The sequence below is a fragment of the Pezoporus wallicus genome, unplaced genomic scaffold, assembly GCF_028554395.1.
Source record: "Pezoporus wallicus isolate ANWC-B61680 ecotype Strahan unplaced genomic scaffold, APGP_CSIRO_Pwel_v1 scaffold_7107, whole genome shotgun sequence".
Taxonomy (NCBI): Eukaryota; Metazoa; Chordata; class Aves; order Psittaciformes; family Psittacidae; genus Pezoporus; species Pezoporus wallicus.
In genome coordinates this window covers 2,112,654-2,383,482 of record NW_026642114.1, presented here as the reverse complement: position 1 = coordinate 2,383,482, position 270,829 = coordinate 2,112,654, and the positions used below count along the sequence as shown (strand labels likewise).

The 270,829-nt window shown below is 44.8% G+C and overlaps 9 protein-coding genes and 1 long non-coding RNA gene across 25 annotated transcripts; 6 read left to right on the top strand and 4 right to left on the bottom strand.

Moving 5' to 3' along the window:
- Positions 1–32,165: 32,165 nt before the first annotated feature.
- FAM20B (FAM20B glycosaminoglycan xylosylkinase) lies at positions 32,166–52,567 on the top strand. Of its 2 annotated transcripts, XM_057427284.1 has the most exons (8): positions 32,166–32,699; positions 33,541–34,063; positions 36,775–36,861; positions 39,264–39,373; positions 41,543–41,714; positions 44,279–44,470; positions 46,610–46,669; positions 48,835–52,567. In XM_057427284.1, the coding sequence occupies exons 2-8, from the start codon at positions 33,687–33,689 to the stop codon at positions 49,064–49,066; spliced, it is 1,230 nt and encodes a 409-aa protein (XP_057283267.1). In that variant the 5' UTR covers positions 32,166–32,699; positions 33,541–33,686; the 3' UTR covers positions 49,067–52,567. The 2 variants fall into 2 exon arrangements, with proteins under 2 accessions (XP_057283267.1, XP_057283266.1); XM_057427283.1 differs by lacking the exon at positions 32,166–32,699 and having other exon boundaries at positions 33,407–34,063.
- Positions 52,568–56,456: 3,889 nt separating this feature from the next.
- Positions 56,457–79,477, top strand: TOR3A (torsin family 3 member A). 4 transcript variants are annotated; one of them, XR_008974660.1, is made up of 8 exons: positions 56,457–56,790; positions 57,163–57,276; positions 58,020–58,285; positions 58,921–59,096; positions 61,229–61,353; positions 61,858–62,115; positions 72,085–72,227; positions 79,383–79,477. XR_008974660.1 is itself a non-coding variant. In XM_057427287.1 (7 exons), the coding sequence occupies exons 1-6, from the start codon at positions 56,502–56,504 to the stop codon at positions 62,106–62,108; spliced, it is 1,221 nt and encodes a 406-aa protein (XP_057283270.1). In that variant the 5' UTR covers positions 56,457–56,501; the 3' UTR covers positions 62,109–62,115; positions 67,069–67,554. The 4 variants fall into 4 exon arrangements, 3 of the variants coding, with proteins under 3 accessions (XP_057283270.1, XP_057283271.1, XP_057283269.1); XM_057427287.1 differs by lacking the exons at positions 72,085–72,227; positions 79,383–79,477 and adding an exon at positions 67,069–67,554; XM_057427288.1 differs by lacking the exons at positions 72,085–72,227; positions 79,383–79,477 and adding an exon at positions 63,706–64,350.
- On the bottom strand, positions 67,953–120,097 carry ABL2 (ABL proto-oncogene 2, non-receptor tyrosine kinase). Of its 2 annotated transcripts, none has more exons than XM_057427264.1 (11): positions 119,869–120,097; positions 80,465–80,635; positions 79,403–79,698; positions 78,520–78,792; positions 77,656–77,740; positions 75,855–76,032; positions 75,039–75,223; positions 74,611–74,763; positions 72,984–73,073; positions 71,560–71,733; positions 67,953–70,913 (listed from the first exon to the last, which is right to left on the bottom strand). In XM_057427264.1, exons 1-11 carry the CDS (start codon positions 120,044–120,046, stop codon positions 69,217–69,219), a joined length of 3,480 nt encoding a protein of 1,159 aa, XP_057283247.1. In that variant the 5' UTR covers positions 120,047–120,097; the 3' UTR covers positions 67,953–69,216. The 2 variants fall into 2 exon arrangements, with proteins under 2 accessions (XP_057283247.1, XP_057283248.1); XM_057427265.1 differs by lacking the exon at positions 119,869–120,097 and adding an exon at positions 84,252–85,010.
- A 3,263-nt stretch (positions 120,098–123,360) lies between these two features.
- On the bottom strand, positions 123,361–132,802 carry LOC130608888 (uncharacterized). Its single transcript, XR_008974662.1, has 2 exons — positions 132,468–132,802; positions 123,361–123,559 (listed from the first exon to the last, which is right to left on the bottom strand). It is a non-coding gene; the product is annotated as an uncharacterized LOC130608888 (long non-coding RNA).
- A 5,121-nt stretch (positions 132,803–137,923) lies between these two features.
- On the top strand, positions 137,924–163,432 carry SOAT1 (sterol O-acyltransferase 1). 2 transcript variants are annotated; one of them, XM_057427278.1, is made up of 15 exons: positions 137,924–138,156; positions 146,243–146,301; positions 151,865–152,010; positions 152,121–152,180; positions 152,612–152,719; positions 154,432–154,714; positions 155,283–155,361; positions 156,055–156,136; positions 156,847–156,892; positions 158,000–158,129; positions 158,518–158,615; positions 159,108–159,206; positions 159,622–159,757; positions 160,560–160,705; positions 161,533–163,432. In XM_057427278.1, exons 1-15 carry the CDS (start codon positions 138,033–138,035, stop codon positions 161,587–161,589), a joined length of 1,653 nt encoding a protein of 550 aa, XP_057283261.1. In that variant the 5' UTR covers positions 137,924–138,032; the 3' UTR covers positions 161,590–163,432. The 2 variants fall into 2 exon arrangements, with proteins under 2 accessions (XP_057283261.1, XP_057283260.1); XM_057427277.1 differs by having other exon boundaries at positions 137,926–138,156; positions 151,862–152,010.
- A 3,650-nt stretch (positions 163,433–167,082) lies between these two features.
- AXDND1 (axonemal dynein light chain domain containing 1) lies at positions 167,083–188,232 on the top strand. The gene is given in 26 exon segments (XM_057427293.1): positions 167,083–167,264; positions 167,618–167,718; positions 168,360–168,486; positions 168,817–168,902; positions 169,932–169,988; positions 170,126–170,234; positions 170,956–171,047; positions 171,049–171,075; positions 171,578–171,718; positions 172,130–172,240; positions 172,896–173,016; positions 173,594–173,695; positions 174,273–174,436; positions 175,247–175,313; positions 175,765–175,999; positions 179,747–179,960; positions 180,577–180,670; positions 181,350–181,463; positions 181,465–181,562; positions 182,158–182,254; positions 183,220–183,330; positions 184,184–184,327; positions 184,477–184,608; positions 185,728–185,819; positions 187,233–187,382; positions 188,113–188,232. Coding segments are annotated over 26 exon segments (3,066 nt in total). The 5' UTR covers positions 167,083–167,087; the 3' UTR covers positions 188,216–188,232.
- Positions 188,233–191,045: 2,813 nt separating this feature from the next.
- Positions 191,046–198,077, bottom strand: NPHS2 (NPHS2 stomatin family member, podocin). Its single transcript, XM_057427290.1, has 8 exons — positions 197,716–198,077; positions 196,007–196,110; positions 195,196–195,268; positions 194,815–194,897; positions 193,868–194,071; positions 193,103–193,158; positions 192,217–192,295; positions 191,046–191,520 (listed from the first exon to the last, which is right to left on the bottom strand). Exons 1-8 carry the CDS (start codon positions 197,990–197,992, stop codon positions 191,245–191,247), a joined length of 1,152 nt encoding a protein of 383 aa, XP_057283273.1. The 5' UTR covers positions 197,993–198,077; the 3' UTR covers positions 191,046–191,244.
- Positions 198,007–221,209, top strand: TDRD5 (tudor domain containing 5). The gene is made up of 13 exons (XM_057427200.1): positions 198,007–198,018; positions 200,197–200,396; positions 200,765–201,003; positions 201,922–202,353; positions 203,250–203,377; positions 208,025–208,245; positions 209,136–209,342; positions 210,710–210,776; positions 211,919–212,119; positions 213,469–213,630; positions 215,692–215,841; positions 219,875–220,088; positions 220,918–221,209. Exons 1-13 carry the CDS (start codon positions 198,007–198,009, stop codon positions 221,115–221,117), a joined length of 2,433 nt encoding a protein of 810 aa, XP_057283183.1. The 3' UTR covers positions 221,118–221,209.
- Positions 221,210–243,317: 22,108 nt separating this feature from the next.
- On the top strand, positions 243,318–246,776 carry FAM163A (family with sequence similarity 163 member A). 2 transcript variants are annotated; one of them, XM_057427291.1, is made up of 3 exons: positions 243,318–243,774; positions 244,308–244,422; positions 245,109–246,776. In XM_057427291.1, exons 2-3 carry the CDS (start codon positions 244,330–244,332, stop codon positions 245,508–245,510), a joined length of 495 nt encoding a protein of 164 aa, XP_057283274.1. In that variant the 5' UTR covers positions 243,318–243,774; positions 244,308–244,329; the 3' UTR covers positions 245,511–246,776. The 2 variants fall into 2 exon arrangements, with proteins under 2 accessions (XP_057283274.1, XP_057283275.1); XM_057427292.1 differs by having other exon boundaries at positions 244,257–244,422.
- A 1,738-nt stretch (positions 246,777–248,514) lies between these two features.
- Positions 248,515–269,632, bottom strand: LOC130608877 (ADAMTS-like protein 2). 9 transcript variants are annotated; one of them, XM_057427267.1, is made up of 18 exons: positions 269,464–269,632; positions 262,658–262,800; positions 260,437–260,512; positions 259,860–259,962; positions 258,761–258,906; positions 258,413–258,536; positions 257,128–257,208; positions 256,518–256,693; positions 255,823–256,240; positions 254,808–255,225; positions 253,875–253,981; positions 253,561–253,690; positions 253,012–253,225; positions 252,212–252,367; positions 251,657–251,827; positions 249,759–249,935; positions 248,976–249,120; positions 248,515–248,856 (listed from the first exon to the last, which is right to left on the bottom strand). In XM_057427267.1, exons 1-18 carry the CDS (start codon positions 269,533–269,535, stop codon positions 248,738–248,740), a joined length of 2,976 nt encoding a protein of 991 aa, XP_057283250.1. In that variant the 5' UTR covers positions 269,536–269,632; the 3' UTR covers positions 248,515–248,737. The 9 variants fall into 9 exon arrangements, 8 of the variants coding, with proteins under 8 accessions (XP_057283250.1, XP_057283251.1, XP_057283256.1 ...); XM_057427268.1 differs by having other exon boundaries at positions 253,561–253,687; XR_008974659.1 differs by having other exon boundaries at positions 248,727–248,856; positions 248,976–249,115.
- Positions 269,633–270,829: the final 1,197 nt, after the last annotated feature.

Here is a 270,829-nt window from a genome sequence, read left to right as displayed (position 1 = left end):
CTTTTGCACTGAACCTCTTTGACACTCACTAGAAAATCACCAGATGGAAAATAAGGATAGTTCTCCATATACTTGTTCTGTTTTAACTTAACCTAGAGTCTTGCTTCTAGTCTCTGAATACCACAGCGACAGAGAAATGAGAATTCATTCCCGAAGTCTCTTGCCTGCAGTACTATATACAGCCTAAGCTTTAGGATAGTTTTGTGACTGTCATCTGGAAGCAAGGTTGTACATAAAGCCCTTTGTATGAAGCTAACTTTTTTATAAATCCCAAAGTGTATTTGGGGAGTGGACAGAGGGAGGAAAGATGTGAGGCTTTCAGTCCCTGTTCTAGAAAGAATGTTTTTCAAAGAGGGTCAAAGATGTGCATATAAGATTGTAAAGAGCAGAACCAGCGTGTCATCAATGCACCAACTTGGAGCCACTGTGAAATATGTCCCGAGCTTTGTGTTAAATCTTGGTTTACATCATCGAGACATCTGTACATTATTACTTATTTTTAGGAGTCAAAATTCTTTGTCGAATGTCTACACATGAGGTTATTGCACACAGCTTTGCATGTAATTTGTGAGGTGCTGGAATAAGGAAACTATTTCAGGATGTATATATTAGCCATTTGGTTATCCAAGAATATCTGCTAGTCATTATACAGAGACATATCATGCTTGCTACTATAGTATCTAATAAATGTTTACTAAACAACATCTTGCTTAAATCATATACTTGTGCTTTTGTTTTTCCAGTCACATTTGGCTGCATGAGAGCTGTCAAGTAACTTGATTGTAAGACTTCAGGGGAAGCTGTTCCTCAAGAGTGTGGCAATGCCTTACTGCCCAATTCATAATACTGGCAAGCAGTTAATGTGTCTCCTTTTAACATGGGTTTCATCAACTGGTGTCAGAGTGCCTCAGAGGAAACTGGTATCGATGCCCTAGTGCAACAGATGGAGAAACTGAGGCACAGCAGAGAGGTAGTAAGTGTTGTGTGCGGTGTGCAACAGTGACAGCGCAAGGCTGGAGATTTAAGCCAGCTCTGCTGGTTATATCCAGTGCACTTTTCCAATGGGTCATAAATGCATAAAATAAGCAATAACTTGTCACAGCACGTCTGCTCCAGTGTTTCTGGCAAAAGTGTATCTGTTATCCTGATTTAAATCACAGGTTTTGACACTGACGATGTGTGGAGGTGAAGCCTATCAGTGGCCTTGCTGTGTCTCTCAGGCAGAGAAAAATGTTGGGCAAGCTAAATCATTTAAATCACCGTACTGCCAGGGCTGGAGATGGGTGTATATGGAAATGGAACCCCAGGGATTACAGTGGGGCTCCGTGCAGACAGAACAGTCTCTTCCACTCAAAGAAGTTTATAATATCCAAACCACTATAAGAAAATAGTCTCTAGACAAAGCTTACTGAGCTGAAGAATTTCCAATAGCATATCAGGTGATGCTCCCAAGAACTGGTTTATTTAAGGTTAATAGTGCATTTAGATGACTCTGAGATAACAGGAGCAGTAGGCTAAGTCTTCTGCCAGTCTCGGGGTGAGCCATCCGGCCTTTTGCTATTTGTTCACACAAAAGTGGCATGGGGAAATATAAGTAAAATAGTTTCTTCAAGTTAAAAAGGTAAGGAAAAAATGATAGAATGGTTAAAGTTGGAAAAGACCTTAAGATCATCTATTTCCAGGCCCCTGCCATGGTCAGGGACATCTTCCGCTATACCAGGTTGCTCCAAGCCCTGTCCAACCTGGCCCTGAACACTGCCAGAGATGGAGCATTTACCACTTCCTTGGGCAGCCTGTTCCAGTGCCTCACAAGGCATTTTATTATTAAGGAATTATGCATTGACTACATCTATATTTAAAAATGTATATAGAAAATTGCTCTTCAGCTTTTCAAAATCTTCTATTTTCTGTATGTATAAGTTTAATTTTTTCTACTCAAATGAAACTAGTATTAAATAAAAATAATATGGAACAAAAAAATAATATTCCTCAATTAAGTAATGACTTTAAATTAGTAACTGACAACTAGAATATTGGTCTCACAAAATAAGCAAAGTCTGAAGATGCAGCTGCTTCTGCTCTCCAACTATATTGCAGCAAAGTCAGGAATTCAAGAAGCCAAGAGGAAAGCATCTCTTGATGGGACAAGCAGTCTGTTTTCTGTATTTCCTAAGAAATACAAGAAGACATGCCAAAAATAAACAGCACGATAAAGCTCTGCCTCACTTGAAAAAAAAAAAAAAAGCCATCTTTTCAGGTTCATTTTTAAATGAGTTCAAGAAAATAAAATCTTATTTTATCATGTGGACTTACAGCTTTGTCCTGTAATCAAGCACAGCATGACCCATGTTAGCTACACTAACAAGATGAATAATTTAATTCTCAGTCTAGAAGAATTCACCCTGTTTACTTCAAAGTATCTATTTCTGTTCTTGAAAAACACCTGAGCTGGAGTCCAAAATGATTGTTTACTTCCAAGTATGAAAAGGAAATTGCACAAACCTCTTATTTCACCCTCATATTACGGTCCTTTTCAAGCATAAAAGGTGGTAACAAATCCTGCAAGGCTTATGCATTTATTACGTTTTGTAACTCAGTGCTTTATGTTGCCTTGAAGTGTTGCTTTTTCAGCATATACAGTGGAGGGGGTGGGTTGTCCTGCTGTGCATGTATGAAGAGCTTCCAAAGGAGGCTTTTGTGATGCATCAGGCTTGTTCACCTTGAGCTCATCAAGTCCTTCAGTTAAGCATGAGTTTTTCAATATATGGTTCTGCATGTCATTTCATGTAGTTAGATAATGACATTGAAGGCTCTGATGATACCAACCCAGTATTTGTTCCTTCAATGTCAAGGATATGCTATGAAAATGTCATAGGCAGTTAAAGTTAATATATGCTGCTGGCAAGGAAATAACAAATTGGATTAAGTCAATGCTGTTGGTAACTAGATGAATTTTGATTTCTCGTGGTTCATTTCAAAGACCTGTTTAGGCACCTAACACTCCATATTTTAAGGTTATATTACTGTTTTAAATCTACTTCCTAATTCACTTTAGAAAATGTATTATTCCCACACTTTGAAACTCAAAGGGGCTCTTTACCCGTATCCTGTAACACAAGAAATGGAAAAGAAACATCTAAAGTAAGAGAAGATTGTCACATGAACAACTGTGCATAAACTGGCTATAAACAAAAGATAGGTTTCACACCATCAAGGTGGGCAAGTTTCTGTTGCAGCTTCTCAATGGAACACTCGGGAGCAAGCTCCTAACTGTGGGGTTTGTTCTGTGGGGCTTAATGAGATCATGAAAAAGTTATGCTACTACTTAGATGTCTGAAAAAGTATGAAACAGCATATTGTGATATAGAAAGTCTCTTCTGAGCTGCAGTCTCTTATGAACAGTCTCAAGACTGTTAAATATTGAAGGAAATGTCACCTTCTAAAAGTACTTATTTTAAAATATCATATTCTCAAGTGTAAGCAGTACAAAATACTGAGTCCAATTGTACTGCAAGGACAACTATGCCTGACTAGAATAGTACAATGCTTACTGAGATGTGCCACTTCCTGAAAGCAAACAGGGTAGCCTTGAATTTCCTTAGGTTACACTTTCTATTGAAATTCAAGTTTGTAAGGTGAAAATTTTCAAATTATGATGTGTGAACATCAAAGAATGTGAGGTTCAGGTACCTGTGGGCCTGTTTATTGTAATTTAAATAGCTTCTCTTGGATGTCTCAGCTACTCAGAAAATGCAAGTTTAACTGATTCAGCTTCTCCAAAGATGGACTTTGGTTCCTTTGTTAGTATTAGAAAATGATGTGGAAAAACGAATAAACATGTTTTGTACATAAGCAATTACAAGCTATGGAAAAATGTTTTTTTAATTTTCCCTTGAAATCAGGCTAAAGATTTGAAGTCATAACACATTTCTTGTGGTAACCCAAAGTTAAGTCATGTGAGTCGAGAGCTGTACGGATTCCATTAGCACATACGGAAAGTGGGATTGGATCTGCAAAGGTATTGACAGTATGGCATGTTGTGAAGTATTATTTTTTTTAAATTAAGAATCAAACAAAACCCTTGAGTGGCTTTACAGCTATCCCACAGTGCCAGCACGCTTTAATTTCCATTAAAACCGAATTTGCCACGCTCTTCATTTTAAATGGAAAGAGCGTTCTGCTAGTGTCACTACTGAGCTTAATTTTTTCCCAGTAAAAATACGTTTGTATTAGATTTACTTTTAACAGGAAATCTCTGTGAATATGTTTGTCTTGGTGATCTGCTGCTGCTTTAGATGAAAATTGCTATACCAGTCAGCTTGTGGGAGGATAACTTTTTTTTCCTAAATCGGTCAATTTAAGTCCAGTGTATGCTGCTAGATACATTGGAATAAATGTGGTTTGTTTCTGCTTGGAAAAGAGGTGTCTCATCCCAATGCACAAAGGCTGTTTCTCATTTTGTTGTTTTGGGTTTTTTAAGCAATATCTGTCTATTTTGCTGGAATGTGTCTGCTAATACATGTGAATAAATAAATTTAGGAAATCGTCTCTTGTACCTGACACTTGTGCTTGTTTCCTTCCCCAGTCCTCAGAGGAGTTTCATTGCTGTGCCAGGCCACCCTCAGGACTGCTTCTGGGGATCCCTTCCATTCCTCTGACGCTCCATAGCAGCAGCTTCTGAATTCACGTACACCTTGCGCTCTGTCTTCATGAGCTTTTCAGCAAACTGTAGGGCAGAGGCACTCTTCTACTTTGCTTCAGAATCTGCCCCTTCCAGCTGCCCTGTAGCGACTCTTTAGGCCCAACCTCTTCAGGCATTCAGGGAATAGGATAAAGTCCATTTTTCTACTTCCATGAGGCTAAGTGCTTCATCAGTGTGCAGTGATCCTCAGTAAGACCATTCAGGAAAATGCTGTTACCTGTGGTTTCTATGACCTGTGGTCAGAAATGTTATTAACCTTTACAACCCTATAATGTTATTAACTTTTATATGGGGAGGGGGGGAAAGGAGGGGGGTGATCAAAAAAGTTGAAGTTTAGCTAATGTGAAGCATTTTCTCAGTTGATTTCTGAGAATATAATACTTCAGTTGACTACAATAGTGATTTTGAATTCCTTTTTTTTTTCCTTGATGCAGCTTTCTTCCAAAAAGAATTGCTGAATGCTTTACAGATCATACGGGAAAGGAGAAGTCATCTAGGAAAAGTAGCAGTGTATTTCCAAGTAAGGTTCGTGCCAGTGAGATGCAGCTTTAGTGGGAGTTGCTAGCTCTTCTTCAGGGGCAGGTTTTCTTTGCTGCCTTTCTTCTGATGACCATTTCTATTCCATTTTCAGATTATGGTGACCAAGCACAACTTTTGCCATGTGTGAGTGGTGCAGTTGGTGCAGGGCAGTTGCACAAGGTGGGCTGTAGTAGGGAAGTCCCTGAAAACACAGGCTAAACACAGTTCTGTTCATTTATATTTTCTTATTTTTCTACTCTATTCCTTCTTGCCATTTTTTTTAAGGCTGGCTTGATGTTGCATCCCTTCAGATTGACACAATTAGGCAGGATCCCACTTCAGATTCCTGATGATCCCCGCTCTGGTTTGCATTAACACTGAATTTTTTTGTTTTGTTTGTGGTTGAGAGGCTTCCCCCTGCTTCACCCCCACCTGAGATTGTTCAAGAAATGTTGAACGGAGTGCTTAATGATTTCCAGTGCTTCCTCTTGACATTTTAGTTTTGGAGAATGAGCAATGCCTCCGCTGGGGACTTCCCTGGCAGATCCATGTCTGAACAGCCAGGGCTGGCTTCCAAGAACATTAAATTCCAGCCGCTTTTCCATCCAAGGCAAGGTTAGTTTAGTATCCCCCTTCCTCCCTGTGTCTTTACAGCAGGAGATATTCTAGCCAACGTATTCGTCATGTTTCTGAGCCTCCCTGCTGCTTGATTTATGCAGAGAGGACTAGAGAGAGATATTCCAGAGCTGTACACTGAGTGTGAACTACCTGCAGGTGTGCAGCACGGCATGATAGCCCGGCATGGCTTGGTCCATACATACACTGGTTAGTCCCCACTTGTAGATGAACAGAGCTGAGATTATACCCTGCATGTTCAAGCACACGAAGGATGTTGTTTCAGTCGTGTGGGTGAATCTTGTGAAATGCTGGAGACTTGGTTCTGTGGGAGCCATACAGAGAGGCTGAGGTGGAGTGAGGGATGCTAAGACTGAGTTGATTCTTGCATCTGATGTTGCTTTCCTCACTTATGAAAGGCAGCAGTGAAACGGTGTGATGAAATACTAGGTTAAACTGCAGATAACAGTACATAAGGCTTCAAGAAAATTCACATCTCTCCTTAATGTTCTCTGTTATTTTTCGATGTTGTGCAGTTTATGCAGTATGTGAGGTGATGCAAATGACTTATGCCTGTTTTTTTTAAGATAGGTTATGCATGTTTGGTGCCTGGCTTAACACTTCAAGGGAAATAATTTTCAGTGGTATAATGGACTGTTTGAGTCTCTCCTGTCAACTGGGAGTTTGAGTATGCAGCACACTTGGAAATTCAGTCCATCCTGACCTCGCAACTGGCAAAGGAGAAATCCAAACCTATCAGATGCTATTTCAACCTGAGGTTCCCGCTTGCCATTGTCTCATCTGAGCAGGATAAAACATACCTCATGTGCTCTTTCAAAGCTGGTTTCCCATGTGCAGTCGCATGATGAAAGGCACCGCACTGTTTTTAGAAACCCCAAATGTAGCCAGTCTCCAGCTGGTAAAATTGTCATCGTTCACAGCCTAATTGAACTACAGAAATTTACCCAAGTAGAGGATCAGGTCCAGTATACACAGCTGGGAACCAAGCTGAGCTCAGTAACTATCTGCGCTCAGTAGTAAGCCCAAGCCAACTGGGTTGCACACAGATATTTCTCCTAGGTAGCAGCACACGGATCAATGTCCTCTTCTTGTATCCATGTTGTCCCCAGTTCTCATCGTCCTTCAAAGCAATGCCTTACTGACACCAAAGCGGAAAGGCATCATAGATGAAAACTGATCACCTTTTTCTGATGATTCAGAGAAAAACTTTACTGGCTTTACTTTAACTTTTCCCATAGTGGTTCTTGTTTGTTGCATACTTTTCCTTGTTTATGAAACAAGTACAAGTTATGCTTTGTATGAGAGGGTGAGAGAACAGCAATAGATTTTTAGGAGTGGTCATTCCTCACTGATAGCACTGTTGTAGGTGAGAAAACTTAGAGGAAGTTTTGCTTAGGTATTACATTTTTCTGTGACTCTATGGTCATAATTTTTCTCAAAGTTTGTCTGCAGATCTGTACTAGCACCCAAAGCAGTAAAATGCTTTCAAGTCGATCCTTTTCTGCCCCTGTGTATTCAGCTCATATGGTCGAATGTTTTGGTTTACTTTTTTTTTTTTCCAGAATATATGAGATCATTCAAGTATGGAGACTTGGCAGCCTCCCTGCGTGTATAAAGACGGCTGTTTGAATGTCGGACTCAGTGTCTTTCTGGCTAAGGATAAATTATTTGGTGTGTTTACTGAGGATTTGTTGCTTTACCTGGCATGAATAAGGTATGTTTATTATCAGTGTCCAATCATGATTTACATTAGACTGCAGATTTTTATCTTTTGGAGGTTTTTTTCATGCTTTTATTACATAAAAGCCCAAGTATATCTTTTGAAGAGTTTGGTAATAGGATAGTAATAGCAAGCTAATATTGTTGTAAGGCCAAGAAAAGGCATTGCAAAACAGAAAATAAACAGGAGTAAATATAAAAGTAATGGCAAGATTGGAAAACCAAGGTGAACATTTTCTTGGGTGTAACTGGTCATTTACAGTCTGTATAGCAGTCATTATAAACTGTAATCTATGGAAAAGATGAATAGGGAATTTCATAAACATGAAGGATTCTTGGTGAAGGTAGAATTTATCAAAAAAAGATAAAGAAAAATGGTTAGTATTTTAAATTTCTGTTTTGGTATCTAAAATGCCTTGTAGCTCTCAATGGCTGGGAAAAAAAAATAATAATCAGGTTTTAAAAAGAATGACATTCTTTAGAAGGCAAGAATGCCTTCTATGATGGGGCTACAGAACTGATGGACAGGGGTGGAGCAGCTGACATCATCTACCTGGACTTGTGCAAAGCATTCAACACTGTCCCACACAACATCCTTGTCTCTAAATTGGAGAGACATCAATTTGATGGATGGACCACTCGGTGGATAAAGAACTGGCTGGATGGCTGCACACAAAGAGTTGTGGTCAATGGGTCAATGTCCAGCTGGAGACCAGTAACGAGTGGTGTCCCTCAGGGATCGGTGTTGGGACCGGTCTTGTTCAACATCTTCATTGTTGACATGGACAGTGGGATTGAGTGCGCCCTCAGCAAGTTTGCCGATGACACCAAGCTGTGTGGTTCGCTTGATACCCTGGAGGGAAGGAATGCCATCCAGAGGGACCTCGACACGCTTGTGAGGGGGGCTGATGTCAACCTCATGAGGTTTAACCATGCCAACCTTATGAAGTTTAACCATGCCAAGTGCAAGGTCCTACACCTGGGTTGGAGCAATCCCAGGCACAGCTGCAGGTTGGGCAGAGAAGAGATTCAGAGCAGCCCTGAGGAGAAGGACTTGGGGGTGTTGGTTGGTGAGAAAATGAACATGAGCCGGCTGCAGTGTGCGCTTGCAGCCCAGAAAGCCAACTGTATCCTGGGCTGTATCAAAAGGAGCATGACCAGCAGGTCAAAGGAGGTGATCCTGCCCCTCTGCTCTGCTCTCGTGAGACCTCACCTGGAGTATTGTGTGCAGTTCTGGTGTCCTCAACATAAAAAGGACATGGAACTGTTGGAACAAGTCCAGAGAAGGGCCACGAGGATGATCAGGGGAGTGGAGCACCTCCCGTATGAAGACAGGCTGAGGAAGTTGGGGCTGTTCAGCCTGGAGAAGAGAAGGCTGCGTGGAGACTTCATAGCAGCCTTCCAGTATCTGTAGGGGGCTACAAGCATGCCAGGGAGGGACTCTTCATCAGGGACTGTAGCAATAGGACAGGGGGGAATGGGTTTAAAATGAAACGGCAGAAGTTCAGGTTGGATATGCGGAAGAAGTTCTTTACTGTGAGGGTGGTGAGGCACTGGAATGGGTTGCCCAAAGAAGTGGTAAATGCTCCATCCCTGGCGTTGTTCAAGGCCAGGTTGGACAGAGCCTTGGGTGACATGGTTTAGTGTGAGGTGTTCCTGCCCATGGCAGGGGGGTTGGAACTTGATGATCTTAAGGTCCTTTCCAACCTTAACTATTCTATGGTTCTTATAAATGCTCCAGTACTCATGGTCATTGTCAGCTCAGAAAGTGGGTGCACTTTATATACACCAGTGCCTCCTGTTTGAGACAGGTTGAGTCGGGAAGTCCTTGCTTTGTCTCAAGGGTGAGCAATTTACAAAGAGATCCAGTGCTTGAACTGCCTTTCATTGCCAGGGTCAAGTTATGCCATCTGCATTCTCTGCAGAGGGTGGGTGCTCTGCCCTGCTGAACTGCTTGGAATGCTGAAGGGGTGGAATTAGTGGCACTTTTTAAAAACATATTTAACAAGCATTACAGCTTGATTTATAACATCTGGGTCTAACTTGAAATAGTGTTACAAAAAATAAAACATCTGTACATACAAGCCAGAAAAGATCAGTAGAGGTTTATTAAGAGCATAGAGTAACAATATACACCACCTCACTTCATTTTTATTTAAGTTACACAGGCAGCTTGTCCATCTCTATTGCCATTCGTGACACTACATCTGCGCTCTGGTTTGGGCCCCTTTGTTTGCACCCAGTGCAAATGAGTGTCAGTAGATATTCACCTACATTTCTTAAACTGAGAAACTGCTTTGTCTTTCACAGAGATTGTACAAATGCCATCCTCAATGCAAGTCTGAGCTTTTATCTGGGCAGCATTTGAGAAATGCTAAAAGCACAAAAGTATAGTAAATACATGCAGTTTCAGTGTGCTGTGTGACTGGTCGTGTGTTTCCGTTCTTCATGTCAAGAGTCAAGAAACGAAGATATTACTGTTAATCGCAAGGCGGGACCCATTGTTAAAGCCCTGTGCTTACTGACAGAAAAGCTGTTCATCCTTTGGCTGTGTGTCAAAACAGAAAATGAAAATGTCAAAATCTGTGCAACAGAGCTGCCTTCTGGTTTTACTGGTAAGTTGAGAAAGTTTCAAAGCAGATGTCAGGCAAAGGCCTGCAGTACACTTTCATTTTCTGAGCAGAGGATATAGAAAAGAATTTGGGTTAAGGTTAAAAAGGAATACAGCTTATAGGTTTGTGATCATTCTCATCTTTTGGGGTAAAAGGTGGGGGGGGTTCAGTTGGGTTGGTCAGCCAAAGGGTCCTGTCTTTGGTTCCTGTTTCATCTCGCCTTTCTGCTGGCTGGGCAGAATCAAAAAGAGGTGCTACTGAGCTGAGTGTTCTTGGCTCGGGATGACTGGCAGCCCTGAAGTTCAAGGCCGGGATTTCAGTTTCTGTTTGCACTAACAGTGTTGTGATAAAGTGCTGCTTTAGCATCTTGGCCTCTGTGTGTCAGGAGCTTGAGCTGCTGAATTTTTCTTTTTTTTTTTTCTTAGCAGCTGAAATTTCTTCAGCATTTGTGTGGATCGATGTCCAACATACAGTGTGCTGCAATTAAGTCAGTGTTGCAGGCTGTAAGATGAAAGATAAGCAAGTGGGAGCAGAAAGAAAAATAGAGCAATAACCAAGAGTGCTGCCAATAAGAACTAAAGAAACAACACTGAACAGTTGGCAAAGTACGCTGTGGCCTCTTTGATAGTCCCTCATCACAAGTAATAAAACACCTCTTGAGTTGTTCTTTACCTACTGGTTGTAAATCCTAGTGTAAAGCTGCCTGTGTTTCCCAGAGTCCAGGGGACCTCACAAAAGCCTCTGCTCTCCCAGAGTCCAGCTTGCCTGGCACATGGAGGAGCAGAAATTAAGGTGGGAAGAGTGGGCATTGCTGAATTTCTCACTCTGTCCTTCAGGGAGAAGAAGGGAAGATTTCAGTGGTGTAGATGTGAAGTCATTAGGCCGTATTTTAAAACAAAACACTAGCACATTCAGTATTCCTTACTTTTGCTCCGAATCACTGCAGCTCTGGTATGTATGAAGCTGTTAGTGTTGTGTCTCTTTTAATGTGTTTTAAAATGTGCCTGGAGGTTTGGGGAATTTCTCATTTCTTTTATTTGTATTTTTCTAATTCCTGCTGAAATGGTTTGCTGTTTATATTTAAGCAGAACCTCCAGCAGGAATGAGTAAAATCAAAGAGCATCATAATCTTGAAAGGCAGATTGGAGACTGACAGATAGGCCTGGCTTGAAGGAGCCTTTTCACGAGGGATGGGGTAGGCAAAGGTTCCAGGAACAGAGCAGCCCCTTTCCTTTCCTATCTCTCTGTGCACTGCTTTTTCCCATCATTTCTCCTGCCCTACATTGATCTCCTATGTGTGAAATGCACATCAAAGCCAGGGTTCCAGCAACAGTGGCAAGTTTCAGCAGCATCCAAAAAGCAACGCTTGTTCAGCTGGGCAAGCTTGTCCAGCGCTTGGCTGCTCACTGCCTCTTGCTCTCCAAAAGCAGCAGCACTGTCTCACACTTGGAGAAGCTGCTCCTTCTGTTTTCCAGTGGAATATCTGATGCGCTTTCAGTTTCCACACTATAATGCTTTTTAGTTCAAGCACAGTTCTTAGCAGCCTGTTTTCACTCAAGAGTACAAGAGATTTTTCCTTTTGTTAAGCTCCCTGCATCAAGTGACCTGATGTCACATCATTGGCCAGGGGAATGCTGTTGGCTGCAACTGCGTGGGGTTTGGTAGGAGTTCTTACCTTTGTCCAGGAAAGAATCCAACAAAGCAAGGCTCATTTCTCACTGAGTCTTCTCTATGCCACTCTATTCCAAAAACTGTGTGAGCCAGGCTGGGCAGCAGTATTGCAGCAGGCTGGTCTCACAATGTGTCTGTGATGGGAACATTATGGAAAAAGGAACTTCATTGCAAGGAAAAGCAGCTGGCAAAGATAAAATAATGAATTTGTGTTTTATTTTGTTTTCTTGCAGTAAAGACCCACGTGAATTTTGGAGAGAGGAAAATACAGGAAATGATATTGTCAGATCCCAGGCTTTCCTGCATTTTTAATGCTAGAAATCTAGATCCCTGGCTATCTGAGAGCACTCTGAAACTTCCCAATTAAAGTTACCCCAGGCTAGTGGCATTATTAGCATTAGCAGCAGCAGGGACTCTGTGCTTAGAGGAGACAGTATCTGGCATGTATTTACCATCTTATCAAGTAGTTTTAACAGATTTAGAAAAAACTACTAGGAGCTGCTAGGGCCTTATTTATTAAGGTATCTGCTGATGTTCATCTGCCAAGTGATTTTTGTAGTAGGCATTTTCTCATTGAGCCTGATAAATGAGAAATGTGGGTGATTTAGAAACCTAGTCTTTAATTCAGGGACTGAAAAGATACCCTTCTTTGGTCTGCAAAGCAAAGTTTTGCAAGGACAGTGGAGGACTGAAGTCTTGATAGTCCTGCTGGCAGGGGTTTAGATAAGGAGATAGGAGAGAGGAACATAAGCTCATGTATCTTCAGCACACCATCAGCCTGCTTATGGTCTCCACTCCTGTACCAGGCCAAGCTAAAACTACCTATTTGAAATCTTTCCTATATGAGCTTTTCTTACAAGACTCTTTTGGCCAAAGATCAAGCCACTTCCCAAAAGCCTGTCTTCCAGGCACAGCTTAGTGTTGGCTGTCAGGCAGGTGTACAGATGCATAGCAGCAGACTGTTTTCTGATTTACATCGCCTTTGTAGCCTGTCTGCACAATGGTATTCAGTTGGATTTTGAACATCTCTTAATGCTAGGAGGCTAACCACACTTGGAGTTGAGTCTTGTCCTTGGTATTTCCATCTGGTAGTTTCAGCAGATGAAGAGCTACTACTTATAAAGCTGATGAGGATCTATTTAGAGATGCTTACTTCCCTCACCTTTAAAGGTAGCCATAGCCTGTCATGTTCTGATAGATCTTCAAAATTTATTGATAATTGCCATGTTAGCTCATCACATTTTCAGTTTCAGGTGGCCTACCTGTTGTTACTTCACCTTTTTTGAACAGCAAAGATAGCCAAGTACATTCCTCAAAAGAATTATGTGATCCCATGGCAGGCAAGAGGACAGGAGGCAGTGATCCAGGGCACACACACACACACACACAAAAAAAAAACCAAAAATAAAACCAACAAACACACACAAACAAAATCTCAAAACACAACAAAAGTCCACCACCTCTAAACCTCGGATTTCATTATTATACCAAAGGCTGCATTCAACTTACAGAATCATAGAATAGTTAGGGTTGGAAAGGACCTTAAGATCATCTAGTTCCAACTCCCCTGCCATGGACAGGAACACCTCACACTAAACCATGCCACCCAAGGCTCTGTCCAGCCTGGCCTTGAACACTGCCAGGGATGGAGCATTCACAACTTCTTTGGGCGACCCATACTGCACTTTTATCTTTTGTTTCTAGGGAATTATAAAACTCTTCTAGTTCTCCAAATTAGAAGTGTGTGAGTGACAAACTATTTTGCCTTACGTCAGAATGCCTTTTACTGTAAGTACTTTTTGCTCTCTCTATTTCCGTCCAATTAGATGTGTCCATTATGCTTCTATTGTTTTCATTAATTTTGAAGGTAAAGTATGCATACAAACAACTGGGTTTACTGGCATGAAGTTCTAAGCTGCCAAGTAACATTCCTACTAATTTTAAATCTTGGAAACTTTAGTTATCTCAGGAGTTCTTGTCTGGTTGGGCTTCTGTGCTTGCGGATCTTCAGAGAGGAAAGGAAAAGAAAAAAAATGGGCCTGGAGCATCCCTTTTAGCTCAAGCAGCAAAACCAAATGGGAATGTCTGGGTTATTTCCAAACTCCACTAATAGGGACCTCCTTCATGAAAGAAACAGAGTGATGTCATGTGCAGGAGAGGAGCAGAGTGGAGCATGTTCCTACCAGTTCAGCATACCCCAGAGGTAATATCACAGACTACCCTGCAAGAAGACAAAAAAACTACCTGGTGTGACCTTTTTTGTATATAAATATGTGCATGCACATATATGTGTGTGTATGTATTTGAAAACTGCTTTCACAGGCTTTTAGAAGAAAAGAATTTTAAAGGGTGTTTTGGTTTCTTGTGAATTTCTCTTTCAATCATCAATGAGTTCCCTTAGTACTTTGCTGCAGAAGGTAAGACTGGTTGCAGGCTCATTTGAAATCTTTGTGCTTTGCTTTACTTTGTATTTCTACTGTTTCAATGGATCAAAAAAAGCAAAAGCAGGAACATTTGACCCTCCAAAGCAGTCAATGCATTTTTTTCTTTTGTTTTTTCTTTTTACCCTTTATCCATCTTTTCATGGTGAAGAAACAGTGTCAAACATTCAGTATTTGTTTCCAGGTGTTCTGAGTTTTTTCACCCTTCTCCTTCTCTCCCTTGAGATGGAGGCCCCTACCATCCTTTGAGATGTCAGGAATTTTAGGAGAAGATTTATGCAGCAGCATAAAAAAGCATTGGACCATGCAGTGAGGGTCAGACATATGGTAGCAATGATTGTACACGCGAGTAAAGCAGTGTCCCTGCATATGTTTGAACACGTCATGAGAAATCTCTCCTGGTTAGCAAAGCGCTTGAAGATACACTGTGTATTCTGATTTTTTCAGGTATGCACCGTGCAAAACATGTATGGGAACAAACAAGTAACTATTTTTCTTGGCCAAAGTAAGTTAAATATATTTGTGTGTGGAAATGAGATTAAAGTCCTCATTTTCATTCTATCTTGACTAGCTGTTGAGAATAGCAGCCCCTCAGGTCTCTGCTAAAGTAGTCTTTACCTCAAATAGGGATTCTAAAATATTTAAGCATCTGCCTCTTGAGGCTTCTTGTTTCCTATTTGTTGTCTGTTGCTAAGCAATGCGTTTATACCCACAAACTGAAAATTTACAACTCTCAAATTGTCCCTCAGCCTTATTCTGCAAACCTCACATCTGTAATGGGTTTTCCATCTGCCAGTTTTCCCAGGTCGCCCCATCCATCCTCAAGTCTGCAGAGGAAAAAGCGTTGTGGTTCTGGGCTTTTTTTTTTGTTGGGTTTTCCTCCCCCTTTTTTAGTCTCCATCTGTAATTAATTTCTCGCAAAGCCACATCTGTCTGTTTGGGGCAGGGGAAGTGGGGAAGGGGAGGTAAAAAGTGAAGTCACTCTCTCCCTTTCCCAGTAAAACGTAGTATTTGGCAAGTGCAGTTGTAGTTCCTCAGGGCATTTTATCCTTTCCCTTCTACCCTCCAAACCTCACCACCCCCTGCTCCAGTGCATAGTCAGTCAAACATCTTACAGAAGGGTGAAGTGCTGCTGTTGCTCAACTGATAGTTCTCCTGCCTGTGTGGAGCTTGTGGGCTTGGTCTGTGCTACAGCCCACATCTGACACCGCAGTGTGTTTCTAGTACTGGGTTGCTGCAAAAGTTGCTGGCATCCTTTGGAAAACTTCCTTCTGTCAATATTGAATTTTCAAAAAACATACTAAATAGCTGCCATGATGTTTCTTTTTAAAAGACCTAAGAAATAGCCCCAGCAGTCCCAGTCAATATTCCTTCTCTGCCATCATCTAGTGCAGCTATTCCAAAACCTTTTTATGATCTGCAGACCACCAGGTAGCTTCAAGCAGGAGCAGGGCTTGCTGTGAGGCCGGTTGCCTGCCTGGTGCCCTGCTCAGCTGTGGTAGGGGAAAACAGAAAGCAGAAAGAATCAGCTGTCTTTGTCCAGGGAGAAAAAGCCTGTAGTTCAATGACTGCTCTGGAGTCTTGGTGAAGGTCTGCAAGATGCTCTCTCTTCTGGAGTTTCTTTGGTGCATGTGCCACACGCAGGGATATCATTCACTAGACCAGGCTGCTCAAAGCTCCATCCAACCTGGCATTGAACACTTCCAGGGACGGGGCAGCCACAGCTTCTCTGGGCAACCTGTTCCAGTGTCTCAACACCTTATAATGAAGAATTTCTTCCTACTATCTAATCTAAATCTACACTTTCTCACTTTAAAGCCATTCCCTCTTGTCCTATCACTACATGCCCTCTTAAAAAGCCCCTCTCCAGCTTTTCCGTAGGTCCCCTGGAAGGCTTGCTCTAAGGTCTCCTCTGAGCCTTCTCTTCTGCAAGCTGAACAAGCCCAACTCTCGCCTGTCTGCATAGGAGAGTTGCTCCAGCATCATCTTCTTGGCCTCATCTGGACTTGCTCAAGCAGGTCCATGTCCTGTGTTGGGGTCCCACAGCTGAATGCAGGAGTACAGGTGGGGTAGTAGAGAGCAGAGTAGAGGGGCAGGATCACCTCCTTCGACCTGCTGGTCACGCTCCTTTTAATGCAGCCCAGCACACGGTTGGCTTGCTGGCTGCAGGCTGCGAGCGCACACTGCCAGCTCGTGTGGAGCTTCTCATCAACCAACTCCCCCAAGTCCTTCTCCTCAGGGCTGCTCTCAATCCAGTCTCTGCCCAGCCTGTATTTGTGCCTGGAGTTGCCAAGAGGTAGTGGTCATCCTTACAGGAAAGTCTTTGAAAAGGGCTGTATCAAGGAAGGCTGGCCATGAGTGAAGGACTCGCCAACCAGCTTCTGACTAACTGAAATCTTGTGAGTGACCATCTGTGAGCTGCTGAGCTTGTGAAGTGAGTATCAGCTTTGAGATCAGCAGTCCAGCTGCCTCTTCCCAACCTCTGAGAGCTCAGGACAGATGCATCAGAGAAAGTAAGCTGGTTGGTTGTGCTGGAGGAACACAAAAGTCCTGGAATCCATGGGAAATTGGGCCCCTAGGTATTTTTGGAGATCTGGGTTTTCATCTCTTTGTTACTCTAATACATGTCAAACTCCAAGAGTATAGATTGACCATTCCTGTTGTCAACAGAGCTGATTTTAATGTCCAGCACTTCCTTCCCACCCGCTGCTCCTCCTGTGCTTGCTCCTGGTGGTCAGTTGGTGAATTAGATGGGATAATCGGTCTGGGTTACATATACTTACTTTGCTGCCAGATTGTTTTTAAGTGAGCTCAACTCTGCAATTCAGTTAACTGCACAGTCTCACAGGCTGTATTGGGACAGCTGAAGGGCTGGCATAGGGATGGGAGGGGTAAATAGTGAGAGGCATGGCAGGGGCAAGTTAGATTGGTGGTTCTGCTGAAAGATGCTGTTTGTCAAACTACTGCCTAATATCTAAGGCACAGTGTGTCCTCTGCAGGGCTAAACACTCAATATGCTGCCTGTTTGTTGCCTGTCCCTATACAAACATGCTCTTGAGTATTGTTTTCAGGAAAAGTTCTTTGGGATGATGTCCTTAATATTGATAAGAAATGGCCCTTTTTAGAGTAATGTGATAGTGAACTGAAATGCTGAGAAATGCTGTAGAAACTTCTTGCCTGAGATTTCATCCCTGTTGGACACACAGCTAAGGTGTGCCTCCAATAACTCTCTCAAAATCATAGGTTAGAAGGGGAGATATTGTATATGAGTAAGAGTATTGCAGAAGATAGGCTGAACCAATGGAAACTGAATAAAGCTGCTGAGAGTGGGAGCATTGGTTCAGAGGGCATCCCAAGCAGCGTCCCTGAGGAAGAACTGAAGCTGACTTGTGCAGTCACTTGGAGTGCATGCATCGGTGGGGGTATTGTGTGTCACACCACACATCTGCCACAGCTGCCAGAGTACAGTGGGACCTTGTTTCAGCACAGCCATATTAGTAACGTGTCTGGAAAATAATTTTTTGGCAAGGGTCAACTTAAACAGCTTTATTCTGCTCCGAGTCAGCTCTCAAATGACTTTAGAACATAGAATGGGTTGCAGCAGTATCTTGAAGTGCCAGAGCTGCTCGTTGAGGCTAAGTATCTGTCAGGGAAATGATGTACAGCCCTGGGTAGATGCATATGAAAGAGGTCTGAAGCATCTGCTGAAAGACCATCACCCAGCAGGAACTGGGAATCCCACCAGCAAACTGGTAGCAGATTTGGAGTGGTGAATGTCAGCCCTGTTTCAGATCTCTCTGAAATCTTCCTGTTGTCCCAAGACCACCACGACCATGTGTTTCTGTCTCCCCATTTTACTGTTGCCTATGGGAGGAAAGGGGGAGCTCTGTAACAAACAGGCTGTGGTGGTAGCAGCTCTCTGAGGAGTAGGCTCATAAAAATAATGTGGTGAGAAAATTAGTCTGAATCCAATGTAAAATGTCCCAGATTTGAAATAACACTGACACCCTGTGGAGACGTGTGGAGGGACCTTCTGCAGGTCTTGCTGATCCTTGTTCCTGATATTATAAGCCAGTAATTATGGCTTTCATGTTCTCTTTTAGAGAAAACTTTTTTTTTCTTCCAGTAAAAAAGTTTCATCTTTTTCTGTCTAATTAAAAAAATAAAAATCCTTTGTATCTTTTCTATTAGAAATAATTCATATTGTACTGGGTTGTTTCCGAAAGGACTTTCTTCTGTACAGCTAGAACCTTGGAAGGGAGCTGCTCCATGCCAAGGTGAAGGCAGGATGGCAATCATTTCCCTTCCAGTCTCGACTACTGTTCAAAAATGCAAGAGCAAACAGGTTTGTCTGGTTGTAAATGTGCATTTTTAATATAGTTTGCTTGTTCTTGCTGCAAATCACTTAGTTGACTCTGTGGCTTTTAGGAGCATGTCTTGAGGTGCCTTACTGTGCTTGTGTTCTCTATTTACTCCTTTCTGGGCAGAGAGTATCCCAATTAAAAAGGGACAGTTTTCCCTTTTTGCTCCAGTTGAGCACTGGATCCCCATTTACATGCAGGGTTAAAGACAAGAAATCTGAGGATGGTTATTGAGGAGGTGCTGGTGATGTGAGTGCAGTCAGGTATTGCACGGGAGACGATGTCAGTCTGAGTGCACTCCTGTTTCTCACATGCTGTATGAAACACAGTGAACCTGAGCACTGGAAGTGCAGTGTTCACCTTGAGAATTGCTTGGTCTAATTAATTTCCTCCAAGGATGATAACATGTTTGATTCTTTCATGTACTCGTTGCCTGCAGAAGGGAAAACTGAGCAAGACTGGGCTGAGCAGGGACAGAATACGCAGTAGAAACGAGTTGTCATATAAACTCAGTGGCTGCTAGAGCCCTTTTGCAAGTGGAATCTAATCTCTGGTTTTGTGGCTGAGCAAGGATGGGTACAGTTAGTGTTACACTGTGTTCAGGAATAATTTTCCCAGGGAAGGAATGTTGCTGGTTGATCAGTCTTAGTGCTAGACCCTTGCTCTGTCTTTCGAGATGCCTGCCATCTGGCGTGGTTTAACCGCAGCCAGGGTTGAGATAAAAGCAGGTTTATGAGTAAAATAAAATATCGTTATTGTAATGAAAAGGGAAAAGAGAGAGCAATCGCACCCCCTACTGGCTGACGCCCAACATGTCCCCAAATAGTGATTGTGTCCGTCCCCCTATACTGAGCATGACATGCTGCGGTATGGAATACCCCCTTGGCTAGTTTGGGTCAGGTGTCCTGTCTCTGCTCCCTCCCGGCTTCCTGTGCCCCTCCTCATTGGCACAGCATGAGAGGCTGAAGCTTTTGATCAGGGTGAGCACTACTTTGCAACAACTGAAACATCGGTGTGTTATCAGCATTGTTCTCAGACTGAAGCCAAAGCACTGCACTGCACCGCACCAGCTACTAGGAAGAAAATTAACACCATCCCAGCCAAAATCAGGACACCATCCTAGAGGAAGTTTGAGTTCTACTGTGCAGAGGGCTATATAGGTACCATCTCACGCCTCAGAATAATGGATATTACATGGCTGAAGCCAAATTGCACTATGGTTTTACTTAACTAACTAGCCATGTCAACCCTCCCTCAAGCTCCATACTTTCATCTCTGCTGAGATCAACATTCAATATGCTATGCAAAGCTGGAAGAGCAGTAAGCTGGCTAAGCAGTCGCTTCATTTTCAAGCGGGGATTCTATCTCGGTGATCAGAGAAGGGATTTCTGCACACACCCAGCATGTCTGTTTGTAAAAATCTTTGAGATTAAAAGCATTTGTAGATATTTAAATAATTCTTACAGGTGGACCCACCTTCTAAGACTGGAAATAGGATTAGACTTGACAAGGGAGCAGTTTAGCTCCAAAATGTCTGCGCTTGCTCTCTCCTTCCCATCCCTGTCCCCCGAAAACCCCTTCCTGGTTGTGTTCCAGGTACAACTTCCACAGCTCTGCCAGTTGCAGCTGGGGTAACACAGGCATTCACAGAGGTATTCACAGAGGTGTATTTCCTTTTGGTTGTCTCCCGAACTCACTGTCACCAAAAGGTGCTACAGCCTTCTTCTGAATGAAAGGGGAGAGATAGATTCACCCCATATTCTACAGCAGTTGCCTGCAGCCCTGAAGGGAAACCATCAAGGGGTTATCTGTAAGGAAGGGTGTCAACGTGTGGCCATGGAGGACAAAAACAGCATTCATGGCTGTTTAAATCAAGGTTAGGTAGGTTTGGGTGATGTCCTGTCTCACCAGGAGAGGAACTGGAAACCTTTTTCCTGAAAGCAACTCTCTTTCAGCCCCAGAACGGCAGCTGTTGTGTAAGCAGCCAGGTTGGGGTCAAGATGAAATAACCTAACAAGTTCCCCAAATCACTTCTCAAGCCTGTGTTTAGGGTCTTTGCCCTGACCTCTCTCAAAGAGCTGAGCACACTTTCAAAAGGCTTATGTGAAAAGTGAAAGACTTTCATACCAGGAATCAGATAAAACAGTCTGCATGACTCTGGTAACAGCCTGAAAAAGTGGTAGGAAGAACCATAAGAGCCTCTGCACATCTTGCTTGGTTTGCTCTAAAAGTCAGCTAGTTATGATTTAAATAGCTTGAATTATTTCAGGCTAATGCACACAAATACAAGAGAAGAAGAAAGGTATACAAAAGCCTGTCTGGCATGTTATTGTGGCACAGTGATTTTTTCAGCCTCTCAGTTGAACATGGCTTGACTTGTAACAAGAAGTTTGAGAAGAATATTGTTTTGATTTAGTATCTTGAACACTCCTATGATTTCTTGTGAGAAAGAGGAAAAAGTCTCTGTATTGTAGGTATTGCTCCTTTTCTTTGACCCCATCTTGCTCTGTGGAGGTTTTTTCCCAAGTAAGGGAGCCCCTTTTCCCCCTTTCTTTTTCCCAGGCTGTGCTGAACCCTAATCTTTTAAAGAAGGCTCAGAATAATGCACTTGGCTTCTATTCACCAGATTCTACCTTCCAGAAAATCAGTTCTGGCCACTCCTGCTCCATGAAACAAACAAACCAGACTTGCCGTTTAATTTAAAAACGCTGAGTAGAGGCGGGGGGAAACCCATACTAAATCAAACCAAATCAAAACAAAAAGGCCAAACCAACCCAAAACAACAGATTTTTTAATTTTTCACCCCTTTTATACAAACCATGCAAGCACAGAAAACCACCTTTAGCTCCCCAGATTTTATTTTTGCAGCAAATGGACCAACCCATTTGAAATGGCCACTCCAATGCTGCTATCAGGTTTTCGGGGTGTGTGCAGCTCTAATGAGATTTTAATGATCTCCCCGTTCTCTGTCTTCTCCCAGCATGACCTCTGGCAGGAAGGATGCAGAGGGTCATAGCTGTGCTCCACGGGAAACCCACCCGAACCAGCATCTGGGCTTCATTTAACTACTTTTTGTTTTGTTCTTCCAAGGCACCAGGACTCTCCCCCTCCCCATGAGGAGGTTTGATCTACAGTGAGCTGGCTGCTGCTCCTCGGGGCGATGAGCCTGGGGTTTGGCAACTCCCACACAGGAAAACAGGCAGGAGCAGGCTCGGGGCCGCCAAAGGTCCAGAGGCGCGCCGAGGTGCCGGTGGGGAGATGGGGAGTATAAAATCAGCTCCTGCAATGCAAATTTGTATTGCTGCACCGTTCCCTTGCCACTCTTCCTGCTCAGGTGGAGAGGTGACGTCTTAGTGCTGCTTGTCAGTTGTACTGCAAATAAACACTGTCTAATTTGTAGTGACATTTAAAAGCAATTAAGGAAGTTTAAATGTTAAATGTATGCTTTTGTCTTGACAGTTAAACACGGTTTGGAGAAAAGAATCTCAAATATTTAATTATAAAAATTACAATTAATTATAAAAGTAAGCTCAGCACTACTATTAAAAGATTTTTAATCTCCTGTGTAACTGCTTCAACTTCATGCTTCAGGGTGCAGTGCTCTATTAAAATACTAATACATGTAGTTTCTTATTGTAACTCTCCTACTCAGCATTGGCTGGGGAGCAGTTAGAGTGCGTGTTTCCTAATCTGCTTCAGGCAAAATCACCCAAGATAGCTCAAATCACCTATACAAGCTAATCCTGTTGATTCTCCCCTGAAGCAGATGAGGGAGTGATGATGCAGAACTTCTCAGTGGTCAGAAATTTGATGCTAGTGACTTCATGGGCTGGTACTGAGCAGCAGCTGGAAGGTGTAATATCTCAGCTGGATCCAGACAGAGAGGTCTGTTGCTATCCTTCCCTTTGGACAGGTCCAGGAGAGAGGAGCAAGCCCTGCCTGGCCTGTCTGCTCCTAAGATGCCAGCAAACTTGCTGTCAACTGATAAGGTCACTTTGACTGAGTTATCATGTGTCGTGCTTGCTTGTCATGCTTGCCTGGGACACTCTTGCATGGTTTACACATTGTCCAAAGCCCAGATCCCATCCATCTGATACCAGTACTAAGGATCTGGCCCTTTTGACCACATACTGAAGGTCCCCTTTGCCACTTTCTAGACATGGTGAAAGATTTCTTGCGGCATTTTTCCACTGAACAATGATTGCATGGCACTTCTTTTTGCTTAAAGATAGCACCACAAGAAAGGCATGGAGAGGGCAGCCAGTAGGTTGCATTGACTGCCACACTAACCTGATGGAATGCAGCAAAGCCTGGCAAGATGGAGAAGATCCCGGGCACATAAATGCTCCTCAGCTCACCACCCTGTCCTTCCCCAGGCTCTGTCTCATCTCTGCTGGTTCTGCTAGTTCAGGTTCTTCCACCGTTCCCATTTCACAATATCCAGGAACTCCTGTTTAGAGGTAAGTCAAGGCATTGTACCTTGAACTCAGCACTGCATAGCAGGGAGAAATAAAGAGTTGGGGGTAGCACCTATTCAGGTCAAGAATTTCCATCCAAGAGCCTGTGCTTGATACCTGACCTCAGTGTCACCCTGACTGAAATTATTTCTCTAACTTTAGCTTATTGTTTCCATCAGCACATGGTTTTATTTTATATAGATATCTCCTGTAAAGAGACATTTAACATGCTTCGCTGGGTCTAAGTGGTGTCCTTGACTCAGGAATTTTTGTATTGTATAAATCTGATTTCAGCCTGTTGCCAGGATCACACACCTCTTTGAATAGGAAGATCTGTGCCGCATCTGGTGACAGTGTGTATGTTGATTTAAAGCTTTCTCCTTCTGAGCACACAGAGATTTTCCTGGAGCAGATAGAATCATTTAACAGCCTCTCTGGCTTCCTTCCCACAACAGCCCCAGATTTTGAGACAGCACTTTGACTGCTCTTCCCCAGTCAAACCTTGTTCTCCAGCCTGACACAGTACTTGTTCCCATGACCTACAGGTTTCTGTAAGCAGCTCCAACTCCATCAGGTCTTTTTCTTGGTCTTCCCTGAGTCCAGTCTCCTTGGCAAGGGGTATTGCAGTTCTTCTGCCTGTCAGCTTGGGAAGATGATGGCTCCTCATAACTACCCTGTCTCCTCCTAGTCCCTCTGCCATCCACGTTCCCCAGCTCTAAGGCTTGTCCATAACCTAATCCACTCTGCCACTCTAGCTCTTAGTGTTTCTATAGCTATAGTCAAGTACGTGGCACTTAAATATTAATGATCTAATTAATAATGAAAACCATAATTGTACTTGGGTTTAAAATTTTAATCTGGTGAAGAGTTAGCAGAGATGTGGTGCATAACAATGAAACTGCACTATTAATATAAATATATATAAGTGTCTTTCCCCCTAGCAATAGCATTGCACGAGAAAAGTATCCTGTGTATGGATGTCCGTGAAGACATTTCCTTGTGATGCTTGGAAGCTTGGAGCAGGAAGTCATAAAGTACTAGGTATGATTTTTTTATTTTTTCAAAGGGGTTTGAAAATGTCCTGTTAAAAAAGGTTTTCATTCTGAGGCTTCAGAATGGAGGAGGGGATGGGAAAATTCCTGGAAGGAAACATATTTATTTTCTACCTCAGACAGGCCAGTCTGCAAACACAGTATTTGTTACAGTCTTAAGGTAGCCAAAGATACTGCGTTCCACTGTGTTTATAAAGTCACAGTAAGCCAGTGTTATTAAAAATAGTGCTGTTAGGATGCGTGGTTCCAAACAAATCCAGGATGCTCTGCATAGGAAATGATACATCCATGTGCAAGACAAAAAATCCCCCCCCCCCATACTCTGTCTGTCTCTCTGAGGGATTGCTTTCCAGTGCCACAGAAAGAAATCTTCTTTGGCTTAGGAAGAAGCCAGTGGGAAGCCAGATGTGTTGGGACACAGCCACAGTGCATTTCTCAGCAAGCTCCCCTCTTTCCCAACAGCTTATCCTAATTCTGTGTTCTCACCGTGCCCAGCAGTTAACCCCTTCCCTTGCAGCATAGAGGAGGATACCTGAGGGATGGAGCTGCCGCGTAGCAGCCCGCTTCCTTCACTAACTGTACTTTTCAGTGCCCTGGTAATGGAGATCTGGTGCACCCCTTTTCTGACTTAGCCTTTCACACCTGCTTAATTCATATCTCCCTCCTAGCGGTATGAAGTGGTTTGTGTAGGAGACCGTCTTCCAAGTTGATATGCAAAGGACTTCTCCTCCCTTTCCCGCACTCAGATTGAAGAAAAAAAAATGTAATGTCTAGTCCTCAGCAGCAACTGGTGCAATAAAAAGCAAGATGCAGTTGAGGGACACCTGGATGGCTGGTGCTGGGGTGATAAGGAGGAGCAGTCAGGAGTCTGAAAAAAAAGGAGAGGGTGCTTTTCTATGGTTCAATGGGCTGATTCCAGAAATAGGTGGAAGTAGAGTGTGCAAAAGGGACTGAAAATGATTCAGGAATGGCAAGTGGCACAGAAATGATGGAGAAAGTGTGGATAGTGAGGAGCCATGGAGGAACGGAATGTATAGGCTGTAATTAGGGAGCACTTGTGTTGCCTTTGTGCCCTGGGTGCTGTGCATATGACAGGAACAGCCGTGGCTTGTTTCCCTACTGCGCTGCGCCCTTCCTTGCTGTAATGTTTGAGAACGTTCCTGTGCTGTTCAGTGGTGACTCCTGCTGAGGCAGACTGGCGTTGCACCAGCTGCACGGTCGCGGGCAAGCGTCGAGTAATGCTGCTACATTAAATCGACACTGGAGCGTCATTTTTCATCAGGAATTGGTAAATATAGGGAAAAAAAATTGTTTGCAGTAGTATGGGCATAGATATACAAATTCTATTCTATTCTATGGCTAAACTTTAGAAGGAGGTAAATTGTTTAGGGCAGTAATATAGTCCCCGTGTGTAGTAAAAGGGACTGTACAGTATAACAATGCGGTATAATGCACTGTAAATTGGAGTCCTACTTCTGAATTAACAAGTCAAATACCTCTGCATCTTGTGTGCTGTTACAGGAATCTTTGCCACAGGCTCCTGTTCGCACGGAGCTCTGCGTGCTCTCAGACCTGACTTTTGTACTGAGCAGCAAACGTGACACCCCCTTTCCTTCGCCCCAAACTCTCCTCTCCTCTCCTCTCCTCCCCTCGCAGCACCGTACCCCCCCCCCCCCCTCCGGGAAGAACAGGGTTAACCCCGCTCCCGCCCCATTGGCCGGCAGGAGGGGGTGCTCCGCCGCCGCTCCGATTGGAGGCTGTAGTCCGAGGGCGCTAGGAGCAGGCCTATGGGAGGGCGCGCCGCGGCGGCACCATGTTGGGGAGCTGGCGGGGGCTGGCGGCGGCCGGGGCCGGGGACATGGAGCTCGGGCACCGGGCGGGGTGAGTGCGGACCGCGCGCGGACCGGGACGCTCCGCGGAGCCGCGGCCGGGGCCGGGGCAGACCGCTCTCGCCCCTGCCTTTGCCACTGCTCCTGCCTGCGTGGCTCGGCGGGGCGGTGGCACCTGAGGGGCGGGCACGCCCCTGCCGCCTCGCCCTGCCCGGGGCAGCGGCCGGGGTGTAGGAGACAGCCCGCCGCTACCCTCCGCGGCACAGCGGATGCGGGGCCGGGCCTGCTCGCCGGTGTGCCCCGCGGGGTCGGGCTTCTGCCGCCGCCGGGTCTGGCTGCCGGCTGAGGAGCCTCGCGAGGAGGGAGGAGCCGTTAGAACCGTTACGGCCGTTGGCCAGGGGCTCTCCGCGCCCGCGCAGGTGCGCGACTGCTCCGGCAGGGCCGGGCCGAGCCTGGGCCGGGGGGGGGGAATGCGGCCGGTGTGGGCTGATCCCCGCGGGAGCTCCCGCCGCGCCGCAGGTCCGTGTGGTCGGCGTTAGCAGCGCGCTGAAATGTGCACGACCGGGTCCTCCACGTAGGACGTGCTCGGTCCGACCGCATCTGGCTCACTGGAAGTATCTCTGCGGCTTCCATACGTGGAAGGTTGGGTTCCCCGAATGCATCCTGATGTCATCCGTAGTCAGTTCAGGACTTCACGGGCATCTTTGTAGCAGATGTGACAGTTAATCTGTGCTCTTCGGTTTCCTTCCTCTCCTGGGCTCTTGCTTACAGGTGGGGAAAGAGCCCCGCACAGCTGAGAAGCCTGCTGCCTTTCTAAGGATGTACTTACGCTTGTGCACAGCCGTCTGCACAGTTGGCTGCTAGCTCGCTGCGTACCACTTGCAGCTTAGCTAAGGTCGTTGTCTGGCTGTGAAAAATTAAACGTGTATTGTTCATCACAAGCATTGACCGTAGTTGTCAACGCCCTGGGGTTAATAATTTTCAAAGGACATCTGGTTTTAGATCCTTTCTGGTTACAGATGTGTGTAAGCAGTGCAGCTGATTTGGTTTATGCTAGCATAGGCCCTGGTCCTACAAAATATGTACGTGCTTTAGGGTCTGAGGGAATAGAGAGCTGTAAAATACAGATTTTAGTCCTGCAGTGAATTCCATGTGAATAGGTCCCCCCCCACCCCACCTGGTACTTACTACAGAACAGGGTATTAACACTGGTTTTATTTTGGTTTGAAAATTACTCTGTGCACCCCTTGTGTCCTTTAGTCTGACCTACGAAGTTGCAACAAGGTTTGTCTCTGCCTTACAGATTCGCAGGAGGGTGAGGTGGATTTTGTTTCCTCACACATTAACAGAGTTGCCAGCTCAATCTGTACCACAATCTCTTGTCCTCTGGTTCATCATCCACTGCCTTTCCTCTCACAAACGGGGGAAGTTGATTTGCACTATCTTATAGCAGAGACAGGCTCATTGCTACTGTATGTCAGTGTCCCATACCGTTCCTTCCTTCCCCATACAGGGTTTCCAGCTCTCTTCATGTACCAGCTGTGAGCACACTGGTTGCCCACATGGCTAAGGCAAACAGACAGCTGTTGAGCTAACACTGAAGCCTTTCCTGCAGTGGTTCCCAGCTGCCAATTTCCAATAAACACATAAACTTTGTCTTCAAAACATCTACTGTCCTCTCAAATGTATTTGAAGTTAGCCAATGGATCCAAAGGTTACCGGAGAAAAGTGTAATTATATAAACTTTGTTTCCGTAGGAAACTGTGCTTGAAGGAAAGTTGTTCTGTGAGGAGCATTAATGAAATCTGGTTTCCTGAAGACTTGCTTGCCACATCCTACCATAGTGACTCCTGTCCACCAGTCACTCCCATCACCCTCAGTCCCCCAGTAGCTTCCCTCTCCCCAGACTGCATCCAGGTGCTGTCTGTGCCCAGCTGGCTGCTAGTGAAGATTGAGGTTATAAACCATATTGTCCTTGGCTTCTTGAGGGTTCTGTCTTCTGTCTGGCCAGTTGGCTTTGTAAAACTCATGGAATTACTCTTCTGACAAATTTGGCAGAAATGTTGGTAATGGATTCTAAAGTTATTAAGGAATATAATGAGACATGGTGGACAGACAGATGGACAAAATAGATTTAATTTCTCTCAGAAGACGTGAGAATATATTGGGCAGCTACTAATTTTTAGAGTTTCAGGCGTAGATAATACAGTGGTTAAAATGCTTGTGATCTTTCGTATTTATATTCTAGCTCTCAACTGGGGTACAGTTGTGCATATGGAAAGTTTGAGTATAGACTGTCACAAAGATTTTGCCTGTAGTTAGACGGCAGGCGCCTTAACAGAAAGAGAGATAGAGAAATAGCAGGCAAGCAAATACGTTTGAAGCCTTGTGCACTGGATTACTAAACTCATACACAAACCAGGCAGCATACAAAAAGTAGAAGTGACAGAACGAGTCTGAAAAATCTAAGCAAAGGTCTGTGGAAGCCTGCCTGTGAAAGCTGAAATAGCAAGGCTGATGCAAAGAGGAAAAGCATGAGCTGCCAAGGAGTTGGCCAGAGAGGGGAGGATAGGAGGAAAGATTGATCTGGTGAGACTGATCGTTTTGGGTACATTTTGGGAAGAGGAAAATGACGCTACTGTATGTACTGTTTCTTCAAGGCATTTTTCAGGATTTACTGGAGAACTTTTAAAGACCCTAAAGGCACAGCATATTTAGGAAGAGAAAACATACATTTCAACAGGAATTAGAGCATACTTAACCATATTTATTTCAGATTGGCATCTGTTTGAGATTATTTCATTTGTGTACTTGTGCTGACAAACTAAGCCTTTGTCTGCCCTCAGACCTTGTTTGTCATTTGTAGCATAACAAAATCCTTGCGAATTGAACACAAATGTTTTTGAGATAGTAGCTTTCTAGCTTTGTGGTGTAAAAAGTAAGATCATGATATGTGACATGGCATTGATCTTGTGACTCCAATGAAAATTGCTTTCTGGGGTGTGGTTCTCTGCTAACTTGATAGGCTGCTTACGGTAGTTCTGATTTGCTGTTCTTTGTAACAGGCACATTTCTTGCTGCTTTTTAACTGATGGTAAAGTGGTATGATATTGGTATTTAATGCCAGTAGACATGCTTTAGTTCAGACATTTGTGCGCACAGTGACCCCACCATGATATTTAGAAGATGCTACTATTTGGATATTGACTCTATGACTTGCTGAGAATACAAACCTGGTTGTAACAAGAACAAAATTGATCAGGAAATACCCCAAAGAGATAGTGAAAAAACAAGAAGCATTTATTATGCAAACCTGCCAGATGACTGCACTATTAAAAAGCTGGGATGGTTGTTTATTTCTCACTGTTTTCTTTTCCAGGTTGATCAGGAGTGTGGTAAAATGGTAGAGAGGGAAGTGAGGTTTTTCTTCTGTAACATGAATGTTGAGTTTGGGTTGTAAAGCAATAAAACTCTTTGGATTATGTCTTCCATTTAGTGATGTCTTCCACTCAGCTAGAGAATAATGCTAAACAGAAGCTCAGGAAAAATAAAAGTTAAAAAATGGAAAAGAGGAGGGGAAAAACCACAACCAAACAAAAAACCGAAACCAACACTTTCAGAATTACATGACCTTGGTAAGAGATCAGCAGCTGCTGCCCAACAGCAGGAGGGAATGTGTGTAGTTCTGGGACTGTAGGTACACAGGGATTGCTCTGTCATTGTATCACATCAGCTCTAGTCAGACACTTGACTTTGGAAAACTTCATCTCAGCTCTTCCTTCTCTAATGCTTCCTGGTTCAAAGAGCATCTACAGTAATTTTGTGCATCCTGTATTCCCATGACTCTTAGGTAGGAGTAAGCAGCTACTCTGTTCCTCTGCCTCTTCGTCAAGCATGAAGACCCTTGCCTTACCCTGTCAGCGTGCCAGTTTCTAGAACTATTTCCTTTTTGGGTCTTCTTTAAAGATTATCCTTGGGCTTACTTTTGTTGTTGTCCTAGACCCTTTTCTCCTTTGTTCCAGAGTTCTGCTCATGCTATTTGTCCTTTTTAAGATTTTGGGATTTTGTTATTATTTAATTTGTTTCTGTGGCCACCTTTCCCGTGTCTGTCCTCATTCCAGGACCAGCTTCAGGCTTCCTGAGCTTTCATAATCCTCTTTTCCTATCCAGGTATTTTCTGAAGTCTTGTCCTTTTCTTCAAATTACTTTCTTCCCAAATTCTTTACAATTTTCTTACATCACCTCAACGCTGTCACTCTTGCCATCTTGAATTTAAAACAAGAAAGCCTAAGCTCTTGCTCTCTGGGGTAAACTTCATGAAGGGATTAATTTGTGTTATCTTGTACAGCAGTGAGTGTAGTGTCAGCACCCATGGAATAATATGCAGGCTTTGCAGGTAGCCTGTGAAATCAATTGCATAGCAACCTCAGGGGTGTTTTGTTGTTTGTTGGAGGAAAACAGCTGATGACTCATTTTGTCAGATGTCAGTAAAAAGTCAGAGCCCACTCGCCAGCAAATGTTTAAATATATTTTTCCTGTAATTTTATCTATGTCATTGTAGTATTTCAGCCACCATTAGTTTCAAAGCTGTCACAAATGATAAGCTAAGTAAATGGCCTTTAATTTAAGTGGTGGCTGTAGTTATATTCTCCTGCCCACCCCCCAAGAAGAATACCCCTAAAGAAACTCAGCATTCCTGAAAATAAGTCTAGGAAAGTGAGTGCCCAGCTTGAGCTCCAAAGGTATGAAACATTTCTGTCCTGTGCTTCAGTTGGCCAATGCTGGGCTGTGAGGCTTTCTTAATATGTATGTGCATGTGCATACGTATCTCATAATGAGGAGTAGCTGTTCTGAAATGATCTGTGTTCTGTGTAACTTGTTATCAACTCTAATGGATTTTAAAAATGAATGAAAGCAGATCCAGATAACAGCAATGTTCAAAATGATTTAGAATTGCAAGTTTTAAAGAGGTGAAATTATGTTGCAATGAGAGGGTACAATTACAGCCTGATCTCTTTTGCTTGCTTTTTTAAATTTAAGAATAGTAATAGTAGTATATAGGGCTCTCTTTCTGGGTGTGTTTGTGCTCCCAAGAGTAAGGGCTTTCAGGTCAAGTGCATTTTCCTTATCTGTGCTTTTCAGTCTCATCCTTGTAGTGTGTAAAATGCAGACTGACATGCTGCTTGAGGTATACAAGCTGAACTGAGATGAGCAAAACAGAACTGGGAACAATAATATGTTTTAATTTCCATATAAACTTGTGATTCGTTATCTTTCATTATTAGCACAAGCATGCATTTTCCAGTAGATTAAAATCAGTATTACACAGTTAACAGGGGAATACAGTACTAGTTTGAAGCATTCCTGAAACTTGGCAGCTTTCTTTTGGTCTTTGCTCTACACTCTACCCTTCATGAGGTTTTTATGTTGCTGCAAGTGGTTTCTATTAACATTAAGCCACTTGTTCACAATTCAGTTTTGACTCATTTTCATTAGGAAACTTTCACTTTCTTTTCTGTTTTAGTGGATAGGTTTTACAGGAAGTATTTAAGAGGCAAAATGTGTAACTTGGGAAAGGCCAAACTGAACAGAGCTTTCACCTGAGGCAGGACAATCACAGCAGAAAAATTTGGGGTGTAAAGTGAGCTAAAAGCCATGCTTCTGCATCTAAGTTGAGTGATGCTCAGCTTGGTTGCTGTGTTGAAAAGAGTGATTTTGAAAATAGGAAGATCTGACCGTTTGTTACCAGATTTCCTTGTCCCTTTTGGTGGGGCTCATTGTGACTGTTTCTGAGTGGTTCAGCTGCTTATTCTTTGTCAGGCTGGCCTGGGACATAGTTTTACCTGCATGTATAATCACTAGTGCTGCTGCCAGGAGAAACACTTGTTCTTGGCCTCTTGGTGTACCCTCCTCAGATGCTTATGAAACTATGTTGGAAACCAGATTTGAGAGAAGGAAGGCTGAAGCCAGAAATTAATAATTAAAAATGTTTGAGCTTTAACACTGATCGGGTCTTTCATGGAGTTCATTGCATGAAGGTGGGAAGTACATGGAGGGCAGGGTCATTCTTTGAATGACACTGCTCTATAGCTAGCTAGGCTTTGTAGACCCTTGATGGTCATCACTTCTGCGAGAAGTGCTGTGCTGCCCTCCCTTGTCTCTGATTTGCACCATTAGCAGTGTTTTGTAGTCAGATGACAAACTTGCACAGGCTCAAAAACTAACAGGGTAATTCACACACAACCCAAAGAAGGTGGTTAATGTTCAGGTGGGTTGGTAACCTGGATCATGACCTACCTTGAAGCTGGGTTGTTTGAATGCTAACAGTGTCACACAGGAGGGTGGGAGAGTCACCTAGCTGGGAGGTAGGGTGGGTCTGCTGTAGACCTAATGTAAATTTACTTAAGGTGCTGCAGAGTTATTTGTGGTCTTGCACTTGCTTTTATACTTGAACTCTTACACTGTACTAAAACTGATTCTGCACTCAGACTTGCTCAAAGGATGTGCCTTACTGTTATCTGTTGTGTGCCACAACCTTAATCTTCAGTGAATATGTACCTCAACAGTATGCTCAGGCCTCTCAACTGTTGTACCCCTGTGACCTCTGCAAGCAGCACTCAGTGTTCGCACAGACACCGAAGATGGCTGTGACCTGTGTTTGGCTGGCCAGTCATAGCCTGGTGTCCTCTGGTTGCTGCTGGTAAATTAACTTAGTCTGTGCAGCTTGTTTTTCCAGTGGCATGATTAACAATGACTGGTTTATACGCTCATTACTAAATCTTATGAGAAGGCTTTTCTATACTAGTCCTGACACAGCTCAGGGTGCCATTTATGGGTTTTGTGATTAGCATAGCTTGTGCAAAGAGAAATGCCTCAGAGTGTTCCTCAGGGATGTGCTTTAGTATCTGTTTCCATTTGGGTTTTGACTACATTCAGCTAATACTATGAAGATAATTTCTGTCTTCGTCTTCATAATTTGAAACAAAATTGATTGTGTGTTATATGGTCCTTAACGTGGTAACACTCTACTGGCCAAGGCCAAAAGCTGAGTAATTTATAGTGGCAGCAAATGAAAGGCAGTAAACAAATTTAGTTTATTCTGTCCTTATGTCTTGTACCTTTAGGAAATTAGGCTGTGCATCTGTTCTCACTGGTTGTCAGATGTCAGAAAATCTACCTGGGAGGTTTCTCTTGAGGGACAAATCTTTAGGAGGCCACAGGTCATGAAACTGGTCACAGGTCTCTTACTAATGGAAAATTGTTTGTGTAACAATTCTCTGCAAAAGTCTTGCCCATGGTAGTTGCAGCTGTTATGATTTCAGCTGTGTAGATAATGCTGTAGGGCAATTTCTCCCTTTGTGCAGGTTGCTGAAGAGCTACAGGAGGACAGAAACCCCATCTGTTTTAACAGAAATGTTTGAGCTTTAGGATACAAACATACATAAATGTGGAATTATGTTCCAAGCACAAACTTGATTTTGAGTTTGCTGGGATCTGCAGTAATACAGTTCTGTTATTTTGTGGGTTTTGTTTATTTTTAGGAGTACCAGAAGATGCTTCAGTGGTGATACCTCTTTCACAATGCAAGTTATGAATGAAATTCATTAACTAACATCCCTTCCTCACCCTGATCTCCAATAGACTTCCTGTAACACTTGGAAGAAAGGGTCAGGGGAGAAGGGTCACCATGAAGCTAAAGCAGCGAGTTGTGCTGCTGGCCATCCTCCTTGTCATCTTCATTTTCACAAAAGTTTTCCTCATTGACAACTTGGACACCTCAGCTGCCAACCGGGAAGACCAGCGCGCCTTTCACCGTATGATGGCAAGCCTCCATGTAGAACTGGACCCCCGACTTGACCATACGTTGCAGTCCCCTTGGGAGATTGCAGCCCAGTGGGTGGTGCCCCGGGAGGTGTATCCTGAAGACACACCTGAGCTTGGGGCTGTTATGCATGCCATGACAACCAAGAAAATAATAAAAGCTGATGTGGGATACAAAGGGACCCAACTGAAAGCTTTGCTAATCCTTGAAGGAGGACAGAAGGTTGTCTTCAAACCCAAGAGGTAAATATTTCCTTCAGTTAATAACTGATTCATGTATATGTTTTATCTCCATGATATTGCATTAATGTTTAAGTTACAAACTTACATGTAAATGGAAAGGCTATCCTGTTGTTTGTGAGACAGATGGTATAGAGCCTTGCTGGTGCTCTAGTAACATTAGGTTGCTGTGCCAGCTGTCTCTCAGCCTGTATAGCTTTGATGCTTGAAACAGCCTGTCGTTGGGTTAAAAGGATAATCCCCGTGTTCAGTCCTGGGGCAATGTTGGTTAAACCTGATGTTTCTAAGCAGTATCTTTCTGATTCTGGAAGTGGAGGTTCTGGCAGCGTTGAGACAAGTCTTGCCTATTCTTTCTGCATAGGGATCATGTCAAACTACCATGAGAGAATGCAGTTCAAGAACAGGGAAGGACTGAAAGTTGATACTGGTCCTAAAAGTAGATCTGTGGCTGCATGAAGACTGTAAAAACGGTGTTGTAGGTCAGAGTGAAAGCTCCTGAATTTCCTGTCTGCTGATAGTGAATACTGGAGGTGCAATGTAAGAATGGGTGGGTAGTGATACTCCCTTGGTATGGCTTCTGTTTACATTTATCTGCAGAGAAATTTTACATGATTGAACATTTATAGAGTCTTGTGCACATCTGTCGGGCTTTTTGAATTGTTTGCCTTCAGGGAAAAGGAGAAGAAAATGATGTGAAAAAGGCAGGTGCGTTTTATGGGATCACACTGCAAATGTAAAGTGGTGTTATCATGGAATGAGTACATTTCCCTCCAAAGCATATTGGGTTGAGCAACCACAAAGTTTTTCTTTCATGTTAATAAATAGAGAATGGGAAAAAAAGAAATCTGTCCTCCACTTCTTGAATTCAAGTCCTGTTGGTCAACTACTGGTCTGGCTGGAGCTTCACTGTGGGGCTAGGCAGCATTTCAACAGTATGAACCTTTCACTCAGAAGTCTTGGTGGTATGACAGGCAGCTCATCCAATAAATGCAGTAACAGGACATGGCATTTCTATATAAGTGGGTGCTGTAAAGTGTTTCACCAGGCATTAAATTACATTCCCATAACAGAATGTCTGTGCAGGCAAACTCAGTGACTATGCTCCATCAGGGACATGTGCAGCTGGGAATGTTTATAGGAGCGCTAGACAGTTTATAGGAGTGCTAGGCAGTATGGCCCTTGCCGTACTGGTAGACCCGTGTTCTGTTTGTGACTGCCGAATAGGTTTGTAGGTAGAGTCTTGTTCTGTCATTGCAAGATAGTCTATTTAACTAGCTTTTGACCTGAAAGGTATGCAAAGTTAGTACTAAAAACCATTTTGAGAAAACTTACTGGTTGTGGAAGAATGAATTCTCTTGTTACCTTTTCTCTAGAAAGGACTAGATGCCTACTATGCATGGGAGCAAGAATTTGGTTGTGTTTTACCAATAACTTTTAGCTTGGCAGCATTCAAAATGTGACCATGTTTTCAAAAGCCTGCTGTAAGTACATACAAAAGACCAGACTTCGAGGACATGTTCTGAGGGTTAGCTGTCTCATTTCAAAATTCCTTGAAATCCAGACAAAGTTACTAATGATTTAATAGTTTCTACCATCACATGCCAGTGGTGTCTGTGAAATAATATGCTTGTTTGGTGTAAGTTCCAGTTTGGCAGGATTCTGTCAGATCTTCCTCCCCAAAAATCTGCATACCATCCTGAACTGGTTAATTGTCTTTTGAGTTGCCTTGCACAGAAGGCAAAGCATTTGTTCAAACTGATGAAATGGAATGTTGTCTTGCCCCAGATATTCTCTTGGAAGGGTTAAAACATCACTGTGGCTTCTCTTACACTTGCTGCTGCTGCTTGAACCTCGAGTCTGTTGGAAATAATCCAGTTTACACAATTTGATATGTTAATGGAAATGAGAAAATAAGTAATCTAATCTGGGTTTACCTTATTTGAAAATTTATTGAATTTCCCCCATTTGCTTGGTATTGATTGTGGTATTTTAGGCTCACCTGGAAGCATACTGGTTAAGTAGTATCTACACCTGATTCATGTAATGTATCTTAGAATTTGTGTTTGCCTTGACCATTTAAGTAACATTTATTAAAAGAAAAAAAAAGGGGGGGGAAGGGACGGAAGCCCGGAAGCCCGCCACTTCACCAAAATAATACTGTTGTTGTTGTAATGAGTGTCTAATTTCGGTTTCTTGCTGTTCATTATGTCTTTTCTCCACTAGAATAGAGGGTCTTTTTAATATCCAGTATTGTTCTCAGGTTCACGCTTGCTGATCTTCTAGCTATTGAAGACTGCATTTGGCATTTCTTCCACAAGATCATGTTGTGTTTTCATGTTAATCTGCAATCCATTCTAACCCCAAATCATTTGTGGAATTGCTGCTTTCCATTATTAATAGTCCCCTGTTCTGTAGCTGGGTCTGTTCTTTCTTCTTAGATGTGATTTGGCATATGGTTGAATTAAAACCCATTCGTTTGAATGGGCACTGCTTCCTAAGGTCTTGAGACCACTGTACGTTGCTGACCTTTTCCCCCTTATTTACTACTTCAACAGTCTGTATGCTATTTAATCTCATTAATACTTTTCCATCACCCATTTGCAATAATTTTGAAAGCAACTCAGAGTCTGTTTAACATAGCACTGTCTCGTTACTCTGAACAGCAAAATTGATGGAAATCTTGCATGAATCACTTTGACTTATTTTGATTACAGATATGCCAGGGATTATGTAGTGGAAGGAGAACCGTATGCTGGCTATGACAGACACAATGCAGAAGTGGCAGCTTTTCACTTGGACAGGTATGTAATTATTGGGTTACCTGGTTTTATGGTCTCTGGTAAATGCTTTGTCAGAGTTGGGGGGAAGAGGGGTTCCTTAGAGAATACAGCTCAGGTGTGAGCTACTTCTAACCTGTCAATATGCCACAGTGAAGCCAAAAATAAAAATTCATTTCAAACATCTCTGCAAGATTTTAAAGTTCAAATTTTCCACAAAATCTTAGAAAGGAGAATGAGCACTGAAACCACTGATACATAATATTATATGGAAGAAAGAGCTTAGCCAAATCCTGTGGAGGAGTCTGAAATGCTGAATGTATGTGCTAAGTTAACATTCGGTACACTAAAAAGTTAAGTCTAATATCTAGACTAACAATTTAGTCTAGAATAAACATGAGTTAGTGCATTCTAGAGGAAACCCAGCTATTCATATATTGTATTCAGGGGTGCCCAGATGGCTTTGTGGACCTGAACTAGATGTGCAATTACAAGAAGAAAAACAGTTACAGGATGCACAAAGAGTGGGACAGAACATACCAAACACTGAATATCAATAGTTATGATATTCTGTTAAAGGTGCAGTTTCACCTAGAATAAATGAGCACAGTCTTCATCTCCTCGTTATAAAAGGACTATGTTGGCACTTGGGAGAGGATTTAATTATCTTCACACATGTGAGAAATTCTTAGGTGAAGAGACTTCAAATCTTGGGAAAAAAGAATAAGGAGGGACAAATATAATGAAAAATAGAATGGTTGAACTTAAACTGAAATTTCTCAGTTCATAAATTAGAGACTTATGACTGACTGAATTCATAGGTGGTAAATGATAAGTTTGTTAGTCCTTATTCATCTGTGGAACTTATTCCATAGACAATGGAAATTAGTAAATCTAGGAAGGTTTGGTGATAACTAGTTGTGTAATACCCATTGCTGCTGTTGCAATCTTGAGGTGGTGGACCAAAATCAGGGTATTTCAGGACCAAGAAGAGATGATGTGGTCAGATGTGTGTTCATTTGTGCTTTCAAGAAACATACAGAATTTAGTTTCCCTGCAAAAGCAGTGATACAACATTGTAAAGCAAAAATTCAAAGCCTCTTTCCAGTATCCGGACCCCTCTTTCTTCGCTCTTTCTCCCTGTTTGGTTGTGGTTTTGTGCTTGTTCCTCTGGCCTTTCTCCTCTTTGTGGATGTGCACCTCTATATTCTTAAAGAATACCTAGCAGAAGCTACCTGTCCACGTACCTTTGTTTTTCATGGTGACAGTTCCATTGTTTCAAGAAGGATCTGAATCATATTGCTTGTTTGCCCTTAATGGGGAGCCTGTATTACCCCAGATAGTGGCCTTTCAGCTATGGTATGAAAAACAGGGACAGGTTTTCCAGATTTAAGCTCTGTGTTTATTTACTTGGAACACTTGCATTTTCTTAAGCTGTACGTTATTCTCTGTATTGGCTATGAATTCTGTCTTTACGCAAACATGATTTGTTCAGGCAGACATGCTGTGTTTCCCTTTCTTAGAGGTATTTTATACTTATGGAAGGGGACTTATTCACTGAATATCTAAAACCAGAAATACTGTGCAGCTGTTAAAGTATCTCTGTGGAATGTAGATTGTCCCTTTTTCAGAAGAGACAGTCCTTTTTCAGTCTCTTTTTCTGAACAGCAAAGACTACCAAATGCGCTACCGAAAGTACAGTAAGAAAGTTGGGACTGACATTGTACTATTGCTTGTACTCTTCCTTTAAGCGCTTTTAAAATTCCATTACAAATCCCCAAGTCATTTTTGGTCACAGAGCAAAGGCCATGGCAGACACAGGAGTGGAACCTGGATCTTGTGATCCAGGCTTTCTGATTATTCTTACCACCTCATTTTTATTTTTTTTTTTCCAGACACTTCTCAGGCATTCAGTTTTGTTTTACCATTCTCTCTTCCGGTCTCCCTCTTGTGCCAAACAAAATAACTCCTTGATTGTTTACTTTCAAGTATAATTGAATTGGGCTTAAACATAACATTTTAATAGAGAGTAATCCCCACAAATTATAAATGATTTTTCCAGGTGGCCTAAAGGCCATATGGTTACTGCTTTAGCCTGTACACAAGACAGATGATGGATATTTCTGCTATGAGGTCTGACTTCTGAGAGTTGGAGCATGGCACATCCTGTGTTGCTCTGCTGCAAATGTTATAATAAAGGAGTGTCACTGATGGCCTGTAAAGCAAGTTTAACATTTAGGCACTTAAGAAAAATGAGTTTCCTTAATTTGCCTTGAAGAAGAGGTTGCTGCAGGGCTCCAACTTTATTCTTTGTTCTCAGTTATCTCAGTTTTCAGATGATGGCACAGAGGCTGTGGGTTTGTTTTAATTTAGGACTGCTGCCTATGTTGCAAATTCTCATGTCATGTTTTTTCATCACAAATCAGAATTCTGGGTTTTCGACGAGCTCCGCTGGTGGTTGGCAGGTTTGTGAACTTACGTACAGAGATCAAACCAGTAGCCACAGAGCAGCTTCTGGGTACCTTCATGACTGTGGGTAAGTGGATTCCATGAAATGTGCAAGCCAGTAAAAAAACCCCAACGTGTTTAGTGGAGAAAGTGAGCCATGGGAATCTGACACAGTTATAGAACACTTAACTATGGTACAGAAAGCTGGTAAGTCTCTTTCTGTGCCGAGAGAGATCGTAACACTTGTATAACCCCATTTGGCGGGGAGGAGGACTTGATTTTCTCCAAGTAACTTTTCCTCTGTAACTTTTCTATGTTCCCTCATGCTGGTGTTACAGATGTGATTTGTTTCAAGTAAGAATTTTCTTTCTGCCATCAGGGGTGGTTAGAAAAGTTTGCGATTGGACCTGGAAAGAAGAAAAATGAATTTAACGTGAGCACAGTGGTGATTTGGGATAATTTATAGAGCTGATGTGTTGGTTGGTATTAGATGTTGTTTGTGCTACATCAGAGTGTGCGGAGCATTCATAACTAAATGTGTCAGAACTTCTGTATGTTGTTTACAGTAATAATGCTGTGAAGGGCACTTAATGGGAATTATTAATGTGAACTCCTACCAGGTGGTCATTAAACACCAAGAAATTACTTAGGCTGCAGTCTTAACTCCTTCAGGCTTTCATACAATATCCAATTATTACTGTCTTTGGCTTTTTTTCTAATAAGGAGACTCTAGAGATGCTTGTTCATTAGAGCTGGTAAATATGTGTGCCTGTGTGTATTTCTATTATGAGCACTATTGGCAGTCTCACCTACTGTTTGCCTAACACTTTCAGTTATAAGATGTAACTTTCAGATCAGAGTAGGTCTGCCTTGCCAAACTCTTTGCATTCACATTGGGTGTCTGCCTCAGGCAGACTACTTATTCTAATTTCAGCCAAGATAACTAAGCAGTTTTATAGCAGAAACGCTGACTTGAAAAGTAGGTTGCAGGAATTTTCATTGCCTTTCCTCAGATTCCTTGGAACCGCTCTGCAGAGCATGAACCAAAGAAATGGGTGGGTCTGGGGAGAAGGTTGGTCTCTTGTCAACCCAAATTTGACCAAGTTTCCGAGGTTTTGAAGAAAACATAATTCATGCGTACCCAGTGCAGATTTGCTAGAGTTGCAACTAGAATCTCAAAGAATTCTGTCTCTTGCTAGACCTGCTGCAGGCCATGGATAGGAAGAGAAACTTGCAGGACTTTCCATACAAATGAGAGATCTGGTCTGCTGCAAGCTCTGTGCTGTTAATGATCACCTCTCTGATGTCCTTAGGTTGTCTGACTGGGGTAGTGGGAGCACAAGAGCTGGGTCTGGATGAACGACTGCAAAGGAGTGCTGGCTGGCCAGGGGATGTGTAAGGATGTGATGTGTAAGGATGGAAAGTGAAAAACACGTCTTTCAGGGTTTGGGGAGGGATACTGAATGTAAAACTGAAGGAAAAAAGGATGGGGAATAGGTAGAATCATAAGGAAGTGAGACGCAGATGAAGAATGTCTTGGAAGAACATCTGTGAGCGTGAAATAACTTGGCAAAGGAAGGGTGAAGTAGAAAAGATTAAGTTAAAAATGTTAATCTAGGCTACATAGATTTCTTTCCACTACAGGCAACACAGGCCATAACAAATTAAAAAGTGCAGGGTTTCATTGTGCCCCTCCTTGTCAGAAGACACTCATGAAACTTTCACAGAACTGCATTCCTGTAAGAATGACCGCTTGCTTGTGTTTCCCCATCCAAGTCAGCTCAAGTAACTGAGATGGGTACCAGGTCTCAGGGCTGCAAATCCATTTGAGTTCTGCTTAGTGTTCTTTCACTTACTTCTTTTTTGCCAACTTTTTCAAAAAGTGGGAAATCTGACACATGAAGTATGAAATTTAAAAAAAAACCAAGTGCTAAGGTTGCAAAGTCAAGGTTCTAAGGATTAGGGAGGGATCACAAAAACTTGTTTATAGCACAGTGTTGTACTAACTCTGAGTGTGATAGAAACATTAGAAAGTAGTTACTCTCTCCTTTGAATATTAGTCTTTGATGTTGCTTTGAATGAATAGATAACTTTATTTCACTTCTCCCTCTCAGAGGTAGGAAACATGAGGTCAAGTGCAGTGAAATCCTTTTGCAGGGAAGGCTGTGCTGCAACAATATGCACCTGATTTTCAGTTGGCATCCTTTGGATTAAGCTCTGCTCTTTTAATATCTCTTTTTTTGTTTGTTTGCTTAAGGTAATAACACTTGCTTCTATGGGAAGTGCTACTATTGTCGGGAAACAGAACCAGCTTGTGCAGATGGTGACATCATGGAGGGGTCAGTGACCCTGTGGCTTCCAGATGTCTGGCCTCTTCAGAAACATCGGCACCCATGGGGCAGGACTTACCGTGAAGGCAAACTTGCCAGGTATGAGAATGTGAAAGGGTTATTCTTTATGCATGATAATTTGTATTAGAACTACCCATGCGATACAGTGGCTAATTAAGGAGCAAGTGTTCTCAAAACCTAGAGTTTTGCCAACAGCTTTCTTGATAAAGAGAGAAGTCTAGAAGTCTAGGAGGGGATTTAAATCAAACTGAGTAAGAAAGAAATCTCAATTGTTTTCTGTGCTACTAAGTGCTATCCTTTTCCTACTTCTTTACTGGAACAGAACTCCACTATGCAGTCATTCCAAGCTCTGAAACTCTTGATTTTGGGCAAACCAAGACTCCTCTTTTGCCACTAGACCTTCTTTTGATACTGTGCCTCCTTCTGGCCCATTAAAATATGGTGGCATTTTGCTGTTTTCTGCCAGACCTGATTTCATGGTCCTTGTAGTTTGTTTTAAGAGTTGTGGAGCTAGTTTATCTAAAGTAGGTAGGCAACAGAAAGTTCTTTGCTTTGAATACTTTGGTGTATTTGATGACTATGCTCAGCATCTAAAGAAATGCTTTTAGAGAAAGGCAAACATGGGATCTAGCAATTTTGTACAATAGATGTAACACGTCTGAGTAGTTGTGTTGGAGATGTTTTTTCCATGACCAGAGCAAATGGTTTTGAACTTCATAAATTTTTCCAAGTCCTTGACAAGACACTAGAAAGAGATTTTTAGTCCTTGATATAAAATACTCATTGATTTCCAATGACGTGATTGTTCTGAGAAAGAATCTCATCCAAATGCTTAATTGAATTGTTTTAGAGTATTAAATATACAGTTTGATTTTTAAGCAGCAGATGTTATCTCCTTTCCAACAGGTCTAAATCAGCTGTATATGGAAAACGGTAAATTGCAGTAATGAATGGATTTAATTTCTTGGAGGCGTTTCTTTTCTGAAAGACTTTTTTGTCATAAACTGCCTGCCTACACAGGAGTTTACCCTGATACCTACACTGATTTTCGATTTATTGTATTTTAAACTTACTTGTTCTTACTTCATTCAACCGGGATTGCATGGTTCTGTTGTTTTGCACCTTGTCATGTTGCGCTTTTCACTTTAAGAGCATCAGGAGAATTAAATGTTCTAGATGTCGTGCACTCCTTTTGCTGTGTCTGGTGATTATGGAGAAAGAACTCTGTAGGAATTTTTTTTCCTGATCTAGCTGCTTCTACTCTGTCCTGAGTTGACCTTTTGAACATAATTCATATAGTCACATTAGTGTACATAATTTTTAATGGAGTGTAATAGATAAAATCCCTGACCTTCGAAGTCCTATGATAATACAATAGAAATGATCAGAAATAAATGTCGGAGAAAGGTCTGTCTTGAGCAACTGAATAGAAAATGAGAAGAGAGACCATAATGTATCTGAAAAATTGTTGCAGGGAGATTAAGTACTGATCTGAAGTAAAATGAGGGAAATGGAAACACTTGAGGGAGAGAGAAATGTAGCATAAAAGAAACGTATCAGTACAAAGAGGATTATGTTCTCCGACTTTTGCCTTGTGGATTTGTGCTGTAAGTTGCTGGACCTTGATGCAGAAGAAAGAGGGAACTAGAGACAGAGATTGCGGAGCATATGTGACGTGTTGAAAAAAAAACACTGAGAAGATAAATTTTTGCCCACTCTGATTTGAATAACTAGAGGAAAGATGGGATATTGGGAGCTTAGGCTCCAGACCTCTAGAAGATGAGGTGGGGTATGTGGCAATTCTAGTAGGCAAATTCTTACCTTCTCCCTGCTTTTATGTGCCTCTGCAATTTTGAGCATGTCAACAAGTCTCTCCAGCTTGTGTTTCCTCTTTTCTAAGTCACAGATGGTTTAAGGCATTTCCAACTTAACTGCTATTTTGTGAAGGATAGTTTCAGTCCTTTCAGCCTTGAAAACTGTAAAGAATAACATGAGAAAATTTCAAATCCTAGCTCTGGAGAATTGAGACATGACATCCATGTAATGAGAATGGAACTACATTTCTAGGTTACATGTAGAAGGAGAGGAGAGAAGAGGGAAGCTTGAAATCTTGCCAGTGGAGAAGAAGGTGAGATACTGTTGAAAGAAAGTAGGGGAGAAAGTGGCAACTGATGAGCTAGAATGAATACATAGGAGGTGGTTATTAGTAACCAAGATGAGCTTATTTGTATTTGAAAATAAAAATGAAAAGGACTGCTGGAAAGCAAGAGTCATGGAAGCAGATCAAGGCAGTAGAATCAGATGCAGGATTTGAAATCCTTAGAAGTTAACGGAGACAAGTCATGACAGTAATCTTGCTGTGAGGCAGTCCAACCACTGCTGAATTGATGAAGCAAACTCCAACCTTGTTTTCTGTAGGAAGAATATGTGTAGCCTTGCACTGAAATTATAGCTTGCTCCATATGCTAGAGCTTTAATAAAGAATTTATTCTTCTATTAAACCACTTTTGTCTAGTTCTTTCTTCTTTATATAGCCTTAACTGCATTCATATGTGAATAAAGCGGCAGCTATAAATACCATTGCTGTGCAACGATGGAGTATTCTTAGAAGGTTTGATTTGTTTTCTCTTCATGGCCTGCAGGTGGGAGTATGATGAAAGCTATTGTGATGCTGTGAAGAAGACTTCACCATATGACTCGGGCCCTCGTCTCCTTGATATCATTGACACTGCTATCTTTGACTATTTGATTGGGAATGCTGACAGGCATCACTATGAGAGTTTTCAGGATGATGAAGGAGCCAGCATGCTCATCCTCTTGGATAATGCCAAAAGGTGAGGGTAAAGGAAATGCTGGTGGCCAGGCAGTGGTGAACACAAGGGTGAACATTTATCTGCTCTGTATCTCTCTGTTTTCTTCCACAACTTTTTTCATTAATACCGTTTGTGCTAAAAATCCAAAGATTTCCTTCTTATCAGAAATTACTCATCCTATAGTAGAGTCCTTCAAGGCTGCGTTGCTTGCTCTGTGCCCTAGATACTATGACTGCTTTTGGCAAAGTCTTACTCAAACAACAGAAACTCCCAGGTTAGCACAGTATGACTTTTTTTCCCCAAGCCACTTTCAAAAGTTTGCTTGTGTCTCTCTTCCTATCCCCAGAAAAGCCCCTCTCTTTTATGCTTTTAATTAATGAAAGATTAAAGACTTATGGTTTATTATTCAACAGTGACTGTTAGTAAGTTCCAGAGTAAAAGCGAATCTTTCAAAATGTGTTTCTGAATAAATTGGAATTCCCTGCTTTCTGGACTCTGGCTTTAAAAGGTTAAATGTGTAAATTGAAGATAGAACTGATGAGAAGTTCTTCTTGAGGCCTAACTTTACTGTGTGTATGTGTTTAAATGCGAGTTCTGTCTTTGCTATAGTTTTTGTGTGTGGCTGGTATAGTATAATTTAAAAATCCTATTGAAGATACAACCTTGTTTAAATCATAATTTGTTTAATTTACCTTTAAAAACAGAGGTAACATATTACATTTTCTTACAATTTAGTCCAGAGACTCCCTGTTTTTTCTTCTGATGGGCAGTACCATTTGCAGTGGCAGTGAGTTTCCCCTTCTGTGGATGGACCAGATTCTGATGGTTAGCTCTGGCAGTACCTGTGCTGTGCTCTATAGTGGCTTTGCATACTGCTTGTATGAAATGTACACAGCAATTGAGACCTCTGGTCTAGACAGATCCTTAGAAGGCTTAGTTACCATTCTATTCTCCATTTGCCTTTCGTGTAGTAGATTGCTTCCTTCTTTTTTTTTTTTTTTTAAATTTGTCTGCAGTGGCTGACTTGCATATTTTGTCTTTATGCATCAGCCTGTTCAGTCACACTCCTTTGGCTGTGTCAGCAGGATGTATTCTACCTTGGGACTGTTGAATTATTGCTGCTTTCAGACTGCTTTAGTTGAATTTGGAAAAATGGTCTTTCTGTAATGCTCTGGCAGTGTGCTAGGAGGAAGTTAATGTATTAGTCACTGGAAGTGAATATGGTAGTGGAAGGTCATGTCCTTTCATTATGGTACATGCTTGTAACATTATGAAAACTTTTCCGGTGGGGCTTTGCAGGCCCAGGAATAAATTGTTTTCTTAAAAGCTTAAGTAAAATTCTTTCAGCTCCTTTGAGATAAGCGATAGGGGCACAGGTTTTTCATGGAATCATGGAAGATTTCAAGTTGCAAGGGACCCATGAGAATCATCTAGTCACAGCTCCCTAAAACTAAATCATATGACTAAGCATTGTCCAGATATGTTCTTGGTGCTGCAGGGAGCTTATTCCAGTTTTAAAGCTCCTAATAACAAAATTATTTGAGCTGAGTAATGCCAGGTTCCTAGAGTGAGTTATCTTTATTGAGGGCAAAGTTCTTTGTTGAAAATGGTATTACCAGGAGAGTGAAACTATTAAAAAATGAAGAAAGCATTTCTTACATGAAGCTAAAATATTATGAAAGCCTCTTGGCAGGCCTCCCTTGGAAAGTATGATTGTGAAAGATTAAAGTTGGTTACCTTGTTAGTTGAACCGTTGATCTGAGCTTGGCCATCTAAAACAGCACGTGGCTGCTATTTCATTCATTCCCTGTTTAGCTGCGTCAAACACGCAATGCTTCTGCTCTCTATGTCCAGAATACCAATTATTCCTTTCCCTTGCTTCACTCCTCTGAAGTTTGTTTCTAAGGTGCCTTGGTCTGATAAAGAAGGAGGTACACTAGTGTTGCTTCTGTTTACCTGGTACATTAGCTGACACTGATGAGAGTTATACCTGTAACTGGTCATAGCCTGTTTATATTTTAATTTAAATGATTTGATCTGTTGGAGTATGGAATTGCCTAGTATTGATTTTTTTTTTTTCTAATTCCTTACCAATCTCTTGATGTTGAGAACAGCATTAGGAGTTCAACTGGTTCACTTGATTTTAATTTTGCTTTTCAGCTTTGGAAATCCTGCCCTGGATGAAAGAAGCATCTTGGCTCCTCTTTATCAGTGCTGCATGTAAGTGAAATGCAGGGATGCTGCTCACTTTATTTATGCAATTGCTGTCCTTAGATTTGCAATGTAATTAAGTTTGAAGCCTTCTGGCAACTTGAAAATGTTTGCTTTACTATATTTGTTTGATGTATTGTCACTGCTCAAGAAGCTGAGAAATACATTTTCATTAGGGTAGTAAATCAGATGGTAAACTGTAGGAAGTAGTCTTGCCTCCAGGTCACCGGTTCAAATCTGTCCTTAGTCAGGATGACAGGTACTTTGCATCTGCAGTTGTCTCCATCCAGATCCTGCCGAATAAAAGTTCACATCACAATTTGAGTCCTCCCTGACAGAAGCTAACAACTAACCGTATCTGGCAATTTAACAACCTTCATTGCCAAATGTTCTTTCTAAACAAGATGGCAGCACTGCTCAGGGTGCTCCTTTCAATGTGACATTTGTAGGGTTTTTTAGGATTTTGTTTCTGCTTTGGCCCTCTGAGGTGTGGTTTTGTTTTAGTTTTAGAAGCTGTGACTTGTTGATTTCTGTTTTCTGTGTCCACTCTCTCACCAGGCCACTGCTACTTGTCATTAATGAATAGATGATCAGGTGGCTGGAGCACGTCTCCTGTGAAGACAGGCTAAGAAAGTTGGGCTTGTTTAGTCTGGAGAAGAGAAGGCTTGGGGCAGGGGGGGAGACCTTATAGCGGCCTTTGAATACCTAAAAGAGGCCTACAGGAAAGCTGGAGAGGTGCTTTTTACAAGGGCATGTAGTAATAGGACAAGGGGCAATGGCTTTAAACTGGAAGAAGGTAGATTTAGGTTAGTACGTTACGAAGAAATTCTTTACTGTGAGGGTAGTGAGGCACTGGAACAGGTTGCCTGAGAACCTGTGAATGCCCCATCCCTGGAGGTGTTCAAGGCCAGGTTGGACAGGGCTTAGAGCAACTTTTGAGCAACCTGGTCTAATGGAAGTTGTCCCTGCCTGTGGCAGAAAGTTTGGAACTAGATGGTCTCTGAGGTCCCTTCCAACCCAAACCATTCTATTAAAAGTTCCAGGAAGAAAAATACTGACCTGTTTTCTGCTTCTGCTACCTCAAGATAACATTAACTCTGTTAAGCCTTCCAAATTAAGCATTTAGTTGAGTTCCTTGAGCCTATCCTTGGAAGGTTCTGTCTCCTGAATTCCTCAGGACCTGTGAAACCTGGGAATTCTGCGGATAGCCTGAGCTCTCACCCCTTGCTTGCTCTGAGCAAAGCTCTATGCATGCTGCAGTACATCTGGCCTATGTTCTGCAAGATTCTTTTAGAAACCATATGGAGAACAGTTAAACTAAATGATTTTCAAATTATTTAGTTTTCCTACAGTAATTCTAAATGCATATGTAATTTCCCACTTTATGAGGATCTTTTGGAATCTTTCTCATCTAGGTTCTCCCAAATGCAACCAGAAAAGGAGTTTGTCTATGTAATACATAAATTCACAGTTCCTGCTTTTCAGATATCCTTTCTTTCTGATACCAGGCAAAATGCCATATAAAAATTAAGATGCACAATTGTTTTAACTATCGGTTTATTACAGCGCATGGTTATATTGCTGGTTTCTATAGAGTCCATTAATAGCCAAGAATTTAGAACAATGGTGCTAAACCACAAAAATTTGAGAGAGAATTCTAAGAAACTTCACAGAACAACTCAGTTTATGTGGGCTAATATGAACGACTTCAGTGGCAAATGGAGCGGAAAGATCACTGCTGTGTTTACTTTCTTGGAGGTTCAGTCAACTGACTTTTGTTCTTCATGATTAATTGCTGCTCAGTGATACTCCTCCTGAGGTGACATGAGTTTTGTGTTTGAATTAGCAGCCAGACTACTAATTTTCTTTCCTTTTCAAACTGTGTCTGGGAGGCCTCAGGACTGAAGAACTTCCTTGCTAGCAGCTGCAAGTGGGTTTATATGACGTAAGAATTAATTCAAATTAGTTTTTTTTCTTCTTCACCTTCAGTTTTCAAGTTCCAGTTAGATATTGCCTCTAATGCAGTTATATCTGGACCCTCCCATCCAAAACCATTTTGTTAGAGAGGCTCCGCTCTTGGTGTGACAGGCTCCTTCAAGAGATTTGCTTTGGTATTGTTGATGGGGCTTCATCTGACAGTGGTATAATGACATGTTCGTTTCTGTCTTTTGCAGCATCCGGGTTTCTACCTGGAACAGACTTAATTACCTGAAAAATGGAGCATTGAAGTCTGCCTTAAAAACTGCTATGTCGCATGACCCCATCTCACCAGTGCTTTCTGACCCTCATCTGGATGCCCTAGACCAGCGGCTTCTCAGCATTCTGGCTACAGTGAAGCAGTGCACAGACCAGTTTGGGCCAGATGTTGTGCTGGTGGAAGACAGGATGACTCTGTCTCATTTGTAATTGTAGTGGAACACAGATGAAACTCCTTTTTTTACAAACAAACGGAAAAGTGATAGAAAAACAGCACAATCAGTTCAGAAAGGCTGCGGCCAAGATGGACTGAAATGAACAGGAAAGCTTCCTAGACAGAGAAACAGAGGTGACACTAGCTTTTACCTTGGGCTGACAGCAGTGAGAGGTGGGAAGTTGGAGCCTTGGATAGCTCAGTACTTGTAATGGCATGTCGGTCATTGTGGTGTGTGTCCATTGCCGGCAGTGGGCATTGCACTGGCTAAAAGTGGCGCTTGATGTTGGTGGAAGTGTGTGGAATACAGACACTAATTTGTAGACCGAATCTAGAGGGAACAAATGGAGATGAACAGTACGATCCTCTGCCCTTCTCTTCCCCACATATACTCTTGCGAGTTTTTGTCTGATTCAGGGTTGTACGTAATCAGCTGTGAGCTGGTTAGGCATTTTACTGCTTCTTTAGAGAAAGAGGAAGTGGTGAATAAATTATTAGACTGAAGAGTTGTGCCACCCCGCCACTGGGGATGGGATGTTCTTCTGAATGCCATCAGGGGTGGGAGAGGGGATCTCTGCTGCTCAGTTGTCTTTTCCTTGGTAAAAGGCTGAGAAAGAGGTTTGCCTCATGTGATAATGCTTCGGTGCTTTTGCTGAAGTCCTATCAAAGATTTATCCACAGGGATGGAGATAGAGGGGAGGACAGGGTGGTTATACAGCACTTGGTAATTAAGGGGTTATAGTAAGTTTTCATGTGTCCTGTCACTGTTCTCCATTTTTATGGAATCTGGCAAGGTCTGGGTAGAGAAAATATCATTGCAGTCCTGTGCCCATATTAACCAAATTTTCATTATATTGTAGCAAAGAAGGATGACGGATTCTGTCCTCGGAAGCAGGTTCTATTTAGTGAGGTCATGCTGCTTTTACTGTAGGCCCTATTTAATGTGGGGAGTCTGTGTGTGTTGTACTGGAGAAGGAGAGGTGTACTGCTAAACTTCCCCAGTAACCAACAGCCATGGGCAAGGCCCTGAAGAGTGGAGAGAACCATGAGCCATGGTCTTCATATGGAGAGAGCTTCCTCCTGCTTGATGTTATAACCACAGCTCAGTGCTGCTGTTGTGTGGAACACCAGCAGTTTTTCAGTCTCACTGTTTAGCTGGTCTGGCTTGTGGCTAAGCTCTGAAGCTGTGAGCACTTCCAGAAAGTTTTCTGCCTTCCTGCAACTACTACTGCAATGTTCTGACTGGGGTAGTCACCCCCAGGTCCTCGCTCCTAATGACTCTGCCCTAGATAGGGAGAGAGAGCTAGTGTAATTTGGCTTTTGGGGCAGACTTGTAGCTCTCATCTAGTGCTAGTGCTGTCATCTTTCAGCACTGTGTCAGCTTGCACTGTGGATAAGCTTGTGGGTGCAAAACCTGTCACACATGTGGTAGGTCTGAATCTGTCTCTCCAGAAGGGAATCAGTTTTATCATTACACTCCCAAATTTAACAGCTTTGCATCAGTTTTCAGTTTAGACAGTGTGGTCCTTAGAAGTAAGGAAAGAGCTCACTTCCCAAAGTGATTATGTATTATTGGACTTGGGAGCAAGAGCAGCAAAATGTCAGTTTAAGAATTTTTCCTTGATTTGCCTGTCAAAACCTTTCTAACTCTGTGGTAGTTTCTGGGGCAGATAAAGAGCTGTTTCTGTTCTTGCACCTGCTGCTGTACCTGATCAAAGAAGTATAAGTGAGTTTATTTTTTAAATGCAGTTTTATTTTGTTGGAGTCTTTCTGTCATTGCATGAGCAGAGTATCTTGAAAGTAGAATGCAATTGTTAAACTGAATTTTATTTTCTTCTAGAACTGTTCTGGACTTGGCCATATCGCACACGCACCTGAGAGCCGGGATGGGATCTGGAGTTATTTGTGTTACCAGTCAGGACTGTAATGCACAGACAGCTTTTAGGACACTGGTGTTAAGCTAGTGCCTGTTTATTGTTGTACTTAATAACATAACGTGCTTTGGAAGCCATGGTCCTTCAGTGAGGACCTACCAGTGTGGATTGTGCCTTGCAGTTTTCCTTAGGGCAGAAGTGAGCATGCCTAGCTGATGGTGAGTGTGGGCAGGAGCCATGCAGAGATTGTCCTGGGCCCTCGCTGGCTTAGCTGGCCTGTCACTTCACTGCCCATTAGATTTCAGTGGTTGAGTGAGACATTTGTGGGAAGGACTGTGGGCAGCAGTGAGGTGGTTAGTGAATGCTTTTATTCTAAAGCAGAACAGGTTCATACTGAGGCATTTTGGCATAAAGTCTTTCCCAGGAAATTTAAGTTGATTTACATAAAGAGTAGATGGTGAAGCACATGGTAATGGCTTGTAGCATTATTAAAAGTATGTTCTTCTCTTTGAGCTTAATCATGAGCACTTAATATTTTGGAAAAGATCTACCAAAATTCGATGTTTTGATTTCTGTGTGATCACTCTTGATCGTTTACATTTGATTTAATAATGGATTCCAAAAAAAGTCTTTCTGTCTTTATGAAATTAAATTGGTGTTCAGGACTTACGTATTGTTTCTTCACAGGGCTCTAAGCTGAAGCTATTGCTGTTAGATGGAACCTGGGGATAAGTTTATCCCCAGTATGAATGTCAAAGATTTAAAGCAGTGTGTTGGTTTACTTGAACAAAGGGCGTGAAGTCCGGCATCATCAGTAGGAGGAAGCAAGAAATGGTTGCTTTTTTGCTTTTTTTCTTTTTTTTTGTCATATTGATGCTTCTGGCCCCTGTAAACACCACTGGAGAATGGTGTTCTGAAGCAGGAAAAAAGAATAAATTCCTCTCTTACCCAGAATCAGGAAGATCTGATTTTAGCCTTGTGATAATCTCTGGCATTTTGGCAGTGATTTGTTCAAATACAGAACCCTGAGAAATAAGAAGCAGCATCCACATGTGAAAAGGGTCTGCTTGAATCTCTGAAAAAGTGTCATTTGTGAGGCAGGTGCTATGCTCTGTTGATGAGGTTTTCATGACACCTTCTAATTCTTGTTCACTGTGCACACTGTCATCTGCTGGCTCCAGATGTTACAAAACGATTGTGTTGTGGATATTAGTAATATAGGAGCGCTTGAAGCACAGAAATCAAGAACTAATTAAAAAGAGAGCATCATCAGCCATCTGCTATTTATCTCCTCCTTACGAAGTCAGCAGTCAGGCTGGAGGAGACGCGGAAGCCTGCTCCTCTTCCAGCAGCTAATGAACTGGAGTGTGTCATGCCAAACAAACTTCAACTGAAAAAATACTAATTTATTAAGAAGGTAATTTATTTGCTGTGGCGGCTGGAGCAAGATGCTCAAAACAGACACCCCTCTTGGAGCTGTCAGAGGATTGCCCCTGGGAGCAGCTGCAGAAATGGAGGTTGCTAATAAGAAAACAGAATGCAATCGTGACTTTCTACTTGTATCCCCCAGGGTCAGATTCCACATAAAGCGACATTGTGTGAATAAAGATTTTAATAAAGCAACATTGATGGATTGTTTAAGTCTCTCTCTTTCTTTCGGTCCGACATTTATTGGCCTGACTGTTCAGAGTGTTTTGCTACCGCTGTTTCAGTTATTCCTTCACTAATAGTTATCAGTGGCATTTATTCCAGTCATGTATATCCAGGAATGGGGTCAAATGTCCAGGTTGTTTGCAAGAGTCTTGCTGGTAAGGAAAGATGTGTTTAAAAAGATGTGTTCTGTTCTGTGTCAGCAGAACACACCTAGCTTTAAATGGTCTTCTTTCAAAAGACAGCTTTTGAAAGTGCATCCTGTGGCCTGGCTCTGCCAGGCACCTAGGCTGATCTCTTGGTTGCGTCCTAGTAGGCTGGCTTTCTTTTGTGAAGCAAGAGATGCATGTAGAGTTGGCAGGTGTTCATGGCTAGCTTTTCTAAGCTTTTTGTAAGATGGGGCAAGTAAACAGGCATCAAAATCTATTCCCACAGAGTGCAGGGGTTTAATCTGGCTGTATTGGAGATTGTTTTTGTAATAACCCCTTGCAGTGAGTTCTTCAGAGGTAAGAGGTGATGCTCACAGTTCTGAATGTCAGACATCTGGAAGGCAAAGAAGCCACCGAGAGCTGCTCTGTACTTCTGAGGGCTGCGTGAGCTGCTGCCAGTCCCCGTACAGCTCTTGGGAACAGGACACCCCAAAACAGCCAAAGCACTGTGCCACTCCTGGAAGGGCAGGGACAGCCTTTGACCTGGCCTGTAGCACCAGCATCATGTTGTGAAACAACCAAAGGCACCTGCTGTTTTTTAAACTAGGCTTTCTCAGCTGAAACTTTCAACTTCAGCATTGCTGAGTTTTCTAAGAATTGTTTGGAGGTTTTGTTTTGGGGATTTTGGGGGGTGGATATTCTGGGGTTGTTTTTTCTTTTTTTGTCTCCTAGCATTGTGTGGTGACACTAATTTTTTGTATCCTCCATCTCTATTTTTGAGGTGCAGTCTGCTCAGGAGCAGGACAGGATTCTTTCCTGTGTATTAGCAGTTCAACAACTTGCAGAATTACAGATGCTTTTGAGTTTTGAAAGGCTGAAATAGCTAGTTTGGAGAGCTGTTCTTACAAGCGCTTTGTTGTCCTACTGCTATGTAATTTTGGAGTGGTTGGCCTTAGTAACAGGGTGAGAATTCATGTAACTGAAAGATTTTAATGTGTTTCTGATTACGTAGTGAAAATAATTTTACAGAAGAATGAACAGAAACAACTTTGAGCCAATGGCAGAATCAAAGGGGCTTGAAAATCAGCACTTTCCCTGAATTTCTTTCAAATTCTTTCCCTCCAAATTTTTATTGTTTCTAAATATTAGAAATTAAAATAAGATCTTAGTTAATACACCCCAGGTGTGGGACTGGTGCTCTGCTTTTATCTTGTGGAGTCTCAATATTTTTAAGAGATTGGGGACAGGGCTTGAAGGGGAGAACTAAAGGTAGGAGGGCAAAGGATTCCCCTTATACCCTTTATTCCAGATCTTATTTTTTAGTGATCTAATTCATTGCTGTGTAATACTGCGCTCTGCAGAGACTTTTCTCTTCCTCCTGCCTTCTTTCAGAGTTCATCTATGGATGTGCAGAATGAATTGCTGTATGGAAAGTTGAAAAACCCTGAAAGGATGGAAGCATGGCATTTCCCCATCCAGGCGATAAAGCCTGTAGTATAAAATCCTGGATTGCAGGGTTCCTTCTGAGTATTTGCTTGTCCTGAGTTGCATTAGGGGTGCTAAATAAGGCAGGCATAATCACATTTTTATGGTGCTGTTTTTAATCTGTTTTGAGAGGATCCCTGCACTGTAAGGCCTGACTTGACCTAAGATCTGGATTTTTAATGAGGTGATTTCTGCTCACCAGGACTCCTTTGGAATAAGCAGCCATGAGGTGAAAAGCTCTGCATTAGAAGGGGTCTTCTAATGGTCCCTTCTAACCCAAGCCATTCTATGATTCTGTGATCATCTCTGGGGCCATGCAGAGTCCTGCAGTACCTCTTCCTGCAAGACTGTTAGCTGAAGGTTAGCAAATACTCTAGTGAATGTTCCAGCACAGGAAGTAAAAATAAAGGGGGGGGAAGGGGGTGGGGGGAGAGAGAGAATCCCAACAAGCTCTCCTAGGGCAGTACCTTCTGTGCCTCCTATCCCCATCCTTCCCAAGTCAGGTATGGGCAAGTTCTCTTCAGTGTAGTGCACTAGGATCTCTTCCAGTCTCCTGCTGCCTGCTTTCCAGTCTACGGGGATGATTTCCTCCCTGAGGAAATGCTTCAATTCAGATGCTTTAGCTAGTTTTCAGAAAGGCTGATAGTTTAATTTGTTATGGCTACAGTGAGTTCGATTTTTAATTGATTTTTTTAATGTGCATGTTTTTAGTTTAAGTTATTGCAACTGCTGCTAAGGTTTTCGCCTCGCTATTTTTGAAGCTGGAGGGGACAATAGTGTTAATACCGGTATCTTTAATGAAAGTGTGTAATATTTATAGATACCTGTAGATGGTGATATGCTCCACTCCATGACTTGGCGGTGCTGGATCCCACTCGCTCCCCATCCACCTGAACAAGAGAATCTCGTCAGGCTGGATCAGGTGCACTTGGTATCCTTCTTATTTTTATTTTTCTGACCCTTGGAATTCTTTCTCGTGTCCAAAGCATCTCGGCCTCATCTCGGATAGCGTAAGTTGTGGGTGGACTTGTCCTGATGCTCAGTAACTTGTACAGGTGTTAGTCTCTTACAGTATGCCAGTGGTGGCTACAGCTTAAAGTAAGATCCAAGTTGTGTGGAGCTTATCCACTTTAAACCCCCTACCCCCAGCTGAGTTCGTGTGCATACCTGTTTCCAAAAGCCAGGCTTTGCCTGGGATCCTAGAATCTCCTGCCAAAGCACAGGCAGCCAGCCCTAATGACTCTGCGTGCTGCTTCACTCTCCAGGAGAGGGTTTACAGCTTTCTGAAGAAAAGGGATTGGTGAAGGTGAGCTCAGTAGTGGTAACGAGTTGTACCTCAGTTCTCATACACGATTTCATGGTGGTTCTGTCCTGATCTGAATTATACCTTTTCCTGGCGGTGTGAGGAGCGGAGGCCACCATACCTTGTCTTAGTATTTAGATAAACTGGTGGATGAAGATGCATCGATGTAGAAGTAAACAGCAGCATTTCTTGGGGTTGATGAGGAAGGACGTGCATCCAGTGTCAGACAGCAAACCTGCCCCAGAGCCAGCAACAAAACCATTTGTCTTGGAGCTTTGATCTAACCACTAAACTCACAGCACAGAAGGCAGCAAACCAACCCCAGACACGGTGGTGCAGCTCCCTCTGTTGCTGGTGTGGCTCATCCACTGCCTCCTGCTCCCTTGTTTATGGCTGTAATTTTCGTGTCCTTTGGAAAGGACGCTGATGAACAACAACTGCTGATGCCTTTTGCATTTGCGGCAGCAAAATTTCAGCCGAGCCCCTGACCTGAAAAACCCCAGATTATTTGCCTTCCCCAGGCACTTGTTGCTGGTGCCGCGGTGCGGAGGCCGGAGGGAGGGCTGCGGTGGTGCAGCTCCGGGAAGGCTGGCAGTGGTGTCGGGAGCTTCCTTAGGCACCTCTCCAGCCTCGCCTCCCCTCCCGGCAGGACCCGGGAAGCAGTCGGGAATACAGACCCGAGGGGTGCCTGGCGCCTGCTTTCAGGAGCAGGGCTGGGTTTTGCAGGGTAGCGCAGGCAGGATCCGTGCCGAGCCGCTGGAGCCCCCATTCACGGGCCAGGAGAGAGGCCGTGTGTGCGCGGCGCTGACACCACCGCACCGCTTCGCTTTTCTCCAGCGACTCCAATCGCAGGCGGCCAGGAAGTGAGATCACGGCTCAGGCTGTTTAAGGGAGGCAGGGAGCCTGCAGGCACCCAGCAGAGCCGGGACGGGGCTGTCCGCAGCCTGTTGGGGACACCCGACCCACCGCCATGGGCCGGGGCAGGCTCCCGGCTCTCCTGGGGCTGGCCTGCTCCCTGCTGCTGCTGCGGGGCTCGAGAGGCCTGGGCAGCCGAGGGACGACGCGGTGGCCGTGGGAAGAGGAGCAGGGCCCCATGGCAGAGGGGGAGCCGTGGAGCGGGGCAAGGTACGAAGCCGTCAAGAAGCATTTGGGAGCTGTGGGTGCTCTCTCCAAGCAGTACTGGCAGTACCTGACATGCAAAGTGTGGCAGGAGGGCTGTGAAGAGGAGGAGGAGGAGGAAGAGTCCGGTCCCACCCCAGGTAAGCACCTTCCTCCTTTCTCTCCCTCTCCCATACCCCAAAAACAGCAAGGTCCATCACCTTGCTTCCCCCAGCTCCTGTGGACGCTGCCTTTCCCCAGGGTCGCTCAGTACCCTGGCACCTCCCTCGGCACACCCTGGGTTGCCACAAACGTCGCTGTCATGCTTTCCCCTGCTGTGTCTCACTGCGCCCACCCGAGCCAGCTGCTGCCTGCTTATTCCCCTCCACCCAGCTGGGCTGCTGGTGGGCAGTGTCCGAGTGCCCGCACCCAGGAGGAGAGCTGCCATTAACCGGGCTCAGCTGAGCGTCCACACCAAACCCAGAAAAACCCAAACTTGCTGGAACACCTCTGCTCAGACTGCTGCTTTTCAGGCTGGGGCCTGCCTCTGGTGGGACAGGATTACCTGGAGATCCTCTCTGCCTGGTACTGCAGCTTCAGCGAGTGCTGCCAGACGGGAGACTGCAGGGTAGTCAACAATATCACAGGTAGGTGCTGGGAGAGCCCAGGCAGTGCTTGTCTCTGCTGCCTCTCCCTCGTCTCTTGTTGATTGTTTGTGGGTTTCTTTAAAAAGAAAAAAAAAGTGTATTTTGTCAAGGGCTTGAGGTGAGTAAAGGGCATTTCTGAGCAGGGGCTGAGCTGGTGGCAGGGCGAGGGGTTGAGCTAAATCCTGGTTCCCATTATTCATTTATAGTTCTGAAACTGCAAGAGAGTTTGTTCCTTACTGTACAGCAGTATCTGCTCCAGTTTGCCATGAGCCCTGCCTTCATCTGGTAGCCCTCAGGCATGCACAGTGGGATCCAAATTGGCCCAACATCCAGCCCCAGGTGAGGAAGGTACACAGAGACCTGCATGTAAAGCCTGCACTGGTGTCATTGCATTTTGCTGGTCCTTAGACTTCTGGTATCCATAATCTCTGCTGGGAGCTCATGAGGGTCTTTGAATTGAAGTGTTCCCTGCAATTGTCAAATACCTCCTCTGCTTCCCGAAGGGAAAAAAAGGAGCCAGTGGAATATCTGCATCTTTTTGTGGTCAGTGGCTGATGCAGGCAGGGTACCGGCAGCCTGTCTTATTGACCCTGGGGGTATAACACCACTTCAGCCTCCTCTCAGGCAGTCCCACCAGCAGGGCTGGGTGGGCCTCATGCGCTGCCACATTTTCTCCTCTTATTCTCACCTGCAGCAGCAGCTGGGCTTGCAATTTCAGGCTGAGCTTTTGCTCTCTCCTGCAGGGCTAGCAGCAGACCTCAGTGGGCAGCTCCATGGGCAACACCTGGCAAAAGAAGTGGTCATCCAGGCAGTGCAAGGGTTCGTGCAGACCCCACAGCCAGAGAAGGCTCTGGTCCTCTCCTTCCATGGTTGGTCTGGCACAGGCAAGAACTTTGTGGCTCGGATGGTGGCCAGTCACCTGTACCGGGATGGGCTGAAGAGCGAGTGTGTCAGGCTGTTCATCTCGCTCTTCCACTTCCCCCATCACATGTATGTGGATTCGTACAAGGTGAGAACCAACAACACTGTGCTGCTGTGGGATGGCCCAGTGTACTGGGTCTGGATGGGATGGAGTTCATTTTCTTCACAGCAGCCCATAATGGAGCTGTGTTTTGGATTTATGAGTGAAACAGTGTTGATAACACACCAGTGAGCAGTGCTTGCGCAGCCTCAAAGCCTTCTCCTCCCAGTCTGGCCTCCACAGTCGGTTGGGAGTGCACAAGGAGTTGGGAGGGGTCATGCCAGACAGCTGACCCTAACTGACCGAAGGGATGTTCCATGCTATTTACTGTGGTGCTCAGCAATAAAAACTGAACAGAGGAGGTTTTGGGGTAGGAAGCCAGTGCCTGGAGACTGGCTGGGCATCAGTCTGTTAGTGGTAGGTGTGAGTGGATGCCTTTGCATCACTTGCTTTGATTTCTTTATTTCTTCTTCCTCTTTCCTTCACTTACTAAACTATCGTGACTCACTTTTTCTCTTACTTTTGCTCTTCCTGTTCTTTGCCCTGTCTGGCTGGATGGGAGAGAATAAGCAAGTGGCTTCCAGCCGGGGTTAACCCATGACATTGCAGCTTAGCCCCTGCATAGTGCTCCAGTGGCACTGACTGCTGCTGGGCTTCTCATGCTCCTCCCTGCTGCTCCACAGGCTCAGCTGAAGAATCAGATCAGTGAGACTGCGCAGAGCTGCAAGCAGCCCCTGTTCATCTTCGATGAGGCAGAGAAACTTCATTTCAGCCTCCTGGATGCCATCAAGCCCTTCATGGCTCCCTATGACAAGAAGAGCAAGGTGGATTACAGGAGATCCATCTTCCTGTTCCTCAGGTGATTTCTGGGCCCCCAGAGGGATGGGAAGGATCAAAGGGATGGAGTTTATCCCCTGAGGTGTGTGATATGAGGGGCTCAGGCCGCAGGAGAGGGGAAAAAATGTCTAGAAAAAGGCAGTTGCCTCCATGGTCAATTTTGCTTACTGATGCTGGGCATCCTCCCTGAGTATTTTCAGGGGCATTTGCAGGAGGAGCTAAGGTCTCGCTTAGCTGGGAAACCTAATCCTGTGTCTAGGCTTTGAGGCAAGGAACCAGTGAGAGTCACAGCTAGCACGGTGTCACCCTGCACAGCTCAGCAGGGAGATCACATTCTCCAGGGAGCAAAGCAGATCTTGATGGGAAGTTCTTGCGCAATGTGGCCCTGTTAGTTGGGAGCAGGAGGTGGGGAGTTCCCACTGTGTGGCTGTGGCTGCAGGCTGAGGTGCCATCGGTCTGCTGTGCTGTGAGGACTGATCTGGCATCAGTTCATCCTGTGGTTTAGCTGGTCCCTTACCCATCCAGAGGAGAAAGGACTTTGGCATGTGCACAGCCCAGTGCTGTCCCTGACCCAAGCCTAGGTGGGATGCTTCACGAGGGAGAAGTGGGACATCTCAAAACTGGGATGTGAGGAAGGCATGTGCCTGAAGTAGGCAGTGGGAAATGCCAGGAGAGACAAGTATCCTGGGCCCCCTTCAGTTGAGGAGTTACAGCCTTTAGCTTGGCCTTGGCAAGAGGCATTCCCACAGGCTAGAGGTGGACGGAGCGTTTGCTTTCCATCTCCCACTGTCCAAGCAAACGTTCTTATCTCCAGGTTTGGTGGTTCCCAGGAAGTTTCTCTGCACAGGAAGGACCTGTGAATGTGCCCAGTGTTTGCAGAACTGACCATATTTCAGTCCTACCTGTGTGGGCCTCCCGGCAGGAGCCATGGTGGAGGGGCAGATTCTTCCTTGTTGCTCAGGGCAGGGTGGATGTGGTGTTGGCTGTGCTCAGGTGACCTTGTGTCCTACCTGGCAAGCCATGCAGGTTGGGGGTGACATCAGCCCCCTTGTGCCACCAAGCAGAGCAGAGCAGGGTGCCTTGCACAGCAGGGGAGGTTTCATCACACCTGGTGGCAGTGTGACACAGACCTCTTGTAGGAGAACTGGCTCTGCCCCAGGGCTCCTTTGGACACTGGCCTGGTCCTGCAGCTTTGGCCAGGTTTGGGGGATAAGGGAGGATTGGCTGCCTGTCCTCAGTCAAAAGAGGCTGTGCTTCTCTCATGGGATGTGGGAGCAGGATCAGTATAAGCTGTCTTCCCCCCCTAACAAGGCAGCAGGGGGGTGGGAAACAGTAGTGGATTTTTAGTGTTGCCTCCCCTCCATTTGGGGAGTGGGTCCAGAGCCTCCGACATGAGAGAAAAGACTGGTGCAAGGTCTGTCCCAGTGCCTATCTGCCTCCTACCTATACCAGTTCTGCAGTTAGCTGGTTCCAGTATTACCAGCTTACTGGTGGTGGGGTGCTGGGGCTGGTGCCTGAGCTGTTGCAAACCTCTCACCAGCACTCTGGGGGCTGCCTGCCCTTGATCTGCTTTCCAGGGTGAGGGACTGCTCTGGGAACCTCAGTGGCTGTCAGGACCTCCACTCCCCACCATGGAGAGTAGTCCTCACATAGGAACTGTTTTGTCCCTCACGCAGGGGGTGCTTTGCCGACTCCTGGGTTGCCATTTGAATCCCTGCCCTGGACTTTCCCTTCCAGTGAGGTTCCCACCACGTGCTCTGCCTTCTAACTTGGGCTTTCAATGGTGGCTTGTTGAGGGTTTGGTGTGCAGCCAAGTGTTATCTGCGAGGTCGATGATGGCATTGCAGGCAGGACACGGGACTGACAGATGGAGGATTCTACTGGCTCCTGGTCCCACCCTGGGAGAGAAAGCAGCTGCCCCAGGCTGTGAGCTGGCAAGATGGAAGATAGCTGTACGGATGCCTATAGAAAGGGGCAATTTGGGAAGAAACTTGGCTCCTCCATGTGCTAGTATTTCAGATGCTGATCCTACACAGCAAATCCTTCATTGCTAGGAGAACTGCTGAGGCCTCTCTGCAGGTGAGGCTGTTGGCAGCTCTCAGCAGTTCATCTTGGAGGGGACACGGTTGAATGACTTCCCTCCTGTGTCCACAGCAATCTCGGTGGCAACACCATCAATGAGGTAGCCCTGGACTTCTGGCGAGCTGGCCGGGCACGGGAGGAGATCTCCAAGGAGCTCCTGGAGCAGCGGCTGCGGATGGAGCTGCAGGAGCCTGCAGGTAAGAGCCGGGCTCACTTGTGGGATGCTGTGGGTAAGCTGCCTGCAAACCTGCCCCTCTGCACTGGCTTGGGGCCTTGCTTACACAGTCCCATCCACCTTGCGCTGCAGAAGTGTGCGTGCTTTATTTCCAGCACCCCACCCCGGGATTATCTGCAGCATGAGCCCCTTCCCTCATCCACATGACCACAGCCCCACTTATGAGGCACATGAGGAAGGAGCTGTGTGTCCTTCTTACCTACTTCAGCCCTGAAAGTGGTTGTGTTGTGAATGGCAGCCTAACACGGTACAGGAGTATCAAGGTTTCTCTAGGGATTCAGGCTTCTTTTGGCTTGAGATGGGCAAGCCGTAATGTCTTTCTCTGTTCAGACTAAGTGCTGAACAGCTCTTTACAAGTGGGTGTCTCTCCAGGACAGACCCCTGCCAAGAGACAAGCCTGACCCTGCAGAGAGATGACAGCTCCCAGGTGAAGCTTCTGAAGTTTGTTTGTCTTGTTTTGCTACAGAGAATGGTTATGCCCACAGCCACCTCCTCAGAGAGAACCTCATTGATTTCTTCGTGCCATTCCTGCCCCTGGAGTACCACCACGTGAAGCTCTGCGCACGGGATGCTTTCCTGGCAAGGGGACTTCCATACACAGAGGCAGCCCTCGATGAGGTGGCCAGGATGATGGTGTTTGTGCCCAAAGAGGAGAAGCTTTTCTCTGCACAGGGCTGCAAATCTGTATCCCAGCGCATCAATTACTTCCTTCCTTGAACCCCAGGTGGGACTACACCAGTGGTGAAGGTGGTTCTGCACTCTAGAGCTGCTCTCTTGCACAAGGTCAGGCAGGCAGGTTACCCACCCATGCCCTCGCATGGGGACACACGCTTAACTCCGTTACTCGGAGGGCTGTTTGCAGGGAAGGAGGCGCCTCCACCCAGCCTTGGGGCACCAAGACAGCCTGCACTTGGCTGCATCTCAAGTCTGTCCAGTGTTTAAGTCCCTTCTTTTAGCAGGTTGTAGCCTGAAGTGATGATGTGGTTATGTTGACAGATGCTACGCTTTATGGGAGTGGGGATGTCCAAGTCCTTGGTTTGTTACTACGTGATGAAGGCAGATCTTGGAAAGACTGGTCCTGTTGGGACAGTGCAGCAGAAGCCATGTCCTCACCCTGTCTCCAGTTTTCTCTGTCAGTTTACAAGATTGAACAGAACTGTTCTGCTTGAGTATTTTTCTCTGTTGCTCTCCTGCACTCAGAAGGTTTTTGCTGCTCAGGGACGTGCATGCCAGGATCACGGTTTGTTCAGGGAGGCCCCTGCATTGAGAAAATGACAATAATCTCCTCTGGAGACGTCAAATCTCTCCCTTTGGAGCGTCCCCCTCTCACTGGAGTCTTCTGTTGTATGGAAGCAGCTGTGGGGATGAGGTGACCTTCTGCTGAAATTATTTTTCTAAGCAATTTGGTGAAGAGCCTTTTTGCCTCCCTGCAAAATGAAAAAGGGGAGACTAATTCCCTTTTCAAGGGCAAAGGGCTGTTGGTGAGGATGGTGGCTGAAGGAATGGGCTGCAGCTGAATTTGGGTTTTGAGGGATGCAGTAAGCTTGAGGGCCTTTCAGTATGTTGCATCTGTGTTTTTTTGGCTGATATCAGCATTACTGCACTAAGGGCCTGTTTGCTGTCTGGGTACTTGCCAGGTGATAAGTATGTTGCAGCAGAACCAAAAAATTTCAACAGTCTTATGAGAATCACTGTGACCTCTAGGTCCAAACTCCCTTCCAACAGAGCTGTGCTGGGTGATGAGGTGAAATGGCACACGCCAAGGACAGGGCTTAGCGCCCTGGACGCCCCGCATGCAGACCTTTGGTCTATTTTAAGCTTTGAACCTCCCTGCAGTGCCAGTGATGAGCAGCACGACCTCTGGGAAAAGACTGACCAGACACACTAACACTAGTCCTGCAGACTTTGAGTTCGTATGTCTCTCTGGGCACGCTGGCTGTTACCTAACGAGGCTTCATAGTCCAAAGCAGGAAGATGAGCCAGCTGCTCAGCTGATGCAAAGTTAGTTTAAACTTACCTGTTGTCTCTGGACTGGACCTTAGGGCCCGTGCCAGCATGCACTGTTATCAGGCATTTCTGAGACCTGATTTATGGTCAATCTCTTTCTTAATCACAAGTGTCAAGCCTAAAGCTCCAGCTTGGAAACATCAGAGGCAGGTGGGGAAGGAAGGTCACAGCCCCACAGAAGGACACAACTCAGTTTGTGTTTTATAACATGGGCCGAAAGTTGAGGAGGTTGTTAGCTGGAGTTAGTTGCTTAGAAGGCTGTATAAGCCAGGGTCACCTAGGATTATTTTTTTTTTTAATTTAATAGAAAAGAATCTTCAGCTGCCCAGGTTAGGCTGGTGCTGCTTGGAGGGGAAGGAAATCTCTTGGGCAGCGGTTTCACCAGTGCAGGGGTGGCATGAAGCTGGCATGTTGAGCAGTTCTTACTCCATTACTGGTGGTATTGCTAATGGGGGCAACTCTCACACTTGACCACACAAGGCCTTGCACTCTGCCAGGTCACACAGGGATGTTTCAGAGGTAAGCAATTATGTACCCAATAGTGAGACCCACTCTCCTCTGACCACTCCATGGCAATACTAAGCTTGATTTTAGAGGCATAAATAAAGCTACTGCTTTTCTTTGCAATCTGGTAGAATTAAACTATCTTCTCTTTTCTACCCAAACCACCAAACTTCAGGTTAGTACTGAGCAGCTTCAAATATTCCTTAGGAAAACCACGATTTTTTTGCCAATAAAATATTGCAACCTTTATTTAAAACAAAATGCAAATTGGCAAAACTTTGTGGAACGACAGGCAAAGAGGCCCTTCAAAGGGCCTTATTTACATCAAGTTTAACACTGTTCGCAGTTCACAGTCAGACGATAGTGAGAGAATTAAATTAGAAAAACAACCAAAACATATTACAATAACAATAAAAACAAAAAACAGTTGACAACACTGGTAGAGTGATCGGTGATTAATGTGTTTCATTTTAACCCATTCCTGCCCTCAATGAGTTCACTACTGATGCAAAGAGCGTGCGGAGCCCGCTGGGCTCTACTTCCCATGCACAACAGACACAGTTGAAGAATGACCTCCTTTGGTACAGACACTTCTTATCATGTGTAGATATTGTCAGTAAGTGAGGTGTCCCATAACCTCTTACTTTCCACCACCAGGGAACAGGCTGAAGGTTTGTTCTGCGCTACAGGCAAGCAGAGCACAACCCCAGTGTCCACCTGAGCCAGATGGTGCCTACTCGTGCTGAAGCAGGAGGCTTCCAAGCATGCTGTAGTCAAGACCCTTGGGTTCTCCTGCCAGCCACTGATTAGGAGTAGGGCTCAGTGTTTTACAAGAGAACAAAGCAGCCTGTTCTGTTTGCAGAAACAGTCTTCTGGATTCATTAGTGCTTATCACAGCTGCTGGTGCCCAAGAGCACCCACAAGCACTATGCAGAGTGCCTCAGCTGCTGGGAAAGTCTTAGATAAATGGAACAGGCTTCAAGGTCTGGATTTTCCTACGCTATGACTGCACAGCGGAGCCCATCCTGCCTGCTTTTGTGCCCACTGCCTTTAAAGGAGGGCTGCTTTGTTACTGCAGCAATTCTGGCGCAGCTGCTGTCCCATGCTGTGGGGTTTAGTTCCCACTGCCCACAAAGAGCAACGTGCCATAAAACTCTTGCATAAGCACACCTGATGTGATGTCAACACACGTGTGCGACTGTCTCACTGATACAAGGCCAGTGGTGCTCAGGAGAGATGTCCTGTATGAGAAGGACAGGAACAGGAAGCCTTCCTCTCTCCCATTGTGTTCTGCATCAGCAGCAATGCTCCATTCCATTCTGTTTTCCCAGTGGCTAAATTTGATGCAGTCCCAAGACCCAGACTCTTAATTCAGCTTCACCTCTGTCCACACTAAAGACAATGATTATACTGAAGTGCTGCTGTCAGTCAGACAGCCAAGTGCACCGCTTCTGGGGTTAAAAAGGGTGTACAGTGCAGGAAGAAAGGAGAATTGCACCTGTGAGCTGGCCAATTCCCCACAGTAGCTACAAAGAGAAAGTGCCCCACGTCAACTCACTCGAGTGCATGCTTTGTGCTTGGCGTTTACCAGGCCCTACGTGCTGCCATCCCCTGTTGCAGAGAAGACTACTTTAAACTCTAGCCTGTTCTAGTGCAAGTGAGAGAGCCCAGCTGCAATAACATCCTTACCCCACAAGGCCTTCTGACAGTGGTGAGGAAAGGAAACAACAGGAGTTTATGCCTTGTCCCCTACCCTGACAAGTAGAGCAAGAAGTGCTCTACACTGGCACAAATACCAGGGCTTCACCATCCCTACGTTACTTTGAACGTACTGTACAAGGCTGAAACCAGCAGAGAAGCTGCCACTGTAGAGACCTTTAAGGCCAAAAGCCAAACCTAGCAAAAAGGAGATGGAACTTTCAACAATTTTAGGTGAGTGGCTGTGGAAGGAACTAAAACTGAACGATAATTTACAGCAGAACCCTTTCCAGATACCATCCTGCTGCTATCCTGCCAGAGGGCAGGGGGGAAATTCCAGTTTGGGAATAAAACAGGCAGCAGAAACAGCAGCAATTCTACAGCCTCCTATTCAGGGGAAATAACTCTAGTGTCAAGTCAGCACTACCTCTGCCACTATCTACCCACTTGACGTAAGACAAGGGGTAAGAACAGAGGGTTTTTTTCCACCACAGGAGGGATCAGAACTGAATGGGCTCTGTCACACACAGAGGTTGTGGAGTTTCCATCCCTGGAGATACTCAGGAGCCACCTGCCCAGGATGTGGTCCTGGGCAGGTGGCTCCTTCTGGAGCAGGCAGCTGGGCAGGGGTCCCTTACCGCCTCAGCTGCTCTGTGACTGTAAAAGCAGAGGCTGCTTCAGCTGTGTTACTGCCTACTGCCCAGTGCCACTGCTCATCATCTCTGCTGTGGGGAGAATAAACCAGGTGGCATCTGAAAGGAAGTGGGGATGATCAGTGGAGGGGAACAGTCCTTCCTTGGGGCATGGTTAGTTTCTTCAGAAAGGGCTGACAGAGGGTTGTTGTAGAAGCTAGACATTCCAGGAATTGTTTCCTATTCTGTCATTTGTGCTGGAGGAAGACTGTCATTCAGGGAAAAAACCCAAAAAGCTCCGTTCAAAATACTAATCAGAACTGGACTAACAGCCTTAAAATGTTCAGGTTAAAATACCTTTCCCCTGAGAATCACTTCAGTTTCAGTCTGTTCGTCCTAGGCTGACTAGTAGTACAATGATGAAACCATGCGATTGTCTGCCAGGGCAAACAAGACTTGCCCTTCTGCCCCGAAGAAAGCTCCCATACCTGTTAAATCATCTTGATTGTTTGAAAGGCCATGTGAAGCAGTATCACAAGCTGCCTTCCCTTTGCAGGTCAGCTTTCCAAAGACAATTAGTTCGGTGTGCACACCTTCAGTAAAGATGACTGAAAGAGATAAGGTAAACCACAAAAGCCCTCAGTAAAGTCTACATGATAACGGTTTGGTACTCTGCCTTACAGGTGAGCATTGCTGTGAAAGCCCTGGTGTACCCCTCCCCAACCTACTAAAGGTCCCACTGTAGAACTAGACAGCAGGTTTTGTTGGGTAGGCTTGGTACTGACTGTATGTCAGGATGAGTAACCCACGCTGTACTTTGATTTGTCTCCACTTAGGTACCAGCTCACTGGAGTAAAACTGAGATGTTCAGTCACTTAATGCCTTAACGTCAGCCGGGGTGGAGGAGTTACCTTTTCCTTCTCCCTTCACCATTCCACTTACTTGAACAGTGAAGCTCATGTGGTCCTTTCTGCCTCACATACTGCTCCACCGGGGTGCATTCATGCATTGTGACACAACTTCATTTACCACAGACCAGTGATAAAATGCGGATTCTCAGACATCGTTTCTAAAGATTGTTCGGCCCCTGTCTCGCTATGCTCCATGGAAAAAACAGGGATGCTCACCAAGGCAACCCAGCCTACTTCCAAGCACCAACAGGGCAATGATCCTAGACAGAAATGGAAGTGCCCATCTTGTAAATTCACACCTGTGCCCCAGTTCAACTCTAAATGCTCAAACTACAAGCAGCACAGTCACACTTTAAAGACAAGTTAAAAAAGCATTTTAGCAAAAAAGAAAAGATTTAAGGTGCAAAGCAAGCGAGATCCTCTATCATCACCAATAGTGTGAAGTGAGCAGCAGCATGCAGGGTAATGCGTATTTGGAGCCAGCTATCAGACCTGTTTTCCATTTCTCACAAATCAAATTAGTTGAGGTCTTCCTACCTGCCAGTACATTTACATTTCAGGGAGTTGTGCGTATAGGCAGAAGACCAGCTTTTTGATGCCACCACAGTCTACAACTAGCACTAGGACCAAGGAAGACAACTTCAACCACACAACTGCATTCATTGCTAGTAGGCATCAGACATCAGAAACCATAACCCAGTGGGAGCGCTCCGAGGCAAAGCTATAACATTTGTTGTCGCATCTCAAGCAGGGGAGTGTGCAGTTTATGTGTGTGTTCCCTTTGCCACAGCATAAGATTGTGATCTAGCCTTTAAAATACAGGAAGAAATAAAAAAGATGGCTGTGATTCTCCTCTGCACTGCCATACACAGTCACCTTCACATGCCAGGAAGCTGGAAGCCTTCAAGACCAGGAAGCACTACAACAAATCTCAGGAAGCCCTCAGTATGAAGCATTAGGCCAAGATAAGAGACAGATCCAGAGAACCCTACAGCACTAAGGGTGTGTAACGGGCAGGCCAGGCTGTACTTCCTGGCTCTCCAGCTGGCTCTGCAGTGCTGTGACCACTAAAGGAATGTGGAGAACAGCTAGGGGTGGCAGAAGCTCTGCCTTACCTACTATGGGTCCTCAAGGTGATGAAACTAAACTGGGGAGTAAACCTGGTAACAAGATAGAAACAACCTAGAGCTTAAAAAAAGCAAACCAAACAAAAACCACCCACCCCAATAACTGGCAAGTTGTGCAAGAGCCCCAAACTACTCACAAATGACCATCAAGCAGCACTGGTGCGAGACCACTAGAAAGAAGTATCAACTGAGACAAGGCTGTGTGGTGGGGAAGGGGGTATTCCAGTGGTAAGTCTGCCCAGTATCCCTGATGCTTCCGATACAACGCAGATGAGAACATGTGGTGGATGAGGTGGACAGGAAGGAAAAGAGATAGTTTAATATATTAACTAATTTTGCAGTTCTCATTACAGCAGCAACAGTGCTGTGGAAGTAAGCCATCTGGGCTAGTGCATCCACCTCCAGCAGCTCTGAATACTGTCAGTGCATTAGACCTTTCTCCCAACTGCACGTAACCTCCCTCTTGATGGCTACTCCAGCTCAGACTGCTCGGCACTTGGTACCAACAGAGCCCCAGTTCCTTTACTTTGCCATGTCAGGAGACCAAAGCATACTTTGGCACAGACAGGGGAGGATCTGTACAGCCAAGTGGCCTGCAGCCACTCCAGTACTCCAGCTACCACACATCAATTCATTCTTTCCAGAGCTAGAACCTGCCATCAATACTCCTGCCTCTCCAAGGGAGAAGCAAGGAGCTTCCTTCCCTTGCCATATCAAGCAGATCAGCCTGACTAGGTAGGGACAAATACAGGCTGTTTTGCCCCTTACAGCTTTAATCTACCCTCTCCATCCCCATTCTTTGAGATGAACCTGTAAACGTGAGGAGAACTCAGTGATCTGAGGTACTTCACATACTCAAGTATCAGTCTTTCCTTTTGAAAGCATCAGTACAGAAAAAAAGTCCCCCCCTCCCCATGTGTATTTCTCTTACCCAGATTGACAGTAGCTACCTTTGCACCACATCGCTGATTTCTTGGACACATGACAATAAGTTATTAAGGACGGGGTTTGCCCCAGGGACGCTAGCAGCTGCTGAAGAAACCTGCAGCTCCTGCAGGCTGAGTTCCAGTTTGCTCACGGCTTCCCGGAAGGCAAATTTGTTGCGCGTATGCGGGATGCAGTCCACGTAGCCTGAGCAGTAATCCAGCAGCTGGTGCCCTGTGTCCACCAGCTGGCTGTTTGGCGTTGGCTCGGCGATGGCACTCGAGAGAAGATCTGCGCACTCCAGCAGTGCTTCCTTGCTGATTTTGTCTGCGGAGATTTTCTCAGCTGCCTGTTTGGTCTTTCTCAGCGCTACTTTTGCACCGGCCGTGCCATTGGCCAGTTTCACTGGGGAGGTGGAAGACGATGACAGAGGCACTTGAGGCGGAGGCACCACAGGCCTCCCAGATTTTCCACCAACAGGTGCTGCTGCTGCTGCTGCCTTCTTACTCCCTTCACTTGATTCCAGTCCATGCTGCGCTCCTGCCACATTGCTCAGCTCTTCTGCTGCATCTGAGCAGGCAGCTGGCTGTTGTAGGAGCCTCATCACTGGTGGTGGAGGTGGAGCACACTTTGGTTTTACCCGTCTGGGACGGTCCCTGTCGCCAGAAGAAGTGACCTGATGCTCAGATAAGAGCTTGAATTTATTACCCTGAGAGTCTGTGCCAATGAGCTGCACATCTGCTGGAGTGTGTTTTAGAGTGGGTGAAATTAGGACTGGCACTTTGTGGTTATGAGTGGTTGGAAGTATTGCTGCAGCCTTTACTGGAGATGACCACCCTGGTCTCTCGCCATCCTCAAGGGCCCCTTGCCGTGGGCCACTGTTTTTTTCCTTGCCCTTGGGAGCTGCGGCTAGCCCTGGACCCTCCTTGTCTTCCGATGCAGAAGGGTTTCGGAAAGGGAGTGCTGTGGCACCCCTCGGCAAGAGTTTTGCTTTTGGTCTCTCTCTGGTCAAAGCAGGGCCTTCTTCAAACCTTTTGGGAAGCAGGTCATTGCCCCTCCCCGTGCTCTCATCAGGCTGAGAGGAGGTGGACACTGTCCGTTCCAGCTGGAGTTTTGACCTCTGGGAATTTCTGGGAAGGGTCATTGCCATCCTATCCTGCTCTGGAAGCCCTGAGGACATGGAAGATGTAGAGTTTGACCTTGGAAAAGGTTTTGAAGGTTCTTCATTGCCAGTGGGTTTTCCTGCTCGTAAACCCAGTGTCTTTTTAATCAAGCGTGGTGTAAAGAAACCAGTGATGCCCGACCACCCACCACCAGTGCTTACACCCCCACCACTGCTGGTACCAGTGCCATCATCGTTGTAGAAGGTCCTCTGCACAAAGCCCCCACCATAGCACTTAGGTGGTGCTAGGCTTGCGTCCTGCTGCGTGGGAGCAAAAGAGAACCCATCCACATGCTGCAAGGAAGCAACAGATGAAAAGTTACCCGTCAGCTCATATTTCTTATGTGGCTGATTTTCCATCTCCCGGAAGGAACTGCTGCGTTTGGGAGGTGTGGGAGCATTCCTCTTCTTCATAAAGGAGCTGAAGAAGCCACCTTTTCTGTCCCTGGTGAAAGTGGTTTCTTTGGCATCCTCCAATAGGCTGCTGGGTGACTTGTCCCTCTGCTTGCGAGGCAGTGCAGGAGACCCACTTGTTGGCTGTGTGCTTCTGATAAAACCTAGACAGAAGAAACAAGTGTGAATCTGCAAAATCAATTCCCATTTTCACTTCCCTATCCTGCAGTGCGCTTTATGGGCCTGGCATATTCAGCTGCCCAGATTCTGCAGGTTCTGCTTAGAGACAGGTTGAGAGGAAATTAACACTTTTATTTTTGTGCAAGGGTGGTGTGATTTTTTTGCTTTTATCCCACTTCTGCATGCATGCATTGTCTCCTGTCTAAACTGAGGAGGCCACTTAAGAAAAAGGCCAGGAAAAGACGGAGTTGCTCTTTTCTCCCGGTTTCTTATTCCCTTCCTGTTTGTTTTTTATCCTTCCCCAAATACCGCAAGTATAAAATAAGATCTGTTGCTGCATTGTCAACCTTACTTTTGAAGCTGTATTAAAAAAAAGCAAAACTAAATTCTAAAGAAATACAGTGCCATTTACTAAAAGAACATTGAACAAGCTGTAGTGTTTACTATTTGCTAGTGAATAACTGGACTGACAAAATGGCTGACAGCCCTGATGACACAGCAGTACAAAGCACCTTGCCCTATTGTGTTGGGCTTTTTTCTGTTGTTTTCTTCTGTTTCTCTGGCACTGATACCAGCAGCAAGTTTATCCCAGAACGCATGGCCTCACTGGCACTGTCCCAGTGCCCATACCTGGTGCTGAACTGGAAGCTGAGTGCTCCACAGTATCCTGCGTTCCCTCAATGTTCTCCTTGTTCTCTGCCTGTTTCCTCAGTGTTCTAGTCTTGGAGGGAAGCATGGGCAACCGGGGCAAGTAAGGAACTATGGATGAGGAGGAGGCTGTTCTTCCAAGCTCCTCTGCTACCTCTGAAAGGGAAAACAAAAAACAAACCAAACAATAAGGGAATAGTTGAAACAGAGACTGCAGAGGAAGAGCAAAAGAAAATCTGTGTCTTTACCGCAAACCCAGGCTGGCAAGAAGAAATAAATGACTGAGAAAAACCTAGTTCATTGATTTAGTTTTTGCTCAAGTCTAGAGGTATTCAGGGTAAGATGTTTGTTTTTCACAGTATTTTCACACTCAGTAACATCTTTATGAATTCAGGAAAACAAAACAATGGTAGGATCTGTGCAAAAGGCCTAGTATGAATCTACTTTTTTGCTGGGTTAAGGGTTGCTCAACAGGTAAAGTCAGCACTGCCTCTGTTTTCAATTAAGGTGCTTCTTGTTGATGCTCCAGGGATCCCCCAAAAGATGTGTCCTCTGTGGATCTGGGTCTAAGCTGCTCTGCTTGAAGCAAAGCCCTGCACCTCCCCATTAGAAATGAAGACTGCACGTTTGCTTCGCAGCATCAACACAAGGTATGTGATTGAAAAAAACACCAAAAAAATCCCCCACAACCTCCCGGCCATACCAAAGTTGGCATTTGTGGGCCACTTGATGGGCCTAATATAGATCCACCCTGGTAGAATTCAATCTGGTGTGTTTTTTCTGTGGTAGCGAAGTGGATAGATCAGCTTTGTATTTAATTTAAAAATCTAGAAGATGCTCAGACACTTCTGCTTGTTTGCTGCCCAGTATCACATGTCTCACCAGTACTTAACTAACTCCTATGGATTGTATTTGAGAGTTGAATTGTACAGATTCGCTCCTATAAGTAGCTACATAGAAAATCCAGGGATTAAGGCCAACTTAAAAAATGAAGGCTGGTAGAAGAGTATTTCACGACCTAATTGCCACAGTCAGCAAAGGACTGTGATAGGCATATATCTCTCTCTCTCAACATCACTCACTATTCCCAACCCTTCAGTTTGGGAAACAAGAAGCTTTCTCTAATAAAGGATATGATATTTTTTAAATTAACTCTTCAGCATTTTAGTGTTCAAATGAAACTATACTGTTCCCTGCACTGCTGTACGTCTAAAGGTTGTTCAGTATTTGTCCGGCAAGTAAGAGAACTTATTTACCTACTTATGGTTAAGAAATTAACTAAAGGATGAAGCTTCACCACAACCTCCACTGCTAGCAGATGAGCCTTAAGGGCCTATCCATAAGCATAGCACTCTGGAAGGAAACTTCCAGTACTGTTGCAGAAATAAAGCAACAGGGGCTCTCACCCTCTGAGATGCTCGAGTCGTGGAACATGGTTTCAAAAGCCTGGTGGGTCTCAGCAAAGGAAGGTCTGTCTGGTGGGTTCCACTTCCAGCCTGTGAGAAAGCAGAGTAAGTTTCAGTGTTTGAAACAGGTAGGAGATATTTTATTCTGTGCAAGGAGAAAGAAAAGACACAAGCTTTGTCAACTGTAGTCAGACTGATCTCCTACAATTAAATAGGCTTTAGAGTCATTCACAGAAATTAATTCACAGCAGCAGTCAGTCACCCTACCATATCCTAACTAACCAAATCTCGAGAGGAAGGAACCAGTACTAAAATCCCAGCTCTCTGCCAACTCCACTAATTTTGGGGGTCTCCATATCCCTCTTTTCTAAATTTTTGGGGAAAAAGTGAATTCTGCATCTGCTACCCTGGCTGTCTGGACTGAATGCACATCTACCCCAGTTACAGATAACTGTGTATGCAAAGCTCCAGGCACATTCTGCTCACATGCTCTTAATACCGAAATTCAGGCAGAGCCTTCCAGAAGGAGAATATATATATCCTGTGGGTGGAAGAGGAAGAGAGTGCATTGATCTGAGATGGATCTTGGAAAATTATACAAGGGTATCATGATGAAAAGTGTAATTTCTGTAGTTAGAAATCTGCACAAGGGGAATATATTCTGGAAGCAGCTGACTATCTGTTCATACCACTATAGGGTCTGGGAAGTTACTGTCATTCTGCTCATTTTCAGTTGCATTGATATCGTAAGAATTACCTGCTTTGGGGGTTTTGTCAGCTTCCCGAAAGTTTTTTAAAGCAATATCTTTCATCATTACCCAACTTCCTCGTTTTATAACTAAAGTTCACCCTGACTTTCTCTGACATGCTGGGGGGGGTGGTTCAGGCATCCCTGGAGACAGGCTGTAGAATGGCTTCTTCTACCCTGTTTTGCCTGTCCTGAACACTGAGGGTCACAGACATTGCCTGAGTTAGCACCAAGGAGTCTTTTCCCAGGTCACACTGACAGGGTCTCTCTGTTCAGAGCTGCTTACCTGATTCAACAGTATGGCCTGGTATGCTCGCTAAGATCTTCAGCCTTTTGCCCAATATAGTCTCTTGTGGGACTCAAGGAGTCCTGCTCTTGCAGGACTGAAGGAGATTGGCAATGCTGTTAAACTCTGTTGCTCTCTTCCTGTACCAAACTGTATTTTTTTTGTCTTCTATTAGTTAGTACCTTTTCCATCTGTTATGGTGCATTAGGGAGCTCTTCATGGCATGCTTGCAGGATGTATTTTGAGCAACTCTGTCAACTACGTGTCTCCTGCACAGGTGCTGTGTTTGCAGAGAACTAAATTTCCTTCCAATTTAGTGATTCCATAGTAAAAGTCCTACTGACAAAATACCAGTACAATGTGCCACAAAATGGTATTTGGCTGTATTCAGAAATGACAGTTTCTGGGAATGAATTCTTGTTCGCTAAAGACCACACTCATTTTGTATCAGTAACCAGGTATGTCTCAGGTGATGGGCCCTTTTCCACATTAGCCAACAAAATGGCACAAAAGAAGAAAGGACTTCAGAGTTACCTACAGATTTCTCCCACCTCTCCCAGGTTTTGTCCTCCAAACTGGAAGAAGCTACTCACATGCCCTCATCAGTTCGTAGACCTTTGGAGGGCACCCCTCTGGTTGTTCCATCCGATAGCCCTTTTCCAGCAGATCGTACACCTGAGAGAGGTCAATGCCTGGGTATGGTGACATCCCATAGGTAGCAATCTCCCATAACAGCACCCCAAAAGCTGCAAAAGGAGGAAAACAGAATTCCTGGTCATAAGTCTGTCCTTCTCTTGTGCTGCTCATTACATTGTGGCCGTTACTGCAGCTTGAGGCAACATTATTCTTGCACATTATTTCAGGCCAGTCTAGGTGAAGACATTATATGCTAAAAATATTATTGTGGCCTGGTGTGTGACTGTCTCCTCCCCACACTTCTGTCAGGCCAGAAAGCAAGTTACTGTCTATGCTGGTAAACAGAAAGAAAATGAAAGAGAAAAGAAGACTGGAGTTTTCTTACCCCACACATCTGATTTGATTGAAAAGGTGTTATAGGCCAGACTCTCAGGAGCCGTCCATTTGATTGGGAACTTGGCTCCAGCGTGAGCTGTGTAGGTATCTCCAGTCATAAGTCGACTTAAGCCAAAGTCAGCCACCTTCACAACGTGATTTTCTCCAACTAAACAGTTCCGTGCTGCCAGATCCCTGTACAAAGGGAAAAAGCACAGTCCTCTACTGAAGCAAGAGCAGGGCTTTGAATAGTTTTGTGTCTGCATAGCCTGTCCTTCTCTTCTGAATTAGGAAGCACTCTCTTTATATAGCAGGTAAAGGCAATGTGAATCTTGCTCTCAACAGTGTCAGAAACTGAGTGGACTTTTTCTTAGAAGCCGTAAGTCAGGATTGGGGCTCATTCTTTAAACTCTAATAATTACTTTCCAGTAATGACAGCTGTTACAATGAGAAGTTTATGTTTCCTGAGAATAGGATGAGATCAGCAGCTCATCCCACACCAGTAACAACTTTATGGCGTGGCTTTACCTGTCTGGATTAAAACAAGACTTGGGGTTGACAATGTCTTGCATATAGGGGGTACATCAGAATAGGACAACACCAACTTTCATAGCTGTCAGGCATAAGATTTTCAGTCTGCTACGAAAGTCATGGGGAGAAAGTACTGAAAGACTATACTGAAACCAAAACAGCCAATAGGTAAGCCAGTGTAAAACCTAACTTTGCAAGAATCTTTCCCCAAAAGACAAATTTCTGGGCCACCATGCTGGTGGCCTGTTCATCACTGCAATCTGAAACTCTACCAGCTCAATGTGACTTTACCCACCTGTGAATGAAATTCTTCTTCTCCAGGTACTCCATAGCAGAAGAGATCTGAGTGGCCATGTAGAGTAGCACAACAGCACTCACTTCCTCCCGGTTGCACTCCCGTAAGTAGTCTAGCAGGTTCCCATATGGCATGTATTCTGTCACAATGTAAAAAGGTGGCTCCAGGGTACATACACCTAGCGGTGAGGAGGAAAGAGCATGTGAATAAAGCTTCCCTTTCTTCCCTAGCTTACCACTGTTCCTGATTTAATATTCATTTGTCACATTTTGTGCTGATGTTTCTCTGAAAAGTGAAGACTTCCATCTACAAGACCCAAATCAATGCAGTCCAACTTAAAATTTAGTTCTTCTGCCTATTTATATGTCTCTCCACCTTACAGACATAGAGAAACATGTCTATCAAAGCACTGCTATTTCTATACAATATACATGAAGGAGTAGTTCTGTTTCTGGAGGGTTCCTGAATGAAATAGGAATTATTTTAAACATGTGTGATTTGCTTTCCTTCCCCTCTCTCCCTCCATGAAGCTAAAGCATGGCCAACTGGAAGTAAACACCCATCAACTGACAAGATTTTGAGACTGAAGTGTCACTACAGAGTAATGGGAAGTAGTCCTATGTGTGCTAGCTGGGATCAGCATGGTGGGACCTGCTTCTAAAGCAGCATTCTTCAGATGACTACTTGCTACAGTTATTGCAATTATGTATGAAGTATGTATTAATCGAGGAGGAGGGCAACAGGATACTCATGTCAAATCTCTGTGAACTCACACTGCAGCACTGCTGTGTGCCTCTTCCTACCATTACACACATACAGGAGTGAAAGACAACTATGCTGTGCGTCTGAAAGAGGAAAAATGCATCTCTGCTGAGAAGTTTTTCTGTCTCCGCTCCTGGAACCAGACAGGGCTGGGCAAAAACCTCATCTGTGTCCATTTTTTAAATGGGTACAGAATAGTTGCCATTATTAAAAGCCTTCACAGTCTTCACATTTCTCCTTTCATCCTCGGCTAGGCTTGACAACTTTGCTCCTGAAAGCAGTGAAAGTCCAGAGGCAATTAAACTCAAATAAAAAATTTTAGGGTGTCTCCTTAAGAATTTTTGTACATGTAGAATTAACATCTATGCAGACTATTTAATAGTGATCATCGTATCATGCATCTGCCACTGAAACAAACAGGGCTCAACCAAGCTGTAAAGCCTGCAGATTTCTTCTAGTCATGTACTGTTTGATCTCACTTGCATTGCATCTCCAGCGCCCCGATCTCATGTACTTATTTGGTGATACACAGGGACCCTTACAGCAGCAGCAGTCTGGTTGTTTTCGGCTTAACTGTGGACAAATTTGCTCTATTTAGTGCAGCTTTTACTAGAAAGGTCTCCAATTTGAAAAGCATGAAGAACAGTATTTGTTGTGCTTCCAGTAAAATCGTTTCTTTCACTTTTAATTTTCTTATAATTTTGTTCTGTTCTATCAGAAAAATAAATCATAAATAATTCTGTAAAGCTGATTTAACCCCTGGAACATGTCTAAGGCCAAGAATACAAACTAACAGGAGGCTGAATTTGCAAACCTTTATGTCTACTAATGTAAGCGACTATATTTGATGTTTTATTTAAAATTGGCATCTCTCAGCTTCAATACCATCTAAAGGAGTAAGCTGTCAAAACACCACCCATAACATGACCTGATTTAAAGTTATATAATTACAGAAAATCTGCCCCTGCTTTTAAACAAGACAGATTTCATTCTGGTGGAAACTCAAGTAAGAACAGAAAGAGCAAGGCCTTTCACTAACCTAACAACTGCACTAGATTTGGATGCTTGATCTCCTTCATCACAGCAGCTTCTTTCAAGAACTCTTCCACTTCCATGGTATCTTCCTAGACGAACAGACAGGCAAAAGAAGGAAAAAATTATCTTCGTGAACAAGGTCTGCTTAATACCATGTATCCTAGCTGAATATAAGTGATGGCATCCCTGTCTCCATTCTGCTGCTTTGGCTTTTAACTAAAGAAAAAAAATAGAATATAACAGCCCTGAAAAGCTGCCTGGCTGTCCTGCAGCATGGCCAAGTGATAGATCTGCAATACCCAAAAAGTGCTAGGCTTTCTTGTTTGGTAGCTATTGTGGCTACCAAACCAGTTATGGCTGGTAAGAGAAAGACTCTCAGGATCACTTAGTTCCCCTGCCTAGATACAAAAATTAAGCTTGAAAGCTCCTTTACTTAGGGAGCACACAGAACTGTAGCTGTTCATATTGAAACAAACAGAAGAGTTTGACAAGATAGATAAATGAAGAAGATGAATTTTTCCAGGAGTAGAGGAAAAGTTGTAGAACGTATTTCCAACACTTCCGATTTCTTAAAGCTTCCACAGCTGTTCTGAGGCAAGGGAAGTGGACATGGAAACCAGCTGTACAGACATGCAGTTCCTGCAGGTGCTTGCTTGGCCAAAATTCAAAATTGTTTCTAAGACACATGCACTGGTGCAAGTTTGATGAGCTAACCTTATTCTGCAAAGCTACTCTCAAGCATGGGGCTTCTGCAGATCAGCACATTACATTTTCTGATATTCGTACAATTAAGTGGTAAAATCTGAGAACATTACAATTTCCTTACCCTTATCATAAATGAACAAAACATAACAATCTGAAAACTCACCTTTAATGTTTTCACAGCAACTGTGAGATTGTATTTCTTCCAGACACCCACGTACACCTCACCATACTGCCCTCCCCCAAGTTTGTGCTTCATGGTGATATCAGTTCGCTCCATCTCCCACTTGTCATGGATGGGGGATACTCCATAGACAGTGGGCTTATTGCACTTGGGTGCTGGGTAATGCAAAGTTGTCACCAGTCCATCTGCTACTGTTGAGTGATGGTGCACCAGCTCTGCTAGAGTGCTGAAACGGCTCTCTGCTGTCACATATACCTGTTAAGAACCAAGAATCTATTTAAATGAAATTTCTCAGTAACACTGGAAAACCAGTATAGTAAAAAATTTCTAACATGTTTAAAATAAAAATAAAACTCAGAGAAACAGATTTTAAAGTATTTGTTCTCATCTTGTTGGGCAAATGAATTATTAATCTGTGAGATTTTTACCTACAGAAGGCAGCTAGATATAAGCTATCACCTGAGAGCAGTGATGTCTCCTGCTTTGTGCTCTATAGGACTAGAAAGTGGAATTCCTGTAGCGAAGCATAAGGCCTGTTTCTGCATCTTCCAAAACAACATACTGCTATTTGATCAAGGTTAAAAATACTGAGTTACCAAAGCTTTTCTTGTTCTAAGTGAACCAATGGAAAGATACCACAACATCAAACCACAGCTGTTCTGCTCTCTAGCTACCTTCAGTCAGGAGAAGTGATGTCTGTACTTCTTCCAAAGTGGTGTTTGATGAGTTACTAAAGAACATGTATACCAAGCAGTGGAACTGTTTTATCCCACACACAGCCCTCCCATAACAGTCTGCAACTTGAGATTCTGTACCACCTATTAATTTATTTCCTCTCCCCACAGCATTGTCCAGAGATCCTTACCTTTCCATCTGAGGTGGTATTGATCCTGTAGTGGTAAACACGTCCTTCGTACCTGAGCGAGATGGACAGCTGCCCTGGGCTGCTCTCGCTTTCACGAACCAGGAAGCTGCCATTGATGAGACTGCTCAAGAGATACTCCGCTGCACTGCGTGACACCGGCCCATGGTACCATGAATGCTTTTCCAGGCTGTTCACTGGTGTGATGTAGTTGCTTGGTACCCAGCCCTGACCATTCTTTGAACGTACCTCACTCCATTCACCATTCTGGTTGTAACCCAGGACTCGCAACTTCTCACCTATGACCAGAAAGAAAAAAGGAAAATAAGCACAGTGTAATCTATTGGGTCTCATTAAGGGAGAAACTCACCATCAGCTGACTAAGCCTGGATTTGTAGTTAGCAATAAAAAAACCGCAGCAGCTATCTTATAAATAAACTGCTGTATATAAAGTATTTATGAAGTAAAGTTTCAAGCAGAACACCCAGGATACTGTTCCCTAATTTACTGCAGTGTGAGTGATGAACAGTAAGAGCTCCCTGTAGTCCAGTTTTTTAGACTAGAAAGACTATTTTTCATGGAGGAAAGAGGAGTGTCTCCTTCTTGAAGCTTTAAATAGCATGGGATTTAAAATGGTTCTGCAGCAGGTCATAGTCTCATATATGTACTGAACAGAAACAGAAAATCTCTGTGCAATTCTTAATTATTGATTTTGCCTCCGTTCAAAGTGCTGAATTCTGTTACCATCAAGAATGTAACGGTTTTCCTCTGCCCCTCCCTAAGCCAAGTGTCTCGAAGGGCCAGTGATCTGGGGAGACCAGAACAGGGATAACTGCAGCTGGATTAGACTGTTGAGCAGTGTCACACAAACCTGTATCTGCACTGGGAGAACTGCCCAGCAGGTGTCTCTCCAACACAAGTGAGAGAGAGACTTACACTCACCCCAGTTCAGAGAAAAATCTGTAACTATACTCATTCCTATTCCTGTCTGGAGCAGGATTCTGCTTTCTGTTTTCTGTTGCTAAGTTTTCAACCTAGTAGCTGCTCAGTGATTCACAGCCTTACCTTTGGTGATGCTGAGGGTGTTGTCACCACTTGCTACAAAATCGTAAAGTGCAACAAAGAGATTGGGATCGCTCTCAGTGGCTCCAAGCAGGTTCTCCTTGGAGCTCCATCTGATGGCTTCATTCAGTGCCTGGGGTTCAACATCGCAACCATAAGGGCGGTGCAGGGCCTCTGAAGAAGGAACGGAAGAGGAAATTACTTTGTGTACAACTGTAAATAGAACAAACGCCAGTGTAGAGCAGAGCAAAGCTCCTACTGCACAATATGCTCTTTATGGAAAGGGAAAAACACATGCATGGTTTTGGATCAGTGGTTTTCAATCCCCACTTTGCTGACTCTTCATTCCATAGGTTACTTCTAATATGGGCTTTAGAAGGTGATTAATTGCCTAGATACCAAGTACCAAGCTGTGTATATAAAATTTCTATTTAGTATTTATTGTATTATATATATTCCATTTATATACACTTCTATTTGAAAGGATTTAAACATTTATAGATAAAAAATGGGTGATAAATAAAAAGTACTTTTTTTAATTATGTGAAGAAGTGAAAGAAACCTTCTGATGCTGAAATATTGTGGTTTATGTTTTTATTGTTTCTGTGGCTGAAATACATAGCCTCGATCTGAAGCCAACATCATAAATACAGCCAAGACAGACTGAATTATGACACAAATGAGATCTACAGGTTAGGACAGTAACTGATGCAGTATTGACAAGAATGTTGGTGATTTGCAATACATTTCAAGACTGTGTAAATAAGAGGTGGAAAACTGACAAGGACAGAAAGTAGTAAAAGTGATGCCAGATATGCAGCAGTAGTGTTTCTGAATTTCCAGGCAGCCCTGTTTTGCTGACTCAAAGGACAACTGATACAAACTTGATAGTTCAAGGGAGTGGGGGGAGGAATCAGACTTGTTTATAGACAAAAGAAAAAAGTCCCCACAGTTCCTGTGATGATGAAAACAATGTAAATGCACAGGTTTTGGAAAGAACAGTAGTAAAAAGCAAAACTGTCTGAACTCTTCATGCAAGCACTATGCCAAGACCATCACTGGCTTTCGAACCCAGAGAGTGGGTCCACTCTCAATACTAAGATATGAGAAAAGAGCAATGATGAGGTTTAATGCATATGGGCTGCTCTAGGGGGGCAAAAAATAAGAAGATGTAAAATAAAGATACAAATATTTTCTCTGATGGCAGAACTGACACCAAATTCCTGTCCCAATATATATTTCCAAATTCTCTTGATGAACTTAATTCTGGAAATGTACACGGTAAAGAGATTTCATTAAAAGCACCAGACATGAAAAGTCCGCTTTAAAAAACCTGAGGCTTTCTTTGCTTTACAAGCATTGCTATGACCCATTTCTGAGGGGCTGAGAAGTAAGGCTTAGGATGTTTTTAAGCAGACCACTGCCAAAGAACGCGTGCATATGACTATCCCTTCCCCACACTCCCATGAGATTTACATTCATGAGCAAGAGTGGGTCTATAATACACTTTAAAAGAGAACAAAGAACTCAAATGTAATACAGGACGGGAAAACTGGGAAGTCAGCGAGACACAAAACAGGAAGAGGCCTGTGCCAAGTAATAGGCAAACATATGCCAAATCTGTGTCACAGGACAGAGCTCAAGCCTGGAAAATGAGGACATAGGGGGTTTTCATATTGTACGTACATGAGAAAGTATATGGTTGAGGTTTGTTCAGTTTTGTTTTTAAACACATAGCTAAGTGTGTGTCAAAAGCTAAGGCTTTTGACAGTATTTCTGGTAATTCTTCAGGGTTAAACTGCTCGTATAACCTGCTCAACCTGCAATTACTTAATAACCTACCTTCTGAAACCTGAGAAAGTAGCCCGCTTATCAGGGTTTTCCTAGCAAGCACAGAAGTGACTAAACTACCAAAATGTCACTTCTTTGATTTCGCTGTTTGCAGATGCAATGTTGACATACGTTTCCTATTCCTAACTATCAACTGCAATTAATTTTACAATATACTAAACTATTCATACTGGCTTTACCATGGAGGAAAGAGGAAATCCAATGCCTACATTACAGTATAGCTGCCAACATCCCCCTGTAATTTTTTAGGACTGAGTATGTGCATATACATGTCCAGTTGTTAAGCACCAGGAAAGAACACTAGTTCCTAAATACAGCTCCCTTTATGGAGCAAAAATACAAATTTAATTTTTATTTTATAGCAAATGTGCTATACAAGAAATCTGACTTCTGCATCTCTGCCAAGGAGCAAACACAAAAGTAGGCAATGTTTCCAAAAAATATCTGACCTTTCAGCTCCAAAATATCTTAATGATGTTTAAATAACTTCTTACTTTCAATTATGTATCTGCTGAAATGCAAAAGGTTTTAAATAGAAATATATGTATTTATTCTAAATCAAAACATACGTTAAGGATCTTTCTCAAGCCAGAAAAGTTCATGAACTAAGCATCCAACCCCTACTCAACAGACAGCACAGAGTTGAGCATGTAATGATGTACTCGATAGGTAAGCCTGAAGAGGCCCTGTATCAACTTAGCTTCAGAGCTGCTGCAGTGAATCCCATGACCACCTACGCATGCCCATGCTGAGCCCCCCAGCGGGCACTCCAGCCAAGGCAAAACCAGCACAATGCCACCTGCTGCTCAGCACTGAGCAGCTCTGCTCACATGAAACCATTGTGGTGCTGTGCTGGATTGCCAGCAAAGATTCAAAGCAGGTGTGGGACTACTACCACTTCCTCGGGAATGCCTGGGAGGCTGGCACACGTTCTTAACACCCACTTTACGCACAGAAAAAGCCAGCAGAAGTTAATGTTTGATGAAGAGCTTCAATCACTTAACTACAGTACTTACCTAAAAATCACATTACCTAAAAAGCAAATGCTTTTAAGAGTTCAATGCATGTCTCACCAACTTCCTTCACTTTCATCTTAGAGTGACTTGGATGCTTAAGTAACTGTAAAGGTTACCCAACAGCTACTAAAGGGGACTTTATCAAGTCTTTAGGACTTTACTGTACCTATTGCAGGCTATTAGTACACAATAACCTATGCTGCTCAATACAGTGTGGATCTATACCATTCAGTGTGTCAGGTTATGGAAAGTCAGTGAAACATGATGGTCACATAAACCTCATTAAGGAAACTAGATCACAAAATCCTATCATAAGTGATTCTCTTCCAGCTGAATAGTCTGTAAGCTCTATCCACACCAAGAGTATGGAAATGAGCTGGGAAGTTGTTTTATATCAGCTCCTTTTAAAGGCTAACCATAAATCATATACTACCACTTTCATTTCCTATACAATGGAAAACTTACATCATTATTTAGTGCACGAGTAATACATGGCCATGCAAGGAGGTTATGCTTCGTCCATCTCCTTCCTTTTCTTTGTTCCCACAATACAATTTGCTTCCATCCGGATATGAAGGCTTTTCCTATTCAGCCAATATGTAAGGGGTGTTTTGTCCCCTACTCTGTGCTGCCAACACTGCAATTACTATTCTGTTCAGCCCAGGAGCTAAACCTTTAATTCTAGAGTCATATTATGGCTGAAGTGGTCTCTATTTCTGAAATACCAACTGTGTAACTGCTCATAAAAATGAAGCATTTCAATAATCCCAAAACCCAGATAAAACCAGGCAATCTCAGTCCTGCCTGTGGCTGGTCTCATACTACAAGACAAAGGTAGATTTGAGAAGATCCATATCCTCCTTGAAACACCTGGAGAAATACAGGAAAGGGACAGCACAGCATTACATTCCTGAACATCATACCTGTGAAGTTCACGCCAGGCTCAGAGGCTTCCTTGCTTAGGCAGCAGAGCAGCTTGCCTTCTTTGCCATAGCTGCTAGACTGGAAGAGGACTGTCCCCACCATCATGCTGTGCTTCACAGCAAGCAGATGAGGCTGCTTGACACAAGAAGTCCTGGACTGCCACTGCCAGCACAAACGCCACCACGTGCAGTCAATCCCTGCTTGTAAGGCTGGTGGCCAATGAAAAAACAAGTGCTGCCAAGCGGGCAAAGGAGAAACTGGGAAATCAGGCTGTGGGCTAACCTAGTTATCAGCTGGAAGTGAGGGTGGAGCTTCCCAGGGAACGCTGAACAAACAAGAGGATGTGGGGACTGGACTGCAAGTTGAAACAATTTTGTGATGTGCTATAAAGACAGAGTTTTGTTCCAGAGTTAGGCAACAAAGTGTTTGGGAAGAAAGCAAACAGTTTCCTTGGAGAAATTCCTTTGTACAAATTACAAAACAAATCACCCATTAAGGAGACTGCCCAGATTGATTCATTTTTCCACTCCACATACCGTTGCTGGAGCATTACTTAGATGAATCAACAGGAAATGGCGTTAGTGAAAATATATATGTCTAAGAGATGTAACAAGCACTGAGCAAGTAAACACTCTTGAGCATTTCAGGATTTCAGAAAGAAAGAGAAAGCAAGGGCAGTACAGTACACCCAATGGGAGCTGCATATTTGCTGACTACTAAGAGTCAGGAACTCTTTAAAAGGGCACCATCAAATTTACCTCTCAAAAACCATGTGTTGGATGAATTCTTCAAAAGCTGTAGCGCTTTTGAAAGGCTGTACTGTATGACTTGTACCAGGACAGGCTCCTCCTAACATGTGGGACAAGGAAGGGTTAAAGAACAAGAAATCACCATGGCACTCTGTCCTGGGTTCAGCAGTAGCAGTCATGTTTTTTCCTTTGTGTTAACTGGTGCAGTGCTGTGTTTTGACTTCTAGTTTGAGAACAGCATTGGTGAAGCCGATGTTGTCGGTTGTTGCTAAGTGATGTTTACCCTGACCAAGGACTCTGTGAGGCTCATGCTCTGCCAGGGAGGAGGGGAAGCTGTGAGGAAGCAGAGACGGGGCGCCTGACCCGGGCTAGCCGGGGAGGTATTCCATACCACAGCACGTCATGCCCGGGGTGGGGGATAACTGGGAGTTACCCGGAAGGACAGGAGCTTCCGGGTGGAACTCGTTTTCTTGGCCGGTGGTATCGTATTCTCTTCCCTTGTTATTTTCCCTTATCATTGTTTTAGCTGATAGTAGCGGTGGTGATTTGTTGCTGGACTGTTCTTGTCTCAACCCGTAGGAGTTGCACTCTCTCGATCCTCCTCCCCGTTCCTCCGGGAGCGGGGAAGGGGAGAGCCCCGGTGCAGGGGGGGGGGGAGACAGACACGGACCTTGATTGTTGTCAGCTCGGCACCACTCACTGGGAGTGAGTGAACAACTTACCTGACTGGGTTTAAACCACGACAGTTCTTTTTGGCGCCCAACGTGGGGCACGAGGGATTGAGATAAGAACAGATCTGACTGGATTGATAGTCACTCGTCACAATGCTGATTTATTGGCTCTCAAGGTTTTTCCTCTTGATCTCACAGTTTCAGTATACCATATCTTACGTCCATCCGGTATTGGCTGTATTAGTGTTTTTCAAGTGTGGGGCTTGGGCTAAGGTTTTTATCCCATTGTACTTTATGGTAATGACTTGTAATACAATAGAATCATTGATCATGAAACTGATCTGGTTTATGTTCCCAGTGTGGTCACCACCTTTATACTTTGGGAGGTATATGATGGAGGTGCTTAGCAATTACACATCTTTTTTCTCCTTCTCAGGTGCTCAACCTGTGAAGGAGACATCCTTTTACCCTCCTAGTCGTCCCCCCAGACCATTTACATTTGAGAGTTTTGAATTTTTTAAATGGCCTTTTAATGCTGTTGAGACTTGTTTACTGATGGTGATGGGAATCACCATGCTAACACGCATACAGAGTGTGTTTTGCCCACTACTGATTTCAAGAGTTAAGCAGATTCAGGTTTGGGTCTTGTCTGGGGTCAAAAGACGATGTAGGAGGACCGAGAGATTTTCCCAGAGGCTGGACAGCCATGAGTGGCAGGGTGTGTGGGATAGTATGGGCAAGTATCTAGGTCAGTGGGCCCCTCCAGTATTTTGGAATTTCACTACCGAACAACTGCAAAATCCAGAAGAATTAGTAAAACACTTAAATGAGGTGTGTGGTCATTCTGGCCATACCAGAGATGGACAAATCACGGCAACGTGCTGGGGCTTGGCCTATGCTTACAGGGCCTTGTTCAACACTATCCAGCACCTTCAAAAGGAAAAGAATATCGGCGGATTTGAGGGCAAAGCGACAGTCGCTACTCAAACTTTGGCTGCAATGAACTGCGCAGCTACCCCAGTGGCAAGTACAGCAGCTGCTCAAACTTCAACTGCAACAGACAGCGCGGTTACCCCAGCTCCAAGCACGGTAGCTACACCACCCCCAGCAACAAGTACAGTCGCTACTCAAACCACAGTGATAATCACTGCAGCCAAACCAGAGGACCAATTCGTACCAATATCAGTTGCCCCTGTACGCAAGAGAACAAGCAAAAAGGAGGCAAAAAGGGTGAAGCGAGATGAAGAACCAATGAATTCACCACCCGGTCCAGAATCTGATCAGGAGTCATCATCACATGACGAAGAAGAAGAAGAAGAGGTAACTTCTCGACCTCGAACCTCAACCGAGCTGCGGAATATGCGAAAAGATTTTACCCGTCAACCAGGGGAGCACATCATCACCTGGTTACTCCGATGCTGGGACAATGGGGCTGATGGTCACGAACTAGAAGGTACAGAAGCCAAGCAGCTGGGATCACTTGCTAGAGAAGGGGGAATTGACAAAGCAATTGCAAGAGAGAAAAAGTCCCTCAGCCTTTGGAGGAGGCTCTTGGCAGCTGTGAAAGAAAGGTTTCCGTACAAGGACGATGTTATGAGTCGTTCGGCCAAGTGGTATGCCACGATTGATATTGCCAATGCATTTTTCTCCATTCCTTTGGCAGCAGAGTGCAGGCCACAGTTTGCTTTTACTTGGAGGGGTGTCCAGTTCACTTGGAACCGACTGCCCCAGGGGTGGAAACACAGCCCTACCATTTGCCATGGACTGATCCAGACTGCACTGGAACAGGGGCAAGCTCCAGAACACCTGCAATACATTGATGACATTATTGTGTGGGGCGATACAGCGGAAGAAGTCTTTGAGAAAGGGAGGAAAATAATCCAAATCCTGCTGAAAGCCGGTTTTGCCATAAAACGGAGTAAGGTCAAGGGACCTGCACAGGAGATTCAGTTTTTGGGAATAAAATGGCAAGATGGACGTAGACAGATCCCCACAGATGTGATCAACAAGATAACAGCAATGTCTCCACCAACTAATAAGAAAGAAACGCAAGCTTTCTTGGGTGCAGTGGGGTTCTGGAGAATGCACATCCCAAATTACAGTTCGATTGTAAGCCCTCTCTATCATGTGACCCGGAAGAAGAATGATTTTAAATGGGGCCCTGAGCAGCAACAAGCCTTTGAGCAAATTAAACGCGAGATAGTTCATGCAGTAGCCCTTGGACCAGTCCGGACCGGGCCAGATGTAAAAAATGTGCTGTACACTGCAGCTGGGGAGAACGGTCCTACCTGGAGCCTCTGGCAGAAAGCTCCAGGGGAGACTCGAGGTCGACCCCTCGGCTTTTGGAGTTGGGGATACAAAGGATCTGAGGCCAGCTATACCCCAACTGAGAAAGAGATACTGGCAGCGTATGAAGGGGTTCGAGCTGCTTCGGAAGTGATTGGCACTGAAGCACAGCTCCTCCTGGCACCCCGGCTGCCCGTGCTGGGCTGGATGTTCAAAGGCAGGGTCTCCTCTACACATCATGCAACTGATGCTACATGGAGTAAATGGGCTGCACTAATTACACAACGAACTCGAATAGGAAATCCCAGTCGTCCAGGCATTCTAGAAGTCATCATGGACTGGCCAGAGGGCAAAGATTTCGGAATGTCACCAGAGGAGGAGGTGGTGCGTGCTGAAGAGGCCCCACCATATAATAAACTGTCAGAAAGTGAAAAGCAGTATGCCTTGTTTACTGATGGCTCTTGCCGTATTGTGGGAAAGCATCGGAGATGGAAGGCAGCTGTATGGAGTCCTGGACGACAAGTTGCAGAAACTGCTGAAGGAGAGGGTGAATCGAGTCAATTTGCCGAGGTGAAAGCCATCCAGCTGGCCCTGGACATTGCTGAACGAGAAAAGTGGCCAGTACTTTATCTCTATACTGACTCATGGATGGTGGCAAATGCCCTGTGGGGGTGGTTGAAGCAATGGAAGCAGAACAACTGGCAACGCAGAGGTAAACCCATCTGGGCTGCTGCACTGTGGAAAGATATTGCTGCCCGGGTGCAGAACCTGGTGGTGAAGGTACGTCATGTAGATGCCCATGTACCCAAGAGTCGGGCCACTGAGGAACACCAGAACAACCAACAAGTGGATAAAGCGGCTAAGATTGAAGTGGCTCAGATGGACTTAGATTGGCAACATAAAGGTGAATTATTTCTGGCCCGGTGGGCCCATGACACTTCAGGCCATCAGGGCAGAGATGCAACATACAGATGGGCCCGTGACCGAGGGGTGGACTTAACAATGGACACTATTGCCCAGGTTATTCATGAGTGTGAAACATGTGCTGCAATTAAACAAGCCAAGCGGTTAAAGCCTCTTTGGTATGGAGGACGATGGTTGAAGTATAAATATGAGGAGGCCTGGCAGATTGACTATATCACACTGCCACCAACCCGCCAAGGCAAGCGCCATGTGCTTACCATGGTGGAAGCAACCACCGGGTGGCTGGAAACATACGCTGTGCCCCATGCCACTGCCCGGAACACTATCCTGGGCCTTGAGAAACAGATTTTGTGGCGACACGGCACCCCAGAGAGAATTGAGTCAGACAATGGGACTCATTTCCGGAATAACCTTATAGATATTTGGGCCAAAGAGCATGGCATTGAGTGGGTATATCACATCCCCTACCATGCACCAGCCTCTGGGAAAATCGAACGGTACAATGGGCTGTTAAAAACTACACTGAGAGCGATGGGTGGGGGAACTTTCAAGCATTGGGATACACATTTACCAAAGGCCACCTGGTTGGTCAACACCAGAGGATCTGCCAACAGGGCTGGCCCAGCCCAGTCAGAACTTTTACATATTGTAGAGGGGGACAAAGTTCCTGTGGTGCATATGAAGAATTTGCTGGGGAAGACAGTCTGGGTTATTCCTGCTTCAGGTAAAGGCAAACCCACTCGTGGGATTGCTTTTGCTCAGGGACCTGGATATACTTGGTGGGTAATGCGGGAAGATGGGGAAGTCCGATGTATACCTCAAGGGGATTTGATTTTAGGGGAAAACAGCCAGTGAACTCAATTGTATACTGTTGCCTGCTGTGTAATGCTTTTATAGCCCATCAACTAGATGTCTCCAGGTCACCAGCGACTGGCCCTGACTTCCCTCCAGCCATCATCCCAACAGAGAATGAACTTGGAACATCATGGACCGAATGGACTCGGCATATATATTATTATAGGGATTGGTCCATGCACTAAGAAAATGATTTTTTCCTCTTGGTCTGTATGTATGACCAAGGACTCTGTGAGGCTCATGCTCTGCCATATATGCCGGGGAGGTATTCCATACCACAGCACGTCATGCCCGGGGTGGGGGGTAACTGGGAGTTACCCGGAAGGACAGGAGCTTCCGGGTGGAACTCGTTTTCTTGGCCGGTGGTATCATATTCTCTTCCCTTGTTATTTTCCCTTATCATTGTTTTAGCTGATAGTAGCGGTGGTGATTTGTTGCTGGACTGTTCTTGTCTCAACCCGTAGGAGTTGCACTCTCTCGATCCTCCTCCCCGTTCCTCCGGGAGCGGGGAAGGGGAGAGCCCCGGTGCAGTTGGGGGGGGGAGACGGACACGGACCTTGATTGTTGTCAGCTCGGCACCACTCACTGGGAGTGAGTGAACAAGTTACCTGACTGGGTTTAAACCACGACACACTCTCACACCTGAGATGGTGGTAGGCCTGCAGTGTGGTATATAAAGGGAGGAGGGAGAGGGAAGTCAATGGTTGGGTTGTTGTGGGGAGGAGAGAGGAGTTGTCAAAGCTTACCAAGGGGGAAGACCAAAACCAAACAGCATTTCTACAATCCATTAACTCCACTGCTCTGTGAGAAAGGCAGCTGCACCATGTGATGAGGACTCATCAGGCTGAAGGTAAGAAATGAGCAACCTGACTTATTCCAAATACTTGTATTTTGTAAGGCTGTGGAAAAACACTATAATAAAACCATGGGTATCCTGTGGTGAAGGGGAACTGCTTTCACCTGTATGGCCTGTGACGTAAGTTATGTCCCATACCACCAACCCCTAATGTATGTGGAAAAAGTAACCAGAAAAAGAAAATAACTTAGGCTGACTACCTCCATAGTGCTGTCTTTGTGAAGTTCTGACAACTGAGTGACCTTTTTTCTTCCTTATCCAAAACCAAGCTCAGTAAATCCTGCAGCATGCTACCTAGTAGCCAGAGGTTGCAATGCCTTTACTTAAGAGCTCCTAGGCTTTATCTCTTTTGCTCTGTGTTTCTGCCTCTTTGTTTTACTGTTTTCTCCATTCTTATTTGCTCAAAATACTCTTCATTACACTGTTATTTGTACCAACCTTAGTGTATCCGTTAATACACAAAGAATAAGCACAATTTGTAGAGAAAGACAGCACAGCCTCAGAAACATGTGCATGAGTTTTGTAACACACTTCCGATATGGTACCAGAAAATGGCAAGCTATGTATGGATTTGTGGCTAAATTACTCTTAGCCATTACAGTTAATTACCTTAGTTAAAATAACAAATTTACTTGTTAGTTAAAATACAACAGATGAGTAATTAGTATTTGGAACACACAAGAACTAGTAGAAAGATAGGATGGATTAATAATGTAACTTGCAAAGGTATCTACTGACTATCAGTTTTAGCCTTTGGCAGAAGAGTATCCTTAGCCAAAGCTTATTGGCTGGCTGATCTGTTAATGAGCTCCTGATGGGAAGTCAAGCAGTGGCCAGCACTGGCCTTTTGGATAAGTAACACTTGGGCTGTAAGCTTCCTGTTACACGGCAATTCTGCGCCTGCACCCTTCCAGCCACCCTCCTGAAGGTGTTTCTCAGTGGTAAGGACACAGAATGTTGCTGCACAGTGTGAAGCAGTTGATAAGGTCCTGTCAAATAAACCCAAGCAGAATAAACTTGGGCATTTTTCTACCTTCTAGATGAGCATTATTTCTTTTACAACTGATTTTCCTAGATAGTTACTCTACCCTATAGTCCATCAGTTCAACATCTCCATCCACTACATCCACATCCTATTCTATTCCCTTCACAGTAAGTGCACAATATAAAATCTTAATTCTGGTATATTCAACTTCCTCGGTGAAAGAATCCACCTTTCAGGCACAGCAGCTCTTCCCAGCTTTTTAGACTATTCCCTTTGGTGCTCTTCAAAACTGTTTCCCAAGAGTGGCTACCCTTCCTGTACAACTTAAGTCATCCATTTAGAAGCATTTCTGTAGTTCTTCCAGCAATGGGAAAAAGTTGAATAAAAGGAAATCTTGTTGACTAAGCTACTTTGAGATGTATAGCTCAGGAAGCTCCTAAAAAGACTTGCTATATTTTGAATTTCTGAACCAACTGCCAGTGTCCCTAAAACATGTAAATGGAAATACAGCCCTGAAATGTACTTGGTATTGGCAGCAGGCCAAAGTGACTGGTTTGTCAATGGAAGGAAGAGACAAAGAAAGGGTTATAGGGTAAATACTAGTTATTGCATACAGTCTCAATCTGTTACCTTTCATTTTGCTGCAAAACCCATAGGCTGTATGTATATGTGTTTGTACATTATATAGACAACATATGGTGTTCTATCTTCTGGCTTCTCACATGTCTCCCTTCACAAAGGGACACATGCATACAAGGCCACCAAGATCTCTGCATATGCCACTTCTTTCACTTTTTTCACTTCGAGTTCTCAAACTAAATGCCAATATAAATATCAATGCACTATTTTACATGCAGACTCGTTTTATATACTTGCATTTAAACCTACCAAAGAACACACTTTGGTCAACTTGGAGCATAGAAAACAGGCCATCCAGTAACTAACAACCATTAGCATAACTTCTACTTTCCACTGCATCTTCAAAATGTACATCACTTTACATCACTAGACTTCAAGATCTTTAATCTTGTTAGTGGGATGATTCCTGCCTTAATGAAAGAGGAAACAAAACTGATAACACAGCAGCAGCAAGCGGGTTCCCTATTTTGCTGACATGACCGGAATAGTATCAAGTTCTACAGTACTTTGTTTCTGAAGCCAAGTCTCAGCACTTCCTACCAACCAAAAATACTCATGGCAAAGTACATACTAAAAAGCAAACCGATGCTAAACAGGCCAAGTTCCTGCTGTCTAATAATGTGGTAGCATAGAAGCAGACCTATGAACTTTCCTTACCCTGTAACAGACTCCATCCCTTACCTAAGTGGACCACCTAGTCTTTCTGCTAATGTACATGTGGCCATGAAAAACACCAGTTTAAAGGGGTTAGACAGCTCACATATGGCTTTGGTAAAATGCAGGCAACCTAACTAAATGCCATTCCTAGGTGTTCCTCTCCAGCAAGCAAGCAGACTCTTAATAAGGTGGTTTGCTTGAACTAAGCACAGATCCATTGAGTCTTTGGGCCTCCCACATTGTGGTGCAAGGTTTAAGTACTGTAAACAGCCCACTGACTAAAGCCAAGAAATATGGCTCCAAGCCAAGAACTTGGGATGGGCAAGGAATAGGTTTCTATTTATGGCACCAGGCTGGGAGAGACAGAATAGAAGGAGACTTCAGAGTCTGACAAAACTGCATCATGAACAGCTCACATAGTATAAAAATAAATGTTTCAAGCCAAGCTGGCAGCACCATCTTACCTCAATTATCAAAATATATCTGACATAGAAAACGTTAATTAAAATAATCTTTGGTATCAAAGAGAGAAATATATGGAGAAACCTACAAGCTCTCCATACACCTCACCTTCTCTGGAGCAGACTTATTTTGTTTCACTGGTTCCAGTTATCCTCTTCCTTTGTTGTTAATGCTACCAAATAGAGGCATCTCTCAGCCCAATTCTTTGCTCAGATGTCAGTGACGTATATATATAATTTCCTCCAACATCAACCTAATGTAGTACTTCCCATTTTTTCCTCAACTAACTTCTGGTGAAGAAGTATTTTTTTTAGTGCAGAACCAGTATTAAATAAATCAAGTATAAGCTCCAAATTATTCATCTGAAAATCTTCATTCCTTGTAGAATGCAAGGTGCATAAATCTCTTCATAGATCAACAACTGTACAGGCTGTAAGTGAACAAAACCTACTGAACCATTTGGTAGCACTGCTGTTTTAAGAGAGAATTTCAAAGTAGATGAAATATTGATCATCTTCAGTACAAATGTTGCTAACTCAATAGACTGGCTCTCATGACCTCTAAGATTTACTGTCCTTACAGAACTCCAGCAGGAAACTTACTCTGGGATAAATGCAGCCAAGCAAAGTTATGCAGGTTTTTAGATGCAATTAAAAAACACTTTAAGGCGAGGAACTCGTGAGCACAGGAGAGCTGGACCTAAAAGATGCAATGGATGTTTCCTGTCACAGGTACTGGGGATGGCCAGAAGCACCAGAATTCACGAAAGCACCAATCTGACTTCTCTGAATGTACCTCTGGGTGAGGAATCAAAACCCAACAGCACAACAGAAAAACACCTTCCTGAAGTGATGTATCTTAATGCCATTAAAATCATATGCACAAAACATTTTAGAACAAAAAGCTACAAATGTAACATCTTTGTAAAATCGTGAATACTGCAGCAAAGTGTTTGTTACCTTAATTTCTAAGGATTTGTTCAGCTCCAATAAAGCTAGTCAGCTTTGCAAGTGCTCTCTAGAAACAAGCAAACAGACCACAACTTCAGATGCTCTGTATTACATACCTCTTTCCATTGAGTACTGCAGTGATGAAGTTCAGATCTTCGCTCCTCAGAATCCTGCCTACAGCGGACAGTAACTATCCCCACAATGAAAGTTTTAGGGAAAGGAGTGCAATGAAGGGACACCTGAATTACAAAGATTCAGGGAAACTGCATATATGTAGATCAAAACTCTATTTGACATTCTCCCTTTGTCACTGTAAGTTCCAGTAAAAACTCTCCAGTCTGAAGGGTAAGGAGGGTTAGGTCAGCCAGTCCCTCTCCAGGAAAGGTGGGATGACCAAACATTCTGACATCTTACAGCAAGTCACTTAGCACTTTTTTAAACCAGTACTTTGGAGAGAAGTTGCCTAATGTGGATTACACTTCACTCCAACAGAATTCCTGAGGAGTTGTTGCTACTGGCCACATCAAAGTCAAGATATTATCTACTTCTAAGCAAATCAAATGAATAGCTATTTACTCACAGCATTAAGACAAACATTTGAAGTAGGAGCTCTTCTGCAAAAAGACTACTTGAAAAATCATGGCTCAAATGACCCCTAAGCAAGCCAGAAATATCTAACTAATGAAGTCTAGCTGGTGAGAGGTTTATTTTGCAGATGTAAAGCACTAACTGATCAGATTTTGAGTTAGCATGGCATAAATGTCCCAACTGCTTTCCAAGTGACATAATTACATCTAGAAGTCTTACAGTATTATCTACTCTCCTTAGACTCAGCACCTGGAACAATGACCACATTAAACTGTTTTTCAGCTGGCCTTTTGAAATTCATTTTTAGCCTTTCTAGTTAGAGGAAAAACTTGGAAGGAGAGGATAGAGACTAACCCACTAACTTGTAACGTCAGGAGTGAAAGAAAATGTCAATCTAACAGCTCAAATTTGAGTTGATGTCACATCTTGAGGACAAGTAATTATTTTTGCAAGTGCCCTGGACAGGCAAGGCAGCACTGCTTACCTTCTGGAGGATATTCGGAAGGCAGAGCTCCCCAGGTGAGCTGATATAGCTTCAGTTTCCAGTACATGAGTTTAATTTTTTAATGGAATCCCAAAATGCTTGCTAGTACAGATGCGACTTCTCAGTTCCATCCACCCACACTGAACATGCAGCAACTGCCAAAGCTACACAGTACTTCTGGTTTTAAAAAAATTCTCTAGCTAAAAATACATCACAAACTGTCAGTCTCATTTGTCAGCAGCCAATATGCTGTTCAAGCCATTGTCCACAGACATTTTCTTCTCTTGAACAAAGAAGGGGTTTTCCTTTTTAAAATATTTACTTTGTTTGATCAAAATACTCTTGTGATCTTGCCGTCTCTGAAATATGTTTATCTTAAAAAATAAACCAGTGTTTCCTTTCCTCCAAGAAAAGATGAGCTTTAGCATGAGTACTTGCCCAAAAATTGCATACTGTCTTGTTAACTTCAGAACCAGGGTAAAATCTTTCTGTGGATGCTTGTCAGGAGATCAAAGTCTGACATTCAGCTGAGCCCTGGCTGAGGGAGGTCTAGTTGTCTTGCTCCTTCTGGGCACTATGGGCTAATTAACTTGGGGGGAGGAGGGGGGGGGCAGTGTGATAGTGCAACTATGAAGTCAGAGAGACATCCACTGCACTAAACTTAGCTACTGGCTGCTGTGCCACTTCCTGTCTGTGAAACCCAGACACTTGTCATTGGCTCCACTGGCCAGACAAGGGGCTCCATTCACCAGTGCCATTCCCAACAGCTGCTAAATAATCATGGTAACATGAACCCCAGCCTCAGCAGGAGGAGAATTCCCAGCTCAGCATCGACAGCTTTGCAGTATCGGGCTGTGTCACTACATTTGCTTTTTCAAATCTAACAGTGGTGTTTAGTCCCTGTGTATCTGAGACCAATATTAAGACAAGAATGTACTCACTGAAACATTTTTGGAAAGGTTCTTTCTGGGTCATAGCAGAACTAATACAGCTCTGGAGGAAAAGAAACTACAGTAAGACTGAGCAAGTTCAATACTCCTATCCTAAAAGTAATCAAAGCTACAAAAAAGTCACTGTTTGACTTGCTGGTGTAGTAAAAAGATCAGTTTTATTACAAAGGAGGATAACTGTAAATGAATATACAAAGACTATGAATAAGTCAAGTGGACCTGGATTGAAAATGCTTATGTACCAGGTTTGTGATGGATATTACTCAGTAGATCAGATATTTTTGGACATAATAATAAAGTATTTTTAAAATAATTAATTGGAGAGGAAGGACTAGCCAATGTGTACAACTTGAAGGAATTTTATGCAGGTAAAATACAAACATGCATTTTATGTACATCCACTACTACAATAGTAGCATCTACTGTAAAGTTAGGCATCACGACTATTTTTTAAGTACAAGTACTTTTTGGTAACATCAAAACTATGGAACATTTAAAGGAAGTATGATAGGAAAAACAAGTTCTGCCTCTTGGATTTTCCAGAACACTTAAGAAAGCCAAAAGCAAGTCAACTAGCTGACAACTGGGATTCTTCGGGCAGGTAAGAACCACTGCACTGGGTACAGTACTTACAGCCCAGCATCCTGCTGTTACCATTGCATGGGGAAAGGGTAATGGTATTATTCCAGAATACTTTCCAAGCCTCCAGCACGTTGCAGCCCGAGATTTTTCTGAGCCAGAGCTGGTGGTGTTGTAGTTAAACTTTCTAACGGGCTTCTTCCATTATTTTGTCCAGTTGCTGTCTAAAGTAATGTAAACTAAACTCACCACAAACAGTATCTTGCTGCAACGTTATCAATGGCTCAATTGCACATTAGAGAATAAAAACAGGCTTTTACTTGTTTTGAACATGACATCTGCTGGTTTCATGTGATGATCCTCACTGTCTGTGGTCGCAAATCCTGATTGATCACCACCTGGTGGTGTTTTCCCTGCCACCTGTGATTTTTATAGACCTTTACTGTATTTACCTCAGCCATCTCTTTTCCAAGCTGGAAGAGTTTGTCTTAGGCAGTCTGATGATGTTGCCACCTTTGGTCACCTTTAAACAGTCCTCCTTTGATTACGTTGTTTGTTTGTTTTGTCTAGCTCCACTCTATACCCTTCCAGATAACCAGATCAGAACTATATGCAGTATTCAAATCATAGCTTTGTACAGGGGCAGAACTATATATTTTTCTATTCCTAACACCCTGCTTTTTAGACTCTAATTCTCAATGTTGACAAGATACAGTCTTACTACAGCTCAAAGACTTATTTCTATTATTACAGTAGCCAGCTCAGAGATAAATGCCTCGCATGCAAAACCTAGAAGCGTATTCCTCTGTGTACCACTTTCCACACGTTTACATTAAATCCTCTGCTACTTAAACCTGCAACCTCATGCAATTCTTCAGTCAACTTTCATCTCTACTGTCTCTAAGTTAGAATTACTGGCAACTTTATCATCTTGTATTTGCTTTCTTCCTCTTCACATCATGCTTCGTAGACCAATAGCAGCTTTTAATTAAAAAACAGGTGAATTGAAGAAAAACTCAGAAGTTGGGTAGAAGACATTTTCTTTATTCTTATTTGACAGCTGATTCATTTCTAGCACCTTTTCACTAAACAAAAGCATTAATGCATCCCAGCAAGCAGTATACTACGTGTTAAGTGTTTCGTTCAGTGTATGGTCTTGTGAAGTCATCAGATACTGCTATCCTATGGTGAGAACACTTAAAAGAAAAAAAAAAGATAAAAATGACTTTGCAACAGAAACTGCTGAACTAGAAGACTAGTTAAAGCACATGTAATTGGCTCTGGGGAGAAACACTCCAGAAGAATGGAAACCCGAATGTGTGTGGATGCAGACAGAGCAGAAGCATCCAGTAGATTGTAGTTTTGCTACTAATTAGTTTTCAGAGCAGTAAAGCAAACAAAGTACAACAGTATGGAAAAAAAAGGGACTGTATTGCCCAGAAACATAAGGTCACATAGGATCATATAATAGTTAGGGTTGGAAAGGATCTTAAGATGATGTGGTTCCAACCCCCCTGCCATGGACAGGGACACCTCACACTAAACCATATCACCCAAGGCCTAGTCTAACCTGGTCTTGAACACTGCCAGGGATGAAGCATTCATAACCTCCCTGGGCAACCCATTCCAGTGCCTCACCACCCTAACAGGAAAGAATTTCTTCCTTATATCCAATCTAAACCTCCCTTGTTTAAGTTTGAACCCATTAGCCCTTGTCCTATCACTACAGTCCCTAATGAAGAGTCCCTTGCCAGCATCCTTATAGGCCCCCTTCAGATACCGGAAGGCTGCTATGAGGTCTCCACGCAGCCTTCTCCAGGCCGAACAGACCCAACTTTCTCAGCCTATCTTCATACGGGAGGTGCTCCAGTCCCCTGATCATCCTTGTGGCCCTCCTCTGGACTTGTTCCAACAGTTCCATGTCCTTTTTATGTTGAGGACACCAGAACTGCACACAATACTCCAAGCGAGGTCTCACGGGAGCAGAGCAGAGTAGAGGGGTAGGATCGCCTCCTTCGACCTGCTGGTCATGCTTCTTTTGATGCAGTTGGCTTTCTGGGCTGCGAGCGCACACTGCTCTTTTGACTAGATTGCAGCCAGAAACTGCATGGAAAATGCTTAGATTAACCACAAATTATGCTAGCAAGAAGAATCTGATCTATAGACAAGGAAACCTCAAAGGAGATAGCTGCAATTCCAGATTAATAATTTGTCAAAAGGCAAATCCTCACAAGAGCCAAGAACTGTTGCCAATTTTCAATGCTAACCTGAACAGCAACAGTCTGGTTTTCTATAAAACTACAGATGTTCCCTCTTTGTGCTGGGGAAATATGGAAGAGGAAAACAGTTGTATGGATTTATCTAGGATCATAAAGGGCTTTGAGGCAATCCTAACTAACTGAAATTCTATTCCATTGAATTAGTACCACAAAACCTTCTATTGACCTGGAATAAGAAGAGACAGATGATGTAAACTATGTAGTGTAAGAGTAAGGCAGTCTTTTGAGGACTGGATTACGCACACTAGACAAAAAGGATGCAAACATTAACAATGAGAAGGGAAGGTATGAATGCTGCCTCAGCCCCCTCAAAATGCAGATACTCCAAAACCAAGACATAGACAAGTGTTGTTTTGGACTACTCCAGTGACTCAATGGAGTGCTACTCCCCCAGTTTTAACAAAATTATTTGTCTTGTACTGATATTCATCTATTGCTTGGAGGTTTTTGACTAGAAATGCAAAATGACAAAGTGTCTGCTGCTTTCCAAAACAGATTCAGCAACTAGAAAAAGCAAAAAATTATTTCATTTTGTCACTTGCTTGCCACACAATTACTTGACTAATTTTTCCTGTTCAGAGCATGAAATAACAACTCAGTGTTGACACAGTCAGGGAATAAGACTCACTCTAGCTATTTAAAGAGCCTTCCTCCCACTTAATACTGACATAGCTGTCTGAGACATCTCTCCTGCTGCCAGTATTTGTGGTGGTACGACAGGGATGCTCGGAAGATTGGTCAGTATGTTGTCAGCTGTTTTTAACTGAAGGTTACTCTGGCCTCTTACTGTTTCTGCCTCTGGGTGCCACCACCCCCAGAGCTTAATTTGCTCTATTTGCTATACATATTCTGAGGGAGGAAGGAAGAGGAAAAAGTCTGGAAATTCCCAGTGGGAAGTCTAACACTGCAGCTCACTCAGCTCTATCTGTAGAATACTGATAAATTCCTAAACTGCATCCATCTAGAACATCAGGTTTTGTAGATTTTTTACCATGGATAGTAACATACTTTTCCATAGAGGCAAGTAGTACAGCACACCATGAACTGAGAGGATGCTTCAATACTACCTTGCTTCTTGTGGCACCGATAGAGTTTTTACACCTGCAGCAATGGTAGCAGTGACAAGTAGAAACACATATAAACTGACATTCAAGTTCATACAAGATATCACTGACATATGACATGCATAAACAAGGCAAAAATGTCTAAGTTACAAAAATCAGAGAAATCAAGCCATTCATACTGCTTATAGAAGTACTTACAGCCCATAGGAGGAATGGTACATGTACTCTTATCACCATCACTCTAAGAATGATTTGGGAAATTAATGAAGTGCAAGATGACTAAATAAGCTACACTCAGTTTCATGGCAAGATTTTTGCCAGTTGTGCCATAATACGTAAAACTGCTGTTTAATTTAGGAGTGTTGTCTTATGAAGTAAATTTTGAACTGAGACTGAAACCAAAGTCTAACTGTGCCATCCAGAAGGGAACTTGCTTGCAGCATGCCCACAACTTTTGGTTTGAAAGGCCAAGAAAGTTCTCCTTATCTTGTCAAATTAAGATTTTATTTTTTTCCTCCCCTAATCTGACAGCATTCCCCCTCACTCCTTCTTCCTCCCTCTCCACAGAAAAACATTCCCAGTTGTTACTGGCCTATGTAGGTTGTCAGGACAGCTGACTGCTGGATTACACAAGGCTATATTGTATCCCTTCAAGAATCAGCAACACTAAGGGCTTCCTCTGGGACCAGAGCACACTACTAGGCTGTAGCAGCATGCTAGGAGCCATCTTAAAGTTGGAAATGCCAAGACAACAGGCAGTCCTGCAAATGCTCCTCAAAATCATTGTCTCTTGAGCCTCTTGCAGTACAAATCTACTCTAAATCGGATACCTCAGTAACCAAAAGCATGATGAACTTGTACTCAGCTCTAACTTAGCCTCTTGAAACAAAGGGACAGAATGCTGTCTTCTGCCTTCTGCTCAGGTACTCGAAACTAAAGCAGCTTTTGGAAGCTTGGGATAAGATTTTTCAGTTTCATTTCTACTGTTTACAGCAGTTATCTCCAGCAATCCTGTATTTACATGTTTCCAAAGTAACTGTAGCTGCTCTCAGAGCAGTAGTTAAAAAGCAGAACATTTACCATCCCATGCAGAAACTTGTTCCAGCCAAGGGCTTCTCTATCGTCCTTACAGAGACCTCTTACTTAGCACTACTGTAAGACAGTCAATCACTGCCAGCTTCTCAAGATGCCACTAAACCTCTGCCTTTTAAGACACTTCCTTATTGGAATTCCACACTGTTGTTACAGATTACTTAACTCTGAAATTTCTTTGAAAAAGTACCTTCAGGTAAACCACAAGACATACCTCAAGAACTGCTATTTGGCAAGCAGTGGAGCATCCACAAGCAGATATGAGTAACTTCAGTAACTGCTGTACCATGTAGGTTTAAAATAGGTCCTTCAGCTTAGAAGGACTTTATAGAATCAAAAGCTAATTAATATTTGAAAGTTATCTGAAGGGTCTCAAGAATTAATGACATGTTTCCTGCTCATCTATATCATTACCAGAAAGTCTTCCCATTGCTTTCAAGCTACTTTAAGCACTTAAAGCCAATATAACTACGTGCTGCATAGGCTGCTTAGAAGTAACAGCTTCCTGTATAGTTTATAGAACTGAGCGTACACCAAAACTGTCAAAACCAGTAAGGGAAGTGAAGCAAGGGGAGATGTTTATATGGACATACTACTGCTTTGAGATTTAAGTCTCTTACAATCTAAAATAAACCATACAAGCATAACAGTGTTAAATTTTCATAAAGCCTGCATGGTCAGTCCCTGAAAAAATGAACCAAGAGCTGAAATACAGAAACCTGGAAGCACCCAGCACATTTAAGCTCCTCCAAGGATGCTAAAGCTCAAGCATGAAGCATCAGCAGAGATTCTTGGGCAAACACCCTTAAAGTCATGTTTTCACCATGAGCAGCAGGTTGGCTGTAGCACACCCCCCCCCCCCCCCAAAAAAAAAGGAAAACCTCTGAAGCACCCACAAAGACAAACAGCACACAAGTGAGTGACTGAAATACAAAGATGAGAGCCTGGAGAATATCCAGCAGAGATCTGTACATAGTACGAACCTTCTTCCCCTACTCTTACCCCCACTAAAAAGACCAATAGATTAAACATGCAGGGTCACACCTCAGGTTCTGAAGCTAGAAAAGCTGAGTAATAGCAAAAGTCAAATTGTCATGATCAAATACAACAAGCAGAATCAACCCTCAAAAGGACTGACTAATGTAGGTTGGCATGTTCTCTTATCAGTAACGTCAAATGTGACTGTTCAGTAAAACTTCTGTATTGAGAACTGGGTATCTAATTAAAATGCAACAGCAGATTACCAGTGTAAGAACTTAATTCCTAATTACTAGAGAAACTGGACTAACAGATCTAGTCACAGAACTAAGACTCTGCTGGCAGAAATACTGGTCAAATAATCCATTTGGTTATCCAACTTTTAAGTTCACACCTAGTTCAGCTTGAAGGACAGACAGCCTTTTCCTTTAGCTGTCAGTCTCACCAACTCAGCAACAGCAGTGAAGAGCTGCTGCTCACAAGCACTGGGTTATAATCAGATTTTCATTCAAGGCATACAAGTGTAGCATTGTAGAAAGCCAAGAACTCAATAAGCACAGAAGTAAAATACATGTTAAAAAAGCCCACCCTTAAAACAGGTAAGAGGTGACCCTATTCTTAGAAGCCTGTGGAAGTAACCTGTTATGAAGAGATAACTGCCTTTAATTCTTTAAGCATCTCAGTCAACTCATTTCTGAACTTCAAAGATTCTGAAAGGACAAATTTCAGAGGCCCATTTCTGAGAGCAGCCTAGCTAAAGAGCTACAGTGCTAAGTATATATGTACAGACTATTAAGTTTCCAGTGGTTTTCTTCTTTTTTTTAAGTAATCCTAAACTGGATTCATGAAAGCCCTTCCCCAGGCACAAGAGACAAAACTGCTGAACTACTTTGAGGTTTTGAGGGTGCAGACTGAGCATGTGGCTGAGTGAACCCAGCAGGCAGCTGCTGCCAGACCCATGGTTGTTTCCCCTTCTCCCAGCTGCCTCCTTTGCTGCTTCCCACATGCTCAGTGCTCACACCCATGTTCATCTGGTGTTTACTACTCCATGTCAGGAAACCAAATGAACACTTCAGAGCTTTCTGTCAGTTTAGCTCCCTGGACTGCCTCACCACAGAGCTAGATGAGAACAAATACCAGTAAAGAAGCAGCATAGTGGTGATGGTGACAAGCTTCTCTTTTGACAAGTTTTTATCAACTCATTGTAATTCAGATGACCAGGATACAAACAGGCTCTCTCTTGTAAAAGTTTAGTTCAAATTATAACCCTCTCCATCATAGGAAAATAAAATAAATAATGGAAGTATTCTGGCTTTGAAAACTCATGGTGAAGCTTCAGAAATAATGTATTGTGAACACTGCAGACATATTATTTATAACAGACTTCATGATACTGGTACTGCTACTGTTGGCCCCATCAAGGGGAAATTATATTAGACACAACAGGCACATGCTCTAGCAGCAGGACTGAAATGAAATGACTCACCCAATTAAAATACATGGAATCTAATGATTTCACTTCTAAAGAAAGGGCAGGGCTTCCTACATAATGACAGGTACAATATAATTATTGGGAAACCAACATCCTTGGCTTTGTTCTTAATATATGAATGTGGCTGCTGTAATCTAAGACAAATACATAAAATGCAGGTCATTGGTTATCCAACTTCAAATTCACACCTAGTTCAGCTTTAAACTGAGGAGGAAAAATATTCAGGTCTGGGTGTGGAGGTCTCAAACCAGTTTTTTTGGGTGCTTTGCCAATGTTATGAAAGCAGTACATCACATAAGGGTGGTAGCTACTCTCACAGAAAAAACACAACTGAAAAAAAAGGTGCAACCTGGGCAGGGGAAAATGAGGAGAACTGAGAGCACATTGGCAGAGCAAAGGAAAAAACACTATTGAGCATCAGTTATGTTTAGAGGGACACAGCATCCACACAGACTCAGACCACTAGATGTCCACCTCTATAAAGAGGTTAGCATTATCTTGACAACTTGAATGGGAATGTGTAGCCCTTATGACCATCGTTAGAGAAATATGTAAAGAAACACTTCAAATAGCTCCTTACTCTAATTAAGATTCATAAACTGAGCCTTCTGCAGCTGTTGAGATTCATCTCCTGGTTTTGTCTGGAGATTTGGGGTGGGGATCACTGCTGAGAGCACAGACCCTGGCAGGCATGAATGCTAACTGTGCAGCTGTCCTTGGAAGCATGCTGCTGAAAGTACGACACAATCCTCCTCAGAGACCAGACCCGAGATGTGCTGTCATGTTTTTTTCAGATTTAAAATTACAAGAGTGCTAACAAAGTTGAGTGAGCACATGCGTCACGCAGTTATATGCCTGTTCAGCAGCATGAGTATCTCATCCCCAACAGTGAAGCTTTTCTAAGTAGATAATTGTTCTCCAGATTTGTGATGAGATGCAATGACATTTTTTCCAATGAGGACATGAATTCTAATAAAATTTATTTTCAAATCCTCTAGTAGGTAACCATGTAGCCTTCTCAGATGACTACAACTAAACAGTAAGATCCACAATTTTTGCTGAAACACTTTGTTAGTAATTTAAGGACAAAAGAGAAAGATGATGTATTGGATCCTAGGCTTCTGCTGAGGCCATACCCGTTTTGTGGGTGACTACCTTCGCTAGTACTACCCATGCTGTACTTTTCACCAGCAGTAAATGCTTATTCTCACATGCATTAAATTCACAGCCTGCAGAACATTCTCAGTCAGGGCTAATATTATGACTTGATACTACATGGGATATTTTCGTAGCACTTGATATATCGAGTGCCTCACAGTTTTGATATTTTATTCTTTTGACAGTAATACAGAGCAGGGTAAAATGTGTACTGTGCAGAAGAAGGTCTAAGGTAAAGAAACAAAGTCATTTGCTAAGTATCAGACTGGAAGCTATGGCTGAGCAGGACTCAAACTGGTGTTGGATCACCCATCCTCCTTAAAGCGCAATACTTAAGGCTTTCCTTACAAACCCCTTACAGTACCTCTCCAAGTAATGAATAACACTTCCAATATGAAGACACAAAACACTTTTAAAACCACTACTGTCTCAGCTACCAATGTTCTCTAAACAAAAACTCCTACATTTCCTCACACTAATTAAGTAGGATTAAAACAGCTTTAAGTTCCAGCATCAAAAAGGGGAAGAAAATCTGTTATAAATTCAAGTATAACAGAAAGCCCCTGCAGTCAAATTTGTAAAAGAAAGCATGGCCCTGTGGATAGAGGTCTGCATCAGCAGTTCCACTAGAGACCTGCTGCATAAACCATCTTGTGTACTCATGCCACTCACCTGTATGATAAAACACTGTCTTCCTTTTATAAACTTACTACTTACCAGTGTGTGTGAAATTAGACCAAAATAGATTAAACAGCTAACCACTACAGAAAATAGTTTTCTAACTGCAGGGATTTTTTACATCAGTATTTCATTTTCTTATATTTAAACAAAGATGCTACCCTCATGGGGAGAAATCATTTTCTCCAATTCCTGCATGTCTGTATTCCTGGTTTTAGAGCCTACATCCTTTGTCTGTCAGCAAAGGCAAGGAATTTGGGAACAAAATATTTCCCCAAGAGCAGAGAGACAGATAGAAAACTACTGTGCATCACCTGTTTCATTTTCATAAGAGAGATGGCTCCAAATCAAGACAAAGGCAGCTGAGTAAGAACACTAAATGATCATGAGAAAGGAAATAGTTTTTCCTAATTTGTCACCTGGCACCAATTCTTGGACAGTTATTTCTGTTTCTCTTTAAGCCTCAGACAACCTTCTTTTATACAGTATTCACCATGGAATCACACTTGTTTGCAATACACAGGATCATTATCTCAAAGCACAAGAGTGATCCCTGGAAGGGTAACCTTCGGTTTAGGAATATGAAGCACCACTATGCCTGAGCAGACTTGGGGGGGGGGGGGAGGAGGAAGAGGAGGGAAGAAGGACAACTACAGCATACCAGAAGTCCTCATGCCTTTGCTTTTTACATGATAGCATTCAAGACAAAGTCTACCTTGGTAGTATTTAAAAAAAAATTCCTATCTCCTTTGTAGCAGTCTGTGTTTTAGGACTGGTTAACCTGTTTCTTTCAATGCAGCCTGTCACTGATTAATCTTAAAAGAAATAACTGACTTCTAGAGAAACATAAATGCATCCCAATTCAGTCTAACTACCCCACAGCTGAGCAGTCAATGATGAACACCATGGTAGTGTCAGGTGATCTCATTTTTCTTGTAATTACATGTCTAAACTCGGTACACCAGATCTGGGATCTCTTTGCAGAGACCCTGTCTCCCATCCAACAACCTAAGTGCATGAATGCTTACTGCAATTCACTCTGTTTGTATTGCTCTACTGCTAAACAACCAAAGACAGTAAACTAAAGCTATGTGTTGCTAATTCTCTGTAGCATCAGCCTCTTTATGGATGCTTGATAGATAACATTCAGCAAAGTACACTGTTTTCAGCTTCCATTTCAAGGCAAGCCAAACAATTAACACAAGCACTGACCTTCTTTCAGACCTATTACCATGCAGCAAGTGTTTTGAAATACAAGCTAGAAACACAACAAACACATTTCCCTAACAGCCTAAAGGATGAGACAAGAGTGCATGACTGAACATTTAGCCTGCAGACAACTTTTCTGTGTTTGTTTATGCAAAAGCCTAAACATCTCCATAAACAAAGACAGCATTATTGCCATTTTACAGATGAGAAGTGCACAGAAGCAATAAGACTCTTAATTTGAGGGCTCAGATTGCCTAGCAGAAGTATCAGATTTAACATCTTCTCATGCATGAAAAGTTGCTTGCATACTAGGACATAAGTTGGAAAATTTCTCTTGCTGGCAGATGAAGTTAGGACGAAGCCCAACACACACAAAACAACTAAAAAGGAAGCAGTTCAGTTCTTAAAGTCAAAAGCAAAATAAATATGTATTTTAAGATAGCTACATCTGCCTTTTGATATGTGGATCTCGCCTGCTTTCATAAACCAACAGTTACTTAAAACACTCTTCCCTGTAACCCAGGAATGTTGAATAACACACTCCACTTTTCCTAACAGAAAAACCCTTTAGCAGTGGTTAAATTAAGCCAAAGGTTTGTATCACCCTCTCGTGGTAGGCTGGAAAATCGTGTTCTCCGTAAGAAGCAGCGATCGATCTTTCTCCTCCTACTTTAAATTGACAGAGCCTCCTGCGTGCTGCCCAGGCTCCTCAGCTAACGTGGTAGTTCTGCCCAGCGTGAGGCTGCTCTCTCTCATTCTCACCTGCTCCCTGCTGTCAATACAGTGCGTGTTTCAAAGCCTACTTCCTGGCTCGAAAAGAAGGTGATAAGCTTTGTGTGGAGAGAGGAAGGCTAGAGAAACTGGAAAGGCTGTCTAAAAGGTTCCTTGTAGTAAAGTGCTGGTCTTGCTCAGGAACAAAATACTTACTAGCAATACCTCATGCATAGCAGCTGCAGTGTAGTTCTGTAACAGCTGATGCACAACAGAATTCATGCTAATAATTGGCTTACCGGAGTCTACACAGTCTATGTTGCCTTAAGGCATGCCAACTTCCACAGCCCACAAGCCAACAAGCATAATACTAGGGCTAACCCATCCACCTGTGGTGAGCAGGTACTGAGAGGCCAGCTGAGCACTATTCTAGAGCTAGGCTGCACCTAGGAGCAGTTACACGGTTTGCCACCAGCCCCTAAAATGAGAAAAATGTGTGGCAGAAACTCTAACACAGCATGCAAAAAAAGTCATTGCACCTTATGGTGTAAATTTGTGCGCTGATGAAGAGACACATCTCATACTGTCTTAATCAAATTCAGCTTAACCATTTGACAAGATATAGGTGGAAGCTATAGACTTATTCATATCAACAAAAGAAAGAGTTATGATAGAAGACCACACACAAATTTAGCTTTGACAGAGTTAAGGTGTGTCCTATTTCAACTTCTCAAAGCATATCTGTAGTCCCAACTAAGTGCTAAATTACCACACAATTAAATGAGCTGATTTAGAGGGTAGTGCCCTCTTTCAAATATTTTACCCCTAAAGCAATTAAATATAATTATGATGATCTAAAACCAGAAAATGAATGTTTTCTAACAAAAACAGATTTAGTGTTTTTATGACAAAAGCAAGAATTAAACCTCCCAGACTTCTGTTCCACAGCATATCTCTGGCAGGCTACTCAAATCATCTGAGTGTCTACTTATTTTGTACATCAGTCCTAAGCCATCAATGAACCTCTGGAAGAAAAAGTTACAAAAAGTGGGCTAGTTGGTTTTTCTGTAGTTTATATCAGACTCATGTATTCTATCTCTCAAAAATAAGATCTCAGTTTCTTATAACATGAACAATCAGCTCCTCCCTCACAGCTATGCGCAAACCTTAACATCCACAGGCTTTTTTAAGATCCTGAAGAAAAAAACCCTAAATATAACTTGAAATACTAGCACTGCAAGACACTACATACCATTTTCTAAGGATCTCCAGACAAGGACTTTTTAATCTGATAAAGCAGCTCTCCTTTCTCTGTTTACTCTTGGGATTTTTTTTAAAAAGAGCCATAAATCAAAATTAAGGCCAATGATTATCCTGAATAACAAGCATACAACTTATGATTAGTGAAAAAGGTATTTCACTGTGCTTCCCTGGGTAACTGGGCCAGAGCACAGGTTTTACAGTGATACCAATTGCAAAAGCACTGCTCATCCCTTCTTCCTCTGTAAAATGTACGCATCTCCCTGCCTTGAAAAAAGATGACAAAACCTACCAAAACCCCACTCATCTTCCTAGTCAGGAGAAAGCACAAGAATTCTCTGGGGCTTTTACTGTTTATATATGTTACTACCACAAATGACAAATCTCATCATGGCTTACTTGATGCCAATCCAGTCAGTAAAAAAGCAGGTTTGCAGACAAACCAGAACTGCCTGATATCACCATGAAGCGATCAAAGAAACAACTTTCAGAGCATCTCCAATGCCTGTACCACAGCCTTTATGTTTTGATAAAAGTGTCAAAGAGTAACCTTACCAAGGCTTGACTCTATTAACAACATTTTAAAAAGTGCATGTAGGACATTCAGCAGTTTAAAGTTCAAGTTTTAAGAATTTGCTATTTTAATTTCAGTATCTTAATTCTGAGTGAGAGAGCTGCCCATTTTAAGAGTAGTTTACAGATGAAAAAATTTTGTAGAAGAAAAGGAACCACAGATCAGCTCTGAAAGGACAGTTTCTTTTTCACTTGTAGGGAAGTGAACAGTAGACATGAAGAAAGCTTTAAAATTACAAACCTGTGCTCTAAGAAAAAACTGTGTTAAATACAAGCATTAAGTCTCTGTTTATGCAATATAGCTCAGAGCAGTATAAACTCAAGCTCTGCTGCATTTAGTGACATAATGGAGGAAGGAAGCTATGCCACTGTTTCAAAAGATCTTCAAGGTTATCCACAGCCTTGAGAAGGGTCCATTTCACCCTGCCCAGATAATATAATTTGTATCAACTTTTTAAAAGTTTGAATAAGCAGTCACTGTAGTTTCATAAATAGGTGAGCTCTAAATATTTTTTTCCAGTTTTCTTCTATTAAGTAATTTTCAGAGATAGCAGTATAGCTGTATCTTGTCTCTACCTCTGCTCTTGGCTTTTCTAAGTGGCAACACAGAATTGATATTCTCATCAGTTGCACAGCCTCCCACAGGTTCCTGAATAGCAGCAGCAAAACTGAACAGTCTTGTTAACTCTGTGACACTGCTGGTTAGCAAAATGAACCCTCGGCAGCAAAGGCTTTGAAATAATGTTGAGAAACTGAGCTGACCGTGTAAGCTAAGGAAGGCCTTATTATATTAATTTACACTCCAGCTTGGATTTCAAGGGTTATCTTCACAACTGGACTACAAAGTATGAATGTACAAATATTTTGTTTTTCCCTAGAAAACAGATCTGTGCTCTGTAAACAACTTTAGACCCCTAATGTTTAGGGTAAATGTAGGAGGAAATACTAATCTACTTGAATATGGTAATATTTAAACAAGCTTCTAGGCTAGGCCCTGTTGGAGTGTGCACAGATTTGTGACAAGGACGGCTCATCACACTGCAATTCCGGTATGTTTTGGGGTGTCTACTGTACAGGAATATTACTGTACAGTCAACTTTTCCAAAAATTATGGGTCTAACTGAATAAGGAATCTGAAAAACAGAACACCTCATGACCTACGCTACATCCTACCACCATAATAGATAAGATTAATACCATTTATTTCAACCAGAAGCAAGCCTGAAACCTGTTTCAAAATTAGCCAAGGTGTGGAGCACACTTAACCTGCAACAAAAGCAATTACTGGAATCTCATGCCAAACCACTATAAATCCCACGTATGAACTCTAAAGAGGGTATATGTGTATTCTTTCTCCAACTGCACTTGATTCTACCTCTGGTAAGAAGGGAACAGGAGAAAGGGATCTAGGTGAGTTTTTTCTTCCCAAAACGAACAGTCCTGCAAATTAACGTCTGGTTGTGCTCCAGGAGCTTGGAACTTATCTTTTTGTGCCTGGTATCAGTAATCAGCTACTTTAGCCCTGATTCAGTCACACAGTTGAGTAAGACGATCGTTGAAGGTCCTCTGCAATTGAAATATTCTATTCTATATGGGGGTACTTCCCCCAACAGGTGTGCTGCCCATTACAGGAACATCAGTCAGTAACCCAGTTTCAAGTTATGACAGGTCAGTTTAGAAAGCCCACCTGTCTCATTTAACAGTTATTAAATATACTCAAGATTGTATTTTAAAACATTATCTGCAAAGTTGAACAGTTGAAATACAGTCTCCAGTGTACTGAAATGCACTATTAGGGAGAAGGTGCAAGATCATCTTTTACCCTTTTATCTTCTTCCAGTCTTCCCTTATTCCCATTCTTTCCTCTCCAGCATTATTTGTCTTTCTGGAATACTTTTCTCCATAGCTGCTCATCCTATGTTTCCTAGTTGAGATGATGACAGATAGGAACAGCAGACACACACTTGTTTGCTGTTGGGATTATCGTAGGTGAAAGGAAAGAGAAATAAGACACCAAGGTGCACAGGGTGACAAATCCATAATGGTCTCATCCTCCTATCCTTTAATTTGATTCCTAATTGGACCCCAACAGCAGCAGGAGATGGTTCCTATGCTTTTGCCTACATAGCTTGCAACAAGAAACAGCTACTTTAGTGTCACTTCAGTTTCACTTTAGTAAAGATAGCTTTAAATAACACACACACAAAAACAAACAAAAAAAAACAACCACACACACACAAAAAAAAACAACCAGGAAAGAGCCAAAATCCAAACCAGTAACATCAAATTAATGGATGAAGGTCCTATAGAAAGTGAGGATGTCCTATAAAAAATGAGTTTTCCTTCACTGAAGAGCTACTTTTCTTAACATAACTGTAGTCCCAATTCTATCACTATGTCATAGAATACTTTCAAATCAACGTAAGTGAAGCTCCAAGTTCATTAACACATGCAATTATTTTTAATGGAAGATTAGGATCCTAAGAACAACATTTGGTAGGAAGACACAGGAGAGAAGGAATTTCTTGAAAAAGTTCAGTCTTAAAAGATGTTTAAATGGCCATCAAAGATCAGCAGAAGATTGAAATAAAACCAGTTCACTTCTTAGTGAAGTATATGCAGTTGTATTAGGAGATGCACGTCTTTATAGAAAGCCCACAAAGCACATGAAACTTCCTAAGCAGATATGGGTAATATAACTAAGGCTTGTTGTGGTTTAGAGTGTTACCAACAGGAAGCCTCAATGGTTTTGTAACAGTCACTTATTCTAGAGAGAATAGCTTCTATTGATAATACCAAGATCAGTCCTTAAAATAAAGTATTTCATAACCACAAAACCAGTGAAATGTGAGGGATGATGCAGTTACCAAAAGCCATTACTTCAGATCCAGCAATTCAACTGTGTTACAGCACTTAGCGCAAGCTTTTGTTTCTTTCCTGCTGTGTGAAGAGAGAAACTGCTGGTGGTCCAAAAACTGTTAAAAGTATTTCTATACCAGTAAACATGCTTCTGAACGCTGTTAAGAAGGAACCTGTATGCCTACTTTGCAGACTCACCTGCAAAGCCAGTCATTTGCACTACAGCTACGAAGCTTTACATCATTCATAATTACATACTGCTGAAAGAACTACTAACCGTTTGGCAAGCAGTGATTTAGGATATCAGATTCTCAAACAGTTATAATGTAGATGAAGCTTTAGTTTGTGATCTTTTATTTCTTGGCTTTTTGAATGCAAAGAGGTAAAAATGAACTGCAAGTCACTAGCCAAAACTTAACTTCGCGTATCTTTCACACACATCCCTACTGGAATAAGCATAAACTGTTGTTTCTTGGTTTATGTTAGTTGGATTTTAACATAGTTTCTTACAAGTGTGAACTAGTCAGCTGTCAGCAGTACTTAGAAAACAGTTTAGGGATAATAAGTATGCTGGAAACATTAAGTTGTGACAACTAAGAGAAATGGGCTAGAATAAACCACACTAACAATCCTCTAGTTTTATCTACAAAATACAGACCTAAAAAGTACGCTTTTAGCTCAGCAAAGACTGGTCTGCTTTAAGAACAATCAAACATGACATATGCTGAAATAAGTGGGTCACAAAACAGGTCACTTCTGAACACCAATGAAAACATGACTTCAAGCCTATTATCCCAAAAATCTGTAATTAGTACCAGCCATAAAGTACTCCTGAAGCCAACCCTCCTACAGCTTCTCTAGGAGAAAGTCCAACTATCTTCAAACTCCCAATAATGTGAGCTGTCAGTCCTCCTATATTGAAAAAGTTTAGGCTGCTTGTGACAATTTGCTTGCGACAATTTGCTTGCGTGTCCTATAGTTTACACGTTCACTTTCCACCTATTTGTTCACTCGGCCATGTCCCTATTTCCACAAAAAAAAAAAAAAATCCCACAATTTTTTTTTTTGCAAAACATTGCACTTGCATGCAATAGCAAGTTTGTGAAATATTGCTAGAACAACTTGTACCACACCATCTGCTACATGTGGAGAACTGAGAAATCAGAGAGCTGTCTGGGCTTTGAAATTTGATTTTTAAGTTAGTTCTGACTAACATCTTTTGAAGTAGTTTCATTTCAGTCTTACCTTTTTCTGACAACAGTCCTCTGTGTATGTGAAAATTACATAGGAAATACAGATAGGCCGGGAATTAGAACCAATCAATAGTCTGTATTGTATTGTCCCTTCCATCCAGTTGGCAGAGTCTTCTCATTTGCAAAATGCAGTATGCAAAAATCCCAACTTAAGATATAAAAATGAGTATTGAATGCAACTGAATCTAGAGGAACAATTTAGATATCATGGAAAATTACGCAACACAGAACATGCCTGCAATTTTATGTTCTGCAGGAGATGTTCCCCTAGACATTTATCTGAACTATCCTTTATTCCCCAAATAATTAGTTAAGAGTTATTTATACGTTATGGTCCCACAAGATTTCTGATTTACAGTACAAAGAGTCACACACTGAATACAGTGATTATATTCCATCTGCACAGAGCATTTACTGACAGGAAAGTCTGCAGGCAAGTAGCTCTGGCCTGAGCTTGCTGCATTTCAGTGAGATGAAAACTAAAGAACGTTTTAGGCAACCCACAAAGTGCAGTTGTTAAACTGACCCTATTTTCTCTCCATTTTCCTGCATCCAGCCCTTCAATTTCACCGAATTTCAAAGGGACAGTGTTATTTATGCTTCTTCCTACTTTAGAATATTTTTATCATGTGGCTTAGCACTCCAACTGCCTTAGGGGAGCTTTAATGATAATTTTATTTTTAAAAGTATAGCCTTATCTTGCCTGACCTTGATACACATAGTAAAAGGTTGCTAAACTCCTCCTCTAGAAAACAAAACAGGGAACAAATGTCCTGCGCCTGCTGGATCAAAAGCTCAAGTGTGGCAGAGTCTTCCGCTACTCCAAAATATATCACCAGGGCAACTGTACCAGTACTGCAAACAGGTATTGCAAAGGCTTTCCAGCCAGGATTTAAATAATCTGATTTTCCTGCAGCATTTTTTCTACAACACTCAGCAAGTCTTTTTGGAGATGAAAAGCATGCTAACAACATTCCAAAGAATATCCTGGTATAGCAGGCAGTTATCTACTCTTCAGAAAGAAAATTAGAGAATGTCACCGTTCAGAGTTCATACAAGGAGCTTCCATACAACTTGGAAGTTGTTGGTTGTCATCAGTTGTACCCCTTCCTTCAAACAAACTACTGAAAGGATAAGGAGATAACGTAGTTCTTGTTCTCTCCTCTATTCCTTCTCTGAAAGAGGAAAACGAGCTCATCCTGTAACGGGATCAAGTACTTATTTTCTGGTTGTACTGAAATGTAAATATTTGATCGTAATTAGTGTTCTCTACAGCTTCTCCGTGCTGAGTTACTGTGCCTGTGGTACTAGTAATTCTGATGCAGTGCACATGGGAACACTAGTGTTTGAATAATCCTTCTGTTTACACTCTTCCTTTCTAGCACATTACTAGCAACAAACATGCTTGATGATCCATTGCTTGCTTTTGTAAGTCACAGATTACATGCTAGGAATGCTCACAAAAGAGCTCTTGGAAGGGCTAACTACAAAAGGCTGCAAAATCTATGCCTATCTTTTTGCATTTTGGAGAGATCTGCTCCATGGCTAACAAATCACAGAACAAGTAGGGTTGGAAGGGATGTCTAGAGATCATCCAGTCCAACCCCCCTGCCAAGGCAGGGCCACCTAGAGGAGGTTACACAGGATCATGTTCAGGTGGGAGACTTCACAATGTTCTTAGGCACCCTGCTGCAGTGCTCTGCCACCCTCAACATAAAGTTCTTCCTCACACTGAGGTGAAACTTCTTGTGCTTTAGTTTATGGCCATTGTTCCTTGTCCTGTCACTGGGCACCAATGAAAAAAAGTCTGGCACCATCCTCTGGGACCCACCTTTGAGATACTTACATGCATTCATAAGATCCCCTGTCAGTCTTCTCTAAATAGCAAAACTCCCACAGTTTCTCCTCATCAGAAGGATGCTCCAAAACCCTGATCATTCTCATGGCTCTTCACTGCACCCTTTCCAGTAGCTTCTTGTCTTTCTTGTACTGAGGAGCCCAGAACCGGACAAAGTACTCCAGATGTGGCCATACCAGGATCAAATAGAGGGGGAGGAGTACCTCCCTAAAAGTCACAGAATCATAGAATAGTTAAGGTTGGAAAGGACCTTAAGATCATCTAGTTCCAACCCCCCTCTAATGGGCAGGGACACCTCACACTAAACCATATCACCCAAGGCCTCATCCAACCTGGTCATGAACACTGCCAGGGATGAAGCATTCACAACCTCCATGGGCAACCCATTCCAGTGCCTCACCACCCTAACAGGAAAGAATTTCCTCCTCATATCCAATCTAAACTTCCCCTGTTAAAGTCTGAACCCATTACCCCTTGTCCTGTCACTACAGTCCCTAATGAAGAGTCCCTCTCCAGCATCCCTATAGGCCCCCTTCAGATAGTGGAAGGTTCCTATGAGGTCTCCATGCAGCCTTCTCTTCTCCAGGCTGAACAGACCCAACCTTCTCAGCCTGTCTTCAAAGGGGAGGTGCTTCAGTCCCCTGATCATCCTTGTGGCCTTCCTCTGGACTTGTTCCAACAGTTCCATGTCCTTTTTATGTTGAGGACACCAGAACTGCACACAATACTCCAAGTGAGGTCTCACGAGAGCAGAGTAGAGGGGCAGGATCACCTCCTTCGACCTGCTGGTCACGCTCCTTTTGATCCAGCCCAGGATATGGTTGGTTTCTGGGCTGCAAGCCCACACTGCAGCCAGCTCATGTTCAGTTTCTCATCGACCAACACCCCCAACTCCTTCTCCGCAGGGCTGCTCTGAATCTCTTCTCTGCTCAACCTGTAGCTGTGCCTGGGACTGCTCCGACCCAGGTGTAGGACCTTGCACTTGGCATGGTTAAACTTCATGAGGTTGGCATCAGCCCACCTCACAAGCGTGTCCAGGTCCCTCTGGATGGCATTCCTTCCCTCCAGCGTATCAACCGAACCACACAGCTTGGTGTCATCGGCAAACTTGCTGAGGGCGCACTCAAACACACTGCCCATGTCACCGACAAAGATGTTGAACAAGACCAGTCCCATCAGCTTGCTTAGGACTTTTCTGCTGAACTTTGCAGCAGCGCTCACAAAATTCAATACTATGGTAAACGGAAGCCTCCAGCAGTCTAGGTGTCTGTTCTCATGAAAGAATAGCAGGGTTCCACAACACAGATTTCCTTGTTCTTTCCATAAAGCAGAAAATATCTTCAAATTCCTTGCCTCTTCCAAAATACATCCTGAAGTAAGTAGTGCCTGTATAGCTGTAGTGCTTTCCCTACACAGCTGTAACACAGCAAACACGCTTGAGACAAACTGGTTCAACTCAATCTATCAATTTTTCAAGGATGACTATATTTCAAGTTAGTTGCATGAAAACGCTCATCTCAGGTTTTCATAAGAGCCTCAGCCTAGCATAAGGGATTTTACATTTTATTGATTTGACACAATCAAAATCCTGTAGTAATATGGGTCTGAGGATGAAAATATTGTTTATTTCCACCCTTTTCATAAAAAATCCCGAAGAAGCAACCATTTAAAATGAACTTTGGCAAGAGTGCTTAGTAAGGTTCATAGTATAGTACGAAATCTGCCAATGTGAGCTGAGGCAGAGATTTACACCTGTAGGTCAATAGGTTGCCTTCCTTAAATAAATGACTATCAAGAAAAGCCAAGGAAGGTAGATAATCCAGGCTCATCCTTTGACTGGCTGGTTTAGTCGCTGGTCCAAGAGGGCTAACTCATAATCCTGTGCTTCTACCATCATTTTTCAAATACTGTGAATAGACATCCTAGAGACAGAATGGAAGGTCAGGTTCAGAAAGAAATTACTATAAAACAGGAATCTAGATCAAGGAGTATCGCCAGCAAGCACAGCATCCCAGCAAAATAAGAGTAGCACTTAAGGCTAGCAAAAAGCTAGGTTAAGTAAAACAGGACAACAAGGTTAGTAAACGAAAAATAAGAATAGAAGTTGAGAAATCCCCTCAGAAAGGGAAGTGAGGATCACAAGAAAAGAACTGAGAAAGGAAGTGAACTCCAGATTCAGAAATATTAGAAAAATGATTTATTATTGCCCAAGACAAGTATTTAAATAGGTGCTCAACTTTGATTAGCACTTGGTACAGATAATCAATAGCAAGTTGTTCACTCATTTCTAGTAAAATGTGCATGGAATCAGGGAACAACTTAACACGGCTGAGGTACTCACCAAAACAAGACAGCAGTTTGAAGCCTGCTCTAAAACTCAAAAACTGGATTGCCAAAAACACACACCCCTTTTACATAACCTAACAGAATAAAAAGCTGTATCATATTTTCAATAGACATATCTTCCTTTACAGTCTGCAAAGAAAATAACAGAGGCAACAAAAACCTAATGAAAATTATATCAATCACCTTACCACTGAAGCAGATAAACTAAGCAATATAAATAGTAGAGAAAATATTTTTAAAGATACAGTCATTGTTATCACAGAGAAATGTTCTTTTTATATGCCCCTGAACAGTTTTATTCAGAGCGTGTTAACTTCCCTGGCTCATTCTTGTTTTGAGTTGTATGGAAGACAAAGCAGAGGGCTGGTAAAGCACATAATTTCTTGTCTTGGTGCGCATGCATGCTTAAGAAAGCTTTTCCTCTCTATTTCCCTGCCACTCCATGTTAATAATTCTACCATCTACCTTTAAAATTTAGTAGGGCAGAGGGAGGAGCTAGAAGAATTTATTTAGGATGCTAAACTAAATTACTACTAAAACACGCAGCAATAAATGAAAAGATGTGCTTGAGTCGGTCTCAACTGTGTTATTCTGAAGTAACTGCACGTTCCCCAGATGCTGCACTGTACTTCCCACAAACACCCTTTCTGTCCTTGCCTTATAAAAGCAAGAACTAAATAGCCATCTTGGTACCAAAACACAAAAAGAGACTATTTGTCATTAGCAGGAGTGCTCCTGCCTGCTCAGTCATACTTAGCATTTTGTCTAGATAGCAGTTTTGCTCTAAAGTCTAAAGATGTAGACTTCAGCATCCTGAATGAAGTGGGGTACATGCATAACTTCTGAATTCTGCTCCTGACATTGTGCATTTCAGTATTTGTCTATTATAGTAATGGTTTTGCCAAAGAGACTTTTAAAGTACAAAAACAACAGAGTAAAACATGAAGTTGATGATACTATGTCTGAAGGATGCAATAAAATGCTTAGTTTTAATTGTAGTAATAGAGGGTCAGGCATTTCAGCAAGCTCAGAGTTCTGTTTTGATTTCAAAGTTGATACCACTCCCTGAACTCAAAAGCTGTAAGACTGAGATTTTAAAAACCAAATATATTGGTGCACTCTTGTTTTGATTCATACTTATGTGTCAGCAGTCACAGCTGATGATATTTACATTTAGACTGCTGGTTGCATGTTCCTTAATCTTTTTGCCTATGCTCATTCTATTGAGCAGAAGAAAACATGTATTGTCAGAAAAAGTTTGCTCTATAAACACTGACATATCTCTCCACCTAAAGCCAAACCAGTCACACTCTCCATAGCAGATTCAGCTCCTTAGGATTAGAGATGCATCCACGCATCTATTCTCAACATGCTTGTCAGAGCAGACAGGTTTCAGTTGATCATACCTTCCAAAACTTGTGCATTATATAAAGGTGTTGCCAGACAGATAAAAAAACAACAACAACAAAATTCCACATAATTACAAAGGGGAATTTGAAGTTGTGGGGTCCTCCTAAGAGAGATTAATGAAACTGATCGTGTTGCATTAAACATTTCTGGTATCAGTTTACAGGAATAAGAATAGATGTGGACAGGGAAAAACTTAAACAGAGAAGGAGATTTCAGCTGTAACACCCCAGTCAAAACAAAATCGTTTGCTCTGTCAGGAGCTATACAACAACAGAGACTTACAGATGTAGATGGGCAAGTTACAAGCGCCCCAGTAAATAAGCACATGTACAGTTTACCTTTGTAAATAAAACCAGAGCTAGGAAACGCCGCACTGACAGCCGCCAAGAACTGCGAGTTTTGATTCCCGGTGGTGCCACCTCGCTGCCGCAGATGCCGGGGAGTCCCAGCTCCGGGGGAAGTTCCTCCGGCCCCGCTGCCAGGCTCCGTGCTGGGCCGAGGCAAGTGTCCCCCGGGACGTGGCACGGTGGCGGGGCTACCCCGCTCCCCCCGCCGGGAGAGGCGCCTCTCTTCGCCCCGCACCTCTCCCCTCCCCCAGTTAAACCCACAACAACAAAGGAGGCAGGGGAGGAAGGGCGATCTCGCCCCTTTCCCCCGAGCCCCGCGATCGACCCTCTGGCCGAAGCCGAGGGCAAGCGGGCGCCCCCCGAGCCGCGGCCCTCCACCCACCCGGCGGCGCGGCCCCAGCCCCGGCCCCTCACCGTGCTGGGTGAAGATATTGAAGCCTCCCTCGGCGGTGCGCCCGGCAGCCTCCCGCCGGCGGCCCGCCGGCTTGGCCGCGCTGCTACCCCGCAGTCCCCGCGGCTGCTGCTGCTGAGGCGGCGGCTGGTGCTGGAGCCCGGCGCCCGGCTCCCCGACGCGGCCCACCTGCTGCCCCATCGCCGCGCTCCCGGCCGCGGCCCGCGCTCACATGCCGCCGCTGCTCCCCGGCCCGGCAGGCGGCCTCCCGCTCCTCCCCCCGGCGCGGCGCGCCGCGGCCCGGCCCGGCCCGGCGGCTCCCGCCCGCCTTGCCGCCCCCGCCGGTCCCCGCGGCGCTCCGGCCTGGGACTCACGAACTCGCCCCCTCAGCCCCCGTCGCCATCTTAAACCACAGAGCGCCGGGAGAGCGGGGACAGAGCGGCTCCTGCAGCCGCCTCCGGTCCTCCGAGGGAGGTCGCTCACCCCTCCCCAGCAGCGGCAGTCTCGCGCGGTCGATCCGGCACGGTCGCACGAGCAGTGTGGCTGTGACGGGGACAAGTAGGGACTGAGGAGCAGGACCCCGGGGTACTGCCCGCATTGTGCCCTCGGAGGGACCTTCCTTCTTGGCCACGATTTGAGGCGCGGGCAACCTGACCGAGTGCTGCGGCCGTGGCCCGAAGGTTGCCCCACTCAGGGCAGCTGAGTGCCGGCCCCACAAACACGCTTTCCCTGCAAGCTAAAGCAAGGCTGGTTCACCTGCGAACCCAAGCAGATGTGAGGTGCGATGCTGGGGTCGCGTACCCGGCTGCAGAAGGGAGCCGTGGTGGGCCCGTCCTGAGCCATACACATCTCCTCCATGGCTCACCAGGCCCTGGATGAGCTCCTCTCATCCAGGACCTGCTCTCCTGGCCAGGGGCGTAGAGGAAGAGAAAGGCACTGTGTGTGAATACCATCAGGCATATTAGTGGCCGTGTGTCGCTGACAGCAGCATCTTGTCATCGGGTGGCTGAACATGCACTCTATTCTGTAATTGGTAAACTGTTTCCTTTCCGCTTCTGTAATGTTAGCATAAGGTGGTCCAATTCAAAGCAGAAAGGAGAGGTTTCATTCTGAAAGATAATGGTCTTTGTTGCAGTTTAGAGGAACTAAGAAGTATTTCAGTCACCATGCTGGCTACTATTTCAGCAATGCCTTGGCAATGTTGCTTCATCGTGGATGAGCTGTCATGTTGCTCATCTCAAATGCCCTCACCACATCAGTGAGAACTGACATGACAGTGACAAACTGACTTGGTAAGACCCAGAGCCAGCCAAGGAGCTACTGCAGCCTATGGCTGGACCAACCTTTGTGTGGCTGTCCTGGGTTGGGAAGGTGAGAAGAAGCTTGTTTGCCAGTTCCATGAAAGTCAGCTTTCTTCATTATATTTGTAGTTACAGGAATTCTAAGGCTGTAGTTTACCTTCTCAGGATCATGAGGTGGTACCAAAATTCTATCCATACTATCACATGCACTCAGACTGCACCCTGCCTAAAATAGGGGTGGCTCGTCCAGCTGGCTGGTGTGTACTCTGACGCAGGCTGGAGTAAATGGGAGTGAGGAGCACATGGAGCCAGAAATGTCTTAACTCATTAAATTATTGGACTAAAAACACACAGCAAATTATTTCTGGGAACATCTGAGTTGTAACATAGGGTATGCATTGCCACGTCCAGGACCATGTATATGAATGGTTATGTGTATATGAGCAGAGGCTGTCTCTGCAGGATGGACAGTCTCTGGCAGAACTGGCCCACATGGGTAAACTGCAGTGGAGATATTTCCTGGTCTCATTCCAGCTAGAATTTGCAGGGTTTGGCATTTGTAAATGGTTTGCCTTGTAAACAAAATATATGTTCTCTGAAGACTGTAGAGAGACAACAAACACGGAATTCCCTCACACCATTTGCAGTTGCCACTTTAAAAATCAAATATGATTTTTCTTTCCTAATGCCTTTTGCTTGCTGATCCTAAAGAAATATCCAGAGAAAGGCCATTAGCAATTTAAAAGAAGATACAGTGTCAAGAGACTATTATACGTAAGTGCACTAAGGGGAATTGGGTTCAAACACTATTCTTATTCCTCAGATCTCATGAAATTCTTCCTTCTCTCTACCAGCAGCGTGTGCACATATAGCAGCTTGCTGTGAGTTACATTAATGTCTGACTGCATGGAGCTTGTCTGGCACAGAGAAATGTCTTTATTGGGGATGGAGTCAGGCAAGGGCTTTCTAAAAAGGCCTCTTACAAGGGGAAGAGGGCTGCAGCATGGTTACCATTTGTTACCATAGTATTTTAAGATCATGCTGTATCCTATTAAAAAAAGTTTCAAAACTAGTGGCTCAGCCATTGCTGGTTGTGTGCTAAACAAGCCATACCCTCAGACTGTACCCTGCTAGGTCCTCCCAACAACATAGTTTGTATGGTATCATATAAACAGGGTATGCATCTGGTTGGTGACTGTCTTCTAGAGTGCCTGCTAGAAAAGCAGTGGGGATATAAACAAGAAACTCCACAAACTTAAAATGACTCTGTGCTACTGAGTCATGGATGACACTGAGCCACAGCATTCCGTATTGTTAAAGTGGGAGCTAATAAGTATTTACTTCACAGAGTGTCATGGTTATTAATCGTGAAAAGATTACACAGTGCTTTGAAGAGGTAAACTCTGTATCAATGCTACCTATTATTATCAGCTGTGATGCTATCAGCCTCGTGTAGGATCAGGAATAGGTTGTTTTTCAGAAATTAATTTCTTTTGAAGAGGTCTGCCACCATGCATTAATGAGATGTCAGTAACAGTTACTGTTCTCCTGGTGATTTTGGGCTTCCAGTCAACCTGCCATCTCATGAGCTGTTCAAGTAAGGGATAAAAGGGACCAAGGAACAAAAGCAGCATTGAGGTTACAATGATGTGCCTGACAAGAAAATTGATATTTCTAGAAATGCTTTTGAACTGACTTTAAATATTCACCATATATCCATTCCTTGAAGCTTCTTCTAAGCACTGACAGTGCATTGCTCCACATCCACAGTGTGCTTCCAAAATCACACAACCAAATGATTGCTGGCTGAGCAGACTTACATGCTCAGCATTATATGTCATGAGCGTGCTGCTGTCATCCACCTGAAATACAGGCCCTGTGCCAGAAGCAGCCTGTGGAAAAATTGGAGACTCCTAAACCTAGCTAAGCGTTGAATCAACTGGGAGTTTTTGTTTGTAGCTTAGGAAAAATGAACTAGCAGTACTCCACCAGTTGCTTGAAAATTAATTCTAGGGGTAATCTTTGCTCTTCTTCCAACTCGTACACCTTCTGTGTATCAAAGCTACATAGAGAAACAGATTTGTGTTGAACATTTGGCTGGTATTTAGGACATGGATGGTATTTGTTGAGGTATTTAAGTGCCTTGAACAACAGAGTACTGATTGAGGTATTTGGTGAATTCTCAAGCATAAGGGATACATGTGCATAACACAGCATGATTTTTATTCTCTTATTGCAATACCAGAACAAGTTGTGAAGCTCAGGACAGCTGTAACTCTGCTGGAATGCCTGCAAAGGTCATGTGTAATGTCCACTAGATGGCCATGGCATTGCTCTTCAGTATCCCTGTAACACCCTGGACTTCACCTGCTTGAAAACCAGGCAGCCACCTCTTAGACTAAATGGAAGGGTTCTGGCAAAAGATATTAAAACAAAACAAAACAAAAAAAAACAACAACAAAAAAAAACAGAAAGAAAAAAAAATATTTTAAAATCTCAGCTGATAAAGGCTTTGTGACACAAGGTTAGTTACTCCACGTTATACACTGAAAGCTTGTAAGTGCTGAGCCATTTCAAAGGAGAATGTTGTTTCTTGGTGCAACATGTACAAGCACTCACCCTTTAATCTCTGATTGACAGCTCTTAAAATGTACCGTCTGCACAGATCTTTCATGGCACAATAGGTAGTGTTTCAGTATTGTCTTACAAGTTATTTGAAATCATGACTATGATTTAAATTGGAATTTATGTACAGTGCATGCAAGATAGCTTGGGGTACTGACATGCCTGTTCAATGAGAGTCTATGAACATAAAAGTTTTCTGGAGAAGTATGGTTTTCTAACAGATTTTGCCCAACAGCACAGAAGGGTTCACGTGCAGCCCTTGACAGATGATATTTCCTCTCAGAATAACTGTTCTTTCTTCCACCATAGCTAAAATTAACCCCTCACACACATACCCTCCCCCGAACACTGCATCCCACCACCCAACTCAGCCCTTTCCTCAAATCAACCAACCTTTTATTAATTTCTTCGATGCTGCTTCAGCATTATCCTAATTCAAACCACTATTCTGACACTGCCAGCTACTAGTCTAAACATTGACACCTACCAGGAGAGCAAGTACATGAAGGTCTCTGTGCAGAGGAAGGAAAGGACCTGGGTGTGTCCATGTGTAGAGACAACTGCAGCATCTTGGCCATCCCCATTCTTTTATTTGGCCCTGTGGTTTTTTATTAGATACATTATATAACTAACCATGCTTGTGGATCATGGCTATATGGCCGGCCCTTGTGTATGTATCTGCTAAATGTAAACAACAGCCCATAAACTGTGCTGAAATTTTGCAGAACTATACCCTTCATGGTATAACCCATAACCTTTTCACAGCCTCTATCAGAGTAAAGCCAGAGGTGGGGAGACATAGAATAAGCAGATTATAGGACTTCTTTGGTTATTTATTTCCTGTCTGATATATTTCTGTAAGTACTACAGCTGCACTGCTCATTCCAAGCATCTCTTTAAGGCACAAAATGTTGTAGAAGGGTATGCTAATATGAACACTAAGAATGTTGTTTCCTTGCCTTTTTCCTTGGAAAATGTTGCCTCCACCAAACAAAAATGATGACAAGTCTCTGCATCTGCTGGGAATTGTAAATTAGTACTCAGCTTGCACAGTGTGATCACTGATAAAGTACATTTGCTGAGGTAATATAAGGTCCCTTGACAGTGCTGGTGATGATTCAGGCTTTTAGGCATTTTTCTGCAGGTGGGTCAGTAGGAATGTTTTGCCACCAGAGTTCCAGGGTTGCCTCAATTCATGTTTAGAAGCCTAATTTTTTTGGTTCCTCATTTGAAATCTTAATAGCTCATTGGACAGTGAGGGAGTTCTCTTGTTTGCAGATGGAAGATTTTCTTCCCATGTTTTCTGTTTTCTCTCTCTGAGAGGTTTGCAGCCAGAGAGCTGACATTTAGATATGGGATAGCAAATGCTTCAGAGCACAACACTATACTGTGGTACCTCCATCGATGCCTCTGAGACCAACCCCATCTTACCTTAGATTCCTCTGATGATTACTCTACTGTTCTTCAATTAGAATAACCACCATGATGGTCCAAAACAAAATAAAGGCTCATTAGCCAAGAAAAAAAAAAAAGAAAAAGAAAAATTCTTGATTTTCCAAGACATGCAGCTGAAGTAGGCTGGAATTAGAATCATTTAGGTTTGAAAAGACTCTGGACTTGGCAGTGCTTCCTCTCCATGCTCTTTGCTTCATGTGCTAGTTTCCCCTTGTACCTCCTCCACCTCTGTCTTCTTGCCTCCTCACACTGTCACTTATGCTTGGAATACTTTGCCAGCCAGTGAGTTCCATGCAGCTTTACTTCCCCTTTAAAAATCATACTGAAAACTGTACCTTCCAAAGTTGCCCTTGTTATTGCCAATAATTAGTATCTCTTTGATTGCACTCCTGGTATTGCTTTGAATTGTACACACTTCTGAATTTTGTCTTTGATCTTGTAAGGAAGCTTGAGGGTACAACTTCTTGCAGGATTGGTGTTCTGTATTATATATTTAGGACGGCAGGGATCCAGCCTTGATCTGAACCACTTTGGTAAATGCCCGTGTGCTCTGGCCACAAATGGTGTAATTACTCTGTGCAACGGTGCTAAATAATTTAATCACTTTTAAAAGTCAAAGTTTGGTCTAAAATATTGTTCTTGTTTTATTCTACAAAGTTTGGAGATTCTTTCTTAGCAGGCTTTTTTATTTAATTATGCAAGAATTATAAGTGATTACTTTGTCTTTCAAATAACATTGTGTTCTTTCCTTACACAGTTATATGGTATTAAATATCCATGCTTTTCAGCTTCCAGCTTTAATGTTATTTCTTAAAAAAAAAAATAATTTCAGTAGCATGAAACTGCTTTAAATAAAAGTGTAATTGTTCAACTGAAGCAGGGGAGAAAGCATCAGGGTTTTGTACGATGTTTCTGTGAACACACATGTATGTGTATGCGCACAGAAAAGACTGGTACCCAAGAGAGCAGCATATACATTTGTAATCAAATCTCGCTTAAATTTTTAACTTGTTCCTTCTGTTAAACATGCAAATATTTCTGTTCTCTTTGCAAATTCAGCCTCTCTGCTCATTACCAAACCTTTCAGAAAACATATAAGCCGACGTCTTCCCCTGATCAGGCTCTTAATGTGTTTTGTGTCGTCTTTATTTAGACTGTAAATTTGCTGAAGTAGGAAATGTCTTATAAAAAAACAGCTATACCGTCTCATTTCACATCCAAATTCTTCTCCTGTACCAGCTGTGTGTGTTTGCCTAGCAGCAAGTCTTCTGTTAATGAATGACTTGTTCTCATTAGCTTGTCAGGCTGGATATGTAGCCTGTAGTTCCCACTCATACAGAGCAGCGCTCCTTCCCTTGTAGCTTCTAGTAAATCAGACAATGAGACATACAAAGCCTTGTGTCTCTGAGCCTGACCTTTGTACTTGTACTCATTAACTAAGACAGAATGCCAAAATAAGGTAACTAGCTGCTGGTTACATGTATTTAACCTAAGTGGAGTCCTATGGGCTGCTTGGTGCAGGGATTCTTGCAGGCTTTACTATCAGCTGCTACTTCTAAGCCCTCTTTAAAAGAGAGGGAAATGGCAGAGCCAAAGGTGTTGCACTTGATACATTTCTTCTGTGAAGTTGAGGTCCAGAGTTGGAGGTTTTAAAAATGAGGCTCTGAGCAGCTTCATTTAACTTTGAAGCTGTCTGTGCTTTGAGCAGGAGACTGGACTAGATGGGCTGCAGTGATCCCTGTAAACTAAAATTCTTATTCTAGCAAAAAGTGAGTTCACCTGCAGGTTTATGCACCATTTGGAGCATAAACTAAGACTGTCCTCTAACTAGGCTGAATTGGTTACAAAAGTCATAGGAACTGAATATTTCTGGAATGTCTGTCTCTCCATCTGATTTGCATAAAATAGGCCAACAGGTTCTGAAGTTATTGGGAGGTAAAAGACAGCTAGGGAAGACAGACAATCCCTTCCCTGCACACATAGGACAACTGTATAAGCCTTGTTTTCTTAATAAAATCTTTCTTCCCCTTATCTTTGTGCAGAAAACTTGTCTAGTGTTCATCTAATGAGGCCTGAAGTCATACTACATACTCCCAGCTGCAGCCAACCTGAAATAATATGTCCCCAGAGCCAACAGCACATTTCATACAGCTGAGGCATTTACTGTGCAATCCAAACTATGCAGAGAAGTTGAGACATTTAGGAGTGAAACCCAGGCATCTTCTTTCTGATAGTCAGAGATTATATCGTTGTGCTCACACGAGCGTGTGTTTAAGTCTGCCTGGTGCCTTGTCTGTGTCAGCAGACACAGGAGTATGTCTGTTACCTCTGTGTCGTCTTCAACTTTCTCATATCCCAGAGTGACAGAAAGGGGAATTTGACCTCAGTGTGCTAGAGACCGCCTGGCTGTCTGCCTTTCCCTTTTTGTCTACTCTTTCTTAGGATGCAGTCACACTACAAAATTACCTTGAGTCATCAGTCTTGGAAGTTTTTCCCATGGGTTGCTTGTGATAAAGGGCAGACATACTAGACACATTACTAACCTGTGCTGCTAGGGAAGGCACTGATAAGGCATGAGTCCACTGTGGATTGTATGTGCTTCTGAGATTTCCGTCTACCTGAACCAACACCACATCCCTCCCTAACATTTCTTCTGCAAGGGAGCAGTCCTATAGCTTCATTCCACAAAACTTGCCTGATTATCCGAGAGTCTCCTTTAGCAGCCATGGCAGCAGATTAATCTGTTTCCCTTTCTCCCAGTTTGCAGAGAACACACCTATCTTTGTCTGCTTTTGATGGCCCTGAAAAACATTACTTCTGTGGTCCCAGGAAAGAGCTTTAGAGCACTTCTATTTTCTGCCTCACAGGGAAGCAGGAACTGTGAAATCACCAGCATCCTCTGTTTGTATGTTCCCTGGAACTGTTATACTGTGCAGTCTGAAATAGAGATCCAGCCTCAGGGATTTGCTAATGATGCATTCAGTCTCAGCATGGCACATGCTCATTCCTGGGGAGTTACTGAGTTAGCATTTATAGTTCTACACCTTTCCTCTGAGTAGAAGAAACCCGCTGATTTTCCCTTAGCACTGAGGTCTTGTGTGTTGGATTCTCTTCTCATGACAGCTTACTTGGAATGCCACCAGAAATCTTTCAGCCTGGATCCTTTCTCCTAAAATCACAGACTACAGTAGCATCACACCAGTGATTCTCCCATAACTTGGTGTCTGATCAGCAGGGAACAGTAAAATGAGGTCTTATGAGATGCAATTTCAAAAAACCAAAGACTTATGCGCTGAAGGTGGGCGATTGTTGCTGTGGACACTGGAAGCCTTTTGCAACTGTGAAAATTAGCTCACAAATAGGAAGCAATAAGCAGTCGGTCAGGAAAGCACAAGTGGAAAAAACCTGGTGAGTGACCGCTGCTGTTTGCTTCAATGGTACTCTTGTGGGTCCCTACTGTAGAGAAATGGCAGTCGTAAAGGATGAAGGGAATTCACTCAGGGCTTACCCTGTTCTCTGGTTGTTTTGTCAATTCATGTTTCTGCAGCCACTTTATGCAATGAGGGAATTTTTTTGTGTGGGCAAGGGTTGCACTAACAGGAACACTTTTACTATATTTCATACTAACTTGCTAGTGAAGACAAGACCTCTCTTGCATGACCTACATGCCTGAACTCAGAATCCCTCCCCTGGGCCTGCCATCTTCAGATTTAAATCCTTTAAACAAGCTCAAGTTTTCATCTCCTCATCCATATTTCCAAAGCATGTAAGCCTCAAGGCACTAGGCCAGTAACGGAATAGTGCTAAGCACAAAGATGTTTTTATGACCACATCAACTCTGTGCAATACAGGTCAACTGCAGCAAACCCTGCAGATTGCTTCACCTCCCAGTGTAGTTCCATTATAACATCCCATTTTTGCCAGTCCTCAGCTGATAGCAAAACTCCTCTTTTGGCTTTGTAACTCTTTGAGGTTTTGGGGTTTTTTTTTTCACTTTCAGTGAAATGCTCTTGAAAGCTGCCAGAGACTCGGCTGTGACAAAGATCTATCTGAATTTGGGGTTTTGGAAGTGTTCCTTCACACTTGTCATGTCTTTTAATAAGCACTGCATTGTACCAAGTCTGTACATTCTTTACTGTTCTACTTGTTGCTATGGCCAGAGGTGCCAAGTTTCAGTCTGAATCTTTTGAGAGACTAGACAGAAATCTCGATTTTCTTTTTTTCTGCTTAGTTCATGCTCCTGGCCCCTACAGTGTTCTCCCTTCACCGTTACCCAAAACTTCTTTCCAAGACAGGAAGGCTGGAAGCCCCTGCCCTCTCCAGTCCCTCAGCTTGTATAACCAGCAACGGTCTCTCCTTGCCCTGAATCATAGTGGCAAAGAAGTGAACACATGGATGGATTCCCTCTCTGGCTAGGTGTTTCCAAAATCAGGGAGAGGCAGAAAGGAACAGATGGGAATGGCCTTAACAGAGAAGAGGGAAGTTTTTCGCAGGGGAGCTACAAAGGCATGGCATTGTCAGTCCATATCAAGCTTGGAAAAGGCTCTTGCAGAAGGGAGAGCAGCAGGACACACTGCCTCATTGCCATGGAAACAGCCAAAAAGCTGGCTGGGCAGATTTAGAAATGTCTCCTGCTTGGGACTAACTTTCGGAAGATGGCATCTATCTTCACAGAGATTAAAAAAAGGTGGAAAAGCGGAAATGTCCAACACTGAAAGCTGAAAACGTGTTTTTCTTTCTTAATCTACAATGGAGAGTCAATCTTCCATGGCTTTATGAAGATATTTTTTCTCCTCTGAGAAATACATCCTGGCTTTGATGAGGATTATTTTTCCCCATGTCTTCATATTTTTGGGGATTTTTCATTACAATGATCAAACACTTCTGGCATTATGATTCTGGCTGTCATTTTGATACTCTAGATTTCTCCATGGTGCTCACTATGTCTTTTGCAAGCACATTCGCTACCTATGTGATATTTCTCTGTAAGATCTCTCCTTGATGGCCCTAAGGGTCTCATACTCCCTGAAAGAGGCTGATCTGTTCTCAACATAGCACCTCAATGTTGCTTTTTTGCCACACGCCTTTCAAATCCAATTGTTTTCCCGCAGCCTCATAATGTTATTTTGAAGACAGTCTAAAAGATTACAAATATATATATATTACAGCATGTGTATGAAATCCCTGCCTTAAGAACATGCTTCTGTTTCTACAAGTGGGGAGTGGAGAAAGCTGTAGAAGTCTCCCACATTAGAAAAGTGAAAAAGTTGATTACTGCACATAGAAAGTTATTAGTCCCCATAAGCCCTTTGCAAAGTAGGACTGTACATCTGTAAACTGCAAGCAACTGTTTTGGAAATCACCCTGGACCAGTCATTCCATAAGCACTAATTCTCTTCCATGTCCATCATCAGGTAGTGCTGTCAACAGAATGGTAGAAAACACTTGCTTGCAGAGTTTTCTCCACCTAAGCACCTTAGTAGCTGTTGAGAGAACAATAGCAAACTATTTTGTATTTACTTAGGGGGGGAGAGAAAAAATGCACATTTTTATGAAATATGAAGAGGAAGAGATTACTACTACAGAGTAGTGAGTTGTCATAAAACTAGGTGTAAAATGTCTCCTTTTCCACCTGCTGTGTCTTACCTCCACACAGAAGGGTCCCACCTGCGTAGCCCAGCTGGCAATCTGTGGAGTCACAAGGAACATGTACAGTTGCTACTGTAAGAACAGGAAGGAGATGCTGGCCAAGTCCAGTGCTGAGTTTCCACAAAAATATTTAGAAAGCCCTTATATGTGGGAGAGTCAATATGAGTAACTAGACCTGTTTGTTCTGGAACTATCTCTCTGAAGTCACTCTTCCAGGGCTGCCTGCCCATTTAATGCTGTACATTCCTGCTGAAATAACTTCAGAGACCAGGTCAATATTTTCATGCAATTTTAATAAGCAGCAGAATATGCTGCAAAATAAATCTAAGATTGGTTTGAGGTAGTGTCACCAAGTAATGATGATGATATATAATGTGGTTGGGACCCAGGTGAAATTGTTTCTGAGCCTAACAGAGAGAGAAAGCTGGGATGTTGCAGAGGGTGAAGAAGAGCAGGAAAAGACAGGAAACACAGTTCAGATTAGCAGGGCTAGGCAATAGTTATACCTATACAGATTCAATCTTTCATGATTTGATGTTTACAGATTAGAAGGATCTACTTCTTTTTAAATATACTGAAGAAATAACTTCCTCAAGTTAAATAAAACCCCAACAATCACACCAGCCCAGCTGCAAGATTCATTCCATTACTTCAGAGTGTTAGGGAAAGGAAAAGTTATTTATTCCTCAAAAAATAATGCAAGTTTCCCTTTTCAGCAATGGAATCACCACAATTAAGTTGGCTGTTGCACCTCCTGGTCTGTCAATGATTATTTTAGTTCTGTGGCAAAAAGTGATGCGATGTTTGAGGAGGGATACCGCTGCCCTCTGCCGGGAGAGATTTCTTTCCAACTGCTTCATCTTCCTGCAAAACTTGATTGCTTGGAAAGTAACTCGAAGTGGGGAATTGCTCGCTGGAGTTTTAATTCCTGCTGCCTCTGTCTTTCCTCCGAAATTTGCTGAATCTGTTTCACCAAATATTTTGAAAATCAGACAAAGTAAAGAGGAGCAAGGGCAAATACATACAAAATATTAACATGCTGGTAGCAGGAACTGTGAAAATTTGAACTGGAGATTTTAAAAAGCAATCTTTATGATGTGTAAACATTTCAGGCATCCTCAACAATATCTGCTGATATCTGCTGGAGCTAGTTTTCGGTTTTCCTGCCAAAATTCAATCATTCATTACCAGATCAGGCTGAATCCCTCTACAGTTTCTTAATTCTATATATATGTGAAATTATATGTGTGTATATATATATAAAATTATATATATATATTTAACTGCAGCACTTGCCTAACTGAGCTTTGGCTTCAGTCGTACATCCACACCATTTTTTCTGGTTATGCAGAAATTGAAGCTCATTTTACTGCTTCATTTATAACCGGCTTAACATTACAGATCTGACATTACTGTAGTTCTATTGTTTCCGGTTAAGGAAACATTAAGTGAAACATGTAATAATGTTTTTAACCACGTGAGGGAGCTATTTCATTTATACATCAGGATGTTGCTATTGCGCGTACATATTGGGAAATTATAAACAATAAATAACTTTTATACAGCTTATTATAGGATACATCCCACTTTACAGACACACGTGAAAGTATTAAGGCTCTTGTGTGACTGAATTTAAAGCCCACAAAGAAGTTTTAAAGGAATTAACCATTCTGGTCAATAAATGCCAGCATCAGGAACAGCCACAGCTACTTATTCCCTGACTGACTGACAGCAAAACTCTTAAAATAGAAAATAAATTAGAGTTACTAAGAATTAAGAGTAGGCAGAGATAATCACATCTATTTTGCAGCAGTGCAAAAAATGACAGGAGAGAACAAGACCAGGCACAGATTTTCTAGTAGGGTTGTGAAAGCCTCAACTCTCCGTCTCGCTTCCCTTGCCATCCCCGCCTCTCCGTAACACAGGCCGGTACAGGCCATGCGGCTGCCTCCCCAGTGCCTCTCTCGGCTGCACACACCCCCCCACCCCCCAGTAGTAGTGGGGATATATCTGTCCACCCTGGGCATCACAAAAGCATGAACAGCAAAGGGTTTTCTTTATGCTTCCCCTGAGCTGATAGGCAGGCTCAGGTGCATCAAGAATGTCTACAATCACCAAAGTGATGGTACATAATGTGCACATAAGAGCTGTAAATTGCACAGACTACTTGGGGAGGGGTAGTGGAATAGAGAAAGACAGGGAGGAAGGAAGGAGGGAAAGGAAGGGAGGGAGGGAGGGAAGGAAGGAAGGAAGGAGGGAAGGAAGGGAGGGAGGGAGGCAGGAAGGAAGGGAGGGAGGGAGGAAGGAAGAAAGGAAGGGAGGAAGGAAGGAATCAGGGAAATAAGCAGTGCTGCAGAAATCAAGTTGCCTGGCACTGTGGGTAGGTGAGAGCAAGTGAAGCTGAAGCAAAAAGTTGGGGTGCCTGGGTTCCCATGTCAACAAATGGGAAAGACCACATGCTGATTCAGCCAGGAGTCCTTAGGAACGGTTGTGGTTAGGCAATCACTGGGCGATGCAACCCATAAGATTAACAGTACAACACTAAAAAATCAAGATTGCAATCACTGTAGTGACAAGCAGAGTAAATGATGTAGCTGATGAAACAGTGCAGCAATTTGGACTGGTGAAGACACAGCAGATGATGGGTGTGAGTGGCAGGTAGCAGAGGCAGCAATGCCTTCTTCCAGTTTCCTGTGTAAAGGATGGAAAGAAAGGTAAAAAGAAAAGCAAACTGACTAACTCTGAAGGTTACATACGTTTTACTTTCTATTAAATGTATCTTATGTATTTTATTAAATGTATCTTACCATCCAGAGTTAGGATTTTACTAATTTGATGAAATAGTTTCTTCAACAATTTGTTGAAGTTTAGGAAACTTCTGGATGTGTTGTTTTTGGGGGGTTGTTTTTGTTGTTTTTTTTCTTTTTCACTTCCTCACAGAGCCAATGGTGGCACCACAACACAATTCAGTGTAAACAGCACACCATTTTCAGCATGCAGGCACCAGCGATCATGTATAGCTTGATCTGAGAGTATCTTTTAGCAGTATTCTGTTCAAATCAACATCTTCAGAACAGGGGCAAAGTTACGTGAAAATTCCTGGTGCAATCATCATGCAGCTGGTCACGTTTCAGCAATCATAAGATTTTTTGTTGTTTTTTTTTTTTTAACAGCTTTAATATTAAGCAGGATCAAGCCGGAGAAAGATGGGTGATGGGATAATAGTGTGAAACACACACTGCAAACTAGATCAGACTTTTTCATTCGGTGGCTCTGCTCAGAGTCCCCATAGAATATTTAATATAGACTAGTTCCAGCAGTCACACATCGAAAAAGAGTCTGTCTCGGGTGTCTGTTGGTCAAAACAAATTTGTTTTATTAATGGGTCTGATAGAAATGTTTTGATACTGCATTGTAGCTTTGCCCTTTAGTTTGGGACAACGGCTCCAGGTGCACCTGGGTACATATTGTGCACAGGGCAGCCCTTAAGTCATGCAGGGAAGGGAAGACACGCACTTGGAAATTAGTGGCTCAGCTCTGACTTTGGGAAAACTTCCCCATTTACACGGTGAGATGCAGCTCCTGAGAGGTTACTGGAGTTTGTTCAGTGGTGACGTGTTCCTGCGCTCCTCTGACTCACCAGCCGTCACGAGCTGTGTCTGACCAGGGAAACAGAGAAAGCGAGGGTGTAAACCCCAGCCTTTTGCCCAGTTCCGACCCTCTGCAGTACAGGCTGGGACTGGGAGGACCCCCCTCCAGCCAGGCCCCTTCTCGGCTCCCCCCTTGCTGGTGAGCTGCAGCTCATGCTTCCCAGGGTAAAACTCGTGAAGGTGAACACCCCCTGCCACAAAGCCCCACTTCTTGGGGGACAGGGGTTGCTATTTAACTTGGCAGGCACTCCATTTTTACTTCCCTTCGCAAATATTTCCCTCAGTCCCGTAAAGCCGTTTGAAAGAGCCTCACGGGGGGAATGCGCGTTTGTACCGAGCCCCGGGGGAAGTGCTCGATGAGGCGGCACCGGCGTCCTGCCGGCGCGGTGCTCCTACTGGGAGGAGGTTGTGTCCGGAGCGCTTTCGCAGGGCCGTGCGGCTTGGGGAGGGGCGCAGCGCCCCGCGGGCCGTCCTCAGGGCTGGGGCTTGGGGGAGGTGTCGGGGGGGCGTGGGTCTGATTGCTGGCTGCGGGTACCACCGCATAACTCTTCAGCGCTTGTTTCCAGGATGTTAGTGTAGAAGGTAGCTGACTTACGGTCTCAGGTGTGCTCCGAGTCTTGGCAGTGCTTTAAGCAGCTTCCATTGTTATCTGCGGGTTTGGGGCTTTTAATCTTTCTATTTTCTTTTCTGTTCCTCTGGTTTTGCACGTTGCCGATGGGCTGTGGAATGACCTTAACTTTGCTGTGGTACCAGCCCAGTGTGCAGAGAGCTCTGCTGGTACCGAGCATGTAGCACACCGGCTCTGCTAGTTGATGTTATGCCCTGAGGGCAGAAGGAAAACCTTGGAAATATGAAGGGTGTTTGGGATATGGTTATTAGTGTAAGCGCTTTTGGAGGTAGAAGATGTGCCCTAACTGTGCTTTTGAAATGCAAAGATTTACTTCCTATAGCTTGTCTCCTGAGGCCTGCTTATAATTACCAGTGTTTCGAAAGGGGAGATGGAGAAACTCAAGCTTTCTGAGACCTTTTACGAGTACCGTAAGGCAGTCATGCCTATGAAATCAGGGAGTTTCTGCTGGGAAATCTGGTAATGGGAGATATTTGTGGTCCTGCATGTCCTGCAGGTGCTGAGTGGGGGAAGGAAGAACTAGTGAAGGAAGGTGAGGGGCAGTTTCTTTTTGTGATGGTGATAGTAAACGTTTAGAAGTTATCCTGGCATTGTGTCATGATTGATTTAGTTCTAGCAGAGATAAGAGGGGAGGTCTGATGCCCTCTGTGTGCACTGATGTGCTGATGGTTGCTTAGGTACTGTAATGTTACACCTCTCATCATATGGGGACTAGACCAGGAGAATGTTTTTACGTATTTCCCCTAGAACTGTTCTTGTTTTGATGTGAAAAATCTGAAATTAGTACCTCTTTAAGTTAATTGCTTAAACATCCCCCCGTTCCTCCCCCCCTCCAAGGCATGATTTTTCTTTCCCCCATCCTGAAACTATTTCTGATTTCTTTCTGATAGTCTTTTAGTGAGATACTCTTAACAACTGTGCACTGGAGAGAAAGGAGTGCCTTCTTCACCTCTTGAAGGTGATGAACAGTGTACTGAGAATTAAACTTGTGACTGTGTGTTAGAGCTGGAAAACCTGTAGCTTTAAGAACAGATGTGGCTCACAACAACTTGGAGGAGGAGACAGTGGAGAGGCTCACTTAGTGGCCCAAGGAGTAGCTTGTTAGTGCATGAATTTATAAGGCAGCTTCATTTGTCCCTTCACTCTTCTGTAGACCCTATTGTGTGACAGAGTGATCCATTCTTAGCCTTTGTTAGGATTTGGGGCATCTCTTTTCTGTTAAAGCAGGAAGATTGAAATGCTTGCCTGTCCAGCATCTCCAGGTAGTTGCAAGCCCCAGGTGGGCAAAATAATCCTTTGCTCTAATGTGATTGTGGGAAGGCTAGGAAGTGGAAAGAGTAATGTCTTCATGATGGTGACAGATGCATGTTTAAAGGCAGGAGCATTTCAGCAATAACTGTGTGTGGAGCTGGTAGGAAGTGGGTATGTCCTGCCAGCTACCTTTTTGTACTGGTTAGTATGGTTACTGCAGGAAGATTTGTCACATTCTTGCTTTGTTCTTTGTTTTTCATGTAAGTATTTTTTTCATTATGTAAAATACTATAGTATGTACAATAGCTATCTGGTGTTGTGCAAAGCCAACTGGGAAGTTTGCCATTTTTATGGTCTTTGTTTTACAGTTTGTAGTCCTGGCTGTGATCTCTTGAGATGGAGCTAAGAGAGGCCATGCTGCCAGAAATGGTGTTGGTGATTGAATTAGTGATTTGTTGTTTGGTGTTGCAAAAGGGTTTTTCCCCTATATGCTGTGATGCCTGAAAGGAAAATGAGAGACTGTTCTACTAGAGAGACAAACATAGGAAGTAGAGTCCTGAAAACGTCTGATCATGTCTTACTTCCCTTTTGCAGAAGTGCCAGCCTCCTATTCTGAGGAAATCCATCCTTAAGTAATTCTGTTCTGCCATCTTAGTTTTCCTGCAAGTGCATCAATTTTCCTTTCCTGTCTCTAACAGCTCATCTGTGCTGGTACATGTATTCTGTTCACTGGCAGCAAAACACGCGTCTCAGAGTTTGTGCCAAGATAAAATATATCAAAAAGAAGTGTTAGTTTGAAACTGGTTACATACATGCCTGTGTGGGTTTCTGGAAGCCAGTACTTAAGTGTCCCTGGTTGTAGCTACATCTGAGAGCTTCTTGAGCTGAATTTCCTGGAGAGTATGCTGGAATGTCCATTTGTCACCACATTAGAATCTCTTTCTTCCCTTTTAATTAATTAAAATTTTGGTTTCAGCCTGGCTGTAGTGCTTCAGGTGTTCACTACTAGCAACCCTATCCCCAGCAGTGACCTTTGTAATTGAATCTGTTGTAGTTCAAACCTGATTTTCTCTTCCTGCTTTTCTGTGCTTTGCAACACAACCATTGTCTGGCCAAGCAGAGCACAAGGATCTATTGAGGAAGCTCCTCTTTCAGTAAGAACTGAAGACTTTGTCAGGAAGGGGCTTGACTCAGGCAGAATAATGTGGGTGATTCTGCAAAGCAAACCTGCCAGATCTCTTGGAAGACAAATTTTTGTCTGACCTGACTATCAGTGTTTGCAAGGGTGCTTTGGCTTATTAAAGATTTCATGAAGTCTTAAGTTATTTTAACTACTTTAAAGGCCTGGGAGGGAGGGGATCTGTGGGGAGATACTTTGGTGGGAAAGCTTGTTTGGTTGCTTTGTTCCTTTACTGCTTATAGTAAGGGAGAGGAAGTGTGATCCATAGTAAGTGACTAATACAAGTGTGTGCTTAACTTCCCGTACTCTTGTGCTAAGTTCATGATGGAGGTAGGAAAGTCTAGTGTCAAGAAGGCTATGTAAATTTATTCTTGAACAATGTGAAGAGTAAATTAGTTTCTTTTGTCATTAATTATCTGCTGTCCTTTTCTTGTCTACCTAGGCAGCAATGGCAGGTGAAGACTGCGTACGAAAACGCCCGTCAGGCTCCAATACAACCTCCAAGACCCCTGAGGATGAAGAAACACAGAGGAGACCTGAGGGCGAGAGGTCATTTCAGAACTCAAGCAATGGTGAGACTCTTAGGGTTAGTTGTGTCTCTGCCATGCAGTCTCCTCTAAGTTGTCCTTTCTAGCTCTGGGCTCTTGCCTCTTTGTTCTTTCATTTCAATGTTTCTGCTCATAGGAAGGCTGCCAAGGTGGAGCTCCCTGTGTACCAGCTGCACATCTTCAGCAGGTGTAGGTTGTTGGGGGTGCTATCCTGCAAAACTTTCTCTTTTTTGTGCTGCTTTCAGGGATCTAGAGTGAAGAAAGTGATTAACTGCCACAGGACAATTGTGTGTGATGAGGAGGAGATGCTTTAATGCTGTAAATGGTGCAAATGCATCTTGACAACAATTCTGAATAATCCTGATAAACACTTTTTTGGTGAATACTTTTTCTGGGTACTTCACCTTGCTTCCTTTACAAGCATTAAGTATGTGGCTTCCTCAGGATTGAGTACAAGTGTCTTTAACATCTGTGCCAACCTGGCATCTCCATCCTGACAGACAAATGGAGGTAGGATGCCACAAAGAATGATTCTCTGTTCCTGTGGGGTTCTGTTAATATCAGAACAGCTCTGTTCTATCCAGGCTGAACCTTGGCTGCCGTAAAATAGAGCAATAAACAGTTGGGTTTGCATTCATTTGTATTGTGGTTACCTTAAAAGTTATGTGGCTTAAAGCTGGCTTTGTGGAAGGGTCTCTGCTGCCTATGTCCTGTCCCTTGAGCTGCAGGGACAGTTGTGTGGCAGTATGAGCAGTTTTGCCTGTGGACTCTGTGGGCACTGTGTCTGTCTCTAATTCCTGGGTTATGCTCTACCACATTCCAGCCTGGTGATAAGGAGGTTAGCGGTGAAATTGCAGCTTGTTTTCTTTCTCTTTGGAAGACAGAATAAGCAAAAAAGCTTGACTAGTTTAACAGTGTGCCATGTGAGTGTAAGTTCCAAAACCCTGGTGCCAGTGGGTCAAGGAGAGAATTCTTGCTGGTATGCTTCTGAATATTGTCACTATTTCACAGTACTTTCCACTGAAACAGGAGTTGGAGCAAATTTAGGTTTAGGACAAGTCGGACTTCTTTTTGCAAAAAATAGGTTGGAAAGAAAGCCATCCCACAAACTACTTGGAGAACTGGGGTGTTAAGCTGTTGGTGGTACAGTCATTTTAATTGAATCAAATGGGACTGTGCCATTAATGCTGTTCTTAGAAAATTGCCTGTAGTTGATGGCTACTTGAAAACGGTTGTGATGGGTTTAGAAGCAGACCTCTATCTTTTTTATGTATGGAAACACCTTAACTGTTATGCATGAATTTGAGTTCTTGCAAGCTTGTTGGTAAAGAATAAATATAGCTGTGATAATTAGCACTTTATAGGTGGGTGTGCCTGTCTTTAAAAGCCTTTCATTGTAATACCTCTGAGACATGGCATAATGTCACTGCAGGTGAAATATTGTGTGTGTGTAGCAAGTAAACATTCTGGGGTAGATCTCTTGGAAGTGTACTGAGCTCTCATGTGTGTATGTGTGCCTGCTGAGTTGGCTTTGAATAATGCATTGTGTTTTAATACAGTGCAAACTGCAGTGAGGGGCAGCAGGGAGGGATCCTGGTTAGTTAAGACTAGGTACATTTTACCTTCCAGAGTTGCTGCCAGTCAGCAGAAGTGTCATAAAGACTTTAGTTTTTGTAGACTCTTTGCTCAGCTCAGTGATGGGGACAACAGAAATGCCACAGGGAGCTAGGAGGCACAAATCTGATGCCTGACCCCATTATAGGTCTGGGAGGAAGATGCATTCCTCTGGTCCCGAGTTGCCCTATACAGTGGGGTTAGATCAGCGACTCTGTGACATGAAAGTTGAAGCTTTACAGAGTTGAACTGTTCACATGTTCCAGATAGCGGCCTCTTCATGGAGTCCAACATGCTTGCATAACTAGGTAGGCCTTTCTGTGAAAACACAGCTGAGGTGGAAGCATTTCTCAGAAGTAACCATTGACTTCTTGCTTTCCTTTGTCCTAGTTATTAATTTCTGAATAGCTGTTTCTAAGGCATTAGCCCTGATGTGTACAGAGGCAGCATGAGGCTAATTATCTGCTGTCTGGCAACATCTTTTTTTATAATGTAGCACACCACTGGGTGTTATGTAGAATTTTAGAGAAGATGAGTGCAATAGCAGTCAGGGGATTCCAGCCAGGTCAAGACAGTGTCTTATATGCAGGTAAGTATGGTATTGTCTTTGTGGTAATTATTTCTGTAAGAAAAACTAAATAGCTAGTGTGATTTCTAACCCTTGATCCTCCCCGATCAGCAAACACAATCAGCTTTTTAACTTAACAGTTAATGTGTCGAAGGCCAACTGACTTGCTTCCAGAAGTGTGTAAACTTTCTACAGAAAGTTCTAGCCTATTAATCCTGTTTTCATTAAAACTCAAATGCATTGGCAGATCTGAAATTGTTTAGAGGAATAATTTTAATCTGTGTGTTAGCTTTAGAGCTATGTTCGCTCTGATTATTCCATCTGTATAGTTTAGATGATTATTTTTTTTCTTGCCTCACCAATGCTTCTGAAGACTGACTCATTGCCTGAGTTCTAAGACTGAATAGTTTGTACTCCGGTACCTCCAAATTTATAGCAGTGTGGAAATATTGACAGCTTTGAGATTGCCAGAAGAATCCTTCTCTCCGGTGATATGTTTGTATCTTGTAAACATTCAGGCTATAATTTCACTTTGACAGAGTAGCTGAACTTCAGTCTCATACATCACTTCTCTTCCTTGAACTGGCTCCAGTATCATAATTAAACAACTAATTTGGTCCTGGGATAGAGACAGCAGGTGATCTAGGCAGCAATAATCCCTTGTCAGAAGAAGGGCTTCCTTAAGGTTAGTCTTACATGTTTTCAGGTGGAGATACATAAAGAAATATGGAACTGTTCTGCTTAAGGGGATATTGATATTGGGCAGTACCAGTTGCAGGAAAACTTACCTGAATTAACATAATAGAAACTGCATGGGCAGATATTGAAAGGTTAGAAAGGCTGTTACTCTCAAGCACACATCTGAGTGCCTCTAAAATACTGAAATTAGACCATTCAAAACACTAAACTGATGGTTTTGGAGTTTACCCTTGTTTCCTCAGAAATCAGGGTGTAGAAGTGTCTCTGGAGACTGATCAGCAAACAAACTATGTGGCATATCTTTGTTTGGTGTAAGCCTGTTTGGTAATGCTAATCTTCGAAAGGGTTTATTATCTTCCACTGAAGAGGTTACTATTGATCAGTCTCAGCACAAACTTCATGACACTGCATGAATTGTATGTGCCTGCTGATAGATGTAGGAGGAGGGAGCTCTGACACTGAGAGAAATTTGGAAGGTTTTAGGGTTTGCTGTCTGACTCACGACAGTAAGCATTCATTCATTCTATCAACAGGGTGTTTCTTACAGATTAGTAAATTGGGATTAAGATGCTTGAATTGAGTATTTTGGATGTGTTTCCAGGAGGTGGATCAAACAGAGCAGTCTTGTCTGAGACTAGCTGGATTCTGGTGATTCTAGGCTCTTGTGTTTTGCAGCCTGTGTGTTTGAAGACTGAGCAATATCTGTGAAGAGCCTGTGGATATGGTGGCATGATGTAGAGAATGCAGTGTTTTCCTCTGCTAGTGAAGAGGCTCTCTGGGTCCTGTGTCCCTGCAGAAATGACTTTTAAAACTGAATTTCTTGCCCAACTGCAGTGCACTTGCCTATGGCCTATGTGTTCCTCAAGCAGATCAGATGAGTTCTGGGAGCAATCCAGTTGTAACTTGCCTCTATCTGCTGAATGGCCGCATAAATTACTGTAAGTTAGAGTAAGGCTTATTAGCATCAAATTATTAAAATATGTTGTACCAGATACAGAAGACTTCCCCTCTTTACAGTAGCCTTGTGCTAGGTTGGCTTTAACATTGCTTTCCTTAAGGTAACATCTTTAGTGTTTTTAGAGAGGGAGCCTTTGAGTCCAGGCATCTGACAGTAATGAAATCCTTCTGCCTGTGTTGCTTTAACCTCTTCAATAGTAAGTTGTCCAATCAAGAAATAATGAAGATAATATTTTTAAACCATTTTAGAGAAGGACACTATTGGTACAGTTTGTGTCTGTGACTTTCCATGAAGATCCTGAAACTAAACAGATCCTGACATCATTAGGGGAAAATGCTCCTGAACCATGAGTGGTGTGCTTGGATGTTCCAAGAACTGGTGTTTTTTTGAAGCACATGTGGCAAACTGAAGTTCGGTCATGCGCTTTTCCTAGCTTTTCTGCAAAGAGGTATTTTTTGTCTTGAATGCAGTGCAGGGATTTATACAGCAGTGGTCTCCCTGGGTTGTTCTAACTGCTCAAGAATAAGGTTATTGTCACAACACAGAAATAGTTTGAGTGGCAATGGCTTGGAGTGCAGGGCTGCAGGCAGCTTCTATGGCTGGTGTAGTCACTACAGCCTGGAACTGTAACTGCACACAAGTCACAGTTTTACTCAAATGACTTATTCCCACATGTGCCCTTGGTGGTAATTGCAGACTGTAGAAGTTAAATGAAATTAATTCTTTTTAACACAGTTAATTTTTGGGAGCTTTCTTAATAGAGTGCTGGCTAGTTTTTCATGTAGGGGCTGATGTTATTGAATCCCAAGCTGCAACACTAACAGATCATAGAAATGGGATGCTTCTTTAGTCATCTTGCATATCATTTACCTATAACATGCACAGGAGTAGGTTGAAAAAGGGACGGCAAGATCCTTTAAGAAAGGTAGTTTGAAAATCCTTTATGAAACTCAAGTTGCTCAAGGTCTCAACAGTAAAAAGCTTTCTCAATCTTGAGGTGATTGTTTATTAGTCTGGTTTCCTAGGGAAACAAAACTTACATTTAAATTGCTCAATTTTTTTTCTTCCAACTTTTGAACCTGCTTGGAATTTGGGCTGTGCAGAGGTGTCACATCCTGCAAGGATCAGTTTCTACAAGCCCAGCAGAAGTGGTCAGCTAAATATCAGTGCCTTTGCTGATAGGAATGGATCACAACTCTCATTAAGTTAAAAGCAAACCCTGCTTCAGTCTGCTGTAATATTTGCTACTATTTCATACAAGTCTTCAAAGGAGATTTTTTTTTTTCTTAATGACTTTAACTATATCTCCTGTTTTCTTAAGGCATATCCTATCTTGTTTTAAATGCTAAGATGTGCTTGCTTGTCCTGTGCAGTCTTGAGTTCATTTTTGTATTGATATTGTAAGCCCAAAGTGATAGAGTCTTCATTGCCAGTGTCAAAGGAAAATGAAGATTTGGACTTCATATCAGTGTGCAGTTCTTTTTAGACTCAAAATCATGTGGTGATTCTATTCTACAATAACCTCACAGAACATAAGTTCTTGCACAATAGAAGATGAATGATTCAAGAAGATGATGTGTTCTCTGGTATCTGCCTTGTGACACAGTTTGGGTTTATACGGTGATGCAACACAGCAGAACGAGTTGTTGTGTTGGGTTTTCTTTTACAGGAGGCTCTTTGTTCTGGAAAAAACAATAAGCTTACAGGTGTAAGCTTGTGTTTGTACTTTGAGATGCATATACTAAAGACATGGAGATCTTGATTTTTAAATCCTTTTAAAGGATGCCATGTGTCTAGTCTAGTCTGTGCATATACACTAGTGTGTGCATGAATAAAGTGATAGGAAGGACACTGCACACAATTTGGCAATTACAATATCAGCAGGTCAGAGGCTGGCATCATTTCCTGTACAACACTTAAAGCTGTACCTTAGGTATCTGTAAAACTATATCCATCCATAAGGCTTTGTAAGTCAAAAAGGATGTTTTCTTTCCAGTGACCCACTCCTGGATTGTTACAGTAACTGAGGCTTTGAATGCAAGGTCTGACAGGAAATATATGGTCAAAGCAGTGGTTATTAATTTTTAGCTTAGCTCACAAAGAAAGTAGTGCAGTCCCTTAAGCCTCATTAGCCGTTCTCTTCGGCTGCATTGGACAGCTTTAAGCAAAATTGATAGTCTTGGAGACTGGCAGCTGGATAAGAGACACAAATACTATTTTTTTTTTTTTTTTTTCCTTAGGGAAAGGTTAGTTGTGCTGTCTGCTCAGTGGCTCTGTTTGGCCTGCTTTCTAGCAGGTGGTGCAAGGTAGTTCTTAGCACAGTAATAATGGGAGGTGAGCGTTGTGAATACAGTTGTGGAGTGGGACTGTGAGGAAGTAGAGCCATTGAGGTGATATGAAGGGGATAGAGTTCTGCTTGTGCAACAATCTGTTTGGTTTGGTGTTTGGTTTTGCTTTTTTTTTTTGAGTTACCTGGGAAAGAATCCATTTGAGACAAGCAAAGTGCACAAGCTGAGTGGGACAGGAGACTTTGTAGTGATACAAAGATACACAATCTGAGTTTAACAGCATGATGAGCCTAAACCCTGAGGTTTGGGTGGGTTTTTTTTTTTTGACTTAGAGGTGAGATGGTTAGCAACCAGGGATCCTATTTTTGTAAAAGTGTATCTTTGCTTGGAGCCAAAAACTGATGGCGTTAAACAGTTCCCTTGTTTGTTGTTGCATTGCAAGGCTTCTAAGTAATAACTTGTTCTTGCTGGTCTGTTCTTAAGTCTATAGCTTGTGTAGCAGTTTTTATAGACAAGGAAATTGATGCTAACAGCCTAGCATAGTTTTATTGGAGACAAAGTCTCTTGTTTCATTTAACTCTTTTCCAGTATGGGAATTGGAGTCATCTCTGAAGCAGGTCTATCTAAACTTCTTACAACTGGTTGCTCATAAGAGCACCTTCAGACTAGTGTGCATTACAGAAGCACTTGTTCCTATGAAAACAACATGCTGCATTTTGTGTGCATAGGCTGTGCTTATACAAGGAGGACAAGACAAGGAGGCTGTGTTATGAGCCTTAATATTGCTAAAGTCTGTTTTGTCACACAGCAGCACAACACAACATTAGCATTTCTGTGGCAAATCTGTTAGCTCATGCTTCCCTGGAGTATTACTAAGGAAGCAATTCAGTACCCTCTTTTTTGAAGTGTGCTACTTAGAAACTGAACATGCAAATTGTAATGCTAGCCATTGTTCCTGTGTAAGGTACTGTTGTAGCTAAAATTGACAAAGGACATTAACAAGACAAGATTTGTTGCTGTCTTTTCACTCTGACTAATATTTTAGGGGGGTGGACAGTGCTGCCTTAATCTTACTTTTCCTTCATATGCAAGACTGTTTTAAGTAACTTTTTCTTGCATGTTGTTCTTATTGAAGTGAAAAGCCAGCTGCTTGCTAGCACTCTACCACCACTTTAGACAAACCTTGTCTTGAAATTCAGCTAGTCTGAAATGTCTAATTCATTTATGTTGTTCCTCTTGGTATAATAGAGGCATCTCAGATCTGTATAGCTCTTTATGCAAAAGAAAGGGGTTATCTAAGGAGTTACATATTAGCCAGCGGCATTAGTAATGATAAGAATCAAATGATATTCGTAGTGTGGTTAGACCTGGCTGTTTGCTCAAGTAATGAAACATATTGAAGAATACAGTCAAACTGATATCTAGCACTTCTCCTGGGGGGATGAAAGAGGGGGAATAGCCAGGTTTGGACACAGGATAGCCTTCCAACTTGCCATTTAGCCTGTCTTCAAAGCTGATTGTGGTATTTTACAGTCGTTGACTAACTTGTCATTGGCAATGTAGAGACCTCCAGACAACTTAATCTTGTGTCTGTTTCACTATACAGAAGATAAAGCTCTGATAAAAGATCAACACACTTGCATATGACCTTTGAAGGATTGTTTTTATTGCTGCTTCAAGGCTGAACATGTTTAGGGACCTTGGGAAGATTTGTAGAGTTGCTGAAAATAAAGCTTTTGAAAATATGGCATGTTATCAGCTGTTGACTGCCTTACAGTGCTGTGATCCTAAATGGCTGTTTAAAATATTTGGTCATAGCTCATGAATTTTCTGCAGCTTTGTTTTCAACTTACTGGAACCTTACTAGAAGTCAGAAGAACTAGTGAAAAATCAGTGACTAAGTGTGTTGTGCTTTCTGTGTTTTCAAGCATGAAGCTCTCATCACTGAAAATACAAATGTTAAATATTTGCTTTCTTTCTTAGGCCGGGTTGATGTTGACCATGTGATAACAAGAAAAATGCAGCTAATAGCAGAAGCTGAGGTAAATACACTTTAGTGCTTGCTTGTGGGGAGGAGCGGGATAATTGACCCTGAATGTCTTTTGGAGAGTCACTAGTCCTGGGACACTGATACCTCTACTCAGTCATAGCTTGAATGCCATGACTTTTATACAGCCCTCTTTCTTTCCTCCTCCTCTCCTCTGCACAAGTGGGACAGTATTATCAAATGCAGTTGTCTTACTTGACCCTGAAGGTTGAAGCCCAAAGATAAGAATGAACTTTGAGGCCTGTAAATAAAATGGAACTTCCCTTACTGTGAACTTTTGGTGGTGTGATTATCAGCTAGCCTGCTTGCATATTTAGTCTTTAAAATGCTCTGTGTCCTGCTATCCATTGAATAAAAAACAGCGTGTATCCCACAGCTTCTCTTGCCCTAGCTATGGAGATGACCTTCCTGAGCCTTGGTCCCACTTTTTTTTTCAGTGAGCAATAACCTAAAATTAAATAGTGCTGGGCATTTGTAATATTGTTTGTGTGAGCTGCCATCGTCTTAGATTATGTTAAGATGATTTATGCCCAAATTAAATGAAGTCAGCTAACAATGAACTGCACCCTCCTTGTTAACCATTGTTTTGTAGCACACATGTTCTTCAGGGCAAATCGTCCTGTTCTCTTACTTCATTTTACTGCAGAGAATTCCATGATAAGATGAAGTAATCTAATTGTGCCAGCCTCATATGAATTTTAGGGAGTAGTGAACTTATAAGACCGAGAAACATATCTTGAACCTTTGAGATGTTTTCCTGGTTTAGTCTTTTTTTTTTTTTCCGACCTCTGTAGGTGATACATAGTTTATAACAGAGCTAAAGTGTATTCAGATATCTTCCGCAAAGGATGTACTGCTTTTTGTGCTGAAACTCCTAAAATTCAGCCCATTCAAGGGGTAGTCAGCTCTGAATTCTATTTTGTGTGTTGTCTTCTCTGAATGATTATTATTGAGGACATGATAGAGCAAGCCTCATATCTTTTCTCTGCAGACAAAACAGCCGCTGCAAATCACTATGTTGGCAAAAGATGCTTGCACAAGAAAGCTCTGACTCGTAAGCACATGTTGCTTTTATAAGTTTCAGGAAACACTGGTTGAGTGCAAGGGGGCAACTTGATCTTGGACTTTTTTTTTTCTTTCCTTCCAGGGCTGTCTCTTGTTTCTAATTTTTAATTTTTTCTGTCCACCAGCTTTGAGACATTCTAGTTTGTAGATAGTGTTTTCTTAGCTGGAAAGAGGATGGAAGAAATCCCCAGCAGTGTCAGTGTCAGTTTAATTACTGAAGTTACTCCAAAATGGAGTTAGGCAGCTTGCAAACCTGTTTAGGGTGCCCCAGTGCTTCAGTAATAGCTGTAAGGCTGAGTAAAAACCTGCTTCTACTGCAAAATTCCTGAAGCATCTGGCCCTTTTGCTGTGTGAACCACTGAACAAAGGTTAACTACCAACCTTTTAGAGGATGGGTATCAGAGGTCTAGACAGATGCTTACTTCTGCAAAGTGCTGGTCACTGACAACTCCCACTGATTTAAATGAGATTTGTAGGTGCTAGGTGTTATTTGTGCGCAGGATGCCTTGGTGCGTTTGCACTCCATTTTGAAAATCTAGTCCTTTGTTCATCCATTTGCTGGGTTGAGAGTGGTGTGTTCTGTCAGTTGGTCACGGCTGGATGTTGTTTCAGTGACTTAAAATTATGAAATCTGTTAGAGTAAGTAAAATGCTGGGGAATTTTTGCAATTTTCTCTTTATAAGTACAGGATTACTTCCCTCAACTTTCTCTCACTTGTGACCAATTACTGTCCGGCTTCTGCTTTTTACGACATAGCAATTTTCTGATACTTGTCCCCTTTTTGGCTTTGTAATGATCTGATTCTTTTGTTTAAATCTTAATGGTGACAGCTAGATGGATCTGCCCAGTTCTTTGTCTGACTTCAGGCATGCTTTAGGAAACTTGGTTAAGTGCTGCCCATTGGGAGAAGCTGCAAAGAGGCTTTTCTACACATTTCTGTGTCCACCTGTGCCCTGTTGTAGTGAAGGCTGGTGGGCAGCATGTTTTCTTTAGTTCCATTTCTTTAGTCGCTGGGTGCAATGCACTTGATTTATTGAGCACCAGTGGTTACTCTGACAGTTGCTCAAGTAGGTTGCCCTTTGAATGGTGAAAGTAATAGTTGATAATATAGCATAAGTTGTGCACTTTGTGGTACAGTTTTACAGTTACTGTAGGTCCTATGCTCTTGTTATATTTTATTTAATCTAATGAAAAATGATGCCCTGCATACCCAATCTAAACATATGCCCATGTTGATATCAGCCCTGGAGGGCTGTATTAGGAAGGGACATTCTCAGCAGAGTGTTGACTAAAGGGAAGATGTAGTTGAAGGAAGTAATTTCTGTTAAACTCTTGCTGAGAGGAGATTAGGCTGAAAAAAGGGGAGAGACTTAAATTAAAAAAAGAAAAAAAAAACAAAGTTTTGTAGGAATGAATAGTGCTTTGTTTGACATGGAAATTTTAGGTTTCCAAGAGGAGCAGAAATTTCTATTTGACTTTTTTGGTAGGGATGTACATGCATGCTGTAAAAGTAGGCTGTGCCAGAGAGCACCAGCTGTCTTCTGTTACAGGTTGTAGTTCCAAACTACTCAGGTGTTGTGTTTTTTTTTTCCCTTCTGTTTTTAAAGGAACAAGTCCACGTCTCTTGCAGAGACAATCCTCTGCCTCCCAGAAAAATGATACCAAAGAGTAGCCAACTCCTAAGAGCTTCTGTTTCAATAAGCACTGGTGAAGCTTGTTTATTCTATACTGGCAGCTGCCAAATAGGGGAAAAATGTTTTTATTACGTTAAATATTAATCTGCTTTTTCTACTGTGACTTCTGTTTCAAGAGATCTCTTTGGATGTAACCACTATGATACAGGAGGAATATCAAGTTCTGATGCATCTTGACTTCAGGGTCTTCTGGTTTTATGTGTATCTGTATCTCCTGCCAGAGTTAAACTTGCTTACTTGGCTGTTGTCACATTAGACAGTAGCATTTTGTAAGAATACATCATCTGTTAATGTATTTTGTTAATCTGCAAGTTTAAAAAGCTAGAGAGCTTTTTAGCTTAGCTTTGGTTTTGGTTTGGTTTTGTTTGTTTTTTTTTGTGATCTACTGTATAAAATCAATCCAAGCATGCCTGGAAAGTGAAGGATCTGTCATGGATGACAAGCGTCCATCGTGGAAACAGACCCCTTAAAACATAGCTGTGGTATGAGGTCTGTATGAGAGGCAAACATATCCCTGCTGCAGCTAACAGATCCAGTTTCAGTTAACTGTCTTTTCCTTCTTTTCTTAGACCTTTACCTGTTCTTTTTAAGCAGAAAAACAATGCACCTCCATCTTTCTTTAGCATAAATGTTAGGCACTGAAACATAAACACTGATGAAAGAGCTCAAGTGTCACAAATGCCTTTTTGAGGGAAAAACAAGCTTTGTATGCCCAACTTCCAGGCTCTCTCCTTGAAAATGAATTTCTTGGCTTTGTTACTTTTGAGCCCTAACAATTAGGAAGTAGGTAGCAGTTGGGACTTCTGAAGGCGGTTGGGGAAGCAGACATATTCCTAAAGCAACTAATCATTAGGAAGGTGAGATGAAATGATACAGTTATCATGTAGGAAAACTTGGACATTGAATCTGGAGGCCAGTTGAAAAATTGCAGGCAAAAGAATGGTCAGACAAATGTTGCTAGTAGGAACTTGCATTAAAAAAAACAGAACACAGTGTGCGTAGATTTGAAGTAATGTCTTGAAACTTGCCAGTCCCCTGTGCTGAAGATGATGGTTCGAGAATGTGCCAAAGCATTCTTGAAAGTCTTATGGTTCAGAAACTCAATGGTTAGCTTTCGTTCATGCTTCATCGCTATGCTCTAGTATTGGGAAAGCTATTTGGTGTCTGAGAGCCTGGCATTAAGGAACTGAATTCTCAGAAGTCTTATACATCACTGTCTTCTGAAGTGCCAGAGATCTTGAGGGTTTAGATTCCCAAAGTTCTTGCTGCAGCAGGGTGAGCACATTTGCCTTTTTCTTTCACAGAGGAAATACGTTTTGCCTACTTTTTTTTTTTTTTAGTCATAAGAATAACACTTAAGCCACTGTGCAAATGTCAGGATCCTTTCTGCATATAAAGAGTAAGAGAATTTGTATTGCAGTAAAAAGCTTTCCAGAGCTCTGTGTAGCACTTTCTGCAGAAATAAGTAACTGAACTTAAGTTTCTCCTGAATGGATCTAGTTTTAAAAATTCTGCCTGGGGTGTGGGAGATCAGGTCTTTGAAAGTTTGTAATGGACTGAGTAGCAGATTAACTATATTTCAGACAGGAAAATACATGATTGAATTACACATGCTCATCTTTAGGCAAGATGAAGGGGTGTAAGAATATCATACCATTTTGCAGTCTGCCTTTTGAAGATTAACCATAGCCCTTGTCTAGATAACTTACTATTGGGAGGGTTAAGTAATGTTTTTCTTTTTCTAGAAAAACTCTTTTACCAGGTGAAGCAAGCAGGCTCTGAGCAGGGTGGCCTCTGCTTTATCCTCAGCTAATTATATCTCTTCTTTTTTTTTTTTTTCCCTCTCCCATTTTCCAAAAAAGATGGTAGAGAAGGATGTGCGTCTCTGGCTTTTGATGCACCCTTAGAACTCAAGCCCTCTAGTAAACCACATACTTCAGAAGTTACTTTTGTCTATTAAAATTAAAGAAGAAAAATAAGAATAGGCTAAGAATGGTTCAACATTGTCACAACTGGCTGTTAGTAGAGATGATAACCTATGTAAAGCTGTCTGAAGAAAAGGGAATGTAGGAGATTTAGCTGGGATATCTGGTCCCATGAATTCTTAAACTTCAGTCCTGCTGCCTACCAGGTTTTTGTCTCTCACTGCTCAGTCTAAATACTTAGCAATGTTACTCTGTCCATTGCTCTCCTAAAATTTTTCTGTGCATTCTGTAATTTCAGTGGTACATGAAAGTTTTCATCCGAACAGTGGTCGCAGTGGCAGGGTAAATTTGGTCCTTCTTCCTACAGTCACATCATTGAGATCACCTCTGTTAGGGTGTGAGCAAATCAATGGCGATTGCTTAGCCACAAGCATAAGAAGGTCAATTTTCCCCTCAGTAACACTTAATGGGCTTGTAAGTAAATCATCTTGTTTTGTATGCTAAGGATGTAACTAGTTAAAACTGAGAAATGTTTTCTGGGGCTCATGTATCAACCTTCTTGGCACTCCACATGTGAAATACTTGCCCCTCCAGACATACATATGAAGATCAGTGTGTTTACTTTGCTTCTGTGTTGCATCTGAAGAAGAAGAGACATGTTATTATTCAAAGTTCTTTGGCCTGAGGTGTGTGAACAGGACAGGATAAGCCCCAATCCTGTCCAAGTTGGCTCCAGCTGTTGGCAGATGCTGCAGGAATGTTTTCTTGATGCCTTGCTTTGTCCTGCTCTGGGATAAAAAGAAATATGAATGTTTAAAAAAAAAATTCATCCAGATTGTTAACCACTTTTCTGCTCTGTTTTTACTGTCAGCAATTGAAGCCAGCTTTCATGAAGGAAGTGGACAGTCACTTCACACAATTTGTGAACAGTTTGGTGGCGAAATCGGCACTCCTGGATTCCTCATCTTCAGCCTCCCTATTCCCAGCTTCCTGTTCAGACAAGGAACTGCTCAAATCCAGGTAAGTCAATTTTAAGGTGTTCCTATAATAAGAATGTTGCCTGAAAGCCTTATTTGCTTTCTTATTTCCTTTCCTTTCTTGTCTCAAATGTTCTCCTCTTTGTTTGCAAGGACCTTGAGGGCCCCTCCAGAACACGGGAAGATCTTTACTGCCAGGAGGTCCCTTTTAGAGTGAGTAACTTAACTCCACATTTTCAATCAAATTGTTTGAAAATACTCCAGATAGGAAACTAACTAGGCTTTAGTTTGAGGGGCTGTCCCCACCACCGCTTTTGCCCTTATGTTCAAACCTATGTGGACTAATCTGTTCAAGCTTCTCTGTTTCTAAAATGTGTCTACTACTGCCTTCAGGCTTCCCTGAAAGTAAACATTAATTACAGTTCTCTCAGTATTGCTGAGATAATGGCTAATTATCCTTTGTCCAAGGATAAACCAAGGATGTGTCTGTGTAGACTGGCGTTCAAATTCTACATCAACTTTAGTCTCCTGAATTGGGATAGAAGTGATGTCATCTTACCCCACTGTGGAACTCTGAAAGCTAAACTACTGGAGATGTGATGTGCTATGGGAATGGCCTTACAGCATTTGAATTTCTCCCTTAGTGAGCTGTTTGAAGTAAGTCACATCAGGACGATCTACCACATGTTCATCGCTCTTCTCATTGTCTTCATCCTCAGCACACTTCTAGTAGACTTCATTGATGAAGGAAGGTAAGAATGCTTCAGAAAGACAGGGATCAGGGCTGGGAAATGCTTGCTTACAGGGCTCCAGAGGTACATGAAACTGCAGAGTGGAGCAGAAAGAAGGGGGCATACTTCCTTGAGATACTGTTGGAAGAAGAGTTTTAAATTTGATATGCTTTGAATATATGCAGAAATTTGTTCAGGGTGTATGGTAATTTCAAGCTAGATATTAGGAATATCCTGCAGGTATTCCATGAGAATTGTGGCCAGCACAATTTGGCCTAACATGCTTAGTTCATCCCAAGACCAGCAAAAGGAGGGGGTCATTACTGAATGTAGACTGGTTTAATTGAATATCTTTATTGAAGTGGTAGCTTTCAGCTGCTTGCATTGCTTGAAGGAGTGCTGGGTTTAGAAAAACTCCTAATATTTCAGCAGTCCTTCCTCTGCTTAAAAATGACAGTTCTGCAACACTGTACTTTCGATTAAATAAAAATAGAACTTTTTTGTTTTCTCTAGGGAAAAATCTCAAGGATATTGGCACAGACTGCTAAGACTGTGCTTTGCAGGTAGCCAGTTGTAAACAAGAATGAAAGACTGGTTTCCTCACACTTGTTGCATTAAACAATATCTTGGCAAGCTGTATTCCATGTACACAATTAGGATTACATGTTTATCTTGTTGATTATCTGATCTTCAGTGTACAAAACCAGGCCTGTATCTTCATTCTAATAATTGTCCCTCTTTCTAGGTATAAGAACAGGCTTGTGCACCGTTAAATATTATTTAGCTGACCCTAACTTAGTGTATGGACATTGGGGGAGAAAAGATATTTACCTCTAAAACAAATAGGGCTAGATTCTCTGGTTACTTAAAATAGTGAGAAAATTGTTGCTGTGTTCTCTGCTAGATCTGATATTTTGAATATGGTTTGCAAGTGAGCCTCCACATGGGAACAAATAAATTGTGTTGGTGTGCTTAATACTGCGTTCTAAACTAAGGTCAGAAAAGAGGAGCTGTTTATGCGTAGGAGCAGGCCCTGGTGACTTTGATAGTCAGTAAGGTTGAAGATCCTTTAGTTTTAAGCTTGGTTAATTAGCCAAAGTACCTGGTGCATACCAGTGGGACATATTTGGACTAACCATCTAATGACCTTAAGCCTTTTGGGTAACCTCTAAATTGGATCCATGTGGAATGCCTACAGATTTCACAAAGCAAAATTAAACTAAGTTTAAGTGCTGAGTGTTAAAACATCTCCATGCCAATAGAGGTGGGGAAAAGCCTGTTTAGATGTTAGACCCCTGTGAAGAACTGATTCTTTGTGTAATAGTGATGATGTCTTGGGAGTGTTCCTCAAAAGCTCTTTTGGACCCTGGTTCAGCGGTGGATTGCTTAGTCACATGCTTGTTCTTAGAGATGAGCTTGAGCATACTTCTAAAGTATATGCTGATCTTAAAGATGTGCTTAAGCCATGTGGGATTTCAAGGTAAGCTGTGCCTAACAGCACTGATGGCATGAGTCCTTCGTCTTTCACTTTCTGATGCGCCTGTGGTTGGTCGCTTAAATCTGCCACAGACTGCCCTCTGTTTCTGAGCTGAAAATCCCCACAGTCACTTCTGTCTACATTGTCAAACAATTATTGTGTGGAAGCTTTGCATTTTGTGGCCTCTTAGGGGAGTAGAAATATTTCTAATGAAACAATGGACACCAAATACTGTCTCTTTCCTTCTGCTTTCTAGGCTGGTCCTAGGATTTGACCTCTTGGTCTTTGTTTTTGGAAAGTTCCCAGTCGTCTTCTGTACTTGGCTGTGCATGTTCTGTGCCACAGTTACTGTTCCATACAACCTTTTTGTCTGGTGGGCCCAAGGCTATTGCAGTTCCTCTCATCGGGCAATCCGCTCTCTCTGCTATGGAATGTTGTTCACACTGTTCCAAACAGCTGGACTCGGACTGGGACCAACCTATATTGCTGTATCATATGCCCTGCCTCCAGCTTCCCGTTTCATTGTAATACTGGAGCAGGTAAGTCCCTACCCAGTTACTGTTATACCATAGCTTCACAAGGAAACTATGATATTCCTCTTAAGAAAAAACTAAGAAAAAGAAAAGCGGGAGTATGTGGTCAGCAAGTGGTTCCTGTTTCCCTTTCTGTTCCCAAGAAGGAACTTTGTCCTGTAGTCATAACATTATTGAAAGTGGAATTTTCTTTTTTGGGGGAAGTGGGAGGAAGAGTGCAGGAGTGTGGAGGACTGGTCAGACCATGGGGTTACAATAAGGATGGTCAGAGGTGAGCATGGGTTTGAAGAATTAACTTTGGATTAGCCCTCCCTTTGGTCCTTCAGTGTGAAATTAAAAACCCTGTTTGACAGCTGTGGACTATTTACGCAGGGTGCCACATTATTCCAGCATGGTGGTAACTGCTGTAGAACACATCTAACTTCAAAGAGTCAGTTTCAAGACTTTCCTTGTAAAAGGGGTAAATTGGAGAGAAACAAAGATGTTGAAGATGTTGCTTTAAATGTTTGATCCAGTCTTTATTGAGAAGTTTAGAAAGTGAGAGTGTTAAACTGCTATGTTCTTGGTCTTACAGGTTCGTCTTGTTATGAAGGCTCATTCATTCATCCGGGAAAATGTACCCAGAGTCCTACGTTCTGTAAAGGACAAGTCCAGTGAGTAACTTGCTGTCCTTCTTTTTGATAGCAGTGCATAACCAGCTCTTGTTTCCCTGCAATTGCTCTGAGCTCCCCTTCTGAACTGGAGAGGTAGGATTTGAATAGGTGACTTTGGATGAAGGTGTCACGAGGCTCTAAGCTGGCCTTCTGCATCATATTTTCAGCCTAAACCTTTTCATTTGATATTAGGCAATGAGCTAGACTGTTGTTCAGGTCTAAGTCATCTCTGCATCTTAAGTCTTTCTTCAACATGATTCCTTATTTCTGCTTTTAGGAGTAAAAGGTATTTAGAGGCTGCCTGCACACCTCCAGTTCAGTGGTCTAGTTGAAATGACAGCAATTGTAGAGGCACAGAAGCTCTTTCAGTAAGGCATGCCAGAGCAGAACATGAACCCACATGTTCATACAGGCCTTACAGCTTCATCTTTCTGGGAAATAAATGTGGTACCAAAGTGTTAGCACTGCACTACTGTTAGTCACCCTCACTTGTAAACTATGCTTCATGGCAATTCTGCCTGGCAGGTCATCTTGATTTGATCTATTTTCTGCAAATCCCATACCTTTAGTTCCAGGCTGAAGTTTTTTGATGTGGTAAGGATTCTATGTTGTGAAAGAGTACTGGAAACTGAATCATGAGTAAGCAAAAAGATTGCAGAGTGTTCTTTTTTTAATTTTTATTTCCCCTTCCAGGCACAGTACCTATTCCCAGAATTTCTCAGTACCTGTACTTCCTCTTTGCTCCCACCCTCATCTACAGAGACAACTATCCCAGGTAATGTAAGCAACACCAATAGAACATCAAAGTAGTCTAAAACCTTAAGCCAACATTAAGCATCCCTGGATGTGATGGATTAAATTTATGTGTTACAGCTTTCATAAACATATAGTTAAGTCAGTAATATGGCAAAGGCGGGACTTGGTCATGAAAACTCACTCTAACCGTAATAGTATTTTGACTTTACAGTTCTGGTTTTATTTCTTTGGGAAGTACGCTTGAAGTGAAACAAATTAAGAGCGTGCTATAGAGTATCTGGTGATGCACAGTTCCTGCAGTAAGCTTGTGTGTTGTTTTATGTGGTGCTAATAAGCAGCCCTGCCTCTTGAGTTTGAGGAGGCAGGCTGAAGCCTTTAAAACTGGGAACTCCCAAACTTTTCTATACTTTGCTGGATTGTACTTTGACAGTTGTCAAGTCAGCAGTCCTTTACGTGACTATTGGGCAGCTTACCACCTCCTACGTAATTGCATAATGCTACCCTCCAGATACTTTTCCATTTATGGAATTGCCATAGTTGTCCTGCTGTAGTTGCAAGGGGGAACCAGCAATTTGGCAGTCGTCTCTTGGATGTCAGGAGATTAAGAACTCTAGAATTCAAGCCCCATTTTTTCTCAGAGTATAGGTCAGTAAAAATCAGTAACTGAAGGGAGGCCTTTCCTGCTTTGAGCTCCTATTTAGATGTGATATCATATGTTCTTTTTCCTAGGAATCCCACAATAAGATGGGGCTATGTAGCTACCAAATTTGCACAGGTGAGTAGTGCAGCTTTCTGAAGAATGCACTTTTGGAGATCATCTAAACTGTGTTGCTCAGCAGTTCTCCCTTTGGCATTAAATCATTGTTTACTTCGTGGAGGCTTACCAGAATAGAATACTTTTTTGTGACTAAAAAATGGAACAGTGATTGTGCTGCATTAATGGTTGTGTCAAAGGGGAAAAAAAAAACTAAGTAATTGCTTTGAACAAGCCTTTAGAGTCCATTCCATACAACAAAAGCCACATGTATGTGGGGAGTGCAGTATCCATGTTCTGGCCCTCTTTCTTTACACTAATACTGTATTGTAATGCACTAGCACAGCTACCTGTCGGCAGATATTTGGACCAGTTTTGAAATAACGAGGCCTGGGGTCCAAATCTTCAGTGCTTATTTGAGCTTAAGGTTCACCTGACCTTCACATTTCTGGATGTGAGCTTCAGTAGCTTCTTGTGGATGTGTTTCCAAGTATAGTGGCTTTATGTGAGACATTTACTTTCACACAATGCATTCATCATTTAAAAAGCAAAACAATTAAAAGGCATGAAAAAGCCTTTGGCTGCTTGCTCTTTGGCAAAAAAGGGTGACAAAGCACACACCTGTCTTACAGCAGTCAGAGCACTTAAAGCAGTGACTTGCATTTTGACCCTAATCCAAAACATGGGTTCATTTGCCAGAGAAGGCCTGCGGTGATTTGGCCTGTAAACATCCCCTTTGGGATAAAAGAGAAGTAAGCTTTAATATTTGAAAAATACTTACTGTAGTTAAATCTGTTTTACTTGCCCTTGTCTAGGGCCTAGATCAAAGATACCTTCTTTGGCCTTGACACAAATCTTCTGTGTCATAACTTCTGAATTGATAAGACTAGGAGAAACTTAGAGCTGCTGTAGTAGTAAAGAGAAGTTGATTCTGCTCCTGGCTTTTAATGTGCTACAGAGATGGTTGTGACTTACTTTCTGGCTGCACCCTTAGGGAGTTTGGCAGCAATGTAAAATAAATTATTTCCACTTGTTTTGGTAGATGCCGTTCCTGTCCCAGAGTTGTCAAGTGGTGATGTGTTAATTGTGCATTTCTCTAATGGAATCAAATTTTCTTTTTTGTTCCAGGTGCTTGGTTCGCTTTTTTATGCCTACTACATCTTTGTGAGACTCTGCATTCCTCAGTTTCGCAACAGTAGTCAAGAAACCTTCAATCTTCGAGGGCTGGTCCTCTGCATCTTCAACTCCATTTTGCCAGGTATGACCTAGATTCACATGTGACTTTTATCTTTATGGAAAAGGCAGAAGGGAGGGGAAGTGCTTCATATGAGCTGCATTCATGACAGGAAGAGATCAGCAAAAGAGGTCTTATGGACAGACTTAAGACAGCATTATGGTGTTAACCTTTAGAATCAGCAGTACAAAAAAAAAACAAACCCCAAAACTTGCGTTTAAATTTAACTGTCTTCATAGTCAAATTCTAGGCTCTGTGGAGCCCTGGCTGTAATGCTTTTGCCTTTTTGTACAGGTATCGTAAAGTTAATCTGTGTCAGTACCTATAGGAATAGTCTTGACTGTATTACATGCTCTTGCTTATGGCGGAGGGAAAACACTACAAAATCAATCTGGACCTACCTTGTTTCTAGGTGTACTGATTCTCTTCCTGGTTTTCTTTGCGTTCCTTCACTGTTGGCTCAACGCGTTTGCTGAGATGCTGCGCTTTGCAGATAGGATGTTTTACAAGGTAAGAAGAGGAGTCACAGTTCATAGAGCTTCTAAAATCCTTTTTTCTATTGAAAAGGAAGGATGATTAAATTGAAGACACTTTTACCAAACAAAGCATCCACAGGGTTTTACTTGGTTTATGCTGCTAGGACTTAGATTTGTTGCTGTGCTGTAAAACCAATCTGACTTCTACTTGGCAGTCTGAATTGTTTTTCAGGTAATATGCTCTGTGAGCAAACAGAACCAGCCAACGATCCTACCCAGTAGCTCTGTCCACACTTTTTATTCTTTCTCATCTTAGCCACTTCAGTGGTTCACTTCAGAAGTATATCAAACTTTGATATACAGAGCAGAATGTTGGAAGTGTAATGGAAAGCATAATTTCATGGCACATCTTGTTATGTTAGCTTGGTATTATTCAGATCAATATTTTCCAACTTGGTATCCTAGAAAACACCTGTAGAATTTCTTATGCTTAATGACATTTACAGTCTTTTAATTGTGCTTTCAGGACTGGTGGAATTCTACTTCCTATGCAAACTACTACCGAACCTGGAACGTGGTAGTACATGACTGGCTCTATTACTATGCCTACAGGGACTTCCTTTGGGTGAGTAACAAGAAAATGTGTTCTTTTGTTTTGTTAATTAAATATTTAACTACTGAGGAAGACAGTACATTTGTCAAGATGCAGCATCACTGTCCACTGAGAAGCAAAAAAATCTTGCCTCAGCTGTTGTGGTTATCCACTGTGCCTTTTGGAGGTCCATTGCTCATTTCCAAGTCTTTAATGTCTGCAGAATGTTGGTCTGAGATGCAGGAACATGAGGATTGACTCAGCATTCTGAACTGACGTTGCACTCGTTTGATGAGCTGTGGTAGATATTTCATGAGTGGACTCAACATGAGTACTTATGCAGGAGATAAGAAATATGCCTGAAGAAAAACACCTAAAATCCACAGTTCTCTGTAAAGTACATAGCATTTCATGTGTATATAATATTTGGTATTCCTCTCTCTTCCAGTTTTTTGGTAAGAAGTTCAAAGCAGCAGCTATGCTATCTGTCTTCACAGTATCAGCTGCTGTGCACGAATATGTTCTGAGCATCTGCTTCGGCTTCTTCTATCCAGTTCTCTTTTGCCTGTTTATGTGTTTTGGAAGTAAGTTTCAAGGAGAGTGTATGTGAGTGGGTTGTGAGTTTTGTGGTTTGCTTTTTTTTAAACAAGCATGATTTGCCCTTGTGATAATGATGACAGTTATCTAGGCACTAACACATAGAACTGTTTCTTGTCTAGGAGTTCCAATTTTGAGTCCAAACTTTGTGAAGGGATTTTTGCAGCAAAGTAGCTCAGTTAGCTATGTTTACACACACACATACACATACACACACACTCTGGGTTTGCAAGCTGAAGACTTAAATGAGTAAGGTGTCGATGGGGAGGAAGGGTACTGTATATGAAATACTGCTGTTCATGTGACAGTACCTTAGTGCTTCCTCTTTGTCACATCTTAGTTGAATTCTCAGCAGGAAATCTCCCTCTTTAGAGTTATAGTGTAAGATAAGTATGACTTTGCTACTACGGTGAGGAAGAGAGTCCATTTAGAAATTAGAGGTCTTGCATTTCATTTTAGGCTTTGAGTTAGAATGAGTTACAGGGCTTTCAAACCCTAAGACGCCTCTGACAGCATGTCTTGGTTACCAGCATAATACAAATGATATTGATCCCCAGAGGCATAGCTTATTGGCAAACTTACTGGAAGTGAATGTCAAATCAGCTTGTAGTATTTGCTCTACTGCCAGGCATAATCAGATTTTCTTGCAGTATACTGACCTCATGGAGGAGCCTTGTTGCTCCAGAGATGAAATAAAGGGAGGTAAAGATCCAAGGAAATCAGTTGATCTTTGATTCTTTAATCCTTAGTTTGTTTCTAAACGGTGCTTCTCTTTTTGTCTGTTCCCAGTGGTCTTCAACTTCATCCTTAATGACCGTCGGAAGGGCCCCATCTGGAATGTGATCATGTGGACTTCCCTCTTCCTGGGCCAAGGTGTCATCATTTGCCTGTATAGTCAGGAGTGGTATGCTCGCCACTACTGCCCTGTGGAAAATGTGAGTGACTGATCTTTCCCATGGGGTAGCTGACCACACCAGTGGCTTGTTCCTTCTTGCTGTGGGGACAGGGCAGAAGTTAAATGGCAAGAGTCTTTCTGGCAGTGTTGTGTCAGATCGTTTACAGTTATTTCGTCTGGAAACTGCCTAACAAAAGTGCTTTCATTAGTGCTCTTTCTATGCTGATAGTATTTCACTACTTGAAAGTGAGGGTTTGTTTTCCTCAGTTTAATTTCTGAGGACATAAACCAGTACTTGTGAGTATGCTAGGCAGTTCAGGCTGTGTGAATGGAACTGCAGCAGTTGGCCAGTGAGGTCAGTAGAAACCTTTCTAGGAGGCTCACAAAAAACAGCCTATTGTGTCTCTCCCAGCTTAGAGTGGGTGGCAGTGAGAATTGGTTGCCTGTAAATGGTCAGTTTGGGGTTTAGTTGGTGTTACTTTCTCTGACTTATAACTCATTTTCTGTTCAATGTAAAACTTCTTGCTGTCCTAGTTGATTGCAGTTTTAACCCAAAGTATCCTCACACAAACTCTATTTTAAAAGTTTGTTTTTCCTCAACCAGGAGTTTACCATCATAAATGGCTTCTTGACACAATGTACTGCTAGATGCAGCATTTACCTGATGTTTGCCTGCCACCCACCTTACCCCCAGTTCTGGCTGTAGCTACACTTCCATGCACTGTTTAAGTGAGGATAAGAATAATAGGGTTGCAGGGTGTAGAAATGCAATTTGATCTTTTCCATAGGGAAATTTGACTTCAGTGGACCACACACAACTGGTGCTGTTGGCCTGCGACTAACTTACTGCCTCTCCATGTTTTGCAGCCCACATTCCTGGACTACTTAAAACCACGCTCATGGTCATGTCATATGAAGATGTAAAAATGGTGTGCTCTGGCCACGTCATCACAGAATATCAGAGTTGTCCTCCAAGTGTTTGGACCAATGACCTAACTTACTACAGTTTTTTCTAAGGGAAGTTGTGCCTCCTGATTATTGGGGAGAAACTGTAATTTTTTTAACCATTACTGAGGCAAACCAGTTGACCTGGTTTGCAACAGGCTTTAGGCAGTATCTAGTACGTGCCGTCTCATTTTGAGCCATTTCATGCCAGTAAAACATTGAGCTGAAAGGTGTCTACTGGAATCCTACTCATCCAGGGGTGCCCCCCTGTTGCTGCTCTTCTGGACAACAGATAGGCTAGTCAGATTTGCTAACAGCTCATTGTTGGCATCCGTCCACCTACATTAGCCATCCCTTTGCAAATTTTTTTTTTCCTTTTTGTAACAGGATGTCCACAAAACTTGTATTCTTCATCATCCTGTCTGCTGCTATGATGTGAACAAGTGGCAGAGCAACAGTATATTTGCCTCCTTGCTCTGAAGATAGCCAAAGTATTCCTGGATGGCTTTGAACTGTGTTCAGTGTATGTTAGCTGCCTACAGATTTAAAATGGGCAAAGGAAGAGGGAATTGTAGTTTACTTGTGGCTGCATTGGAGAACCATGTTCAGAAGCAGGGCATAGTGTGTGAAGTTTTTTATTGACCTTTTATGCTGAAAATTTCTGTTTTCTCTGTATTCATTTAGTTCCCAACTGACTTAATAGCATTTTTGTTTTCTGAAGGCCCTTGCAACTTGGGGAATAGTTTTTCTTCTAGTTCTTCCTTTCTCTTGCTTCAGATAATCAATTCTTTTAATACAATTAACTTGTAAAAGAGCTATTGCTTTAATTTGGCAGATGTACAAGTTGTTAAGGTTTTCTTTAGTAAGATATTTGAAATACTACAACCCAACTGTAAGAAGATGCAATCAACTTTGCAGGTACATAGTGCATTTTCATGTGAAATGGCTACGTCCAGTCTAGTATGCCAGCACGCCTTAGTGCCTTTTGCCAGTTTATGTTGTAGCAGCTTCTGATGCTGCCAGTGGGAGATGAGGGTTGATGCTATGGCTGGGATCAGAGCTGCTTTTTCTTCTGTCTGTGTCTGTTCCTGTGCCAGTGGAGGCTTCAGGTGAAGATCAGTTTTCCAGCTATTGCCACCCTCTGTCTGAAGATGGAGAACATCCTCCCATACAAACACGTAAAAGCAGAAGCATTATATGAATTTGGTGTTTCAATTTCTATGAATTAGGCAGAGTCCCTTCAGTTTCCTTGTTCTGACAGATGCTAAACACAAAAGGGAACTAGAATCTGGGTGCATAGTATCTCTCCAGTTTTGCTGGAACTGCAGCTCCCCTCATTGGAGAGAGATGGTAACCTGATGGAAGTACCTTAACTTTGATCACGGGGATTTTTGAGTTACTCAAATGTTCTTTATTGGCACTTTTTGTTAATGGCTTTTCTTCACTGACCTACAGCCTTGGTATTTGATACCAGCAGTATTGGGAATGTTTATATCCTGATCCACTTAAGACTGTCTTTTGGGTTTCTGTTTTTAATAACCTGAGCCAAAAGTAATTTCATGAAAGCTAGGTAACACTCTTCCAGGTTTTTAGTCTTCTCTAAGAAGGAATCCCACTCACGCATGGTGAGAACATTGTGTCAGGTCAAATTTGCCAAATGCAGTGTTTGTGTATGTGGCTCTCCTCTGAAAATATCCTGCTAGAACTTGTTTGTTGAAACAGTTGGGTTAATTTCAGAGGAAGGGGTTCATGTGCATACTCAAACTTGGCAGTATTACTATGTAAAATCCTGAGAATTAAATTGGTTACTTAATCCTGAATCTTTCACTGTGACTTTAGTGGGAGAAGGAACAGAAGTGCTGGAGCACCTAAGGTTTCTATTTGAAAAAAAAAAACCACAAACAAAAAACAACAAACAGAACAAACTGCACCACCCTTTGGCCAAACAGCTTTGTAACCTCCTTAATGCAGAATTAAATTTAGTTCTGTACGTTTTAGTTGTGGTGCTCAAAACCCTCACGTGCAAGATGTAACTGCACTCAGTTTGGGTGTGAGGGATTAGGGACTTACTTGCTTCTCAATGCCTGTGTCAGGTCTGGCTGCTGTCTTGGTGTTCTCAGAAGGAGATCAGATGATGGCACTTTGTGCCAGGTTCTGGTGTTTCCCTTGCAGTTGGCACTGTCGTATTCCTAATAAAGGATATCAGCATTTACTGTGTCGGCGTTCTTGCTCTTTGAAGCCTGAGGGCTTGAGCGTCTGGCAAGCAAAAAGCAACTAGAAAGGAATGCTCAGCTGTTGGAACTAGCCTTAGTTTTTGACAGGTTGAGATTTTTAGCCTTGTAGATCAAGGCATCTGGGAACCATGCTGTCACGACATTAACAATCGGGATTAATTTCAGTTTCATGGGTGGTTGTTTTTGTTGGTTTTGGGGGGATTTTTTTAATTGCTTTTGAATGTGGGTTCATCATTTTTCTCAAGAGTACTGAAGAGGAAGTGCTAAGTCTTTTGCACATTGCTTGTTTAATTAGTCAATTATACCATGTTTGTTTGAGTTTCCTTTGAATGTCAGAGGTAGCAGTATGGTGTTCTGGTCAATAATGAGGATGCTGGGGTTCAGAACCCGCCCTTTCCAGGTTCTTAATAATACATACATTTTTCTGTGGCTCTTTCCAACGCAACAACTGTGCAGCTTGCTTCCATGGTAACTTCTCGGCTTCGAGGTGGGAAGCCTCCAGCTTTGGAATGGCAGCCAGTGCAGCTACAGCTCCTTGTTCAATAACATCCCAAAAATCAAATGGTGAAATGTACCTGGGTTTTAAAACAGTTTGATCTCAGGAGAACCGAACCTCTGCAGAATCCTTGTGTGTATTATGTCGTTTCTGTTGGGGGGTTTAGCTTCCACCCTTCTGAAGTGAAGCAGTCCTGCATGTGAGCTGTGAAGTGTATGCTATTATGTGACAGCCGTCCAAGTAAGGCATGTGCCACAACACATGGGAGTGGGGGGAATCCCTGATGTATTTTGTTACTACAAAATGGCATGGATTTCATGGATCAGTCCACTGCTAAAGGAAAACTGAACTGTTGGAGCTTCAGTTGAGCATAGCTGGGCTGGAAGGTCAGCAGTCCAGCGTGAGCGAGCCCACACTGGCAGTGGGGTTATCAACAGGCTCCCCACTGTACCTCTGAGCCAGCCAAGGTCAGCCTCATCTCTTCTCCCTGGGCTTGCAGCCATTGCTGCCCTTCCCCTGAGGTGACCGGGGGGAGGCAGCCACCATGTGCTGCTGTGTGCCCGGCACCGGTGGTTCCATGTATGTAACCTGTATACCAAGTTCTGTCATGCAGAAGAGCTGTTTATAATCTACTGTATTACAGCAATTGAAATATATTTTGCTATTAGGGGAGGGGAAAAAAATTGTCTTGGCCTGTTTCTTCTCTGAACTCAACTCTGTGGGGTTGGGAGGGGGTTGCAAGAGAGCAAGGGGGGGGGGGGAGTGTGGAAAAAGAGGGATGGGGTTGCTCTTCTGGGACTGTGGCTGCCCTGGGGAGATGTGGGTCAGAGCCTTGTGGGGGAGGGAGGGAGGGAAGGCCAGGTGGAGAGAGAGCATGTTCCAGAGCCGGCTGGAGCACCCTGTGTGTCCATGGTGATGGAGTCAGGGACAAGCTGCCTGGGGGCTGAAGGCTGGCCGGTACAGGCGGGGGCCCCTCTGCTGCTCTGGGGAGGGGGGAGCCGGCCTGCCTCAGGGGTCTGGGGGCTGCAAGGGCAAGGAGGGAGAGGTGTGAGACAGCTGTGCTGTGGCACACCCGGTGCTGGGTGAGGGGGCTGGAGCGCCGGGCGGCTTTGGCTGGGTTTGCAAGAAGAAATTCACACAAGTCCTTCTTCAGGTCCTGAAGCAACAGGAACTGTCAGAGCTAAACAGCGGGGAAGGGGAGCTGGGGGTTTGTAAGCTGCGTATTGGCCACCGAGGCTCTGTGAGAGGAAAGGATGTCCTTGGAAGTGCTGGAGAGGAGCACGGGGAAGGAGTTAACAGCTTCTGGAGTTCCTAACCTCTCCCAGTTAAATTGGTGCAACTGCCAAATGTGTATCGCGTTAGTGATTTCTGCCTTATTTTGGGCCTGAAAAGGGTTTGTGTGCCAAGAACTGAATGTGATATTTTCCAGCTGCGTACCACATGTGCTAAAGTCAAGTCTTGTCTGTGTCCTTAAACTGTAGCGCTGCAGAACAGTGCCATTAATCTTCTTATCCTTTCTGGTGGGAATAATACATGCTGCCAAACAGAGCTGTTGGGGGGGGGGGGGTGTGTGCAAATAAAGGTTTTGTTCTGTCAGAAGTTTCTAGCATTTTTTTGTATTTTCTTTCCAAGAACCCATTTATGCAACAAAACAAGAAGCTACCTGGCAAGATTACACCTACACCCACAAACATGTATCTGAAGGCAAAGCAATGTAGTTACCCTAATTAAAACCACAATATGCCAAGACATAGCTGATAAGGAGGTCAAAGAGTTTTAATGCCAAGAGCGTTTATAAAGAACAAGGCCAGTGATGGGGGAGGGGAGGCTTCAGAAGAGAATTTATGGAGGTTATGAAACTAACAGAAATATTATTTTTATTAGTAATATACTGCTAAGAAGAAAAAGTGGTAAGGTTAATAACTGGAGACAAATATAATTAAATCTCTAGCCCGCTTACATGTATAAAAGAAGCAGTTGTTCTTAATTTAGTTTGTAGATGGAAAAGCAAGCACCCCTATGGAGGGTGTAGCAAAGCAGTGGGGGCTTCTGAACTGACATACCTGGTGTCAGGTGTAGGGGGAGGTCACAATGAATGATTAAAAAAGCGTGTTAGCCCTGTGAAGTACAAATGTGGGTTTAATTCTGTTCCTAGATCATTCGCTCCCGCAACTTTCCTTGGCTGGGCATTAAAACAAAATAAACATTCATCATGCCCACAACTGGAGTGCCTGTTCCTGGGCAAAAAGCTGATGCAAGGAAACTGAGCCGTGCCTCGTGGGCAGGCGAGGACCTCAGGTAGAGCAGGGCTGGAGGCTGCAGGGGTTGAACTCTCCATCCTTGCAGTTTCCCTTCAATACTAGGACTCTTCTCTGCATTTTTGTTTTAATTTAGACATAGAATTGCTGGTATTTTAGAGTAGAAAGCTGAGTGCTAGCGAGCCACAAGTAAGGAAGTGGCTTTACAGAAACATGCAAACTTTAGTTCACAGCGTCCCTTGGTGTCTGTGTACCTGGCAGCATGGCACAGTCATGGGATGTAAAAGGTAGCTTGTTCTAGTCTTCATGAAAGACATTAACAGCTGCTAAAAATGTGATAAGCTGCCTGTGCTTTAGATGCTGGTTTGGTGTAAGGGAGCAGACATCTTGCCATGGGTTTTCTCAGCCATGTATTTTATCATCAGTTTTACTTTCTCTTTCACCGGCAGAATAAATGCTGTTGAAATGTCTCTGTGCTATTTTCCGGAGATGCGCAAGTTGAGGGGTACCCCAAAGATGCTTGACCACATCAAGCCTCTTTCTTCTTCCCTGGAGCATTGTTTTGTTCCAGAAGTTTTCCGAAGCCTGACCTGTGCCAGCAGTTCTCTGTACAGCCCAAAGTACTTCCAGTCCCCACAAACTACCAAACCCCCGATGGGCTTCAGGGTGAGTGTGCTTCCATCTCCTGCCTTTTCCTGTCCAGAATTGTCTCTTCGCTGGGTGCACATGTTCATTCCCTGGGCAAAAGTTGGAAAGTCTGCCAACCTTGTAGGATAAATCTATCTTATACTGCATCACTTCACTGACCATGCCATTTGATGCAGATTTAACAAACATGCCTGCACCCTTGTGCTCCTGTGAAGCCCTTGTTGAGGCATTTTTGTCCACACCAGTTCCTTTGGCCCCGGGACAGAAATAATGATGCAGCATTTGTTTAGACCAGTCAGCCACCCTGACCTGTCCCACTCCTTGGTACATTTCTCATGAAATAGTGACATCCACATGTGCCTTGTCTGCAGGGCTGCCTGCAAACACCAGATTGGCTTTGGCATTATCCTAATCGTCAGAGCAAGTTCAGACATCTGACAGACCACCCTGTCAGTTTGACAGGCGCTGGAGGGTAAGTCAAGAAGAGAGAAAGAGCCCAGGCCAATGGAAGGAAGTTACAGGTGGGAATGCAGAGCTAGGTCTCCCCTTGGCCTTTTCTGATGATAGGTGGCTGTGGTGCCTAATGGGGCTGGATGAATGACCAGCTGTCCTGTCTGAGTTTGGGCTAGAGAGATTTGAGGGAAAGATGTGAGAATAATAAATGAGAGTTGCTAACTGAGCAGTTCTTGGAACCATCCTTCTGAAGGATGCCAGGGTCGCAAGGATGCTCTGTGATCCACGGTTAAGAAAAGAGGCTCTTCTGGCTTCAGTGGACTTAGCAGGGATTAGCTTTACACTTCTTTGTAAATAAATGACACTTAATGGTGGTGGGAAGTGAAAAATGTTTTGCTCCTTGTTGAACATTGAATATGTATGCAATAGGGTATTGACAGTACATATGAGAAATAGTCTTTGGCCAGCAACAGGCAATGTGAGGTTAATCTGCCTAAAAACCATGATCTCATCTGTCTTTTTGGCCTAGGGAGGAGCCCTGACCATAAGGCTGGCCCCAGGCCCAGCAAACAAACCTGCTTGTGGTTGAGGCTGGCAGTAAGGGAAGAGCAGGTTGCCTGCAGCATGGGTCAGTGAACAAGCTCCTCCCCTCTGTTTCAGGGATGTCTCTTACCTGTGTGACACTGTGACTGGCCAACAAGCTAAGAAAGCAGTGCAAGTCAGAAGGTCTTTTTGTGAGGGTCATCAGGACCGGAGAGGGAGCCGTGGTACAGTCCCACTCACTCCTGTGAGTGCTATTTTTCTGTGTGTCAAGCTGGAAGGGAGATCCTCACACGTGTCCCAGTGTTACCCTGATCCTAAAACACATCGGCTCCCCTTGTGGCTCCAGCTCCCCCACTGCAGTTTGGTGTTAATTGTTTCAATCTGCTTTCAGATGTAGATTGTATCTGTTGGGCTCTGGATGTGTAGGGCAGGAAAGGGAAAAGCAGCATGAAAAGCCACTGCGTGAACTTCCCTTTCCTGGCAGCCAAACCTGTGTGTTCTTTGGGAAGGAACCAGGAGTTTGTGCACATCTTTCAGGTTGATGTTTTGTGCTCTGTCTCTTTTCCATCCCCAGAGAGCAAGCCTAACAGGTAGTCTGATCCCTGAAGAATTTCAGATTGTGAGGAACAGAGGAGTTTCGCCCTTGAAGTACTTTGATGAGTGAGTGATTTCTGGTTTACAAGGGTTTGTCCTCAGCTGTTCAGTGTGTGGGGATACAGTGATGAGAAGCTGAGGACACTGACCGGATACACCTCTTGCTGTTGGGAAGGGGAGAATATAAAAGCGGTGGTTGTGCAAATCTCATGCTAACAACCAGGCTGTAGTTAACACTGCAGAGCACAGTGACCCTCGCTGCTGCTCTGGGGTGGCTAACAGAGAACTTCCTGGATGCTAGTACTGCTTTTCAAGGGGCTTCAGTAGTTAGACATGAATGTAGGAGCTGAAGTCTGGTTTGATCCCTTGAGGTAGGCTCTAGGTAGCTCTAACTCTCACTTTATGCATCTATACACCTACATCTTGAATCTGCTAGGGGTGGGGGTTGGGGATTTTTTGGTTTGTGATCTGGAGTTTTCTTCCTTCCCTCCCTTTTCCCCACCCCCAGTTTTTCAGGCTGTCAGTTTTCTAAGCCTTACCAGAAAGGGCTGCTGGGACTTCTCTTGATCTCTCCAAACAACTTCATAAATTTAAAGGAGGCTCTTTCTCATTGTTCAGGAATTAAAATACTAAGACTACGAGTGAAATCCTCACAGCTTCTTTGCCAACAAAATGCAACAGAGCATTTTGTTTCTATTTTGATGATCTGCTCCGATCAGCCTCTGGTTGGGTGTGATGTGGAAACCTGGTGCTTTTCTGGCACCACTAGTAACTTTGTTTAAAAATGGTTTACACTGATCCCTCAGTCAAGTAACATGAGAGTAGAACCATAAAAGGAGAAGGTTCCCACAGGATTTCTGTCTTTAGGGGCAAGAAGAAGGAGCTCCCAGTTTGTGGGTAACTGCAGGGAGTCCAATTCTCTCATTAGACTCTGGATGCTCCCACTGAAGAGCAACCTTGTAGGCCCTTCTCTGCCTCTCCACCCTTCATCAGTTTGTATATGGGGCAAAGAGATTGAAGGAGAGAGCACGGTTCCCTTAGTTAGTACAGAAAGTATTACTTTCTAATTGAGCTCTGACATTGCGTTTGTTTCTGTAAATATTCAGCACTTCTTGAAGATCGTGAAAAGAAACTACGTCTGTTCCCATCCCTGTAAGTATCACCCTGCATGCAGTTGTTGGGAAAAAAAAACAAACAACTGTTTTAATTCAGTTTCCTGGGACAAATCATAATATGAGATATATATATATATATATAAAATAATGATGTGTCCCTTTCTGGTCTGTCAGGAGACCTCCTGGGAGGTTAGAGGTCATCCAGCTGATGCATCTGATGGACAGCATGTCAGAAAAAAAAGCTGGGGTAGATAAGCTAATCAGAGTAACAGGATCTTCACAGGTGAATAACTTGCTTTGTACCCAGATAACTGTCTTGTACCCAAAAAAATAACATCTTGTATCCCTAGTGTTTATCACTGTTGTGCTTAAGGTGCCTGCAAGAAGCTAGTTTCTGCCCAAGCCAGAAGTTTCTGTCCTATAGTCCTGTAACAACCAGGGATTTCCTCTCCTGATCTTGAACTTCTCTCCGTCTTTGACCCACAAAGAGCAGTCAGCTTGCTAGTGTAGGAAGTGACACTTCTGGCAAAAATGCCAGGAAGGAGTGCATTTGACATTATTAAATGAAGGAATGAAGGCAGTAGCTGGGAGATAGGCTGCTGTTTTTCAGAATGGGCCATCAGAAACATTCATAGACCTAAAAAGCAGATGTCAAAGAACATCTGTACCTTGCTTTGCCTTACTTTCTGTTATTCCTGCACACTGATGGAGAAGAATTTGTGAAAAATGTAGAGCATTGCCTCAGCAGGAACTCCAGCTAGAATTAGCAAAGAAAGTCCCATGAATGTTGATGGGAGGGTAGTCAGCATTATGCATAACATGTTTGAAAATAAACCTGTGGTTGCATGCAGATGCAATCCTTTCCCCTTTCTACCTTTAGCAGTGTTTTGTCCTCAAAGGGAAACCTACTTCAGAAGAAATGGGAGATCTGTGTTAATCTGCTGTTAAAGGAGCAGGCTGGCCAGGGTCTGCAAGGCTGTGATTTTTCTCGCCTGTTTTGCCAGCTGCACAATATGCTGGAGCTGCTGAAGGCGGAGCAGAACATCTACAACATCATTTTCCATGAGCTGATTTGGCAGGTCAGTGTGGACTGCGTGGAGAGGACAGCTGCTATCAAAGCTCAGGTCATCATTATCCAACCATTAATACCCCTCTTGGTTTATGGCAGTGTCTTCTCAGGAGTAGCATTAGCTATTTCAGATTGTTCCTAATGTCCTTCCCCAGCAAAGCTAGCCTGTCACAGTGTAGCTGGCATAGGGTCTCATGCCAGAAGTCAAATAGGATTTCCCCGCCAGGTTAACAGCCGGGGCTAATAAACACCTGTTGGGTAACCTGAAGCTTGAAGTTGGCAGGACCATCACCACATTTACCATGTGGGCACCTTATCAGTGCGACCTTCAGTGGAAGTTTTCACATACCTGATACCTCCCTCATGGCCAGGCTTCCCATGCTCAGATTACCACTACTTGCAATTAAATTGTTCCAGAGTGTTTAAAATCCCCAGTCCTGACATTCAGAAGATTGCCTTCTAGATAGCTTCCTGTGCAGTGAAAGGAAAGGGTCTTCAGATGGTGTAAGAGATATGCACTCTCATGTAAATACCTTTTTTTACTCATTTTACTGCAGGCAGAGGTATGTGAGCCTCCTGGAGCAGATCCCTGAACAGATGAAGACTCTCTACAAAAGAATGATGTTGCAGCAGTTGGTCAACAGACATATTACAGAAGAACTACTCTATTTCAAAGAATCTGTTGGACAGCTGTCTAGGTCTGAATCCTGCCCAGTCCTAAGAAATTATCTCTGTGCCCTAGGCTTAGTCCATTGCCTTTGTTCCATTTCCTAATCTTCCTCCCATAGGAACAGAATGACAGTGTTGTGATTTGAAGCAGAGCTACAGGGATTACACTTAAGCCTCCTCACACTCTCACTGAACTCTTAGTGCCAAATAATGTCAAACCACCTTCTCTCCTTAGCACACTGGAGGTTCTGTCGTTGTGGAACTACAGAAAGGGTTTGTTGGAGCACAAAGTGTGTGTGGGAAGAGACGCCTTTCACCCCAGCAGTGAGATGATTGTGTTGGAAGAAGAGATCCCTGCATGATAGTGTAGGGTTCCTCAGTCTGTATTTGCCAGATTAGAGACCTTTAAATTGTGTTAAGAATATTACCCACTGTTTCAGTGAGCTGAAGGTATGAGAACATTACCGCAAGGTGACTGAAGAAGCAGAAAAAGCTCAAGAGGAGCTACATGCAGCCATGCAGGAGGCTAACACAAATGTAAAATAAGTTGTGTTTAAAGATGAGGTCAGGAGATTTCTGCAGTGTGCTGGGATCACTCTCAGGTTTTTGGGAAGGAGAGGTGGTGACTGGTTTCCTTCCAGGGAAAGAGAGCTTGGCTGTTTATGACAAATGCCATTATTTTGCTATAAATCCTAAACTCAAAGGACTAGAAAGCTCTTCAAAACATTTATAGTTTTAAGTCATTTGTTGCTCAGGTGCTGGCATTCCTTTTTCTTCACCCCACATTTACAGCAAGTGAGCTCTTCATAGTCTAGAAGAGCCTGCAGCTCTGAATTTCTGAGGGGCCTGTGGACATCTTCAGATACCTAAGAAATTAGATATTTAGGTGGTTGGTATCAGAGTTGTGGTGAATGAACAGGCAAACAGATATACTTACAGGAATCTTGTGTCATGAAGAAAACCGCTAGTCTAGTCCCAGGAGAGATCTGTATTCATACTGATCGGAAACTTGTCATGGGAATGTCAACAGAAACGTGTTGTAGGGGCCTGGGGAGAAGGACCTGTGAACTTACAGTCTGTGCGGGAGGTGACTAAGGAAGGAAGGAGGAAGAGGAAATGCCTAAGGAAAGCTTTCGGATTTTGGAGAAAGAAGTAAATGTGAATGACAAACAGAGGTGCATGTATTTCATTGTCTTTCTCTTCCAGGCTTTTGGAAGAGTATCAGGAGTTAGACACGTTACAGAGAAGACAACTAGAAGAGCAGGCTCTATTGCTAGCTCAAGAGAGAGACACCTGGATCACAGCCAGGTATGACCTGGCTCAGAAGGTAGCTGCAGGAAATCAGTGGTACACTGCAAGATATAAAACATCACAGCTAGCACTCTTGTTTTCATCCCAAAGAACCTCTTTATTTAATATGATTGGGTAGTAACACATACCTGCCCTGACCTCATTTCCTGCGGTCTGTTCTGCTTCACACGTGGTTTTATTTTAATTGAAACCAGTTGACTTACACAGCCATTTTGGTACAGCTCTCCAAGTTCTGCGCAGGAAAAACTTCTGTGAGATGGGTATTTCCATTTGCAATGTGTTTGACTAAAAGTTTCTTATTTTCCTATAATTTAGAATATTGTACCCAGATTCCTTACAATTCCTCACAAAATTCTTGGTTGATTCTGTTGTGTGTGTGTCCCCCTTGTTTGTGATCTCCTACTTTATCCCATTCAAGTTAAAAATCTGTTAGCAGAACTTTTGGGACGGAGAGATCAGAGATTTAACTGTAAGGAAAGTGGACTCAAATGCTTCAGCTTCATTTTATCCATGGCAAAGCTCCCATGTTACTGTCAGATGCCTCTCCTCTCAGACGAAAACAGGGCAAATAATAACTTTTCCCCTTCCCCCAGATAATAGACAGAAACTAGCTCACATTGGTTCACCAGCTCCATGTTGGTGGAAAAACATTGACCAGCGTTCTCAAACATTTCATAAACCTCTTGACCTCAAAGGTAGGGACCTGCCTGCGATGGGTGCCTGTTTAAGGCATGTGTATGCATGCTTTATGTAGCTCTACTGTTCTCAATAAAGCACTCGTTATTTTGGCTGTTATTTGAACCTTCGAATCTTGGTCTAGTTTCAAATGAACATTAAAATTTGACTGAGTTCACTCTTTCTGCTTTTCTCTCATTACTCCATGTCCCCTTTTCTCTACTTCAGTTCTTTCCCCCCCTTTTCCCCCTTTTTTCTTACTGTAGCTTTCTTCTCTCTCCCCATTCCTTCTCCATAAAAGCAAACCAGATTGAGGCTAGTCTGATTTTGGCCTCATAGGTATGAGGCGGCATGGTGTCTCAGTAGCATGCAATCAACAAGGAGTCAAGCATTCAGTTCTGGCATGCCCAACGCTGAGCCACCTAGTCCCATCTCAAAGGGTTTGTGAGGGCTGTGCTGTGGAATTACGGATATTCCCCAGATCTCTGATATGTACATCACTCAAAATAGCTAGGGCAAAGGGAGAATTCCTCCAACTCAGATGAAGATAACCATGACAACGCTCCCTTTCCCCACCCTCTTGCGCAATGCCTGCAGGACACAGAAGACCCGACTGATTTGCAGGAAAAGACAGAGCAGTTCAGGGAGAGATAGGGTCATATTGGAGCAGAAATAGAGCGTTCTGAGGAGTCCACCCAGAGAAAACTGTAAACTGTCTGCAGCAGCTTCCACAAGCACCTTCAATACTTCCATAGCAGTGACTCATGAGCGGCCCAAAGGGACCTGGGGCACCAGTCGACATTCTCAACCTTTGCCCTGGACCAGTGCAAAGTGTGCACTGATTCTCAGGTGTAGTGAGATTTGGTACAATCTGCAATTTACACATCCTTCACTGCTCTACTCTTCTACTTGATGTATTTATTTTGATTATCAGGTGCCTAACAGTAACTCCAAAGCGGTGCTGTGAGTTTGTGGTTGAATTTGGTGGAGCAAGGCTTGTACCCTCCTGCTGCAAACCAGTGTTCTTTCTGCAGCTGTCATTGCTGTAACAGAATTCCTCTATTTATTTAGTTTGGTTCATTTTAACTTGAATTGCACAAACATTATTGCTTCAGTAGAGCATTTAGTTCTCATGTACAGATATGAGACTCTGAGACACATGATGTTTCAAACACAGTCTTTTTCTGTGTTAAGGTGATTGTATTTTTCAGGCTTTTTGTTAGTTCATTGTAATATGTTAGACATAACAAAGCACAAATGCAAGCACAAAATGCAGAAATATGCACAGTGTGTGCATAAACAAAAGTCATCACTTTATAGATTTCAATTACAGAGTTAATAATGTCTGAATTTTCAATATATGCTTGATTTTGATTTTCATCTCTGCTGGAAGTAACATATTTTCTTAACTGACACCCAGTGTTTGTGTTCCTTTGAGTGAGAGAATAAAAATCCCTTGCTGAGTAGGGTCGTGTGGTTTTTACTTTGAGTATCTATCTTGAGTCTTGGTTTTACCTTGGCTACTAAAGGAATTTTTTCTCTCAGTTCTCATTCCTTCTTTCCCTCTGCTTTAGCTCCTCTCAGATGAATGAAAAGCTATTAGATGAAATCCTATCAGAAATCAAGAACTTGATAAATGTAAGATTTTGGGGGGTGGATGTATTATCAAGCGGTATCTGCCCAAAAAATTACCATGTGTGAGCTGAGCCCCAGTGAGCATCTAGGCCCATCACAAGTGTGAATGAAAACATATCAGCTCAAATCTTTTGTGCTGAACCTTAAGCTAAGAGTCTACCCATGAGAAATTATAATTGACCGATGCCATAATTCAGCCAGTGTGTTAAACTTAATCATGTGTTTGAGCGTTCCTGACCAACAGGTCTGGTGACTGGTAAAGCTCTGGTGATCTGTAGAAGTGCTCAGAATTGTCAGCAGTAAGTTTCCAATTCATCGTGCAATCTACTCACTGTGACATCTTTATGTTCATGGATTCCTCACGCTTCTTGTGCTTGATTTCCATAACTTTTCTTTCGTGGCCAAGGGGTGGTCCAGCTTTTGGGGGTGCAGCAGGTTTCTTCTTTCCTTTCAGATGCTAAAAGAAGACCTAGAGCAGTACACAGGGGAGGTGCACCTAAGAAAGACTGAAAGTCTGAAGAGCACTGCTGGCCTGCTGGAGTACTGGACAAAGCTGGGACAAACGGTGATAAATCGACACCGGGATTTAACTGAAGCATTGCCTCTACAGAACACTGCCCTGGAAGAAATAAAACAAAGGGCATGCGAACTTCACAGGCAATACAATATAAGGATAAATGGAAATAATGGTAAGGAATGGCCAATTTATAGCTCAGTCTTTCCTTGGGTATGCCAAGAAAGTAGGAAGTAATAAAGGACCAGTTGACATAATCTGTACTGGCCTTTTCCAGAGCTAAAGTCTGACCCATAGATATATGCTGCGAATCAAGAGCATTCAAGGGACAGACTCCAAGGAACTTCACTCACAGTCACACATAGAAAGAATATCTGAAATTTTAAACGTGATACAGTGCAAAGAACATGCGATGCAGATATGACACAGGAAAGTCATATGTTATATTCAGAGGGATTATGGGCAGTTTGTGATTATATGGATAATTTATGGGGGGGAAAATGCTAAAGGAAAGGATGGATGTTTAAAATGTAAGGCATCACTGTAAAAAGTAAAACATTACTGTAAAGTAAAACACTATCTCAGAGGGTGATACTATTTTTATCACCTTATCACTAATGCTAAATTATCTTAATCTAGATTTTGAGTTATCCTGATAATAAAGTATGTACATAAATGTTTTCTTTGCTGATATAAAGTTATCATGTCTTGTGTAAGATAACAAACAGTTGTTGAGTAATTTGCAACTAACCTTCTCAACCTTTGCCTCTGTAAGACCTTGACTCAATTCTGATTTTCAGAATTGTTTCACTTCTGATGTTTTCCTAATAATTTTGTTTCCTTTTAGCAGACTAAAACTAAACTGAAAATGTGCTGTCAGGAACTGCTAGTCATATTTGCTAAGCTGCTTCTCATGCTGCCATCTTATTCTCACACTCAGGGTTTTCCTGTGATTTTCCCTACATTCTTCTGCTACATGTTATATTTCAGCCTACTAAATGATCTGAGGTGGAATAAGTCTGTCCATCCTATGAGACAGATAAAGAAAGTAAATATTCTTATTAGTTCTCATTAGAAAGTGAGAGAAAGAGGAAGGAGCAGGGCCATAATTAGACATTCACCAGACTGACAAAAACTTAACAGCAGATTGTCAGAAGTTAGTTGTGATCTGAACAAACTGCTAGGCAGCACAATGCAGATGTCTGATCCAAAATTGCTTCAGCCAGTAAAGTGCAGAAAAAGGGATTTTATCTGATTTTAACAAAGGCTTTGGAAACTGGACTACAGAAAAGGCATTATCTTGCTCCATACAAGACAGTGTATTTTGAATGGTTTGGATTCATTTTGTGTTGTAATGTAATGGTCTTTCAGTAGAAAATCCACGGTACCCCTTCTTTTTACATTATATTGCATCTTTGATAAGAAACAGTGAAAATGAAAGCCATTGTAAAGAATAGGTAAGATATAATACTGAGATCATGGTAATTTTGTACTGTAAGGCAGTGGCACCTGGTTACCTGAAGTGTTTATTATCTTCTAAGATCTGGTTACCTGGTCTCAATCAGCATGTGCCAGAAGTACAAAGGGCAAATGGTATTTGATGACAAAAATTAGAGATGGAGGGAGAACAACGAGATATGAGATTGGTTAGACAGGAGGTATAAGAAAGAATTTATATGAAATTTATAAGGTTTGGTTTAATATCTTTGCTTTTATTCAGTCTTCCTTGCTCACTTCGTAAGCCTTCACAGTGTACCTTCTTTTGAAAATAACATGGTTTTGACTCTGAAATTGGCACTTGGTACAAGAGTGGCCTCTCCAGTGAGCTCCAGTTTGGTCTTTTCTTTTTCTGTGGACTTGATAAAGCTCATAAGATAAATGCAATGACACGGACAGCCTTCCCAAAGCAAGCTAATATTTAATAAGGATCCAGAGTACTGTGTAAGGGCTAATACAGCCAAACCACACATAAGTGACTGTTCTCCCTTATCATTGTCTCTAAATTGAAGAGACATCAATTTGATAGGTGGACCACTCAGTGGATAAAGAACTGGCTGGATGGCCGCAGGCAAAGAGTTGTGGTCAGTGGTTCAGTGTCCAGCTGGAAACCAGTAATGAGTGGTGTCCCTCAGGGATCGGTGCTGGGACCGGTCTTGTTTAACATCTTCATGGCTGACATGGACAGTGGGATTGAGTGCTCCCTCAGCAAGTTTGCCGATGACACCAAGTTGTGTGGTTTGGTTGATATGCTGGAGGGAAGGAATGCCATCCAGAGGGACCTTGACACGCTTGTGAGGGGGGCTGATGGTTTAACCATGACAAGGGCAAGGTCCTACACCTGGGTTGGAGCAATCCCAGGCACAGCTACAGGTTGGGCAGAGAAGAGATTCAGAGCAGCCCTGAGGAGAAGGACTTGGGGGTGCTGGGTGATGAGAAAATGAACGTGAGCAGGTAGTGTACACTTGCAGCCCAGAAACCAATCGTATCCTGGGCTGCATCAAAAGGAGTGTGACCAGCAGGTCGAAGGAGGTGATCCTGCCCCTCTACTCTGCTCTCATGTGACCTCACTTGCAGTATTGTGTGCAGTTCTGGTGTCCTCAAAGTAAAAAGGACATGGAACTGTTGGAACAAGTCCAGAGAAGGGTCATGAGGATGATCAGGGGACTGGAGCATGTCCCATATGAAGACAGGCTGAGAAAGTTGGGTCTGTTCATTCAGCCTGGAGAAGAGAAGGCTGCTTGGAGACCTCATAGGAGCCTTCCAGTATCTGAAGGGGGCCTATAGGGATGCTGGGGAGTGACTGTTCATTAGGGACTGTGGTGACAGGACAAGGGGTAACGGGTTCAAACTTAAACAGGGGAAGTTTAGATTGGATATGAGGAGGAAGTTCTTTACTGTAAGGGTGCTGAGGCACTGGAATGGGTTGTCCAAGGAAGTTGTGAATGCTCCATCCCTGGCAGTGTTCAAGGCCAGATTGGACAGAACCTTGGGTGCCATGGTTTAGTGTGAGGTGTCCCTGCCCATTAGAGGGGGGTTGGAACTTGATGATCTTAAGGTCCTTTCCAACCCTAATGATTCTATGATCCTATGTACCTCTGGGACCCACCTCTTCTGAACCCTTAAGATGATGCTGCATGACAGGAAAATTTACACTATCATTCCTGCCACTTCTCCTTGGCCTCCTGCTTGTTAACACCTAATGCCTGCTTGTGGAGCTCTATCATGTGCTCTCAAAGGTTCCACCCTGAGGAGCATAACCAACTCCATTTCTTACTCATTTGAACATCCCAAAACTGCTTCATTGCACTTCTCCCAGTTCAGAGGAGAAGTTAAACAGTTTTACCCCACAGCTGTACCCATGTGTCAAAATCACTGAAATATTAAAACACCTTTCATCACCACCATGTGCTTAACATGCCATCTTTGCTCCAAGATGTTGTGGAGGCCAGGACCTCACCAGGATTTAAGCAAAGTTTAAACATTAGATATCAAGAGGATATCCAATATCCATGATATCAATGGATATCATTGTTGCGTTTCAAACACACTCCCCAACAAAAAGAGAATATCCGTCAGTATGTTCCACGAGTGGGTGAAAATTAATTTACTGCCTTGTACAGGCATTTTGCATATCTGTGCATACTGCATTCCCTGCATCTTTGAAAAATTGGATTGTAACTGCAAAGCTGTTTTAAAAACAGTTATATTAAGCCTTTATGAAACAAGGGAGCCAAATCTGCCAAGACAAGAAGGGCTTTAATTCAAGCCCAGTTTCTTTCAACTTGCTTTGAATTCAGCGCTTACTAGGTAGTTCCAGGTGTAGCCAGTTCCCACATAGGCTGTTCAGCCCTCTTTGAATCCAGCTTTGGTTTTGTTGGCTGAAAGAATTATAATTAAAGGTTTGTATTTTCTTCCCCTGCAGGCACATCTAAGTTTTTGACAGCCTTGGTGAAAAGTATGGAAGATTGGTTATTCAAGGTGCAAAAGCTGAAGCAAGGTTCTGGCATGCACAAAGCTGAGCTGTGTGCATTTTATCAGAAGATTCCTGCGTGGCTGGGCCAGGTGGATGCAGTGAAGAATTGTGTGGGCTTCAGGCAGTTGCATGAAGCTGAGAGCGATCAGAAATCACACTTTCCGTAAGGACAGAGGTGTTAATTGTACCTAGGCTGACCTTGCATGCAGTGCTACACTCAAAAGAGAGATGTCCTTTTTTGGATGCCAGGATGGAGACCCTGGCACAGGAAACTGTTAGTGGGCCAAACATGATCAGCTGAAGTGTTAAAGTGGTTGGAGACTGCCTTTCATTTGCTTTGATTTGACAGTTATCTGTGGAGTAGAAACAGTTGGTGGCTTTGGTATCACTCCTGGAACATCATTGTCTCCGTCAGCACTGCCACCTGGTTTGGAAATCTTGACATTTGAAATAAAAACAAAATACGTGATTCATCTGCAGTCAGATTTGTGGGGGCATATTCCTCTTCATGGTCCTCCATTGCCTTTGGTAAATACCATCAGGAAGTACATCATTTGCAGAGCACATGCAAAATGTGTATGTAAGAGATTTACTTGAAAATGGCAAGTTTGCCCACAACTATAGCATTAACAAAAAAAAGTGTGTCATGTTTCCAGCTTATGGTGTACTATAATATATTGTTTTCCTCAAGCTGGGAAGCAAAAGGTGTCTTTGAGACAAGAGATCCTTGGGTCTGGTGCACTAGAGGTCACTTTGTTTCTGGATTTGTTTTTTTTCAGGGTGGTACCTAATGTTTTTTTTCATATGATTCAGCAATGGGTTCTGTCCATGAATAATGAGACTGAGAAGAATGTCACACATGCAAATGAAAAAGTAAGTGCAAGCCTGAAACTGCTGGGATAAGAGTGCTATATCTAGCATTCAGTCCTTCCTTTAATTTCTATCTGGCCAGAGCACAGTTGTAAGGAATGCTTGTTTCTCTTTTGACACTTTCTTACCTTGTTTGAATTGAGTTGTGGCTTTTGTCTTCCAGCCAAAGGAGTAGGGGAGAACTTCTCTAAAAATAGCTGTAAGGTCTCCTATATAGTGCACCAAAACAATTTTATTGTTTCATCTTTAGTGAGTATTTTCTTTGGAATAATCAAAGTTATTTCCTGTTCAGAGAGCTGTTGTGGCTCTGAGCTCTCTGTGGGCTTATTTCTCCCATGACTGTAGACTAGAGGCTCTCAATATGCATTTTTTTAATGTTCTATAAGTGTGGTGTGTAGTTTTTGGTTTGTCACTGAATTCTGGATATGAGAGCATGCTACGTGGCTAATAATCAGCATATGATCCTAAACAAGAACTGGGAGAAGAATAGATCGATAGTAGAAAAAGATGTGTCTATAATGGGAATGAATATGGTAGAATGGTAAAAATAAATGTTTCTGTCATTAGGTCAGTTTGCAAATTAAATTAGCGCATTCATGTATGTGAAATGCAGTGGCTTCAGACTACTTGGCAAAACCAGTCATTTATCACTGGTTTAGATTTGCTCTAATGTTTTGTGCAGGTGACTGAACTGGACAGAAACCTGACCCTGTGGCTGGTGGATTTGCTGAGACACATGACAGCGGAACGCTTGTCCTGTGAGTGTCCCCAGTGGCAGGAGTCCGGTACTGAGATGGATGGACAAGGAGCCGAGGCCTCTGAGGGCTAGTAAGCTGCAGCATGGAGCTGAAGAGTTGGTTGCAGAGATGTGCAGACTTGCTGATTCTGTAGACAGGTATCAACAGAGGTTTTCAGTTTCACCTAAGAGAGTTTTCTTAAGAAAAAATATTCAGTGTTTTGATCATGGTGACAGATCCCATCCATTTGTTTGTCCTTGGATCTTTTCCCAGGCCGTAAATGGGCCTCACTAGAATTTGTAGGGAGTCTAAGAAGATAGAGACACCTAAAGAGAACAGCAGTGCCTGCTTTATACCTAGTACTGCTATAAAATATGCTAGCATCTGCGATAGTGAGGGCTCTGCCCATCCTTCTGAGAATGACCTTTGGAGGAACGAGGCCACTACAGGCAGTGAGTCTACAGATCACTTGGAGCAATGCCTCCACCTGATTCAGGATCTGTGCTCACACATCCTGTGTGGGTTAATAAGCACTGGCATGGAGAAGCTTTCTGGGAGGTCACTGTGTGAGAGGAGCAGGTGAGGACTGCTCTTCTGCAGACTTCTCTAGTAGTGCAGTTCTACAGATAGTTCCTGTACCTTGCTGACAGCAATGGGCTCATGACTGAATCATCTTTTCCACCTAAATGATTCTATGATTATAAGCATTTGAAGGTACTTCTGCAGGCCTGGAAATGTTTTACATCTTTGCAGCTGCTGTCGCGAGACAGTCAATTAAATTGTTCAAAAGAAACGGTCAGAGAAAGATTTAGAAGCTGATTTTGAGCTGGAGGAGCTGAATAAGATCAAGGTAAAAGGTGCCTGTGTTGCCAGCTATCTAGGTCTGGAAACCTAGATAGTTTTCCAGATTAGATTGTATTTGCTTTGTAAAAGCTAGATAAAAATATATGTGAGGTTTCAAGGAGGAGGAAGACTGCTGTTTCAATGGATTACCCTGGTTCCCCAAGTTACCTACTGATTTTGCAGTCCTGGACTGCAGATAAAACCGGGTCAGGTCATGTTCACTTTCAATATTTTCCTTGCCCTGTTTCAGGGTGCATATGTAAGGCCTCTCCTGTGAGATTTATTCTGTATGAGTGGTAGTAGATTCACCTCTGGTCCAAAGCTTGTCAGAGCCATGCACATCCAGACTTGAGTGGTGCTTAGAGGTTCTTGGAGGTGCTTGGTGCCTTTATAGAGATGCAGTTGAAAGTTTTTGCAGTCAACTGACATACCTGACTCCCCCTTATTCTACATTGGCATGTAAAGCTCTTAATTGCTACCATTATCATCACCAGTGTTTAGCTTAGCTTTGCCTGTGCTTTAGGAATGTGAGAGTAGACCCTTCCTGAAGGCTGAGACTACCCTGAACAGAGGGCTTCAAGAAATGCAAGAAGCCTCCCTGCAGGGGTTGAAAATACTTGTGTTTCTGTTCCGCATTACTTTAATGAGTGAAAAATTAACCCCTGGGATTTACACTCATTTCTCTCCACATAGGCTGGGGCAGTGTCTATGACATATGTTCTGTGCTGGCCTGAGGAGGAGCTTGTTGAAGGAATGAGTTGGTGGAAGTGATTAGCTGGTGACATATGCCGTGTCTGAAAGCTTGGAGAAATGTGTCTTCCTTGTAGGGTGAGAATGAAAGGTTCCAGGTAGTCCCCTTCCTATAAATAAAGACAGAAAGCTGGAGTTACTTAACTGACTGAATGAATATGATAAGTTGGTTTTTTTCCTGCTCAATAAGCCCTGAATAATCATTTTCTGTTGTCTCCCCAGACTGAGTACTGTAATTGGATTCAAGTGTGTAGTCATCTTCTTTCAGAGATCAAAGGCACTCCAGTCTCCTGTCTGGATTTAGAAGAACTGAGAAATCTCTTTGGATCAGAGGCATATATAGACTGCATTTGCTGTTCTAGGTTGAACCAATTTGAATGAAGGTCTGCTTCAAAACTTTTCCTTAAGAAAGCAGCTACAGTTCCATTTGCAGGAAGGTTTCACTGAAGACCTGCATGCACTCAAAGTGGCAGCTAGAACTATGAGGTGTTATGACTGCAAATTGGTTAAAAATCACAGTGCTGCTTGTGAGCACAGGTCTAAGGCAAAACCAGAGCTTCAGTGGAGTCGGAGAATTTACCCCATGGGTAGACCAGCTCCCCGTGGGGTGTGATAGTTTTTCCTTCACCTATTGGGGTGGACTTTGGCTGGAATTCTTGTGGTTGCCTTACCCAGGAGATTAAGCTGAACTTGTAGTTTAATTCCTTGTGTAGCTAGATGGATGCCTGAGACTGCCTATAACAATTATATGTATTTTATAGCTGGTTGGCCTGGCATTGGTCTACTTTCATGCAAAACAGGTTAGATTTGGATAATGAGAAAATTGATTTAGGTTTATTGTCTTGAATGATCTGTTAGCTTCAATTCTGAACTTCACCCCCAAGCAGAATGACATTGTTCCTGACTTCCAGTCTACAGCCAGTGCTGTAGCTCTCATGCTGCCTCTTTTTCTCCTTGCCATGGCCTCCACAAAGCAGATATGCCACAGTGAGTCCTGCCTGTGTAATTGTCGTGGTCTAAGCATTCAGTAACTAGCATACTCATTGTGATCTGAAACATATTCATGCTAAGGACCTCCTCAGTGGTTGAAGTCCCAGTCTAAATATGCGCACAGAGACCAGCTACCTTTGCCTAGGTTAGGCCAAAGAGAGCAGGCTATTAACCTGATCCTTATGGTGCCTTACAGGAATTGCAATTGAAACTTAAGCTTAAGGACACCGTCATTTCTTCAACTCAGGAAGAGTCTGAATCTGAAAATGCCATCAGCAAAACGAAACCCATAACAGAGGACAAACCATTAAAAGTAAAGGAGGAAATAGCCATCATGCAGGTGACTGTAGTAGCAGCAATATGCTGCTTTCCAGCAGGGCCTTTTTATTTATTGCTCAGAGTATGTGATGTGAAACATGGCCTTACAGTGGCCTTGAATGCCAAGAGGCTAGTGGTATCTCCTATTTCTTGTTCCTTTTCTCTCTTGAGCAGCATCCATGTGCTGGTATGGATTTTCTGATTGAGGACAATGAAGCTACTGCAGACGTGATCAGATATTTAGGGCATGACTCCAGCGTCCACCTGAAGTCTCTGAAATCAGGCATCATTACAGTTACAGGGGTAGGAGTCTCCACCACACCAGTGTTTTTTAGCCTTCTGCAGAGATTTGGAGCTGGGTTCTAGGTGTATACTCAGACTCTGTTATGAGACCCCATTTAACACTTGCATCAGACTTCCTGGGGCAGTGCAAGGTGCCGGTGTTCTCTCAGATTCCTCTCCTCTAGCAACTTTAATCATTAGAACAGTTACCACAGCTGCAATTTGTCCTTCTCATCCATGCATTACTGCCGTGGCTTCATGATCCAGGACTATCTGCTGAGACTGGGATGGTGAAAGTGGTTTGATGCTGAGCACATGGGAGGAGTTGAAGGGGGTTCAGAGATTCAGGGAGATCCCACAACAACTGGGAATTAAGGAGTTCCAGTTGGTTTTGGCCTCCGTTTGCCTTTGAGATAGTGCTCTTCGGTAAAGTTGCTCTTCATAAGTCATAGGGCCTGTTATTCCTTAGTTAGTCAGTCATCCAGAGTAGAGCCTAGAGGTACTGGAAGTGTGGATCTCTAGCAAACTGTCACTGGATGGTGCCACTCTTTAAGCATGCTGCATTGCTAAATGTGCCTTGCCCTTCAGGCTTTAGAAGTGATCAGCTAGTTAAGAGTGACAGTGCAGGAGTCTGTCTTTATGGACTCTGATTTGTTTTATAGAAATGAACCCCTGGAAATCATAATTACCTTCCAAAGCTTAGAGTGAGAGCCTTTCCACAGTCAGTTTTACAGAAAAACCCAAGTTGTCTTTTCCAGATGAAAGCTGACTTATGCCTGTTGGACAATGTGAAGAGCTGTCTCTTTCTGTTCTTCAAACATTGTTTTGTTGGGATTTTTGCTCCTAACCAGGCTACAGCCACCTTCAACCTCAGTAACTCAAGGAATGCACCAGCAACCCAAGACTATGAGCCAGTGAGAATTTCATGTCTGAGTCAGAAAATCATTTTAGTCTATTTTTAATGCCAAGATCAGTTCAGTCCCTAAACTAGTCTCTGGTTTTACATGTTTTGCTGATATAGAGCTCTTGTCTGTGTTGTGACTGTGCACTGACACACCAGCACCAAACCAGGCACATGCTACAGGTAGAATGCAGCATTGTTGTTTCCGCATTCACTTAACAAAAGGTTTTCCCAATCAGAGAGAGATGACTGCCTCCATGCCATCAAGTCCCTTTTCTCAGAAAGAGTTTGAAGCCCTAGCAATGATGGAATATCTGCAAGCGCAACTCCTGTGAGTACTCTGCTGGAGGCATGAGTGGGGCAGGGTTTCATGCCAGGCAAGTGCCTATTTTGCTCTCTGATAATGTTCTGCTTTATCCAATATCTGTTGGCTTAATTTTGGGTTTCCTTCCATTTTGATTGTCTTGGGTGATTGAGTATGTTTTATGTTAGCTGAAGATATGACCCATATTGGCTCCCCTTCATTTCTGTGGAGATTTTCTGTTTTGTGTACTCATGAGGTACATTGCAAAGGTACTCAGGATGGTTTTCTGTGAAACTTCTTAACACTTCTGGTCCTGTTAGCACTTGCAGGGTGTCGTGTGAATGCAGCTGAGCTCTTCCAGGGCCTGCTTAGTGCCCAGGAGCTTGGCAAGTACAGACATGCAATTTTGTACCTAAGTATGGGGAACACAATAAAGTGACACCCCAGTGTCTTCATGCAGAATCACATCAAGGTTTGTGTTTGGTAAGGACTTCTTCCATGTTTAAGCAGGCTTGGGCACTTTGAACTTGTCGTGGTTTAAAACCAGTCAGGCAGCTCGTTCACTCACTCCCCTCCTTCTTTCCCTCCCCCTACTCCCGGAAAGAATCAAAAAGAATGCAACTCCCACGGGTTGAGATAAGAACAGTTTAGTAACTAAGGTATAACACAAATCACTACTGCTACCACCAATAATAACAATGATAAAGGAAATAACAAGGGAAGAGAATACAACACCTCACCACCAGCTGACCGATAACTTGCCCCCCCCCAGCCCAACCAAGCACCAACCGATACCTCCTCCAACCCCACTCCTGGCCCTTCCGGCTAACTCCCAGTTACATCCTGGGCATGACGTGCTGTGGTATGGAATACCTCTTTGGTCAGTTTGGGTCAGGTTTCCTGTCTCTGCTTCCTCCCGGCTTCTCCTCCTCCCTGGCAGAGCATGAGGCTCAGAAAGTCCTTGGTCAGACTAAAACATCAGTGTTAGCAGCTCTGTTCCCAGACAGAAAGTCAAAACACAGCGCTGCACCAGCTACTAAGAAGGAGAAAAATGACTGCTACTGCTGAATGCAGGACAGAACTACATTCCCTCATATTTCTTGTTTTGTCTGTGAGCTTGATTTACCTGGGATAACTCCATCTCATCAGCTTTGCTAACAGAATTGACTGTGCTCTGTATTTATCCTTGCACAGTGAAGATCAGCATCTCACTCTTTGCTAGCAAACACTGAGTTTTGAAACTAATTCAGCTTGCAGGGTTTAAACAGATGTGCCATGAACTCCTTTAGTGATCTGTTAACAATGCCCTTCTCTGAAACCATATATGTGTTTTATACAGTCCCACCGAAAGTTTCAGCTTTCTAAATCTTTCTTTTAGGTATGCTACCAGCAGCTGCTTATATTTCAGATTTCAGCGTTACCTTTGCTTCTGTGTTTCAGAGAAAGAGAGATCCGTGCTCAAAATGCAGAGGAGAGATCTGAAGGTCTTGAAGAAAAGCTGGAAGCAGCTCTGCAGAGAATCTAAGACCTAGAGGGTGAGTTGGAGAAAGAGGGGAAAGTCATCCCAGAAGTAACACACAAAGAAGGGCAAGATCAGGAGAACCAGTATTTCAAACCCTCTTCCAGACTCAGAGAGAGAAGCAGTCTTTGAGGACACCTTATTCATCTCCTGTTTAGTGCAGGACCGTCTTCTCCTGGGCACATCCTAGGGCTTTGTCAAGACTCTTTATCAGAAACCAAGCAAGGAGACTTTTAACATGATTGTAGATCATGGCAAAAAGAACTGCTGAATGTGGTCTGGTTTAGAGAGAAAGTAACTTTGCTTGACATAGGACACCAGTGTCGGTATCTAGGAGATCACTATAATTGACTTCATCTTCCTGTGAGTGTTCCCTGTTACAGTCAAGAAGGTCTGTTTAGGATCACTGATTTTAGGGTCGAAAAGAAATAATATTCCAGGTCCCTTCACTCTCAGAAGCCACAGACCTTTTCTTCTATCACAGGACAATCTTGCTGTCTCCAAGAGCTGTTTGAACACAGCTGACATACTTTTGGCAGTGAGTTCCTTAGGTTGCATGTTTGTTGTGGGTGAAAACATTTCCTTGTGCCCTTTCTCAGCTAGATCCACATGGATATAAGATGTGGAGAAGGAGGAAAAATTGGGAATTAAAATATCTTCCGGTAGTCCTTCAGTGTATCCTATTGACTGACATCAAAGTGGAAGGAGAGGCTAATTGGTTGTTAAGGAGGCGATCCCTTGGGCACATTTTAACTCCATGGTATTTTTAATAACTTTGGTTTGTTGGTTTGTTTTTCTTTCAGAAGAATGTCTCCAAGAAGGCATCTCGGAAGTCAAGGCCTGCTCAAGTCTCAAAGCTTCTACCTCTGGCCAGTTCAAGGGCTCCGGAAAAGAACAACATTAAAGAATAGCAATGCCCCAGTAGTTTCATAGTACCTGTTCATAGCAGTGGTTCACCTCCAATCCACTGCTGTTACTCCTTACCTAGTATCCCAGTACCTCAGTCCCATCTCAGCATTTACGCTGTTCTTTTAGCTGGCTCTGCCACTTCCACATATGCTTTGTTTGTCCTCTACCTTGTCCCAAAGCTTTAATATCTTTATAGCTCATCTTCCTTGTAATACCATTGCTACCTTGACTTTCTCTTACCCACATCTCTCCTTATGCACCCTCCTCCCCTCCCCTTGCTTTATGCTTGCCTTCTGTTTGCGTTCATCAGTCTCTTGTTGCTGTATCTCATTCTGCCTCATCCCTGTTGGATTATGCAAGTAAGTCATTTGCACCTCTTTCATATCAAGGTTTACCTTTTTCTTAGTGTGGAGGTATCAGATACCCATCTGATAATGGGTACCTCCTTCATCCTGTAGGTTTCAGATGATTCAGTTACCAGCTGACTGGTTTTTGCACAGAATTGTACAAAAAATTGTACAGACACAAATTTTTGTGTCTTTGAATCTTCATCTTGACATTTTTGTCCTTTTTTTCAGAAAGCATGAAAAAGCCTGAAGCTGTGCATGATCCTGAAGGCCTTTCTCAAATTGCTGCCACAGGAGAACTGCCTGTAGCCAAAGTCACAAAATCAGACTTCAGATGATGCCAGTTCACCCACTCAGTGCACTGAGATGGCATTTAAATGCTCCATCTCTCTGTGATTTCTGCTTGACATCTGAGGCCCCTGTCTACAGCCTTAACAGGCGAAACTGCCTAGTGAGGTGGCCACCCAGACTTCTGCCTCTGGTCCCCAACCTGGGATAGTCTGTACAGTTCTAAGGCTCTGCAAGGCCAACAGAGCTGCCTTGGTTCGGCATGAAATTTGACCCAGTCTCAGCTTGGAAGAGCAGGTAGTGAAACTGCCTGGAATCACATTGACTCAGACAACCCCTGCCAACTCAGAGTAAATTTCATTTTAGAAACATCATATATCACTAATCCCAAAGTACATTTTTAAATGATGTTTTTCTTCTGCGAGTTTTTGGAATGTAATATCTCCTGAAGGTAAAATGAGAAGTTTCTGCCAGCTCTATATGTAAGAGACAAGATACTGCTGGAACAAGACATGCTCTTTGGAACTGAGGATGCTCTTGGCTATAATTTATCTTGTCTTTAGCTACAGAAAAGTTACACGTTTGAAAAAGCTATGCCTGACTTCTGCAGATATGCATGCAAAATGTGTGTGCCCTGACGTAGTGCTGCGTGTTTCCTGACAGTCATTTCTCAGGCTAAGTGTTGTTCCTTTGAGATGTTATCTGTAGAGGTGTTGGTCCTTGATGTGCCAGAGAATCTTGGCCTGGATGGATCATTTTACACAGAGTTGGAAATGCAGCCAGACAAGCTCATGAGATCACCAAGAAGTTCACAGGTGGATTTTTCCCACTTCCCAGCCACCCATAAGGGGACTGGTTCCTGAGTGTCCTTGCTGTTACAAAGGCCAGCAAATACTTGTAGAGTGAGTATTATGGGAGCACAGAGTGTTGAGAAGGGGTGTCTAGGTAGCTGAAGGGGCAGTTTAAATGCAGAATATGTATTTAACTTCATAGAAGTGGGATCCTTGTCCTCCACAGCAGTATTAAGCCAGTCCTCATGACATAGCTGCATTTAACACAAGTATTACCGCTTATATATGCCAATGTGTGTGAGTGTTACCAAGAGACAGAGGGACTGAAAAAATGGGTAAAAATACAAGAGTGAGTGACTGGCTGGGTAACTCCTGCTAGGCATGTGCATGATGGCCAACAACTGTGTGGGCAATTAAGAAAAGGGCCATGAAGTCCCCTGTCTTGGCCTCTACAGGCCACCAGCAGCAGAACATTGGTCCTGGGAATGGCTGTGCAGGGGAGGCAAAGAGAGATGCTGCAGGTCAAGTAAAAGGGCAGGAGGAGAACTGACATCCACCCAAAGAGTGCCAGGATGAGAGAAACAAAGTGCAGTGGTATTTGACAGTGCTCCATATCTTTGGCAAGGGATCTGTAGGTTCCTGGTCATTCCAAATAGTTTTTGTCAGGAAAGATGTATAGGAGTTTTGAGGCTTATAGGACATTGAGGACTTTCTCTGTTCCTTCCCTGTGTGTGTAGGTTACCAAGGCAGCTGCACCATGCGAAAGTATTGCTGTTCTCTAGGTTCTCAGCTGGTTCTTCCTCAGTGGTGCTGGATTCTCCTTTGTCAGCTCAGTCGGAGTTGATTAAATGGATCACTTATAAAAGTTTTAGATGCCCACAAGCTCAGAACTTGTCCTTTCGCACCCACCAGTGGAAGCGAGCGGCAGTACAGCCTGCCTTTTCTCTGCATCCCTGATGTGCCTTGCAGGGAAGTGCAAATAAAGGCAGCCTTTTCCTTCTATTTTAAAACTATGGCTAAACACCTTGGTTGGCTGTGGGTGTACGTATGTATGTATGTATGTCCACATGGGTGGTGACTGAAATCCCGTATCCAGGACTACACCATGGGACCCAGCTCATTCCTTCGTTCCTGAACCACGAGGCTGGCAGCACCCAACAACCTGCAGGTGTGCTGCAGTCCCTGCCTGTTCCCCCACCAATTGCTGGGCTCCCACCTCTGGGTGTTCAGTTTGGGGCACTAAGTACACAGGGCCAAGTCTGTCTTTCTTGCCAAGGTGTCCATGTCTTGCAAGATGGATCAGACCCTAGGGGCCAGGCCCTAAGGTGTCAAGGTGCATCTGGCCCTGTGAAGAGAAAGGGACGACACCCCTCTTCCCTCCACCCCCTGCTCACACACATGCCACCCCTGCTCCTTGTGCTCTCTATTTTTCCCTTCCCAAAACAAGCAGAGGCTTCTCCCATGTACAATCCACTTTGTATTACAGCCTGGGCTGCCCTCCCTCCTGCCTCCAGACCTGCCAATAGGCCAGCCTTCAGCTCCTCTCTGGGCAGGACTGACTGGGGGCAGTGTAGCAACCATGGGACATGGAACAGCTCTTAGAGCATGGGTGAGTCCTTGTCTTTTGGGCTTTCTGGGAGCTTTGTGGTGCCTGTAAGGAGGCTGCTCGCTGTCAGAGGACTCTGGGTAGCTGGAGAGACCACATTCATGGCCTCCAAAGGCAAGGGCAAGATGAAAGCAGTAGGTTTCTCTGCAGTAAGGGAGTGCAGTGCATGGAGGTAACGGAGCTGAGCAGCAGCAGGGGCACTGGACAGAATCTCAGCTGCCATCCGCAGTGACTCCGAAGCAGCCTTTTCCCCCTCAGCAGCGATCACCTACCAAGCAGGGGAATAAAGATTTCTGTGAGGCTGGGAGTAAGGGAACATGGACTGCTCATTACAGAGGGAGTTTGCCACCATGAAATTCCCAGGGCCAAAGTGATTGTAACATTCCTGTTCTCTGGGGATCACAGTATGTATTAGACCTCTTGATGCTCCCAAAAGTTCGGGAGCTCATGTCTAACTTGTTTTTACTAGGCCTGCCAGGGCCCACAACTAAGCATACTCTTGCTGTAACAGCATGGGAGAGGGCAGCCCTCAGGCTAGGCTTGTGGGAGGGGTGCTGGACACCAACCTTATTCAGGCTCTCGTGTAGCGCAGAGCAAGAGATGGAGACCAGCACTCACTGAGCAAGGTGCAGGGTATGTTACAGGGGTGACAGCCCTGCACTGGGCTCATAGAGGAGAATGAAACCCTGAGGAGAAGATCCCCATGGGGATCACCATGGGCCCAGTGATAACCCCAGACCTCCTTTGCGTGTCTTTCTGTCCTACCTGTAAGCCAGGTACCAGATCTGGCACTCCACTGGACTGGCCCACACTCTTGCTGCATCTCCCCTTGCTAGACACAGCTCTTGAACAGGAATTAAAGAAAACATATCTTTCCAGAGCTGTATCCTTGTGTGGCATTTCCCAGGGATCATAAACAAGGAATGCTTTGGAAAGAGATGGGAAGCGTTCAGAGTTGGCATACCCGCACTTTGGCCTGTCTTTGGGCCTCCGCTTCCACAGCTAGGGACTGGCGAATTTCAGCAGGCAGTTGCACGTTGTTGCTGTGGTAGTGAAGGACAGGGATTAGCTGGGCTCTAGACTTTCCTGCCAGCACTAGATGATCAGTCTGAGGCTTGGAATGGGCTCATGAGTCAGTCTCTGCAGAGCAGTTCACTCATGTTCTTTGCTCCCAGTGTCCTTTGTGTGTCTCACTTCAGCCTTCTACCTCCATACCTATCTTTCTTTTCCTGCCTAGTTTTCTAACGGTTAGACTTGCATTATCACTTGGCAGCAGAGACCTCTCCTCTCTGTGCCTCTGCTGCCTGAAGTCTAAGCTCACTCCTTGTGAGACTGCAGAGAATCCACTGGGAGACAAGCACAGGATTTTCCTTCTGTTCATACACAATTTACTCATTCACCATTGTCTCTCTCTTCCATGGCCCTCTACAGGAGGAGTGAGTCTCACCTTTCTGCATGGGATTCTTGAATGATAAGCCCATCCCTACAAGTGCTAATTCCCTGCGGCCTTTGATCTAGAATAGGACACAGAGGGTTTAGTGCTTGCTGCAGAATTAGGTGCAAACTCTGCCTGTAGCAGCAGTGAAATGGTGATGAGATCCCAGCTAAGGATCCTGCCCTGGCTGTTAGTGCTGGAGCAAGCAGTCTTCACATGTAGAAGTTTTACATGAGGCAGAGGCTGAAAAGTACAGGGAAAATAGGAAGGTGGGAGGTGGGGCTCTATCTTCTCCAGAATAGCTACAGGGAGAGAGACAGAGACAAAGGAGGAAGAGGCATGCAGCAGTGAACACAGCAGGAGAGGTACTTGCAAAGGGCCAGGGAAGTCCCCTCTGCCAGCATTTTCTACTTACATTTCTGTTCTCTCCACTTTGATCCCCCAGCAGCCTGTGACTGCATCCAAAGCCACCTGTGAAGAGGAATATTTTTAGAGCATGAGGGAAACACCAGCCCTGGCCTAGGCCTTTTACAGGGAAGTAAGACAGTGCAGGGACATTAATTCAAGGCAGTTAAATGCAGGACCATAAGGCATATTTATTAAGGTTTTGTGCTATCGTGTAAGGCCCCTCAGAAATAAAACTACTTCCCTCACTTCCAATGTGTGTTTGCCCCTGGGATTTAGCACAGTTTAACCAGTCCATACTAGTTCAAGTGTGCAATCAATTCAGTTCCATTGGAAGCATTCAGCTCCTGACTTGGTATCATCATGTACCTGTGTCATGGCCACAGAGAACTGCTCCTGGAAAGCCCATGTATGCTGGGTTTATGGCAACTGACTCAGGGGCACTGTCACATTTCTTGTAAGAATTTCCTCTCTGGGGTAAGTAATGAAGGCGGGCTATCACAAAGCACTGATGGAGCTTGTCTAAGTAGTTCCTCCATGCTCCATTATTCACTATGGCTGCCTGTGGGGCCCACAGTGTATGTTCTTCCTCTAAAGTGATCCAAGTCAAAAAACAAACAGAAGAAAAATCAACCATTTTTCTGTGAAGGAGAGACATATTGTTATTGTACCCTTCTGCAAACCAGTGTTTGTGATTTTCAGGGACTGATCACCTGAGCTGCTTTGTGGAACCTCATTTCACCCCTTGCTCTGCTGTCTCCCCCTGTGGAAGCACCTTTATCTCCTGGCTGATGCTCTTCCTCTCTAGGAGAAGTTCAGAGAAGGCTCGATGTGCCAGGAGGCGCTTTGTGGTGGTTTGCACCAGCAGCTGGATGGCACTGGAAATGCTGGTCAGGGTAGTAAGGAGAAGAGAGGCATTTTCCAACCGGTAGTAGCAGACAGCATCTATCTCCAAGGTAACCATGTCCTTGGTCACCACCTAAGCAGAAGACATTAAGAGAGATGGAGCTGGTTCTGACAACTCTAAGGTAGCACATAAAAGCACACGATTAAAAGAATGATGAAGAGTAGCTGGATGGTTAAGTCTTTGTAGTTTCCACCTCTGCTGATGACTGACCTTGAACAAACTATACAACCTCTGGACTTCAGTTCCCTGAGAAGCATCTTTGCACCTGTCTCCTCAATACAGCTGCTGAGCTAGGGACTGTAAGTAGGTTGTCATCCTGTGCTGTGTTTCCCTGCCCATTGCTGCCTGGTCCATTCCTGTTCTGAGAGCATAGACTGTGTCCTGAAGTATGTGCTCAGTTATTGTATCTCCAGAAGATTTGCTCAACCAGGAGATGCCACCAGACAAGGCCCGTCCCACTGGCAATGCAGCAGCACAGACAATACACCCCAGAAGGAGAAGACAGGCTGTGGCTAGGGAGGTTGCAGGTTTAATGGTTAGAAACAAGCATTCAGCCCTTTCTTCCTCCCAGGCTTATACATAAGCTGAGTACCATCCTTACATTGTTGTAAGATCTTAGTCTGAGTCCCTGCTGCATGCACTCCTCAGTGTGGTGGGTAGAAAGCCCATGGGCTAGTATCTTTAGCCCAGCCACTCCCTATTGGGGTATCCAAGCATGTCCAACCGAATGGGAGTTTTTTCAAACTTTTCTATGCAGGAATAAAGGCTGGAAGCCTGAGGTGTAATGTTAAAGTGATCCAAATGAGAGGGAATACCTGATGGAAGGGGATCTCTAGTGTTTTGAGGCGGAGGTCTATCTTGTGATATGTGTCCAGACAGGGAAGGAAAAAGAAAAGGCCTGTGGGAAGAAGTGCAGCTGGTGATCATCAGAACCACAGAAATTGTCCCTCCTGCTTTGGAGAACAGGGGAGGGTTTGGCATGCAGAACTACAAAGGAACAGCAAACATAGGCTCAAATTCTGAGGCTGCTTCTGTGATGAGAAAAGCCATTAGAAGATACCAGCCCTTTAAAGGAAGGGAGCAAAGACATCCCATCTCCTGTCTAGCTCTGCCTGCTTGGAGGGCACCAGTATGTGAGCTTTGTCAGAGCACGAAGCAGAGCAATGTGGCTGTGGGGTGCTCAGTAAACACCTTACCAGGCCCTTTGGCTCTTCCAGGAAGGAGATGCCCAAGGCGGAAGACGATGGCTCTCTCATACTCCCGCACTACCTATAGAGGGAAACAAAAGATAGGCTGGAGAAGTAGGCATAGGACTAGGGAATGGGGTCTCAACAGTATGATAAGAAGTCTTCTGAGAAAGCCCTGCAAAGCGAGGATTTCAGCAGATACGAGCTAGTGGCATCAGCTGAGTTGCTGAGTCCCTTTAGCCTAAACTGAGAACCTGCCCAGAGCTGCTGGCTGACCTTGTGTGAGAGCAACATATAAGCAGCCCTATGACAGCCAAAGATTTGGTGAGAGCAGCACAGGGTTTCCCAGGATGAGGCCAGCCTTCTGCTGCTTCCTTGTAGCCTGGCCAAACTTGAATACCCTGAGCTAAAATTTTCTGTGTTGGTTGTCTGCCTCCAAGGGAATCATGTGTGCATGTGCTCATGTGCAAGATCTGAGCTATAATGCTGACACTCTTGTTGATAACAAGATGTATGTGAAATTTCCTGAGAAGTGGGAATCAAAATATGCCTACCAGTAGGCATACTGAGAAAAGGGGAGGAAGAGGAGAAAATATGCTATTAACTGAGAGATCAATCTCTCTTAGAATTTTTAATTCAAACCCTATTTAACCTGCTGCTGCAATGCAGCAATCCGTGGGCTAGGTAGGCTGAGTTGAAGAAGTGGGGCCTTACACCAAAAAATCTTCATGCTCATGTCTGAAACATGCTGAACCAGTAAGTTACAATCCACATCAGACACCAAATACTAAACCCAGAAAGGACCCATGACTGTTCTCACCTTCATGCAGAACCAGACAGAAATGGGGAAGGTCATTATGATGAACAGGAAAGACAAGATGGTCAGAAGCCACTCGCAGATGCCCATACCCGGAGACTTTACACCTAGGGAGAAATTCAACATGACACTGTTAAGAGAGGACTGCTCTCTAAATACTGATTGCCTGAGAAGTACCTGCACAGCTCAGCTTCACTATTGTCCTCTACCTAGACCCGTTGTATGTGAAGCATTTGGCCTTCTCTGGTCTTGTGTTAAAGAATAGTCCCTGCCCCAGGTGGACAGGAACTGCTAGGATGGACTGACAGATTTTGTCTCTGCTTTACTGGCAGATATTGAGCCATGCTTCCCCATGGTACCTCAATGAGAGAAGCCTTTAGCTTGAAGACCTGTTGCTACCAAGCAGAGTTCAAGGCTTGGAATGGGCAACTTGCTGGCTGAGCCGGCATCTCAGAAGCTTATCTGGAAAGATAAGCTAATGGCAAAGAGAAATATTGTAAATAAGAGGTAGCTCTCAACATGCACAGCTTGAAGTGCCCATCCCTATCAGAGTATCTCAGGTTGTTTTAGAATAGGATTTTAGTCTTACCCAGCTCCCTAATGCAGTAGGACCAAGCCACTGGTGCTGCCGAAATCTCTGTGCTCTACAGCAGTGAAATCAAGATGCTGAAGGCTGGCTGGGGTGGTCAGCCCCAGACGAATATTACCTTCTACATCTTCCCAAAGAGAGTGTGGGTCATCTTGCTCTGGCTGCTCTTTGTTGTGCTCCTGCCCGAGGGAAAATCTGCACATATGGCATGAAAATAGATAACTTCTGGGTGCACCTCACCCAGAGAGTGTAGCATGTTCTCCATTAGTAAAGTTAGCATTCCTGCACCCCTTCTATTTTAAATACCTTCTAGCCCTTCCATCCCTGCCCTTTTGCCCTTGGAGCTCTCTGCAGAGCCACCAGGTCCTGAAGGAGGTTCACATTCCAAGAACCTGTGTGATGACTAGAGCTCCACAGCACTGCTCACTAGCTAGAATTCCTGTCATTGAGGCGGAAAAGAGACAGAGGTGAAAAACTTAGTTCCCAGACAGACAGGAGCAAGTCTGAACCTTTATGTCACTCTACGGCAGCAGAGCCGCTGGCATGGAAGCAGATAGTGGCTTCACATGGAAATGATGCTGGTTCTGTAATACACATCTGTCATTCCTGTGGTGATGGTGGGTTGAAAGAGGCCCAGTCATCTTGCCAAACAACCCACGATTCTCCCTCTCACCATGGCAGGCTGGGAATCTGCTTAAGAAACACCCAGCCTGGAGAGCAGCTGCTCTTAAAGGTTATCCAGACACGGAGCTATGAGTATGCACCTCAAGCACAGTTCCTCCCTGCAGCTCAGTCCTTCTGACTATGAACTGGCCTTAAGGCTAACTTTCTGCACCTAAAGAAGAGCAAGCAGGAAAAGAGAGAGAACAGAGCATGACTAGAACTGGGGAGTAACAAGCTGAATCATGAAGGATGCTGGGGATGTAGCTGCTTTTTGCAAAGTTATTTGCTTTGTGACACAATGCTGCTCAGCCTGCAGAACTGACTGCAGAGGCTGGCTGGAATCTCCCGTATGCTGTCCTGAGAATCTGTGCAAGGTGGGTGTGAAGACACCATGCAGACAGCAGAGTCACATAGTGACCCATACATGGTCAAAGAGCCCCTTCCCTTGTATAAAACATACCTTCCTCTTGCTGTTCGCTGTCCAGCAATGCCATTGCCTCCATTTCTTCATCAGATACCACATCATCCACATCCACCACTGTGGATGTGTGCACCCTACCAGCTGTCCCTGTGGTGCTCTTGATCTCCTTCGGTTTCTCCTGCTTTATGTCTCCCCTTCGCTTGCTGGCTTCTCTGCTGCTCTCTCTCTTCTCTCGTTTGCTCTGTGTAGCTGGGGACTCTCTGCGTCTCCTGTGAGACTCCCTGGAATTGCTCTGAGACCTCTTATCCATCCTCATGTGTGCTGAGGAGCATGCAGCTGCCTGTGAGAGTGGGATGAATTTGTGCTTGAATTTATTGCTTCAGGCAGGAAAACCAGGCAGGGGAGGAGAGAATGGGAAAGTGTCAGATCAAGGAGTCTTGTTTCAAGTTTATCACAGGCTTGTCAGACACAGTGGACAGTGAAGTGATCAAGCTGTTTCCCAGCTGCTCTGCTCTCTTCACAAACAGAGATTTAAAGTTAGACCCTGGACTCCAGAAGGACATTCTGTTTGCATCTTCCTGCCTTTCAAAATAAACTACAATCAGAAGCACTCAGATGATTTTTAGTAGGTGGTTTCTGCAAAGCTGTTGAAAAGCAACCTAAAAGTAATTGTCAGACGTGCAGCTGCAAAGACCTCAAATGGTGGGGTGGTCCAGAACAATAAACAACAGGGCGAAAAACCTTTACTAGTGAGAGCAGTTGCTTACTCAGGGGTGTTTGGAGGGGGTGTTGCAGAGAACAGTTAGGTGAGTAGCATCTCACTGGTCTGTTCCCTAGAAACCCTTTGGCTAGTGCAATGGAGGGACATTGGCAACAAACTCCCTCTCTGTAGGGTCACCTCATATTATCGCAGGGAGGGAAATCAGCTGGTCCTATTTCAACATGAACTTTTCCGAACGGATGCAAAGCATGGAATCCATTGGAGAGTTAGAGCTGTGTAATCTAAATTCCTGTGTCTAAATGCCTTTCTGGCTTTCCAAAGCAAGAGCATGGCAGAGCAAGCATAGGAGCTTTTTCTTTTCATGATGCTCAGTCTGTGTTGACATCTGTAGAAAACTCTGGAAGAAACACTCTTAAAGTGTTTTAAAGTCACTTATCGTATTAAAGAAACCAGCACCTGGTTAGAAATAATAATGCTGCAGCAAGACAAGGCAGTAACTTCTCTGTCAACAGGCAGTGCTGAGCTCAGGGTTGCCCAGTCTCTGGTGTGGAGGAGCAGCTGGAGGGAGACAGGAAGCCGGCCAGGGAAGTGCTGCTCTTGTTTTTTCATGGATTCCTGCTTTATTGGAGACCTGTGGACTGTGCAGAGTCAGGATATTGCAGGCAGGGAGGGCAAGAGCACCTGCTCTGTCAATGCTGCGTGCCTCATCAGCAGGTCACGGGGAAGCGATGGATGGAGAAGGCTAACGGCAGAGAAAAGTTGGGTGGAAATGGGGTGTAATTAATAAATTTACACAGTGTCTGCAGTTGCACTGGAAATGCTGCAGAAAGCTTTTTCACCTTGTGCTTATCACTCAGCCCACATGGGACAGGGGGAGATGCTCTTCAGCTGCTGAAAGGGCAGGTGGTATGTTCAGCAGCAGCAGTCAACAGCACCTCCGGTCTGGTTTTGTCTGGGCAGCATGGACTCTGGTTGATTCCTTGGCAAAAGCACTCTGACATATTTGACACCTACACACCTGCAGCTTTCTGGTTTTGTCTGATGTTTAAATGGACCAGTGGGTCCCGACTCCTCAAGCCCCAGGGAATGATTTTGGCCACTACCTCCACACAGGGGAAATGCTTTGAGAGCATTTGCAACCTTTGCCATCCGGAAATCCACAGCCTCAGGCCCCTTGTCATTTTGAAGCGTACCTGTTTGGAAATTAACTGCACGGTTGAGTGGGTTTCTCACATGACCATGAGCCCTCAGGGAACAGCCACTGCATAGAATCAGAATAGTTAGGGTTGGAAAGGACCTTAAGATCATCAAGTTCCAACCCCCCTGCCATGGGCAGGAACACCTCACACTAAACCATGCCACCCAAGGCTCTGTCCAGCCTGGTCTTGAACACCGTCAGGGATGGAGCATTCACAACTTCTTTGGGCAACCCATTCCAGTGCCTCACCACTCTTACAGTAAAGAACTTCTTCCTTATATCCAATCTAAACTTCCCCTGTTAAAGTTTGAACCCATTACCCCTTGTCCTGTCACTACAGTCCCTAATGAGTCCCTCCCCAGCATCCCTATAGCCCGCCTTCAGATACTGCACGCCAGTTTACCAGGCTCTTTGGCCTTGGGAAAGTCACCCAGCGTCTCTGCTGTACCTTTTCCTCTTAAACGGGACCAGAAAACACTCTTAATAGCGTTGGGGTTTAAGTATCCACCTTAAAGGGACTGCTCCCTTTCTGTGCGTGGCTCTTTAGCAATGTGCTAACGTTTCCTGTCAGAAGGGAGACACACCTGACGTTTAAACGCAGAAAGCAGGGGCTGCAACTCCGTGCAAGCCCCCGGCGGGCCGCTGGGCCCACGCCACCCGGCCACCGCCCACTCCACCGTTGGCGCCCTCACGGCCCCGCTGCAAACGGGAGGACCCACCTCGCCCTCGCGCCCCGGAAGGGCGGGAAAAGGAGCGCGCAGGCGCAGAGGAGTGTGGTGGGCGAGGCGGCGGGTGCGGGCGGTATGGCGGTGGCGTTGTGACTTGGGGGTTCTCGAATTGTGTTTTAGGGCTGCAGGAATTGCTGTTGTCCCGTCGGACAGCGACCCTGTGAAGCAGAGGGGGGAATTTGCAGGCCCGGGTTTAGGGGAAATCACATGGGAGGAGGCAGTGAGTGCAGGAGGAGCCAGCTTGAGTACGAGGGTGCTGGAGGGCGGCAGCTCCAGGGGTGTGAGCAAGGAAATACAGGGAGGTAGTTTGTTGGTGACCCTGGCTGCTTGTACTATTCTCCCCTCCCCAGCTTTCAGATGCTAAGTGATAAAAAGTCTTTTGCCTGTGCTGCTGTTGCTGTGGTATGAGTTGTCTTCTGCTTGCTTTTGTTTCCCCTTTAGGGCAGACGTGTCAAAGAAGGGACAGCTTATGGAGGTCCTGAAAAAGGAGGTGAGATCGCTGCTAATGGCTGCCAAGGAGGGCTTAACCCCAGCTCAGCTGGAGCACGAGTACATGGCCATGATTGGCAAGCCACTTCCTGTACATGACCTGGGCTTCCAGTCCACTTTGGAGCTGGTGGCAGATATGCCTGAAGTTGTCAGAATCTATACTTGTGGGAAAGGCACTTTTATCCTCAAAGGTGAGATATTGTTTCCTTATGGGTTGAGGAATTATTTGGGACCACATACTGGTATGAAGTGATGCTCCAAAGCAGGGATGTGCAGGATGAATTCCTAAAGCTAGCTGTAAGTCACATATCCCTGTATTTTTTTTTCTCCTATAGGTCTATTTATTTTCATTAATGTTTTTTTTTCATATATTTTTTATCTGCTTTTTCTTCCTGTCTGCTTTTTCTTCCTCAGAAAAATCACAGCAGCTTCCAGTTACTTTTGTACGTTTTGCATTATGCACTTAGTTTAGAAACTGCAGTAACGTTTCTTATGGGTACACTAGAATGGGTAAGCTTCACTGTTCCTGTAAATGCATAGTACAGCAGGAGCCAAAGCCAGGGATGAGGCCTCTCAGATACATTTCCCTACCTGACCCCATGGGAGGTTTAGTCTATATCAAAGAATGTTTTTAATTTTCATTTCCTTTTTGTTGGGAAACAAGTGGTAGGTGGAAATTGTTGGTTGCTATAGGAAGTCCAGGGAGACCTTGCCTGGGCAAATGCTGTGAGGGTTTACTGTGATTCTGGCTGAGGGGAGCAATGAGCCATTTACTGTTTTCCCACCAAAACTTGCAAGCAGCTGGATCTCCTCTTCTGATCCTTTGTTAAGGATTTGACTGCCCTCTTACCTGGATCTGGGTTTATAGGGATAAGGGTGCAGTTTGGCTGTTGTCTGTTAAAAGTGGTTCAGTCCAGTTTTCAAAGCAAGAGGAAAAGTGGTTTCCCTGCTGTAAATCAGCCACAGTTTAGTGTGATTGCTTTCGAAGGAGACACCTGCTTCTGGAAAAGGTGGAGGGATTAGGAATGAAAAGAAGAGGAGTTTTGCCTTTGTAGAGCTTTTAATGGTTTGCTGTTTTGGTAGTCTAATAGTTTTTCTTTCTGTTGTAGCCATTGCAGATGAGACCACCAAAGCAATTGCCAAACTGGTTGCTAGACAGAGGAGAAGTGCTAAGGAACGAAAGAGTGCTGCTGTGAGGGCAGATGCTATTTCTTCCCATAAGAATCCACAGAGTTTCCCTCGGAGGGGCAAGGCTCCCACCCTGCCAGCAACGGTGAAGGCTGAGTTGCAGGATCTGCTGAGTTCCTCACCGCTTCTGCTCTTGGACTTTCATAATGCCTTCTTTAGACGCTTTGGCCGGGTGTTTGAGTACACACAATATGGATTTTTCTCCATGTCTGAAGTCCTGAAAAGTGTGTCTGATATCATTGTGGTTGAGCAGACAAAAGCAGGTTCCTTGCTGACCCTGGAGAAGCATCTGGCAAGTGAGATAAAGAAGGAAGATATGCCGCAGGGTGAGACGTGGGAAGAGATGCCGCAGGGTGAGACGTGGGAAGAGATGCCGCAGGGTGAGACATGGGAAGAGATGCCGCAGGGTGAGACGTGGGAAGAGATGCCACAGGGTGAGACCCGGGAAGAGATGCCACAAGGTGAGACGCAGGAAGAGATTCTTCAAGATGAGGTGGTGGTGTCTCACAAGCGTTGTCGCCAAGCTACTGTGTTTCAAGATGGCGTTACTGCATTTCCAGTTGCTGTAGTCCTGGTTCCCCTAGGTTTTAGCACAGAAGGATTGTGGGGTACTGCAGAAGCAGCTGTCACAAGGGAGTTGTTTTGGTAGCAGAGAGCTCAACTGGAAGTTTTCTGTAGGTTACCACTTTTTTTTTGTATGAGGTGAAAGAAAGGATGTTTAGCTCATTCAAACTGTGGACTTTCTGCTTGTGTGTGTAGAACTGGAATTTCTAGTAATTCCAAGCAACAGGTAGCAAACATAGAAGGATCTCCTGAACGTCTGCTCTGCAGGCTGATAAAGCCTTTCCAATGCAGTTTTTTAGAGTGAAAGTTTAATACTAGTTTGAAAGGCACAGCTGCAATGTTCCACAAAACAAGAGACTGCAGATGTCGTCAGCACGAGAGAAGGCAGAAAATCGCATATAGTTCCTGTCAAATTCTCAACTGTTCTGTCTGCGCATCATTCTAGCAAGTGATTTAACCGTTAGTATGCCTACATAAGCAAGTGTGTTTTGTTTTCTTTTGATGTATTAGCATAGTGGATGGTGCCTCTGAAGTGAATACTCATGGCTGGTGGCTGTGAATGGTACCAGAGGTGAGGGAAACAGCACCAGTGCTTTCAGACTTTTCATTTGTCTTCTCTTTCTGCTTAATACGGAGCACTGCATCACTCCAACAAAGAATAACAGCTAAATTATTATCTTTGCAGGAGCAACTGCAGTTGAGATGCCTCCTTTGGAACCCATCTGTGAGACAGAGAGCTGTTATCTAACAGCAGAAGAGAAGTTGGAGCCAGTGAAAACACAAGCAGTAGATTTGGGTGATGGCCTCAAACAAGTAAGTGGCTGGACAAGCGATCTGTAGTTCTTTCATGTCTTAATCCAGGGAGTGATACTCTTTATTTTTCTGCTCTTGTTTCTGTTAAGTTTGCATTGTTGATGCGCTGCTGCTTCCAAAGAGTTTTGTACCTGTTTTGGATGAGCCTGGAGGTGACTAAACTCATACTGATCTGGTATATAGCTTTATATGCCATACAAACTGGGTCTCTTTCTGGTCTTGAGATCCGTGTTGTATATCATCTGGGGTCAATTAAGCATCATCTTGCTCCATGATAATAGTTGTTATACCTTTTGGTGTACTTTATTGTAACTGGACCTCAGTAATTTTGTTCTGAGACTAGCTGTGTGGAATCTCCCGTGCTGCAGTAGGTATGGCTTAAGTGTCAAGCAGCTGTGTGACAGAGATGGGGAATCATAGAATAGTTAGGGTTGGAAAGGACCTTAAGATCATCTAGTTCCAACCCCCCTGCCATGGGCAGGAACACCTCACACTAAACCATGCCACCCAAGGCTCTGTCCAGCCTGGTCTTGAACACCGTCAGGGATGGAGCATTCACAACTTCTTTGGGCAACCGATTCCAGTGCCTCACCACTCTTACAGTAAAGAACTTCTTCCTTATATTCAATCTAAACTTCCCCTGTTAAAGTTTGAACCCGTTACCTGGCTCATGTTCATTTTCTCATCAACCAGCACCCCTAAGTCCTTCTCTGCAGGGCTGCTCTGAATGTCTTCTCTGACCAACCTGTAGCTGTGCCTGGGATTGCTCCAGCCCAGGTGTAGGACCTTGCACTTGGCATGATTGGCATCAGCCCACCTCACAAGCGTGTCAAGGTCCCTCTGGATGGCATTCCTTCCCTCCAGTGTATCAACCAAACCGCACAGCTTGGCGTCATCAAGAAACTTGCTGAGGGCACACTCAATCCCACTGTCCATGTCAGCGACGAAGATGTTAAACAAGACTGGTCCCGACACCAGTCCCTGAGGGACACCACTCATTACTGGTTTCCAGCCGGACACTGAACCGCTGACCGCAACTCTTTGTATGTGGCCATCCAGCCAGTTCTTAATCCACCGAGTGGTCCATCCATCAAATTGATGTCTCTCCAATTTAGAGACAAGGATGTCATGTGGGACAGCGTCGAACGCTTTGCACAAGTCCAGGTAGATGACATCAACTGCTCTACCCCTGTCCATCAGTTCCACAGCCCTATCATAGAAGGCCACCAAATTGGTCAGGCAGGATTTCCCCTTAGTGAAGCCACGCTGGCTGTCACCAAGCACCTTGTTTTTTTTTCATGTGCCTTAGCATGCCTTCCAGGAGAATCTGCTCCAAGATTTTGCCAGGCACAGAGGTGAGACTGACTGGTCTGTAGTTCCCTGGGTCATCCATTTTCCCCTTCTTGAAAATGGGGGCTATATTTCCCTTTTTCCAGTCATTGGGAACTTCACCTGTCTGCCACGATCTTTCAAATATGATGGCCAGTGGCTTAGCAACTTCATTTGCCAGCTCATTCAGCACCTGCAGATAGATTTCGTCAGGTCCCATGGACTTGTGCATGTTCAGGTTCTTAAGATGGTCTCAAACCAGATGCTCTTCTACAGTGGGTCTACGGTCTTCATTCTCACGGTCCCTGTGTCTGCCTTCCAAGAGTTGGGTGGTGTGGTCAGAGCCTTTGCCAGTGAAGACTGAGGCAAAGTCATTAAGAACCTCAGGTTTCTCCAAATCCAGGGTAGCCAGTTCTCCCAATAGCTTCTGGAGAGGACCCATGTTGTCCCTAGTCTTTTAATTGCTACATACCTATAGAATCCCTGTTATCCTTAACATCCCTAGCCAAGTTTAATTCTAACCAGGCCTTAGCTTTCCTAACCTGGTCCCTAGCTTCCCAGACAACACCCAGGCAGGTGGCCTGTCCTTGCTTCTAGCTTTTATAAGCCTCTTTTTTCCTTTGCATTTTCCTCAGCAGCTCCTTATCTATCCAAAGAGGTCTCCTGGCCCTCCTGCTGCACTTCCTTCTAGTTGGGATGCTTGCAGTAGGTGATCCTTGAATATTAACCAACAGTCTTTGGCCCTCAGAGACCTTAATTCCTGCAGTCTCAACTCCTATTTGATGGGACTTGGGAAACTTTGAGGGGTTTGTTTGTTTGTTTGCTTTGGTTTTGTGGATTTTTTTATAGCAGTATATGTTTAGAAGGGGATGGAGAAGGAACAGTACATAGGGTCTGAACTGCCAGACCTCATTGGAGGAATTTGTTTGTGTCCCCTCTATTTTTTCCCTTTAAGTATCTTTAAGCCTTCTTTGTCTTGAGGAAAATTATCCTACTGTCAAAAGAAGGATAATGAAAGTAAAGGAAATAATGAGCGTTGTCAGCCAAGCTCATCTTACGGCTGTATGCACCTGTACAGTTGGAGCACATAGGTCAGGAAAGGGTCCTAGGTGTTCTTCCTGCTTTGGTGTTTTGTGTATGAATGAACCTAGGAGTCTGGGACTATGACTTGGACTTTGTGTGGCACTTCATAAAACATACCCTTTATAGAGGTTTTTGGCAGGCTGTTCTGATCCTTTAAAGAAATTTTAGTTTGGTGTGATGAAGTCCAGAGAATAAGGAAGTCTAGGGAATTGCCCAAGATCAAACAAAGTCTGATAGTGGGCAGGGTGAAAAAATGGGGGTTATGGTCCAGGTAGCTTCAGATTTTTGTTCTGGCATACTGCAAAGGAACCGGTTTAAGGATCCTAGCAGGAGCAGTCTTGGAAGATGGTTGTCCAACCAGTATTTGTCATGAAACACCAAGTTTGCTAGGTTTTGGTTTTGTTGGGTTGTTTTTTTGTGGTTTTTTTGTTTGTTTGTTTGGTTGGTTTTTTGTGTGTTTTTGTGGAGGTTTTTTGTTTGTTGTTTTTAAATGCCCTAAAAAAGGAGGAAAGCAGGTTGAAATGTGTTATTTTGGGTATGCAGTGAACACTTGTTTGTTGGGATGCTGCAAGGTGGAGGGGGAAAGATGAGACCTCATTCCTGTCATGCTGCAAGGTGTCCAAATATCCAGTCATGAGAGACTGATAATGGAAGTGTTGTAAGGGTCAAATGAGGAACAAGGGCTGAGTCAATCTCCTTGGCCCTGAGAAGGGTAAAGTATATATTGCTCTTGCTCTTGGCATCTTTTTCTTGCTGCCCTGTGCAGAATGTGTCATCTGCACCAATCTTGGCAGTTTCCAGTCCAGCACAAGGCAAGGAGTTTATCTCACGGGCCATGCCTCTTGTAAGCCTAGTTTTGCAGTGTGTTCTGTTGGTTTATCTTTTTACAAATTTGTTCCTTTTTTGTGAGCACGTTTTTAAATACATCTTGTACATCTTTCAAAGAAATGTCTGTTGTTGCTACCAGTGTATGAGCTAGGTTATGAAGATCATGTGTGCTTTTAACAGTCTGATATGAAGAGCATTTTCGGAGAAAAAAATGTCCCTTTCTGGATGGGGTGAAATGTAAGGGTATTTTCTAGAGATGATGCTGCTGCTCAGGCAAGGATTCCCTCACTTGCTCTTTAACTCAAAAATGTTAACTCACTGTTTAAGTCAGTGTTTTAGTCAAAACTTTTAACTCAAATTCAAGGATGTTAGCCCTTGCTCAGTCTGCAGAAAACTCGTCTGCTTCTTCTTCAAAAAATGGTTGAAAGAACTTGTATTGCAAAACCCCATTGTTTGCGATTGAATGTAGCCATACACGCAATGGTGTGTGTGCTGGAAGACAGATTTACCATACCTTGCCTGGTGTATAATGCAGTGGTAACTTGTAACATGTTCAAGGTGAGTAAAATTGAAATAATTTTGACTTCTGATCATTGGATGAGTGCTGTTTTTTTGCACAAGAGAAAGCTTTTGAAGCAGTGAAAGCAGCTGATACCTAATTAAGGTTCCCATCCACACATTAGTTCAAATGAAATAATGTTTTCGGGAGTGAAAGAATTAACACAGAATTGTAAGCTATGCTAATGGCTCATTCAGGTACAATTTGTCAAGAGTGAGAAAAGAACAGAATTTGTAGGATTGGTTTTTCTTTTTTGTTTGTTTTTATCCTTGGAAAATAGCTTTAGTGTGAAAGTGGGATGCATTTGTGCCGTTTGTCACTTTTGAATTGTTTTCAGGTAGTTTTGCTAATTCAGTCATGTACTCTTTCATGGTCATGGAACATAGGAATAGCACCTTTGGGGTAAAATCCAACAAACTGCCATGTTTTGTTTGTGGGTTGTTTTGTTGTTGGTTTTTGTTGGGGTTTTTTGGTGTAGATACTTGGTTGGTTTTGCTTTTCTAGCAATACCTATTCAATACTTTTTTTCTAAATATGTTACATGACTTCAATTCTTCTCTATTATTCCTTGCAGGAATTCAAGCAAGGGTTTTTTTTGTTGCGCCCCTCTTTAAACTAGAGGGAAGAAAGAAGGAGGAAAGACGGAGAATGTGAAAATTAATGCTTCTGTCACAGTTTGTGCAGTTTGTTGGGATTATCTGATACTCGGTAACTAACAGGTCCCCAGAAAAGCAGAACTGTTGTTTGTTTTGTTTTTGTTTTTTTTTGAAGTAAGTGGAAAGGACAATTATGTGTATTCAGTGCATGACAAGACATTTGAGTGCCACCCTCCTTTTATTCCTTTGTAGACTCAGTATTTGGAGCAGTCCCTACTAGACAAATTGATAATGACTCCAGAAATACCCCCAGATGCTGTGCAGGACAGAAGTCTTTGCAGTTTACCACCACTGGAGAGAAGGTGTTTGGTGGGAGTCTTTGTGGAAGTAATTGTCTCTCCTGGCCAGTTCTACGTTCACGTATGCAGCAAGGAAACATCTGATAAACTGCAGGATATGATGTTTGACATGAGGTGTGAGCATGCTATCCTGATTCAGTACTGCTACTCGTGTGTGTGCTTGTACTGAAGGAAAATGGCACCCAGATGTTGGTTATGGTCACTGCTGGCTTGATTACTTAATAGAGAGATGCCAATCCTGTACTGAAACATATGCTGTTAATGCCTACCCATTCCTTTTAACTTGCAAGCAATAAATATGGTTAATAGCAATTCACTGTATTTTGGCTGTGTCCTAGACAGTTCTAAACTTCAAAAGCCTGGAAAGGAACATTAAGGTTCCTTTGCACCTCTCTGTTGTCTGTGCTGCTATGGTTAATGTACTCAGTTAAGGCTTTTACTCCCATCTCCAACACTTACCAAAAAGCAACAGGTAACAGGCCTTTGTCCGACCTATATTTGAAAGCAAAATCCTGTCAGTGCCTTTGTGTCAGCTACATTATGCATTTAGAATTCTGTTCCACCACAACAGTGCTGTTAATTGTGTGCCAAGGCAAATGCTTGATGTCTGTGGGGCACGTGTAAATGTGATTAGACTCTGCAGACGTACTGTGTATGTGAGCCAGTACACCAGGACCTGGTTCATGGGAAGCATTGTCATGTCAAAGTAATGTCATTAATGACTAGAATAGTTGTATGTAGCTTCTGATTAATCCTCATTAATTAACTTCTTGTTGGAACCCAAGAATACAGTTAAAATGTTAGAAGTTTGGGTTTGCATTTTTAATTGCCATTTCAGTTTGAGTGTGTCAGAACTGAGAGGTAAATGATCTATTAAAACAAGTCCTGAAAATTCATGTCATGAGCACTTTGAGAAATCTGGATTCTTCTGAAGCCCTGTATATTTCTCTGTATTCATCTCCTGCATTCTACAAAGCATGGTTTCTCATTCTGATCTTTTGCAGACACTGTTACTCAAATAAACTTGTTTCTGATCGTTATATCATGCCTGAGTCTTCAGTACAGCCTGGACAGCTTTGCTGTGTAATGATCTCAAAATGGTGGTACCGTGTTATCATCCACCGTGTGATCAATGACGAAGATGTGGAGGTGTTCTACCCTGATTACGGAAACCTCGAAATTGTCCGAAAGTCTTGGCTGAGATTCCTCAAGTAAGTAAATCACAGAATCGTAGAATGATCCAGGACTGCAGAATGGTTGAGGTTGGAAGAGATCTCTGGAGGTCATCCTGTCCAGCCTTCCCACTCAAGCAGGGCCATATAGGGCGGGCTGCCCAGGATCATGTTGAGATGGTTTTTACTTGCAGATTTGCTGAGGGTAGTCTTGGCCCATCACCCACATAATTAATGAAGATGTTGAACAGTATTGGACCCAGTCATGACCCCCAGGGTAACATTGCTAGTTCCTGCCCTCCAGATTTGTACCACTGATTACTGCTCTCTGAACCTGGCCCTTCAGCCAGTTCTCAGTCCACCTCACTGCCTGCTCCTCCAGCCCAGATTTCATTAGCTTTCCTATGAGTATCTTACAGGACATGGTGTCAAAAGCCTGATAGAAATCAGGGTAAGTAATACCCACTTCTCTTCCCTCACCTACCAGGCCAGTCATTTCATCATAGAAGGTTGTCAGGTGGGTTAAACATTACTTCCCCTTGGTGAATTCACACTGGCCATTCCCAGTCACTTTGTCCTTCATGTCCCTGTAATGGTTCCCAGGGTTAGTTGTTCTGCTGCCTTCAAAGGTATTGAGGTAAGGCTGACTGGCTTGTCTTTCTTCAGAAAGACATCCCAGAATGTGGATTGCCTAGAAAAAAATCTGGGCTTTTATTCCATAATTGTGTCTCTGAGGCATTTCCTTGCTTACATGCTAATGTAAGCAACATTATTTAAGACCTGTTTTTCTGATAACTCTAGGTCCTTTGCTCACAAGCCCTGTCCATCCCTCCCTCGCTGTGACTTTGGGCTAAATCCTTTCCTCTTTCTGTCTTCCCTCCTCAGTCTTTCCTCTTGCTGCTTTCTGTTACTTCAGGACAAGCTCCCTAATCTTCCTTCCTGGGTTCCGTGAATGGATGTGAACATCCTTCTGAACGGACATCAGTTGAAGTTGGACACATTTGCAGTGTCAGGGGTACTTGTTTTCCTCTGTAATTCAGTACCTTTTCCCCATTTCCTTCTTCCCTATGATTTGCTTCAATTTATGCCTGCCCACAGGCATTCTTTGGTTCAAAAATCATTGCTCTCTGTCCATAACTTGGTAATCATAAGGGGGTTTGATGGGAAGGTGCTTGGGCAAGGGAAGGCATAGGGGACCAATTGTTACTGCTGTTTTTGCTGTCCCATTCTTGGATATGAAGCATTTTCCAAAACCGCTGCTGGGCTTTAGTCTTAAGTACAAAATCCAATATGGACCTCTGTATTCCTAAGCTGATTTTAAAACCCAGAAGAGGAGGAAGTTCTTCTCTTTGCCTGGCTTTGCTCTGACTTTGATGTAATGGTGATGGCTTTGCTTTGTATTGTAGGTGGTGCTACTTGAAGCTCCCTGCTCAGGCCATCCCGTGTTCCTTGGCATGGGTAAAACCCGTGGAGGTATGTGTTCACAGGCAGTTTTGTTTCTTGACACGTATGAGAGCTACCAAGTAAAAGTTGCCCTCAAATAGAGGGCAAACGCAGATTAATTCAGGTCCTGTTGATGTTTACAGCAGAATTGCTGCTGTTAAGTTCAGCAGAATATGACTGCTTAAGTGCCTTTCTCTCTCTGCCTTCCTCTGTCTGTTTTCTTTATGATCAGAATATTCTTCCTTATATTGTTGCAGAAACAGATAGCTACTGTTAAGCTGGTGGTGAGACACTGGCACAGGTTGCCCAGAGAAGTTGTGACTGCCCCATCCCTGGAAATGTTCAAGGCCAGGAACTTGGATGAGATTTTGAGTACACTGGTCTAGTGGAAGGTGTCCCTGGCAGGGTGGATGGAACTAGATGAGCTTTAAGGTCCCTTCCAAACCAAACCATTCTGTGATTCTATGAAACTTGTTTCTTTCCCTGCCAGTAATTCTCCAGGGTCCTTCTGAAGCCTTGGTAGCTCCAGTCCTCTGTTTTAAAATTTTTGTCAGTGACAGAGCTTCAAGTGAGTTGCTTTGCTGCAGTCAGCATACCCAAGGAATTATAGAGGTCATAAGAAAATTCCTGTGTGCTGGGAAGCCTTGGTCAAGAAGCCTGAGAAATAAAATCTCTGAAGGAAAGCTTCTGTCTTTTAAAGACATTATCTTTTAAAAGTTATTTCTTTTGGGTTTTTTGAGGGTTAAAGAATCACAGTGCTCATTGCAGTGAGGCTTAGCAGCCTCTTGAAAACTTAACCACACTTCTAACATTTATAATCACAGGATCCCAGGAATTAAAAAAAAAAAAAAACAACAAACAAACAAACAAACAAAAACAAAAAAGCAAAACCTAAAAATCTATTTTAAGCAATTGTGATAAAATCACTGGCCCTCAAACCATATTTGGAAATAGGTATTAGGGTGAAAGGGCATTCCCAGCATAACTAGCATTAAAGGCTTTGGGGTAATTTGATGTATTCAGTGCTGGGAAGCCAGTCTGCTTGACTTTCCTATTTTTGTCCCTAGCCTGACCTAGCTTAACTGCCTTTTTGACAAGTGCCTTCAGGGGAAGTCTCAGGTGGTGGATATTGGTCTGTTTATAGTATTTTTATATTCTTGTTTCTTTTTTAGGGTACATGGTCCAGTGCAGCAACTCTCCTGTTCAAGAACCTGTGTCGTTCCAAGCTACTTGTGGGCATTGTGGATGAATATGTCAATGGCATTTTGCATCTTTTCCTGTGTGACACATCCACTGAGGAGGATGTCTATTTCCACTGTGTCTTGGAGGATAAAGGATATGCTGACATCTGCGGAAAGAACATCCCTTCTGAGGTCAGGAGGGAGGCATGTGCTGCTGGAAGGCACCCAACCAAACAAAAACACCAGTTGGGCACCTCTGATGGGAAGATCTTTAGCTTGAAGCAAGTAGTTTTGTGAAGAGAAGACTGGTATTCCCTGCTTTTGTGTAACTTAACATTTTGTGACTGCATCCCATGGTGTCTAACAATGATGAGAGCTTGTGTTTTGGTTGAGGTGGAATCTGATGGTATAGCAGTGATGTTCTGATTTAATAGAACTAGTTATTTTTACCCTGTCTTCTAACAGTGGATTAGAAGGTTTTTATTTTTTTTAAGTTGATTACCTTGTTAGGATTGCAGATTCACCTGGAATTGACACACTTCTCATATAAATAAATGGAAAAGTAAAATAGCTGTAAATGTTCTGTGCATAAGGCCAAACTGAGATGGAATTGAGAGGTTGTTAAGAGATGTGTTAGTTACTTCACTACCCATTGTTAATTCCAGACAGTTTGGTTAGCCATAAGTTGAGTCCCCTGATTTATCCAGTCAGTCAGAGAATGTTAATTAAGTTTTATTGTCTAACTTAAAGTAGTGCTACATAGTGGCAGAGGCAGTTGAGTGAGGAACAAGATAGTTAAATTATTTTGGTCTCCTCTACTTGTAGGCACTGAAGACTGGTTTTGACATTAATAAGCTGAATTATGGAACTGGTCTTGGTTTAAAAAGTCTCTTACTTTGCCAGTGAAATGTACGATGTTAGACACTGTAACCACGTAGATTGCACATTGTCCCTTGGACCAACAGGTTGTAAGCCAGTGTGAGAGCATTTATGATTTGGGTCTATTTGTGTCGTTGTCTGAATCATAGAATTATAGAATAGTTAGGGTTGGAAAGGACCTTAAGATTATCTAGTTCCAACCCCCCTGCCATGGGCAGGGACACCTCACACTAAATCTCTCAGCTCAGTTTCAGTAAGAACTGTGTGGATATGAAAACATGTGGATATGAAAATATGTGGATACAAAACAATTTTGTATCTCAGCAGAAAGTCAGGCTTTAGAGTCTGCTGTGCTTCTATTTTTTGTTTTAATGACCAGATGAAGAATGTGTGTTTTGGCAGGATTGCTATGATTGTGTTCTTGCATGTGTATGTCTGATTTTGGGGGGAGTGGACCACTGCTGAGTAATTTTGTTGCTCAGAGGAGAGGAGCTGATATTTGTAGGAAGAGGAAGACAGTTTCTGCAAGGATTTGGAGCTAACTTGTGGGTGGTATGCTTCTTCATAAAACCTGTTAGAAATCTGATTTTTTTTATTCTTTGTGACAGTTACAAAATGTTTTTCTTGACTATATTGGTTTTTGTTTGTTTGTTTACTACTAGGGATTCAAGGAACTGAATCCTTTGGCCTTGTATGTTCAGCCCCGTGAGAACTGGGAGAATGCTGAACTGGTGGAACCAGACCTTTGCTTGCAGCAGGAGTCTCTAGATGCAGATAACGCAACAGCAACTTCAAAGCTGGATGGGAATGAACTGTGTGATCAGGTGGGAGTTTGGCTATGGTGTAGCTATCACTCAGTAAAACCAGCTCCAGGGGTCAGTAGACATGTATCATTTAGTCCCATGCAGTTTTTTGTGGAGTTGGTGTTTTGCTTTTATAAAAGGCAGAACCATAATATAAAAACAGTTACATGTGGACCATAAATACATCTCTAGTTGCTTGTCCTCTGATCATTTTGCAGACTTCAGGGAGTCTGTGTGCCAGTGATTTCACCAACCTCTCATATGCACCACATTTTTTCAGCTGGGGGGGAATGGACTCTGAGAACTCAAACCAGTACTAGATTCTTGAGATCACTTTGACTTGGCCCCCAGCGGTGCAAAACATGAAAGTGCTAAGAAGTGGTGTATTTTCCTCTCGCATCTCTGGGGTTTGGCAAAGGATGTGTAATAACTTGGGGTGTTGTTTAAATGTGGAAAAAAGACCATAAGAATTAGTGGTATATTATTTCAATTAAGGGTCTTACTCATTCCAAACTTACTTGAAAGAAGCAATTTGCAGTCCTGGTTGATGCAGTAGGTAAGGTCATACAACTACAGTTTTATTAAAAAGATAACTCTGAAAGTGAATGATCTCTAGATGTTGGTGCTACTTTACACCTTTTATTTCAGAGCATGCTAAAAGAGAAGCCCTTTTGTGTTTAGCAGGTGAAGAAGCTGGTGAACAGAGGGCTTAAGGAGGGAGTAAAACCCAGGTCTTGAGTGCAATCAAATGTAGTACTAGATACTAGATGTAGTACTAAAGGCTAGAAATGCCAGGAACACTTAGCTACAGGTGACTCTCTCTACTTTTCTGTGTTATTTAAATTGTAGTATTTTCATGACACATTTTACTGCAGGGGCCAAAGCACCTCTGAATAAATGTCAGCTGTTTAAAGCATTCAGCAGTGGGCCTGCTCCATGGCTGTTTTCCGACATTTCTCTGAAATAAGAGTAAAAGCTAGTGTAATGTTAGTGACTTGTAAAGCAGTCATTTAACTAGGCTTTGTTTTAGCCAACTGTGTTTCTGTTCTAGAGAAACCATGAAAGCTATGTATCTTAGATATTAATGGCCTTGCACAGTTGCTGTATTATCTGAACTGAAGGACGCAAACCAGTGTCTTACATATGTATTTGCAAGAAATTAACATGACATAGGCTGCACATCTGAGTTCATTGTGTTTGGGGGGTGTTAATGGAAAAATACAGAGAGTATCCTAACTAGTTAACTGTAGCAAGATCCATTTGTGTAAATGTCAGACATAGCTGGTGATTTCAAGACTAGAGGAATGTAAATGCATTCAGGTGGTTTTGTCATGTCTGATTTCAAGGGTCTTATTAGAATCCATTTCCAGAAATTGCAGTCAGTCCTCTAGATCTCCCTTTGTGTAGGACCTTAAACATTTTCTTCTCTGCTGTTTAGCTCTCCATAATGTTTCCTTTTCTTCCTTGGTGCATCATTAACATGATCATCAGTGGCAGTTCAGTAGTTCAAAATATTTCGAACTGGAATGAAATGTGTCTAATATGACACTTGTTAACTGCTTAGCTAGTGTTTTCTGGTAACTCCTCTTAAGCTGTGGGAAACTCCCTTTGCATTGTCTGGTCTTAGATTTGCCTCATCAGGATTAACAACTTTCTTTTTGCCTCCCACCCTCCTTAAGTGCAAAACATCTGGACACTATGTTGTATCAGCTCTGTTATGTTGGGACACTTCTCCGTGGTAAAATTTTTTGGAAGGCAGCAAGCAATAAGCAGAAAACATTGCTTGAATAAAACTGTACTTTCCAAGTGATAAGTTTTACTGTGGCAAAGTTCAAGTGAGAGTTAATTTCTTGTTCACATAACTTCCTGTCCTTCCATGTTATTTCTGCCCCTTAGAAGTAGCCCAAGCTCTCCACATAGAAATGTTAAAACTTCTGAGTAGAACAGATGAGCTCCTTTGCATTTCTCTCTCAGTTACTCTTTAGTGGTATGATCTTGATTGTTCTGTAATTTGCTCCAGTGCATGCAGCTTTCTTCTACCCACACTGGCTTTACCTTTTCTTGCTTTGTCCAACTCCTTAGCAGTGGCATCTGTCTGATAATGAGGAGACACAGGATGATGTGCAGCCACTTTTGGATGAAGTGAGTGTCCCAGGAACAACACACCAAGACGCTGAACTTGCACAGAAGGATACAGGTGAAACTTCTACAGATCTTGTGGCAGTGGTTAAGGTAAGGGTGTTTTTCACAGCTGTTGCTGTTGAGAGGGGCTATTCTTGGTTTTAGATTATTTTAATAACCCTTTGATTGCTTTAACATGTATTCCTTTTTTTTAAGTGACTGCCAAATTATGACTGGCTGTTAGCATGAACTCAGAGCTATACATTTTCTTCTTTGCTGTTGTTTCTGATGCTATTGATGCACTAGTGCTCCACTAGCACATGAAGGTATTGTGGGAACAAGGCTGTTTCAGCACTTTATAGGTCAAACCTGGCCCTTCTTCATTGCTCTACTTCCCCTCCATTAACAGTCTTGAAGGTTGCTAGGAGTAACTGGGGGTTACTGTGGGGCTGCATCACTCATGTCTCCTTAGGAGAGTGGATTTGGGAAGGTTGTGGTTTGGGCTGTGCTTTGAGGCACTGGTGTTGCTTCTTTAATAGTGGTTAATGATGAGTCTAACAGGGCCTGCAGCATGATGTTTTGCAGAATATTCTCTGCTCTGGGTTCAGCAAGGAGCCAGTATTGCTCAAGATTTGTTGAGCTGCAGAAAGCATTGCAGAGCTGGAAATGGGAATGTGCCTACGTGGTTTTGGATAACCACAGCTCCTTACACATCTACAGGTTGATAGTGGCTGAGACAAAAATCTTTCTAAAAGGGTGAGGGGGAGAGTCAGTTCTCTCAGTTCTCAGTTGGTTCTCTCAGTCTAGAGCAGAGCTGGAAGAATCAGTGTCAGGGTTATTACATGAAAGGGAATGAGAGAAAGCAAGCTGGGAAAAGGGACCTTGAGAGAATGAGAGAAGAGATTCTGGTAGCATGTGCAGGGCTAAAGTACAGTGAGATAGAGGCAGGTGGGTAGATAGCAGTAGGGTCCCCTGCAAGTACTAAACTGTGTGAGTTTCAAAGCATAGGATCACCTTGGAAGGCAGACACAGGAACCGTGAGAATGAAGACCGTAGACCCACTGTAGGAGAGCATCTGGTTTGAGACCACCTTAAGAACCTGAACACGCACAAGTCCATGGGACCTGATGAAATCCATTTGTAGGTCCTGAAGGAGCTGGTGAATAAAGTTGCTAAGCCACTGTCCATCATATTTGAAAAATCGTGGCAGACAGGTGAATTTCCTGATGACTGGAAAAAGGGGAAATAAAACCCCCATTTTCAAGAAGGGGAAAATGGATGACCCAGGGAACTACAGACCAGTCAGTCTCACCTCTGTGCCTGGCAAAATCTTGGAGCAGATTCTCCTGGAAGGCATGCTAAGGCACATGAAAAAAAAACAAGGTGCTTGGTGACAGCCAGCATGGCTTCAGTAAGGGGAAATCCTGCCTGACCAATTTGGTGGCCTTCTATGATAGGGCTGTGGAACTGATGGACAGGGGTAGAGCAGTTGATGTCATCTACCTGGACTTGTGCAAAGCGTTCGACACTGTCCCACATGACATCCTTGTCTCTAAATTGGAGAGACATCAATTTGATGGATGGACCACTCGGTGGATAAAGAACTGGCTGGATGGCCACACACAAAGAGTTGTGGTCAGTGGTTCAGTGTCTGGCTGGAGACCAGTAACGAGTGGTGTCCCTCAGGGATCGGTGTTGGGACCGGTCTTGTTTAACATCTTCATGGCTGACATGGACAGTGGGATTGAGTGCACCCTCAGCAAATTTCTTGATGACACCAAGCTGTGTGGTTTGGTTGATATGCTGGAGGGAAGGAATGCCATCCAGAGGGACCTTGGCACGCTTGTGAGGTGGGCTGATGCCAACCTTATGAAGTTTAACCATGACAAGTGCAAGGTCCTACACCTGGGTTGGAGCAATCCCAGGCACAGCTACAGGTTGGGCAGAGAAGAGATTCAGAGCAGCCCTGAGGAGAAGGACTTGGGGGTGTTGGTCAATGAGAAACTGAACATGAGCCGGCTGCAGTGTGGGCTTGCAGCCCAGAAACCAACCATATCCTGGGCTGGATCAAAAGGAGCGTGACCAGCAGGTCAAAGGAGGTGATCCTGCCCCTCTACTCTGCTCTCATGTGACCTCACCTGGAGTATTGTGTGCAGTTCTGGTGTCCTCAACATAAAAAGGAAATGGAACTGTTGGAACAAGTCCAGAGAAGGGCCATGAGGATGATCAGGGGACTGGAGCACCTCCCATATGAAGACAGGCTGAGAAAGTTGGGGCTGTTCAGCCTGGAGAAGAGAAGGCTGAGTAGAGACCTCATAGCAGCCTTCCAGTATCTGACAGGGGGGCTATAAGAATGCTGGGGAAGGATTCTTCATTAGGGACTGTATTGATAGGACAAGAGGTAACAGGTTAAAACTTAAACAGGGGAAGTTTAGATTGGATATAAGGAGGAAGTTCTTTACTGTGGTGGTGAGGCACTGGAGTGGGTTCCCCAGGGAAGTTGTGAATGCTCCATCTCTGGCAGTGTTCAAGGCCAGGTTGGACAGAGCCTTGGGTGACATGGTTTAGTGTGAGATGTCCCTGCCCATGGCAGGGGGTTGGAACTGGATGATATTAAGGTCTTTTCCAACCCTAACTATTCTGTGATTCTATCTTTCTAACTGGAATGGAGAGGTCCTGGGCACATCCCTGGCTGTGATCTCTGTTACAGTCTTTAGAAGCAGTGACAAGAATTTATATTGAGGAAGACAGTGGAATGGAAAAAATAATCCTACCTATAGCCATTAGGGGGAGTAAAATGCACCAGTCAGCTGCTTATGAGGATAGATGGGAGGACCTTGTTTCTCTGATTCATGCTCATCTCTTGGTCATGGGGTTTTGTGGCAACATCACCAAGTGGCATTTTCTCCCTTTCAGTTTTCACTGCTCATGTTTTCCTTTTCAGTGGTAGTGTTCTTAATTGTGTTATTCAGGAGGAAGAGTAGGTACTGCCTTGCATCCTGCCCCTCACAGCACTTTCTAGGGTATCCTCTCTGGTTTGCCTCTTCTGTAAACTGAACAGCCTCCTGTTTTAATTACGTCCATCCCAGCTTTTTCCAGTGCGAGCAGATGTTTTTAGTGTCCACCCTTACACCCTGTCTGTTTCTGCTTTGCCTTGGAATGTCAGTGACACTGCCTGCACTGCAACAAGGATAGCATGGGTAACAAGAGGAGATAATAATTATCTTTTAACCTTGTTCTTTCTGCATGTTAGGCAGAGGTTTTCAGTGGGATGGAGGTATCAAGCTGAGTCATTGGTTAAATGGACTCTGTTGATGCCTGTTACCCAAATTATTCTCTCTTGGCACTGAATTTCTGCTACCCAACCACTGTAGGTCTCCTGGATACTTCAGAAGTCCGTCAGGAGTGCCTTGTGGGTGACAATTTAAATTGCTTAAATCTGCTTGTGTAAAAAAATTGTGTTGTTCTGGGCTAATCCTCTGAGTGCATTCTCACCAATGGGTGAAGCACCTCTGAATGGTGATCCACCCCTCTGAAGGTGGATGCCTTTCTTCTGCCTTGGCAACAGAAGAACCCTGTACAGCAAGCACCTTAGTTTTGAACAGCTGTGGTTGGCAAGGTGAATTGCTGCTTGTCTGTAGTTTCACTACTTTTCTCATCTGTACTGAGTTAACAAAACCAGACATTGGCTCTAGTCCTTGAGAGACTAGTGCTCTCAAGTCTAGTGCTGAGACGTGTGACAATCCCTGAAACTTTAATTTGTATTCTTCAGCAAAAATGCAGAGGGATTTCCTCTGACTCAGCTCCCACTCACTTGCAGAAACTCCCTGTGTCATTGCCATCATTTGTTCTGTGTGGGGCTGCTGATAGATGAAACAGATGTTAATTTCTTGCTAAGACATGGTGATTTGTATCTTGTGATGATCTGTCACTCTTCAGCTTGCTGTGTATGAAAAGCTACCTTTTAGCCAAGGTTGTGAGGAACTAGGGGTCTTCGTTGGGGTGTGGGTTTTGGGGTTTGTTTGGTTTGCTTTTTTCAAATCATCCATTTGCAGACTTTGAGAGGTAATAAAGATTAGGGCAGCTAATGAACCAAGCATGCACTAATCACATCCTCTCCTGAGTTTTTTATATACATTTGCAGACACCTCATTGGCTTGAAGAGTCCTCAATGCCTGTTGTCTTATTCAAGTCAGTGGAAGACTCTTACACCTCCTATATGTGCTCCAAGGAACCAGGAGGAATAAGCCAAGATAAGCCTGATCAGATAGAAAGATTTTCCAACAATCTCCAACTTCGTGAAGCTGTGCATCCCTCTGTTCTCCTTATGGCAATGCCATTTATGGACAACCATAACAGTACGAATAGATTTCTCAGTTAAAGTTAACACGACGGAAAGCCGAGCAGTCTGTTACTGTGCTGTGAGTCTTGCAGTCACTACTGGGTATTTTAGGACTGGTGCTGCTTCTTTGCTAGATGAAAGTGTTGGTCTTTCTGCAGGATGGAGATGTGAAAGTAATGAATGGCTGGGTGCAACGCATCAGTTTGACCTTTGTGTAGCAAAATGGATTCCTAAATTTTTAATGGGAACAAATGAATTGAGGTTTATTTCTCCTTCTGATTTTTTTTTTTGTTGTCTTTTTTAGACTTTCTGCTGCTTTCCTGCAGAAGTCTTTGTTTCTCCACTTCATACCTTGGTCTGTTTGTTTCATACTGAGTCTCTCAATCTCTCAACTGTAAGGGACAAAAGGGTTTTTTTAAACCCTTATAAGGTCCCTGTCTGGGTGTTCTTTTTCCATCTTCCAAATGATGAAGAAATTTACAACACCCATATGAGAGTTTGCCCAATTTATGAGGTAGATTAATGACTCACTAAAGGCAGTGCCTGTTTGTGCCTTGGAACAGAGCTGTCTGTCTGGAGTGGAGACCCAGTTCTCCAGGCAGGAGCACTCAATTCACAGCTGATTTCCCACCTCTGGGGAAATTGGGGGAAACACTGGGAGGGGAGTGGGTGACAGACTCTTGGATTATACTGTGTTGGGCTCATCAAATACGTGGGCAGTAGAAAGTCCTCTTGCCATGACCTGGTAAGGTCCAGGCAAAATGTATTTCAGTCTAAACTGGAGCTTCAGTTTAGAGTTTCCAATGTCAATACCATCTTTCTTTTCTGTGTCCCTCCTTATGCAGATGAAGAGCAAATAAGGAGCAAAGACCATCCTGGGAATCTTGCAGTTAGCCTGTGCTTTGACAGTGGGCTGCCTGACCAGGGGCTATCCCGGAAACTTTTTCTCCCTCCTACCACACTACCTGCAGTGTTGGCAGCTGCACGCTTAGCCTCTTCCAGTAACTACTTCCACTGGATCCCCAGCCTGAGAAAAAAGGTGTGAGAAGAGGGGAGATGCTGGAGCAGCTGCCGGGCGCAGCAGAGGTCCTCTCTGTGACCTTGCTGTTACTTTCTTTGTTCAGAAATGTTTAATTGCTTGGAAGAACTTGGAGTCTTTCATCTTTCCATATGTGCCTGGTACATGTGATAAATGTTGCTTTTACTGTTAGGAAAATAGTTTGGTTTTGTTGTGCTGGTTTATTGCTCTTTAATGGTTCAGGAGAACATTTAAGTGTCACATTGTTATATATCCTTTGAGTTTAGGAGAGGGAAACTGACAACTTGTCCATCCCTCCTTCAGTGCACGAGCAGTTTGACATTGTGTGAAGAGCTGGTTTTGGTTTTTAACATAGCGGATGCTCTATGCCCTCTTTGCTGTTAGAAGAACTGGTTGTATCCCAGCTCATGCCTCAGTCCATGGAGGTGCTGTTAACTTGCAAGAAGAAAATGCTCTGATTTGTTGTTAAATTGTGATGCCGCTTATACGAAGCATCAGGAATCCCATGTCACCGATACTGAATGAGATCTCTGAAGAATCCAGAGAAAGAAAGCTTATGTTGGCCATGTTTATGTGGATCCTTGCCTGTGGCAAGAAATCCTTTTGGGCTTGAGTTTGTTAATGCAAAGGAGAGCTGTGAAAATAAAAGTAGCCTGGTTACGCATGCTGGTGTTCAGCTGATTTGCTGGTGCCCAGACTGTTCCTCTGGGCTTCAGGGGTTTCAAGGGCCGTTCTGTACCCACCTGCAAATGTGCCAGAGGTATGCTTCACTGCAGACCAGGAAGTAAACCTCAAGATAGGGTTTAACATTAATATTGCAGTGGATAAAAGACCAGCAAAAGAAGTTTATTGTTTGGATTTATCTTTAAAGCTCTTTTCCAACCCAAACCATTCTAGACTATTTTGTTTTAATTTCAGCATTTAGGGGTGGTTTTGGATGTGAAAGGGCCAAAAACAAGTAGAGAAAGGAAATCTGGGGCCCATTGGAAAATGACCATGCAGAAAGCTAATGAAGGAGACTGAAGCAGAGAGGTAAGGAGCTGTGCCTTGAGCAGGGGCTGTACAACCCTGCGAGGAGGTTCAGAGGTTCCTGACTTCTGTGGTCCCATGTTCAAGCTCGTGGCTTGCTTCAGTTATCTTGCATAGGGTGTGACTGAAATGGAGCTGAGATTGCTCGCAGCTGTCTGGCCTTGGGCTGCTTGCTTCCAGCACCACCCTCTCCGCCGCAGGAGGCCTCTTTTGGCTGGAGGGAGGTGAGAACTGTTGATAAGTCCTGAGGAGACACCCCCCCATCTTCCCCTGCCTGTCACCAAGCTGCAGCGGGGGGCCAGCAGGCTGGAGGAGCTGTCCCCATGTCACTGCCAGATCACTGCTAGGTGGCAGCAGAGGCTACCTTTGTGCTCCCTTCAGCCTAAAACGGCGAGGGGTGGGGGGAGGGAGGTGAGGAGCTGAAGAAGATCCTGCTGGGTGGGCAGCATCCCCCGTTCCTGGCTGGGACTGCCTGGAGATGTAACTGGGGACTTTCGGGGATGGATGCAGTGGGGGTCTGGGAGGGGTGTGTGTGAACACTGGGAGCTTACATGTGTGCGGAAAGTGAGCGTATTCTGTGCTGTTAACCACTGCACTTTTTGTGTGTTCTTCCGGGGTACCTGTTGGAGGTGGGGTGCAGGGCTTTGCTGCTATTCCATGCTGGTGCTTAACTGATCAGGATATATTTTTTCCCATGAGTTTTTGCCAGTCATGAGTCATCTGCAGGTGCTTGACTAGTTTTCCACACCCTTTCAAGACAAAAGGTGTGTGAAGAACTGTCCTTTAACCCTGAGCCTGGACAGCCCCCCAGCACCCAAGGGACAGAAAACCCACCTGGAGCTGCTCCCCTGCTCCAGGGTGACCTGGGCTGATCTTTCCCATCTGTGCGGCAGCATTTCCCTCCCCAGAGCAGCTCAGGTCATGTTTCTCGTGCTTAGCAGGTCCCTGTTTGTATGTTTATTGCCTAAGGCAGTAGAAAAAGAGAAAGATGCCTCAGGGACTGAAAAGGGATGCTGCATTTGTGTCCCTGCTCTGGGGCATTGTTGTGCTGGTGCCAGTCAGTGGGGAAGGAGAGGTGGCTGTGCCAGGCATCAGGAACAAACCTGAGCAAGACATGAGGGACTCAGCCCCGCAGAGGTGTCTGATGAAGAGGAAGATGTCCTGCCCTGTGACAACCCTCTCTCTGCAGGTGTCAGGTCTGTGCTGGAGAGGCTAGGAATCCCCCCGTCCTCATGAGGAACAACTCCATGGGACACTGTGGGTCCTTTTGCTAGAGAACCCTGTGTGTGTGTGCCCCTTGTTCTAGAGTGGGGATGAATGCAAAGGGGTCCCACTCCTCCAAAAGAGAGCATCTTGGGGTGGAGCTGCTTTCCTCTCCTTTGCCCCCCATTTCCACCCTCCCCATAGCTGTGGGGCAGCCATGTTCAGGCAGAGGTTATTGACTGGGAGTCCCCCAGGCAGAGAACCAAAATGTTTTGAGCAAATTAAAAATTGAAGGGCAGCGCAGCTCTGCAGCTCTCCCTAAAAGCTGGGGTGAAGCAAACACCAGTGAGGTGTGTGCTCCAGGGACTTGCTAATGGACTTGAGTGACGTGTGGGGTCTGGGGTCAGCCCTGCCAGCAGGATGGAGCTGGGGCAGGCAGCTCTCCTCCCCACTGAGGTGCTAGGGAGCAGGTGCTGGAGGTAGAAACTGAGGTTTCCATTGGAGATGGAAACTGAAGGTCAGTTGGGGCCAGGCATGCAGGAGCAGAGCCAGACCTGAGCCAACAGGAGAAGGACCCTGGGGTGAGGGTGGGTCTGGGGAGGTGAGGAGTGATGCTCTGTGCAGGGATGTCACTTTGGCAGGGGGGAGGCTATGGAAGTGGTGTCTGTGAGCAGCTGCCTGGCTATGGCAGTAACCGGGTGCTTTGAGTTTTAAACGGGCTGTCAGGAAGCATTTAGCTGACAGGGAGGACGCTGCGAAGTGACAGCTTGCTTCAGATGAACAAAGTGCTGCGGAGGCAGCAAAACAAATGCCTCCCTCCCAGTGCACAGCTGGGCTTGTCAGGGCTAAGGCTGGAGTACCCAAGCTACATGCTGAGGGCATGGGGGGTCCTGGGATGGCCTCTGCTGTTGCTGTGGCTGGTGCTAGCTCAGTGTGGTTGAAGTTTTCCAGATCAGTGCATCAGCTCATCCCTTCCCCACACCTCTGCACTTGTGGCTCAACCCACGCTTTGCAAAATGGGGTTCAAAGCAGCAAGTCATTTGGGCTTAAAAACCAAAATCTAGTGCTTCTGACCCCAAAAAGCTTTGTCTCTTTATTTTTAGATTTTTTTTTTTTTTTTTTCTGAGATGGAAATTGAATCTTTTCCTGGTTTGGGGAGGATAAAAGTGCACTCAACCCTGCATCAGATTGTTTCACTTGACCCATGAGTAAATTCTTTTCTTTCCTCTGACCTGGAAGGATTTCTTTTTCTTTCCATTTGGCAAGAAAAAGGAATAAGCTAATTCTTGGTACAGGTCACTGCAAAACAAGGTCTCTGGCTGGAGCTAGCTTTTCAGCCTGAGCAATGTGCCAAAACCCATCAGCTCTTCCCACTGCTCCCGAGTGCATGCACTGGTCCCTGGAGTGGCTCCCTTTTTCTTGCAGTAAAAAGCCCCACTTTCCCCTGCATTTTGCTGGGAGCAAACACTGCCAGGTGAGAGAGCAGCCTCTGGCTGCTGGGCTTCAGATGGGGGTGGTGCTTGTGCCTTGTTGGCTTTTTGGAGGATGACTTTGTGGCCACCCCAGCATGGTTTGTACAAGCTAGCCCCCACTTCATCTCTGCAGAAGTCACTTTGGGTGGGTTTGGAGGAAGATGCTGAGATATTCCTGCTTGCAGGAAGGAGGGTGAAGGAGAGCTGGGGCAGCCAATGCTGCTGGAGCATCCCTCAGGTGGGAAATGGGTCAGTGTTATTTTAGTTGAACCATGGCTGCGCTCTGTGGCGGATGGGAATTGGTATCAGCTGCAAGGGTCTGTGCACATCCTATCCCACAGAAATAGGGGTTGTGAGTGTCCTCCCGAGCACCCACTTGCATCCAAGTGAGTCCTCCCATCTCCATCTTGGACCTGGCTTCTTGGGTGTTGTTTCCAGCATCAGTGGCACTGCTCCAAGTGCAGCACCCATAGAAGGGAGGGGGGAGTTGGGTTCTTGCAGGTGCTGTGCAATGCCTTGAGCTTGCAGATGGCAAGAGGAAGGGGTGAGCAGCACATGGCATGGCATGCTCTGCACCCACAGTTTAGGGAGGTAGAAGTACCATCCCACAGGGACCAGTTGGATGTGGGGCTGTTCCTGTTGAAACCCTTCACCATTGTTGCTGGTGTTCGCAATGGGTTAGTAGGGCAAGCAAGGAGGGCTTGGGACAGGCAAGGCTCGCCCCAACCCCTGCTGCCCTCACCCTGTGTGTGTGTGGGCTCCTCATCCTCTACCTGCTGCCAGGAGGGTTTTTTTCTGGTTCATCTCTTCCAAGGCAGAAGCTGATTGCAGAGGGGTTGTGATCTCACTTGTGCTTTTAATCCCGTTGCTGTCAAGCTCCATTAGGAGGTTTGGCTTCATCTTGCTACCTCTGGGGCTGGGCCGCTGCTTGCCCAGCCTGAAATGAGGACAACCCTGGGTTATGCTGTAGTGGGCAGGGGCGGTAGGAATGCTTTCGGGGCCATCATTGCCACTGCTCTCCCCAGTGCTTCCAGCTGTCCAGGGTGCTGCAAGGAGAGACTGGCCTGGCTGCTTTGGGAGCAGGATGGAAAGGAGTTGGGGTGGCAGCAAGTGCCATTTCCCAGCCATTGAGGGTATTGGAAAACCTGTCAGCACTTTGCAGCAGGAGCCCGTGCTGTTCTCCGCACCAGGAGTGTGGCTCCATTTCTGTAACCTGCTCACGACCTCCCTCTGCTCTTGTCACAGCACGTGTGGCTATGTTCATGCTGTGTGTAGCCAGGCATCCCTCTCTGTGCTGCTGCATGTGGCTCCTAGTGCCTCAGCAGGAGGTAATGCAGCTGGAGAAGGCGACTGTAGGAAGGAGAGCTAATGGGCTGAGCAGCCTTCCCTGCCTCGTAAAATGGGCTGCACAGCTCAGCAATGGGAGGGGAAGGTGCTGTCACTCATCCCTGCCCCAACCACTGTGAGCTCCTCCTGGGATTTCCAGGGTGCTTGCACTCCAGGCACACGTGCTGCAGGGAGGCTGGGGGCTGTCCTAGGACCAGCTTGCTCACAGCAGTTTTGCAGCTCTGTCTGCTTGTGGGCTTGCAGCTATTCGGGAAGGAGCTGATACATGATGAGAGCATGGTGAAGGGCAAGGAAGATATGAATACAGACAGCAGGAGCCCTAAAAGCACCAGGGCGCTGGCTGAGTGGTCATCAGGGTAATGTCTCAATTTTACCCAACCTCCCTGCTAGCTATGCTGGAGCAGAGTACAGCCGGGCTGGTGTTCTCATGGCCAGGAGCAGCCAGCGCCAGGGTTTGGCAGGGTCTGCTGTGTTGATTATGGCCAGAGCATGGCTATGAAAGGCTTCTGTGCAGCCAGGGAGGCTGACTGCTCTGCTGCAAAAAAGAGCATGGGGAATTTTCAAGGGGCTGCTGCTATGGTGGAGGTCTTCATCCCTACCCTGTGCTGGGGCTTAGGGATGCTGGTGCTGGTCGGGGGTTGGGTTAGCACCTCTGCAACCCCTGCCTCTTGCTGGTGCCCTCTGAGCTTTTTCCTGGCCAGCACAGGAGCCTGGCTTTGTCCCCCTGGGTTTGCTCTGTGCTGCCATGTCACATGGACAGCTCGCTGCTGATCCCTGGGAGAATGCTCCAAGCAAACCTCAGAGCTTGTGTTACCCTTGAGCCTGGAGAAGTAGTCAGTGTACATGAGGTAAGGCCACACTTGGCTGGAAGGAGTTAACTTTCTGCTCTGTCTGTCCTTCCCATCCCCCTGAGAGTCACCAAACTCCTGGGACCAGTGGGCTGTAGTGGGCTTGTCCCCACACTCAGTGGTGGCCCAGCTTGGAGCTGCATGAACCACAAGTCCCACAGGGCATGTTTTCCCTACAAATGCAGTGCCGCGGCTCTGCCTGTGGCAATCGATGAGCCTCTGCCAAGCCAAGCAGGGCTGTGGCTTGGCAGGCAGAGACCCCTCAGCCGATCGATGCGCTCCCCTGCTCGGGGAAGTCCCTGCCTTCCATGAGAGCAACCCAGGATCACCTCTTCATGCCCCCTCTCCCCTACTGGGGGGCTCTTCCACAGGCAGCAGGGCAGGGTGAAACCCCCAAGGGCTTCTTTTCCTTGCTGGAGAGCCCTGGGTTGCTCACATGGTGCAGTGTTTCTTTTCTGGCTCCAGAAAAGCTGCTCTGCTCCTTCGAATATTTAGGCTTTGTGTTTGTTGGGAGGGTGCAAGGAAAGGTGTGGCTTGTGGCCATGCTACACCTGCTAGTGATGGGGAGAGGAGTGGAACTTTCCCTGTGGGACCCCCTGTGCTGGCCAGGGAAAGTCCCAGATGTCCCTTTCCCCTCTTTTTACCCCGAACTTGCCCAGACTCCCTGTGCAGAAGCCTGCTTCCTTTGCATGGCTTCCGCTGTGTCTCCTGGGGAGGATGAACCCTGAGCGATGCATTTACCCAGCTCACGGCAAGCATCCCAATTTTTGGCTGAACAGTCAAAAATGTGACATGATGTTCCCCCCCGCCCTGTCCTGACTATCTTCAGGTAATGCAAAGCATATCCACAGCCCCTGGCAGGACTTGGGAGCACACAGACAAAGCTCCACATTGCACATTTGCCACTAAACAAGGAAAATAGCTAAGACAGATGGTGAACAGCCAACAGCTCCTTAACTGGGCGCTTCAAAATCACAGCATAGGGTGCAAAACAAATCTCCCCTGACAGCTCCAGATGTGACTTTAACAGCCTCATAAATAGAAAAGGCAGTCCTGGCCCAGGGCTGGGAGAGCCTGCTGTGGGAATTCCTGGCAGCCAGGATGCTTTCTGGGTGCCTTGCGTTGCATCTTAAGCATTGCTGCTCATGCTGCTGATGGCTGAGGGTCCTTTGGCACCGGTGATGCCCAAGGCTTGAACACCCCATGAGCTGCATGGATTTCTCCTCCACAGTTTCACTTGCTGCATCTTGGTCCCGCTGGGTTCTCTCACTGCCTCCCATGCCTTGGGAGGGGGGATACTGAGCCAGCTCAAGGAGAGAAGTTGAAATGGCTCTTGCTTCCAGGCTGATGATCTCGGAGTGGGATGGGTTACTCCTACCCTGCTTCCTGATTGCAGTCCAAAGCTGTAACTTCCCCCCCCATCTCAGGATGTATGATAGAGAGGGGCTGAGCTTTAATTACATTTATCTGTGTTTGGGAAGGAGACAACATAATTCTCAGCTAACAATATTACCCAAGGCTTATTCTACCTCTCCTCCAGCACAAAGACAGATGCCACTGCAGGCTGCCTTGTGTGTCCCCACTTTTTTCCTGTCTAGCATGGGCAACCCTAGCCTTCACCAACCAGGTTATTGTTCCTAAGTGGTCACATTGATGGAGAAGGATCCTTTTTTGGGGAACATGACCTTCCTAGATCAGCTCCCAGAGGAAAACATCCATCCACCCCATTAAATAGGTGCACAAGTGTCACCGCAGGCCTCTCCTCCACCCCACTGGGTTGGGAGTTTCTCTGCAGCCCTCTAAACATATTAGATTTAGGGGTGCACAGCTGCGCAGAGGCTTCCTGTGACACTAATGTATGGGCATGTGCCATCCCTGTGTTGCAGGGTGAGCGCATCACTTAGATAACGGGAGGGTTTGGGCCTGCAGGGTAGCCCATGCTGAATGTTTCTTGTGCTGTTGGGCTTGTTTTCCAGTGCTTGTGCAGGCAAAAGCAAACCCACTGAGGTGTATAATGACAAATTCATATCTGTTGGGAATGTGCTGTGGAGGGGAAAGCTGTGCATTAACTCTGCGCTCCCCAGGCGGGCTTGGGAGGCTGCAGGATGTGCTTCCAGAGCCCCACTGGGAGGGCAGAATGTGCCCTGAGGTGAGGACATTGCAGCATGGCATCCGATGCTGTAACCAGCTCTGTGCCTGCTCCTACACACCCAACCAGAAACACAGGGGTGCTGAAGGCTCTGCCTGACTCCCAAGGCCCTTTCCATGTGTGAATGCCCCCATTTGAAGCCCAGTAGCCCTGTTCTTGAGTGCCAAAATTAACTAAACACCTCCAAACCTGTGAGGAGCAGGCTGGATGCTGGTGGGGATGGCGTTTTTCACTATCAGGCTTTTCATGATTGATACAGCTGCCCCAGGCTCTGCTAAAAATGAAAATAAAAGCAAATTCCAGAGTAGAGCAAGATAAATTTCCATGCCAGCATTGGCAGGTTCAGCTCCTGAGCATACTTCTGCATCAGCATTTTGGGCCAGTTGAAACACTGGCCTGAACAGGAAGGAAATTATTGATGTGCTCAAGTCCACAGATATAAGATGTAATAACACAGGGCAGGCGCAAGCACCAGGCTTCAGGCGCATGCTGCATCCCTGCAGCATGGCTGTGCCTGTGGGGGCACACACGTGGAAGTCTTGCAGGGTTTCCATGCGTCAATGTTGCTGAAGAAAGACCAGCACAAGGGTTAGCTGCAAGGATTCATCCTAACAAATAAGGGAGTCAAGTATCAGTGTGTGGTAGTGAAGCCTGTAGGCTTAGATTTTCTACAAGAGAGGAAAGCCAGAAGGGAATAGAAGTGGTTTATGGTATGTTTTAAAACTAGTCAATAAAATCCTTTTCGGCGCTGGGAAGAAGGAATCTTATAAAACTTACACAAGCTCCCCATGACTTTAGCTGTAATAATTAAGAGCTTTAAAGTCAGTTGTACATGTGGGTACTGCAATGTCTGAGGGCTGCAGAGGATGACTTTCTGAGAGGTTCACTATCCCTGTGCTGCCAGGGTGCCTGTGCACCCAAGGCCTGAATAGGCTGAGCTGCTCCGAGCTGCTTGTGGTGCACCAGAAGTGGCAGGCACTGAGATGGCAGCAAGGCAGGGATGCTTTGCAGGTGCTTTGTGTTGCCCTTGCCCCAGAAGAAACTGTAATAAGAACTTAAAAGGTATTTTGGATCAAACTGCTGCTCGATTTACCAGGAGTGCTAGCCCCAAGCATTCCCAGTTGGGCTTCCCAAACTATGTGTTTTATTTAAAACCACACTGACTGAAAAGAACAACTATGGGTTTAATTTTCTGCCCCACGGTGCAGCATTTGTCTCTCCCATTTCTGAGCTTTTCCCAGCCACCACAAAGGTGGGAATTCCACCTTTTGTGTTCTGTTTGTTCACCCGTGCACTGCTTTAAAAAATAATGAAGTTACAATAGGAAACATGGCTTGGGGGAGAAAAATCAGACCAGCGGCAAAATCATGGAAGCTGATAACCCTGCTCACCAGAGCAATGCTGTTTCACGTTCCCTTTGTCGTGATCTTCTGCAGCACCCACCTGCTTCGGGCTGGAGCCACGGAGGTGATGGAGGACCATGATCTGGATCTGGGCAATCTCAGCCCCGTGTTAGCCAAGTGACTCCTTTATCCCAAAGAAACTCTTTTCTGTGTCCATCCATGGGAACAGCAAAATGTCAGTTCCTGAATTAGCCGTAATAATGCCTCCTGTGGCCCTGGCAGTGCTTTCCGAGGGGAGAAGTGTCTGTCCCTGCATCCTGGGCTGTCATCACCTCCTCACATCCTGCCCAGAGCAGCCCAGGAAATTAATTTCTCACTTCTCCTGGCCTCCTACTCCTCTGGATGTCTCTAATTCGCATCCCGCCAGCATCTCTGAAGCCCAGCTAAGGGAAAATGCACCTCCACTACCCTTTGCAGAAATATTGTGCGTGCTCGCCTTTCTCTCTTTATGCTGCTCTGTATTTACCAGCCCTCTGATGTGCTGGAGTTGGTAATGAGTATTTCTTTATTGGCAGGAAAACAGGGAGGCTTCCCCTGGCCTGGGCTGTGTGCAGATGTATGTGTGCACCAGGCAGCCCTGCGCCCGCAGCCGGCAGGCACTTAGATCCTGCAGCACGGAGGGTAAGTGCTGTGTGACAGGATCCACTTATCTCGCCTTTGCATTTCATAATTCATCCTGCCCTTTTGCTAACGGCACAAAGCCATTTGCATCCAAACGAGTGTTTATTTCCTCCCGGCTCGCTCTGCCACTGGATCCTAGGGAGAAATCAGGGAGTCGGGCTCCTGGCACTGGCAGCAAGCAGCTGTGAGGGCTGGGCTGGAATAACGGGGAGAGCGATCTATGGACACCGGGATGCCCTGACTGATGGCGAGGGTGACGGAGGAGAAGGTGAGTGTTTTTTTCTCCCCAGCTTTAGAGCTTGCTCTGCAAGGAGGAAAAGTATTGGTGGTGTCCTTTACTTAGAAAAGGAGAAACAGGTACAGGAGTGTTTAACTGACTTGCTGTAGCAGAGTTCTTGCATTAATCCCACCAAGCTGCACTGCCTTGCAGTAGCTCTCATGCCCCGTAGAGACCAAAACCCGAGAAAAACAAATGAACGCACGTTTTCCTTGCACAGTAACCCTCACCCATGCAGCGGTCAGCTCAGGCACAAGGCATGAGATTCAATTATCTTTATCATAGCTCATAGAGGTGAGCAGCTCTGTTTCCGAAGATGATGCCAGCTGTACCTTCTCCATCTTAAACACTTGGTTTGGAGCTTTAAAGCTTCCAGCAGCTGAAAACACTTACTGGGGGCAAAAGCTTTCCATGTGCATGTGTTCGTGCTTCCCGAGTGCCAGCATGTGCTTGGGGCCATGGAGCAATGGGCTGGGCTTCCAGCAGAGCAGGCAGTGCCGTAGTGCAGCCAGCCTCACGCTGGGAAGCTGATGTATGCTGAAGGTCAGCTCTGTTTTACAGAGAGTCATGGGGAGGGGGTAATCTTGGCATCCTCACCCTCAGCTCATCCCTCTCACAACAGCGTGATGGGTGTTTTTCCTGTCTGCAGCGCCAGATCGCTGCCTGTGCTGGCAGCCAGAAGGGTGTCATTATCTGGACATAGTGGGATGGAGGGAGCAGGAGCTGGAGCCTCCAAACCCCTGGTATGGGGCCGAGTCAGTGGTGACGGCAGCACAGAGAACCCTGACAGGACAGGGGGTGCTTGGGTGGCTGCGGGACCCAGGCTTGGGGATGCTGCAGGTTTGATAGTGCAGGGCTTGGCTTTGGGGGTGCCCTGGGGGTACCCAGGAGTCTGGAGGTGCCATGGGGATGCTGCCAGTGCGTGCTCCCCCGTACAGAGCTGCAGCACTGGGGTGTAGCTGGGGGAGACTGAGTGGGTGCACCCCAGGTTTCCCGTCCCTGGGGCAGGCACCTGGGCGCTGATGGGCCGTGATACGACGCCCCAGCCTGGTTGCCCGGCCGCGGAGTTGGGGGACCGGCCAGCGGCTGCCCTCCCCTGCAGCAGGCGGGGCGGGGGGCGGCAGCGCCGGCCCGGGCAAACTCCTCCCCGCTCGGCTCCCGCCCGCCGGCCGGACCCGCCTCGGTGCTCCCGCTCCTCGATCCGGTGGCTCTTCTTCTCCCTATTATTTGTTGTTACCGCCGCTGTCACCATCGCTGCCCTCCTCCTCCGCCGCCCGTCCTGCCCCCTCCAGGCCCGCACCGTGCCCCACCGCCGCCGCTGGACCCGGTTCCGCCGCTGCCCGCCCCGTCACCCAGGTATGACCCGGGCACCCGCTGCCCTCTTCTGCCGCAGGCACCGCAGCTTAGCAGAGAGGTCGCGGCAAGGTAGAAGCTTTCACCTGAATTTGGGGCTGCGGTGGGAAGGGAAGCCCGGCTGCGGGGTGCGCTGCGGGCAGGACAGGTTGGGATGCCCGGGTGGGATGCTCCCAGCATCCCGGGGCTGCGCTGGGCCTCTGCGCCACAGCCTTGTCCAGGCATAGCTCCGGGGTTGGGCTCCCTGCAAGGTCCTAACTTACTTTCTCAGGGCTATGTGGTCCAACTTTGCGCTGAGCTGGGGTTTTTAAGTGAACTCTGCTGGGGTGGGTAGGACTGAGTTTGCCCGTCTCTAAACCCTGCTCCTGCACACCCAGGCGAAGTTTGGAAAGTCCTAAGTCTTGTGCTCAGCCTCTTGCTCTCGGTGCGAGCCCACAGCCTTGCCATTCAGCAAGGACACGAGGGCCTGACAAATCCCCAGCCTCACTACCAAACCTCTCCGTGGAAATGGTGGCTGGCTTTGCTGAAGTGGAGGAAATCAAATCCTTTTGTTTATTCCGAAGATCTCTGTTTTATCTCTCACCCTGCTGTGGTAATTAAAGGAGAGCTGTGCTCGGGTTATTCGCCTGGTATTTGTTTTCTCCTAAGGTTATCTTGGAGGATTTGATTCCCTCCAAAAGGGCATGTGGAAACATTTAGTGTTTTCAGCTGGATTTTGTTAGTGTGCTATTGATTGTGTCTCCAGCAGAGAGATTTTCTAAGGTGTGGTGGAATATTCCACCCCAACAGAGGACCGTACTACCAGGGCATTTTTTTAGCCCTCTCCCAGCCTTGCCCCTCACTTGTCCAAGTCAAAACCGTTTCCCCATTATGCTGTTCTGGGGGTACTGGGTGTACCAGGGCTGCTGGTTGGCATTTGGTGTTGTCTGTGGGGTCCAAAGGGCTCTAACTTTGGCTTTGTTTTCCCTAGGAAAGGCTTTTTCACCTGTTGAAAAGCCAAGAGGGGACAGCAGCAGTAGGCTGCTGTTCTCAAAATTATGGTGAACATGGTATCAGTGAGTCTGATCCCCTTCCAGCACCATCTCCACTGGGATGTGGGATCCTCTCCCATCTCTTTCCAAAGCATTGGATTTCAGCCCCACCACAGGCCTGAGAACAGCTGGCGCCAAAGCCCTGCTGAGATGAGGCAGTCTCACCCAGCTCTGCTCCAGCCCAAAATACCTTTAACAGGGTGACAATCAGGTGCAAAGACTTTTCCAGTCAGCAAACCCTCCTCTCCAGAGAACCCACAGCATCCTCCAGCCATTTTATGTGGGAGCATTTTGGGTGTGCAGGCCAGTGGGAGACCCAGGCAGCTGCCTGTCTGTTGGGAAGAATTACGACAGGGTGTTCAGAGGAGATTCCTTTCCCAGGGTCTGCTTTGCGGCCATGCATCAAACTGGGTAGGCTCCAGGGCAAGTGGCAAACAGAAATAAGGTCAGGCCGTGGTATTCCTGTTGTTCCCTGCCCCAGCTACCTCCCCTTTCTCTTCCTTCTCCTGCTCCAGTCTCTGCCCCCCCATCCCTCCTGGCCTCTCTGCCCATCTGACCTTCCCTGTCGCTGCTTTCCCACCAGGATGAAATATTTATTGAGGCTCTGTTACCCTTGTTTCCTTGAAAGCAAGTTTCACACTTCATTTGCGGGAGACATTAAGAGACTTCACAGTGGGTTTTCCTTCTCGCTGGGCACGTGTGATGCTGTGTGCATGACCATTCTGGCCAGCCTCGCTCCTGCCTGAGCAGGCAGCACGGCCTGGGCAAGGTGGAGCATCTCAAGCAATGGATGAGTCTGTATCCCCGTCATGTGATACATAACTGGAAAACAAAAACCTGGTCTGAAATCCAGCAGTTTAGCTCTGCAGAGCTGACCCATCTGTGGCTGGTTGTGTTGCACCTCCATTCCCCAGTTGGAATACAGTGGGTAAAAGGACTGCGAGTGGTCTCGTAAAGCAACTGTGGGTGAAATTTTCCTATGGCTTTGTGGAAAAGTCACTCCTGGACCTGATCTTGGAGTGACTCTGCTTGGATTTACTCAAAACAGTGGGACTGTGGTTGGATACTGTGCCCCTGCATCAGCCCAGAGCAATTCATGGCTCTGGTTTTCCCTGTGCAGCACACAGGGCTGTGGTCCAATATCCATCTGGAGGGGCTGTCCTGGAGGGATGAATTGTTGTTGGCTTGGAAAGCAGAGCTGTAGCTGAGGACCTGTGCCTGTCCCATGGGGTGGCTGTCACCAGGTGGTCTGCCTTCCTACAGCACTGTGTTAGGATTGTTGTGGGTACTGCGAGCATCTGAATTGCAGAGTGAGAAAGGGGGCACTTGCCTTTCCTGTGCCTGTGTGGAGCAGCTTTCTAGGGGTAGAAAGCTGAAGGTCGGTTACAACTGATCTCTCTGGCTGTGCGGGTGAGAAAGGCAGGATGGGCTTACCAGCATGCATCCTGGGGATGGGGATCCCCAGGGGTCAAGGCAGCTGTAAGCTCCCATCCAGTGGGTGTTCTGGTTGTCAATGGGTCTGCATTCCACTGGGAAGGATGAAGTACGTGGGCAGATCCAGCTGGTTCCACCCAAAAAAGCAGAGGAGGCAGACCCCGTAGCTCCTCATGGGTGGTGTTGAGGCAGTGGTGTATCTGCACTACAGGTAGCTGGGTTTTGTGTGGTCCTCTTCCAAGCTGGGTGTATTTTAACATGACCAGCTTGTTCTCCCCAGGCCAGGGTGTCCCTGAGATGGGAGGAGCAGCTCATCCCTTCCCCATGCCACCTCCAGCTCTCTGCCAGGGCAGCCTGTGGTCCCACACAAGTCCTAACCTGCTGGGCAACCTGCTCCTGCTGTGAGGTCCTAAAAGGGGAGTTAAAAACATGGGTCATTAAGGCTGGGAGATAAAATAGCTGCTGGTCTGAGGCTCTGGAGATGCGCACCAAAACTCTGGGGCAGGTGATGTCTCCTCCCTGGAGCTAAGGGATGAGCAGCCAGTGACAGCCATCGTGTCAATCAGATGGAGGCAAAGGAGGAGAAGAACAGACATTTCTGGGTTGGTTTTTGGAACCCAACCATGAAGCCACACTGCTCCAGAGCCAGCAGCTGGCCCTGCTGTCTGGCCCCACCAAAAAGAGACAGTCTGTCTGCCTTGTGCTTTCGGGGAGGCGTTGAGAGCCCTCCTGACTGTAGTACTGCTGCACGTGGGAGGCTCCTCTCTCTGTATTGCTGCCTGAATGCAATTAGGCTTTAATGAGTCATTAAAATAAATCTCTGTTTCTACTCCAAGCAAACATGCCGGGGGGATGCTGACAGTCGGAGCTGCAGGTCTTGCATCATGCGGAGGAAGAGGCTGCACTTTCACGCACCCTCCTTCCCAGGGCTGGGCCCAGCACCCTTCCTCTCCCTTCCCCATGAAAAAGAGGATTTTTCCCAAGCAGGTTTGCAGCTACTGCAGGAGTGGGATTTGGGATTACATTATAACCAGCACTAGGGTTCGGCTTCTTTTGGAGGAGCAGTGGTCTGAGGGTTATCTGCTCCCTGATACTGAAAGGCGCTTGCCCACTGGAAACAGTCAGAGATGTAACAAATCCCAGATTTTGGCTCCTAGGTTGTTAAAGATGCTGATGGCTGTGTCCCTTTTAACCCGTATCTGGATCGGGTGGGCAGCTGGGGGAGATCTCAGCAGGTCCTGTGGCTTGAGAGGGATGTACATGAGGTGAGCACTGATAGGAAAGTGTGGTGCATCACTGACAGACGTCCATATAGTTTTCCTAGCTGTGAATGGGGTTTCAAGAGAGCTTGTGAGCCAAGAGGGATGCTGGTGGCCTTTCTCCTCATGGGCAGGCTCAAGGCTCATCTTCCTTCACCCCGCCTAACTGGTAAATGATCCAGTTATCCCTGAGGATGTCTCTGCTAATTTAATCCCTCCCCAGTGGCTGTCCTGCTGGTACGCTTGCAGGCGGGAGAGCAGATGCCGGCAGGTCACAGGGGGACGTCCCCTGTGTGTCCCCAGGGAGCAGCATCCCTCAAATACAGTTGCTGTGTCAGCCACTGGCCCTATATTACTATCCAGGCTGCAGGGGGGCACGAGTTAAAACCACGGCTTGAGCAGCAGAAGTTACTTTGTATTAGCAAAACAGGTAAGTTGGGTGACATCGAGGCACGACAGAGCCGCCCCGGCACAGCTTGCGTGGCTATGCCCAAGCGTGCCATGCTGGGGAGGGAGGCTGAAGCTGATGGGGTTACAGAGGCTCCAGCTCGGCCGGAGCTTTCCCCCCAGCTTTGCTTTCATGAGCAGAGCTTACTGCTACATGGAAAGGTTTTGCACGAGTCGTGTTTCATACACCAGGCTGGGAGGAACTGGGACAGGGCAGCAAGGGCAGAACTGGGTGGGAATTTGGAAGCTGGGCAGAGGATTTTGAAGGAAAGATGGAAATGAGAAAAAGGCAAGAGAGCACCAGTGTCCAGGGCAAGGAGGGAGATCACAAAGTGGTGCCTTGGAGAAGAAGCTGTCCTGGGGTTTGATGCAAAGAAAGCTGGTGAGAAAAAAATCTTTAGTGAGAAACTAACTGCTGTGCTCGATTGGATTTTGTTGGGGGTGCTCTGGATTGTGTTGCACAATGCTTCTGCTGGGATGCATGCTCCTCTTCCAGTACGCACCTGGGATGAAGATACATTTTGGGTCGCTGAGTCCCCTGGTGGGATTAGCCACCCTGGAGAGCAGAGAGTGTGCCTTCCTGTGGTTGAACAGTGAGAAAATCAAACTGAGGAGAAGATCCTGTCTCCACAGGCTGTGTTTGTAGTCCCTGGCGAACGGAGGGGTCTGGCCAAGGCCTTCATCTCCTTGCCCTGATGGGAAGAGTCTGCTGGTGTGAAAATAAATGGGTGCTGAGGAGGTGAAGGTTCCCTCTTGGGGCAGCGAGGGTGCTGGAGGAATACTGCCCCAGGGCTGGGAGTGAATGGCAGAGCATCCTCGGAGGGAGGCTGTCTCCTCCACACTGCCAGGGAGGCCCTCCAGGCTGTAGGACCAGCAGGATCTGCTCCGCCCTGAGACCTGAGTGTGGAATAGCTGGAGGCTGAGAGCCTTTAAAGAGGTCCCTGCTGCCCCATTTTGCTTTGCTGGTGCCTTCTCACCTTTTCCTGGGCAAGTTCTGGGAACGCTGGCTGACGCAGGGGAAATACTAATGCTGTGTTAGTGCTTTACCACAGGGTTGAATCCGTCATGGGATACCTACACCAGTGCAAAAAGCTTGTGCAAGCAACAAGGGTGACATCAGGGTGAAGGAAATAACCCTTCCTGCTCCTTTCCATGCTCACGAGGATCCATTGCTTGTGCTGTACACAGTGAAAACTCAGCCCATGCTGTGGCAGGGGATCTAGTGGCAGCATGGGGAGTAAATCAGACCCAAGTCCTTGCACTCCAGGGCCGTGTTCACATGGTATCCATGGTACATCAGGATTCAGCTTGGGCTTCAGCTCTCTGCTGCCTGTGGCCATAGGCATGGTCCTGAGCCTTTAGTACTCGTGCTGCAAAATGCTCTTTTTGGCAAAGGTCAGTCTCACCTGGGGCACACCCAGCACTCTGGCTCTCCACAGCATCGCTCTGCTTTCCGCGTGGTTGATGCTGCCACAGCTGCTCATCACAGGGGATATTTGGGTATTGGGAGGGATGGTGCACACAGCAGGGGTTGGCTGGCCAGGGGTTGGCTTGCTTCATGGAGCCTGTGGGGTTCTCATGTGTGGGATAATCTCAAAAGCCCTTCTTTGTGTGACTTGGCTTGATGCCACCAGTTTTGTCCCTGGTTATTTTGGGACCACAGTGGAGTGGCTCCCTGGCACATGTGCCTGGGCTTGGCCACGGCTTTTGCTGGGAGCAGCCCCAAGCAGGACCTCAGGCACAGCAGCAGATGAGCCATGTGGGTCAGGCAAGGGCCATTTCTATCCTGCATCCCACCATGGGCTGCCCATGTCTGACTCCTTCTCTGTGCCCAGAGCTGCACCAGCCACCTTGACTCCCAGGCTGCACTGGGCTGGAGCTGGCCAAGAAAATGCAGCAGGTAGGAGATGGTGGGGATGAGGAGGGAGGTGTCATTTTCCTGCTCTGGGTTTTAAGCCATCCTGCAATTAGGAGGGACTGCAAAAGGGCATAATTATATAGGTAATTGCCTAGATCCAGGTGTAGCCCTGGCCATGCTTTGCAGTATCACACTGGTGTGTGTGCTTGGTGGGGACAGAAGGGGGTGATGGTTCCTTCTGTGTCCTACCATCTCTGCGCATGTGTCCAGTTAATCCATGCAGGCAGGTGAGACAGGATCTGACTAGTCACTTAAGGGTATAAAGGGCAGGAATGCCAGAGTAATGGGATACTCGTGTAGTCTGTGCCTGAGACATCCTAGGCTACAAAGCTGTCCTTCCACCAAAAGTCTGTGAAGTGCTGGGAAGTCTTCCTGGGACAGGGATGTGGATGTGCTGACTGGTTACAAAACATGCTGGGACTTCGCACACCAGGCAATGCTACAGTCAGAGATGGGAGGGGGATACTTGGTCCTATGTGGCTGTAAAGGCAATTGCCACTGGTGGGGAAGGTCTCCTGTGCTCGTGGAAGGCAGGATAAGGCCCAGTGTTGGGGGGAGTGAACCTGGGCTGGCAAGAAGGTGGGTTTGGCAGAGTTTGACAGCCAGGAGAAGGGATCTGCTGGGCTTGGTGGATTGGGAGCACAGCGTTAGCAGCAGAAATGGAACCTTTAGTGCCCACCCAGGATCTGGGGTCTGGCTGGCAGCTTCCACCCTGGAAATGGTTTGATTTGTGTTAATTTCAGTTAGTATCTTGCCTTTTCCACAAATTTTTTGCAAGAAAAGGTCTGGTTTCAAAACCCCATTGGCATTACTTCTGTCCCATCCCTTACCTGGAGAGAGGCAGGGCTGGGAGGACGTGGTGGGAAGCCCCAGGGAGCTGGTGAAGGGAAAGCAAGGGCAGGCATGTGGCAGGGCATGGGGTGTTTCGTTTTGATGACTGAGTGCAAATCACCCCAGCATCGGTGGCAGGACAGTGTTACCTCTGCAAGCTGGCTGTCCTTGTGACACCTGGGACAGGGTGTTTGCTGTGGTTTCCCCTGCAAAACTGATGGGCTTGAGGCACCAAAGGGCCCACAGCACAAAATCGTCTCGGGTAGGAAACAGGTCACACAAAACACCCTTTCTGCCGGGAAAAGCCTTTCTTGGTGTTCTCTGCAGCAGGTGGATGTCTGTTTTCCCAAGTGCTGCTGTGATTTCTGTCTGCAGACTGGTCCAACTTCAATTATAACTTGGGCAGAAACCACAAAGCTCAGTGCTGGCTCAGGAGGTGTTATTGCTGCAGGGCTGCTCCAGTCACCCAGTGTCACTGTTGATTTTCATGCCTGAAAGATGCCTTTTCCTCAATATATTTATTAACAGCACATCAAAAGTCAGAACGAGCTGGCCCCATCTTCCCTTTTCCCCCTGAAAATAATGGGGCTTAAGTAAGCTTTTGTGCAAGGGTAAGTCAAAGCAGCAGTTTGTAGTGCTTCCCAAAATCAGTGTTCTCAGGGCCTGGGGTGGACAGCAGTTCCTTGGTGGCTTGTAATTTAAAGTTTAAAGCCTTCCAAGTGACCCAGTGGTTTGGGACCTGGGCAAGAAGCACCAGCAGTGAGTGCTGGGGCTGGAGGGGAGACGCTGGGGGGCTGTTGTCTGAGTGCAGCCCCCCCAAATCCTCTTGCATCTCATGTTGCCATTGCTCTTTGGGTGAAAATTCACTTGGGCTTGGCTCAGTTTGGGAGAGGGATCTCATTAATTCTACTTCCCAGGACTCGGCTTGTCCCATTACACCTTGCAGCACAAAGCATCTGATACGGGATGAGTTTGCAGGGCCTTGACCCACCCTGTGCTCCCATCCTGCCCCATGTTGTCCCACCTCACCAAGTTTTGCAGCCACGGGTTAACCCACCCAAATCCCACCGCGCTGAGCCCGTGCCCTGTTGTTTGCTGCCATAATCTGTTTTGAAAAGGCAGCCCCTGATGCTGTTTCTTCCAATTAGGCCCAGGGAGATGATTCTGGTAAGGCAGCGGCTGGGCTAATTCACCAGGCAGACATTTCATTGAATTAGCCCGTGAGCTGCAGAGCAAAACCAGGAGAGCAGAGCCCGGGCTGAGGCAGGACTCACCAGCAAGGTTCATCATGGTGCTCATGGCAGATAGCTGTGCTCTGCCCCAGCCCAGGACCTGCTCCCCAGCTCTTGTGGTAGTGCTTGACCCTTGTTGGATGGCAGGGGTGAGCTGGGACACACAGGGTGAGAAGGGGCAGGAGATTCTCAGCTGGGCTGAGAGTGCTGGCAGCTGGCAAAAACCTCACCATTGACTTGCAAACTCTGCAAATCTCCTGTGGACGTCATTGAAGGGGAATAAATATAGAAGCCTGAGATGCCACTCGTTCCCAGAGTCACTTTTCAGGCCGTAACTTTGCAGTGTGAGGCAACATCAATTAAAGAAAATGTATCTCTGCAGCAAGCAGTTCTGCACGCTGGCCCAGGGTTGTACAATATGGCAGGGTTCCCTCCCTGTGCCTGCTCCTGTCCGTATCAGGGCAGCATGACACCACTGCATAGCATCTCAAATTGCTTCCCAAAAGCCAGTGAGGGGAAGAGAAAGTAGCACAGCCTGGCTTATATAAATCCTGATTTTATTCAGCAGTGGTTTGTACACCATAAGGTCTCCATGTTTGCCCTTTGGTCATAGTCCCCTCTCCTGAGCTGCCCAGGAAGCTCAAGTGAGCAGAGAGAGCCAAGGCATCTGCTCAGGGTGGGGAATTTAGATATATAAACAACTTCCAATTCCCTTTTTAAGCCAGAGGAGAAATGGGACCGTGCCCAAGGGAATTGCGCTTCTGCGTCCCCTTGCAGTTTTATAGGCACAGAATAGAAATTAACTGCTAGGCTGCTGGTGAGCAGGATTTTGAGGGGGGAGGAGAGTAGAAACTTTCTCCTCTCTGAAAGCATCACCTCCAGAGAGATGAGGAAAGGCAATGCTTCTCTTCTTGTTTGTTTTAATTTCTGCTTATTTTTCTTTTTAACAGTCCCTATTTTAATAAGGAAGAGCCTTGCTCCTGAGCAGGGCCAGTGAAACACTGACCAAGGCAGCCCCAGAAATGGAAATGCCAGATGTGGGGCACGTGGAACCCTGGCCCTCCTCGAGGCAGTGCTGATCAGACATGTGGCTCTCAGAGGTGACCAGAGTCCCTCCCTGCCCAGGGTTGTTCTCCAAGGCTGCCTGCTCACTCCAAACCTTGGCCTAATTGGATGCTGCTCTCTGAGCTCTAAATCAAATCACAGCTCCCATGAAATGAAGTTTTCTGGATGCGAACAGCTGCTTGCATCATCCGTCACTGCCCAGCTCACAGCGGGTCCCTCTTGGGGGTCATTGAAGGTCAATGTCTGCCTTTTCCAGCTGCCCACCATCAACTTTTCCCTGTTAAGGATGGCACCTGGGGAGGTGATAACTCCATTGAAGGCTCCCTGGTGTGTGTCCCCTGCGTCTCCGGTGCCCCTCGCTCTTGGCAGTGTTTCAGGGTGCTTTTTGGTAACAGGGTGTAGGAGCTGAGTGTGTTGGTCTCTATTATTAGCTCTGCTGGGTATGGACCTATTGATTTCTCAGGGCTTTTTTTTCCCCCCTTTGTTTTGTGTGTGAGAGCAGCTTGAGGAGGAAATCCAATGCGTGCCCGCCTTCTGGCTTTGCACAGGAACTTTCCAAGAGCTGAAAATCAATTTGTGGCAGGCAGGATCCTGCAAATCACTGCAGCAGGGTGAGGAGGGGGGTGATTTGGGGAGGATGGCTTGTCCCCATGGTGCCCAACAGCACATGCAAGAGCAAGGGGCCGGGGCAGAGTTGGGCAGGTCTTGTTTGGAAGCTGCCACCTCTCTCTCAATTAGGGCTGCGTGGTAAGTGGGTAATTAGATCTCTTCGGCTGCAACCGGCTGGAACTTGGGCCCTATCAATTAGCCTTGCTCTGGATGATGCACAGAGGGACGCAGAGCCAGTAATGAAATGTGGTTATGCCAGGCATCACCCAAGGGTGGGGGTGGCAGGGGCGATGGGTGCACCCACTTCTGGCGTGCAGGTCTCTCACTGAAATTGCAGGGTTTGGGTGTGGGGTTGTCCTTTCATGGCGGTTTGGGTTTACCCACCTTTGCAGCACCACCTTTCCTGCTGGTCTCCCTAAAACCAGCAATTTATTCGGCTCCGCTGCAGGAACAGAGGTGGCACCAGTGGAGATGGGGACATTGGGCAGCCCCCTTGAGCTGACGGTGGGTTTTTCTCCTTGTCCTCTCTCCCAGGTCTGCCAGCGTCTCCCTGTGGCCATGCACCGCTGCCTGTCCCAGCCGGCTGTCCTGGGGCCAGCGTATCCGTAACGCCCTGCCTGTCATTTCCCAGGTGCCTGCGGGGTGGCAAGGGGGTGCTGGGGAGAGCCCGTTTCCCAGCGGCACCTAAAACATCGGCTGCTTGCACGGTGATGCATCTGCCTCCCCCATAATTAATTTTAAAGAGGAAAAGGCAAAGTGCTGACTAAGCCAGGCCTTTGCCCTGTGAAGCCGCGTGATTCAGGAGCTGCTGATGGCACAGCCTTGTCCTGTGCAGTATTTCTCTGAGGTCGGGAAATGCCTCCTTTCCCTGCTCCAAATTAAAGAAACCGTAATATTTACCATCATTATCATCTGCAGGACCCAAAAATATTTTTGCACCGTGCAGGATCCCAGGGGCACATGCTGAGCCCCATCCCCATGGGACACGGGGTGAAGCAGTGCTTCCTTCTCGCGGGTCCCAAATCAAGACAAATTCTCAGGAAGCAGGGAAACACGGGCAGGTGAAGGGGCACTGTCAAGCCACTGCTAACCTCTCCCTCCACTTCTTACAGGTCTAACGCCTCCGTTCCTGAACGTAAGTAGCCTCCAGGTGCCATGGCACAGGGATGGTGGTGGGAGCTGCTTGGCTCATGCCGAGCCCATGTTAGACCCATTGGTGCCTGGCAGGCAGCCGGGGTGTGTTTTTTTCAGCTCAGATTGCCACAGTTATAGAGTTCAAAGCCTCCCCTCTGGCTTTTCCTGGTGGAAACCCAGGTTTGCTTCTGTGTTTTAAAGCAGAAGCTGTATTCTCTGCCAACAGGGTGGAAATCAGTCCTTTCAGCCCAGCAAGGGAGGAGGCTCTGTGGGTGGACCGCGGGTGTTTCCCAAAGACCCCAAGCCAGAGGCAGTGATAACAGTGAGGGGCCATGAGGCTGCATCTCAGGTGTCTTCTTGCTAAGAGGAGAATGATGTTAGGTGATTGACAGTTTTTTGGTTGGGGCGGGAGGAACAAGAATGTGATATTTTGGGATGCCTCATGAGTGTCATGTCTGTGATATGATGATGAAGCCATGGTAGATGACTTTCATCTTCTGGGGTGACGCATGTCCCTGTGGCCCTGCCTTGCAGAGTTTGATGGAGAATCGGTCGGATGACAGCAGGAACTGTTGTTATCACCGGGGGAATCCTAGCGACAGTGATCCTACTGTGCATCATTGCCGTGCTCTGCTACTGTAGGCTACAGGTGAGTGCTGCGGTTGTCCCCATCTTGCCACAAACCCCAGCAGTGGCAGTGCTCCTGAGACTGAAATGATGCTGCAGGAGAGGTCTCGGAGGGCGTTTATTGCTTGCAATGGACAGGAAGTTGAAATACCATTTCCCCCAGGTACCGCAGAATTATGTCCATTCTCATCCCAGTGTTGGGAGACTCCCCTAAGGCTTTTGAGGCTCTGCAGCGCTTGCTAATTTAGGTGTAGGCTTGGCTGGGCTTGCAATACCAGACTGAGATTTTTTGTGCTGGTTTTTTTTTCCCCACTGTAAATGAAATGAGGAGGCTTTCTACAGCAGCTAGCTACAACCTCCTGCTCTTTAAAAGTTAATGTAAAGTCTGTGCCATGCAGCAGTGTGATGAAAAGCACAGCAGTTATTTGGAGGAGTTTTCAACTGGCATGGTAAAATACCTTCCTCTTGCAAACCTCACTGGGAGGGGAGAGGACGAGTTCCCAGCAGCTGCCTGCTGCAGAATGCTCAGGTCTGGGTTTGTCCAGCTTCTGCTTTGCTGGACCAGGTACCGTTGGAGCAGATCAGCAAGAGGCCAGCAGAGGGTTTCTCTGCCAGGGGGATGAGGGGGCGGGGATGTGGCAGGGCAGGCTGTTAAGACGAATTCAGCTGCTCTGCTTCCCCTAATACAACCCTTTCCCTTTCATACAGTACTATTGCTGCAAGAAAGATGACTCTGATGAGGAAGAGGAGGAGGAGGAGGACGAAGAGGAAGAGCCAGACCTTCCCACACACTCGCACCTCGGCATGTGCAATGCCTGCAGCTCCCACATGGTGGACGGCCAGGGAAGCCCTGCGCCCCCCGCCAGCGAGCTCAACCAGCACGGGGCTCACAACTACTGCCCGACCTGCTCCCCCTACGGCTCCCCCTTTTACATCCGGACTGCCGACATGGTGCGCAACGGGGGCGAGAGGGTCACCTACACCCCTGCATGCTACAAGGAGATGGGGCCGCCCATTAACATGGGCACCCTGCAGAGCTACCTGGTGAGCCGCCACAGCCTCCTCCGAGAGAGCTTCCCGAACCCACGGGCTATCAGCACGGAGGTGTAGTCACCATTGCCACTAGCACAGGGTGTTCCCAGACGGCACCTGCTCGAGGGAAGGGGCTTTTCACTTGTCTTTGGAGGGGGGGTTCTGCAGAAAAGACCCCATAAGTCCAGCCCGAGACCAGCATGGTCCTCCTGCTGAACCGCCCAGCGCAGCTGAGCTTTTTGGGCAAGAAGACAAGAGAGACCTCAAATGACAACATTGAACCGGTCACCTCCGAATCCATCATAAGTGTCATTATTATTCTACTCTATCTCCTGAGGGGACTTGTCTAATGAGGGCTATGTACAGTACAACCTAATTTAATTACCCCAGGCTCCCCAACTCCCCAGGCCTAGAGTGAGGCATTGGGTGTCCCCACACAGCCACCCGAGGCGATGCCCACCACCTCTAGCACACAGAGTGATACGTGACCCCCCACCAGCTGCTGCCCGTGGCAAATCCCACTGCTGAGCTGGGAACAGCAGCACTCCTGGCCGATGGGAAAGCAAAGAAGGGAAGATCCAGATCATTCTGCTCCCCTTGTACTGAGTTAGTTGCCGCTAGCAGTTAGCTTTCATGTTCGAGTGTAAGATAGGACACCTTCTACCACCCGCTTCGGTCTTTGCACATTCTGAAGAAGTTCAAGACAGAGTTTATATCACTGCCGAGGGAAGCAAAGTTGCTCACAAAACCATTCACCCACACAAGTGGTCACAGGATGATCTTTCTGCAGCCAAAGTCCCACCCTCTTTCACTCTTCACAAGCTTTTTTAGGAGTGATTTTAACTTGGACCCATAAAAACAGCAAGATTTCACTTATGGGAAGAATTGCATCCCTAAATAACTGCAGTTTTGGTCATCTTCAGCTTTCAAAGACCTAGCCAGGCCACCCTGACAGCTCCGGACAGCCACAGGAAGGTTGGCTTTAGGATGGCTTTTGCTTTCGACATCAACAACAGAGACCACCAGGTCACATCTCCTCCTCTGAGGGGCCCACAACCTGCAATGGGAAAGACGCGATGTTCCATTGGTCAGGATCCCCTCTTCTGCTTTTGGAAGAAGAGGGTGCAAGACCCAAACTCGGGTTCACCGGCTCTGTGGCTGGTAATGACAGCCAGTGACTCTGCCTTTCTGCAAAAAATGAATGTGGGAAAGTTCCTTCTTCCTCCATAAATCAGATTAGGTGAAAAATTACTAAAAGGCCATCTCCATCATTCACAGGCACTTCCGTAGCAACTGGTGCAGAACTGCTCAGCTGAGCAATTCACAGTCAATGCGGAAGGACCAGGACAGCAACAGTTCCCACAGCCCTGCAGATGCTGCTGGAGGCAGTGATAGGAAATGCTTGCCATCCCTTTGCAATATAGGGTACCACTGCTCAGAAATTTGAGTGGTGGCTTGGTTTTTTTCACCACAGCAATTTAGAAATCATCCTGCTGCTCACAGAAGGATTTGGACTTAACCTTCCTGTTCATGCACAGAAAAAGTATAAGTCTTAGCATAGAGGCGTGCACTACATGAGTCTTGGAATGTCTACGTTATCAGGCAAAAGGCTAATTTACACTTTGGGCCTGCCCATGCCTTGGCACCTCTGCACCAACTACCCAAAGGAAGGAGACAAGACGAATGCCAAATGTGGTGACAGTCGTAGTAACCGAACACCTTGCCCCAGCCTGCATTTTACACAGCCTTTTGTGCAAACTTTACGCATCATCTTCCCCACCTCCAGCCCAGAAAGTCATTGTATTTCCATTATTCTGAGACTCAGCCTAACTGCAGTGCTTTTAGAGTCTCCTTCCATTCTCCAAATAGTGATACCAGGTTTTAAATGTCCTCTCACATTAAGGGCAGGCAGGCAGGCAGGCAGACCAAAGTTATCACCTGCAAAGCTGTCTGGATCCCACTGGGCAACAGTCCATGCTTCCCATCCAGCCAGTACTCCTCCCTGAAAACAAAGTCTGTAACTGGAAAAAATATCTTGACTAAGTCGGTAAATGCCATCCTTTTCCACTAGAGCATCCGCTTAACTAGGTCTCATACTGCTGGAAGCCACGAGAAGTTAGTATGTCCCAGCGTGATCTGCGGGCTGCCACCTGCAAAGCTCCACCAGACAGCCCTGAAATGCCGTCGCCTCAAAGGGCACAGAGCCAGCTCACAGGCACAGTGGCTCCTGACATCCAACTCTACCTTTTGGCACGCAGCAAGGCTTCCCACCGCAACGACAGCACATGCTGGGCTGCGACCACCGGAGGGTGGGAATAACACCGGGGCTTTTGCTTCTGTGGGTCACTCTTCTGGTGAAAACAACCGCATCATCCTCACATGCACATTAAGCGTGACCCGTCACTGGCTAACGAGGTGCCAAGGCTGGCAGGGCAGTTCCAGAATAGCTGGATAGCCAAGAGGGTTAGCCTCACAGGCAACACAACACCCTGGGTCTGGCACTGCTACAGGGAAACGGGTGAGTCTGAAAGGGCTGGAAACATAGGAAATAGCTGTGGGTTCGAAGGTTTGGGGGATGGTGGAGGAACAGGATGGGGTAGAGGCAGGGATCCCAGATTTTTTCAACTTCAGATTCCTCCTGGTATTATTCTGTGTCTTTGTTGCTCAGCTATGGGTCCAAATTCAATGTCAGAAATAAATGAGGACTTTGAAATACAAACAGGAGCGGTTTCTGTTCTTTGGCAGGCAACACAAAATGGGGTTACCTGGTGTTGCCTGGAAGCTATACTGATGAAAGAATTTTTCCTCCCCACTCTTCCTGCTCCTGCTTTTGTTCCTTGTGGCCCCTCTCCTCCCTTGCCTCTGGCCTAGGTGCACGCATCCCAAAACCACAGTTTCATAGTTTAGCTCTTTATTGTGACACAGAATTTTTCACTGTATTTTGGAAATTGTCCTTCTACTATAGAAATCTGCAGGGCAGACAGGAGAGATGGCTGCTGTTGTCTGTGCCCTGTTGCAGGCTGGCCTCTGGCCCCACTGCCTCCAGCTAGAGCTCTTCAGAGACGATGACAGTGAGACTCACTTCTCAGTAGCTTTTGAGGAACTGATGGGTTATCTTGTGTAAAATCCTCTTGGTGGAGAGGGAACAGCGATGACTAACTCCTAGGAATTCTTCCTCAGTGAGCAGGCTGGTCTACAGGGACTGGCTCCACAGCCAAGCCAAGTGGTGTGGCTTCAAGTGGTAAAGTCTGGCTCGAGAGAGCTCTTGCCCCTTAACATGGAAGGGAAGTATGACCTGACAGCAGTCAGGGTGACTTGAGCCGACATGACCAGCAGCAAGCCTTCCTGTAGTACCAGTGAGAGCACAGCTTTACCTTCAGCACCAGCACACAGTTGGCTGTCGCTTTATCTTCACAGTCCTCTTCTGGGGAACAGAAGGGTCCACAGAAGGAGTTAAAAAGGAGATGTGCTTCCCCAGAAAACAGCTGGACAGAGCAAAGGGCTCCCAAGGGCTCCACTCCCTCCCTACTCTCCCACACTTACCTGGTGCCTCTGTGGGGCATGGCTGGAGCTGGCATGTCTGCCTGGCTTCTGGTTTGGAAGTAGGGTCACAGCCCTGAGCCAGTGCTTCCCCTTGGTAACACTTTACCTCACGCAGTTGCACACCAGCACCACATGTCTTGCTACACTGTCAGCATCAAGAGGATAAAGGAATCATGAGAGACATCCTTTTATTTTTCTTTAGTTTCCAAGTTTGTTCTTCCAGTGAGGCCTCCCAGTCCCTGCTTTGGATACTGTTTTGAGGAGGTTTGGGTAAATTTCACACTGATCGCAAACTTATTCTTTTTTGTTGCTGGAGCAGAGCCTCCCAGAGCTGGGGTCAGGACAGAGCAAGGAAGGTGTTTGCTTTCACCTCTTTAGTGCAACTTGCAATGTTTTTTTCTTGGACTGTCAATGGACTGCAGTAGAAGAAAAATGGCTGCTGTAAGCCAGGCCCAGTTTCCCGTCCTCCATTCCATAAAGGCTCACTAGTTAAATCAAGGGAAAGCCAGAACACTGGATGCTGGCTGTATCCTGTATGTCTGCAGTATGGTGCATGCTCTTGCTTGAGGCAATAATCCACATGCTAGAAGGTTTTCCCCAGCTTGTGTGTGCCAGTCCCTTCACCTGCTGCCTGGTCTGCAGAAGAGCAGAGCTTATGGTCCCACCCAGACCTGACAGAGCCATCAGCAGAACAGCCTGCTAGAAAACCTCAATGCAGGTTGCGCTCCACCAACCAGGATTATGAGGCCTCCTCTCCCCCTTCCCCACAACCCTGAACCCTACCTGAGACCATGAGGTAGTGAACCACGTTGCACAAGGCCTCCTGAAACAGGTAGCTTGTTCCTCAGGTTTCTGAGAAGCTTCACAGTGCTTCTCAGGGTACTCCCTGTACACTCCATTCTCCAGGCCTGCACACAAGACAACCCGGGTCTTCACCCCTCGCCCACAGCTGGCATCACACTGGGAAAGAGAAGAACATAAAAGCCAGGTAACAAATGATGCTTGTCAGCTGTAGAGCTTCAAGTAGTATGGTATCCTGCTCAGAAGCAAGGTGCATAATGTCTCTGCTAATACCAGTCTAATGGAGCTAGCACTGCCTAGGTCACAGCAGCAATGGGTGTCTGCAAAAGAGCTGAGTTTCTTAGGGAGCGGGGACTTCCTAATTAGTGGTAATTAGTGTTTAGCCAGTGCTGGGGATGCGAATTCACCTCTGCTAGCCTTGAGAGCAGCTAGAAGGGATCTGGAGTAGCCAAGGTAAGACTACAAGATGCTGTTTCTGTCTTATTTTATGTATATCTATGTTCTCAAAAAACACGTAGCCTATTCATGTAGCAACCTATATTTCGGAGTACTGACAAGCTTTGTGTGGGACCCAGGGGACTAAACTGGTACAGTGCAGGTAAGTTGCATGGACAGGTACTACTGAGCCCAAAGCTACATGTGCCTAGCTGGGAGGACTCACCCTCTCGGGACACCACCAAGAGAAGCAGCTCATTCTATCTTAGCTCTGCTTCCTGATGCCCATGGAGACAATTGCCAGTTTCAGATTTCACTGCTTTGTCCCTTCTTCACCACAGCAGGGCCAGCATAACTAGCCTGTATCTGCCCTTAGTCATCCTGTGAACTCAGAGCTTAGCAGCTGAGAGGGAGAACACAGCAAAGGCAAAGAACCTGGCACATACAAAGGTAGGGAATTCGGATTCAAGAGAGTTTAATAACCTGCTACAGCTGAAAAACTGCACTGAAGTATTGTCTGTGACCCACACTACAGGCCAGAGCTGAAGAGGGTTACAGAACTGCCACGGATCCCCAGGTTTAACTAGTTTGTGATCATTACCAGTGCTGGAGGGAGACTCAGATGAATGTAGTCAACAGCTATAAATGATAGCAAAATGAGAACAGAGACAAGACTTGATTGCTTCTCTGGTTCCCTAGAAATCTTTTTTCTTAGTACTCTGTGAATCCGTGTTTTGCTCAGGACTTTAAAGACAAATCCCAAAATGGACTCAATGTGCTCTTCTAGGTAAGCTGGGATTTGGATCAGCTTGTATCAGGAAGCCTAAAGCCTCAGGGCCTTAAGCAACAGAAGGGAAGAATGAAGATCGACAGAGACCAATTGACTGATTGTTAGAACAGGGCCCCTGGACTATTTTTACTAGACTGAGTAAAAGTTCTGAGGCAAGTACACAGTCAATGGCCTGGACACGACTTCCAGGACAGAGATGTGGACTATAGTTCAGGTTTATCTTCAGATATTATTTATCAGAGATGAAGCTGTGTTTGTTGAGGCTTTCTCTTTAGCATGTAGGACCAAACTCTTGAGATGGGTGAGTGCAGGTTCTGGACAAATTGCTCTGCTGAGGTGTCTACAGAAACCCAGCTATGAGCCAGAAGTGGAAGAGTGTAGTTTCTGTAGGTCACTGCTGCCCTCCAATGGAGGGCCCTAGGAAGACAGCAAATGGCACAGACTGTGGCAGACTATAGGGTATTGGAGGCAGGGGACAAGCTGGGGTATTCATTACTCCTTCATCCTTTCTAAAAGGAACTAGGAGAAGGGTACAGCCACAAGGCTAGAGGTCACACCATACAACCTTATTCCAAGGCAGCCAGGCTCCTACTGTCTCCTATGGGATATAGGGTGGAAAGGAGGGCTGAGGACACAGGGCTGTGCTTGGCTTTACCTGGTCCCATTCCTGCTCCACCCAATGTGCAGGGCAGTTCTTGTCTCCACACGGATGGACAGCCAGGGGCTTCGTGACTGGGTCACACTGTGAGTCGGAGATGACCTTGCCCTCTAGGTTGCGACACGCAATGAAGCGGCTCATGCGTCCCTCACCACACGAACCTGAGCACTTGGAGGAATAAAGGGCATTTAGACGCATCAGAAAGCAGGAAGGTGGAGGGGTCAGGGTTGGTGGTGCCAGGAGACCTGAGTCCAGAGCCTGGCCCTGCCACTGGGACTGTGGCACTGGATCCCAAGGGTCTTTAGAGGTACATCTGGTCAGGGGCTTTCATTTTCCTGGTGCCATGAGCTTCCCAGGTAATGGAATGTAACTCACCTCACAGCTAACCAAAATTTACAGCATGAAGAGGCAAAAATACTCTAGTTTCTTTAGATTAGCCTCTTCCAGAAGAAAGCCAAAAGAGAGCAGTAGCATGACAGCCTGCCTGCTGCCTCCTGCCAGTCCTGTATCCCCAGCATCAGGTACAAGCAGAAGCAGACCCTCAGCACTCACCGGGCCCCAATCTGACGCAGTCCAGTGGCGGTCGCAGGGTGGGCCTGTGCAAGCCTTCTCGCTGCTGGGCTTCTGGGACTCATCACAGAGGGGCGCTTCCACCGAGCAGCGCACCTCCCGCTTCATCATCCCCTGAGTGCCACACCGGGCTGAACACTGCAACGGCCATACACAGTCAGCCCTGGGGCTGAGACCAAGAAGAATGAGCAAAGGTGAGGGAGGCAGCTATGCCTCCTCCCATTTCCTTCTGCAGCATTAGGTGAGAGGGGAAGAGCACCAGCAAAGACAGGAAAAGGTGGGTCCGTCTCTATCTCTACTGCTTATTTAATTTGGGTCATAGAGTTCCAACGCTCCAAGATGCTGATACCTGGAGTGCTGTTCAAAGTCACTAGTTCACTGGCCCAGTACCAAGCAGACTGTGGAAAGTTAATCAAAAGAATTTTGATTGAATTTTAGCTTCTCTGTGTCTCCTTGCTACCATTTCCCTATTTGCTCTTAGAATCATAGAATTGTTTATATCCTCTGGAAGAGGGAGGTAAAGCCTCTTGCTTGCAGGGCTTTAATTGGGTCCACATCCTGCTTGAGAAGTGACCTTAGAAAAAAACGTTTTGCAATGGATTTTGTCTGCTGAGCAGTGCCAGAACAGAATAGCCATGCATAAAGGCAGTCCTTGCTTCCCCAGGATGCAGGTAGCCAAGGGCTTCTTTAGCACCCAACATCTACCAGCCACCTTCCTCCAGGCCCCAGCCCAGCCCTGGTTGCTTACCTCTGGAAGCAAAGCTCTCCTGCTGCTTACCTACCTCAGACCACTCAGAGAGCTCCCACTGGGGCCCACAGGCCTTGTTCTGGCAGGCTTTCCTCTCCATGGGCCTGGCCAGCCCAGCTGACTCACAGAGGTCATCATAAACAGAGCTGTCGAAGCCTGGAGCCAACATCTTCCAGCAGCGCACAGTGCGGTACTGATAGCCCTCACCACAGGTTCTGGAGCACTCACTCCACCGGCTGGTCTCCCACCTCCACGGGCAGTCCCAAGGAGAAGGCACAAAGGAAAACCCAGGTAAGGGAGACAAGGGGCATGGGGTGGCTGGGGAATGCCTGCATAACTGGAACCCCATCACCCAGTAGCTGCTGCTATGAATCTGCTCATCACATACATGTTTGTGTTAAGGCAATGCTGGTCTAACTGCAGGCAATTTAGACAGCAGATTTCTTCCCTCTTTTTGCTTAAAGAGGATACTTTCAAGTTTAAGCATATCTTTCAGCCCAGAAATGGCTGTATACATTGAGCAAAAAATGATCCTTAGAAAGACATCTTGTCCCTGTGGATAGCTGATGTCATTTCCACTCACCTAGGCTGGCAATCTCTCCCTGTGCAAAATTCATGAGTAGGTTCTGGTCGGGTTAGGGCATCACAATATGTTTCATCCACTTCCACTCCATCATACCGGACACACATCGCATAAGAGGCACTGATACCTGCTGGGCAATCAAGACACTCCCTTGGTCACACTCCATTGGATTAAAAGCCTCCACTCACCATGATTAAGTTACTGGAGTGCTCACTGCATCTGAAATGCTACCTGCCATTTTAAAAAATACCAGTATTCACCCCATCAACGCCAAAAAGGACTTCACATGATCAGTCACGTGAAGCCAAACCTACCTGAAGTGCATGTGGAGCTGCAGGGGGCATAAGCTGAGACTTTCCACCGATACATGTCAGCCAAGCTTATGTCATCATGGCCCACAGGGCTCACATCAAACTCATTGCTGTGGAAAAAGGAGGCAATATGAGCTAAAAATGAGGAATTGCCACAAACATAATATATTGAAATTCCTCGTCAGTGTCTCTGAAGATGGGAAAAACCCTAGCGTTTCTGCTCTCCACCTCCCCCACCTTGGTCAAGATGTACCACTGATGAACAGAATGTAAAGCCTTGATCCACCTCCTGAATTCAACAAGCAAGGCAGTGTGTCATCACTGTTGAGAGGAGGCAACACTCATTATGAGTCTTGCGTATATTATGGTCTTTTGACCAAGCGGGTGCCCTCAGCCTCAGTTCACACTATCACCTTGAGAGGTATACTAGGTTGGAAAGGGGAGCTCAAGCACGGTCCTTCTTAGTATATAATTTGGTGAGAAGAATTCACATGTGGCTTGCCAGAAATGTTTAAAAATTGGCCCTTATTCTCCTGCCAAATATTTACTGATGTTACAGAAGCTTCAACAAGCTTATGTGCTCAGAGGAATGGAATAGAAGCGGCATGATGTAGTGGTAAACACATGACATGCTATAGACTCCTAGCCTTCTTTACAACCACATCAGTGTTGGCTTCACAGGTCCTTCAGCATGTGTTTAAATGGATCCCCTAGATGCAGGGGACCTGAAATACATTCTGGGAGCTGTGTGTCAGGCCAATTGTAACAATCAGTCTTTGAAGGACATACCATTGGTCAAGCATCTACAACAGCTGCCACAGGCAGACACTGGTGAATGGGGACATCAAGGACAGCAGTGGGACTACCAGAGGACTGACTTGTTCTTCCCTCCCTAGCTAACCATGCATTTGTTTTGCCCATGAAATCAAGTGCCACCTTTCAGTGCCAGGAGCTTGCAAAGGCTCTGCTTGGCTGATGTCCATGGTTGGGCTGGCACCCAGCAGAGGGCTCTCCACAGGTGCCATCATGCTGGAGTTGGCTGCTTCCCCCTGACTCCCAGCAAATGCATCCACCTTCAAGTCTTCCAGTGAGTTCTTACGGGCCGGCACTTTGTGGAGGCCCTGTGGCCACCGAGCAGCTGTCTCGGTCCATAGTCCTGCTGTGGAGTTTCTTGAGGCCAGCCTGGCCAGGTGCTGCAACTCCCTACAGAAGGCAGTGTTGTATGTGTCTCGGTGACACAGGCGCCTGAAGAGATGAAGGGTGGAGGATGCTATGTGGCTGTTCTCTGGGAGCTCGGATCTCCTCATGCTGTAGGGTACAGTTGTGCTGATGGAAATCTGATTAAACCTAAGAGCTGGAAAAAAATACAGGCATGCTTGAACTATATTGAATGGCATATACTTCAGCATGTGGTATTTAACAAGACAAAAGAACTTATTTGGCCTCAAAATCACTGGTTTTGTTTGGGGTTTTTTTGCCACCAGGGAGCACCAACAGGCCTTAACTGCCCTGAGCAGCTTCATATACACTCTGCCCATTGCTCGGGAGCTCCAATTAAGTGCAGGCCTGGGCCTTCATTTCTGGTGTTCTTTCTTCCTAAACTGTTGTTTGGCTTCCCCAGACTGACCTCAGATTGGACTTCTCCCCTTGTTTTTACCTGATGATCTCTGGACTGCTTCTGTCCCTGCCCTGCCTGCCAAGCTCAGGTGCTTTGGAACTGCTCTGCCTAAGAGGGCATTGACTGATATCTGCTGCAGTTACTCTCTCCCAGCTCCCCTTCCCTAACAGTTACTAGCCCTTGCTGCTCCCTGACAATCTCCACCCCACTACCAAGTGTCATTCCCTCCTGTCCACCCTGATGGTAAAGCCACCTTAGATTTCAAGAAGACCAGTGTGGTATGTCCTCTTCCAATGAATAAATTGGGAGAGAAGGAGCGACAAAGCAAGCAACCCAACTCTCTTTCTCCACCAACTGCTGCTGCTTCCTCATCCTCTCCTGCTGTGTTTGTGGGATATATTTGTCTTATCTGGAAGTCATAGTCCTTCTCTTCACCTTGCTTCCAGCCCCAGTCCTGAGCCTGACTGGTGGAGTTGGTCTGGAAGAAGTGTGGGTGACCCAAGCCTAAATCTTCATGCCCTTCTCTTAGAGGAAGCTGTTCACTGGTATCATCTGGCGACAGAGTGAGCCATGTGGTGTTGAAGTCCTGGGCAGCTCTGGAGTTAGCTGGAATGGGATAGTTCTGGCTGGTCTCTGGTAGGTGGTAGTAGAGAGGTCTGTCTATATCAGGGGCTGCAGTTTGGAGAGGCAGTATCCGTGGTACAGTGTAGTCATAAGTTATGTGTGGCATTTTCCCATTGAAGTTGTAGTACTGGAGGAAACGGAGCAAGAAAACAAAACTCTCTTTATCTTAAGGGCATGTATTTCCCAGAGAACTCCCCTAGCCACAGCCATCTTGTGATGGATGATAAAAGAAGACAGCATCCTCATAAATCCAAGAGAAGTACACACAACCAAACCAATATATGGCTTCCTCAGCCACCTACCAGGTTGGCTTGGGAACCAGGTTAATATTCCCCTTGTCTGAGGGAGGCTGACAATTTTAGTATAGGCAAGACAGGAAAGCTTAAAACTACTTCTTTACATACCATGGCATTCAGAGACTGGTTAGTGGGTCCGTGAGCTATGATATACTCCAGTCCATCTGAGTTCAGGCTCAAGGGCCGCCGGTACTTGAAGACTGTGCCAGCTACCCTGAAGTTCTGAGGGTTGTCAATGGCAGAGTTACCATTGAAGAAGAAATGTCCAGATTCATCTGCAAGTGCTTCAAAGAGAGAGAAAATGGGTAAATGTGATAACTCTGTGCAGAACACTGGGGCTGCACTGGTAACTGAGAAGAGCAAACAGCTCAAGAGCAAGAAAAACCCAATAGAAAAAGAACTATAGGCCTTCCAGCATTCATCTTCCACATTAGGTCAGCAGTGCTCAGTGCCTGGTGCTTTCATTTCCCTCTCCAAGAGCACAAATGTCTTCACAACAGGGACAGTCCATAGTGAGCTGTTTCCAAATGTCCCTCTTGCCACTGGTTGCTGGAGATATAACTTTGATTTATGGATAGATGAAGTGCCCCTATGCTACCCTGGAGGAAATGCTCACAGATAGCTCTCTCACAGGATTGATGGGAGCGCACAGAGCCTTCTTCCCACCTCCCAGGCAGCTGAACTGGGATCTCCACATCCATCTGGTTCCTCTGCTTACCTAGGATGTTTTCTGTTTTCCTGCGCTCAATGATAAGGATATCTGTAGCACCAGCTGGAATGTTGGTGATGAACACATAACCTGATGAACAGAACAGAGTGTGAGGAAACCTCTAGGACAAAATAAAAAGGTCTGGGCAGGAAAAGCAGCTTGTAGGACAAGTGTGTATGTAGGAGGGCAATGCTGCCCTTCAGGGGCAGGACTCTTATTTGCATTACAAATCACTACTACAGATCATTAAGGCTCAGTCTGAGCACTGCTGGGTCTGGAGTGAAGAAGGAGTTGCACAAGTATAATAGCCTGGCTTTAATGTGTGGTTGAACGTGCTGTTGCAGTCTTTCTGGCAAGAGCAGAGAAAAAGCTTACTAGTGATCAGGACTGATGCTAAACAGAGGATGGAAAAAAACACAGGGCCCTTCAGCAACTGGCTCAACAGGATTTGTCTCAGGAGCAGCATAAAAATTGACCTTTAAAGGGAGAGGAAATAAGAAGGCTCTTAAAAGTTGTGGGTTTGGCAGCTTGTCTTTCCTGCTAGAAATGCAGGTCTTGTCCATTCTGTAAGATTTTATGAGGACTGGAACTGGAAGCCAAATCCATACATGTACTGCTGGAGAAGTTAGCACCATTACCCCTGCTCTGGAAAGGGGCCTGAGTGCTTTCCTAGTCTGGTGTCTGTAGGGAGTGATGCAGACTAGTGAAATATCAACAGTGTGAAATGTTCCAAAACACTCTCAAACACCAGTTAATTAACTACTACTGAGTATACCACAGTCTTTTCCTTCTGTGTGTGAAAGAATGGGCCACGAAGTTGCAAGGGATGAATCTCAGCCCAGTTTCACGGGGACTTCTCTTCAGCTGTGCCAGCCATAAGACTGGGTAAAGCAGGAGTCTAATTGAAGGCTGAAACACTGTGACCCTCACCATAGGAGCTTAAGTTTCAAATGAATACATAGCACAAATATAAAAAGATTTGTTGATCTCTTCATATTATCTGAGGTAGACAAGATGCCAAAATCAATAGGAACAAATAGATCCCCAGCTGCTTCCTGTTGTAAAGAGGTGAAGGGAAACCTTACCAGCCTAATATACAGCACATCAAAACCCATCTCCTCTGGTGAATAAGTGAAAAGGACAAATTACAGGCATTTAAGCAGGCATGGTACTCTTCGGGTCTTTCCATCAAGCAGCTGGGAAACTCCTACCCGCATCCAAGCCAGTCACCCTTCATGCCCGCTGGTGTAAGAAGTAACAGGTGAAGTCTCCAGACTGTGGTAGCAGGGAGTACCTATCTGTGAGACTGCCTTTCGGAAGCTGCCCGAGACACGGTGGCAAGTGCTGCCGTCCCCTCCACACACCCTGCATCTGTCCATCGTCCGGGGTGAGTACAGGCTCCCATCGCACCCAACTGGCTGCAAGGAACAGAACAAGAGAGGGTTTCCCTGGGCCAGTATATCTCCACAGGTCAGGGTCTTTTCAAGAAAATGCTACCATGCTCTTTTGGTGAGGCTCTGAGACTCGGTGATACTGGTTAGCTTGGAATAGAGTAATGAATGAATCCCACAGCAGCAGTAATTCAGCCAGGCATGCACTTACACGCTCCTGATTTCTATACTAATTCCTCCCAGAGCCTCACCTCACATTTCCCATTGATGCAGACCCCTTGATAGGTCCTGTCCTTGCAGGAGGTACCATCCTGTGCTTGGACCATCAGCTGCCTCTCTCCACTTTGGGTAGTGCACTGGAGGTCACATGGCTTACTGGAGATACTGGTGTAGTCATCTGAAGGGACAGAGGCAGAAAGTCACCAGGCAGATCAAGGTACTCAGAGATGGGCAGTGAGAAAGGGGACTTTCCTCTTACTCATGCTGATGTCAGCTTGGATATTCTTGCTGCTTGAGATGAGACCCCAAGGCTACAGATTTTGTAGTACCAAAGTGGGCATGGTATGGGGCTGCAGCTGGGAACCACGCCTAGCAGAAACAGTTCTCGCTGGCAAGCCCTTTTCACTGCCATACCCTCTCCCCTTTGCAATGCCCTGTACCAAACATGGGACTCTGCATTAGCAGATCCCAGGCCACACATAAATACAAAAGAGCAAGCAAGACCTGTAAGAGGGATACTGACTATGTGGGGCTGTGGGCAGGTCCACCCCATTCAGCTCAGAAAGCGAAGCTAGAGGTTCAGCTATGTCCCCTTGGCAGCTAATGGAAAAACAGGTGGGTCCAGAAAGCGGGTAATATCTGTGGTGAGCTCAATCCGGGCCTCAAGGCACAACTAGCAACCCATGTGAAGCAATCTGTCTTGCCTGTACAGGAAATCCATGGGCATCCTGTTCAGAACAACCCACCACCAACCCCACATAAAGCATGCTGGGTGACAGAGGCAGCCAAAATTGTAGAAGGCACAAAGAGCGTGAACACCCACTCTGCCAAGATGACTGCTGGTTAGCCAAGACAACTCAGAGAAGCCTGTGTCCTGTCTGCCCACCAGTGCTTGCTGATGTAGGATCCAAAACAGGAGCAATGTGGTGAGAAAGGAGGCCTGGCTGGGTGGAGCAGTTCTGTGAAAAGACAGGGAACGATTTCTCCAAAGCAGGGAGCATAGGGAAGCACTTCCAGACCAGCCAGGAGCATCCATCCCTTTTCCCCTGGGACCTTCCCCTTCTCCTGTGTCAGAAAATCCTGTGGGTTTTTTCTCTCCCTGATCCTTTGAGTGAAGCTGTGAAAACCCACCTGGATAGAGAGGCATCCAGTGGTAGTAACGCTTCCCAAAGGCTTTGGCATTGAAACTGGAGCACTGCTGCTGTTTGAAGCTTGCTGTGTTGGCTGGGCAGGGCTATGGAGGGAATAAATGTGATCAAAAGCTCCCTATGTCACAGCCATGGTTGTGACAGCTGCTTATCCCTTCTGCATCCCTGGAGGATGAAAATGCCCTGTCCACCCTGGAAGGAATCAGTGATAGACTCTGAGATGCTGTAATACAAGCAGAAAGGCCAGGCCTCTGTTGCCAAGGGCCCTTCAGACAGATGTATTTAACAGTCCTGCAAAACTTACTTCCAGCAAAGAAAAAACATACTGGAAAAACTTTATCCACCTCCCCACCCCACAACAAATACATTTTTATATCCTATTCCCCCACCTCTCAGCCCCAGAGAGTAGAGCCCATCTCTTGTATCTTCAAAGGCACACTGTCACCCACCCCAGGAGTCGATCACACCCCCTGTCTGCACTCTGAGTGCTGCTACTCTTGCAGCTCTCCGAATTTCACATTCCCCAGTGAGGACCAGTTAGTACTGGAAGTTGTTCTTACCTGCTGCTGACACAGTTGGTAGTGCTTGGCTTGACCAACACATATGGTACTGTTTGTTGCCTGGGGTATCTGTAGCCTGCAAACCAGAAAGAAAATGAGCTGGAGGTCTGTGAAGTACTGAGGTAGTAAAGATGACAGAGAAGTTAGGCCTGACTTAAGTGGGAGAAGCAAGGCAAGTATTTTTATCACAGGAAAGCTTTCTGGATCTAGACTAGCCAACATCTCTGTTTTCTGTGCTTCTAGGTGAACTGAGATTTTAGATTAATCTCATTTTGGGACAGGCTGAGCAGACAGGGAGCAACTCCAGTACCACCACCTCTGTGTCTCTTGACCTCTGAGCTCCAAAAGGGTTGATGTGATGAAACGACAACACTCCCATGGAAGTGCAGTGACCAGGGAAGCTGATCTCAGGATTCACTTTGCAGAAGGCAGAGATGGAACCTCTCATGGGGACTGGCCCAGTTAAAAGATTAGCAGATAATGGACCAAAACCATGGGAATTTCTCAACACTTCAGCTCTGGCCAGCAAGGGCTATCCATGGGACACTGGAGTCCTAGATTGATGCAAAGGCAAAAAAATTCTTGAAAGCTGGGAAGATGTATGGAGAATGGCCGAGACCACAGATTAAGGCAACAGTGTGTGTGAGCAGAAGTAGCAGGCAATGTGTTAACAGTATTGGGAACTTAGGGTGCACTGTGTAATGAAGAACTCTGTAGGCATACTCAGGCTGGACTAGCTGGAGGCTCTGCAGCTGTTCCTCTAGAACAATGTTTTACATGATGTAAGCAAAGCCTAAATTTACACCAACCAGCTTGAAAACTGCCATCCTTTCCAGCTGAAGCAGAGGCTTCCTGCAGCCTCAGAAATCATTTTGTGGGCATACCTGGCTCAGACTTAAGCCAGTCTCCTTAAAGCTGAAGAAACCTTTTGACTGGCTTTTATGGTGAGGGTTTTTTTTTGTTTGTTTGAATCTGAATCAATCCCTGGAGTAAAATGTCATAGCAAAGTCCTCCCCTCCCCATTTGTGGTGTCAAGGATACAGCAGATGCCAAATGGAGATGAAAATGTCTCTTCTGTCAGCAGGCAAAGGGCAAACAGGCTGCTCTGGCTGTGGGGGGTATGGGACAGCCCCAGGCTTCTTCCCACACTTTGTTTCTCACTCTTCTCCCATCATGGCCATAGTGTGCCAGGGAAAAGCAATAGCAGAGACATTGGCAAGGTAGCATAGAGGCTACATCCAGACGGAAGGTACTGCAGCACATCTGGACCCTCACCATGCTGTCAAAGAGCCCACATAAAATAAGTTTTCTGCTGAAGGAAGGAGAGCAGGATCCTAGCTTGAGCTTCCTCCACGCAGGAGTGCATCCATGCAGAAGGGAAAGGGGCAGAGTATGCGGTGGGCAGCGCCTGTGAGCTTGCTGTGCTGCAGGATGCTGGCTCTCATTACATCACAGGAGCCTGGAGTAGGAGCTTAGTGAGGTGTGCAGGAAGAGGAGAGCTTGGCGGCAAGGTGACTCAGGAGATACAGCAGGAGTTCAGGCAGCTGAAGTTCCCCAGTACTCCTCACTCCCACAGACCCAGTCCAACTGATACCAGGACTGTAGCAGCTGTAGGGGACAAATGTGGCTATAGGGGACAAATGGAGATGCCAGATATATCACAGAAGGAAATAAACTTGCAAGCTCTGCAGAGAATAAAGAGGGGAAACTGCTGAGATGTGGCTGAGCTAACTGCTGTCATGAGTAAATCAAGTCCCCATAAGGCGTTTGGGAGTATGTATCCACATCCTTAGCACAGGAACTGCCTACAAATTAGGGTTAGGTTGGTCAGAGCTACCACAGCAAGCGAAGGAAAGGGGAAGTGGAATAGAGCTAGCTTTCTTCAGCTCACAACTTTGTCAAATCTCCCACAGACTCCAAAAGGGGACCAACCCCTTGCTCCCTATCAGATGAAGCAGGCTGAGTGGGTGATGTGTTCAGGGGGCCTGTGGCTTGCCCCATTGCAGCATGCTTCTCCCTTGCCAGCCCTCCCCACCACTGCCTGCTCATCACCTACCCCACGGGTCACTGCCACCTTCCTTTCCAAGAGACCAGGGATGAAGACAGAACAGCTGACCCTACAAACTCAGGAGGTTCAGCCCTAAAACATAGGTGAGGGGCACCCCATTTCCCCTCTGCCATTTCAGACCTGGCCAAGGGCTCAGGCTGGGACACAACACACCTCTGTTGCAAGCAGTGCCTCTCCCGGGACATCACGCCTCTTCCGCAGGACCGGGAACAGGTGGACCAGGAGCTCCACTCTCCCCACCACTTGGTGACTTCTTCATCCCAGGAGCCAGCTCCATCTGCTGCCTCACTACTGTCCTGACAGAAATAGAGCATGGTTAGCTGGAGAACCTGGCTCCTCACCAGCCCTGAAACAGAGAAGGGCCTTCCAAAGGCAGCTCCATCAGGGACCATGTCACCAATGGACAGCACTGGGACAACCATGGCAGGATCAAGGTCCTTGTGGGGCCACACCAGGCTCATGCACCTCAAAATTCAAATTTCCCTCGAAGACTGAGTTATGGGAAGGAGAATGCCTCTGGGATCTTATGCCATGCTGTAGAGAAGGGCTGTTGGGCTGGTTATGTGTGACAGTATCATCAGCTGCAGCCTGGGTCAGAGAGAACAGCAGATCATGCTGCCTGCCTAGGTCTGATGCAAGGCCAGGAGAGAAGAGGAAGATCTGCAGTGCTTGGCCATGCAGATGCCTGCCTGCAGGGAAGCTGGGGGTACACATCTATCACTCACTGGAGCTTCATTTCACCAGGTAAACTCTTTGTGATTAAATCAGCTCACATCCAAGCTCCTCTCCCTCCAGCCCTCACAAGCCATTTTCAACAGTGCTTCATAACCTGAGTCTCCTGCAATTGCTGGAGATGGATATTGCAATTGCCAATTGCTGGAGATGGATATTGCAATTGCAATATGCATCCCACTCTTCTCAGAGGTGGATTACTCCATCTCCCAGCATGCCTTGCTGGGGCTGAGCCTTTAATTTTGGCAAAACTGAGCTCTCCTGGCCCCAGTATGGTCATTGCAGCAGGTTGCTGTTGGCTGTGTCTTCACAGTTCCCAGCAGGTAAGAGATTCTGTGCTTTAGCTTCAGGTTTGGGTTTCTTTCTTAGAATATTTTCCTGTTTAGTGTCTGTCTGATGGCTTGAAAACTCCCAAGGACTTTGGCAAACTAGCCTGTGCAGGAATTAATTTGCTGTTCATTGAAATACAGTGAGTAGTGTTAAATGCAGCAATGAATTTAACACAGAACAGTGACTAGAAGGGATTTATCCAGTTGAAACACTGACAATGTTTGAGTACTAGTAGAAGAAAATAAATAATGTGTGTGTGTGAAGTCTGCTATGTTGAAGTAAAGGCTCAGGGAAGTTGTATCAGTGCTACTATCTGTGGCAGTGGCAAATAATCCTCTTGCAAAGAACCAGTCTGCAAAGCTTAACCGATGGACATGAAAGAAAACTCAGCAGGGTTTGCTCATCACTAAATGTGCTCTGTATGCTGTTTTGGTTGTCTGTCTCTTGGCTTTATGCTCTTTCATAGTGTAATACAGCTAAAGTGTTCTTCATCTTGCAGTGTAATTCCTGCATGAAAACTTGTTTTTACAGCATCTGCCAACAGAACACCCTCTGGGCAGAGGAGATGCAGCTGGTTCATGCAAATGTTTTTAAGTTGTAACTTAGAGTGGCTGAAATATGCATAGTGCTGCTTCTTGGAGATAGCCAGAACATGCTGAAAGTAACCTTTTCTTCTGCAGAAAAGCACCATAATACCCAATGCTTTACTCTCTAGTGATTACAATAGTTAATTTTTGAAAACAATAATACGGCAAAACTTTTGGCTGTACTTAGATGTTCTGGCTGGAGTTGACTTGCCTGACAGGGACCAAATGCTGTGGTCAGAAGCTGAGCTGCTCGAGAGAAAAATTAAGCTTACAGGAAACAGACATATTTTCACAAATAACTTTTTCTCTTCTTCCAAATGATCATCTCAACCCATTTCCTATGAGAATTTTTGTCTGACTGTATACTATCAGACTGTACATGGAAATGCTGACTATGTTGCTTTCACACGTAGAAATGAAAAAAAAACAAAGGTCTCTTACTGTAAGGTATTTTTGGCTAGAATCTTTCCCTGACCTCTTCTATGCTTCTCTGTGATAAGCATCTCAAGGCCTGTGGAGAAAGAGCTCTTCACAATTGTTGGGATGGAGAATGCCAATGATTTATCTGGTGTCTGTCCAGAGAGCTCAGCACAATACAGATTCTCTCATTGCTGGGGTAATAATCAAAGCTTGTGTCTTACCAGTTCACTAAATAGCTGCATGAGATGCATGGACAGCCTGGGGAGAAGGCATGTGGACTAAAAGCTGCAATATTTACACAGCTTTTCCCCAGGTGGCAATAAAAATCTGACACTCTAACCAGCAAGATAATCCTGCTCCACAGATCTTACAATCCAAATAGGCAAGACAAGGCAGAAAGGAAACAGAAGGGAAGTTAGATGGGCTGTTCTACTAACTTATCCTAGGTATGAAAAAGACTTTGTGTATCTGGAGTGGGGGAAAGTTGCAGTCTTCTTTCCTGGGTTACTGCTCGGGTGTTTTGCCTTGGTGCAAGGAGACTTGGCATGTTTGGGGAAGATCAGCATCTCTCCCTTTGTGTGCCTCTTTCTTATGGTTAGAACAAGATACGTTTCTCTCCACACTGGGACTTTCAGGGATGACAGGAGCCCAGAGGAAGATTTATTGAAGGATGCTAAGCAAAACCTTTTTTAAAAATAAAATGTGTTTTCCTATATCCATAAATTCTGTTCCTGCTTCCTCATTGCACTGGAGTAATCAATCACTTTTAAAGTAGATTGATTTGGCTCTCAGGTTTTCCATGACCAAGCTCCCTTGCCGATCTTTGCCTAGGAATGCTTATTTTCTTGTGTAAGTAAGGAAAATGCTGAGCTGTCCCCTTGACCAGTAAGACTTGCAGCATGACTACACCAGAGTCCTAGGCCTGGTGACGTAGAGGGGGAACTCCAGGTACTTAGAGCTGGGACAGCTAGTTTCAATCTGTGCTGAATTTATTACACTGTCAGAAATAAATCTGCACTAACCGTGACACACAAATGGTTCTTGTTTTTCATTAGTGATGATACTTGCATTTTCCAAATTTTCAGATAGTAAATTAAAGACTGTAGGAAAGACTCCAGATTAGATTAGCTCCTAGCTTTAGTTTCCCAAGCCCCTCAGCAAATCCCAAGTTACCTTCTGGCCAAGTGAATTCCTCTCCCCCACCTCCTCCTTGTAGGATAAATCAAAGGTGCTTAAAAACAACTGTTCTGCATTCTCCTTGTTGTAGGAGATGCTGGAACTGCTCTAACTTGCACTCTGCAAATAACAGAAACAGAGCAGGCTAGAAACAATGGAGCAGGAAATGTGAGTAGGTCCAGTCTTTATAAGGCTGGTTCTGTCTGGCCTTGAGTGAGGGCTCTGCCTAAAGGAGGTAAGAGGATCAGGTGTGATTCCTTAGGTAATGAGGAATATAAGGCCTAGAATTTACATCTGTAGAAAAGAGGGACCATATTCCAGTTCACCCAGGTGCTTTCCACAAGGATTTCCCCTCAGGCATTTGTGGCTTGGCACCAGTGATTATATAGCTGCAGTTCTTCCTCTCTGAGGTTAACCAAGCTATTTCTCTGCTTCTGCACCTACAGGGGAGGCGATGCAACTGAGTAAGTGAAAGTTGCCCTCCTGTCTCCTTGTTGGGGGAACCACATCTTTGAACCCCAGCCTACAGAGAACTTTCTGATGACAAGATATCTGTCTCCAGATTTGCCAGTATCAATAGCAGAAACGTCAGTCTCTCAGCCAGCATCACTGAAAGCTTTTTCGGTGTAACTGAAGCCCCAGAAGCTGCTTCCCCTCTCCCCCCTGCCAAACAAAGGCTCACACAAACAAAATGCTTCAGTCCTGCACTGAAGGGTGGGCTTGGACTGACATCCTATCAGATTTCCAGGCGGTCTTTCTGAAGAGCTGAAAGGGATAAAATAAATTCTCCACTGACTCCCTGTCACGCCCTGGATCAGCTCTAAGCTATGCTGGGTTTCCCAGAAACCTGGGAAAAACTGCAATTACTGTGTCGGTGGCCCAGTCTCCTGTGTTGCTTATTGTTGTGCCTAATCTTGAGATTCGTTAGAGCCTGGGTCCTGCAAAAATGCTGTCTGGGAAGAGAGACCACAAACATGCCTGTCTAGTTTCCTTAATAGAGGAGCTTGGGGGGGAAAGCTCTCCTGCTGCAGCCTGACATGCCTTAAGCACTGGCCCACCCCTGAGGGGCACAGTAGCTGTTATAAACTGTTCTGCTCAGCCCTGTCTAAGCTTGTAAGACTACTAGAAACAGCAGCTGAAAATGAAATAAATTCTTCATAGACTTTTTCTGAGGCTATTAACTGTACGTCCTCTACCAAAAATTTCCATGATCCCTTTACTGAAGGGCTTCTCTCTACAGCAAACCATACACACTACTTACTGAAATACTAAGTGGCTTCAGATGTCTTAACGCCTGGAGTGGATGTCAGATTATTATCTGAAAATGAATGACCATGTTCAACTCCTCTTCTTTGAGTTCCCCATGTCATTCTCTGACTAAAGCTGTGGTGAAAGATTCTACCACAGCCCTGAAAAAAACGACAATAGCATTTGCAACTATGCCTTAATGTTTTACAAAAGAACTGGTGTTTGTGTAAAGCTGCTTCTCATCCTGTCATAGTTTTATCCTATTTGGTTAGGCTAAATAGTTTGTATGAGAGATTCAGTGTTGGAAGCAGACACAAAACCCGATTTTCTTTAGAAAAGTTGAAACAAGGTATCTGAGGAGTCTTCCATGAGGAGAAGGTATCCTGAGGTAAAATAAGCAATGCAGCATAAATTTTAGGGGATCAGGAAGAACGTTAATCTGGGTGGAAATGGTAGCTTGCTAAAGATGTGATATTGCAGCAGGTATGTGACAGAAATCTAGACATATAATGAGGTGCAGACGAGAAGCAAATTAGAAAACTGGTGAACAGAAGCCAGTGGAAAACTATGAGGTACTGTTCATAACCCTGTTGTGACAGAAATTTCACAGGCAAATGCTGCACGTCATTACAAAATACTTGATCCAAGTCAGTTAGGTTCTTCAAGTGGGATAACTCACTTATTCTGGGGCAAGCTGGTAAAAAGGATGGAAATCTGTGAAGGGGAAGAAGTGAGTAACAGGCGGCGTGTATGACAGGCATCTCATTGTCAGTTTTTTCAGAGGCACTGAATGCAATTAGCCCCACATAGGAATTTGCTTACCCTATCTATAGATTTAGGTTTTCTATGATGCTTTCTGTAAAATCATGTTGTATAAAGAAAACAGGACAGCAAGAGAAACTGTAGGTTAATTCCTGAATGATCATTTTGTGCACTGGCTTGCACTGGAGATACCAATCAATACTAGGAACATCTGCTAGGCCAACTTGCACTATGCAATCCTTGATCAGAGTGCTCTGTGGGATTCTCCTGGAGTAAGGGAGTCTTCAGAGCAGACCTGTGAACAGTACTGGTGTGTGTTTGTCCTGGGGAGAGCTCAGCAGCCTTTCTCCCAGGCCCAGATGCCCTCAGCTTAGGTGCTGTACAAACACAGCTGCTGGGGGCAGAAAGAACCACCAGCAGCCAAGGCTTGCGTGCACATGCTGATGGAGGAGTCCATCCAGGTCACTCTTAAATGAAGGACTTCACATCTTTTAACTTGACCCAGCTTGCTCTGCCTGAAGTTTTCTCTGACATAGCCCTATAGCTAAGGGGTAAACAGAATGGGCAGTGAATGTGTGTGAAGGTGAAAACAGTGAAAATGAGACACTTCAGCTGTAAAATTAAGATAACCCCAAACCAGGAGATGCTGCTGCTCCTTAAACCGGGATTATACATAGTAAAGCTGGTGTCTGGTCTTCTCTGCATTTAAAATAGCTCCTGTGAGATTGCTTCACCATGATGGAGGCTGGCTTGTGGGGGTGGGAAACACAACCCCAAACCCTCTTTTCCCTTCTGCAGAGCAGAATCCCTTTAGCAGCAAAGAAATCTGGCCGGGTTCCCCTTGGGGAAACAGGAGCGCTGAGCCAGAATGCACGCAGTGACCCGTGAAGGCAGGAGCACAGCCGGTGCCCTGCAAAGCTGGGATTTCTGCCTCCCTGCCACAGTAACAGGGGCAACTCTCCCAGGCTGGGCCTCAGGGAGAAGGGGACTGGTGGAGGGGTTCTGGTGTTGCTGTGGAAAAAAGGGCTGCCAGGAGGGCCAGGCTGAGAAAGTCCTCTATGGAGGAGAGCAGAGATGACGGGAGCATGGGGCTTCAATGTCTGGACATGCACCCCACTTAGGAGAGAAAGCTGCTGCCTGAACCCATGCGTGGGGTGGCAGGAGGGCCAGGGGGGATCAAAGTCTGTTTTCAGCCCTAAATTGGAGTCAGCCCTCTGCTAGAGATGAGCATGGGGGGCAGCCCCTAGCAAACCCCCCACCAGGGAAAGGCCCTGCTCCCCATGATCCTTCAGGTGATGCTGGGAAGCTTCCTCAGGCATCGTTATCCCCCGTCGGCCTTTTACAAAGTCACGCGCTGGGCAACGGGCAAAGCGTCTGGTCCTTGGGGTAAATTTGGGGGAAGACACAACAAAACCCCCTCCTCAAGTACTTCAAGGCTGAAGGAGGGCAGCGGGGGAAGCCCCAAGTCCAGGCTACCCCCTGCAGGAACCAGAAACCTACGACGAAGGGCGAGGGGCCGCCGATTCCGTAAGGCGACCGCCCGCTCCCTGCCCCGCGCAGGCCCGGGGTGGCCAGGACCGGCCCCGCCAGCTCGGAGCGCCCCTCCTGGCCCCGGGCCCACCGCGGCTCCCTGAGGGGAGGGAAGGAAGAAAGGAGGGGGCGAAGGGAGGCTTCGCCGCCGCGGACCCACCCGCTGCCGCTTACCTTAGCGCCGAAGGGGGCGGCGGCGGCGCTGAGAAGGAGGAGGAGGCGGAGGCGGTGGGGAGAAGCGGCCATGCCGCGCTGCTGCTGCTGCTGCCGCTGCCGCTGCCGCCGCCGCGGAGGAGACGGCGAGGCGGCGCGGCGGCCCACCAGCGGTGGTGGCAGGAGCAGCCGGCGCGCGGGCCGGCATGGCTGAGGGAGTTAATGACTTTACAGCCTGCCGGGTGGCGACCCGCGGCGCGGCCGCTCGGCAGGGGGGCAGGGGGCCGGGCGCTTCTGAGGCCCCGCCGCCCCGGGGCTCGGTCCCGGGTCCCGCGTCCCGCCTGCGAGCTTGCGGGGCCGGGGCCGGGGCCGGCAGGGGGGCGGGCAGCCTGGGTCTGCCGCCTCGTACCGCCCTGCCCGCTGCCCGTCCCAGCGCCCGGCACAGCACCAGTTTCTCTCGCCGCTTTCCGCCGCTCCTTCGTAGCCCCGCAGCGTCTCCCGGGAGCGGCGGGATGCAGCGACTGTCCCTGCCGAACCTCGGCCACCCGCGCTGCCCCCTGCACCGCGCACACCCCGCGCTCCCAAGCGAAGTCCTCCCTCCGCTGGTTTCCTCCTGTACCAAAAACATTTGCTCTACCCAGTTCCTATTTCCTGCCCTTTCTGGGCAAGCTATGCTTTTTGGTGCATCCCTTTTAGTTCTCCTGGGGCTGAAGGGCAGCATGTGGTCCGTGCCGGAAAGGAGGGAAACTACCCGGGACACGGAGAGCTGCTCTTTCTGGCGCTGCAAATGGATTGTGCCTGTGGTAGTGAGCCCGATGACCTGGCCCATACTAAAAGAGGATATAGTTACCCAGAGGCCCCCAGATCTCCTCCATGGTTTGTGAAGTTTTATACTAAAGTGCAGCTTAAGCCACACATGGAAGTTGTTCAGTTTGTGCATCCTGACCTAAGTCAGTAACTGCAAAAAGCACGGTGCAATATCAGACCATTTGAACCTACTCCAGCAGTCTGCTCTTTGCTAGAGGCCTTCTCAGAAGGTGCAATGGCACCTCAAAAGCCCCCATAAGCTCCCTGAGACCTTTCAGGCTAAAGAAATCTGTCGATGCCTGTCTCCAGATGCTGCTTTCAGGCTGGAACACTGAGATAGTCAAGTGTGTAACTTAAGAGGAATGAATTTACTTGCCCTCCTTTCTGGATCCCCATTTGTTGTGCTTGTTATCAGAAGACAGCTCTTGGTGATATCCTTTGAGTCTCCAGCTGCTGTAAGCCATGGACAGAGGCTGTGCAAAAGTGGCATTAGGTGTCTCTGACCTGGGGCAGGCGCCTGGGCAGCAGCAGTTCCTGCCTGCCAGATGTGCTGTAATTAGTGTAGGAAGGTGATCCGAGC

Bases quoted from the DNA above. Each gene is read 5' to 3' on its own strand.
- FAM20B (XM_057427284.1), top strand. From the start codon at position 33,687: ATGAAGCTAAAGCAGCGAGTTGTGCTGCTGGCCATCCTCCTTGTCATC. The intron at 34,064-36,774 runs GTAAATATTTCC...TTTTGATTACAG, and splicing joins GTTGTCTTCAAACCCAAGAG to ATATGCCAGGGATTATGTAG. The intron at 39,374-41,542 runs GTAAGTGGATTC...TGTTTGCTTAAG, and splicing joins GGGTACCTTCATGACTGTGG to GTAATAACACTTGCTTCTAT.
- TOR3A (XM_057427287.1), top strand. From the start codon at position 56,502: ATGGGCCGGGGCAGGCTCCCGGCTCTCCTGGGGCTGGCCTGCTCCCTG. The intron at 58,286-58,920 runs GTGAGAACCAAC...GCTGCTCCACAG, and splicing joins TGTATGTGGATTCGTACAAG to GCTCAGCTGAAGAATCAGAT. The intron at 61,354-61,857 runs GTAAGAGCCGGG...GTTTTGCTACAG, and splicing joins GGAGCTGCAGGAGCCTGCAG to AGAATGGTTATGCCCACAGC.
- ABL2 (XM_057427264.1), bottom strand. From the start codon at position 120,046: ATGGGGCAGCAGGTGGGCCGCGTCGGGGAGCCGGGCGCCGGGCTCCAG. The intron at 75,224-75,854 runs GTGGGTAAAGTC...CCCTTTGTACAG, and splicing joins AAGAAGAATTTCATTCACAG to GGATCTGGCAGCACGGAACT. The intron at 71,734-72,983 runs GTGAGAGCCCCT...TTTCCCTTTCAG, and splicing joins CGACTCGAGCATCTCAGAGG to AGGTAGCAGAGGAGCTTGGA.
- SOAT1 (XM_057427277.1), top strand. From the start codon at position 138,033: ATGGCAGGTGAAGACTGCGTACGAAAACGCCCGTCAGGCTCCAATACA. The intron at 152,720-154,431 runs GTAAGAATGCTT...TCTGCTTTCTAG, and splicing joins GACTTCATTGATGAAGGAAG to GCTGGTCCTAGGATTTGACC. The intron at 155,362-156,054 runs GTGAGTAACTTG...TTCCCCTTCCAG, and splicing joins TTCTGTAAAGGACAAGTCCA to GCACAGTACCTATTCCCAGA.
- NPHS2 (XM_057427290.1), bottom strand. From the start codon at position 197,992: ATGAGGATGGATAAGAGGTCTCAGAGCAATTCCAGGGAGTCTCACAGG. The intron at 196,111-197,715 runs GTATGTTTTATA...ATTTCTCCCTAG, and splicing joins CAGCGAACAGCAAGAGGAAG to GTGTAAAGTCTCCGGGTATG. The intron at 191,521-192,216 runs GTATGCCAACTC...CCTGCTTGGTAG, and splicing joins AAAGACAGGCCAAAGTGCGG to GTGATCGCTGCTGAGGGGGA.
- TDRD5 (XM_057427200.1), top strand. The intron at 201,004-201,921 runs GTGAGATATTGT...TTTCTGTTGTAG, and splicing joins AGGCACTTTTATCCTCAAAG to CCATTGCAGATGAGACCACC. The intron at 212,120-213,468 runs GTCAGGAGGGAG...GTTTACTACTAG, and splicing joins GAAAGAACATCCCTTCTGAG to GGATTCAAGGAACTGAATCC.
- FAM163A (XM_057427291.1), top strand. From the start codon at position 244,330: ATGACAGCAGGAACTGTTGTTATCACCGGGGGAATCCTAGCGACAGTG. The intron at 244,423-245,108 runs GTGAGTGCTGCG...CCTTTCATACAG, and splicing joins TCTGCTACTGTAGGCTACAG to TACTATTGCTGCAAGAAAGA.
- LOC130608877 (XM_057427267.1), bottom strand. From the start codon at position 269,535: ATGGCCGCTTCTCCCCACCGCCTCCGCCTCCTCCTCCTTCTCAGCGCC. The intron at 257,209-258,412 runs GTACTCCCTGCT...TCTGTTCATCAG, and splicing joins AAAGGCAGTCTCACAGATAG to GTTATGTGTTCATCACCAAC. The intron at 252,368-253,011 runs GTAGGTAAGCAG...TGGCCGTTGCAG, and splicing joins AGCTCTCTGAGTGGTCTGAG to TGTTCAGCCCGGTGTGGCAC.